Genomic DNA, 265901 nt, shown 5'->3' with positions numbered 1-265901 from the left:
AAAAAAAAAAAAAAAGTAAAAAATCTATTTCAGATGGAACGGGCCTGGGCTCAATCGGACCCAAATCAGATCGAGCCCGCATGTCTGGATTACTACATGACAAGGAGAAACACATTAGAAAGGATGTGTCAGACGAGGTGATTATTGAAATAATTTTATCTTTCTTCCGGCCATGGATAGAATTTGAGATCCTTCACAACTTCCACGTTTCTCATATTTGACAACAGAAAAAGTTATTTTTATTAAATTTCATTAATTTGTGGGTGGGTCAGACACTTTCTTTTTTTGGAATCTTATCATACGGGCACATGTTCGCTGACACTTTCATTAATAGGTTTTTTTAACTATTATCATCAAATATTATTTAAAAAAAATGACTATTTTTTACTGTAAAGTCCGTAATATTATAAAATATGATAAAACCTAGAAAAATTATTACTAATTTATGCTAAAAGAAATTTAGCACATGATTTAATTTATGCTAAAAACAACATAAACCGTCCGGACAGTAGGCGTTGAATCACTGTATATCACTTTTCTTATGCGATGAAATACATGTGCAAACAAAAATAATAAAAAAAACAAATAAAAAATTCAAGATATGCTTTTATATCCACCTCTTCTTCTTTAACACAGCACTTGAAATTCCTCTCTCTCTCTCTCTATTGCTCAGTTTTTCTTCTCTGAATTAACAATGCTAGCAAAATTCAAAAGTCCCTTTAAGATGCTAGGAGGGTACTCTCAAGATAGCGAGACTGTGAGTTCAAAGAAAGCATTAATGGTTGTTGGGTTGCAAACCCTTGTGCAGATATCAGAAAGGAAATCCAATTATATTGTTATAAAATCTACAATGAAGAAAGTATATCACCACCGTCCTCCTGCAGCCACCACCACCATTGAATCTTGCTACCTCAAATCTTGTTGCTTGTGTAACAAAAACTTGAGCCTAGACAAAGATGTCTACATGTATAGGTAATTCTTCAAAAGCTAATTAAATACTTTTTTCCTCTTTTTAATTATTTCAGATTCCTGAAGAGAAAATTCAAAAACAACCTCATCTTTAATTATCACCAAGAAAAGAATAAAGCTTGTAAATTTTAATTTGTAAATCTTAAAACAATATTAGCTTCTTTTCTTCCCCGCTTTTCCTTTGATGGGATTGATCTAAAACAAATTGAAATGGCAGGGGTGATCAAGGCTTTTGTAGCATAGAATGCAGAAACAGACAGATTGTTTTGGATGAAATGAAAGAACTAGAAATATCTACTAAGCAAATGAGAAAATCTTATAGGCATTGTGGCTCGGCCGGCCGGAATGAGATACATCTACTCCTAGAAGAGCTTCGCCGGCGAGATAAAGCAGTTCCTCATACTCATAAAAAGCACTGGGCAATCGTTTCATAAACGTAATTTACTGTAATGTTGTTTTTTGAGTGGACCACACAGATATTCAGTGGGATAATGTAAAGCGCAAGAGAAAGTGACAACAGTGGGAACTTACATATATCTTTTTGTAACCCTTAGATATTTATTTAATTTATATATATATATATATATATATATATATATATATATATATATATATATATATATATAATTGCAACATATAAAAAGACGATCAATCAAGCAATAATCTTTTTTGTTTTTGTTTTTCTTGTTTGTTTCATTTTCAATAGGTAAGATGAGGATTAGGTTTGATTGTTTCCTATCACTGTCATGCTTATCTGTTAAAATGGAAGTCCATTATAGTGAGTGAGTAAAGTGTATTAAATTATAGTTGGAAACAGCAAATCACAATCTTTACTGGCATATCTATCCTCAAAGATATTTTGCTTTCTTAATTTATCATTAGATCTTAATCTTTAAGGCTATGTTGGTTCGGATGTAAATGATTATGAGAAATAATAATTTTTATTTATACGTTTTGTTTATGAAGAGTCACCTATATATGGGTACATGAGATTATTGTATAGTTAGTAGGACATCCATAAGGATTTTATCATTATCATAGATCCATGTATTTTATAATATAATTATTTTTATCAAGTTAAAGTTTGTGTTTTTTGTTGAGAAACTTGTCTCTTAAGTCAGCAACATCAACCTCTCCAAAATGAGATTCAGGAATCCAAATACCAGTCTTCGGATCTCTCATCCAAAATGACTTCTCCTTCACCTTCTTCTCTGCCAAATCTTCTGCTTCTCTCATCACTGATAAAACTTTGTTTTCTGTTGCAACTGCATAAGATCTCCTACTGCAATACTTAATCAAAATATTAATATACATATATCAAGAAACAAATAAATAAATTATAAACAATAAGAAACCAATAACCTGACAAGAAGAAGGTTTTTCATTTGAAGCTTGTCCATGTTTGTGGAAGAAAAAACAAAAAGAAAAAAAAAGATATAATGTAGGTTTTGTTTTTTGGTTGTTCAGTGAGGGTTTGCTTTTATAGTGTCAAAAGAGTCCTACTTGTTCTTCTTCTTGAATTTTTAAGTTTGGGAATATTTGTTTTTATGAAAGATTCAGTAACTTTTGTATACTTATAAAACATTTGTGTTTATATACACACACAGACACACTCAATCAATGAATGAATTTTGAACTCTAAACTATATGCACATATACAAATTTTTAAATAATTAATTTATACATTAATTAATATATAAAATAAGATTTTGAAGGGTTTAAAGCATTTGAAGCTCTTATTAGTTTGAATATAAGAACTCCACTAGATAAGAACTCAACCTCTGCATTTGAAAGAAGGCAAGGCATATAAGAACTCCACCAGATCAATACTTTTGAATATGAAGAAAGTAAGGATTATATATTGAAACTGACACCCTAAAGAGTCATCAAGATTCTGGATAGCAACATCAAGATTTTGCTTTTGATATTATAACCAATTATTCCTATACAAATTGCAAAAAGCTCTATTACAACAATATTGTTCTCTCCCAATATTAATCCAGCTCCAAAATTGTAATGGATTTTGATTTTTAAGTTAGGATTAGTGACAATAATGGTGCATTAACTGTTTGATATTTTATATTAAAAAAAATATTAATTTAAATTAAAGTAGAAAATTCTAAAAGATTGATCCAATAATAGGTTTAGTGACAAAAAGCTGGTTTTTGTGTCTATAATTGAAAGAACTTCCAAAAACCTCTTTGCAATAATACCTGCACCAGCTAAGTATTTTTCTCTCTTGATATTCGAGCAAGGTCTATTTACAGACATCTCATGGAATTACATGTTTGCCATTCTTCTATGAACTAGATTTTGATCAGAATCTGCATCATTAAAGTTTTTGTCTGCGTATTAATTTTTGTGGCTCCATGTTTCTCTCGATCGAGGACCTAACTCAGTTGTCTTTTAACAGCAAGTACTCTCTTTTTTATGGGCTGGGTTTCAGATATTTCTTACGTTGCCTGTTAAAACGGGCCTGCTTTAATCTAATGGACCCAACATCTATTCTTTAAAAGCTACAAGCTAAGGAGGGAAGTAAGAAATTGAAATCTTGGTTTTCTTCTCTTTGCATTAGGAACCTGCATCACATAATCATTAGTTTTCCGACCAGATTACAAGGTAAAGGATTCCGGTTGACAACTCCGAAGTAAACCTTCAACAAGACCTGCCTGAGCATATCATCCAAGGCTATTCTCACTTACCTTACTAATTAAAAACAAAAAATTAATTAATGAAACCCAATACTCAAAAACAGTTGATTAAAAATTAGACATATCCCTAATTAAGAAGGACATGTCCAATATAAGATAGTATCTACTCATTTTATTTTTCAAAAAAAAAAAAAAAGGAAAATTGATAATTAAGAGTTTAATTAAACTTCGATGATGACTAACAAACTATGTTATTTTTAATATAAAGATGGTAAAGAACTCACGACTAATATTCAAAGTTGAAACCAACATCCAAAGCATCCAAACCATCATTCTGACCCTCAATGAACTGGTTAATAATTCCCGTTTCACCAGAAGCATTATGAGAAGCCATTTCGTCAATCTTTATCAGTACATTCTTCTTCAACTCTTCTAATGACTCCTTATAACCTTCAAGCTCTTCTTTTTCCACATTATCAACTGGTAGATTCCACCAAAATTCACCATTGCTTTTCTTGTTAGTTTCGTTTCTTATAACATCCACAGCTCTTTCTATCTCCGCCAACCGGGTAAGAGATTTCTTGTACTCTTGTTCTTGCTCGGTTTCGGTCACAGCACTACTACTACTACTTTCCAATAAGTGACAGTTATCGTTTTTCTCCTCTGTTTCAGCAATATATCGATCAAGAACCTTGTCGACATCTGGGTTACCGAAAGAAAACACTTTTCCATGCTCGGAGAAGAGGATTACGGCGACATCGGCACCGCATAAGGTTGAAAGTTCGGTGGCTTTTTTAAAAATACCACTTTTGCGTTTTGAAAACGTAACATAACGGCTGTTTATTTTCTCCACTTTCTTGATCTCAATCTTTTGCCGGCCTTTGCTTGTCTTGCGCTGTTGTTCCTGTTGCTGTCGGTTGTTTGTTATGTCCATGGCGGTTTAAGGATTGTGCAAGAAGAGGAAAATTGTTATGGTTTAGGGTTTCAAGTTTCAACTTCGAGTGATTGTATTTATAGAAAGGTTATTGGCTTGGGTTTTCAGTCCTTGGATATTGAAGATCCGACGGTTGTGTTTGAATTTTCCAATTTCCTATTTTGGGTGTTAGATACCGGAAAAATCATGTTCCTCAAGTCACCGGCAATTAACTCCCTAATGAAGGAGGAATATATGCTCCCATTGTCGGTAATATTCCAACCGTGCAATTTGTGAAAAGGTTATACGCAGCGTTTCACTTTCAGGATGAGATGCATGTACCACACGTGTAGCATTCTCGCACGCACGTGTGAATCTTAAAACTTAATGGGCACCATAATTATGGAAAACTCTGATTCTTGGGCCCAACATTGCTTTGCTCTGCCATCTCAATTCAATTTCTTCAACTGGCCTTCGAGTCATTGACCATAGAAAGTTTCTATCAACTTGCTCTCTACCCACAAACATATGGGTCCATTTGTATAAATTGCTTTTTCAATTTTTACTAAAAAAATTCCTTATCAAGCATAATGCAATAACTGTGTGTTCTTTCTTGTAGTGTAATATTCAATTAATTTAAACATGAAAACCAAAAATAATTATTTAAAAAAAGAAAAAAGAAAAATTAGTATTAAACTTGCTGATTTAAGTTCATGATTACAAAACCCTTGTTGAATAATCATTTTGGATATTCATTTCATGTAGTATAATACTTGGTCATTAAAGCTTCATCATAGTCTATTCTAGCTACATTTTTTTTTTTTTTTAATTAAAGGTTGAGATTCTCACAGGCCAGAAAATCAGGCCAGCTTTAATTAGGTTTGAGTGTTTTTTATTAAGTCTAAGTACATAATTAAAGCAATCTAACTAGCTTAACTAGGTAAAGCACTAAAACCCATTCTAATACAGTGGTAAATCCTCATATTTGTGGCCCTAAAACCCATTTTAGCTTCAAAGATAAAGATGGTTAGGTTAATTGCTTTTAGCCGGTGCATAAGGGTTTTGAGAGAAATTTTAAAAAAAAAGTGCACAAAGTTAATTAAAAAATCCCTAAAAAAAAAGCGATTCAATTATCATATTTGCAACCGACATCAAAATTTGGTCAGCAACCAGGTTTTGAGCAGCGGAATCGTGATGGTTGCAAATCGGTTTAGATTGAGATTAGGGACTGATATTTCGGTCCCTATTTATATTTTTTTTAGTGAATTCATTAATTTTATAACTTAATTATATATATATATATATATAGAGGAGATTTCATGATAATAAATAAATAATCTGCTTTTGTAGTCACTAATAACAATATAAAAGGGTAAAAGGGTATATGTGATGACTATATAAAAAGAAGCAAAATGATGTAATTATATGCTCTCTCTTTAACAGATAATCAAGTCCTTTCTTTTCATATTTGCTTTGCCATCACTCTCCAAGTTCTTGTGTTTAACAAAAGTTGGTAAAGAGGAGAAGACAATAATTGAATTAAGAGGGTCAATAAGAAAGATGATGCAAGAACCTTCTCATAAACCTAACTACTTTCTTTTTTTTCTTTTATAAAGGCATTTGAATTCTAATAATCAACATCAGATACCCTTTAAAAAGTTTTACAAGGAAGATAAGACCATGAAAATATGGAAGTTCTTTAAAAATGGACATGAAAGGTTTTACTTTGATTCAAAATACCAAATCCATACCCCACACTTGGAGGCCTGAGGCCCCTTCCTTCATCTTCTTTACTACTCATAAACCATAATTACACTTTCAATAATTGCCAGTGAACTGTAACAACCCCACACAGAGTCCTTTTCCCTAGTCTTTACCATCTTCTTCTTCCTTTTTTTATTATTATTATTTTTCTTTTCAACTCTCTTGTTTGCAGTTTCATCTTGTGATTATCCATCATCATCCTTCCAAGTCCAAAGGTTAATCCTCTTGTTTCTACCCTTCACTGTTAAACTATTAACAAACCAATATCTAATCTAAAAGATTTGTTTACTGTGCTTTGAATCACTTTCCTTTGAAATTCAAAGATTTAGACAAAACTTGTCCAAAAGAGACCGAGTTTTGTCGTCTGAGGAGTCCCCACCATTATAATTTATAATGTGAAACAGAAGAAGAAGCAATTAAGCAACATTTTACCTGTGGTTGATGATCAAGAAAACAAAAGCATTGATAATTGTATTATGGTTTGCATATTAATAAGTTTCTAAAGAATGGAACCCACCACCAATTTTTCTCCCCTTCCAAAATGGTAATCATGCTTCAAGATTATAGACAACTGTCCTTGCCATGCGTGTAGCAACTAGCAACTCTTCTAAATTGGTACCAACTCTCGATGAGCGATCATCATCATCATCATCATCTCTCTATTAATTTCTAGGGTTTTTTTTTTTAAAAAAATTGTTCCACAGAAATAGTTATTCGTAGTTTCTTTTTATTATTACTATTGGTTAAACAAATTATTTATAGTTTTATTAATAGATAAATGTGAAATAATTATTTCAAGAACATAACAAATTTAATATATTGTTCGTTAGCTGTTATTTCCCTCCTTAAAGAGTTTCAAAATGTCCAAATATCAATATCAATGTATATATAAATGGGTTCCCACCTTAGCAATTTCAATCTTTTGGAAAAGTCCAAGAATTCAAAGGAGGGAAAAAGAAAAAGAAAAGTGAAAGACAATTAGTAGGTTGTTGGCTGTATTTTTGCTTTTCGTTTCACCATCATTGATATTGAAAAAGACTGTGAACGATGGAGGCCTTTAAAATTCTGGAAAATCCCCAACCATGCATAATTTAATCTTTCATTTTTTCTTAGAAAAAAAAAATTATGACTCTCTAAAATTTTAAAAGTGAGGTTGTAATTTTTTGAATTTTTACCTTTTATGCTTATGGACATAAAATTGATTTACTTTTCACTATGTGTGTGAGATTAATAATAAAAGAAAAAACAAAATTTAAAAGATTACCATATCAAAAAGTGAAATTATAAACTTATTTTCGAAATTTAAAGGGTGATAAGCTGAATTAAATAAAAAATAAAAAAATTAACTGTTAAAATATTGGAAATTACAATGTTGTCTTAACATTTTAATTAAAATGATGAGGTATGCTTATCTTTTTAATTTGAATTTTTATTAATTAGGAATTCTTTTTATCGATTAGAAAGAATAATATATTAGAAATACGGTTGGAATTAAAATATAAATCTAATTATAATAATGTAATTAACTAATTAAATGTGCTGACATGAAGCTATCTCTCTTTTTTATTTATTTATTTATTTTTAATGTAAAGAATGAGAAGAGCAAATATACGAAGTGGCAACAACAGAGGTCAATGTCACGTGTGAAGCGTCCACACGTGAGAGAGGAGACGGCATTAATTCTTAATTCCAAAATAGGTAGATTCATCGGCGTAAATAAATGCAATATTTTAGTTCATTAGTTTGTCGCGTTTGTAACACTTGTCGTTTTGATTTATGAATTTTGAGTATTGGATTGCATCACATTAATTACTTTTTATTTTTTTATCCGCAAAATAAATTTTATTTTATTAAAACCATAATGTCCAAAAAATTTAAATTATTCAAATATTATTCCGAATCAATAAACAACGTTACCTTAATTACTAATTTAATATATTTAATAAATATGGATATTATATGAGACAGGTAATTTAATTTGCGACTATTTGAGGCACATTAATAATTTTAGCAATCAATTCAAAATAAAATGTAATTTTATATATAATAAATCTATCGATTCGATGAATTTAAGTGTTAAATAATTGAAAAATATTATTTTTATTTAATAGAATACTCACACATGTTAAAAGGAGAATCGAGCATTATTCACCATCAATACATACATCTCATATATTAATAACTGCTAATTAATATAAATATAATAGTGTCTAAAATTATATATAGTTTTAGAATTCAAATGAATTATTCTACTACTTACATTATATTTTAAGTGTTTTCTAAAGTAATTGTGTAAAAATGAAAAAAAAATACTTTAATTAATTAAATTACTATTTTATTAATTTTAAAAATAAGGAATAAAATAAAAATATTTTAAAGTGTAAGACAATATTATATTTTAAAGTTTGAATAATTTTTTTGCTGTTTCCATAAAATTAATATATTTGATGTTAAAAGACTAAAAATTATAAAAAGCAAATGAAAGAAAGCAACAAAATCCCACCAATTTCAATTTGAAAAAGGAAAAAGACCAAGATCCAAACTTTGAAAACTTTCAACCACCAATGGACAATAGTCCAAATGCAGTACTTACCCATATCGCCAGCATCACTAGGCCACCACACATGTCCATTACTCCATTTTAAAGCTACTCAGTGACAGTCTGCCATAGCTCACACTTCCATACCTCATCTCTTTCTCGTCCATGGCTATTTTCCTTCTCTTCTTCCTTTCTTTACTTTCTTCCTCCTTTTCTTCTTCTACGAATGACCTGCCCAGAACCTACATAGTTAAAGTCCAACACGATGCCAAACCAGCTATTTTCACTCTCCACAAGCACTGGTACGACTCTTTCCTTTCCTCCCTCTCCTCCTCCGTCGATAAAACGCCGTCTTCCTCCCCGCCTTCTGAGTCCCGTATCATTCACACTTACAATACTGTTTTCCACGGCTTCTCTGTCAAGCTTTCTCCAGTTGAAGCGCTTAAGCTTCAAACCTTTCCCCATGTACTCGCCGTCATTCCTGAACGTGTCCGGCATGTGCAAACCACGCGGTCCCCTGAGTTTCTTGGTCTAAAGACCACCGACAGTGCTGGGTTGCTTAAAGAATCTGACTTTGGCTCGGATCTTGTTATTGCAGTTATCGACACCGGAATCTGGCCTGAGCGGCAAAGCTTCAATGATCGGAACTTGGGTCCTGTGCCAGCGAAGTGGAAAGGGATTTGTGCAAGTGGTAAAGACTTCAGTTCATCTTCTTGCAATAGAAAGCTTATAGGAGCTCGTTACTTTTGCAATGGTTACGAAGCTACCAACGGAAAGATGAATGAGTCGACGGAGTACCGATCTCCACGGGATTCCGACGGCCATGGCACTCACACCGCATCCATAGCCGCTGGCCGTTACGTATTCCCAGCTTCAACACTTGGCTACGCCAAAGGTGTCGCAGCAGGAATGGCACCTAAAGCTCGACTGGCCGCTTATAAAGTATGCTGGAATGCCGGATGCTACGATTCCGATATCCTCGCCGCATTTGACTCCGCCGTTAACGACGGAGTGGACGTTATTTCTTTAAGTGTCGGCGGCTTGGTGGTTCCATATTATTTAGATGCCATTGCTATTGGTTCTTTTGGAGCTATAGATCGGGGTGTTTTTGTCTCTGCCTCTGCTGGTAATGGCGGCCCTGGTGGCCTTTCAGTAACCAACGTAGCACCTTGGGTTACAACAGTTGGTGCTGGAACTCTTGATAGGGATTTTCCAGCTGATGTGAAGCTTGGAAATGGAAAAGTAATTCCTGGTATGAGTGTTTATGGTGGGCCAGGTTTGACTCCAGGTAAATTGTATCCTCTAATTTATTCTGGTAGTGAAGGTGCTGGAGATGGTTACTCTAGTTCATTATGTTTAGAAGGTTCTTTAGATCCTAAACTTGTTAAGGGCAAAATAGTGGTATGTGACAGAGGAATAAATTCAAGAGCAGCTAAAGGTGATGTTGTTAAGAAAGCAGGAGGTGTAGGAATGATTTTAGCTAATGGGGTTTTTGATGGTGAAGGTTTAGTTGCAGATTGTCATGTATTGCCTGCTACTGCTGTTGGAGCTTCTGGTGGTGATGAAATTAGAAGGTATATTTCTGTTTCTTCTAAATCAAACACACCACCTGCTGCTACTATTGTTTTTAAAGGTACTAGACTTGGCATTAGGCCGGCACCTGTTGTCGCTTCATTTTCTGCAAGAGGTCCTAATCCTGAATCCCCTGAAATTTTAAAACCTGATGTTATTGCTCCTGGTTTGAATATTCTTGCTGCTTGGCCTGATAAAGTTGGACCCTCTAGCGTTCCAACTGATAACCGAAGAACTGAATTCAACATTCTTTCTGGAACTTCAATGGCCTGTCCTCATGTTTCTGGTTTAGCAGCCTTGTTAAAGGCTGCACACCCAGATTGGAGTCCAGCTGCTATAAGGTCAGCCTTAATGACCACTGCTTATACAGTCGATAATCGCGGGGAAACAATGCTTGACGAGTCTACTGGAAATACTTCGACTGTGATGGATTTTGGTTCTGGTCATGTTCATCCACAAAAGGCCATGAATCCTGGCTTAGTTTACGATGCATCAACACTTGATTATGTTGATTTTCTCTGCAACTCAAATTATACTATTAACAACATTCAAGTTGTAACAAGAAGGAAAGCTGATTGCAATGGAGCAAAAAGAGCAGGTCATTCTGGAAACTTGAATTACCCATCAATGTCTGCTGTATTTCAAGAGTATGGGAAGCATAAAATGTCTACACATTTCATTAGAACAGTAACTAATGTTGGGAATCCAAATTCTGTATATAAAGTTACAATCAAGCCACCAGTTGGGGTTAATGTCACAGTAGAGCCAGAAAAGCTTGTATTTAGAAGAGTTGGGCAAAAACTGAGCTTTCTTGTTAGAGTAGCAAGTAGGGCAGTGAAATTATCACCTGGAGGGTCAAGCATGAGAAGTGGTTCAATAGTTTGGTCAGATGGGAAGCATACAGTGACCAGCCCTCTAGTCGTTACAATGCAGCAACCTCTTTAGGAATTTTGCTTTATATTTGTGTATTCTGTAGGTTTATATATAAATATTTACATATGTCATCTCTTTATGTATAAAGAGAAATGTATGAGGAGGGTTTAAGGTTTTCTATATCAGAAAGCAAGAGTTTGGGAATTGGGTTTTTAATGTATAATTAATTTGGGTAGCAGAAGAGTCTAGAAAGAAAATGTTTGTAGAAATGTTGTATGTGTGTGTGGGTTTTGACTAAGAAGCCAAAAAATCATAATGAAAAGAAGACTTCTCTTTTCTTTTTGGAAACCTTGTAATTGAATCTTCAACTAATTATAATTTCCTGTCTGTGCAATGCATGCATGTGAGATTATCTGAGGATTAATTGTGATTATTTATTGTTAACAACATGCAAATTCTCAGTCAAAGTAACAGAATGTACCAAGTTTAGCTGCTTAAGAACAAAGGTATCGCAATAATAACAATAATAGGACAAAAATCATGTGGGGAGGTTTGTTTTATGCTAAAATGGCTTACCTTCCTGTTGTTTTACATTTAGCAGGTCCTGTGTGCTGCTTTTTAGTAACTGATTAACAGAAGATCAGTTAAATTTTTAATTGTTTTTGTTTGTGTACTCCGTGTCTGGACCAATTCATGTACCTAGCATTAATTTTGTTTTTCACTTAACACACATTAATATATTATGGACAGGTACTCGAATACTATCCGCAAATTTTATTTTTGAAGGTTTTATTTGAAGAGAAAGATCACATCAAAAAATTTCTTAGCTGTAACTTTTAAGTGGGTATATGTACAAGAATTGAAGTTTGGAGCTTTCGTAATGGCTATGGCAAGAATGGAAAGGGAAGTGTCAAGCTATAAATGGAAGATAATGAAAGGCTAAACCCTATATAAATGGAAATGGTATCTCTCCTGTGAATGAAAGCAACTTGGCCTGAAAACTTTACTCATGACTTAGAAATTTGCTTTACAAGTAATGGACCTCCACAACGTGCATTTTAGGTGGCATTCTGGTGCTTGCTGCCTCATATCAATCATCATGTCTCTTTCTCTTTCATTTTGATAGTTTTCTTTCTGGTCCTCTCTGTGTAAACTGCAAGAAAAAAAAAAAAAAAAAAAAATCCCCATCCTCGACCCCTCCCCTTCTTTTTTTCTGGTAAAACCCTTTTACCCTTTTTCTCGTAGAGCAGCTCATTTATCATTTTCTGGAATAGATAGTGTTCATAGTGTCTAAAATTCATAGTGTTTAAATTAATATTTATTTCAATTTCTTATAGCTGTATTTACTTATCTTATTTATGAAATATAAAATATATATCCTGAAATTGGAAATTTTGTTAAAAAAAATAGATTAATGGTGTAATTATCCATCATTGTTGATAGAAATAGAAATATCCATACTTCTTGGGCTAGGCAACAACATACGAGCCCATGAGATTGCTTAGTCTCGTTTGAGGCCCACCAAAAGTAACCCATTTTCAATGGGTTTTTCTGCTTTGCTATTCCATCCCCACAAATCCTTAAAGATGCAAGAGTTGTTTGGTAATTGGAATATATGTATTTTCGAATAGGTTAATGGCTTAATGCTATAAGGATAAGGTAATCCAAATAAATGTGAATTAATGAGGATAATTATATAATTTCATTATAAAAAATGAATTGATCAATACTTACATCAAAATTTGCTACCTAAAATTGTACAAAAAAGCACCAAGAATAAGAAATTATATTAATTTAATACAAGTTTAAAATTCAATTTCTTTACTTAATCCAGTATAGCAGCTAAAAATTGTGAGACATCTTTTATTTTCTAATAATTAAGATTTCTGTACATCATCAATTTTAACAACCCAAAAAGAACAGATTTTATTAATAAAGCTATTAATTTACAGAGGACACGACTTCCAATATCGTTTCAATCAGAACATAAATTTGAATTCTTAAAGAAGATAAAACACGTGTCATTCATGTAAATAAAATGTAAAAACGGATCAACCGGACGCGTATTAAAAACTCATTGATACACAACAAATCTAAAAACGAAATGCTTTCGTAATCAAGTTGATCTACATTTATTGCTACCAGTACCCATTACTTGATTAAGATTAATAACTATAATTTTGATTGATTAATAAATTTCATTGACATAATAACCAGAGTTGTAATGTTTAGACTAGTCCAGAAACTGAGGTTGATGACACATTGGGTACTATCGCTTTCATCAACAGTTGTAACAGTTATAATTGGCATCATCTTAGTAACTATACGATCTAAAATGACATTTCAATTCCAGAAAAATCTTAAAGATTCATTTCCATTGTCCAGCATTGAAAATACCACTCTCTAATGTGGGCCTATTTGGTATATTCAGATTCATGGCACCAGGCTGTCAAAGCTTTATGCTGTCTTTCAATTTCAACATCAAAGTTCTCTAATGCACACTACTGCACCTCATCAAAGTCCATCCATTTGTTTTTGTTAGCTGGTGCGAAATGAAACGGGTTATGACCTGAATAGGCAGGCTCAGTGTCAAAGAGTATTTATAGAATTAATCATTATATCTTGGATCATGTGTTTGGTCCTCTCATATATAAATTTCTTTCGGGGAAGCCCGTTTTTCTTTAATGGTAAACGGAAATTAGTTAGATTTGTGGACCGTTAAACGGAAATGTGTTTGAATATTTCGTATAAATATTTAAAAGAAAAAAGGTTATTAAAGTAAATACACAACTTCCTGTTTTTATTAATTAACTCATTTAAATATTTTTGTTAGCTTGTGCGAAATGAAAGGGATTATGACCTGAATGGACCAACTCAGTGATAAAGAGTATTTACAGAATTAATTATTATATCTTGGATCATGTGTTTAGTCCTCTCATATACAAATTTTTCTCGGGCAAATCCGTTTCTCTTTAATGGTAAACGGAAATTAATCAGATTTGTGGACCGTTAAACGGAAATGTATTTGAATATTTCGTATAAGTATTTAAAAAAATAAAAGGGTTATTAAAGTAAATACACAACTTCTTGTTTTTATTAATTAACTCAATTAAATATTTTTTTAAGATATGGATTATGATAGATAACATCGTATCAATCCATACTTATTTTTTTATTAAATATCTTGTTAACTCACTCTCTATCTTTGACGAAGCTTAATTGTGAAATTTTATTTTTTAAAACACTAATTAAACAGTTGACAGATATTAAAAAAATATAACAGCTCCTTAATCCTATCGAATAAATTATTCGGGTTAAATATAAAAAATTTATCTATCCTGACATAAAAAAAAAAAACTGTAGACATACGTGATTGTTTTATCGTGGCAAAACATTACATGTTGAGGAGGTCGGCAAAGTTGTCTGTTTTTGTGCAAAAAGATTAAGAAGGCGGTGTCTTTTTTTACACTAATCACGTGATTACTACTCCTAATTCTGTATTTATAAGCTTTATTATTATTTTATTTTTGATTAAGAAAGTATATCCTGCTATGATTACTGAATTTTATCACTATTAATTTTTAATATTATTTGATCATTTATGTTAAAAAATAATAATTGATGTCATATACATACTTACGATAATAATTAATTAAATTTTCATAAATTATTTAATATTTAGCATCAAACAGATATTTTTATTAACATTTTTTTTTTACTTTAAACCATTATATAAATAGTTAATCATTAATTACTAATATTATAAAAGAAATAACTTAATTAATAATTTTTATCTCTTATAAGAATTATACGAGAAATTATATAAAATCAAATTGTACATTTTTTTTGCCCTCAATTAGCTTAACTCGTTACTTCTGTCTATCAATAGGAGACAGCGAAGATAAGAGAACCATCTTGGATAGCTCTGCCCGAAATCAATAATTTTGATCAAGTGATTAATCACAGCCGTTGATTATTCAAAGATCATCCTGAATAATCAAAAAAAAAAAAAAAGATTTAAAAATAAAATCCCTTGAGATGCAAAAGAAAAATATTTCTCTTGTTTGGAAGCTATCCCTTTGGAACGTGTAGGCCACAAGCCTTGCCTCTTAATCATCTTCTAGGGCTCATTATTGTTTAAAATGCTTTTTTTTTTTTTTCCATTAATATTTTTATATATTTTTTATGATAAATTGAATTTATGATAATTTGTCTGTCAAATGAAAAGAATGCCACTTGACTACCAGGCCAAAATTTCAACCAAAGACAATGACGATTGATGCTTGAACATTTGAATATGTAGCCACTTGGGTCAATATCCCATGTTTAAATAATTTTCAACTTGCAAGTTGGTGTTTCCTCCACTCCATCGCACAGAAAATTAACTCTAAATCAGGTGTGGTCGGATTAATTTTCTTATTAGTATAAAGAGTGAAATATTTCGAATTCAAGTCCTTTCAACTATAAGAATTTTTATTAATTCAGTGAATTAAAAGAAATACTATCCTTATTATACAGCTTAACATATTATTTCGATTATTGAACCTTTTAAGATATAAAAAACAAAAAATCTGATAAATTATATTTTAATTTGGTGAAATTAAAGTTTAAAAATTTTAAATGGTGTGAAGATAGATAAAGATCAAGATTATGAGAACTTGACAAAAGCTAAAGTTGGTATACAAACATTGTACCATTAGAATAAATCATGATCAATGAGAAGCAACTTGTTTATTAATTACTATATAAATCACTATTAATCTATCATTAACATTTTAAGCAAAATATAATAATAACATTTTTTATTTCTAAAAGGTAAATTTAAGTAAAATGGATCAGAACCAAACAAAATTTAGAACCAGCTGCCTCTATCTTTCTAAAAGTTAGGAGTTAACCCGAGAGAGAGAAAAGAAACCGACTTTATGCTATTTTGTACATTTACTATCTGATGTCGACCACATTTTGTTTCTGCTGACAGGGTCCTAAAGGATGTGACCTGTAAAACACTGTTACTAAAATCATGCCTTGAAGTTTCTGGCCAGTATAATTTGATCGGTTTTTTCACTTATGTAAAAATTTAAGAGTTTTAAATTTAAAATCTCTCGATATTAATAAATGAGAAGAAGGATTGTGCTTATATTTAGCTCGCAATGCCCTTGATTCTCAGACGTTGATCAAAATAAAAAAAACAATATGATTGATTAATAATTTAACGAGTGAGTTATAAAAATATTAATAATAAATGATTATTAATATAATTATCATTTAAGATAGTTATAATATAATTATAAATAATTAAATTACAAATAACCAGTGGTTAGCAAGGACACTTTCATGCATTATGTTAAATATCAAGAAAAATCCATTTTTGCTTCAAGAATATATTAAGAATTGTATTATTAAGACTTGTATTATTTGTATCAATCTATGAAATCAACGTATTCGGTTCAATCAATTTATTTCAATTTCCTTCTTTAAATTATTTAAAAATACAAATTGACCAAATTTTCAATTCAATTTATCTATTTTTTCCGGTCAGACCAGTGAACCAGGCATAAGATAAATAATTCTAAGTTAAGCTAGTCTCCAACAACTTCAATACTTAATACATATTTTAAAATTATTTCATTAAATGAATTGGGTCAAAAAAATTTTTATTTACAATATAAAACAGATATTAATGTAATGAATTTCATTATCTGCTCATTTCAATAATTAAATATACATTTCGATTTTAAACTATAAAATAAAATGGTATAAAAGGTCAAAAAATACTACCAAATATCTGTATTCCAGCAGAACTCTCTAGAAAAAGTTGTGGCAAAGACAAACGGTGACCATTATTTTCCAAGTTGGCAAAAACGAACACCAAGTTGATATTGTCGTATCGCTGCACCAAAACCAATGCCATATTATTATTACTTTATACGTCAACTAAAATGCAAACGCGTGTTTATTTCTAATTTCTTTATTTTTATCTATTTATGGTCAATCAATTGATCAATCAATCAAATAAACACGCACGTTCTAATTTACTAATTAGCCCTTTGTCCCGACTTTAAAAAACTTTAAACATGTGTGGGTCCCTCTCTTTTTCTTAAACAAACACTTTTATTTTGTCGTCTTGTATTATTACTAGCTCACAGCAGATTCCGGTGCATGAACCTTCTTTTTTACCTTTTTACCCCTTGATATTTTGGTTATTACCGGTCCCATCTCATTTCTGGGCTCAGATCGTGCGGAACATTCCAAATTATCGTCAGATTTTTTTTTTTTTTTTTTTTTTCAGGTTACCCTCTGCCGTACAGTAGCCCGATGATATAGTTCAGTCTACCCATATCTAAGACATGGGGCTCCATCTCGATTGTCCACTTAAGAGTTGTAAACGAAACGAGCTTGACCTTTTTTTTTTAATTTAATTTTTAATTAGTTGAATTTAAGTTTTATATATAAAATATTAAAAGTTTTATTTCTCATAAATGTATAACATTTTGATTTTATTTAGAGACACGGACTGTATTTAAACATAATAATACTTGATTTGTTCGTAAATTAATTAAATTTACGTAACCGAAAATACGAACGTATCAAAAAATTAAATTGAACTTTTCCTTTATTTTCTAAATAGGTCACTCGTTGATGGTTTACATATAAGGTTTTTTTGAGTCATTTTTTTAAAGTCAAATTTACACTTCTTCCACCCAACCCAACATAACAATAAATTAATAAAATAGATTTTTTTTTAATTTCTTGATTATTAATCCAATTGATAATAATTCAATTTCAATGGAGCTAATATTAATATCTTCTATCACATCATATCACAATAGCCATAGCTTACACGTAACGGTGTTTCTTAACGAGTTAATGCATTTAATGGAATATTGATTGAATAATTTTTAGAAGAAAATAATATAAACCGAAAGATAAATTAACTATTTAATCTAGGATGCGGAAACTTTGGAAAAATTGAAAATTAAATCGAATTATTTTTTTGCTTTTGGTTCAGTTATTTAGTTTTCAATTTTAGGTTCGATTTTAATTTTTTATAATTTCATTTTTCGATTTTTGAATCAATTATTATAAATTAATTATTTTATAAATAAAATTCAATCGTTTAACCGAATCGAACCAATTGATTAAGTTTTTAGTTTTCAAACTTATTTCGCTGCGGAACGGTTCCAACTTTCCAATCGCCCGTTTTTTCACTCTTCTAATTTAATCATTAAATTTCAATTAAAATTTATATCATATTTGCATTATGTAGCAAAAATTGTGATTCATTCTTTAAACTTAGTTGGATTTAATTATTTAGTTATTCCTTTTAAATAGTTTAAGGAAATTAAATTATACAAAGGAATATGTGATTTTGTGTAAAAATGTGATAGTAATTAAGAGTAAAAGTAGGAAAATAATAGTTAATTACAGTAAATATATGACTGCGGAATTCGAAATTTAAGAAAGATTAGGTGACTCAGCGGACAATTAGTAGAGTCAAATAAGGTTACACCGTCCTATTTAGTTAGGTAAACCTAAAAGGGTGGAATTGGAAAGGCATTTGGACAACATTAATGGCACGTGGAAGACGAAAACTCGCATTTCTGATTTATTCCACCAACCCATTCAATCTTATTTTTCAATATCAATACAAAATATTTAACTTCTCGGACAAAATTAAATTATGATTAATGAAATATTTCAATTTGAATATCTTAAATTATAAATTTTTAATTTAATTTTCACGCTAATTTCTAAATTGAACTTAATTGGAAAAAAAAAAAAAAGAAAGACAGAACGTGAAAGCTACACCTATGCCATGGATTAACTTAACTCGAACAAATGACAAGACCATTGTTTCTACTACATTCCTCCACGTCTCATCACTCTCCTTTGTTCCTCAAAATGTGGGTAAGGAGGAGAAAAGAACAGAAAAAAAAAAAAAAAATCTACATACGGTTACAGAAACCACGTAAGAAGCGTTAGATTTTATACTTGCACATGCCTTTGTTTCTGTTATCGATAAGCATAACCATATGCTTTATAATTTATCTCCTTTCTGCTATATATATATATATATATATATATATATATTTAAAATAATATTATTAAAAATCTGTTGAGATTTCAATTTTATTTAGTGCAGATTTTCTGCATAGAATTTGATATTTTTATTATTAGGATTAATGATTTTTAGGAGTATTTTTAGGTATTAATTGATTCACTTGTAAGTCTATAAATAGACACATTTTTTTGTTAATTAAATAAAGTGTAAAACATTATTAATCATCTTATGCATTTCCATTTTTCCTTCCAAAATCCCAACAATATATATATATATATATATATATATATATATATATATATGCTAGTTAATGGGTAATCGTAGAGATTGGCTAATAGGTAAAGTTATGTAACCGGTTTAAGCGAGTATAATTGGATAAATTGGAATTTGACTTTAAATAAAATATCTTATCCTGAATTATATTTGCTTAGACCGGATTCGACAACTCCATTTATAAACCAAAATAAGAATTTTTTATAAATTATTATTGTTTTATATTTTTTTTTTAGTCTATGGTTAGGAATATTATCTTTTAATAAAAATTTCTATTTGCATTGATTTGATCTATGAGTAGAGTTATGTATCCTTCTTATTTCTATTTTTATTTTTTCATTACAATATCTGAAAATAAAAATGATATTTTTCCTTACAAAATTAAAATGACATTTTATAAAGACAGTTTAATATACTTTCCGAAATTAATGTATAGAGTAACTAATTCAGTTAAACTTTATGAACTAAAGTAGTTTAGTAATGTTTGTTTTTAGAACAAATTAAATTGAAAAATTTCATTAAAAGGAAATCGTATACAGATATAGAGTATTGATAGTACTTTATTAATGTTAGTTAAGTTAATTTATAGCACTCTTGTGAGACCTATATTTTGTATTTTTTATATTTTTCAATTAAGCCACTTTTGAAATTAGAGTGAATTAAAATAAGATAATTCAAATTTTCTATGAGAGAAAATTCATTTTGAAGTGAAAAGGAAACAATTTCAAAAATTTAGAGTGAAAAATATAATTTAACAATTATTTAGTAAATTTCAAAAATTTTTATTTAAGAGACTATTAAATATAAGCATATACAAGCAACATGGATATATGAAAATCTTATAAAATATATAGATATATGGCATGTCCATTAAAATATATATCTTATATTTATTGGATATGATTTTTATTGTATTAATGACGTTTATATTACTCCAAATTATGAGAAAGAATTATATTATTTTTAAAGTTAATAATTTTTGATAATTTTGCACACTATCCCGCATAATATAATTTTTGATAATTTTATACATTTTTACGGTTCAATTCAATTTAATTAAATTGAAATATTTAATAAGGTAAGTCTACATTTATAAATTTTACTAAATTTATTGCAAATGGTTGAATTTATGTTTTTGGCCCATTTTACCCCTTCAATTGCCTTTCAGCAAATGGGAATCAAAAGAATACACGAGGGTATTAAGGTAACCCAGCTATGACTAACTCATAGCCAAATGTCACAAAAGTAATTTCACAGTCCAATTTGTCATTTCCGCACAAATATAAGAACCTCATTCCTTACAAGCAACTCTCTTCCATTACAGCATTACTTATTAAAACCCCTCCAAAATTCGCTCTCATTATTTCTCTCAAAACCTCAAGTAACCATTACTCACCATTTCGGTACCTCTCGTTAGAAAGTTTTTTCATTTACGTCCCTATAGTGATAGCCATCATAAGCTGCTTCAGCGACAACCACCATGTGTGGCGGTGCTATCATCTCCGACTTTATACCTCCCGCGGTCGCTGGGCGATCTTCTCGGCGGTTGACAGCTGATTTTCTTTGGCCTGATCTAAAGAAACCCATTGGAAAGCAGTACTCAAAACCTGTTGTTGATCTTGACAATGATTTCGAGGCTGATTTTCAGGAGTTCAAAGATGAATCTGATGCCGATGAGGAAGATGATGTCATGCTTGATGTCAAGCCTTTTGCTTTTTCTGCTACTGCCTCTCCTCCTGCTCGCAATCGCTCTTCCTCTCGTGGTAATGATTTTTACTTACCTATTTTCAATTTAAGATTTTTTTTTTCTTCCCCTGAATTTATTGCTTTTGTGTTGCAGCTGATTCTTTTTTTTTTTTTTTGAAAGTTTTCCGTTTTAATTACTTTTAGTTTTAGATCTTTATTTGAATGTTTGAGGTACTTGTGAGTTGTGGCTCACCATAGGGATTATCTTCTGTTTATATTTATGATTATTGCTCAGTTTGGTTCTTGAACTTTCATTATGTCAAGTTTGATCCAAAATCAACTTTTGGATTAAAAGCAGAAAACTCAATATTTTATTATTTTTGTCAAAAATGGAGTAAATTGATATTGATCATAAACTCAGTTTATGTTCTATGTTATTTCAAAAACTAATTTTGTAGAATTGAATATTCAATAAACAATTATAAAGGATAAATTGAGAGTTTATTCTTATACTTGTAGTATGATGGTGTTCTATCACTTTTAATTTTTTTTTTTTTTGGACTTTCTGGGGATTTGAGAGGAAAGTATTTATGAAATTTTTATGGTTTATGAGTTCTCTTATCATTTCCATTAGATCTTGTGTTCTGGGTTGAGGTAGACCTTATGGTAATAACCTTAAAAAAAAAAAAAAGAGATGAAGTAATTGTTGCTACTTTTTTAGGCTTTTGGGTATTAAATCTGGTTTTTTGATTTTTGAAATTGCTTCCAAGTTTTGTTTCTTAATTTGTCTATTATTATTTTTTCAGTTGTTAGATTTTGTTTCCCTTGTGCTAAAGGACATCTCATTTATCTTTTTATCCTATCTCCAAATTTAGTTATTTCTATGTCCTCTTTATCTCGGTATTTTTGCTTAGGAGCAACAGGAAAATAAACAAAATGGAGATACAAACTCATCCTTTTTTCATTGAGTGGGGGGAAGTCCATGCCATGTGGTGTTATGCTATTCCTTTTATCCATCCTTAGCTTTAAAGCTGGGATTTTTATGTGATAGTTTTAGTCTATATCAACCTTCAAACTGTTGGCAGTTAAAATTCTTTGTTGGCTGTGAATTTGCTCTTGCGTCAACATAAAATTTGTGTTTAATGATTTTAGTGCTGATCCTTGAAAAATTTTCCTCTAAATGGACATAAAAGAGAAAAATTTTCCTTTCTGCGAGAAGAAAATGAAAAGATGATATCTTCTCAGACAACAAGTTCTGTGTCAATCATTTAATATATGGTGCTTTTTAATTGCATTTTTCTTCTGAAAGCTTGTTTGTTTCAAAGGATTTCTTTTGGTTTTTGACCTTTGGTGGTTTCGTGAGAAAAAAAAGGAGTGTGTTGAATGATTTCATGATCTTTATAAAGAACCTAAGAATATTTTGCGTGTGTATGTTTATTTGGAATTTTTTTTTTTTTTTTTTTGGGGGGGGGGGGGTTGTGTGTTATTTTTGCACATTAATGATGGGATTTTGCTGGATTATGCCAAAGATGCAGTTTTGTTCTTTTATTCAGTGGAACTTTCTATGCTGGGCATTGTTCCTGTCTTTTGATGGCTTTATTTAGTGTCTAATATCTTTGCTTTATGATTTATTGAAGGATCTGCAGCTGTCAAATCTGTGGAATTCAATGGGCAGGCAGAAAAATCTGCAAAAAGAAAGAGAAAGAACCAGTATAGAGGAATCCGGCAGCGCCCATGGGGAAAATGGGCTGCTGAGATTCGTGATCCCCGGAAAGGGGTGCGTGTCTGGCTAGGAACATTCAATACTGCAGAAGAAGCTGCAAGAGCATATGACGCGGAGGCACGTAGAATTCGTGGCAAGAAAGCTAAAGTTAACTTCCCCGAGGAAGCTCCGCATGCTTCACCAAAACGTCCATCTAAGGCAAACTCTCAGAAATCACTTGGCAAAACAAACTTGGCTGAGAATTTGAATTACTTGGACAATCCAGAACAGGACTACTTCAATTCTATGGGCTTTGTTGAAGAGAAACCGCCAGTGAGCCAGTTTGGTATAATGGACTCTCTTCCTGTTAATGGAGATGCTGTAGTAAACTCCATTACTCCAAGTGACAATGTTCCCATGTATTTCAATTCTGATCAAGGGAGCAACTCTTTTGAGTGTTCTGACATTGGATGGGCAGAGCAGGCTGCAAAGACTCCTGAAATCTCATCTGTTCTCTCAGCTACTCCTGAAATTGACGAATCTCTATTTATAGAGGATGCTAACCCCAAAAAGAAGCTGAAATCTGACTCTGGCAATGAGGCGCCTGCAGAAGAAAACAATGGAAAATCTCTGTCTGATGAGCTGTTGGCCTTTGAAAACCAGATGAACTATCAGATGCCTTATCTCGAGGGGAGTTGGGAAGCTTCGCTTGATAGCTTCCTGAATGGAGACACAACTCAGGATGGCGGAAACCCAATGGACCTGTGGAGCTTTGATGACCTCGCTGGCATGGTTGGGGGTGTTTATTGATCAAAATCTTCATTACTCATTAGCTTCTGTAAATAAGTCTACATGTTAGTGAGTTTCTTTAGCCTCTTGTTTGGTTGATTGTTATCTATTTCATTGATAAAAAGTTCATTTTTGCTATTAGGTTTCTAAATTAATTTTCTTTGCTTTGTAGGGATGATTCTGTGTCTGATATGTAGTACAAGCAATCTGGACTTTGCTTAATCCTCTGTGGAGTAGGTGTTCTGAGGAGCTTTTGGTGCAAGAGTAGTACATAGGTATTTAGGTTCCCATTTACATTTTGAGACATTGGACTTGGCTTGTTGAATTTGATGCTTGTATTTGGCAATGCCAGTGTGATTTGTGTTGAAAACTAAGAAACTCATATGAAATTTAACTCTGCTGTTATTCTCTGACATTCGTCTTAGGTATTAAATTTTACATACGAGGCCATCATTTTTGAATCAGTTAATTCGTGCTTCATGATGACTACATTCAATGATAAATAGCTTTATTCCTTTAAGTGGTCTCTAGAAAGTTCAATTCCTTTCCCTAATTAGACTTTTCAATGTGCTTTCCTGTGATTTTGTGCCATTTACTGCAGATTCTGTCTCCAGTCTTCCTTGCACATCTTTGGCTCTAGACTCTCTTAAAAAAAAAAAGAATTAGGCTTTGGTGTGCTTTTTTTCTATTGTGTTAGATGAGAAATGGAAGCTGCACAGATTCAAATGTTGAAAAACACGGATTTTACTTATTTACTTTTCAAGGATGATGCATCGAGTCAAGTTAGACTCTATTTTCCAGTTATATGCGTGTTTTTATTTTTCTTTTCCGGTTTATGCGCGTATTCATAGCTTTAGAGCGAATGAATGATATTGAATTCCTGATTTTACAATTTGTGCTGCTATCTTTTTATTTTCTTTAATTAATAGAAAAGCAAAGTAGTTGAGTATAGTTGGATTAGGGGCATGATTTGTTGATTTGTGTAACACGTTTATTTGGTAGTTGACAGCATATGGATGGGCAGTGAAATGGGGGTGTTAATGGCCATTTCCTAACTTTTTTTCGTGTTTGTTAAGCACACACGTGATAATGAGGTATTAGTAGTCCGTAGTAGTGAGGTTGGAGTCGCACGTGTGAGGGATTGGTAAGAAAGAGCAAAATGACGGTGGTTGTGTCCATGTGTGTCGTACGTCGGACTCCAATCTTTAGGCCGAGTAGCTCCAAATTTGAGATGGTGGAAGTCAAATTGTGGGGTCCTTTTTCTCATATTTTGGGGGTCACAAAACCTCGAAATGCGAGCCCTGTTTGGCTTCTTTTTGTGCGTACGGTTATAATGGTATGGGCGACTGATGAATCAAACGCGGTGTTTGGATCTGAGAAGGAAGAAATTTAGGTTAGAATTATTTTTTAATTACAATTTACAAAAATATATTTCATACTATGTTTAGAAATCTAATTATTATTATTTTTATTAATTATAAAAAAATAAAAAAAATTTTGCTTCCTTCCTGCATCCTGCCCCGACATGAATAATATTGTCCTATTTGGTGTCGTTCAGAATAATATATAGGTGAGCTGTGATGTCACGAGTGGAGATAGGTTTGCTAGGCACTGACAGCTGACAACTGAAACTATTATTTTCATTAATGACATGGAAGTAACAAATTTATTTGTAATATGTTTTTAAAATAACATGGATGTATTTGTATGTCGTAGATCAAACTTCATTGAGAAATTAGTAATTTACTTGGGTTATTTAAAAATGTCAAAGAGGCTCTCATAATGGCCCATCACATTTAGCCCATCAATTGGCACATAAAGCCCATCAAGAAATTTGCAAGGAGTCAAAGAAATTATCAACTATGATCCTCCTCTGGGTACAAAAAGTGTTCATATTTTGTTTGAAGTCACATTAAAGAAAGGAATAAGAGAATTCAATACTTAAGAAGTAAACATCAAATTCCTCCTTTGGAATCAAAACCTATAATCTATCTTAAAATCACCTAATTCAGCTTTATCTTTTAATCTATTTTGGATTACCAAAACTACTCCAGAACAAGAATGAGGACATCTAATGGAACTCTGCAATTCTTTTTCATTCAAGAGCTTCTGTTTGTTTTTATTCACTCTCCTTCTTTTCATAGCCATAACCATTGGAATTATCACTTTGGTTGTTATCTTCATTTTGAGGCCTAAAGGACCAAGATTCTCTCTTTCAACAATAAAGGTAGATTCATATCAGTTAAATGTTTATTCCAGTTCAGATCTTCTTCTTTCCTCTGTTGTTTCTTTAACCCTAAATGCTCAAAATCATAACAAATTTGGTATAAAATTTAGCCCTTCATGGCTTAATCTTTACTACAATGGAATCCCAATTGGCCTAATCCAAGTTCCAGGATTTTACCAACCAGCTCAAAGTGACAATATTGAAGTGAAAACAAAGATTTCTCTCCATGGTGTTAATGTTACCAGAATTATTACAGAAAGTTCATTACAAGAAAAGAGAAAGAAGAAGGTTGTTCAGATGAAAATATTAGGTGATTTGAGAGTGAAACTAATATTATTTCGCCTAAGCTCGCCAAAGTTCAAGGTTTGTTCTGTTCTGTGTATTGAACTTAATTAATAAAGATAATCAGTTATTGTAATGATACATCTAATAATTACCAATTCTTGCAGGTTGCCTTGGAATGTGACATAGATTTGGATTATACAGAGCTTCCATTAAAGAATTATCAACTCTTCAATATGGATGTAATTCAAGATCATCTCGTACGTATTAGTTCATTTCTGTTGTTTTCTTCTCATTCTGATATATATATAATACATCAGTGATGTATCTTTTTTCAAAATGATTGCATTTCAGGCATCTTTTCCTGGTAACTCTGAATCTTTCTCCAAGAAATGTACATTAGCTTTCTACTTGTAATGGTGGTAAATTTCAAGGCTTGACATACGTATATTGATCATTTTCAGTTTGCTATAATTGTATTGAACTCGTAATGGACTCAGAAGCGATTGTGATCTTGAAATGGTTATCTACTTTTCTTTGTATATTTCTATTTTTAAGGAATTCAAAGCTAATGTAATCTTGTTTTAGTTTAGGTAATGCAAATAGGTTTGTCTGGAAAGCTTGTCAATGTTCATGAATGACAGGGGAGGAGATTTTTTTCTTGTCCTTTAACTGCAAGAAAAATTCCCAAACCGAACAGGGGGACAATTTTTTTCCTCGAATGACTACCGACAGGCCCTGATATATTAAGCCTAAGCCTACGAATGATTCCAAAACCTGAAAGAAATAAGGTCCTATCCAGCTGCAGGAATTTGGTTTCCTGTTGAACTCAAATGATAAAAATGTAAAAATGCCATTAGTAATTTTTCTAGTTATTACAATGCACTATAAAGATACAAGAAGGAAATAAAAGACTTGGTAAGACCCACAGGTGATAGTAGTCTATGGGGTTGTGCAAAACATCCGACCGAACCAAATCAAACTGATCCATTCGGTTCAGTCAGCATGCTCAAAAAGGATTCGTATTTATAAGTTTGAGCCAAATTATTGGTGGTTTGGCTCAATTTTATAGAAACTAATCATTAGAATTAAAACTGATCAAATAGTAAAAGCCTTTTGTAGGGTTTGAACCGAATTATTAGTGATTCGGCTCAAGTTTGCATAAAATAATCGTTAAGTTCAAAAATGACCCAAAATGATAAAAATGATTGAATCGACTGATACGATTCGAATCAATTCGATTTAAATAACAATTTCGATAAGAAAAATTTTAATTTTATATTTTTTAGAACCGAACCAACCGTTTGCTGGCCCCCAATTTCAAAATCAGTCTGTCGGCTTGATAATTGACATTGAAGGTAGGCAATAATACGAAAGGCAAACTGATATATATGAATTATGATATATTTGTTTGGTACATTTACACTTTCATTGGCTGAGAATTTTGACATGATCTTTACCTATCATTTTTATATTCAACCGCCATTATCATTCTTTCTAGCAAATTTATTTTTTCCGAAACAATAAGCAATTATTAATTTATTTGCAATTTTTATGGTTTAAGAGATGAAAAAAAAAATAATTCCATTTCATGTTACTTTAATTTTGTTTTAATTTCTGAAAATGCATAAATTCCATTTAAGATTTCGTTTTTCTTTTTTTTTTTTTGGGTTAATTAATTGATTTTGAGTCGAATTTTAACTTACAATTTCACAGTTTGAAGACCAGTGTAACATGATAAAATATAGGCTCATTATTGGTTCTAAGATTTTGTTATCTACATTTTTTTTTTGAAAGAGAAACTCATAGCCTTTTATTCATTATCATAAATCTCGTACAAACAATAAGGAATATAATTCCAGATACGTAGATGCGTAAAGCGAATAGAAGCTCGAGCCAGGGTATGAGCCTTTAAGTTCGCTTGCCTACGAATCCATCTAGACGAAACCAAAGGGAGTTCTAAAAATAAGTTCTTACAATCAGAAATAATACTCCCCACATCCGATCTGAATAAAATAGAGGAGCTCAAAGCAAAAAATAAAACCTGTGAGTCTATGAAAATAGTACCTCCACGCTCAACATAATTTTGCTTGAGAAATAATAAAAAACTACGAAGAGCTAGAGCCTCAGCAATAAAAGGGTCTGTACCACCTGTAAAGTGGCCTGAAACTGCTCGAATAAAAATGCCTTCCTTTGTCTCCATCACTGCTCCAAATCTTTGAATGCCTTCTTGCTCAAAAATAGAACCATCCACAAAAGCTTGCCATGATTGGTCTCCTCTGTTGCTAAGACGTCCGGGTGAAAAGACGTCCGGCTGGAAATATTGCAAGCCTCTGCCGACTTGTATTTGAGGATGCACTGGCCATGATTTTATCAACACATTTGGTAAAATGAAGTAGGTGTAGATCTATCTCGATCAATGACTTGTAATAAGGAAAAAAAAAATTATATTTGGTCCACAAATTTCTAATTATATTTTCCACTCCAAGATCGTCAGCAACAATTAAAACAAACCATAGACTTGGTCCAAAAATTGCAACTATTACAATTTACATCTTGCAAATATTCATGTTGACATAATATTCATGTCGACCAATAATTCAAAACTCCAAGTTGACAAAAAATAATTAAAGAAGACATTTCAGCACGTACGACTTTCACTCTACAAACCTTGCCATTAAAAATTTCAGCTGTACTCCTCCTTAATTGTTGGGTGGTGTTTCAGATGTCTATTAATCTTTTTTTTTTTTTTTTTTTTTTTTTTTGATTTAGTAAAATAGCCGTTAAATTGAAATCCTTTTGGCCACAATTGTAATAATTTAGTACGTCTCTGATCTGGGTGGGTTCTTCTGTCATAAAATATGTCTCTCACATTATCCTGTCCTCCTAACATAAACCCATATAAAAAGCTTGTAACTTTTTTTTTGAACTTGTTGCCACAATAATAATAATTATATGTTGAATTTTTTTGAGCACAATATTGATAAATAGCCCCATTTGCCAATTTTTAGGGATCATACATTCAATTTTTCAAAGCAACTTAATATAGAAATACTTGAGTCTAAACAGAGACAATTACAAACCTGGAAATGATATTACTTGGAAATGATATTTAATTTCATATCATTATATACAGTTTTGAGATTGGATTGAAGTATTTTCAATAGTTTTTCCATTCACACAACATGACATAATAATAAAATTTCAGTATGACTTTCTTCTTTTCAAACATCACAAGCCTTTAATTGTTAAATCCCAAAAAGGCTTGAAATTGCAGTTAATTGATTTACATGATTTTTTTAATAGAAAGCAAATAATGACAAAGTTACTTTTATATTTATATTTATATATTCACGAGTTATATATGCACTAGAAAGATTTCTGTGATTAATGTAAAACAAAGTCAGCCATGGCAAAGCTGTTAAGCTCTCTCTTCTTTGCTTTCTTTCTTCTTCTTCATCATCTGTTTTTCCTTTCAACAACTTGCAAAGCAACAAAAATTACAAAACCCGACGGAAAACCAATCGGAAATGTTCCTTTCTTCATTTTTGGTGACTCATTTTTGGATACCGGAAACAACAATTACATCAACACCACAACTCTTGACCAAGCAAATTTCTGGCCTTATGGAGAGACATATTTCAACTTCCCCACAGGACGTTTCTCCGATGGCCGTTTGCTGGCGGACTTTATTGGTGAGATATCTGCAAATCTTTATGTTTATGTCTTTCTTGTTTGTACAAATCTCATGTTTGGTTAACCAACAAAATATTCTGTCTAAACCTTTTTTAATATTGGCTAATCTTGCTCATTCATTGCAGCTGAATATGCCAATCTTCCATTAATCCCACCATTTCTTCAACCTGGGATTGATCGATATTACTTGGGAGTGAATTTTGCATCTGGGGGAGCAGGTGCTTTGGTTGAAACTTTTGAAGGGGATGTAAGTTTACTGTTACAATGAAAATTATCTAACAGTACATAATTTTTAAATTTGGCACATATATATATATATATATATATATATACTATTTTCTACATGTTACTTAGGGAAACCTTTCCACTCAAAGATTGCTGAATGTAACTTTTTGTTCAATATGAACTCATTGTCTGTTCTTTTTTTTTCTTTTTTCGACTGCTTCTATATCCCATGTGGGCAAGAACAGGGTTTCTATGCTTTTCAAGAAAAATTTGGTTTTCAAAAGTAAAAACGGGAAAAGGTTAAAGATTAGGGATTGATCGAAAGCTTTTTATCGGTCTCAACTTGCATAGTTTAAAACCTGCATATTCTGTTGACCCAAATCTTGTGGATGATGTAAGCTTAATTTCAGACAGTTATGCTTTTTCTTGGTTGGATGCACCTAACACTAACATTTTGGGTCCACTGATTTTTGAATGGTATAAGATAGAATGCTTGATGTGTCAAACTCAAAAACTTAATGGCATGCTATCTTCCATTTTTTCACAATTTCAATCAAAGAAAAAGAGATGAAGCTAATCCTTTATTGTTTTTATTTGTTTGGTTTCCATATTAAAAATGAGTTTAAAATATCGAGATTTTTAATTTATATAATAATGAAAATGTTTAGAATTACATGCATTTCATATTTTAAAAAAACTATTGTTAAATATAAGAAAAAAATACATAAAAATGATAAATTGTGATAGTCATCGGAAACTGGGGACTAATGGTATTATATCGAATGATATATGTTTGTAAAATCATAATAAGTTTATCAAATGTCGAAAATGTTTTTCTCTTTCTGAAAATAAAATTTATTTTCTTTTAAAATGACTTGGATTCTTCTTCAATTAGGAAAACATCTTTTGTTAATTGATTTTCTGAGTAACTAAAAATAAAAAAAGCTGAAAAATATTTCTCAAATAAATTATTTTCCGTAAACAAATTTTAAATTTGAAAACGAAAGATTTCATTTAGTACTTAGAAGAATAATGGCACTAAATAGTGATGTTGGTGTTGTTAGGTGATTGATCTTAAAGCACAAATGAGAATGTATAAGAAGGTGGAGAATTGGTTGAGACAGAAATTGGGAAACAAAGAGGCAAAGATGAAAATATCAAAAGCAGTTCACTTGTTTAGCATTGGAAGCAATGATTATATGAGTCCTTTCTTGACCAATTCCACTCTCTTAAAGTCTTTCTCCAATCCTACATATGTTGCTATGGTCATTGGCAACTTGACCGCAGTAATTAAAGTAAGTCTTTCTTTTTTTACCTTTTTACTCTTTTTCTTCACGAATATTTTTATACCATTTGGGTATAAAACGAACAACATCTCCAAACACATACGTATACGAACTGTCTGTGTGTGTGAATTTCATAGAGTGATAGAGTAACCAAAATGCTTTTATTGTTTTTGAATGGGCAGGAAATTTATGAGCTAGGTGGCAGAAAATTTGCGTTCATGAATTTGCCAGCATTAGGCTGTGTTCCTGCTATTAGAGTACTTAAACCAGACAACAATGGCAGATGCTTAGAAGAAACTTCATTGCTGGCATCATTACATAATAAAGCTCTCTCCAACCTCCTTTTTAAACTTGAAAAGCAATTGAAGGGATTCAAATATTCATTCTTTGACTTCAGAACCGGTCTTCAACAGAGAATGGACCATCCTTCCAAATACGGTATGTGCATAAAAAATCTACTTTGTTTTATTGATAAATTACCACTTAGTTCCTATAATTTAATAATTTTACGACTCAAAACTTCTGTCTTCAAAATAATTATATTATTCCTCTATTTCCTTGTCATTAAATTGAGATGACAACAAAATAGAGTGACTATTTAATCAATTTTTGAAAATAAAGGCTTTGACTTGTAAATTTTACAAATCTTAAGGATCAAATAGTACATTTGATGCTGTTGGCAAATTTTGGACTCTAGCCCATTTTAGTGGGCTCCAATTTTGATTCTTATGCATGTCTTGCTAAAAGGCCTAGTATGGACTCTAGCCCATTATATTATATATATGCATTTTCTGAAAGTTTTATATTAAATGAAGATTATATTGGTAAAGTTGGATTTGGTGCTGAATTGGAAAATTGGGTAATGAAGGTTTCAAGGAGGGGAAGATAGCATGCTGTGGAACAGGGAAGTACAGAGGAGTTTATAGCTGTGGAGGAAAGAGAATTGTGAAGAAATTTGAATTGTGTGAAAACCCAAATGAATATTTGTTTTGGGATTCTTTCCATCTCACTGAAAAGGCTTACAGACAATTGGCAGATCAAATGTGGAGTGGGGATACCAATTCTCTTGCTCTTGGGCCTTATAATCTCAAGCAACTATTCCATAGTTGAAGATTTGCACAAAATTAAATTAAATTTATTTTTCAAGTACATATCTTCTACTTTGATTTATAAAATTTTGAAAAAGATGGGATACTTTAATTTTTTTTTGGTGTGTCTAAAGAATAAACTACTGTTCTTACAGTTTTGATTGGTACTTCTTGTGTAAAAATATTTTGTTTTAAATTGACTATATTTAAATATCAAATTCTTTAAAAATGGATTTAACTTGCAAAAATGAAAATTAAACTAGTAAGATAAGGAAATTTGATATGGAGTATAGATCACTCACACCATACAAAAGTACAGGATAAACTTGCTAGAAATGGAAAGAATTTCTCATTTTCCTTCCTACCACTCGAACTTTCCCTGAAAATGCCAAATAAGAAGAAAATAGCAAGAAAAGTTAAGAAATATTGTTCCATAGTACCTCAGCTTTTCCTTATATTTCTGAAACACAGTTGCATCAGGGTAGACAAACGTCAGTTTTTCTCACAATTGGATAAGGTTGTGATTAACTCATCCAATATGTACCATGTTCAAACTGATAAAAATAGCTAGAGAAGTTGACAACTTTAACTAAACATGGGAAATTTAAAGTTGGGTTTTTCTTTCTTGATTTTCTGTTCATGTCTGCTGATCTCAACCAGCTCTGCACAGAGTAATAATCTACCATCTCAAGATCATAAGAACTTTCCCTTATTCATCTTCGGTGATTCTATATTTGATGCTGGTAATAATAATTACTTGAAAACTGCTGTTGCTCGTGCAAATTTCTGGCCGTACGGAGAAACATTCTTTAAGTGTCCTACTGGGAGGGCCTCCGATGGTCGATTAATTCCAGATTTTATTGGTACCAAACTTAAACTTTATTTGTTCTTCTTAATTATAACAAAATCGATATATTTACTTACTTCTTTACGTTTACATTTTTTGTTTTTTTGTAGCTGAATATTTGAAATTACCATTCATCCGACCATACCTTGAGCCGAACAATCATCACTTTACAAATGGTGTGAATTTTGCATCAGGAGGAGCTGGTGCTCTGGTCGAAACTTTTCAAGGAAGAGTATGACACAATCAGGCTAACTATTTTTATTTAAATTACAGATTTTTTTTGTATTTTTCTTAATTTCTTGATTATTAAACAGGTTCTAGACCTTAAAACTCAGGTTACTTACTTCAAGAAAGTGGAGAAGCAGCTAGGGCAGAAACTGGGTAATACAGAAACAAAGGCATTATTAGCAAGAGCTATTTACTTATTCAACAATGGAGGCAATGATTATGCATCATCACCTTCACTAATAAACTCCAGTAGCGTGTTTAACCACTCAAGAAAAAAATATGTAGCTATGGTTATTGGCAACTTGACGACTGTGATCGAAGTAATTAATTTCATATTTAATTTAAATTTTCCTTTCTTTGATGTGGTTTTTGAGTTCATTTAACTGTTAATTTGGTTTATCAGGAAATATATGAGACTGGTGGAAGAAAATTTGGGGTTTTAAGCATTGGAGCATTGGGGCTTTTACCAGTTGTGAGAGCAATAGAAGAAAATGTTTCAAGTGGTTTTAGTGAACAAGTTACAATTCTTGCTAAATTGCACAATAACGCTCTTTCTAATGTGCTTAAGAAGCTACAGAGACGGCTACAAGACTTTAAATATTTATATTTCGATACCTACAGTTTCACGATATGTAGAATTAACAATCCTTCAAAGTATGGTAAGTTCTATCGAATTAATTTATTTCATTACTATTGTTTAGGAAAACTTAAGAGCACCAAGAACTATACTCAAGCCATGAGGCCTCTCAAAATTATTTTCTAGCAAGGAGGAGAGTTTTTTGATTGAAAACTTCCTTTTTTTTTTTTGGTTTTTGTGAATTTTGCAGGTTTTAAGGTGGCAAAAGCAGCATGTTGTGGAAGTGGACCCTATAGAGGATTGGGAACCTGTGGAGGCATTGGAAATAAAGAATATGAATTATGTACAAATCCAAGTGAATATTTGTTCTTTGATGGCATTCATCCCACAGAGAAATTCAATTATCAACTTGCAAAGCTGATGTGGAATGGAAGCCATAAGCTTACAAGGCCATACAATCTCAAAACACTAGTTGAATCATAGATAAAATGTACACTACCATTGTAAATTTATCTACACACGGCGATGGTGTACGAGACTAACGTTATAAATAGTGTTTTGTTTTAAACGAAAGTATTTGCAACTATAAACTCGAAGTTCTTTTGTTAAACTCTTCTTTTGATTAGTTTAGTGTATAAAATCGATTATCCATACACTAGATATAGATATAGACAACTCTGTCATTGACTGCCATTAGACGATTAAAAGTTAAAACGACAAAACGTCTACTTTGTGTTCATTCCGCGACCAAGCCAAACCACAACATTGTCAGTACCACAAATGAAAAGAATTTCTCGTGTTTCTAGATAAGGGAAATTTCTCATTTCCTTCCTATCACTCGATTATTCTCTAAAAATGCCAAATACAAAGAAAATAGCAAGAAAAAGTTGTTTTATATTATCTCATCTTTTCTATTTTTCTGCAAAATTGCATCCCGGAAAAGTCAGACGTATGTCTAGTTTTTCTTTCGGTTGGATAAAGTTGTTTAATTCATCCTGTGGACCGTGTCAAAACAAAAATCTAATCAAAATAGAAGTGTAAAGCCTCACTTCTATACTGATAAATACAGAAGAGTTACAACTTTAATCAACTAAAGATGGCAAATTCAAAGTTGGGTTTTTCTTTCTTGATTTTCTGTTCAACTCTGCTTATCTCAACGAAGAGCAATAATCTACCATCTCAAGATCATCAGAGAGTTGCCTTATTCATCTTTGGTGATTCTCTATTTGATGCTGGTAATAATAATTACCTGAAAACTGATATTGCGAAAGCAAATTTCTGGCCGTATGGAGAAACATTCTTTAAGCATCCTACTGGAAGGTACTCCGACGGTCGAATAATCCCAGATTTTATTGGTAAGAAAAAATTGAAGTACACTTTAATTTCTTCTGCTCAATAATAACAAATTTGATTTATTTATTCTTAAACTTTTTTTCTTTTAGCTGAATATTTGAAGTTACCGTTCATTCGACCATATCTTGAGCCCAATAATCATCACTACACAAAGGGAGTGAATTTTGCTTCAGGAGGAGCTGGTGCTCTATCTGAAACTTTTCCAGGACAAGTGTGATACAAATTCTTAATTAGGGTTCATACCTATATTTAAATTACATTTTTTTTTTGTATTTCGTTAATTTCTTTAATTATGAAACAGGTTTTAGACCTTAAAACTCAAGTTACTTACTTCAAGAAAGTGAAGAAGCAACTGAGGCAAGAATTGGGTGATTCAGAGACAAATGCATTATTGTCCAAAGCTATTTACTTATTCAGCATCGGAACCAACGATTATTTTTCATCTTTATTAACAAACTCTAGTACTGTGGTTAACGACAATTCAAGAAAAGAGTACGTAGCCATGGTTATCGGCAACCTGACAACTGCGATCAAAGTAATTAATTAATTAATTAATTGATTAAGTTTTTCTTTCTTTAATTTACTTTTTCAATTGATTAACAGTCAATTTGGTGTATCAGGAAATATATAGAAATGGTGGAAGAAAATTTGGGGTTTTAAGCATTGGGTCATTGGAATTTTTACCAGTAGTGAGAGCAATAGAACAGATCAATCGAGGTGGTTTTAGAGAACAACTTAGAACTTTTGCTAAATTACACAATAATGCACTTCCTCATGTGCTCAAGAAGCTACAAAGACAGCTACAAGGTTTTAAATATTCATATTTCGATACCTATACTTCTTCAATTTATAGAATTAACAATCCTTCAAAGTATGGTAAGTTTGTGAATTAATTATTTTCGTCCAATTATATTTAATTATGTTATATTGTGGTTTAATTGTTCAATTAATTCTGAAGGTTTTAAGGTAGCAAAATCAGCATGCTGTGGAAATGGACCTTATAGAGGAATTGAAAACTGTGGAGGTACTGAATTTGAGTTATGCAAAAATCCAAGTGAATATTTGTTCTTTGATGGCGGCCATCCCACAGAGAAATTCAATTATCAACTTGCAAAGCTAATGTGGAGCGGAAATTTTAGGGTTACAGAGCCTGACAACCTTAAAACACTAGTTGACTCATAGGTCAAATTAATAAGCTATGTTTGTAACCAAATATTAATTGTTTTCAAGATATAATTAAGGCTTATATAAATTTTTCTTTGCTGTTCAAATATTTTTATCTGACAATCATGGTGATGATGTAACTGTAATATTTTGCTTTCTACTTGCTTCTTATAGAGCACATCAGGAAGTGCCTCGTCAATTCGAATCCTGATAAGTCTTTGACAAGATAGGAAAAAAAAAATGGAATGAACATATTTGTTTGGCTTTTATATAAATTAGTGGGGACTGAGAAGTTTGGTTCGACAAACTTTTTTCTTTTTCTGTTGTCATTTCTCTTTCCGTTTACAATTCAAGGGAAAAAAAAAAAAAAGAACAGAACAATAGCACGTAGGATCGATAATGCAAGGCTGCACTGAAATTCAGCATAAAACAAATCATGAAGTATGATTGATTGATCTCGAGTCATAATTGTAGCCATTCATCTACATTCTAACCTTTGAGTCTTATTTCAGTCTATTTAGTAAAATTAATTGTTATGGTAGTTGTTAGCTATTTTAATAATTTTTCATTGAACGTTAATAGCTAAAATGATCTAAAGTTTTATAAAACCCTAAACCATTAATCTCTAAAAGCTAATTCAAAAATTGTATTACCAAACATTATAAAAAAATAGCGTTTAGCGTTTTGATAAAGGCTTCTTAAAAAGCTGTTATTGAACGGTCTTCACCATATTTATTTATTATATACGAAAAATTCTTATATTATATATTTGGCTGAATAAGTATACATAGAGTAGTTTTTATCTAAACGGGATATTTCCAGACTTCTTTTTTCTAGTGGAAAATATCCGAAGCCCATTAGCTGGCTAATCCAAATTTATGTAAAATAGGACTATGAGGGGGTAAAGCACCCCCTGCGAAAGGGTACTTAATTCAGATGACATCATGATGTGGAGTAGATCACATATGGAAAATCATTAGTAGGAAGAAAAATATAATAATGTTAGTATTTTTAGTTTGAATCCCTTTGTAATCTTGTGCAGACATGTGAAAAAAATATGCCTAAATAAAACAATAAACATTTGTATTTTAACCCTTAATTCAAGGGACAATGTTGGATTTTTTTCGTATGAAGTTTTTGTATTTTTCTTCCTTTACAGGATAGACTTGCTGAGTTCACCTTTCTATAGAAAAAGAAAATTTCTAATTTTGCTTTCTATTACTCGAATACAGATAAGTAAATATTCTGTTGAAGGGCAAATTAAAAGAAAGAAGCTATCTTTCTTCAGATGGATATAAATTAAACCCTACAAATACATGAACGAGAATAATAACTAATTGGGGAATGGCCAAAGATAATAAGAGTAGCAGAGTGAAATAATTGAACTGAACATGGCGAATTTCGGATCCAATTTTCAATTATTGGTCTTCTGTGGAAGCCTTTTCATCTTAATTTGCAGCCTGAGACCAGCTCTATGTTCTTTAGAGAAGCATTTCGCATTGTTCATCTTTGGAGATTCACTATTTGATGCCGGAAACAATAACTACTTTGAAACTCCATACAAGGCGAATTTTTTTCCGTATGGAGAAACATTCTTCAGGCATCCGACTGGAAGATCATGTGATGGTCGGATTATTCCAGATTTTATTGGTACGTATCGAACTTCTTCCACTCTTAATTTCCTATATTCTCTAATAATTTCTTACACTAATTAATAATCTGTTGTAGCTGAGTACGCAAAATTACCATTTATTCCACCATATCTGGACCCCAATAATAATTATCTGCTGATGGATGGAATCAATTTTGCATCATCAGGAGCTGGTGTTCTTGTTGAAACTCATCAAGGCGATGTATGTCATATTCCCATCCCTAATAATAAATTTTACGTAACTAATATCTTTTGAGTTCAATTTTAATCTACTAATTTGATTTTCTTTGATAAATAAATAAACAGACGATAGATCTCAAAACTCAGCTTAAATATTTCAAGAAAGTGGAGAAGCAGCTAAGGAAGGAATTGGGTAAAATAAGAACCAAGAAATGGTTATCCGGCGCCGTTTTCTTATTTAGCGTTGGAACAAATGATTACGCATCAACTTTTCCTGTAATACCTAATCCACATCAAGTAGAGATGGTTATTGGCAACCTAACAAAAGTGATCAAAGTAATTAACTTCCCATTAATTTTAATTATTAAGAGATTGATTAATTAATTAGTTAATTATGATTAATCATATAATGCTTATTCAGGAAATATATAAGAAAGGGGGAAGGAAATTTGGATTTGTAAGCTTGGGAGCAATTGGTTGTCTTCCAAGCATGAGAGCGAAAAATTCAACAGGTGGTTGCCAGGAAAAAATTACAGTTCTTGTTAAACGACACAACAAAGCACTTTCAGAAGCCCTCAAAGAGCTACAGAGTCAGCTACATGGGTTTAAATATGCAAATTTTGATTTCTACAGCTCATTGAGAAAAAGAATTAACAATCCATCAAAATACGGTAAGTAAGCTGTATCTAATTCTAATTTAATTATTGTAATTAATTAGGTCCATTTTTGTTTTTTAAATTTATTTTCATTTGTTTATAATTAATATTGCGAAGGTTTTAAGGAGGTGAAAGCTGCATGTTGTGGGAGTGGACCTTACGGCGGAACAGGAAAGTGTGGGGGAGAAAGAAAAGAGTATAAATTATGTGATGATCCAAAAAAATATTTGTTCTTTGATGCCCATCCTTCAGAGAAGGCTAACAAGCAATTTGCCAAGCTGATGTGGGATGGAGGTCCTCATGTTACAAAACCTTACAACCTGAAACAACTATTTCAGGCAAAAGCACATGGTGATAGTGGCTCTGTTTGGTTTGGTTAAGAAATTTGAAAATTAAAATAATTATTACATAGAAAAAAAATAAAACTTTTGATGGTTATTGGATCATTGGGAGATAGAATCACTGCCATTGGATGTTTGCTTTTGAGGTGATAATATGGAATATGTATATATTTAATCTCACAGGGTGAGTATTAGAAGACCCTCTCTATATCCACCATATTGCTATCCCTGATAATTATAAATGATCTACACTTGAAAAAGTGTGTAGCATATCATTTTTTTTTTTTAAATTCATTAGGGATCGAATGAGTTAGAATAATACTATGGACTATAAATTAGTGAAGCTCCTACAATTAGAGAGACTCAAATTTGATAACATATTCAAATTATTTTTATAAAAAAATAGAAACTAATATTAGCTTTTTTTTTTTTTGTTTAGCAGAAATAAAATTTCATAAATTATATTAAAGAATTTATTTATTATAATTTCTTTGAAATTGGTTATATTTGACTTAAATCCTATCAGAATTGATTTATACAAAAAAATGAATTTTAATTAACATGATATATATTATTTATAAAGCATTCTACATTTATTTTCTTAGTAAATGAAATATGAAAATTCACCTTAAAATAAAAATTTTAAAATAGTAGTTTTAGTATATCTTTAGATTCGTTTCTATCTAAATTGGGTACATATAATTAAGTTTCCTTTTTGTTTTTGTGTGGAGTAGATCACATTGGACATATATTTTTAGTAATAAAAGATTTTGTTAGCTTTCAGAAAAAAAAATAAAATAAAAGGTATTGTTAAAGTTCAGATTTTGTAGATTGTATTTGATATGATTTTTTTTTTTTTTTGACTTAGATATGAAATTCATTATGTTTACTATTTTTCTTCTGCATGGTTTGCGATCGTGTGCTCACGCGTAACAAAAGTACGCTTGAATTTGGTTAATCCATGTTTTCTGTTGCATTTTTGTTTCTTGCTACAAATGTTTTAAAACAAGTTCACTTAAGCGATCATCTGCACACGAGTGATAAAAGTACACTTGAACTAGATTAACTCTTGAGTTTCTATTGCATTTTTGTTTCTTGCTATAAATATTTAGAGAAAAATTTTCACTTAAGCGATTATGGGCATACGTGTGATAAAAGTACGCTTGAATTAGGTTAACACTTGAATTTCCGTTGCATTTTTGTTTCTTGCTGCAAATGTTTCGAAACAAGTTCACTTTTAAGGAGAAAAAAAAATTCTACATTTATGCAGGAGTAATAAGTTTCAAGTTCAGAATCTCTTGACTATAAAATTTTTCTTACCAATTTAATGAGTAAAGGAAATAATTATTCATGTTTTGTAGCCCACGATATTCTTTCAACCCATTAAACTTTCCAATAATAATAATAATAATAATAAATCTCTCTTTACCTACCTACTCTAAACTCTTCCAAAAAAAAGAAAAAAACAACTAAACTCTTCTCCTTACCTACTCTAATAGGAATTAATATCATAAATGCCAAATCTTTTTATTGTATTTAAGCCATAGGAGAGATAACAAGAGCAGCAGAGTGATCACACAGCTGAGACATGGCCATTTCAAGGTCAAATCTTCAATTATTTCTTTTCGTATTAACTTGCAGCATAGATAATGTATTGTCTTTAGAGAATCATACCGCCTTGTTCTTCTTTGGAGATTCAATATTCGATGTTGGAAGCAACAACTACCTCAAAAATGGAATCAAGGCCAACTTTTTTCCATTTGGAGAAACATTCTTCAAGTATCCAACCGGAAGATTTTGTGATGGTCGAATTATTCCAGATTTTATTGGTATACATAAGTATTTTTCTTCGCATTTTTTTATTTTCCATTTTTCTTTAGCTGTTTAATATATGATATATACTTATATTTGTTGTAGCTGAGTACGCAAAATTACCATTCATTCCACCGTATTACTACTGTGAGCCCACCAATTTTCAAATGTTGATGAATGGAGTGAACTTTGCATCATCAGGATCTGGTGCTCTAGTTGAAACTCGTCGAGGCCGCGTACGACTTTCATATCTTTATTCATAATTCTTAATTAGTAAAATTCTTGAGTTTATGCTATTCATATAAGCTATGAAAACCTGATAGTTCGAGAACATATTCGCTGAGTTTTTCCTGGATTTATAATTAATAATATACATTGACAATAAAAAAACAGACACACCCGTAAAGACGATTTTAGTACCAGTAATTTAAAATTTATTCGTAAATTAATATCTAAATTTAAACTTGAGTTTGATTTGAGCACTCTCATTAATATGTTTCCTTGACAAATATACAGGCAATGGACCTTAAAACTCAGCTTAATGATTTCAAAAAAATGAAGGAGCAGCTAAGGCAGAAATTGGGTGATGAAGAGACCAACACATTAATTTCCAACGCAGTTTTCTCATTTAGCGTTGGAACCAACGATTATATAGCAGCAGCTTTTCCTCAATCCTTCGTCTCCAGAGACGAAGAGCTTGTAGAGATAGTTATCGGCAACATAACAGATGTTATCAAGGTAATCAATCAATTAATTAAATTAACACTTTATTAACCATTAACAGCTTAATTAATTATGATTGTATGTAATTAACTTGGTGTTTGTTTAGGAAATATATAAGGAAGGAGGAAGGAAATTTGCATATGTAAACGTCGGGCCATTTGATTGTGCTCCACCCGCAAGAGCAAGAAGTCCAGACGGTGGTTGCTTGGAACAACTCACAGCTGCATTTAAACTACACAATCAAAAAATTCCTACAGTTCTCCAAGATCTACAGAGTGAGCTACATGGGTTTAAATATGCAAATTTTGATTTCAACAAGGCATTCAGCGAAAGAATTAACAACCCCTCACAATATGGTAAGATTTTAATTAATTAGCGCAGTTTTTTAAATTAATTTTGATTGATTTATAATTAATATCGTGAAGGTTTCAAGGAAGGAAAAGCTGCATGTTGCGAGGACAGACCTTACAGAGGATTGGGAAATTGTGGAAAAAATAATGGAACGATAAGATTCTACGAATTATGCGATAATCCGAATGAATATGTGTTCTTCGACGTCCATCCTACGGAGAAGGCCAACGAGCAATTTGGGGAGTTGATTTGGAACGGAGGCGTTGATTACATTAGCCCTATAAATTTTAAAAAACTATTTGAGGCATAGATTATATTGCTGTGTTTTATCATATCAATCAGTGAAATATAAGTTATAAATTATCCTAAATTAGATTTTAGGACAATTATATTGTGAGATATTACTTCATGTTATTTTTGTTGTAATGAGGGATTAAACAGTAATTCACTAATATATATATATAGGGGATTATATAGTAATAATATATTAAATATGCAGAACCAAACAATCAAATATTAGAGGGCCTTTAATGATAAAAATAGCACTTTTTGGATGAAAATATTATATAGTTTAACAAAACAAAACTTTAGCGATTCAATCTCTAGACATTAGAGTTGAAATAGGAATTCGGATTAAACCCCAGAGACTTCATAATAATTTGTCCAATAATTAATTAACTTTTCTTAGTATGGAGTACATCACACCATATACATATTTTTAGTAATAAAAGATATTATTAGAGTTTAATTAGATTTTGCTAGATTGTATTTGATATGAAATTTATTAATGTTTCCTATTTTTAATTTGCATCCTTTGCAATAATGTGCTCACGTGTGACAAAAGTATGCCAGAATAAATTATATTTAAATTGGATAAAACTTGCTTACACCTGTTATATGAAACCATCCATATACTAAGCTAATTAGAAAATATTTGAATATGTAAATATTTTTGTAAACACAAAATCATAAAGTTGTTGGAAATTTTTTCCTTTGCACACACGAACATAATCACAAAGTTGTTATAACATAATTTTCAACATATGGCACAATTTTGTATATCACTGACTCGATCATTATTTATTTATTTATTGTTTCAAATTTAGTTTTTATTTATTTCTTATTTTGTTTTGGTATCATAATTTTCTTTCATACTTTTTTATATGGTAAAATTATCTATATTAAAATAAACTTGATATGGTTTTTAAATTTTATGTTATCTTAATGTAAGAATCGAGATTTCTACATAACACGTGACTATTAATTATTCGAATTAAAAATAAAGGATTCCATATATAAATTTGTTTTCTTTCATGAATATAAAGTACCATACAGTATGAGATTACTACAAAACGACATTAAAGACAATGTAAAACATAAACAAAAGAATTAAAAGATAGATTAAATGCTATCGTAAAACATAAACAAAAAGATAAACAAAAAGTAGTATATATGTTAGGATACCGGCAATAAAAATACGAGAATAATTAAGCAGCGGAAAAATTAAAATTGGGACACACAGAAATTTACGTGGTTCACCCTCAACTGTTTAGGGCTACGTCCACGGGACCAACTCCGAATATTTTTCTTCCACTATTAAAAAAAATAGTAGATACACAAAGAGAGTAATACAAAATAGTGGCACTCACAAGTGTTTCCCAAAAACACCCTAATAATTTTCACTATTTTCTAAACCCTTAGTTTTAAGAACCCTCTTAAAACTAAAAACTCTCTAATGTCTCTCTTGCGTTTTGTTGGTTACACAGCAACTCTTTGCATGCTTCAGTAATCTTGATTGCCACGACACGGCTCCCCCTACAAATGTGATTGGATATCCTGAAAATCCATTTCACTGCAGTCCAATATTCCTTTCCAGCGATAATCTATTAGATCTGCCAACCATCTTGTACTGCCGCTACAACTCTGCTGGACAAGCTGCCCGACCTCCTCTTGTCGGGAAGACTTTCGATACAAGGCACCACCTGCAGATTTTTTTCCGGTCTTTAGCTACCACAAATGAACTTTTTGTGAGCTTCCACTGACCATTTCTGAAGGTGCTACATAAACCTTCATCATCAAATCTACAACCGAGATTTGGACGCATGCTCGAAAGCTCGAAAGCCCATTCCTAATCAGTCTTGTCTTCTAGTTTAGTTGAACTAAACACGGGTAAATGCATTTTGATTACCATAAGGAGATATCTCATTTCTCCATATATGGTAATTCCCGCCATTTAGACTGATCATTTTGCTTGTCCATTTTGACTTGCGCAGAAAATCATCACCAACATAAACCATATACGTGAACAGTAGTATATGTGAATAGTGACCATGAATAGTAACAGTTTACTCGAATAGTAACTGTATGCATGAATAGTAACTGTACACGTAAATAGTACGTGCATAGCAGCAACAGTAACGCCAATAGTAACTATTCACATCAACCGCGAGTTACTATTTTACTATTCATCACTAAGTTGATTCTGCAACGTCTTTCCGAGCGGACAACACCAATGGACTCGTCGTAATTTTCTCTTCATCGTGGTATATTTATTTTCAAAATATATCCACGGATCCGGTACCGCTATCTGATTAGCTGGACCTACCGAAACCTTCAGCTCTGATACCACTTGTTAGGATACCGGCAATAAAAATACGAGAATAATTAAGCAGTGGAAAAATTAAAATTGGGACACACAAAAATTTACGTGTTTCACCCTCAACTGTTTAGGGCTACGTCCACGGGACCAATTCCGAATATTTTTCTTCTACTATTAAAAAAAATAGTAGGTACACAAAAAGAGTAATACAAAATAGTGGCACTCATAAGTATTTTTCAAAAACACCCTAATAATATATACTAGTTTTTTAATAAATATTTTTATTCTTTTCGGTACGAGACTATCGTCGTTTTAGAATTTATCGTTATTATGATTCATAAGTGTTGCATAACCAAGGGATAAGCATATATTGGAGCTAACCAAAAATTGAACCATATTGTTTGGTACAGTTCTTTAGGGTTTCAATTCTGATTTGATTTTTAACAGCTGTAACCGAACAGTTTTTGGCTCCAATTTGATTACATATAGTGGTTAACCGATTTTTTTTTTTAACTTAAAATAGTTAAAAGAAAACTTCAAATATGCTCAAATCATACCGTTTTAAATTCAATTTTAATTTGATTTGATTCGGGTTGTTTCAAAAACCGAATTGATTATTGCACATTCCTCACTGCAACAAACAAATCAACATGTGAAAAATATACAAGGGTTGTTTCAATCAAAATTGAAATTGGCAAGAGATGCCTATATTTGATATTTCTACCCTAGTGAAGATAAAAAAAAAAAAAAAAAAAAAAAAAAAAAAAAAAAAAAAAAAAGACACATTTTTCAACCATTTGATCAAGCCAAGAGAAGAAAAGAAGAGAGAGAGATTGAAGTGAGGAATATTGAGTGATAAAAGTATGTATTATAACAAAATTTAAATTAAATCCTCTGAAAAAAAAAAAAAATAGATAAATGAAACATAAAAGCTTAATTATGCGCTAGTTATAAACTATATAGAAACCGAGTCCAAAGATTAAAGGCCTGCATTTGTTTCTCACGTTATGCACTTTGTAGTTTAGAGCATTTGAAAGAGATTGAAATATGGATCAATATAATATTCATCGTGGTGATATTTTCGGTTTAAATTTACAAATTAATTTTTGATAATTTTAAAATTAAATAATATAACTATTGAAATTTATTCGACTTAAATTAAAAAATCATGACACCTCTTAATCTTTCCATTTCATTAGCATTCCTGACAAAAAAAAAAAAAAACAAAACAAAACAAAAGGAAAAGAATTTAAGCCGTTGGCCATGGTTTTTAAGCATGTAACAGACTGATTTTTTTTTAGTGTCGGTAATAGTGATTTACCGGTCTGTGAATAGTACCATCGGTCCGGAACTTGGTATTATTTTAGTCCGGAAAAATTACTATGCATAGTTAATATTTTATTCACTATTTTTGGAGCATGTTTGCATGATTTAGGTGGGTAGAAAATATTTAATGAATATTTTTGGAGAGTTTATGTATTGAATGCATAATATTTCTAGTGTGGTATATTAAGAAATAAATGAGGAATTATTTTAGTGGAGTTAATTTAATTAATTGGTGGAGTTAAATAAGAAGTAGAAGAGAATTATTTGAGGAATATTTAGAGCCATTGGATGAGATTACTTAGGACTTGATCTTAGCCACACATTTGCATGATTTTAGGAAGTCAAATTTGACTTTGGCACTTAAAGTAAACACCACAACACTTATTTCTTTCTTCTCTTCTCCTTATCCACGCCATCTCCATCTTCTTCCTCTTTCTTTCATTTCTTCATTTTCTTACCTCCAAATTTACCACCAAACTACCTAATTAAATCATAGATTAGTACTTAATTCTTAAGAATTAAGAAGTAGAAGTTGAGTTTGGTGATTAAAACCAAAAAGAAGTGAAGTTACCATTGAAGCAAGTAAGTTGTGGTTTTTGAGTTTTGTGAATTGTTAAGTAGAATTCATGGTTTAGACATGTTATTGATGCATTAAATCATGCTCCAACTATTTCTTTTGTTAAGTTTTGCTTGTAATGTTGATTTTTCATGCTTTGAAGAGGTTGGAGAACCATCCTCAAAGGGGAAAGAGAAAGCCAAGGAGTAAGGCTTTCCAAGCTTTTTCAAGCTTGTTAATAAGGTTAGTGCAATCATAATTTCACTTGTTTAAGTTGTTTTTACATGGTTAGGGTTTTGAATAAATTTTGGGAACTTTGTATGTTTTGTTGAAATTGCTGAATTTTAATGTGAGATGTGTTCTGCCGTGGGCTTGGAACTCCTTTTTGACCCCTTTATACTTCCCATTTGTTTCTGACTTCTTCATGAAAGTTGTAGCTCTATTTCTCAGCTTTCCAAAACATATTATGTCCAATTTCAATACTTGTAGCTCAACTTATGAGTGAAATACCAAAACTGGTTCTGTTATGGTGTCTTCCCTGTATATCCGAAATGATTGTCCATTTTGACCACTCAAATGGCAAAATAACGTTTTATGTTCTTCATAAAAGTTATATATTTACTTCTTATCTTTCCAACCCATCCTCTTTTGTCCAAATTGGAGATACATAGCTCAATTTATGGCTCAAACACCCAAACTGACTCTGTTGTGTCGAGCCACATGCATTACTAAATTGAGTGCCCATTTTGACCACTATAATGATAAGATTAGGTTCTGCGTTCTTCATAAAAGTTGTTTCCCTGTGTCTTGAGAATTCTCTCGTTTTGGATTGGTTTCATTTGAGTGTTTGGTGAAGTAGGAATTCAAGAAACATTGGACTTGGTTCTGCTAAATCAGGTCTGATCTGTTGGTCTGTGTTCTGAGCTTTTGTTTGCTATCTTACTCTGTGATCTGGGCTGTGGTCCCTTCTGACAATTGGTATCAGAGCCGACCCTCGTTCCTCTGGCCGGTGGTGGGGCAAACCTCAGCGAGGACGCTGAGTCCCCAAGGGGGGGGTGTATGTGGCAAGGCCAGCACACCTTAGGCAAATCCCACATCAGTTAAGTACGAGGGGGTGGTCCTATACATAAGAGGGGTGGTGCCTTGAATGGTAGGACGCGTTTTGGTGGTGAAATGGCTGGAGAGTTGGAAGAACTCCAGGGTTAAGCGTGCTCGCTTAACGGAAATCCTAGGATGGGTGACCTCCTGGGAAGTTTCCCATTTCCCCCAAGAACAAAACCGTGAGGGTGACCTCGTACGGAAGGGCCCAAAGCGGACAATATTCAACCATGTCAAGGGCCATGACAAAGCACGTGCAATTTTCTAACATACCATGTGAATTGGGGAATATTGTAAGTACGTACATATTCCTGACATCTAGGATTCTTGAAAGAGCTAATTACAAACCTGTTCCGATGGAGCTAATGTTCTTGAAGGAACTTCCGATTGAGTGGTTCGCGTTATATGATTAGAAACCTGTTCTGGTTTTCTTTCAATAACTTCGTCAAATGAAATGAAATGAAATAATAATAATAAGAATTACTTTATCACCCAGCTGGAAAATTGGAATTGATGATATATATTATCCATTTTTATTTTTTATCTTATTGGTTGCGTTATAAGAAATAGAAGATTAAAGTTATTCCTTTAAAAAAATTAGAATTATTGAGGGGCCAACGTCCAGAAAAAAATAAAATCAGAAAGACACGTGTATAAAACTAATTTCAACTGCCGTTCAACGACCAGTCAACTTGGTTTTTTGTTTGGTAAGTTCACACTGCGACGCACTTAATTGGTCGCTGCCTTAAATCAACCATTAACTCGTGATTAAAAAGACATTAAGAAATCAATACCTTTAATCTAGCCATTTCAAGATCCTTAAACTTGGGATGATAAAATGGCACTAGTTATAGATTAAAAAAAGCATTAAGAAATCATTTTGCATTATTTTAAGCCGTTGGCTATGGTTTCAACACATGCAATATTCAGTCATATAGTGACTATAAATATAGATGGTGAGATTGGGAGGAATCGCAGAGCAAAAAGCAAGAAAAAACTAGACAAATTCAAAGATCATGGCAATTAGTTTAAGGTTTTACCTTCTCTTGTTGACAATCTTATGTGCAGTCAATCTTAGTTGCTATGGTGAGCACCTGAAGAAAGAGAATCAAGAACACCATAAGCTGTTTTTTGTGTTTGGGGACTCACTTTTTGATGCAGGCAACAATCAGTATTTAAACGGCAGCAAAAGTCCACCATCAACCTCTTGGCCTTACGGAATGAACTTCAATAACCATTCTACAGGAAGATTATCTGATGGCCTTATCGTCCCTGATTTTATTGGTAAGATTTGCAGACTTGAACGCATGCATGTAGCTATCAGTCTGTCTGCATATTAATAAAGAATTAATCATTTGCTTCTGCAGCATTATTCGCAAAGATGAATCTGCTTCCACCATTTCTGAAACCACATGCTAAATTTAGCAATGGAGCTAATTTTGCTTCAGCTGGAGGAGGGGTTCTTGAAGGAACTGCTACTGGAGTGGTTAGTGTTAAATAATTAGGAACCTGTTTTTCTGGTTTTCAGAATAGCTTAATTTACTATTTGCTATGTTCTTTGCATGTTTCAGATGAATCTTAAAATACAAATAAGCAATTTCAAGAAGGTGGTAAGTTCATTGGTGCAGAAAGTGGGTAAGGAAGAAGCTAAGAAAGTTTTGAGGAGATCAGTTTTCTTGATTAGCCTCGGAGGAAATGATTATTTTGGGTTTAACACAAATTACCCAAATGCTACTCAAATTGAAAGAAGGGAATTCATGCATATGGTCATTGGCAATCTCACTAATGGACTCAAGGTATAACATTTATTTGTCAGTAACTTGACAATATGAATTACAATTATTTGATGAAAATTATTGCACGGAATTGGAGTATGCTCAAAGAATCTATTTTCGATAGTCAGGTTGAAATTATTTTTTCAAGAAAAGCAATATTTAAATGTTGCTATAAACAACATTTTGGGAGTGCAATCAGCCTCGTTTAGTATTGCTTGAGTAGAAGTTAAAAAGACAATCCACAAAAACTAATTGCTATTCATTTAACATTTTCTTTTTCTTGTTTACTGTTCTGCTGACAGGAACTATATGAAACTGGATTGAGGAAAATAGCATTTCAGAATGTTGGACCATTGGGTTGCTATCCAACAATTAAAGCAATGCACCCAGAATTGAATGGCAGCTGTGTCAGGAACTTCTTGATACATGCAAAACTACACAACAAAGCTCTATCTAATACCCTGCAGAAGTTGCAGAACCAATTACCAGGATTCAAATATTCAATTTTCGATTACTATCATTCACTTGCTGATAGAATAAAGAATCCAACAAAATATGGTATGCTAATAATAGCAATTCTCACTTGTATTAATAATCTCCCCTTAAATTTTCTTTACTGAATGAGTCTGACATAATTTTGATTTGTTTGTTATGAAGGCTTCAAAGTAGGAGCAGTTGCCTGTTGCGGGAGTGGATTGTATAATGGTAGAAATTGCGGAGGAGGAAGCAATGGCACAGAGCCATATAATTTGTGTAAAAACCCAAATGAATATGTACTTTTTGATGGTGGCCACCATACTCAAAGAACAAACCAACAATTAGCTCAGCTGTTATGGAGTGGAGCACCAAATGTTACTGGACCATATAATGTGAAGCAATTGTTTGAATTTGCTTAGTTTTGACCTGTAATCTATTGACAGAATTTAGTTCTCTATCTTGATGTAGACTTATTTGAATAAATTAAGTTAAATATGATCTTTGGGTTTCTTGTTTTAGCATTTCTGTCTGTAAAAATCTTCCCTTTTCTTTCTTTCTTTCTGAGAAGACTACTTCAATACCAATGAGTCAAACCTGGTTGGTGTAAAACTGTAAATGACTGTTGAAACTATAGTTCACAAAACAAGCCCATGAACTTAACCTAACCCAGACTATGACCATTAATTCAATAAAATATGCTAAATTAAAGGACAAGGTGAAGACTTGAAATTTGAAAACACTACGAAATTAGAGAGAAATAAATTTTTTTTGTTCTACCACGTGAAGAACAGTAAAAGTACTTGTGTTATCCTCCAAGAAAGCAAAAGAACCAGAAAAAGTCTTCATCTTTGTTGCAAAACTAGTAAGACTGTTAGGTTATGGAGCCTGTAATGAGCTTTCTATTGTGTGTGATAAATTTATGTTTGAGCTTGCAGAATCCAAGTAGCTGCTATGATCAATATTCCAAGCTAGACGCAGAACGTAAGGCCTTGTTTGTTTTTGGAGACTCACTTTTTGACCCAGGAAACAATCAGTACCTTAATGGTAGTACTGATGAATGCATGTCTGCAACTTCTTGGCCATATGGCCAAACCTTCTTCGACCACCCTACTGGAAGGCTCTCCGATGGCCGGATAGTCCCCGACTTTATCGGTAAGAGACATTAGTTGATTAGGAGCTATGAATTCATTGCTGACAGCAAGTTCTAGACTTTGTTTCAATGTAATTTACACATTGTTTGATCGATTATTGTTTTTTGCAGCCCAATTCGCCAAGTTGCCTATACTCTCTCCCTATTTAGAGTCAGGTGTTTCTCATCGATTAACTGATGGAGCTAACCTAGCTTCAGCAGGTGCAGGTGTTCTTGATGGAACTCATCCTGGAACAGTAAATAGATCTAACTTTTTATTAAAATTCCCATTTTTGTTTTAATAAATCTCAATTCATTATAGTGGAATTGATCTTTTGTTGTTAATTTGAGCGTTAATGTATCTCTCTCTCTTTAATTCAAATTGGCATACTGTTTGTTTTCTAATTTAACCCACTTCTTGAACTTCATGCTGCGTTTCAGTTAGAATATATATATAGCTAATAAATCATGACACAATTAAGCTCAAGGGACACCACTACTGTCAAATTTTATTTTCACTTGCTTGCTAAAACTGAATTTGGCCTATTGAAGAAGATCTGATGCTGCAATTTTCTAGGGCCTGCTTGGCTTTTTCTCAGTACTAATTAATGGAAATATGGAATGGAAAACGAGTAGATTGATAAAATGGGAAAATTAGGCCATTATAATTCTTGTTATTTGATTTGTCCTTTCTTTTCCAGATACATCTAAGAGCTCAGCTAAGAATATAAAGAAGTCATTAAAGCAGCAGCTAAATGATGCAGAAGCTGAAAAGGTCTTGAGGAGGGCTGTTTACTTGTTTAGTATTGGAGGAAATGATTACTTTAGCTTTTATTCCTCAAACCCTACCGCTACTGAATCCAGCCAAAGAGCATACGTCGAAATGGTCATCGGCAACTTGACATCGGTGCTTCAAGCAAGAACATCTCATTAACAATAAATGTTATACATATATATATATAGATATATATATATATATTACATTTTCTCTTCTTTTTGCTTTGCAGGAACTGTATAGCTTAGGAGCAAGAAAAATTGCATTCCAGAATGCAGGGCCTTTAGGTTGCCTACCAGTAATGAAAACAATGAATCCTGAGCTTGGAAGCGACTGTGCCGAAGAACCATTAGCATTAGCGAGATTACACAACGATTATCTATCCACTGCTCTTAAGAACTTAACGAGCCAACTACCAGGATTCAAATATGCAATATTTGATTACTACAATTCACTTGGCAACAGAGTGATGAATCCTTCAAAATATGGTAGGATATGACGACAATCTATGCAATGTCGAGATTGAATTTTGCCATTTAAGGTTTTCTAATGTACTAATTGATAATTTTTATCTTGCAAAAATCTGCATTCAGGCTTCAAGGAGGGGAAAGCTGCCTGTTGCGGGTGTGGGACATACAAGGGAAGTGGATGTGGAGATAGGAATGAATCATATGAATTATGCATTAAACCAAGTGAGTATATTTGGTTTGATGGTGCACATACTACTGAAATGGCCAACTGCCAATTAGCCAAGCTACTATGGAGTGGAAAACCCACTGTCACTGCACCTTATAATATGAAGCAGCTTTTTGGACAGTAATCTTGGACACCTATGGTGGTGTTCTCTTTGTTGTAGTAGAAATAATCGCGTTTTTCTAAACCAAAATTGGAACTATATTTTGCTTCTTCGAAGGGTGGGTAGTTGCAAGAGTCAATTCTGCAACAAAAGTAGTGATTAGTAACTAAGTAATTATTAACTAATTATAAAGTGAACGTTTTGTTGACCTGTTTCATGCAGCTGATATGATCGGTCATCAGCCACCATTTAATTTGACATCATGCCCAAATAGAAAACACATATCTAAGAGACCAAGTCCTAGCAAGGAGCCACTAAGGATTTTAACCACAAAAATGGTTTTAATAATGTCAAAGCAAAGTGATTAAGAGATGAGAATGGGGAATTTTGTTGAAGAAGTGAGTCATGTCATAGTAGAGTGCAAATAACAACTATATAATTACGAATAGCGTGTGGTCAAACAAGTCAAAATTTTGGTTCATTTATGATTAAAATTGTGAAGGTTTCAAGGAAGGGAAAGATGCATCTTGTGGGAGTGGGCCTTTCAGAGGAACGGGAAGCTGTGGGATGAAAAGGGGAGAAAAGCAATTGTATGAATTATGTAATAATCCAAATGATTATGTGTTCTTTGACGTTCATCCTACAGAGAAGGCTAATAAACAATTTGCTGAGCTGATGTTGAATGGAAGCCCTCAGTACATAAGCCCTATAAATTTTAAACAACTATTTCTGCCATAGCTTATATGTACAAGCAAATAATGCTGTTTTTTTTATTACAAATATAATTGTTTTGGTGTTTTCTTCAAATGAATACAATTGATACCAAAATGAATAAAACATTTCTTTTACAATATTTTGAAATATAAATTTCATTTTTATATATGGTTTCAGGAATTATTCCCATCTCAATTTTTTTTTTTTTATGAAAGTCACCGGTATTCAGACCGTATTACTGGAACTGTTTTGGAGATCAAACCCAAGAGCACTTCTATATGTTTAGTTTACGTTACTAACTGAGCCACAACTTATAGGTTTGCATCTCAATCTTAATCCAATTGAAGCCCAAGAAATTAACTAACAACAAACTCCAATGATTTTAAGTTAACTTAAGGGAAGGATTTATCTAAACCCGATGTATGAGCTTACATATACACCAAATCAATTACAAACAGTGTTTTGATTCAAACACATATATCGAAAAAAAGACAAAATAATAGCATTTTTTAAAAAAATATTGTTTTAATTTACCTCTTCGAATCTGAATTATGTGACTTAAACCAACCAATTATACTTGTCATTTTAAAATAATTAGTCTTTTTTTATGACGTGCGTTGCACGTTGACTATACTCATTTTTTATGTTCGTTTAATTTTTTATTTATATAATATTTAAACATAAGTTTTTATCTAGATTAAAATAAATACAATGACTAATTTACATTACATTTTGCCTTAAACACTACTTGTAATGCTATTTTATATATTTAATTTTATTTTATGTAATGAAGCAGTGTCAAAATAAAGTTCAATCAAACCCTCAAACCTATTTTCAGCTGTTAACTTATGCATGCAAATTCTTGAAACCCTAATAGGTGTCAAAAAAAAAAAAAATCATCACTCAATCTCCAACCTTCTGTCCCACAGCCCTAAATTAATATCTATATATATTTATAATGAAAAAGTAAAAAGTAAAAGAATAAAAAAATGAAAAGTGATTTGAATTATTTAAAAATAACAAGAGTCAAAATGATAATAGTAATCACTTTGACTATAGTGACAATATTACCTAATACATTGAAAAAAAAATAAATATATGTATATATACGAATTCTTGAAACTTCAAAAAGTGACACAAAACAGAAATATTTAGTTTCTTCAAGTCAAATAGATTTAGAATATAAGATAAAAAAATATCAAGAAATTAAAAGTTTATAATCATCAAGAGGGTCATTTATTTATTGAAAGAGAGATACAAACTTCTTACTAAAGTGACAGTAGTTACAACTCAATTCAATAACGAAAAAGAAAATAAATAATAAATCATAAATAATTATTATTAAAAATAAAACTCTTCAGAACTCGACATATAATAAGAAACAAATTACTTTAAATAAGGACATGTTAATTTATTTTAATTGCTGAGACAATTCATTTATGTAATTCTCCCTAAAATAAATTTATAAATCATTTGTTTATTATCAAAGTGAAATACTTACCAAGCACTGTGACACCTTAGGCAAATCTCATATCGGCTAAGCACAAGGTGGAAGTACTATACATAAAGGGTGGCAGTCTTGAACTTGTGTGAGGCCTTTTGGGCGGGTTGCAAAGTCTGTCTGAGAACAAAACCGTGAGGGGGACGGCGATACGTAACGCCCCAAAGCGGATAATATTACATAAGGGCTGGGCTGTTACAAGCACACATAGAGAATAGAGAATGATTTACAACACAAAGTTCGTGAATTTTATTTTTTACGATTAACAGTTGATAAAATCAAAAGAAAATAAAAATTTGCAAATGTTTTTATATTTTTTCCTTTTATTTATTTCTATATATGTTGTGATGTTCAATCGCTTAAATTTTTATTAAAAGTAAAGTTTTCCGAAGTTAATTATTTCAATTACATGAAGTTTCATTTTTTTTTTCCGCTATATTTATATATGTTGTAGATTAAAAAATGTTTAGTGGGCTAAAGTTATTTTAGGATAATCACATTTTATTAAGGGCACTATCGAAAATTTCATTATTCCGCATTCATATATATTATAGATATAAATTTGCAACTCCATAGCGATTTAAGCACTTAAGCTTTTAGCCTTCAGCCATGCCAAACTTGAATTTTTTTTGTTTTCCATTTTTACCTAGTTCTGATATTTCTGGCCTGCCTAATTAAAAATTCGGTATAGGTAAGTCAATCTCTTTCAATTATACGCCTTAAAAAATCCAAATCAAAACATAAAAAAGTAAATAAATAAAATATTAAATCATTCATCTACTTCTTTGAAATTGGTTATATCTAGATAAAATTCTATCAAAATAATTTAACTTGTAAAAAAATATTTTTTTTTCCAAATGTAAAAAAATAAATTTTAATTAATATGATATGTATATGAAGGCATTCTACATTGAATACACCAAACATGCATGGAAATTCACCAAAATAATAAATTTATGCTATATATTTTTACAGCAATTTATATGGAAATCGGGTTGACATAATTAATTAACCTTATTTTGTATGGAGAAGATCACACCATACACATATTGTTAGTAATAAAAGATTTAGTTTTATTAATGTTTACTATTTTTATTTTGTACTCTTAAATCAAAGGATTGTCTTTTGTGGACTTCTTGCATTGTATCCCTTTATTGGACAGAATTGCTACAAATGGATAAAAATAAATTTTTTTTTTCTTTACCTATTACTCGAATACAAGTTAATATTATATATAAACCCTATATATGAATGAGAATAATAACTAATTAGGAAGAGATCAAGAGATAATAATATAAACAAACTGATCATTTACAGTTGAGACATGTCCATTTCAAGGTCAAATCTTCAATTATTTCTTTTCATATTAACTTCCAGCATAAGTAATGTCTGTTCTATAGAGAAGCATTCTGCTTTGTTCATTTTTGGAGATTCATTATTTGATGCTGGAAGCAATATCTACCTCAGAAATGCGTTTAAGGCGAACTTTTATCCGTTTGGAGAAACATTCTTCAAGTTTCCTACTGGAAGACCTTGTGATGGTCGAATTATTCCAGATTTCATTGGTATATATTACTATTTTTCTTCCCAACCCTTAATTTTCCATTTCTCTTTAGGTGTTTGATATATACTTACTTATAATGCTTGTAGCTGAGTACGCAAAGTTACCATTTATTCCACCATATTACTACTCCCAGCCTGACAATAATAATCTGTTGGTGGTCGGAGTAAACTTTGCATCAGGAGGAGCCGGTGCTCTAGTTGAAACTCATAAAGGCCGTGTATGATATTCTTTATCCTTATTACTAAATTTTTATTACTGAAATTCTTGAGTTTATATTATTGTCTTTTGAGTTTGATTTCAACTCTCTGATCTTTTTAAATATATAGACGGTAGACCTTAAAGCTCAGGTTAATTATCTCAAGAAAGTGAACCAGGTGCTGAGGGAGAAATTTGGTGATGAAGAGACCAGGGCATTGTTGTCCAATGCAGTTTTCTTATTCAGCATTGGAACCAATGATTATCTAACAACTTTCACTGAACCTTCTAATCTCCCTCGATTCTTGAACTGCGGAGAAGAAGAGCTTGTAGAGATGGTTATCGGCAACCTGACGGATGTGATCAAAGTAACTAATTAGTTAATTAACTTAACAATTTATAAACTATTAAGTGATTAATTAATTATAATTATATGTAATTAATTTGATACTTGTTCAGGAAATTCACAAGGAAGGAGGAAGGAAATTTGCATTTGTAAGCGTGGGGGCAGTTGATTGTCTTCCATTCTTGAGAGCAAGAAATCCAACAGGTGGTTGCAATGAACAAATTACAACCCTAATTAAACTACACAACCATAAATTTCCTACCGCACTCCAACAGCTACAAAGGGAGCTATATGGGTTTAAATATGCAAATTTTGATTTCTACAAGGCATTAAGTGAAAGAATTAACAACGGCTCAAAGTATGGTAAGTATCTAATAATTCTACAGCAAATTCCTTTTTTTTTTTAATGTTAATGGTAAGAGCTACACCCAAGCCATCAGGCTTTTTCAGTACATCATATCCCGGTCTTGCTATTGTTAAGTTACAAAATCTGAACGATTATAGTTACAGATACTCCAATATAATCTCCAGTAATTTTGATTAATTTATAATTAATATTGTGAAGGTTTCAGCGAAGTGAAAGCTTCATGTTGTGGGAGAGGGCCATATAGAGGAATGGGAAGCTGTGGGATGACAAATGGAGAAAAAAAAGATTATGAATTATGTGAAAATCCGAATGAATATTTGTTCTTTGATGCTCATCCTACAGAGAAGGCTAATAAGCAATTTGCAGAGCTGATGTGGAATGGAAGTCCTCAAGACATAAGGCCACGTAATCTTAAACAACTGTTTGAGGCATAGATATATTAATTATGGTTCTTTTTTATCAGATCAATCGGTCATATATAAATTACAAGCATGTTATATTCAAATAAAATCAATAAAAAATTTCAAATCGAAAAAGATATATTATTTACATTTCACGACGTGTGTACGAATTATATATATATGGACTCGTCAATGAAATATTGAATAGCCCATTCTCATTACAAGACAAAGATGGCCTATCAGACCTTTTCATTGGGGCGGGGGAATGAAGGCCTATTATTCATATCTTGGAACCTTTTAAATGTAAGCATAACCTTACACTTCCTTTGGAAATGAGAGAAAATAAAACGGAAGAAGGATGATATTTTCTTTTACAAACAAATAATCAACCATTGATTTAAATCTTGGGTTTGGTACCTAGTGAGGACATTGGAGGAATGCTTTGTTGATTACTAAAAACATTGTCTGGATCAATGAGTGTCTTGGCTCTTACCAACCTATCATAATTTTTCAAGAAGTACTTTTCTCCCCAAACTCTGGCAGCTTCTACTTCATCCCCACATGGGACCCTCATTTTCAGATTATCCATTACTCCAAGATCAAAATCCATATAATTTATATAAGCAGCTCTTGGACCCGTTGACACAAAAGGACTCATCGATTTGTAAAATTTTCTTATCCAATTTATATATTTTTTGCTTTTATCATTATCCTTTTCTTTCCACTCCACCAGATACTGAATTGCAAAAATGTTACCATTTCTATGAGGAAAAGCAATTGCTTCACTGCTTGTATTATTCATAATCCCACCGTAAGGGTCTAATATAACATAGCCTTTGGGCTCCTTTTCAAGAATATCAAGTGCACCATTTATACCATCAAAAGAAATTTCAATTCTCACATAATCTGATTTAGCCTTGAAATAATTTCTCTCTTGTAGATACCGGTTTTTCAAGTCAGAAACAGAGCTTCCATTACTTAGACCGGAAAAAAATAGAATAGACTCAATCCAACTCATTTCTTTGCAATTTTCTTCTAAAATACCCAATTCAGGAAAAACCTTATTCAATATAGACAAAGCTTCATTTCTTGGACCTAAATAAAACCCTTTAAATGTAGCTGAAATTCCTTTTCTTTTACTCTCAGGCAAGCCAGCTCCTACAAAACATGACAAGTAAAAGTCATTGTTTAATTTAGGTGCAACATGTTGCCATTTGTTTACTAATTTAGCTACATGGCCTTTTGTGCCAGGTCTTGAAACAATAAAACCTGTGACTACTTCTGGAACTTTCAATAGCTTAATTTTCCAAGCATAAACAATACCCCAAACGCCACCGCCACCGCCTCTTATTGCCCAGAAAACATCTTCTCCCATAGCTTTTCTATCTAACAAGCGTCCATTAGCGTCGACAAGAAGTGCATCAACTACGTTATCAGCTGCGACTCCATATTTTCTAGATAATAGCCCAAATCCACCTCCACCAATGTGGCCACCAACGCCAACGGTAGGGCATGACCCAGCTGAGAATCCATAAACATTACTTTTCTCCGAAATGGCTGAATATGTTTCTCCAAGCGTTGCACCGCCTTCTACTACTGCTGTTTCAGCTTCTAAATCGACTGAAACCTTATTTAGATTCATCATGTCTATTATCACAAAAGATGATCCATCACTAGCGACTGATGAAGTTCCTTCATAGCTGTGACCGCCACACCTAACCCTAATTTCAAAGAATCCTTCTCTACAGCATATTACAGTCTTTGCTAGCTGGTCTGCAGTTTCTGGTAGAACAATGGCTACTGGCTTAGGAATAATAGGTTCTGAAAAACGAAGATTTTGAATGGAAAATTCAAGGAGATTATAGTAAGCTGTCGAGTTGAACACAGTGAAGTTGGTTATGTGGTTTTGAGTTAAGCAAGTAGTTAATTGGTTTGAAATAGCAGTTAATAAAGAAGGAGAAAGAAAAAATGAAAAAGAGACTAATAGAAGAAATAATGGGTTTGTAGCAAGGAAGTAAACCATGGTTCTCAATTTGAGGTTTTGACGTATTAAGCTGAATTGAAGAAGAAATGGGTTATATTGAAGAAGAAGAAGAAGAAGATTCGTGTCATACGCTGAAGACAAAAAAGATGGAGAAATCAAGGTTACAGAAAGCACGTACACTTGCCGGCCATTTTCTTTTAATATTTGCTAGTTTAGCTTAGTGGGACTCCTTATATATAATTTGAAAGGTGACAAAAATCCCACAACAGCACTCGCAATCCTACATGAAATTAAATTAAAGGTGAATTACCATAGTTTGACAAATTTGATTCAAAAATCTGGAATCATCAACGTTGAAAGGGTTTTACCAAATTTGATTTAAAAATCTAGAATCATCAACATTGAAACGGTTTTACCTGAATGTCATCCCGATATGAATATCATTCTGCAAAAATCTTGAAAGTGAATACATAGCAGGGCAATATAGAACCGGCCAATCAGAAAATCCAAGGCCTGCCAATGTTTGGCTGTTTGTTTTTGTTGATTGAAAGGGTGTTTATTATTATTTATTAATCATTATGGATCACATATGGAGTTACCCAAGTGAGCGTCTTTTATCTATATGGATTGATGGGGCCATCCTATTCAATATGCAACTAGCTAGGCTCAACGTGGAAGGTAGGAACAAAAATGCTTACTTGCTTTAGAAATTTGTTGACTTTGTGGCAGGAACATGTAAGAAATTGGAGGACGGAAATTTGAGTTTCAAAATGTTGATTCTATGAAACAAGCTACAACGGTAGGGGTGAGCAAAATTAACCAACGAACCGACTCATTAAAGGTTCGGTTTGAACTGAATTTTTTGCTCGGTTTAATTTGGTTACACTAAAATTCGGCAGTTGGACTTAGAACCGAACTGAAATGGTATAAACCGACAAAAATAGACTGGACTGACTATTTTGTTAGGTTGGTTCGATTCATATGCAAACTTTGGTTCGGTTTGATTTGTTGTAAAGAAATTTTGGTTTATATTTTGTGGCTTCGGTTCAGTTTGAACCTAACCGACCATTTGCTCAGCCCTATACAACGGTATTATTAGCTTGGAAATTTCTTATCTACATCTAGTATATGGATGGTGTCATACGCTAATCTAATAAAAAAAAAAATTTTAAAATGTTATTATTTTGTCTCCCTCAATATATGATCAGCAATACTCTCGTTTCGATCAAAATATTATTTATAATTAATTTGTTTTATAGATAAGCCAATACTTCGAATATAGATAAGTTGTTATTGTGATTTATGACATAAAGATAAAGATGAGATAACATCTACATATTACGACACAAACACTTTCAATTCAATAATTTTTTGAAGTTACAATTCAATAATTTAAATCAATGAGTCCAAGAAATGATTGCGTAAGAATGAAAGCAAAATTACACAATTTATGCTCCTAATTCTGAATCTCCAATTCTCAATATTGAAGTGGACAAACTTTTATTTGGTTCATCGAAAATTAGACAGACAAAAATTATTTGATGGACCATACGATATGATGTAGTCTTTCATTTTAATATAACACTTACCTAATTGAAAATGTCACTTAAAAATTTAAATTAAGCTAATTTTCTCTTGAAACTTAAAAATATTTACTAAACATAATCAGTCATGAAACATTTAAATACCTATAGAAAATATTAATATTTATATTCATCAATTTAAAATTTTTATTATTGTTTAATGCTTAAAATTTGAATTCAGCTCTTAAAGAAGGACGAGTGGATTTACATGAAAAAAAAAAAAGTCCAAAGACATAAAAAGGGTTGGGCTCCTAATACAAAAATAAATAAATAAATAACTTAGAAGCCCAACCACGTCAGCTATAAAATATAGAAACTGAGTGTAGGTACAGAGCCCAGTCCAGAGATTAAAGCCCAACTATACTTTTAACGTCAGAGTTTAGAGCATTGGGAAAAAGATTGAAACGTGGATCTAAATCTAATATCCAAATTCATCTCAAGAAAAAAAAAAAAAAAAAAATCTAATATCCAAATGGAATATCCATCATGGTGATATTTAGGTCAAATTAAAAAAAAAATTAAAATTTGATAATTTTGTAAACTAAATAATATGAATTTTGAAAATTTTAATTTTTAAAATTATTGAAATATCCAAATGATTTATTATTATTATTATTATTATTAGTAATTCAAAAACTTAATTAAGTTTTATGTTTAATAATACAAAGCAACACTTAAATTATAATTTTTGGGTTTATACCCGGGTGTCTCTGGCCAGTTGGGATAAACACTTATGAAGAAGTGAATTGATTGATTGTTTTCACATGCATAATTGTAAAGAAGCCAAAATTGAAATTGGCAAAGAGATGCCTATATTTCAACCCCAGCCAATAAAAGAAAAGAAAAGAAAAGAAAAGTTATATGAATGTTTAACATGCATAAGCAGACATAAAAATGGCACATTTTTCACCCATTTGATCAAACAAAGAGAACAAAAAAAAAAAAAAGAGATAGAGATTGAATCGCGGAGATTGGAATGAAAGAGTGATTTAAAAAAAAAAAAAAACTATTACTTTATTATTATTATTTTGTCCTTTTTTTTCTCTAATCTATACTCATGGTTGATATTAAATAATATTTTTTATTAAATTGGTTCAATGTACGAGGATTTAGACAAAAATAATGCTATTGTAAAAATTATTTACAAATGTAATGCAAAATTGAAATTATTTACAAATTTAATATTTGTTCCGTCACGGCGAGAGAATATTGTATTAAAACCATCAACTCAATTGATGATAAAAAGTAACTCGTACTAATCAGTTGTCAGCAAAAAGCAATTAAAGAAATAAACAATAATTTTTATTTTGCATTGAGACCACCAAATCAAGTGGTGATTTTATTAAAAAAATTATATAAATAATCTAATAGCTTATTCATTAAGACAAATAATTTATTTTGTTGTTTTATTGCAATATGGGTGTAGCCATTAATAAACGAAAAATATATAAGAGAATAATATTTTATTAAAAATCCATGAAATTAATTAATAATTTCAGTAAAAAAATACTTATTCACTCAAAATATGGTTTTTACCCAAACGCCCATCATTTGTGTTGAAATATTTATGCACCAAAATACTTATTTATTTATTGTTTCAAATTTAGTTTTTCTTATTTCTTATTTTGGTTTGGTATAATAATTTTCTTCATACTTTTTTATATGATAAAATTATCTATATTAAAATAAACTTAAATTTTATGTTATCTTAATGTAAGAATCGAGATATCTAAATGACACGTGACTATTTATTATTGAATTAAAAATAAATGATTCCATATATAAATTTGTTTTCTTTCATGAATATAAAGTACCATACAGTATGAGATTACTACAAAACGACATTAAAGACAAAGTAAAACATAAACAAAAGAATTAAAAGATAGATTAAATGCTGGCTTCGAGGATTTATTAAGAAGAAAACAAAAGCCAAAAGCCATTAATTAACTTCAAATTGGATAAGTGTCCACGTCAATGGTGATTAAAGAGGGGAAAACGTTAAACACCATGCATTAAAAAATAATAAATAACCAACAACCACAATTAGAGTTATCATAATTAACAACAAAACAAACGATACGGCAAATCACTCCACACCCAATAAAATAATTTATAAAAAACGTGAAGAAATAGTATATATATTAGTTTTAGTTTTTCAATAAATATTTTCATTTTTTTTTATACAAGACTATCATCGTTTTAGAATTTATCGCTATTGCATTTCATAAGTATTATGCCATAAGTATCCATAATAAAAAGTTGCAACCAAAGGATAAGCATACGTTGGAGCTAACCAAAAAATTGAACCACACTGTTTGGTTCAATTCTTTATGGATTCAATTTTGATTTGATTTTTAACAACTGTAACCGAACAGCGTTTTGGCTTCAATTTGATTTCATATAGTGGCTAAACGAATTTTTTTTAACCTAAAATAATTAAAAGAAAACTTTCAAAATGCTCAAATCATACCGTTTTGAATTCAGTTTTAATTTGATTTGATTCGGGTCGTTTCAAAAACCGAATTGATCATTGCACATTCCTCACTGCAACAAACAAATCAACACGTGAAAAACATACAATGACAGTCTACTAGACTATAGACTTTAATTATTATAAACTCAATTTTATACGAAAATAATTACATCAACAAGTTGAATATATTAACAATAATTAATATTTAATTCAATATAATTTTAAATCTTATTCACCTACCACACGTAGAACCATTATAAATAGCACGGGAAATTAGCACATTGAAGACCACGAGACAAAGGCAAGAGCTTGATAGTGAGCAATAATGGCAATTAGTGTATGTCGTTTACTTTGTGTGCTGAGTTTGTTCTTCAGTGTCACCCTTCTCAACCTTCTTGGCTGCTCTGCTCAATACTTCTTTATATTTGGAGATTCTCTGTGGGATCCCGGCAATAACCAGTATATAACTCCCGGAGAAAAGATCCCATCGTACTATCCACCTTATGGCACCACTTTTTTCAACCATTCCACTGGTAGATTTTCCGATGGCCGTGTGGTTCCTGATTTTATTGGTAATGAGATACATGTTTTGTTTGTTTCTTTCTAAGTAATTATTTTTAACATAATCATAAATAATCAATGTTCTATTTGGTTCATGCAGCCATCAAGTTGAAGCTGCCTTTTATTCCTCCAGTTCTAGAACCCAATGCAGATCTCACCAATGGCGCCAGCTTCGCTTCTGGTGGGGCAGGCGTTTTCGACAGTAACCCGAATGCAGTAAGCAATATTATATATCAGAAATGGATTTCTTTGTTTTTTTTTTTTCTGATTAATTTCGAACTCATTGGCTGAGAAATGAATATCTCTGTATAGTTCAAATCAGTAATCTTTGTATTACATTTCGTCAGATGAACCTTGAAAACCAGATAGGCAACTTTACAGCAGTTGCTAAAATGTGGAACGAAACACTGGGCGAAGCCGAAGCCAATAAGAGGTTGAAGGAAGCAGTCTACATGGTTGCCATGGGTGGTAACGATTATTTTTCCTTTACCTTTCAAAACCCTAACGCCACCTTCTTAGAACTCAAACAATATGTAAATGAAGTGGTTGGCAACATCACAATACAAGTCAAGGTATATTAATATCACAAACCACATTGTTCCATTTATAGATTTACAATTAAACAAGTAATTAATACTTTAAAATGTTACAGGAAATATACAATATAGGAGCAAGGAAATTTATGTTTCAGAATGTGGCACCCATTGGTTGCTTGCCAATGTTTAAACAACAATTCAACATTTCTGGTGATGGGTGTGCCCAGCTACCATTGACACTTTCAGTACTCCACAATGAAGCTCTAACTGAGATGGCTAATACACTGGCAAATGAATATCCTGATTTTACTTACTCAATCTTTGATTATTTCACTGCCATCGGACAAAGAATAAGTAATCCTAAAGACTTTGGTAAGCAGTAAATAATCAGATGATTCTTGTATCGAAACAAGAACGTGAAATACTCATGAGAAATCCTGAATATATAGTCTAAGAATTAATGTCTTTTGTCCGTGAAGGTTTTGAGGTGGGAAAAATTGCTTGTTGCGGCGATGGGAGTCACCGTGCTAGTAACTGTGGATCATTTCCTTACTGTGTCTGCAGTAATGCGTCCAATTATGTGTTCTTCGACGGTGGCCATAACTCTGAAGCTGCCAACAATCAGATGGCGGAGCTGATGTGGAGCGGAGGACCGGATGTTGTTTACCCTTATAACATGAAACAACTATTTGATTTTGATTCCACAGTCAAGACTTTCTCCAAAAAGTATAGTCTCTTGAAAATGCGGCTTGCTTAATCTGTAATTACTCCGCTAAATAAAGCAGAGAAACACCTCCGGCTGTAGCTCTTGGGGGAGTGGTGCTTCTGTACTAGTTGAAATAATAAATTTCGATCTTAGTGTTGAATAAAACAAAACAACACTTAAAAATTATAATTTTTAGTACTCATTAGCTGCAAGTTGTTTGATAACACTGATTTGAACATCTTCTCAAGTCTTAATTGAACAAATTATCCAAAATATTTTCAATAGTAGTACAATTTTCAAAAATTTAACATTTAGAATAATCTAGAGCTTTTAATTTTTCCCCAATCAAACACTTAGTTGATACTATAAATTTGAATGCTTAATAAAGAAATTGTTTTACATGCATAATTGCAAAGGAGCCAAAATTGAAATTGGCAAGAGATGCCTATATTTGATATTTCTACCCTAGTGAAGAAAAAAAAAAAGACACATTTTCCAACCATTTGATCAAGCCAAGAGAAGAAAAAAGAAACAAAAGACACATTTCATTAGCATTCCTGACAACAAAAATAAAAAATAAAAAAAAAATAAAAAAAAAAAAACAAAAGGAAAAGAATTTAAGCCGTTGGCCATGGTTTTTAAGCACATGCAATTTTCTAACATACCATGTGAATTGGAGGAATCTTGTAAGTACGTACATATTCCTGACATCTACGGTTCTTGAAAGAGCTAATTACAAACCTGTTCTGATGGAGCTAATGTTCTTGAAGGAACTTCCGATTGAGTGGTTCGCGTTATATGATTAGAAACCTGTTCTGGTTTTCTTCCAATAACTTCGTCAAATGAAATGAAATAATAGTAATTACTTTATCACCCAGCTGGAAAATTGGAATTGATGATATATATTATCCATTTTTATTTTTTATCTTATTGGTCGCGTTATAAGAAATAGAAGATTAAAATTATTCCTTTAAAAAAATTAGAATTATTGTGGGGCCAACTTTCAGAAAAAATAAAATCAGAAAGACACGTGGTTAAAACTAATTTTAACTCCCGGTCAGCTACCAGTCAACTTGGTTTTTTTTGTTTGGTCAGTTCACACTGCGACGGACTTAATTGGTCGCTGCCTTAAATCGTACTTAAATCAACCATTAACTCGTGATTAAAAGGAAATTAAGAAATCAATACCTTTAATCTAGCCATTTCAAGATCCTTAAACTTGGGATGACAAAATGGCACTAGTTATAGATTAAAAAAAGCATTAAGAAATCATTTTGCATTATTTTAAGCCGTTGGCTATGGTTTCAACAAATGCAATTTTCTTAATACCATGTGAATTTGAGAAAATCTGTACTCACAGGTTCACCGACATCTTTATTAAATGAAGAACAATTTTCATTTACGCGTATCAGAGTGTTCTTTTTCATATATTTATTCTGAGTTCAAACCATATGTAGTTCAAGCATAACTAATAAAAAATTCAGTCATATAGTGACTATAAATATAGATGGTGAGATTGGGAGGAATCGCAGAGCAAAAAGCAAGGAAAAAATAGAACAAATTCAAAGATCATGGCAATTAGTTTAAGGTTTTACCTTCTCTTGTTGACAATCTTATGTGTAGTCAATTTTAGTTGCTATGGTGAGCACCTGAAGAAAGAGAATCAAGAACACCATAAGCTGTTTTTTGTATTTGGGGACTCACTTTTTGATGCAGGCAACAATCAGTATTTAAATGGCAGCGAAGGACCACCATCAACCTCTTGGCCTTACGGAATGGACTTCAATAACCATTCTACAGGAAGATTATCTGATGGCCTTATCGTCCCTGATTTTATTGGTAAGATTTGCAGACTTGAACGCATGCATGTAGCTATCAGTACGTCTGCATATTAATAAAGAATTAATCATTTGCTTCTGCAGCATTATTCGCAAAGATGAATCTGCTTCCACCATTTCTGAAACCACATGCTAAATTTAGCTATGGAGCAAATTTTGCTTCAGCTGGAGGAGGGGTTCTTGAAGGAACTGCTACTGGAGTGGTTAGTGTTAAATAATTAGGAACCTGTTTCTGGTTTTCAAAATAGCTTAATTTACTATTTGCTCTGTTCTTTGCATGTTTCAGATGAATCTTAAAATACAAATAAGCAATTTCAAGAAGGTTGTAAGTTCAATGGTGCAGAAAGTGGGTAAGGAAGAAGCTAAGAAAGTTTTGAGGAGATCTGTTTTCTTGATTAGCCTCGGAGGAAATGATTATTTTGGGTTTAACACAAATTACCCAAATGCTACTCAAATTGAAAGAAGGGAATTCATGCATATGGTCATTGGCAATCTCACTAATGGACTCAAGGTATAACATTTATTTGTCAGTAACTAGACAATATGAATTACAATTATTTGATGAAAATTATTGCACGGAATTGGAGTATGCTCAAAGATTCTATTTTCGATAGTCAGGTTGAAATTATTTTTTCAAGAAAAGCAATATTTAAATGTTGCTATAAACAACATTTTGGGAGTGCAATCAGCCTCGTTTAGTATTGCTTGAGTAGAAGTTAAAAAGACAATCGACAAAAACTAATTGCTATTCATTTAACATTTTCTTTTTCTTATTTACTGTTCTGCTGACAGGAACTATATGAAACTGGATTGAGGAAAATAGCATTTCAGAATGTTGGACCATTGGGTTGCTATCCAACAATTAAAGCAATGCACCCAGAATTGAATGGCAGCTGTGTCAGGAACTTCTTGATACATGCAAAACTACACAACAAAGCTCTATCTAATACCCTGCAGAAGTTGCAGAACCAATTACCTGGATTCAAATATTCAATTTTCGATTACTATCATTCACTTGCTGATAGAATAAAGAATCCAACAAAATATGGTATGCTAATAAAAGCAATTCTCACTTGTATTAATAATCTCCCCTTAAATTTTCTTTACTGAATGAGTCTGACATAATTTTGATTTGTTTGTTATGAAGGCTTCAAAGTAGGAGCAGTTGCCTGTTGCGGGAGTGGATTGTATAATGGTAGAAATCGCGGAGGAGGAAGCAATGGCACAGAGCCATATAATTTGTGTAAAAACCCAAATGACTATGTACTTTTTGATGGTGGCCACCATACTCAAAGAACAAACCAACAATTAGCTCAGCTGTTATGGAGTGGAGCACCAAATGTTACTGGACCATATAATGTGAAGCAATTGTTTGAATTTGCTTAGTTTTGACCTGTAATCTATTGACAGAATTTAGTTCTCTATCTTGATGTAGACTTATTTGGGTAAATTAAGTTAAATATGATCTTTGGGTTTCTTGTTTTAGCATTTCTGTCTGTAAAAATCTTCCTTTTTCTTTCTTTCTTTCTGAGAAGACTACTTCAATACCAATGAGTCAAACCTGGTCGGTGTAAAACTGTAAATGACCGTTGAAACTATAGTTCACACAACAAGCCCATGAACTTAACCCAAACTAGACTGTGACCATTAAGTCAATAAAATATGCTAAATTAAAGGACAAGGTGAAGACTTGAAATTTGAAAACACTTCGAAATTGGAGAGAAATAATTTTTTTTGTTCTACCACGTGAAGAACAGTACAAGTACTTGTGTTATCCTCCAAGAAAGCAAAAGAACCAGAAAAAAAGTCTTCATCTTTGTTGCAAAACTAGTAAGACCGTTAGGTTATGGAGCCTGTAATGAGCTTTCTATTGTGTGTGATAAATTTATGTTTGAGCTTGAAGAATCCAAGTAGCTGCTATGATCAATATTCCAAGCTAGACGCAGAACGTAAGGCCTTGTTTGTTTTTGGAGACTCACTTTTTGACCCAGGAAACAATCAGTACCTTAATGGTAGTACTGATGAAGGCATGTCAGCAACTTCTTGGCCATATGGTCAAACCTTCTTCGACCACCCTACTGGAAGGCTCTCCGATGGCCGGATTGTCCCCGACTTTATCGGTAAGAGACATTAGTTGATTATGAGCTATGAATTCATTGCTGACAGCAAGTTCTGGAATTTGTTTCAAGGTATTTTACAAATTGTTTGATCGATTATTGTTTTTTGCAGCCCAATTCGCCAAGTTGCCCATACTCTCTCCCTATTTAGAGTCAGGTGTTTCTCATCGATTAACTGATGGAGCTAACCTAGCTTCAGCAGGTGCAGGTGTTCTTGATGGAACTCATCCTGGAACAGTAAATAGATCTAACTTTTTATTAAAATTTCCATTTTTGTGTTAATAAATCTCAATTCATTATAGTGGAATTGATCTTTTGTTGTTAATTTGAGCATTAATGTATCTCTCTCTCTTTAATTCAAATTGGCATACTGTTTCATTTCTAATTTAACCCACTTCTTGAAACTTCATGTTGCGTTTCAGTTAGAATCAATAATATATATATATATATATATAGCTAATAAATCATGACACAATTAAGCTCTAGGGACACCACTACTGTCAAATTTTATTTTCACTTGCTTGCTAAAACTGAATTTGGCCTATTGAACAAGATCTGATGCTGCAATTTTCTAGGGCCTGCTTGGCTTTTTCTCAGTACTAATTAATGGAAATATGGAATGGAAAACGAATAGATTGATAAAATGGGAAAATTAGGCCATTATAATTCTTGTTATTTGATTTGTCCTTTCTTTTCCAGATACCTCTAAGAGCTCAGCTAGAGTATTTTAAGAATATAAAGAAGTCATTAAGGCAGCAGCTAAATGATGCAGAAGCTGAAAAGGTCTTGAGGAGGGCTGTTTACTTGTTTAGTATTGGAGGAAATGATTACTTTAGCTTTTATTCCTCAAACCCTACTGCTACTGAATCCAGCCAAAGAGCATACGTCGAAATGGTCATCGGGAACTTGACATCGGTGCTTCAAGTAAGAACATCTCATTAACAATAAACGTTATATATATATATATATATATATATATATATATATATATATATATATATATATATATATATATATATATATATTACATTTTCTCTTCTTTTTGCTTTGCAGGAACTGTATAGCTTAGGAGCAAGAAAAATTGCATTCCAGAATGCAGGGCCTTTAGGTTGCCTACCAGTAATGAAAACAATGAATCCTGAGCTTGGAAGCGACTGTGCCGAAGAACCATTAGCATTAGCGAGATTACACAACGATTATCTATCCACTGCTCTTAAGAACTTAATGAGCCAACTACCAGGATTCAAATATGCAATATTTGATTACTACAATTCACTTGGCAACAGAGTGATGAATCCTTCAAAATATGGTATGATATGATGACTATGCAATGTCGAGATTGAATTTTGTCATTTAAGGTTTTCTGATGTACTAATTGATAATTTTTATTTTGCAAAAATCTGCATTCAGGCTTCAAGGAGGGGAAAGCTGCCTGTTGCGGGTGTGGGACATACAGGGGAAGTGGATGTGGAGATAGGAATGAATCATATGAATTATGCAGTAAACCAAGTGAGTATATTTGGTTTGATGGTGCACATACTACTGAAATGGCCAACAGCCAATTAGCCAAGCTACTTTGGAGTGGAAAACCCACTGTCACTGCACCTTATAATATGAAGCAGCTTTTTGGACAGTAATCTTGGACACCTATGGTGGTGTTCTCTTTGTTGTAGTAGAAATAATCGCGTTTTCTCTAAACCAAAAGGAACTATATTTTGCTTCTTCGAAGGGTGGGTAGTTGCAAGAGTCAATTCTGCAACAAAAGTAGTGATTATTAACTAATTATGAAGATAACGTTTGGTTCACCTGATTCATGCAGCTGATATCTGGTATGAACAGCTAAACCAATTGACCCTAAGTAGTGATTAATAACTAGATTTACATATTCTTCTTTGATTAGTACTGCTACAAATGAAATCATGATGATGGATAATGGATCCCCTTCAAAAATGATTTTTGGGCTCCTAATCCACATTAATTATCGAGAAATGGAAGGCTGAGCCCATTTTTTATGACCCAACTCAAAATAGTCTTTTTCTCTTTTTGAGAAAGAAGGAGAAAAAAAAAAAAAAACAAGCAAAAGAGGAAGGTTTAATTTTGTACTTTTTTAGGCTCCAATTATGTGGGAAAAGCATTTTTTTTAAAAAAAAAAATATTTTTAGTTGAAAATGATATTTTGTTTGTGTATGTTAAAAAATAAATTTTTTATGCATCACTAATAATCACATGATCAAAAAGAGCTAAACATTCCTGAAAGCTTTCCAGTGATTCTGACAAAATTTAGGCCAAATCTAAAACGGCACAATGTCAGCTGTCTAGCTTTAATTTGACATCATGCCCAAATAGAAAAAACCTGTCCTACGGGATTATGTTATAGATTAGAGTTAAGGATTTTAACCACAAAAATGGTTTTAGTAATGTCAAATCAAAATGATTAAGAGATCAGAATGGGGAATTTTGTTGAAGAAGTGAGTCATGTAATAGTAAACTGAAAATAACAACTATATAATTACGCAATAGCGTGTGGGCAAACAAGTCCAAAACATATATATATCTATATATTCGTTTGTACGCGTTAGCTAACGGAGAGGGTCGGCTACACAATAGGATAGTATTTTTCTAAATTCACTAATTAGTGATTAAGATAATTTAAATTTAAGACCTCTCGCTCTTTTTATAAATGAAAATACTAATCAAATTACACACGGTTCGATGGAATTATTTTTGAAAGTAAGCTAAATTTAACATACGACAAGACCAATTTTGTTTGAATACAAATATCCACAATTCTTTTATGACAAATAAGATCAAACATTATGTATTTGTATTTTTTTGTCAACAAAGTTGAAAAAGGAGAAGCAAATAAAGGAAGAAAGGAGAGAGGAAAGAATCCAAGAAAGAAGAAGTAAAGAAGTTACCTATGATTAGATGAATAGAATCATTTGAAAAGCTTTCTTTGACAATTTCTCCAATGCCTTTTTTAACCTTATGTTCTCAATTATTGATCTCCTTCCTCACTAGGGACAAAGTCAGTATAATGTTATCTAATTGGACATGTGTCACTCTCCTATGTGTGTTCTAGGACCACGTACAAATACAACCTTTTATGCAAAGTATTGAGTCTTACTACCCAAATTAATTTTAAAATAAAAGAAAAATAATTTTAAAAAATCTTTTTTTTTTTTTCAATTAGTTGAGTCTATAAGTAGGACATTTGGACTCCGGCGTAGGAAAATTTATCTCCGTTTGTTTAGTGCAAATGGGGAAGCTAGACGGCAGCCCATGCTCGCGAGTAGATGCGCCGCCTCCGACAAATGTGAATACAGACCCATATCTCCTGTAGGATCCTCGAATACAATCCTTTTGTTTCTTTTAACCTATTAGAGACAAGACACGTGGCTTCTCTGATGGCTCAAGGAAATGTTTCATTTGACGTTTTCACGTGATTGCGGAGATGAGACGTGCACATTGCCACGTCGTCCTGCTAGCTTGCTCCAGCTAACCCCCAACATCTGGCCACGTTGAAAGTGTCATATATATTATTACTATTTTATTATTCTTATTATTACATATCTATAAAAATTCCCCCATTTTTATTTTTTATTTTTATGAAAATCGGCTTATTTCCATATAAGAGCGTGATAATTACTATATTCAAGATTTGAAACATTAATTAAAAGATAAAAAATCTCAACTATTCTGCTCCAATTAATATTAATTTCTATTTGCTATATTTTTTTTTCTTTTGAAAATAAACTTGCTATATTATTAAAAATGCTAAATGAAGTAATGAATAATAGGATGAAGTTATAAGCTCAACTGTAAACTTTATACATCAATTATTTCACACATTATCATGAGCTAGGCTCTAAATAAAACTAAACTATTATTCTTTTTTTTTAATAAAATAAAATATTTAATTTTTGTAAAATAAAGCTAACCACATGTTCAAAAATACACTTAAAAAACGAAAAACCTATAAAATATTTATTTTTTTTAATCAGAAATTGAATAACAATTCCTTATTAAAAAAAAAGGTTTACCCATGATAAAAAGTCATTCACAATAATGTGTTTGGTACGTGGGGTTGAAAGCGTTGCACCAATCCCTTCTACGTATGGATTGAGACTTTTTTTTTTTTTTTTTTTTTTTGAGAATTATATAATTTAAAAAAAAAACAGTCAAGAAAAATTATTTTAGACAAATAATATATAAAAATAAAACCCAAATACACAAGTGATAAGCAGCAAAAAGAATTGACATTGACGTTTAATTAGCCCTACTATAAAAAAGGTTAAAGAAAGATAAACTTTATGCAATAAACCTCACTTCCAACTCATGACTCAAAATCTTCTAAATCATCTTATAAATATAAAATTAACTTAAAATTTAGCCACTAATTTCAGAATTATTAACACGAGTTAACACAGAATCACGTGAAATTTGTGTTAGTGAGCAAATTATTGTTGCTTAAACCCTACTCTTTTCCTTTCTTCCATTCCTTTTTATTTTTCTTTTGCTTTAATGTGTGGCTATTAATTAATGACTCATGTGTTGTTTCCATGTTCAATTTAATGCAAAGTGATAATCTTCTCCTTCAAATCACTTTCATTCCAACGACATGGCATTGATTGACCACAAACACCTTATAGTATATTCACTTTCTTTGAAAGGAAAATATTTGTCACTTGTGAGTGAGTAGTTTTCTATTTGTAGATCAAGAGGAACTTTCAATGTTGATTTTTGAAAATATTGAAAAAATATTTAAGTGTATTCTAATGTTTGATCTATATATACACACATTAAAAAAAATAAAAGCTTGCTTAGTAAATTCATTAAATTTCTCATATGACAATACAACAATATATAAATTTAACCTTGAATTTCGGTTGATTATTCTTTTAATTTGATGAATTTTGCGAAATCCAATCATGACTTTACACTTTCACCATTCAGTAATAACAACTATGTCACCCACTAAAATGAAATGTGAAAGTACAAGGTCATGATTGAATCCCGCAAGGTTATTTCATTCTGGTCAGAGACGTAATTATTAATTAAAATATGAAATGAGTAAGTTTCCTTTAAAATGCTTCCTTTGTGATGGTTCGCATAGAGCAAGAAATCACCCCCCAAAAAGGGTAAGATGCATGCAGTATCATAATTGAATTCCTGTAATATTCAGAGAGTCAGAAGGAAAATCGACCAAAATTCAAGGCCAAATATATGTATGTCGCCCATTATTTTGAACTTTTCCATACAATGCATAAGAAGTGAAAAGCAAGTATAGGAGCAAACATTTTTCATTTATTTCTTTGAAGATGAGATTATATATATATATATAGTCTTGGTCCTTGATTTGCAAGTTCCATTTTGTAATATGTAATAATTGGCTATACATGCTTTTCAAACACAAAATAGGGATTTGGTGTTTTTTTCTAGAAAGTCATTTCAATGTAATTGAATGTCCCCACTCCTCCACCCATTGTATGAAATTTTAAGTTGCATTATGAGAAGAAAATTTTAACAAGTGTCCACACCTCTTCAACCACCTTGTATCCACCCATATGTTACATATCATATATATAAATATAGGAGTCAACTTGTATTATTACAATCACTTTCGTGGGTTTTTCTCCTTTTCCCTTTACATTTTATATGTTAATGCTAAATATATTTTACAACAAAATACCTAAAATTTGAAAAACACCATTTTCACCAACTATATATTTAAGAATGGATATTGGGTCAACCGATTTATATCTTATGTGGTTTTCTGATTTTTTTCTTTTTTTTGTAAAGTTGATATTTTGCTTTCGTGTTGCCTTATTTCAGAAATAATTTATTCTGAATGATTTTGTGTTCAAACCACTTTGAATCAAATAAAAGTTACACACGTTTTTATATTTTTATATTGTATGATGAAATATTCAAATGTTTTTATATTTAATCAATGATATTTTCATTTCAGTAAATATATATATATATTTCATTTAATCCATCAAGGAAAACGTTTATATATTATATGGTAATGGTAATGGTAATGGGGATTAGAATTCCAGCAAGGATATCACCTGTAAAGAGACAGTTGAATATTGGAATAATATATGATATGATAAAATATTATATGCTTATAATCAAGTTGAGAAAAAAAGAGAAGAAAAGCATATTCTTATTCTGTTATTCACCATGTCATCGCCAATAATAGCTGCTCCTGCTTTCTTTTTATTTTTTAAAATGGATCCTTTCAGTCTACTGTGGAAATAAAATATTTACTACAAGCCTTCTACAATATTAAGTTCATATTTTTTTAATTAAATAAAAACATGATAAATTTATTAAATGTTTGTTGCATCTCTAAATTAATTCAAGATTCAACCGAGTTGTATAACTTTTTTTTGTTTTTATAAACTTTTTGTAACTTAAATATTTTTTTTGGAACTTAAATATTTAACTTAAATATTTTTTTTTCCAAGGATAAAACTTAATTTTGGAACTCCATGGCTTTGTGTCATCACTTCAGTGGCTAAAGTCGTTATTACCGTTCCATGGCAGCGTTAACAAACAGAAAAAAGATTAAAAAAAAAAAAAAAAGAGACAAAACTGAAACAATTACCGAATTACGGCCACGTGTTAGTTTAAGAGGTTAACCGAAAGAGGAAATAAAGTAAGAGTCACGGCGACATATTCGTGTATAATTTAACAGACAAATCCAATTAATTTTTCTCAAAATGTAAAGTTATATCAAAAAATTTAATACCAAATTTCTGTTTTAATTTTTTTTATTTTGCTGCGTGTAGTATCTACAGCCTCTCATCTCCCTCTTAGTCTCTCTCGATCTCCAGACTCTGCTTCTTCCGTCGTCATCGATCTGCTCTCTCTTCCTTAAAACGCTCCGTTTTTGCTTGTTTTCCGGTTTGCTTTCCTTTCAAAAACTGTTTCTCCTCCGAGATCACAGCAGTTTCTATAGTTCTTATTGTTTTTACAGCTTTTTTCTGTGTACTGTCAATGGTGTGTTTATTTGTTTATGTACTTAATTATGAACACAGCTAAAGAGACATATATATATATATAGATACGTTTATTGTAGTGTGTGTATAGATTTGAGAAGTAGAGATTTGTTGCAGTAGAGAGTTGACCCCGGCCAAGGACAGCTCGGGGGAGAAATATAGATCCGCGTGGACATGGAAACTAATTTGAATGGCGTGGAACCGTACCCCAATTCCTGCTATTTGCAGAAATTCCGACTCTACGAGACTCGTTCGGTATGTACTATGTTGTTGCTTTACTTCATGAATCTGGTTGAAAATTGAGTATACAGAAAGAATGTTTCGATCCATATACTTGATTTATTTGTTTCACCGATTGGATTTTGGGTTCATATTCGAGCCTTTTTTATTTCTCAACTCATTTACCAAACCAGTTTACTGTATCATACGATTTTTTGAAGTTTTAATATTGTTTGCCTCTGCTTCATTGTTTGTTTTTGTTTTGTTTTTTAAAACTCACAGTATTCTTAGGCTGTATGTTTTGCGTAAGAGTTTGTTCCCGCAAAATATCTTTATTCTTTCTCAGTGTTTTTAATCCATTGTTCATTCTATTATGCAACAGAATTTTTATATGATAGGAAGAGATAAAAACAGAACCTTTTGGCGGGTTTTAAAGATTGATCGATTAGAGGCATCTGAATTGAATATTTTGGAAGATCCTGCAAAATACTCAGAGAATGAATGTTGTGAACTCATAAAGCGAATACATGAAGGGAACAAATCAACTGGCGGACTTAAATTTGTAACTATTTGTTATGGAATAATTGGTATGTATTTAGTTTTGCAAGCTCATCTTTCTAAGCTCTTTCATCCATTTCACCATATAATTTTCTTTCTTCTCTAAACCAGGTTTCATTAAATTTTTGGGACCTTACTACATGTTGTTAATAACAAAAAGAAGGAAAATTGGTGCTATTTGTGGCCACGCAATATATGCTATCAGCAAGAGCGAGATGATTCCAATTCCACATCCTTCTGTGCGGTCCAATATGACTAATTCTAAGAACGAGAACAGGTCTTTTGTCCATTCTGCATGTAAATGTAACATGTACTTGGTACTATTAAAGAGACCTATGAGATTAGTTATAAAAAACTGTGCATTTTTTATTTGTAATTAGAAGAGGATTTTGTTTATTATTGTTTTATTTCATTTCAATAATTTGCGGAACAAATAATTTGAGTTGGCATCGTCTATTAGAAGTAGACAAGTTCAACACTGTGGAGGTAACTTCTGTACTATTTTTGCCAATACACCCTTCAGTGTTAATTAATGATGTGGGCTTGTTTGATTTTATCTTCTGGTGGTATATTTTCTTTTCCTTTTCTTTTTTTAAGATTGAGCTAGTTGAGTATCTAACTCCAAGATATGCAATATTAAATGTTACTGTTGCATCATACTTAGTTGATAATATTGTGTAGTGGCTATTGCTAGTTCGTTTCCTGCATATTTACAGGGGGCAAACTTCATTGCTGTTGTGATGATGTTAATATAACATATTGAATGAGACAAGGTATCATCAGGGTTTGTGGGGCAGGAGTTACTTCCTTTTACTTTTTTTTTTTTTTTGCTCTTTATTTTTCCCTTTTAGCTTTATAGTTTAAATTTATTGAGCTAGTGCTTAACTCAGTAAAATTTCTTCCTTGATTATAATAAGAATGCACTGATCTTTTATTCTTAATAATGATGTAGATACAAGAAGCTCTTATGCACGGTGGATCTCACAAAGGACTTCTTTTTCAGCTATTCATATCATGTCATGCATTGCCTTCAAAAGAATTTATGTAACAACAAGACTGGGCAAGCTCATTATGAAACAATGTTTGTTTGGAATGAATTTTTAACACAAGGAATCCGGAATAACCTCAAGAATACTCTATGGACAGTGGCATTAGTATATGGCTTCTTTAAACAGGTGCAATTTATTTTAGTAGACTTGCCTGTATAAACAAGTTCAAAAACATTAGCTGCATAAAGAGAGTAATGCCTCTATGATTTCTTTAGTTGGAAATTAATAGGTTACTGATCTTGGATATCTGTTACAAATGGTGCAAATATGATATTTTTCTACTTTTTGTTCTCGTAAAGACCTTTTCACTTCCCATATCATTTGTCAATAATCCATGTTTTAACTTCAGCGCCACATTAATTAGTTCATGTGGCCTTTCAATTGTTCCTCAATTTTGGTAAAACTATGACGTAATTGTAAAGTGGACTTTGGACTTTCTGCAGCTTTAAATATGTATTTTATGTTATCCTGCTATGTTATCCAGGTCAACCTTTCAGCATCTGGTAGGGACTTTAAGTTGACTCTCATTGCCAGACGCTCACGCCATTATGCTGGCACAAGGTATGAATAGTCCTTCAAACTTTCTGAACAAATTTCCCAGTGGATTATGTAAATGGTTCAATCTGCATTTCTTTTTCCTCTTGAGTTCTTATTTTTTGCCCCCGAAGTGACGAACTTCCTATATATTGCATGAATTAAATTTGTAAATATCTTCTTTTTCACCGAACTTCATTATTGTTCTCAAATTAAACTTTAATCTTATTTTCCTACCTTTTCTTGTGTAGATATTTAAAACGGGGTGTGAATGAGAAGGGTAGAGTGGCTAATGATGTTGAAACGGAACAGATTGTGTTTGAAGATGTTCCTAATGGATACCCTGTGCAAATAAGTTCTGTTGTTCAGCATCGGGGTTCAATCCCACTGTTTTGGTCCCAGGAAACTTCGCGATTGAATATTAAACCTGACATTATATGTACGATTCAGGCACACTAAACTGTAATATTATCAGTGGTAACTTCTCCTAAATAATCTTATTTCTTGTTCTATTTACAGTATCAAGGAAGGACAAAAATTATGAGGCAACAAGACTTCATTTTGAAAATCTTGCAAAGAGATATGGAAATCCAATAATTATTTTGAATTTAATAAAGGTAGGCTCATGCAACTATCGAGGGAGAATTGATTATATATATACATGTCCATTTCTGTAATTTGCCTGTATGCAATCTGGTTAGTGATGTCTTTGTTGTTTTCATCTTTTGGCAATTATGTTGGTGATTGACAGACACATGAAAGGAGGCCTCGGGAAAGTATACTCCGTGCAGAATTTGCTAATGCCATCAGATTTATAAATAAAGGCTTACCTGAGGAAAATCAGCTCCGGTTCCTCCACTGGGATTTGCATAGAAATTCCAGAAAGTACTAAGCTTGCATCAGTCTCTCCTATTAATTTTTCCTCCAGTTATTTCTAATAATATTAATGAAAATATTATTCGGTTGTTTTGGAACAGAGCTACCAATGTGTTATCATTGCTGGGGAAAGTGGCGGCATATGCATTGGACTCGACTGGCATCTTTTATTGTAAACTTTCACCGAGTTTAAGACCCTTGGGATTGATCTCTCCCTACTCTGAGTAAGTAACATTTGGCTGCTAGCTCTTTTTTACCTTCCCCGTCACATCTCCTTACGGTAATGAGTGCACTGAGTACCTGCAGTCCTGCTTTCATCCAAGCTTTTGTTTGCTTTGTAGCCACTTTTAAGGTGCTTCATATGTGATTTATCGGACTTCTAATGGATTGAAAATTCTTCCCTAAGAGTAGTTCAAAGTTCAGCTTGTGAGATGCACATATTAGATGTTAATATTTTTAAAAGAACAAGAAGAAACTTAGAAACTACCATTCTATTGAGAAGTTGCTTATGAGAATTATTCTCTGTTAGCAGCTTCTCATTTTTAGCCAAATTGCTATGCTCTCTCTATTGTTTCTCTTAATTCCTCCTGGCTACTTACTCTGTTGGCATTGCAAATATTTTCCAGGGATAATGATGACAGGTCCTCTCTTGATTACTCTTCCAATGATAATGACTTGGAAAGAACTTCAGATTCAGAGATTGGGAACTTTGATTATGAAGCAAATGGAAATCAGAGTATCCCAGCCCCAAAGTTTCAAAAAGGGGTTCTAAGAACTAATTGCATAGACTGTTTAGATCGCACAAATGTTGCCCAATATGCCTATGGTTTGATGGCTCTTTGTCGTCAGTTGCATGCTCTTGGATTTATAGACGATCCATTTATTGATCTAGATAATCCATTGGCGGAAGATTTAATGGGCATTTATGAGACAATGGGTGACACGCTTGCACTGCAATATGGTGGTTCTGCTGCACATAACAAGGTAACCCTTTTAGATCAAGATGGAATTTAAAATTTCTGGACACAGGAGAAAATGTAAGTAGGAATGGACATTTTTCACTTTTTTTTTTTTTTAATGTAGGGACTAGAGATAGCTACCACCTAAGAACTTTTGATTGCCAAATCTTAATTCATTCCTTTGCACCAAGGTTGAGAACTTATGGGTACAGCAATCGCTCTTTAGTGGAGAGAGAGAGAGGGAGAGAGAGAGAGAGAGAGTGAACTATTCAAGGAAGAGCCAGACAAGAAGTGGTGTCTGCCTTAAATTTTATAGCAAATTTAACATCAAATCCAGTCTTCTGCTTGAATGTGATGAGAAAAGAACAAAGAACTCGTTTGGATTTGTACACCTGTATGCAGCCTAGGGAGAGAAAGTGAGCAAGCTAAGGAGTTTAAAAGTCATTTAAACACATGAAACAAATCATTATTAATATTATTACCTAATCAAATTGGAAGCAAACAGATTGCATAATTTTCCTACTTTTATTCTGCTTAAAATATTTGATTTGTCATCCCTAGGGGGTTATGAAAACTCTAATTTGTAGGTTTGAATGAGTAATTTTGTTGTGCCTTGTCAATGATGTATCATGTATTATGAAGTTAGAATGAGTCATATTTTGAGTGAAAATCTATATCAGACTGAGCTACAAGTTCCCCTTTGGCATGCCACATGAGTCTTTTATACTCTTTTTGGGGTTGGATGCTTTTCTTTTTCTTTTTTTTTTTTTTTTTTTTCTCTCTCTCTTACTAGAGTTTATCAATGCCCATGTATCACTTTTTTCAAATGATTAAACAGATATTTTCAGAAAGGAGAGGCCAGTGGAAACCTGCAACTCAGTCTCAAGAGTTCTTTAGAACTCTACAGCGTTATTACAGTAACGCATACATGGATGCTGAGAAACAAGATGCGATTAATGTGTAAGTGAATAGGATCTCTTTTTCTGAGCACCAGTTGTTTCTGAAATGAAGCGTCAAGGTGTTCTCACAATTGTATTTCTCGATAATTGGTGCACTGAAATGGGAAAGGTTGCTAATTTAATGTGATACCTGACTTAATTTGAGCAGGTTCCTGGGTCACTTTCAGCCACAACAGGGAAGGCCAGCCTTATGGGAATTGGATTCTGATCAGCATCATGATGTTGGAGGGCGTGAATGTGATTTAGTTGTTGAGGATACTAGGTACTGTATTCGTCATGATTACATATTTTTCTCTATTGTTTTGAGAAATTTTTTTTCAATGGAAAACCATCCCTTAGCACTACGTTGTGCTTTGCTTTTGAAAAACATAACGGTTCAGGAAACCTGGTTTAGATTAATCCAAAAATATTGCTTTATTAGACCATGACCAAAAGATGTATCAGACAAGCAAAAGAGATTATGAGGGCCAATTATTTTTTACACAAGAAAGAGTTGCTTATTTGGCAACTTTTGATATCATTCAACAATTTAACTTGAAAATTGGAATTATTCATTTCACATCTGGTGCAGTTGATTTTGTTTGAAACATGCTTTTATATATAGTAATATAAACTAATGACAATGTGAGATACAGTATTCATAGATTGATAAAAGAATATGATTTTACAAATCTACCCTCTAGCAACCCTTACAGATAAGCCTTAATAATAAAATGACGACAATCAATAAGGATAAAAATTATCAGTTTCTTCCAGGTCCTTTTTTTTTTTTTTTTTTTTCTTTTTGTGTGTGTTGAATTTTCTTGCAACTTGTGAAGTCATTCAACCATTTTATCTTGAAAACAGGAGTTATTCATTCATATCTCTAGTGCAGTTGATTTTGTGCAAAGCATGGGTTTGTTTGTGGCTCAGATATGATAGTTTAAACTGATATAAGAAATTGATGACTGCACTTGAGTGATATCCAGAAGCTCATAACATTAATATCTATTATCTTCAGGTCATTCTTTAAAAGATCACTATCAGAAGGCAATATTCTTCCTGAAAGTGACTCTCTTGTAGCATCTGCAAGTATTGGACATAATACGCCTTTTCCTGAAATGCAGCAAGGAGTTAATAAGGGTCTTTCAGGTTCAACGCCAGAGATCTCAACCTGTGAAAGTGACATATCATATTCAAGGTCTGCCTAAATCACATTACCGTACTTGTTACATCTTGATGCTGCTTTTTGTTTCTAGTGAATAGACGAGGGGAAAACTTTTGGTAAACCTGCATTTAAAGATGCTGCCACAGCGAAAAATTAAGTTGTTATAACTGTTCTTTTCACGTGCTGGGTGTAAATTCGAGCTTCTATGGCCTTGTATGAAAAGCCAATATGCTGATTAGTTGGTGGTTGTTATTTTAGGTGTACACCCTCAATGCCTCGAAGGCAGCTCTTTCATGGAAAAGACGAGTACTTCGAAACTGAACATATCTGCTACGATGAACATGGAGATGCATGTAACTGTTCAAATTTCGTCGACTTAGACTGGCTTTCTTCATCAGGGAATTCTTGCGAAGAAGATCCTTTTGACAGGTACTTTTTTTTATGGTTCTGTCGAGCAAGTTCTTCAACAAACTGTCTAGCAAAATATTTACATGACCCATTGATAATTAAATGGCTACAGATCAATAGCTGGCCAATCATCAGAATATCTTGTAAATGAATTGAAAAGCGAAACATCTGCCAGTGAATCTGGATCTAGCGTGAAGGTTAGTATCTAATAATTTAGTGCTTCTAGTGTTTCTTTTCCTGAAGTAGTCAAGATTCACCTTTCATATTACCTGATTCCTGCTTTTACTGCCATTTTATTTGTTCGTCATTTAGAAATGTTTAATTCTAACTTCTCTTTAACCTACAGGGAAGAAATCAAACTGCAACTGACCTTTCGTCGGAGGATCTCACGGGTGTATTTTCAGAGCGATTTCAGCACTGGGTAACACACGGGGAGACACTTTTCCAATCATAAGTTGATGTCCATCAGTATTTATTTGAGATATTACCTCGTGATCGTGATCCCATCCGAAGGATGTGGATTGCAGAACAGAGAATAAACGGGATAACACCCTACAAAAAATTCTGGCATTAAGCAACAGTGACTTGCGGTATTTGTTCAAATGTGTACCTCCAGAGTCCAGAAGGGTGATGATTGAGGCAGCACAAAAGCTAATTCACTTGGAGCTCTCGACGACTCCAATTTCTTGAGGCTCTAAAACCACATAATTAACCTTGTATATATTTTTCAAAATCGAGCTTAGTGTACAATATAGGCTAAACAAGCACCCCTTATCAGTCAGATGTTTTCATTTAATTACGTTCTAAGCAATAGCATTAAATTCAACGGCTAAATTTCTGTTAAAGGAAGCTGTATCCTATAAATGGCCGGTCGCACTTACATTCCTTTTTCAACGAAATAACACTCAATTAATTACTTTAAGCTCAACAAGTCTCTCCAGTAATCTTAGGGCGAGGTAATAAAATTTTCAATTATAAAAAATAAGAAAATCCATATTGCAACAATCAACAAAATCCCTCACTAAACATTAAAGGATAGCATTTTAAACTGCTAAAGATACGAAAAAATAACATTACTTGATTAAGATATAGCCAAAATTTTTAAAATACAATCTCTAAAACAAAACTATGCGCAAATTGACAATAAAATAAGTGTCCATTTCCCACTTTGATGTTCATAACTAATCCAGGAAGAAGCATTAAAACATAGTATTAAGTGTCCATTTCCCAGCCAGTAGCAGTAGCACCAGGTGCAGCAACGGGTGGAGCTGCACCAGCATATTGTGGTGGTGGAGCTGCAGCATCCCACTCTGAAGCAAATCCCCCTAAAGTTGAAACAAAAGGGTTGTCAGAGAATCAGCAAAGTAAATATTGGAGCAAAATGCAAAAAAAAAGTTTGATATGGTAGTACTGTGCATGTGCTGAATGAATCTCGCTAGCATGGTTATATAATGGTAAAAAGAAAAATGGCAAAAGAGTTTCAAAAGCACAAGGAGGTCACAAGGTATAATGAAATAAAGCAAGCACGCTTATTTGATAACTTCTTAGTTATTACCTTGCTCTGGAAACAAAGTAGCAGCAGGAGCAGCTGGAATAGGCTGTTGAGCTGCATCAGCAGTCCATTGACTATCAGGGATTTGGTTGCCCCAATCAGAAGCGAGCGAAAAATCAGCTGCAGGAAGTGCATAATCAGCAACTGGTACAGCTTCCTCCTCTTCCTGTTGCTTAGCTTCTTCAGGCTCCCTGTAGAAAAATAAGTCAACCTGCACAAAGAATATAAATGATTAGAGATGGAAAATAGAACTAGCTCCCTCTATCCCAAAATAATAGTCCATATTACTAATTAGGAAAAGTCCATATTAATTGTCCACTTACCTAAAAGGTCAATAAATCAAAAATTTATTTTGTCAACTATAAATTTAAATAATTCATGTCAATTTCTGAGCACAATAGAAGAATAAAATTGATAACCATTTTAACAAATCAACCTAAAGTAGAAATACCATATGATTTCTTCATATATATTACCATAAAATGCCAATATCCACTACAGGCAAATTAACTGTAGAAGTTGGAGGATGAGTGTTTACAGTATGAATCTATACCAAATGCAAAATCTGGAAGAGCACAACATATAATATTAAGCCATTAAACACAAAAAAGCATTATCTGATAAAATATAGGTACCATGACATCCCACTTGTGCCCTTGTGGAATAGTGCCACGCATCTGCAGAACCATTCTAGCCAACAACCAAAATAGACATCCAATACTGTGCTTCCCCTTGTTGTTAGCAGGAATGCCAATATCCACATACCGCATAGGAGAATCAGTGTCACAGAAAGCAATAGTTGGAATATTTCCAAGAGCTGCTTCCTTGATAGGCTGCATGATGTTATAAAATAAAAATAATTAATTAAAATTTGGGTTAAGGGTCATAAAGAAAACATAGTGTCTCCAAAAATGACATCACTAAGCTTAAGATCATCGGTAAGGCAAAATTCACCTGGTGATCAGTCCTTGGATCAGTAAGGATCAGGAGACGAGGCTCATTAAATGAGGTTTGAAGTTGATTGGTAAATGTACCGGGAGTGTGCCTTCCAGCTATGGCATGAGCACCAGTGTATTGGGCAAACTTGAGGACAGCTCTTTGACCATATGGCCTTGCAGACTGGACAATGATGTCCTGAGGGTTCTCAATAGCAACAATAACCCTAGCAGCCAACAGAAGTTTTTCCCAGGTCTTACCAAGGTTGATGATATAAATACCTGGGGTATGAACATCAAATAATTTAGCATCCTTAAACATCTTCATATATCATAAAGCTTTAGCATTTTAGCGCTCTGGCATCCATAAAAATAACAAACACAACCAATTGTACAACTAAATACTATCAAATATAAGAAATCATCTAACAAATAAAACATCACAGCATGTTTGAATCAAATTATAGTCCAAGATGATTAGGTGAAGATATTCTCTCACTCTGTACGCCGGAGATCTAAGATCTCACATCTCATATCAGATAACAACATAACAATCATACAACCAAAAGCACATAAAACCGCAAATGAGAATTCCTCGTAATTTAATTATACAGTTCTCAATCATCCAAAAACAATATATAGAAGATAGAGAGGATCTACCATCATTCCGCCGCTTGAAAACATAGCGTTCCATTTGGAAATCGCAGTTTTTGGTGCCGAGGTGGACTTCGGCTGCCAACATCATCTGTATATCCAACTCCTTCTGGGACAGAGCCCGTGTAGGTGCTGCTGTAGTACCAGTCGCCATGGCTTCGTCGAGAGAGACAGGCAGATACAGAGAGGTAGAAGAGAAAGAGATGAGCTAGGGTTTTCTTAAACTGAGTGCAGAGAGAAACTAGGGTTTTGAAGGCCCAAGGAAAGTTATGGATCGGGCTTGGGCTTAACTCCACAAAAGACCAGCCGTTTTCTCACAAACGATCCGCTGGTATAAAATTGTTTATCGAGCTACGGCACGTCGTATATTCGTGTTTAGATAAACGGGCGGTTAAATTTAAGATGAAATGATCATAGAATCTTCCTCCTAACGAGAAACCTCAAATTCCAATTCTGAATATGATGTAATCTTTGTCTGTGAAAGCATTTTTTAATATTAAAATTTCCCATATTGATGTCATGTTAAAAATGTAATCATGCTATTTTAGAGATATATAACTCTTCCCAAAAGATCAAGTATGGACAAACCTTATCATTCAGCAATAAATGATCAACCTGGACCAACCTTATTCTCTTCGCATTACCCAACAAAATATAAGTAAATATTAAGATAGACAATAATACATATTCTCTATCCAAAAACATAATGTATAAAATATAAATCATATATTTTCTTTATCTCAAAATATAATGTAAAAATATAAATCATTTAAAATTTACAGATATTTAAATTATTTTTTATTTCAAAATTAATAATTAAAAAAATAATCTTGAAAAAAAAAACATCATTTTCTCTTTAAAATATTTTAAAAAACTTAATTTTTAAGATAAAATAATCAAAAACCATTTAAATATAGAGATCCAAAAACGATTTTTATTTTAATATTTTGAAACAGAGACTTAAAAACTAACTTATATTTTTATATTTTGAGACAGAGACCCAAAATCAAACTTATATTTTGAAACAGAAATACTATTATTTTTGCCTTTCAAGAAAATTTTCACATTGAAGTGCACAAGCTCTGAAATTGAGAGGATGACCAAAACAACCACAAACCATGATAACTGAAGTGCATTGAAGTACATTTCAACTTCACAATTTTGCCATTTTGAAACCAGCCAAAAAGTTTTTACATTACAAATTTACAACTCCAACACTGAATCCCTAAATCCATCTACCAAAACAAGAAATTCAAAACCAGAGAAAGACTCTTCAATTAAGAGACAGTGACCTCAACTTTCTTAGGCTTGGGTGGTGGAGGAAGCTTCTCAACTACAACAGTCAAAACCCCATTTTCACACTTAGCACTAATAGCGGACACATTAGCATTTTCAGGCAACCGGAACTTCCTCATTAGCTTCTGCTGTGCTCTCCTCTCAAGCCTTATATACTTGCAGCCTTCTTCTTCCCCATCTTCGCGTTTCCTCTTCCCTCCACTTTTAATCACCAGCGTACTCTCATCTTCAACAGTCACCTATAAACAATTCACAACAAAATCAGTCACAGAGAATCATAGAATAAAAAATTCCAACAAATATAACAAAACAGAGGAATTTCAGTCTTCTACCTGAATATCAGTTTTAGACAGGCCAGGCACATCCATATAAAAAATGTACTCTTTAGAGGTATCCAAGATATCGGCTGGAATGGCACCTACGCCTTTGTTCTCATTAGCTTCATTAGATCGCGAATGGATCATGAATTTCTCGATGCTCTCCGGTATACTGAACAATTGACTCATTGCATCGAACACATTCGAATCTGCTACTCGGCTCATCTTCTTAACTTACCGTTAACGACGTGATTGTTTATCGGGAAAGTTGATGAGAAAATGAGAGAGAGGGTGGGAAATTCTGTTGTTGTGTGGAAGTTGGAATTCGGGTTTATTTTGCAAGAAAGTGGTGCGACCAATATAACGGCAGAGGAAGGAAAATTCCAGAGCGGTAAAAGAAGAGTCGGGAAGAATCGCAAGCTTTATGGAGTTTTCCGGTGCGTGCACGTGTGTGGTTTCCTCTGATCCTTTTCGGTTTGGAGTTGACGTGGAAGCATCTGCCAGAGCCACGATAGCATAGCCTGTAGTCTTTGGGCTCAGAGATTAATGGGCTCGACCTGGCTTTTTGCATACCCAATTAATATTCAATTGGACTCTCAATTATAGCCCAACGAGGATAATGAAGAAATTTACATTGTGGCTATGCAGGGGGCAAAAAATTAAGCTCAATAAATTGAAAATATACTTAATATTCTTAATACTGATTGCAATTATATGTTGGTATAATGAACTAAATACTTTTGATTTACTAGTTATTTTATTTAAATTAATATTGTAATTAAACATAAAATGACAATGATTAGTTAGTGCACATGGCATAATCACCCAAAGTCCACATGATCATAAATTTTTCTTCTAGCTAATTTGTGAAGCACATGCACACCATGTACCAAATTTTTGTTGTGTCAACTCCCCTAATCCTAAAGCACATGCCTTCGAGCCTACAAAACAAATCCTACTCTTCAAGATTTGGTGTGATTAATTTTAAGAAAAAAGTTAAAAATCTCCCATGGATTTGTATACATATAGCATGCCTGACCTTTTGGCAATAATTTTGCCAAAGATATGCACACACATGCAGGGACATGCTATATGTGATAAACACTCACAGCTAAATGCACATTGGATTTGATTGAAACTTCCCTTCGTTTTTGCTAAAATTGAGCCTCTTAACTTTCATCTATTAATACTAAACCTTATTTTTAATGTTGATACTAAAAATTGAAGAATTTAATAGGCAAAATACGATAAATTCAAGACTTAAATATGGGTTTCACCGACTATTTAAGCCAAAGTTTTAGAACAGAAGTGCCTTCTAACTATAATATAATAGTGCAAGGAACCAAATGGGACTGTGGAGGATCAAGTGGCCTTGTTACTCAAGCAACATTGTCACCACGCCTTAGAGGTGTGGTAAACTTTTAGGGCTAGACTCCTACTTTTGGTTGTTCTTAACCCCAGAGAGAAGGAGCAAACACGTTGTTTGTACAAGTTTAGGTGGTGGGTACCTATCTATTGCAGTAATTGATATTATGTTATAACTATATATGACCTTTGGACCACTACTGGACCTCTCTCGTCTTTAGCTAGGTTGGAATTGGAAACAACATGTCTAACCTCCATTCACCATAACAAAAGATTCAAACTTTATCAACGAGACAAAGAGTAAATTCAATTTATAACTATGTTAGAGTTAAGATTGAATTCATTGTTTAATTTTAAAGTACTGGTGAGCGTTAAAATAGTAAGTCAATGTATAAAATATCTCACTTTTTTAGCTTGAAAGAAAATGTCGGTGAGCATTGATTAAGAAAAAAAAAAAATCTTAAAGGGCTTGTATGTTTAAAGTTGATGGAGGATTCCAAGTACAGATAGGTATGTGAAATGGACAATCTAAAGAGCTGTGTTTGGTAACAAAAAGCTCAAGAAAAGCACAGTATGTAAAGACAAATGATAAAGGAGTACTCTAATTGTAACGCACAAAGAAGATGCCCACCTTGTTGTTACCCTTGTTTGTTGGGTTGCTGTATGTTTTGAAACTGCACCAATTGGTGTTACAGATGGGAGCCACTGGCTCCTTACCCTCCAACAACTCTTGTTGCTGCCAATCATAGAAAAAACCAATTAAGCATCATACTAATCATCAATCTTTATTTCCTAATTACCCTTTTAGATTTTGATTATTTCAGTATCCAACATTTATACTCATTTCTACTTGATGGAAAAGAAAATATACCCTTTATCTGATGCTAATCTGTATATTTCTAGCAGCAATATTATGAGAAAAGGGCAATCTAGGTTATGATCTTGAGCCACTCAATAAGATTATTTATTCACGTGGGTTGCATCTGCCGTATGACCACCCATTGACAATTACTCATAGTTCTGCAAATTAATAGAGTTATAAATATTCTATTAAATATTTTGAATTTGAGTGATATTTTGGCAAATTTCGGATTTTCGAGTATATACTCGAATCGATATTCAAATCTCGTTTAGATTTTGAGTATGGGATGGATACATTTGATGATCCAAAATACTATCTTTAAAAATATATAAGAAATATTTGTGTTTCTACTATCCATTGTTGATACAGGTATGTATACTGTATACATACTAGTATATGCATAGGGGTTGGTATGTAATTAGACATGAAAAAAAACAAAAATACAGAAGCACCCACCAAGAATGCCAAACAAAGTAGCAACTGGTTTTGAAGCCTAAAATGTCTCTCTCTTAGCTGGTAATGATATATATCAAACAGTGGGCCATGCACGTATATGCTTCTCTCTCTCTCTCTCTCTCTCTCTCTCTCTCTCTCTCTCTCTCAAACACTGTCTCAATCTCTTATATAGGAACCTTCCTCCTCCTTTCTTCCCAAAAACTTGAACTCAGTTTCTAAAACTCTTTCTCTCTCTCTCTCTTGCGATTTCCATACACAGACAATAATAAAAGCCTCAATAACATACATAGACATGGCCAAGATTGGAAAGCTAACAAAGCTCAAGTCAGCAATAAAGAGATGGCCATCTTTCACTAAGCTGGGTCGTACAAACAGCTCCATTGCTGCTAGTACTGACGTGATCGAAGACAACATTTCAAGGGAACTCCAAGCAGTTTACGTCGGTAAATCAAGACGGCGATATCTTTTAAGCTCTGATGTCATTTGCCATCCTCTTTTTCAAGAATTGATAGAAAGATCAGGTGGGTTTGATGACGGACAAGTAGTCATTTCTTGTGAAGTTGTGTTGTTTGAGCATTTGTTATGGATGCTTGAAGGCGGTGGCTCTCAGTTAGGCTCCATGGAAGAGCTTGCTGACTTTTACTACACTCGCTAATAACTAATTAGCTAGTATTACTGCGAGTATCCCTATACCCAAAGGGTATGTGACTATCCTCATAATTGTTTTTTCTAGTAGAATTTGTATGGTGAGGATATTAACCCAGTAATTGATTTAATGGTGGATGTTGAATTTTAATTAGCTTCTTTTATTATTAATTTTTGTATTTTGGATTTGCTTCTAATTAGGGTTTCTAATTAATGTAGTTTTTTAGGATTGTTATTATTAACTAGTAAATGAAAATATTGTTAAATGCAAAAAAGTTTGTAGCTAGCTATACAAATTCCATTTTCATTGTTGTTCCTGTGCCTTTTTGGCTTTTCTTTTAATCATCCTTTCTTGTATTTTTGTTGTCTTGGTCAAGTCGCTTCAACCTTTCGTGCCAATAATTTACAGGTTGGCAATGAAATGAAATTACTTAGAATCTTCTTTGATTTAAACCTAAAAACCTTCGAATCAATCTGGCATTTAAATGTATATATACATATGAAAAGGAAAATTCAACCTGTAATAGAAATGGTTACAATAAGAACTTATAATAATAAAAATACTTTGTACACTTACCTGAAAATTACACTTCCTTACTTTACTTACGTACCGATTTGAACATACTCTACCTCTTCCAAAAAAACATGTTAAACAACGTTTGAAATTTATGGATTTTATATATATTTGTCTGAGTACCAAGCAACATGGCAAAGAAACTTTCTTGGTCCCCTTATTAATTTTGGTCTTATTCTCCAAAAAGAAAAAGAAATAAATTCTTTAGATTTTATCATTAAATTGGGTCCCAAAGACTTTAACTCTGTAATTTCCTTTTCTGAATCCAATTCATCACTATTAACTAGTAATGCAGTGCAGTAAACACAGCTGTAGCTAGTAAATTATCCAAGTACGACGTAGGACCTTAATTTCTCCTTTTCAGTTCGTCCTAAACAGTCCAATCAATCAAAATGCCCCTCCATCTCCACTCTGCAGATTCCATAATTAAGCTTCTGTTCTTCTGGGTACATATATATAAGTCTTGCTGCACTTTTTTTGTTTTTTTTTTTCTTTTACCGTAGTTATTGGGGTGTGTGGGGTTAGCTAGGAGTACTGGAGTAGGAGACGAGATCAGTAAAAGACATAACATGCAAATTAATTAATCACTAAGCATGTGAGTAACTACTTTTAATTGTTGAGTAACTTATAAAATCAGTTGGGAAAATACATAAGTTAATTGCAAATGATTGGGTAGTTAGAGATGCTTCTTAGCATTTATACAAGCATTGACATTCATTATTATATGTTTTGATTTTGTTATTATATATGCGGTTGGTGATGCATATATATATATTTAACAAGCAGATTTGGCTTGCAGACAAAGACTATAACCAAGAATTCTATATTATTATAATTAAAGACAGAAAAAAGTGGGGAAATGAATTAACAACTATGAAAAACATAAAACCAACTACCTCCTCGGAAATTTATAAATTAAAATAAATTGTTAGATTTCATCAAATTTAAATAATTTATTCTCTATATTGTAAGACAAATCTTTAATTATTTAAATATTGATATGCTAATTAATATCCCATTTAATAAATTGATTCTTAGTAAAAAGTGACTCGAGAGATAAGACACGCTTGGATTGGAAGGAAAATTTCTACGAAATCCCAAAAAAAATTATAATAACGAAAAATCGCAAATCTTGAAATTAGGGTTCATGTTGTGATATCATGACTTTGCAACTTGGGAATTATATATTAATATATATGGGTAAGCTAATTATAAAATGGGCAGTATTAATATACATAAAAAGGAGGGAAAATCTAAGTCATGATTCCTAGTGCAATAGCTGACAAGTGTTGAAAATGACCATAAATTGAAAGGTACATGAATACAAATTAAGTTCAATAGAGATGGGGCTATGTTTTGGCTTAGCTACTAAAGAAAGAAAAACAAGTCAAGGGCTCAAAGCACCAAGATTTGGCAGTCAATAATCAATGTGCCCTTAGCCTGCAATAACTATGGGCGTTTTGCCCACACCACAGGGTCACTTTTTGCCTCCTACTTGGCAACAAAAATTTGTTTTAATTTGAGAATTGGCCAACTTGCTCAAATTATGATGGATTGGATCCTTTCTATATACTCTTTTTGTTCATCAACTTCTCCTTCATCTTCCATTTGACAACTAGTTATCTGCCAGCTGCAAGTATTGGGTAAGCTGTCAAATAGTGTCATTATTTTTATTTATTTTTGGCTCAATCCATCAGTTTGGCTCTATTACGCTAACTAAAATCATTGAACCTGAATGAGGTAGTTTATTAATAAAGAATACTTGCGGAGTTGATCATCATGACTTAGGTCATAGGTTTGATTTTTCGTAATACAAACTCCTCCAGCTTAGTCCCTTTACCTTCAAGAGCGAGCAGAAATTAATCCAGTGGACACGGGTCTAGATACCTCGTGCAAATATAAAAAAAAAAATATTGAAAAATGAAAAAAACGAAAAAAAGAAGACATATTAAGAAGATGTGGTCGGGTGTCAGATCACGAGAGTTTTTACTAATTTGGTTAGGGAAGGACTACCCATATTATATAGTCCATAATGTTTTTTCACTTTATTTGACCTCCTAATGAATAAAAAAAATAATATCTAAATTTGGTAATAAGATACCATTTGAATAAAAAACAACCTCAAAATCAATGTAAAAAAAAAAACCCTCAAAATTGTAAAATATATGGATTTAAAATATATATATATATATATATATATATATATATATATATATATATATATATTATAATATTAAAAAATAAGATAAACGACACATCTATTGATATAGATACATGAATATAAGGAGGATGCTACAGATATAAATAGATAAGAATTTCCTTGCTAATAAGGCTATTTACAAATTCATTAAGCATAACATTTATCTGCAATCAAATTATAAACAAAGCAAATGAAGACTAATTACGTTGATTTAACGCTACTAATCGTTTTCTTGCCTCTTCTAATCATCCACTCCTCGAAATCCTTGGCTTCGAATGGAATTCTTAAAACACCTTCATTACAAAATCCATATTCTTCAGCTGATTTGCAAAGAAGCTCCAAGAATTCTGCATCACCAAATGCTCTTCTATGAACAATAAATCTCTTACTACTATTCTCACTAACCCCTACACAAACTGGCACATAACCTCTAGGAGTTGATGGAGAACCAACTCCTATTCTCTTAATACCTTTAGCTCCATTAATGAACTTGCTCAACTTACTAGCTTTGACTCCCATTATCTTATCCCTCTTACTGGTTTCAAGCTATTGTTCATGGCAACTCATTAATGGGGATATATACTATACTTTTCACATTACGTGATAGTGATTTATTAATGGGAATTTCAATTCATGGGGTTATAATAATAATAATAATTAATAGCTAGATTGCCGTGACAAGAAGGTTACAGGGTAAGGTGGATTACTTATAGATTTGCTAATTTTTATTTATGATCCTATAATACTAGTTTATGATATAATTTTGTACTTATCAGGAATTTGCTAGTAAGATTTTGTCATCTGATTATGGAATTGAGTGCACGTAATTCACCAATCAATTGGGTTTTGTCTTCAAGGTAAATATTGAAAAGAGTACTGTTTTGGATTTTGCTTTAGATCCTCATAATACATATTTAGAGTACGAATTGTGTACATTTTTTCCTTGGAAGAACTAGTCTTAGAAAGGACATATTACCTTAATTTATTCATTTCAAGAAGACATTTTGTCCTTAATTATATATGGTGCTTCTTTCTACATTTAGGACAAATGAGGGTAATATTTTTTTTTTTTTTTTTTTTTTTTATCCAATTGGTGATAAGCATTGTGGTGGAAACCAATGAAAGCAGTGAATTTAATGTTCTCATGGGCTTTATACAATCATACATTCGAATCTCGTGTAGGTTTTAGGAAACTTTCAAGTTCTGCTTCTAGCCCTGTAGCCCTTTAGCTCAATACGGGCCTCATTGTTAGCCCAATATAGGCCCAATGAAACCGCAATTTCTCTTGTTTCTTTCCCTTCGATTTCGTCAAGTGAAGCTCCTCCTCTTTGCCTTCAGCATCTCATCTTTATCCTCCAGCCAGCAGCGAATGTGGAAAGGCAAGGGACTGTTTGGAGGTCACGCTTTTCATATGGTTTTCAGCTCACGCGCTGACCCATCATAAAAATAGGCTAAATTGAGCATCTTTGTCTAAGTTCATGGGGAAATTGGAAAATAAAAGTATTTTTGGGTATCTTGTATATATTGGGCCCAAATTAATAAAAAATTGTCGATCGAAACGACACCGCATTGTGGTTGAGAATACTTGCGACGCCGTTTCTAAGAACTAAAAATCAACGAAGAAGAAGCACACTACTTTTTCATCATCTTCAGCCTTAAATTATCTCATTGCGGTGATGGCGAACGGCGATCGATGACTGACGTTACCACTAGGTACTACTGCAATGCAAATTGAAAGTGAAGTGAGTCTCTCTTTCTTTCTCAGTTAGCTTTTCTCTTTCTTTGTTCGTCTTGTGCTTTAATCAGCCGAATGAAAGGTTTTAATTACTCAATATTAAAACTTGTTTCCAGTTGCTAATTGTAAAAATCAAGTTAGTATTCTTCGCGTGGGTTCCCTATTTTTATCTATAACTCAGTAAATTAAATGATTTTTTGAGCTCTCATTGGTTTCCTTTTATCATTTGATGGTTTTTATTTTCGAATTTAATCATAGACATAATTGATCTGGAAATTTTCTTTTTTCGGATGTTTTGTGGAGGAAGTTTAAGGTGGAGTAGTGATGTCCAGGTTTCGCGCGCTTTGGCAAGCTTCTCTCAATGCAACAAAGAAGGGTAATGTTATGAACTTTTTGTTCTGAATTTGTGATATTTGATAACAAATGTAAAATAAAACCATGGATAGAGAGAAAACTCCTTAGTTTACTATTGTGGAAACTTAAGAAACAGAAGATGCTGCATTTCTGCTTCTGCTTTAACCCATAAGAGGCATAAAAGACTAAAAATGGAAAAAATAGGTTTCACGGTTTACATTCCTCATTTTCCCCCTTTCATTACCGTCAAAAGAATGCACCTTTTCAAGCTAGTTGAGTTTAAGAATACCTCTACACTCTAGATTACAGAGTAAAATGGTTATACTAATTTTTTTTTTCTTGACTCAAAAATATTTCTTCATTTCCATTTGTCTAATTATCTTTTAGTCTGATATATTCAATTCCTATGATGCATGATTCTTCTGTAGTTCTTTTGTATTACTTTTTTGTTATGCAATTTATGTTGTTCGTTACTTGACATTTTTACTCTTTACTGTAGCTCTCACTGGGAGTCTTGAAGATTTGATGCCTCCAAGTGAAAGGCTCATTTTTAATTTCAATTCAAAAGAAGAGCTAAAAAAATGGCATCTATATTCAGATTCTGAATACGGAGGTACATATATGCAATTTCAATATCTCTTTTGCATGTCTATCATCTGTCTGAAACAAACTTGATGTGAAAAAATTTGCCAGTATGTAGGACATGCAGAAATTCACGGTAATGGACAGTTTGATTTTCTGCAACCTTTCTCTGGTCAATTTTATGCTGGATGAGTATGGTTAATACAATGTCATGCATGCAATAAATTACCAAGGTTTTGATAAATGAAATCTTTAAATTTGTTAAAGCATATTTTCATTTGAAAGAAGAAATAAGTATTAAGCATACAGTGATCTGTTGAGGGACTAAAATGGTGATCAGTAGTTTTATTATTTCTTTATTCATTCAGGTTTATCATCAGCTTCCTTGGAGATCACAGATGCTGGAAATGGGCTAAAGGGTACTGGCCTATTCACTTTCTCACAACATACGATTACACCTGGAGAGCTTTTTCTTCAGATGACAGTTTTTTGTCTTTATATCAATGTGATGCTTTTAAGTAAGATTCATCATGTAAAAAAAAGGTCTTAAATGTTAAAATAGAAAGGAAAGTTGTGATGAAAAACTTTGATCCAAGAATTAGCATTCATAATCTTTGGCAATTATGCATAACAGGTTATACTACTCCGCAAAAAGGAAGCCATCCCTTCAAATTATATATTCTCTCTCCCTATACACACACACATATACATTCTTCCTGTCTTTTGTTCTCTATGGACCCAAAATCTCATGATATATTGGAGACTGTTGTAATGTGAAACATGGGTTCTTAGTCAAAACCTGAGATAGTTATAGATTCTTCTTTGGAATTCACTTTGGATATGATTACTTTAGCAAACTGTTTTGTTCTATTGTACATATAGTTCTTTGTCTGTTAGCAATGATGTTATGAAGCCAAACACCCATATTTCAGTGAAGCAATCTGTTAATTTTGGTTTCATATATTTTTTACCCTTCTATTTTTTTCGGTTATTATTGGTTTATACCAACTGGAGTTGGTTCAGAATCAGTTCATAAGAGTGAGAGAAGCCAGTTTTTTTGGGGCGCTGAGTTAAGACTATGATTGCATTTTGACATTTTAAACATAATAGTACCAACCTTGAACTCGTGATTTTGATCTCCTTATTCTGAAAATATTGTTTCTTTCCATTTCACATAATAGATATTACATTTTGCATAAGTTTTCAGTTTCTGTTAAATCTATTAGTAAGAATCCTAGCTCCATTTGGATTCTACCCTCTCTTGTCTTGAAGTTTGCCCTTTTAGATAAATTATTTTGAAGGTTTTCCTGTAGCAGAATCTTGTGCAACATCTTTTCTTTTCTTTCCTTTCTTTTGTTTACAGCTGCAACATTTGCACTACTTGATGAGAACATTGTGAATTGGTTTTCTTATTTTAAAAAAAAAGAACAATCTTTCTTAATATCTCTATTTATTCATTTCCAGTCTTTTCAACTCAAAATGTTTATCGCTTTTGATCTTCTTGATAGGGGTTTTCTCTGGGAATCTTTCATTGGATGTATCTGAGGGCTCAAAGTGGAATATAACTCGAAGCGGTTTCTGTGGAATGCGATCCAAGAAGGTATAGGAATCAAGTGTCTGATTGAGGAAAGAAATACATTGAAATTCATGAAGTATCAAATTGAAAGTAAAACAAATTTATTGGCGTTGCCCTGCAAACTATACATCCTTTAAACTTAGTTCATCAAAGTTCATTGTTATACAACCAGATTTAACTTCTCAATGTTTATCTTCTGCAGTTTGATGGTTTTATTGATTTAGATGCATATGATACAATTGCTCTAAAGCTTAAAGGTGATGGAAGATGCTACATATCCACTGTGAGTTTTTGTTTTCTTCATTCATGTAATTAAAGAAACACAGAGCTTGTATTGCAATTGCTGTGGCCTCTATTAATTATTAAATAAACAACTTAACTTTTGCTGTGAGTTTTAATGCTAAACCCTTTCTAAATTTGATGATACAGATATATACAGAGAATTGGGTAAATTCACCTGGACAAATGGAAGATAATTCATGGCAAGCTTTTGTTTTTGTACCTGAAGACAATTGGTATATTGCAAAGGCAAGTTATGTTTTCCTCATGATTATGTTTTGAGGCATTATGTCAGCATTAGCTGTTCTTTGTAACCCTGCATTTCAAGCACCAGTGGTGATCTTTATATTATTGACTGTATTTGATTGATATGTATTGTGATGAGTTACACACCAAGCTGATTCTTTTACAGTTATCATTAGTACACATAAATTCTCCTATATTTGTTTCTATTATGATGGGATAGAGAATGGGTTTGTGCATTATTATGAAGCTTCTGCTCGTTGAAGATGAAATTCACTGCTAATAGCAGTGCAACAGAAGATGAAATGAAATCAGTGTTTCCAAATGCTTGTAATGCACTTAACTATTAATGGCTAACATTGGAAATTAATTTCCAAGTTTATTGGTTAAACCATTTCCACCGGTTACTGACTTGGTATTGATATATTGTGGAGTACACATACTTTACCTCTGCTATTAAAGTGAAGGGTTGTATATGCCTGTTGTAATGGATGAGGCCATTCTTTAATCTATTAACGTTGTACAATAAGCTGGAGCTATTTGATGAAATCACTTTTCATAATACCAGCATTTATATGCTTAAAGAAAATAATGGTGAGTGAGTGAGCTTTGGTTGGTTAGAGTTTGTCAAATAAATTATTTGTCTGTCTTTTTTTTTTTTTTTTTTTTTTTTTGCTACTTGTTCTGTACTGATAAAAGAGTGCTATTATCGGATGGACAATAGAACACCACACGTCTTGTGCATTTATAAAGAGGTTTTTGTTCTAGTGCATGTAAACAGTTTATCTTATTTCCTACTTTCCAATAACCTTTTTTCAGATTCCTCTTGCTCGATATTTGCCAACATGGAGAGGAAATGTTATAAATGAAAAGCTGGAAATGAATCAGTCCCGTATCCTCGGCATGTCTCTATCAGTTAATGCAGAAGGTGGCATCCCAGGTGCCAGATCCGGACCTGGTGATTTTAATGTTGAAATCGATTGGATCAAAGCCTTAAGAACACAGTGAGTCACTGTAAACTGCTTTTGACAATTTTTGAAATGACTATGCAGCCCTGTTTCTCCTTTTGGTTTTACCATGTATTCACAATATGTTGCACAAGATGATGCTGATGTCATAATTTTGCCTGCAAAAATATGTAGAATCTTCCGATCTAGCAAAAATGCAGAATTTATAGTTTGGTAAACTTGCATTTCACTTTCAGAATACTTTTTATTTTTCCTCTCATACCCTCCTGCAATCTGTACCTTTTCGAGCTTGGCATGATTGCTTTTATCACATTCGAGAAGTAAATTGACTGCAGTTTATTATAAGAGAACAACAGAAGAGATGCCAAGAACTAGGCCACATTCTTGTTCTTCTAAACTATACAGGTGAGAATTTAGTGAAAAAGGGAAAAAAAAAGAAAAAGAAACAATCAAAATCAGTGCTATTTTTGGAAAGATTTTCCCAAAGTGGGGTATATCATATAACAGCCAGCTTGTTATTGGACCTACAGAAGATTGTTGATTCCTAATGCTAAAAGATTGTGAAATGTATTTATACGGTGGTGAATGAAAACGACCTTTCAAGTTGTGCTACTAATCTTTCCTTATCAATTTCTTTATTTACAACCACTTGACAGTCACCATTAGCTACTTGTATTGGCTATTTTTTAGGTACTTATGTGCAAAATATTTATCTATATCCCCTCATCTTGCACCTTCTATTCATTCTACATTCATGTCAAAAAAACTGTAAGACAGCTGGATGCTGCAAAGCCCACTACCATAAATATCTTTCTAATTTGAGATAAATTGCATGCATTGAATTTTGTTATAATTACTTGAGTCTAATTCCTATGTCTCAATGAAATGTAAGTGGGTACAGACTTGCAGCTTTGAATCTGTCAAGAATCATTCAGCAATACATATTACATCCATGAAAGGATCAAAAAAACAAAAGCAGCAGCAACAAGTGCTAGAGTGGGACGTTATTGCTTTTGTTGTTCTTATTTAGATATGGGTTTTGATTTTGATGGTATGTTCACAAGTTGGGGAGTTTGGGGTCCACTAGAAAAGAAAAGGCCCACATACTTCTGGGTTTTGGAAATTGATGGCTGACTTGGACAAATAGTTTCCAAGCACACACTTCATCTATCTCTGTCATGGCATCATCTCTCCCTCTGTGTGTGTGTGTGTGTGTGTGTGTAAAGCAATTACTAACCATATGTGCCCCAAAAATCAGTGTTTCTAGAGAAGTTGCAGATCTACAGAGTTCTGATTGTTTGTTCATTGTTGATGATTGGTATGGTAGTTCTGGCTATTATGTCGCCACCGCCCTTATCTTGCTTTATAAACCACTTGTTGCCCATTGCATATCCATATTTCCCCTTTTGTGCTTCTTATTTTAGAGCAACATGTAAAACATCTCTTTTTGATTAATTCTTGCAATCTTTTCCAATAATTGAGCTTAATGCAATAATGGAGAATCATCCGTTGCAAGAAAGTGTATTTCTGTGTAAATTAATTCAAATCTCTCTTATGATGAGAGATTTAATCATAATTTTCGATGTTTCAGTTTTGAATTTATGTTACTTTTGGAAGGTGTGTAGTCGTAGCTAATAAAATAGGAGTCAAAGTGATGTATAGTTTCCATGATCTTCTACAATGGGAGATTCTGGTTATAACATATAAGAGGCATGTGCTTTCGAGCCCATTCTAATAAAATTGTGGCTGATAATTGATATTTCACATGGGCATTTCTAGTTTTTCTATGGACCCGTCGGTGCTTGTCAGGGATTGGCATTCACCATATCTACTATATTTGATAAAATTTGTAACAAATTGGACAGCGATAAAATGTATATGGACTACAATGGATATTACATAAATAGGTAGGTTGTAAACTAATCTAGCCGAGCTCCAAATCTGTCATAATTCAAAACTTAGCTTATTTCTCAAAACCTGTTAAATTGAGAGTTCGGTTCGATCTTAATTAGTTTGAAACTAAAATTTAGTTATTTTAAATGGGTGGGTTATTTTGAGATCGCATTTTGTTAATACTAAAGTAATGAATTTTTTTTAATATTAACATAACTGTATTATGCTTTTTAACCTAGAAATTTATCATTAAAAGAAGTATAAAAAATTATACGTTTGCCATAAATTAAAGACCCATGTTCTAAAAATTGAGATCCATCTTGACGCCAATTTTGTAGCATTTCAGTAACTCTGCTTTCCTTTCTTCCAGTGCAGAATGGTTCACCAATCAAAACAAATTTCATAATTTACATCCATTAATATAAAAAGGTCTACCATATATTAACTCAATCATATTTTTGGTCACAAAACACTAAAACCACTTCTAGTTCTTCACGAGAAATAAGAATCACCAAAAGACATGTAAATAAATGATCTACTGTCATTTTTTTTTTCATAAATACTGTGTAAAGAATCCATAAGGGTGTTAAAATATAAAAAAATTAATAAAAATGGGATAAAATTAATGGATAACCTTTTAGCTTCGTTGCATGATATTCCCTCAATTATGGATACTCAGTGGGAAAATCCTTTGATACAAATTTTCTAACTATTCATTTCGCCTTTTTCTACTTCTTTATCAAACACAAAGAAGAAAATACAGAAACGACTTTTAATGGTAGATCTATAGAAAATTTAAGCTTTTAACTATTTACAGTTTCTGTGCGTGATTAATTGGTTTTTACTGGAGAAATTTTTGTCCGATGAACAATACTGTGGCAACGTTCATGAAATAGACTAAATTCAAATTAATCATTAGCCCATTTGAAACCCCTATTTGTGATAGGGGCTTTGAACCCTGGTAATATTGCCAAAACGGAGTCTATTTCCAACCATGAACATAGAACAACATTAGACCTTCCACCCTCCAAATTCCATTCCCAACCCAATAAAACCTTAATTTACAATTCTATTCTACAATAAAATGTGGGACCATTGTTTTACATGTGCTGTCTAAAAAGGACCGATAATAATAAAAACAGAACCTTCTGGACACCTTAAATCTACCAAAATATCTACTGTCTTTGAATCTCTACCGTCCACAAGTACCCCTGACCTTATCAGAGATATTTGTTTAAAAATTATATTAGTATAAAAAATATTTTAAAATAAACAAATTAAATTTACTTATTTATACATTACCTAACAAACTATATAAATGGCCCAGCTTCTGGAGACTTCTTGAGCCTTAGCTCTTAGGAAGCAGAGGAGGAAATACTCTTTTTCTCTTTTATTTTCTCCTCTCTTCAATCTTTACCCCTACGAAATAAACTACGGCTAAGGTTCCGTGTTCTTCCTTCAATAAAGATGTAATCTTTTTCTGTGTTTGATATAGCATTTATATATATACATATATATATATAGATGGGCTTCTGTTTGATCTCTGTTTTAGGTTCTGGGTTAGTTTAATTTGTCGACAAGAAAAAATCTTTGTGGTTTTTGGTTTTGGTGTGGGTTTTGATTATTTGAGGAGAAGAAATGGCTAATGGAAAAGATGAAAGCAAAAGCAAAGACTTCTATCAAGTACTTGGGTTGAATAAGGAATGCACAGCAACAGAGCTGAAGAATGCTTATAGGAAACTTGCACTGGTTAGACCTTAACTTAAATTAAATTCCTCTCTTCTGCTCTGCCTCCCCCTTCTTGTTTGTTAATCTCCTGTTTATCCCCCCCCCCCAGTCAATAACTGGGTCTTTCTCCAATTCCTTAACAGTCTTACAGTCTCCTTTTCTTTCCCTCTGTTTTTGACAAAACAATATAGTTCCCTGTTTTTCTTAGAATAATGAAATGGATTTATGGGTTTTTGATGTTGTATTTTTGCTTTCTCTTTTAAAGAACAGAAAAAGAGGGGGGGGGTGTTTAGATTCAAATTGTGTTTTTGCTTTGATTTGGCAAGTTGGTTTGGTATCAATAAAAACAGATTTTCTGGGAAAAGTAAAATTTACCCGGAAAGAAAAGATTCTATTATATAGTAAAAAAGATTTATCTTTGTCTGGGATAGAGATGGCACCCAGATCGCTGTTCAGCTTCCGGAAATTCAAAGTTTGTAGAAGAAGCAAAACAAAATTTTCAGGCAATACAACAGGCCTACTCCGGTAATTTTTTTCAAAGCCCCTGTTTTTTTTACCTTTATTCTTCTTTTTAAGTAGTCTTCTCACTTCTGGCATGAGAGCAAGATTATTTTTCATCGGTTTCATAACCTATTTTTTTCTGTTGTGTTCTGTTTTATGTACAGTTCTATCTGACGCCAACAAGAGGTTTCTGTACGATGTAGGTGCTTATGACAGTGATGACGACGAAAATGTACGCTTCTTTTTTCGTTTCTTGGATTTTGTAATGATTCTCCTTTTCATTTTCTTCTTATATATATATATTAAAAAGAACAGTAGAACAATGGCAATGTGCTCAATTTTGATTTAGCTGACTTCTTTTTATGATGTTTTCTTTTATTATAAATAAATTTGGAATTTATTTTATTAATCAATTTTTTGTTGATTTGTTCCAAAACTTTATTTCATTGTTTTTTTTTTTTGTGGAAATTACTGATTTGGTGACTAAATCTATTCGAATGTAAACGAAACCAACCCTTAAAACGGTAATTTTTTGTTTTGAATTTTACATGCAGGGCATGGGTGATTTTCTGAATGAAATGGCAGTTATGATGAGCCAAACAAAGCCTAATGTGAGTTTTTTATTCCCTGTATTACTCTAGTCTAGAATTTTGATGTTCCTTCATTTATCTGAATGAAAATAAAACATTTTATTTAAAAAAAATCTTCTTTTTTTTTTTTGATAAACTAATATCAGATTTATTTGTTAAGTTAATTAGCAAATGGTGATTACCAAAATAAATAAATAAATAAATAATTTTCCATTGAAAACATTTGTTTCTTATTTGCTTTATATTCCTTTATCATTATGCATTTCTTTTTTTTTATTATTTAAAGTATTATCATTTCAATTATTAGATTCTTATGGGTGACTTTTTATTAATTAGATGTATTAATAAATTTTTTTTTTTGCTTTTTTGTAATCATATTCCTATATAGCTAAGCTAGCTTTTCTATCAGTGAATAACCCACCTAATCCGAACCCTAACTTTTGATTAGTGTAGAAATTAAGAATACGTGAGCCAATTGAAAGTCATAAATTAATTTTGATTTGACTCTTTTTAGTTTTTACCAGCTTCGAGTTTTAACCCCCAACTTTTTACGCAGTACACGTACTTTGTTAGAATCCTATGTTATCCAGTATTGGATATAAATGGGGCCCAACAAGAAAAATTGAGCAATCATCAACCATTCAGTTGTAGGAGGAATATAGTGTGTGCTGTAGATTCTAACAAATGAGCCCTTCAATGGACCCCATCGAAGTAGGCCTATTTATTTGGTTCCGTACTCTTTATTAAAAAAAAAATTTCTCTCAAATTTAAAAAATTTTCTCTCAGTTATTTAAATATTTTTAAAAAATATGAAATTAATATGTGAAAATTGTTCAAACGTGATTGAGCCGCTCTTTATGGCTTGTGTCTTTTTATCTTTTAATTCATTAGGAGGTATAATAAGCTGAAGGAATATCGTGGGAGTATATATCAGAACAACTCTCTCCTTTATTTAGAAAATTCGTGAAAACTATTGTAGCCGAGAGACTTCAAATTTGAAAATTATGAAACATTGAAAATTATGAAATGTGATATTAGGCGTTCCAAATTCTAATAGATGCAATTCTTTTTTTTAATTTTTTTTTTATGGGAAAGAATTAAAAATTAAGTGGTATTGATTGGGTGTCAATTTGACAGGAAAATGGAGAGGAGAGTTTTGAGGATTTACAAGTGTTATTTGAAGAAATGTTTCAAGAGGACATTGAGTCATTTGGGGTTGGCTATGAAGCTGCTGCTGCTGCTAATAACTCTTCTCCTTATATGTCAAAATTTAGTGAAAGTTCCAGCTCAAATCACAATCGAAATTCCTCTAAGATGAAGAATTTAGTTGAGTCTAAAGCAGAGGACTCTCTTGGCTTTGGTTCTCACTTTCAGAAATTTTGCGTCGGGGTAAGTACGATCCTCATTGTAATCAATTTTTTAACAGTAGTACTGAGATCATATTAAGAAAGAACCTAGGGTTATGATCATATTGATTGAGTTTTGATGTTATGAAGACAGGCGGAACACCAAAAAAATTTCAAGAAGCGGAAGGGAGCAAGAGGAGAAATTCAAGGAGAAGCCGGCGGTAGGAGATGGAGGAATAGTGGCAGGAAACAAAAAGTTCCTGACCATAGTATTTCTGCTTCATGATTAATGATGCACTATTAACTCTGCAAGTGTACCTAATTAATGTACCATATTTTGCTTCGTGACGGAAACGGAGATTAGATTAGATTAGAAAAGAAAAGGAAAAGCTCATTGGCAAAATGTTTGATCATCTCAAAAGGTTGAAGAAGGAAGCAAAAACATAATCATCAATTCCATGGAAGCTGAAAACCAACCTCAATCAGTCTTTATCTAGGGTTTCTTAGAAACAGCAAAATGCCATTCATTAACTGGTACCATTTGTGCCTGTAGTTGTCTTCTTGCTCCTAACTCTTTAGCCTCTTTGATGGTTCTTGTATGTGATTGAAGGGTAATGAAATATTTCTTTTAGTCTTTCTATTGCTGTTAAGACTTTTCTCAGTTATCTATGTCGGCATCGGAAGAGCATGTCGTGAAGAGCCACCGACTTACCGTTTCGGACATACGGTACCTAGAGCACGTGGGTAGTGGACCCCATAAAGGCGCAATGGGTTTCGCCACCGTAGAATTAAGACCCAAAAAAGCCTAATTCGTCTGCTTTTAGGTTTGATGGTGAGAAGTGGAGAATGACTGACCCCAAAGCATCTCTCAATTTTCGTCCACTGTACAACTTTTGGGTTTGAAATGGTAGAGTAAAGATCTGGGTCCCACTTTCCACTCAACTTGCCCAAAAAAAAATATTTGTCTGATCTGGGTCCCACATTTTCCAAGAGTGGGTGGGCCTTCTGTTTTCCACATTTTCCATCAAACCCAAGTTGTGCAACTAACTGGAGCAACTTGCACCTTTTCTTCCTAATTAATTAGTTAATGAACTTTATCTAGTCTTTTGGGCTTTTTATGTGTATACAATGAATCCTGAGGTTCAATAAAATATGCTTATGTTTAATGTAGAAAAGTCAGCAACTCAAATTCCTAGCCCCATCTATATTCTTAAGCTTCCAATATTAAACAAATAAAATAAAAAAAGACCAGCCAAATGCATAAAATTCTCCTTTTCATTTTAATCATTTGTCAATTGCAAATTTGCGGAAGCTTAATGTACCCCCTTAATTTTTAACTTTTATAACTATTATACCCCTTGCCAAGCTGTTAAGGTAAGACGTGAAATTAAATATGAAATGGAATATAATCATCTAATTAAAAATTCAGTATAACAAAAACGAAGTAATTTTTTTCTCTATTTTAAAGCGTTACTTTTCCTTTTCAATCTCTTTTTTGTTTTTCTCTCTCTACCATTCTCCTTTCAATCTCTTTCTTTGTTTTTCTTTCGCAATTTCTCTCATTTTCAATTTTTCAACAGATATCTCTTTAATTGTATTTCTTCTTCTTCTTCTTTTCAATTTTCTCTTCTTCTCCTCCTTAATTTCTTTATAATAAAGTTTTTGAAATTTTGATTTTGGATCTTTAAAATCCCTAAAATCAATTTTTTGCAACTTAGCACATCCTACATTATTGCGCTACATAGGTTGAAAGTGGAGAGGGAGAAAATGACGAAGAGGCAATGGTTGCAGATTAAGGTCGATCGGAAAGTAGAGAGAAAGAGAAATTAGTGTTGGCCGGACACAAGCAGGTGATAAAATAAATAAATAAAAATGGAGAGGGATGACTGTGTGCACAATCGGGGAGAAGAGAGAAGATAGATTTAGGTTGGGGCTGGTTTGGGTTGATTAAGGTTCGGTTTGGCCAAAATCATGGACTTTTATTTGATTTTTTAATTGATTTGACTATTTCTAATGGGTTTAAATTGATTTACCACATATAAATGCCACGTGGAATAAAATATGCTGAAATGTTTGTAAAAAGTGTCACGTAAGAGCGATTATATTTCACGCTTAATTCTTTAACTGAACATGGGTGTAAAAGCAATAAAAAAAAAAAAATTTAAAGAGCACATTAGATCCCCGTAGAATTGAAGTTGACAAATAGTTAAAATAAAAAAGTTCAAGAGATTTTATGCATTCGGCAAAAAAAAAAACTACTTTATATTTATATTTAATTATCACATCATAGGTTTGTATTAGCTTAAAAAAAAAACTTTACTAATCTAACCAAATCAACATGCTTGCTTGATTGCTAGCTGTGAAATAATATGAATGTGTATTGCATTTTAGTGGACTAAAAGAATATTTACAATCAATCTAAATCAATTTGTCATCAAATGTCCGTACATTTAAAAGTCTTTTCAAAAACTTACAAATTTAACTATATAGATTTTTTTTTTTTTTCTCAGTTTTGACTTCCAATCACATTTAACCGTTATAAACATAAACAGTTCCATCATTAAGTTTGGTAGAATTCTTTAGTAATTTATCAAGTTGAAAGATTTTTACTATCAATGGCATAAATGGGGAAGTCCATGGGAGCTGGAGACCAGTTCTCAAAGTTGATAAATAGAATATTAAATTAATCTAACAATTTTTAGTAAAATAATGTGAATGACAACAACAATTATCAATTGCCTGCAAGTTTATCATGCTACGAAGAGTTCTGCCCATGACTAGTCTGAATTTGGAGTTATCATCTCTGAATGTAAACTACTCTTAGTCCAATTGCCTAGCGTTTCCTTGGCTTGGATTAGAAGACAAGCAAATGATATAGCTCATGTGTTGGTTAAATCAGTTTCTAGTGAGGCTTGTTTTCAAATTTGGGATAGTGCTCCGGCTTGTATTGCTCATTTCTTTCATTAATAATATAAATCATAATTCAAATGTCAAAAAAAATTATCAACTAATAGGAAATAATAGTACTTAGCATTTTACGTGTGTGGTTTTTTTTTTTTTTTATTGTAGGTGAAGATTCAAAGTCAAATCTATTGTCAAATCGTATATATATTTACCAATAAACTAAGTCTTGGTGTGCCGTACCTGGTTTGTTTATGTTCGTGTTTCAATCATATTGTCCTTATAAGCTTTCAACTTGCACCTCACACATGTAATATTGATGGATACATGAGCCAAAACAAGAAAAAGCTTCCCTAAGATAAGACAAGTCGATAAAAAGAGCAGCACAAGTTGAACTTATAGACTTTATGAACTTAGGCTAAGAGATGTTTAGAAGCAACTGACTCTCCTTCTTGCTTGGATTTGATTTTTACTATTGAGATTATGATATTTTATTTCAACTTTTCTTTTTTTTTTTTTTTTTTTCTTATTTTGGGAAGAGTTTTTAATATTGATTTATTGTTTACCGGGTCTTTTCATTTGAAATTACGAACTCGATTTAATATATTGAGGAGACTTGATGAACCGAATTTAAATACTTAATTGTGCTAAGTTTTTTCTGAATTTTAATAATAAAAAAAAGAAATTTGCAAACAAGTTGAACTTATAAACTATATTTGTAGAGGTTATACTTTATAATTAAGTTGCAAGCTGTGACTTTGAATAAGACATGTATGGTATCATTAGCAAGTTGCTAGTAGAATATAATCATATCCTTAGTCTTGGAAAAATCATCAAGACTCGACCTTTCCCCGTTGTATTTCTTTGCAAGTGGCTTGCTGCCAGCATCATCATCGTTATAATAATAGTTGATGATAATATTTTATTTTCACATAAATAATCGTTTAGATTAATTAAATATGAAATTAAATATTCAAAATTTAGAAAAATTACGTGAGGGGTCATTGAACCGCTGGAAAAGTCCAGACCCGCTTACGGAAAATGGTAAAATGGTAAAATGGAAATCATAATAGAATATATTATTAATTTCATAAGTTGTAACTTGTTTTTTCTAAACTAAAACAAATTGATTTGTTTAAGTTTTATGGCTCAAATTTATTGAAAGCCAAAATTGCGAACAAGTTACTTTCAATTTAATTGATTTTTCATCCTAATTATAAATATTTTTATTTCGATTGTATATTTATATTTTCTTTGTATATGAATTTTCATAGAATAATTTATATTTATATTATCCATATCTTATTGTTATTAATAATTTAATATATTACATGTCGATGCCTCATGACCCGAAATAGCGCATCTCACCCGTACATGCATATGAAGACGGAAGACTAAATAAAGTTTTCCTCTAAGGCCTAAACGCCAGTCCATCCAGCTGGGCCTTAATACAGCCTTCTTGTTTCCGAAAAGCCTGTTTTAAAGGCCACAACCCACGATTGTAATATATTTATTACAATTATAGGCTTGAATAAGCTAAATTGGTAATTGATCTCTGAGATTTAACAGCGTTAAATTATTTAATCATCTCATCCAAAAATGAAATTTTTATCATTGACTTTTTACTATTTAATTATTCCTCATTCAATAATAAAATTATAGTTTATAAAAGACTCAAACTCGAGATTCTTCACTCCTTCATCATCTTCAATAAGATATGGAAAAATCAACCAGACCATACCTGATTAACTATAGTTTATAAGGTTAAATCTTAACTACTAATCAATGATTTTATCGAATGATAAAGATAAATTAGTAATGAAAAATATAAATGCTTTCTATCACTGTCACAAACCTAACCCAATTGAATTATTGCATTCAACTATACGCAAGTATAAGGTCATGGCTCCTATATAAGTCCTTTTACATATTGAAAATCAACCTTTATTAATTTTTTGGGCCTTCACCAAATATGATGGACATGTACCACCAATATTGAAATTGATTTACGAGACTCTAATTTAATTTTATATTCTATTAAATAAAAAAATTTCTTTTTTTTTACCAACAAATTACACTCTCGAGTATTTAAAAAGACTTTATATTTACGAATTAAACTTGAGATTTTTATTTATTTATTTAGTAGAATTTAATTTAAAAATTGATCGGATGGAATAAAATGAGCATCACAGTGGCGCAGGTAGATATAATGACTGGATGAAGCACGTGACTAGGCAGGCAGGTGGGGTCAAGAACGATTTAACATTCCATCCCACTCGCTCCCTCACTCGCTGTTGATGGATCTGAGATTTAGTACAAAGTCCAATCTTATCCAGTTGACGTGTAAACACTCGAAAGTAAAATGTATGTGGGGTCCACTTGTCCATTGATTAGTCATCCAACCCTCCAATTATTTTGGGGCTGAATTTCTTCTTCTCCGTCCACTCGGCTTCACCAAATTAGTTGGCTATTTATTTATTTTCTTGTCGTCCAACTTTTATAATTTATTACTACTTGAATGCCTACCAAAGAATCATTTTGGTTTGTAAGTTCATTAAAATTTTAAATAATCTATTTAGCTCACTTGCTAATGTTTTAATATTTTAATTACTATAATTAATAAATTTAAATAAATTATTAACATGAAATTCGTTGATAGAATATTTTTATATGAATTTTATCTATAAAGTTAGGATTTAAAATTTAAAATAGTTATTATTCGGATTTAAATATCATTTTTTGTCCTAAATAGAGACATTTATATGACAAAAAAAAAAAGACTTGTTTACAAATCTAGTTTTAATTAATTAATTGGTTAATTTGCTATAATAAATTTATTTGCCCTTAATATATGCTATATATATATATATTTTTTTTTTTTTTTTGAGAGGAGATTTGCTATATATTTAATAGTAATTTGTTTTATATTGATGAGGGAAATGGCTTTCATGCATTTTGTTTTCTTCAACGATCAGCATTCAATTCAACAGTCAAATAGTAATTATTAAAAAATAATAATAACTAAAAATAGCATTTCTAGTCAAATATTGGTTCGAAGAAAGAAAAAAAAAAAGTAAAAAAATCAACGGCTCCTAAGAAAGCCAAAGTAGCCGGAGCCATTGTATGATTAGAGCCATCAATATCTAAGTACCACCTTATCCCTTCTTCTTCTTCTTCTTCTACTTCTTCTTCTGTCTATAAAAAAACCCTAAATCACCATTTCCATCCCAGAATAATAATATATAGCAGTAATAATAAACACCTCTTTCAGCCTCCTCTCTTATCTTCTCTCTGCGTTTCGCCCCATCTCCTTTCTCAGTAACAGTCCTTTTAAAAACACAAAAAAGGAAACCTGTTCATTGAGATAAAAAATATATATATATTCGATATATAATTAATAAAAATGGGATTCCTCCATAAGCTGTGGGACGAAACGCTAGCAGGGCCAATGCCCGAATCAGGGCTGGGCAAACTGCGAAAGTATGATTCATTCTCAGGTGCAACAGGCGCACCGCGATCATCTCCAGAACCTGTTTTTCCTCATCATAATGAGGATCTGCCTATCACTCGAAGCATTACAATTCTTAGAACTAATTCCAATAATTTCAAGAACATTTCTCTTGATCCTGGTTCGGCTCCTGACTCGCCTTGCACTCCTCGCACCCCTTCCACTCCTCGCACCCCTTCCACTCCTCGCAACCCTTTTTCGCGTAAGTTTGAATAATTTAATAAATCAATCATCGGAGTTTTAAGTATTTCGTTTCGATTTTAATCTGAAATTTGCATGCAGCTGGAACACCAAGCGGGGAATTCAAGAGATTGACAAGGAGAAAATCATCTATGGATGCATTCGGACCGCGCTGACACTAGAAGTCTGTCTGAGCATTTCATATTCTTTTTCTCTTTATAAAAATCGCATTAGATCTTTCGTTAATGTCTTTGGGTATCTCTGTTTTTGTTGCAGGATTGTGACGAGTGTTTTGGATCGTTGAGAGAGGAAAAATTGACGATTTTGCTTTAAGAATCGGCAACAATTAATTATATTTTTAATTAAACTCTTGTAAATACAGAACTTCTCTGTTGTAATTATCATCATATAATATATATCTATATCTTAATTAATACCCAGAATAAGAACCAAACTGTTGCTTCCAGAAGTTCGTGAGAGAGGAATAATGGAGTAGGAAAACCGGCCGGCTCTCCTGATATGGATTTGAGCTACAGAGCTGTTACCTTCACCATATGTATATTTTTGTTGGGGTGTTTGTATTCTTTTTTTTTTCTTTTCTTTGTAATATGGTTTTGCTGTTCTTGTGCATAGCATTTGGACCGACCATGTATGTATTATATAGATTGTCCTCTTTCAATCAAACTTAATTGAAGATTATTATTATTTATTATTGCTATTTTCAACTCAATCTTCAATCAATAAAATCAATGCATGTAAGGAAGCACAAAAGTATAATATTGAGAAAGCTCGAACATAGAGTATTTAAGGACGAACACGATATAAAATTATAATAAATCAATTGGCTTACGACTTTAAAATACATATTTTTATATTTAGAGTGAAAATATTACTAGTATTCACGTAAAATTCTCTCCGTCTTATTAATGGCAACTCTAGTTGAATGAAAAAAAAAAAAAAAAACTTTTTCTTATTTACGACATATGAAAGCGGTTTTTAGTTTAATTTGGGAGTTAGGAAAAGAGCATTAAGAAAAAAAAAAAAGAAAAAGGCAATCATTCTATAAATACTTGGCATTTAGGTCATGACAAATGCACCTACCGAGAAATCAAGCCTAAATTGAACCGGCAACCCAACAAATACAAATATACAATTCAGACGATTTTGGATTACCGGCAATAACACGTCACCGTCAACCAATACCCATTTATTTCTTAGCTCCCTGCATTTTCTGACCAACTCACTTCACGACCCACGTGAACTCTAGTTTTCTTTCCTACTTATGCTCATTGCTCACCTACAACTGTCGGTTGCCGTCGGCGGCCTTACGTTAATCTCACCTGTTGGTCACTCTCAGTTACCACTGTTCATTCCTTCAGTCGACACGTTACCACTGCTTACCGGTTCTTGTAACCTCCGGAGTTAGTTCACAAGTTCTCAGTCTTCCTGGAAGTTTAATTTGACATGATGACCATATTACCCCCAACTAATTAAACAGTTGTTTTTAACTTTTTTTTTTTTTAAACAATTTAAAGTAAATTCATCTTTAATATTATCTTTGATTCATGATACTTATTACACTTGTCGCATTTATAGTTTCAAATAGTAATAAATATTTTTTTTCATATTTACCTTTGTATATGATAATCATAAATGAATCGAGCTCGAGTTCAAAATCTATTAACCAAAATGGCGTCGTTTTAATATAAATTTTAATAGATTTTGATTTATTGAATTAACTCGTGAGCACGGCTCGATAAGTTTATTGAACGAGTTCGAAAGAGTTTTTATTGAGTTAAGTCTCGAGCGGCTTGATTCGTTTACAACACTAAATAAATGTATTAATTTGAAAGATATTTAAAAACTAATTAAATATCTAAGTCCTTTAAATAAAAAAAAAAAAGGTAATTTCTCCTCAATTTAGTATTAATGCACTTTATTATACATGACATGAGTATTAATTTGTAAAATAAAAAAAAACAAACTTTAATTTTTTTTTTTTGAAAAGACTTATTTATTTAACAGTAAAACTAATTAAAAATATAAATTCTCTATATAGAAAATGAGTTAATTTCACCAATTATTACATAGCTTAGCATTAACATATTTTATTGTGCATAAATATTAATTCGTAATACAAAAGATTCAAATTTTAATTTATATAATAATAAGAGACATTTCAAGTTTCCATAAAGTGTAGCTCAAAATTTAATAAGAGTAGGTTTGGATAATTCTTTAATTAATTGACACCATAAAACGATTATTGTTTAAGTTAAAGTAGCACTGTAAAAGAAATTATTGTACTGGTTTTTAGTTTTTTAGCTTTACTTTTTACTACGAGAGGGTATTATAGGGAAACCCTGAGCACCGGGAACTGGTAAGCAGCTGCGAAAAGGCAGTCACTTTAATTCCACTTAAACACCATGGTGTTTTCCGTCAATTCCACACTCAGAAAACGATAACGCTCTTCAACTACCTAGCCGGCAACTCTCCCCATCACGCCGGTGACGGAAATCTCTACGCTTTTCCAATAATATTCCTCCACCTCACCACCTCCCCAACTCCAATTCTGTCCACGTGTCCCTCCCATTCCTATTTCCATACCCCACCTTCTCCTTCTCCGTCAATTCCCATTTTCCTCCGTCAACGTTTCTCGTATATATATATACACGCAAATTCATTTCCTTATATTCTCTTCCTTTCTCTCTTTTGTTGTTTGTTGTTTATCTGAGGTTATCAGATCTGAGCCGTTGATTGTTCCGAGTACTTTGCAATGGACGATGATGAGGAGATTCAGTCACACGCTTCAGCGGCCACCGGATCTCCGTCGCCGTCTCCGCCCAACGGAAGAATTACTGTGACAGTTGCTGCCGCACCGCCGTCTTCTCAACAGGAGCAGCAATCGCCGCAACGGATTAACAACAGTAGCTTAGCCATCATCCCGATCCAGCAACCAAAGACCAACGGCGGCGGTAGAGAAGACTGCTGGAGTGAGGGAGCGACAGCGGTTCTCATAGATGCTTGGGGAGAGAGATATTTAGAGCTGAGCAGAGGAAATCTAAAGCAAAAGCACTGGAAAGAAGTGGCAGATATCGTAAGTAGCAGAGAGGACTATTCAAAGGCGGCGAAGACTGATATTCAGTGCAAGAATCGGATTGATACGGTGAAGAAGAAGTATAAATTAGAGAAGGCGAAGATTGCTGCAGGTGGTGGACCGAGTAAATGGCCGTTTTTCGAACGGCTAGATCAATTAATTGGTCCAACTGCTAAAATTCCTGTTACTGCTACTGCTGCAGCTGCTTCTTTGTCTAACAAAGTTCCTGTAGGAATTCCTGTTGTTGGGATTCGCAGTGGGTCTAGTCAATATCAGTTTGGAAAGGCCCAAATGAAGAACAACCAAATTACAAAAAATCAGAATGCGAAAGCACAGTTTAGAAAACGAAATCAGGTGGAGAGAGAGTCATCTTCCGATGAAGAGGAGGAGAATTTTCCTGATTCAGATGATAGTTTACCACCGGAAAAGAAACCGAGGGTTGTTCAAAGAGGAGTAAATACAAAAATAGGGAAGGAAAAGAAGGGATGGGGCAATTCAATTAGAATGTTGACACAAGCGATATTGAAATTTGGTGAAGCGTATGAGCAGGCAGAGAGTGTTAAATTGCAACAAGTTGTGGAGATGGAAAAGGCTAGGATGAAATTTGCTAAAGAGCTTGAGTTGCAGAGGATGCAATTTTTCATGAAGACCCAAATGGAGATTTCGCAGTTGAAGCGTGGAAGAAAAGGAGGAAATGGAAGTAATCACCTCCACAGTGGTAACAATCTTATTCATAATCATAACGCTAATAACAACAATAGTGATAGTGATAACTAAGAATGGTAGATTTTTGGGTTATAGTTGAAGTTTAGATTTTTTTTTTTTTTTTATAACATTACAGATTGTTAGATTTTCTCTGTGTTATGTGGGTAAAAGAAAAATAACCCATTGAATTATATGGAGAAACTTTGTACTGCTGGGAACTCGTAGTGTTGGATGTATCCTGCTTAGTGATTATGAAGCTTAATTTATGACAGTTCTTTTAACTTTTGTAGCATGTGTAGGGATAAGAGAATTGATTAATATTTGCTTCTTTTCTTCCAAAATGTTGGCAACTTCTAGATTACTCTTGAAGTGAATGAATGTCAATATAACCCTCTTGTGTACAATTTAATAGCATCTGCAGTTCCTATTGGTAAGAATTTCAGGAATTTTTTACTACTTTATAACAGTTGGAATTGGAATTATGAAGTAAATTTTTTTGCTGGATGCTTTAGTTCCATGTGCCTGGGATTTATCGATTTTGGTTGTCATTGTGTAAAAGATTTCTGCTTTTACTGCCACTGCATGGAATAGCTCATATGATTGTGTGACACTACTTCGAAAATGTACATGGAGATGAAGACTCAAATGCAGCTCGTGGTGGAAGTGCCAATAAAACCAATTCTCAAGGAGAGACTTAATTTACCCCCAGCTATCACTAGCTTGAAAAACTGAAAAGCCAATTTGCTTGGAGCAAGTTGATCATATGTGGCACTTCTAGAACGACTTGCATGGAGTTATTGCTGATCTCTACTTCTTTATCAACAGGTTTTTCTCTTGAACTTGGAATGTATTGTATTTTTCACTCATTGAAGGGTATTTATAGGTGCAATATATAACTCTCATGAAGTAACTTAAATGACATGAATGCAAGTCAATGAACTGAATTAAATGACAAATATACTAACTGTAATTAAATGCTAATTTACTTGCACTAGCATAAATGAAACCACACGTTAATTTAGACATTAAAATTCAAATTTTCTTTAACAATAACATGTAAAGATAGAGACAAACGCATGTTATCTTTGCATTACTATGTATATTTTGCTTGTTGGAAAAGATAGGTGCCAACTGGTATGGTTGATATTCTCACCTATAAGGATAGAGAGGTTTTGACCACATGAATTTTCATTAATTTAATGAGTAAAAATGGAGGAGGACTGTGTAGCTCATAGCTCACGATATTCTTTTGGCTCGTATTAACTTCAATTTACTATGACTAAATAGACAAATATGCTCGAACAAGGGGCAGCTATCAATAAGTTCCCTAAATAAATGATTCTCTGTGCAAACATTCCTAATACAGAGGATTAATAAGCGAGTGCACTTTATACATAAGACGCCTCAAGCTTCATATTGCAGCCATATAATATCAAGACAGTTTATTTATGCAGCAGCAAAAATTTCGTTAGTCAAAATATATTTTTGTCTGGTGTTACCTCCAAAAACCATCAAGTAAAACAAGAAGAAAATCAAAATCTTTAACGCCATCCTGTATGGCAAGTTGTACCCATTTCTGTCCAAAACAGAAGCCTAGTCAAAAGATCCAAGTGGATTTGCTTCAGCCTTTGACCAGCAATGATTCCATTAACTGCTTCCTTGACCATTGGAGTATATTTTAAATGGAGGACTCAGTTATGCTGCTAAGAAAACACATACTCATCAAGCATGGCACCAGAATTGCTTAATTATTGCAACTACACAAGACACATCTATTAAGATTTGCTCGATATCTATCTCGGAAGACATGACTTTTGCATAACAGTTAATTCTTGAAATCTCTCAGAATCATATTCTCAAACACACACAGGGTCGGAAAATGTGGCTTAAATCTTCCGAGGGAAATGAAATCTGAATTGATTGAATCCTCTACTGAGCTCCAGAAGTCCAAAATTTTGTACCTTTTCTATGCCCCAACATTGACATAGAAAAATATCATCAATCAAAGAACAGCTAGTGATGAGTTTCATAAATAAATGATCCTCTATGCAAACATAGTATAAAGAAGGAAACTTTGCACAGAAGGAATCCCCCAGCTTCAAATTGCAGAAATATAATCTCAGAATAGTTATTGATGTAGCAGCAAAAATTGCTCCTAGGTAAACTATAGAGTTTATATTCAACATAATGAACCCAAAATCAAACTCTTCGACGCCATTCTGTATGACCATTCCGACCCATTCAAAAATTTCAAGAAGTTTGAAACTTTCAAGTAGATTTGGCATATATATATAGTCACAAATAGAAAATCTAAAAAGGATAAGAGTCCACAAAAAGTTGAAGAAGAACTGCACCTGTAGCTTATTGACGAGAGCACTGAGTAGGTTAACAAGCATGCTAGGCACGCTAGATTTTGATTCTGTCGTTACCCTGCTTAACAATAAACGACCGCAGAAATCTTTGAAGGCCACCGTCGTTCTAAGGAGTACTGGGCTGTTGGCACTTGAAGTTATGGACGCAAATCTCATGTTTTGAAAATCCAGCCCATGTTATACATAATTATGAAATTGTTCAATTATATATTTATTTATTTATTTATTTTGTCCCTTACGATGCTATATAAAATTGGCATTAAAATTTTTATTTTATTATTTATTAATATAGATAAATTTTGAATTACTGTATAAATGGATCATATAATGGAATTTCTTCATAATGTATTAAATTATAGGTATACACGCAGATATATAGATATTAATGTTGATTAAAAAATTGAAAAACTAAATTAACTATGAAAATGTAAAAATCCAAAAAACCAAAAAAAAAAATCTAAATTATTGGGTAATTTTTCTACTCCAGTATGCTTTTTTATTAATTTTTTGAGTGGGAATCTTTTTAATTAATTTTATTGTTTTTTGTATTTGTATGTGTTTCTATATATATATATATATATATATTTTAGCTGGAGCTATTAAATTATTATTTGATACCAACTAGCAAAAAACCGATAGAAACCTTCATATACATTGTCTTTTTAATAATGAAAAGAAAATGGATATATCAAAAAGAAAAAAAAAAAGTGAAGAAAAAGCATAAAGATAATTATTTTTGGTATCCCAATGAGAAATTTTTGCCATTTTAAATTCTATGAATGGAGCCATCAAAATGTTATACGCACACCTAATAATGTATTTTGTATTGTATAATAAATTTAATTTACATTTTCAACGAATAAACTCTTTCTAACTCATATTTACAATATTAGGACTATATCCACAAAGATATTTTAAATTTTGGCATCAATGTAATATAGTCTCTAATATCAATTTATACACTAATTGAATTCAATTGAAATCAATCAATCAATTGCTTATCTCCATATATATCAAAATGCAAAGCATATGACTGAATCAAATCAAATTGATTCATTTCAATTTGGTTAGCCTACCTAAAAGGGATCAATCTTGTTAGTTTGAACTGAAATTATTAGTAGTTTGATTTGATTTTATAAAAACTAATCAATTATAATCAAAATTGATCTGAAATAATAAAAAATGATTAAAACCAACAGAATCGACTGATTCAATTTGAGTATTATATGACTCATATAGAGAATAACTATTTTAAAATAATAATTTTTATATCGAAACTCGAATTTAAATTTTTTAATTAAGAGAAAACGAGCCTCGAAGGATCTATTTTAACCACCTTTGATTTGGTCTTTGTGAAAAGGAACAGAGAAATTTATCGTATATTGTGCTACATCTAGAAAGTACTTCCTTTTCCAAGAGAATTTTCCAAGAGCAAATCCAAATGCTATCGCTGTTGATCACTAACGGTGCAAAATTGACCGTTTGTTGCATTGCGGCCAAAGGCAATTCTACTCTACACATCAGCCTCGCCGACCATACAATTAGTGGGCCCAATTCCGAATTCAAAATCTGAGGTAGTTGTAGAAAATTAGAAATACATTCATCACGGAATCGGGACCGTTGGATATCTAATGATTTTAAGTGAACCAACCATCAGCAAAAATTGATAGGTGGTCCAGGCCCCACACAAACCACATTCTGCCAATCCGGCGATCTTAATGGTGGGGTCCAGCCACATGTGTATCAGAACCGTCAATTGGTTTAATCATGGGAAAAGAAAGATTAACAGTCATAGGTTAACCTCAAAATCATGTAAAAAGATCTTTGTTTATGTAAATTTTTTGCTTCGGTAACTAATCTCAATCAGATGATAATAATTGTATCATAATCACATAAACTTGGTAAAAGTGTAAATATAGGACTTTTAATGGCCAAATTAGAGCTAGTCATATTTTTTATTCCACGTGTCAGTCAATCACGTTATACAAAAACCCACAAATGATTTACAATGATTTTTTAATTTTTTTTATGTTTTTTTTTTACCACTTTTTAGTCTTTCTCGAAGTTTTTGGTTAAACGACACAGCATACAGGTGACTTATTGTCTGACACCTGGATTGACGGAAAAATTGTCAAAACGGATACGAACAAACCAATCATTTTTCTTTTTCTTTTTCTTTTTTTTTCTGAAAAAAAATCAGTTTTTAATTTATAAATACTTGCTACGTTTGGCAAAGCACAGCCAACATAAAATTAATCAAGCACACGTTATATATTAGGGGCATAAGAAAAGATTAATTCCTTAGCAAATCAACTTATTCTTCATATTATTTATTAAAATTTAATTTTTTAAATTAACATAAAAAATATTATAAAATTATATCGATTAAATATTTACTAAATAGTTAAAAATATAAAATTATTGTAATAAAAATTGTGTTAACCACACACCAATTAATATTTGTAATTGATAATTTTTGCATATAAGAACCCATTTTGGAACAAATGAATTTCATTAAATTTTGTGGATTCATTTGGAAATCCAAAAAGTTTGTGTTTAGAATGAAAAAAATATGAATTTAAATTCTAAGAATTGAATTCCATAAAACTGGGTTAACTTAGTTCAGATTCTATCAAAATTGTTAGAATTTACAAATGAATTCCACGTATTAATCCAATAACATTTATATTAACTAAATTGACTTCTTACCTCAAATATTATTGACTAAACTGGCCCCATTTATTTTTTCTTGTATTTTTTTTTAAGAGTATGAAATTGCTATTGTGTATGACTATGATTATATATTGAATCAAATGAATTTTTAATTTTAAATATATTTAATCTATTAATAAAAATAAATGTAAACATTTGCAATGATTAAAAATATGAAATTTAAAATTTAATTAATTAATTATGGTGGAATATGAGTTTATTTATTTATATTAGTATTTTTGTTAAATTATTATGTTAAGGTTATTTTAGAAAATAAAGACAAATAAATTTTCATTTAAGAATTGTTCTAAATATAATTTATAGAATTCAATTGAAGTCCTCATTTTAAATTGTAGTATACCAAACATTGCAAATTCTCGTAGAATTTATTTTGCAGATGAATTTTACAATTATGATTCACTTGTTTCAACCGGTACCTAATTAATGTCCAAACCACTAAAAAATTTGAAATTACTATCAAGAAAGTTAAGAATTACCTTAAATGCGTTAACTAAATGCTAGAATAAACCGTTTTAATTTCAAATTGCATAACAATTTTATTTATTAATATATTCCAAACATTCAATATTAAATTTAAAATGTTTCCTTCTCAAAAAATGGGAGAGATAATTTACCATTTATTATTAAGAAAGTCAATAATTTTTTTAATTGCATTTGAAATTCTTCATCTCCCTAACTTCCTTAGATACATTGGAATTTAAATAAATTGCATTGATATATTTATTATTATAATAAAATACTAAAATAAACCGTTTTAATTTCAAATTATTTTAAATTTATCTATTATTGTTTTTTTTTTTTTTTTTTGGAGGTTTATTCAACATAAAATTTAACACATTAATGGTGAAAGGTTTATTCTGTTGTCAGGGCCAAATTGTTGGCTATGTCAAGGAAAGTTCCTCCACGTTTGCTGCAATTTCCTACTCCCATGTTCGACAATCTGCAAATTTGTGTAGATCATGAACATGTAACAACAATACACTTGCTAATGCTTTTATTTCTATGAAACAATAAAAAGTACTTCTATCTATCCAAAATAATAAATAATGAAAATCATTGTCTTAAATTCCAACCACTTGAGTATATTTTCATATCTCATCCTTTCTTTTTTTTTTACAACTATTATAAATCACCCAAATAATGGAAAATACTTACTTAATCTAAACATATATATCTAACCCTTATACATTGAGCAAATAGCTAATTATTATTATTTTTTAAATTATATCATTATTGGTGATTTTATATTTTAACAGCCAAAATTTTATCAAACGCCAACATTGATAAGCTAACAGCTATCAGCGGCCAATTATAGAACACACTGAGAAAATAAAAATAATTAGCAAAATACCAAATTAATAACTTTTTTTTTTCAACTACCATGTGAAAAACAAGACTATTTTTATTATAGAAAAAATTATTATTATTAGAAGAAACACCAAATATGTAAATATAGACTATGTCTGACAACAGCTTTTCATATAGCATTTTAATATTTTAATTTATTTCTATTATAATAATATTCGGTGGTATAACATTGCTCTAATGTTTAAAATTTGAGGGAATAAATTATAAAAGCAAAAGAATGTCAAAACACAAACTCTGATATTGCCACGTTGGTCCTACCATGTGAAAAGTAACCAAGCAATTTCGCTTACTCATTTATATGTATTTTCTTTTTGTCAACAAAGGGAGCATGTGACAAAGAGTTTTTGGTCATTTTATAAAAAGAAAAAAAAAAATCCAAATTTTGGAAAATTTTGAATGGTTGAGATTTCATTGCAAAAAAAGTTTTTGCTTGCTTTTTTTTCTTGATGAGTTTATATGGTAAAGGCTTTTTTAAGGCAGGGATACTTCACTTTCAATTTTCCCAATCCCAAAAATGGATGAATTTCTTTTATTAATAATAAAAAAATGTTCAATTTATTAATTATGATGCATTTAATTCAACTATTTTATTCAGATAAGAGATTGTACAATAATTAGCTTTAGCAATTGAGGATTTTAATGAACAAGCTACTAATAATTTGTATTTAAATTATATTTTAATATATTTACATGATAAAAATTAATGAAATTATTTTTCCGCAATTAACAATATATAATCATTTTATTATAACAATTATCTAAAACAAATTTCAAAAAAATTATTTAAAATAATAAATATTACTAAATATTGTCACTAAAAAGTTTATTTTATATTTTTATGAATACATATACATATATATAACTATATATTTAATGATAATTTTATATTTTAATAATAACAATCATTATTAAAAGTTTTTATATTAAGGTCAAAGAAAAAAGTATTAATGAAAAAAATTTATATTAATGATAAGCAAAAAGAAAAAAAGTAAAATATTTTTATTTTATTTTTCATTATGCATTATTTATAATATTAAGGTCAAAGCATATTATTAATTTGTATTAATTAATAGAATATAATCCCAAACAAAACTTAAAAATGAAATCTCTAACCCGTGACTTTTTATACTCTTTAAGTAATTATATTCATTGACATATATTAAAATTCCTCAACAGAAATGGTGATGTTTATGAAGCTCTTAACTCATTGACTCAGTCGTTTGATATCTCAACCTAAAATTAATTAATTAGTTTTATTAAAGTCATTTTAATTTTAAAAAATAAATTCAAAATAATTTGCTTGTTAGTCCGAGTATGAAAACATATATATACATTTAAAAAAAAAAAAATAAATATCACAATATAAATATTTTTTTAATTTATACAATAACTTAATCATTTCCACCTAAATTAACTTCCGATTGATATACAATTAATAATATTAATATTTCTTTTAACTTATTTTTTAAAATTTTTGGCGGCAATTGAAGATGATACTATCTTAATAATTAATTAGTGTTGACGCAAACGCGAGTGACGGATGTCAATGTGTGAGTGGACAATAGCATATGAAGTGCGTGGTGGTGAGTCTTGGAAGGGGGGCAATTCGGTAAAACTATAATTTATTTATGAGAAATAAAAACCAAACACTGCTTGAATTACACGATTTGCCCTTCTCTTTCAAAACTTTATTCTAAAGAACCGTTAAATTTTAGAATCTGATATTAGCAGAGAATGTAGATAGTTGACCTCACCTTGATTTTTCTATGGAATTACCGAAATAACCCTTATTCTGATTGCAGCTCTGTTCCATTTAGGCTGTGGCTGTGTAGTTGCCGGACAAATATGCCCTTGACTAATGGCTAGGGCTTTTTCTTTTTCTTTCTCTCTTTTTTTTTTTTTTTGAAAACTTCCATTATCCATTTTACATTCCCTTGATGGTTAAGTTGCTTCATTGAGAAAGAAGACGAAAAAAGACGAAAAAAAAAATTTACTAAATGCAAAATGTTTTCCAGGCAAAGCCCTTTTCAAAAATTACCACAATTTATCATTTCTATACATTTTCTAGTATTTAATTACAATTTTGAATATAAAATTTCACAATTCTAAATATTTGTCATAGTATGCTAAATTATAAAATTTAATATTTTTAATTAATTTTCAGTATTACAACTAATCTAACATAAAATAAATTATTTGAAAAATATTTTCATTGTTTTTTGGAAATAAGTTATTTTATAGAAGCAATACATTACATTTATATTCAAAAATAATAAAGCAATTTCCACTCAAAAAAAAAAAAAAAGAAAAAAACAAACAAACAAAACAACTTAAAACTATCAAAATATTTTATTTGGTCAAAGAGTAAATTTAAATAAATACATATTCATAACTATTGATTTATTTAAATTTATATCTATATCTATCTGTACTATATATAAAAATGAAAACAAATGGAATAATGAGATTTTTTTTAAATTAATTAATATATATTAAAATTGTTATATATATATTCATTTTTATTTATCATGATATTCGTCTTTTGCTTGCTTGAAAATAAATAAAAAGCTAAAATCTAACTTATAATTAATTTTTTAAAATAAAATCTTAGATGTTAATTAAGCTAATATTATAATTAATAATAATTTTTTTTATTTTATAGTCTATAATTATTTTATTTTATTAAATATATTTGACTTTTATCTATCATATACAAAATAGTTTAAGAATAATATTATTCACGTAAAATATAAAATATTATTATTTAAATAGAGATAAATTTTAGTTTAAAATTATTACATGTGAAATCGTGTTTTAATATTATAAGAATTTAGATGATATAAGAGAAAAATTATAACCTCCTTGATATTATATGAGAATAAAATTTAATGAGTATAGTCAATAAGTAATATGCAATGCACATTAATAAAAAAAATTAATATTTATAAAACCAAATAATAATGTTTTATTTATACCTTTTTATTTAAAAAAAAGAAGATAATTTTATTAATTTTAATAAATATGTTTTACCACGGGCACAAATAGAAACTCTAATTTTCAAATTTAAAGGATTTAATCTTTTTTTTGTCATTTTGTAGCTAAGCAGACAACATTAATTCAAATGATGACACCACACACCATTAAAAATAAAAAGACGAAGAACGGTGTGGACAGGATAGTATTTTCCTTCAAATCCACTCAAAGAGGCTTTTGGTAATTTAGAACAGTAGCTAAGAGTCTTTGTCTTTCAATTGTTGATAAAATTACTCAAATTACAATCACTGACTTGTTTTGTCTGAAACAGAACACGGTCTTCATCACTTTCTCTCTCTACTGTATAGTGTAGAGAGAGAAAGCAAGCAAAGCCAAAGAGAGTGAGAAGGGGGTTTTTTTTTTTAAAAAAAGAAAAAGATTGGCATTTGAGAAATGAGTAAAGCAAAAACTACCTCGTCATTGTTCAAGTTTTCTTAGAGCTAAAAAAACCCAAAAAGATAATCTCTTAGAGGACACAAAAATAGAATATAAAGGAGTGTAGATAAAACCCTAATGCTGGTACCCATTTGAAGAACCCAAAACATAGAATCCTATTCATCAATCCGAGATCTTACTGATTGGTTTCGAAGGTATGATCTAGCCCGCATTTCTCTCAAATTCTGGGTTTAAATGGTCGGGTGTTTGGATTCTTGACAGCAATTTTGGTGCATTCTTGTGCAAAAATGTGCTATTATGTGTGTTTATCTGAATGGGTTTTGTTTTTTTTGGCATTTGAATTTGGTTTTTTTAGTGTTTTGTTAGTGGTTTGGTTTGGTTTGGTTGTGTATTTGGGGTTAGATTTTAACGGAATCAGATCTGGGGTTTGTTTGGTTATTCCGTGGGTGCTACTGGTTTCTGTTTTGAAATTGCAGTTAATTTCAGGTGCATTTTTGATTTCGAGTTGGGTGTTAGGATAAAGATCGGTTGATATCTTTCGGGGAGTCTTTTGGTATAAAAACTAGTAGATTTTGACCATCAGCTACTTTTTCAAGTATTTATTTATTTTCTACTTATTTTTCATTTGGATTTGCAATGTGGATTAATAAAGTATGGTTTCACTGTGGATTTACATATATGGAGTTTAACTCGTATTTAGGAAACTTTATTCAATTGCCATATTGGTAATTCGTTTGTTTTTTTCCTTTCTTTTACCAGAGGTTGCATGGTAGGCTTGGGTTTTTCTGGATTGATGTGCTGCTGCTTCTGGGATTTGATTAGTCAAGAATTGGAGGATCTGGGATCCATCCATATAGAACATCTGATTATATGAGGAGGTTAGAGAACAGGGACATACTGTAAATACAATAGAGAGAAAATGAAATCCGACACACCACTTGACTATGCTGTGTTTCAACTGTCACCAAAGCATTCAAGGTGAGGATGTCTATTTATTGAGTTCAATGTTTTGGTTGTGTTTCTAGATGCAGCTTCTGGCATTTATCTTTTCCTTTTTGGCAGATGTGAATTGTTTGTGTCAAGGAGTGGAAATACTGAGAAGCTTGCATCAGGATTAGTCAAGCCATTTGTGACTCATTTGAAGGTTGCTGAAGAGCAGGTAGCACAAGCAGTTCATTCAATCAAGCTTGAAGTTGAGAGACATAAAAATGCTGACACTTGGTTCACAAAAGGAACCCTTGAGAGGTTAATGGCTGTGCCCACACCATTGTTGTAGAAGAAATCGTTTATTTTCAGTTTAATTTTTGATATGATTAGAAATTATTGTTTTCAGGTTTGTGCGATTTGTCAGTACACCAGAGGTTTTGGAGATGGTCAATACATTTGATGCAGAGATGTCTCAGCTGGAAGGAGCACGGAAAATCTACTCTCAGGTAATACTGCCATTTTATCTAGCAAAGAATACTGGATTTAGAATATAAAAAGCCATTGCTAAATTTAGGAGCTCTTTTATTCAGGGGACCAGTGATCAGCTTTCTAGCGCTTTAGGTATGCAACTCTTTGCTTTTGTTTTTTTTCCCCTATCTTTCTTCCCTTAACGAGCAGTTCAGTTTACTTTATGTAATGAATTTCGTCCTCCATAGTTACGTGGTACTTATATGTAAAGAAAGTAAAATACTACAACCCTCAATCTGGATACATACTTTGTCCTCTATAACAGTTAATGAATTTTGAGAGGTTTCAGAATCTTTCGGAGCATATATCATTTCCTTGAAAAGAAAACACATGAATAGAATGGACATCACTGCATGGAAGTTAGACATTTATGGTTGAAATTATCTGAATCAATTACAGGTGTAAAAGGTACTTGCAATATGCCAATATGTTATATTCATTATCAGTAACAGATTTCTATTTTTGTTAATTTTTTAATGAATTTTTGGTTACTTATATCGAAGGTATTAATACCGATTACAGAAGCAATTAAGAAACTGAAAACAATGTTTTTTTGGTTCCGTCTTTGTAGTTATGAATACTTAGACTCCTGGTAGTGGTTTGGCCAATTCAGAGGAGGTCAAAACGGACCGCAACACTGCAAGCCATATTCCTCCTTCAGAAATGCAACAATTTCAAAAGTCCCTCCTATTTTTCTGTATTAATTAGAAGTCGTTCATATTTGTTCTTAGATGTGTGGCGTTTCAGTGCTTGCGTGTCTTTACCTCTACATTCCTAAGGAGTTTCCATAAGTATTTTCTTGGATCCTTGTTTTTGCTTTGTCCTTTAACAGGAATATGAAAGAGAACATTACTGAAATGCAAAATAAAAATAAGAAGATGCTCTTTGTATCCAGGAAAAAGAAACACAGAAGATTCTTTAGATCTTGCCATCTGCGTTTTGCAATCTTTAGCTATAAAGATAATTATGTGGCAACTGCCGACTTATTGATGATTATACTTTATATTCCTTGGTTTAACAAGTAAAATATCTCATATGCTGCCAGTTTTCATATTGATAAAATAGATTGAAGGTGAGGAGGAAGGACTGGTGTTTTGAAATGTATGTGGGTAAATAATGAATTGGGTGGTGCTATTCTGTTATAATTTGGAAAAGTTACCAAGAGAGCTTGTCAAAATACTAATTCATTTAAAAAGCTTTGAGGAATGTTTTATAGAATTATGGGACACATTTTGTAGTTAATCTTGATCTCTTTTTATCTGCATCAACAGTATTTGGACAAAAGCAAAAATTTTGTGAGCAAAATGCTTTTTTAGCGAGGGGATGTAACATTGTGGATGTTCTCAAGTGTAGAGTACATGGTTGTCGAAGATAAGGAAATGGGGAGAGACAGAGATGGGGAGGGATGTTGTAGCAGGGATAATGGTTATGGGCTAGGTAGCCAACTATTTGCAATATTTATGTTGTTAGCAAGTAACATCCAATGATTGGAAAAAATTGTAATGAAGTGGTCAATGAAAATTTTATAGGACTGGTCCATATTATTTTGATTCATAAAACATTTGTTGGAGAGGAAAGCATGCATCTAAGCCTGAGTTTTTCCAAAATTGAGACATGATGTTGGGTTTCTTTTTTATTGGTACATTTGGCTTTGAATTCATGTGTTTACCACCATTAATTTGCAAATGAGATTGAGTAGAAAGTGGGGTCATGGTGAGTTTGTAGTTAGTTTCTATCGGAAATGAAATTGTAGGAAGATGGAAGCTGCACTCACGGAGGAAAAGTTAGAAGGTAGAGTGAGTTGGTTTAGACCAAGAAATGCATTATGGGGGAAGGTTGAGCATATTGAAGCTCTAGGTGATAAGCAAGTGGGAGATAAACCAAGTATGACGTGGGTTGAAGTTGTGAGGAAGGATTTAGTAGCCTAGAACCTAGGTCTCCTGAAGATTTATTGTAAAACAGATAAAATGGAGGAAAATAATCCATAAATGATCCAACTAGTTTATGATTAAGGTTTGGATCAATTGTTTGTGTTAGTGAATATATGACATATGCGACACATTGCAAACAGCTACTGGAAGTTTAACTGCCCTGAAACTGCATGAAAAAATGTTTGCACTCCACCCGCCCTCAGAGGCACACAAAAGAAAGAGAAAAAAAGAAAAAGAATAAAGAAAAAGGAATTTCATCCATTCTAGAACTACTAATGAGCAAAATTCTATAATATCAATCCTCATTTTTCTCGGAAAATATTGTGAACTCATACTCTATATGCTAACAAATACCTGAAATTTGATGGCATGTTAAATTTGATCTCTCTGTGCAAACCTAATAAAGTACATATTGCTTATATACTGACTCAGGTTTTGGTAACTTGCTCCAGGTGGAGATGAAACAGGAACAGTGGCAGCAGCCGATGCAACAAAGTAAAGTTCCGTTTTTAGTTTTTATTTATCTTTTTGAGTGGCAGATGTGGTAGTTGGTGGTTCACCTTATTAGAAGCTTTGAAAAACTTTGTAACTATTGGAACTGTTGATTTCATCTTCTGTTGGAAATTTGGGATTTCTAGCCACATTTCTTTTGAAAGTAAAATGTTTTTTTTTTTTTTTTTTTTTTGGGGTGGGGGGGGGGGGGGGGGCTTTTGTTGTCAGATTATAATATTTATTAGAAATGGGAGGTGGCAACATGCAATTTGGTAATCTATGAACTTAGCAAGTGTTGAACTCCATTTCTTTTCTTGTTTGATCTGTGATATTTAAATGGACATGGTGATTCCCTGCTAGCATTTACTAGATTGGAAAAATATTATCTTACAATTTTGAAATTTAAGACCTTGAAGCATGAGTTTCGGAGGATGAGATAGCATATTTCAATTGTTCTGAAAATGTGGAAATGCACTAGACTATGGCTTCTGATGAAAGTGGAATGCTTAGATGATAACAGCAGTTAAATGGTAATGACAAAATAAGCCATTATTTTGTTGCTACTGCATCGATCAACATGCTTGAATGGATTTTTTGCTATGGTCTCTCACTCTCCCCTCAAATTTATTTTCTGATTTATTGTTGTTTTGCTGTACAGGAAGGAGCTTCTGCGGGCCATTGATGTACGGCTTGCTGCAGTAAGGCAGGATTTAACCACAGCCTGTGCTCGTGCATCGGCTGCTGGTTTTAACCCTGAGACTGTGTCAGAGCTTCATCTCTTTTCAGATTGCTTTGGCGCCCGTCGCTTGAAGTAAACACACTGGCAAAACCTTCATTTCATGCTTGTGTTTTTAAATGTAGACATGCTTGTGTGTCGCATCCATTTCATGTGGATTTGTTTACTTTTTTATTTATAGTAACACCAATGGCTTGTCTGGGGGCCATCTCCCAGCAAGTTATTGAATATCTGACAAGCAATTCGAGGTCAAAAAGAAGGGTGGATTGAATTTAATAGCAAATAAAGAATGTTAACTCTACTTCCTTGCACATTTCATCACTTGATCTTTGTTATATGGATAATTTATTTTTAGTTAATACTTAGTCGTAATTCGTAACATTTGAACTTATTTTATTGAAACACTTCTCATGCATTTTTGTCCAGTGGTGTTAATAGAGGTTAAATAGGGACAACTTTAGAACTGTTTGCATCTTTTTTGCTTCTCCAAAAATAAAAGACCCCAGTTATGTTTCAGTATATAAGAAGTCTGTTAAGAGACTCCTAAGGAAACTATTTTGACTCACCAAAGCTGCATCAAGTGCTGATAAGTTAGAGCTACAGGATCCTAGACTTTACCTAAGATGTTACAATGGAATTCATTGTTTGATTGCCTAACTCTTCAGAAAATGAAACTTCCCGTGTGTTTTAAGAGTTTTTAGCACTAACATGAATTCTTGGTGTGTTGCCTTGACAAAGATGGAGTATCTGGCATTCATTGTTAGAGATTATGCCTGGGAAAATGGCAACCATAAAATTTGATGTTTTTCTGCGGATGTTGTTGGTTGGTGCTACAGTAAAGTTTCCTTTGATGTAGAAAAGCCATCTTCTTCAAGCATGTGAAAACGATCCCTCAGACTCTGTGTGGCAGTAAATATTTGTATTTGCTGTTATTACCTTTTTCATTGGTGGAGGGGGTTCATATTAAGTTTGATTATCCATAGCCTCATGAGGCCTTATCTAGGGTATGCTGAAGACTTCTTTAGGAATATGAATATACAATGATTACTGATCTCTCTTGAGCTCAAATTTACATGCTAAAAATTTACTGCGATCAGATCAACAGTTGGGATTTTATTTATATCCTCAAGCAGTAGAATTTCTCTTTTTTATTTATGATCTTAAAGGTTTTTGGTTGCTGCATTGGAGTCCCTGCATATAGGTTAAAATGGTCAACTAGAAAATATCACAGACACTTGAAGATTTCTTCATGATTGTGCTGAGGGTCCTTATTAACATTTGGTCTGGCAATGCATTTGCTTTCTGAGTACGCTTTTTGACCTCACCATTTAGCATAAAGTAGGAATCTTTCCGGAACAAAATTAGCAAGGGAGAAGTTTTGTCCCATAGCAGAATCTTAGAGTAAATCTGAGCAGAAATAATTGATATCAGATCTTAATGAGATGGTGAAGGGGATAATTGTCCCTGTCAGAAGAATATGGCAGGATTAGTAGTTAAAGCGTTGTTTTCTCCTTTGTCCACTTGCTAACTTCCTTGTGCTTCTTACCTTTTTTTTTACCTTATATATATATATATATATATATATATATACACCATCAACGCTGTTTAGTTTTCTTTTTTCACCAAAAAGGTGCAAACTTTAATTCAAGCGTTATTAATTTTCTGCAGTGAAGCTTGTACCAAATTTATCTCGGTGTGCGAGAGAAGGCCAGACCTGGTCAATACATGGAAGACGCGTGTTGAAGATCAAGTGCTCCGGGCTTCATGCGGATCTGATATGTCAATTGACGATCCCACAGAAGACCCAAATGGGCCCCATGATGTCAAGCCCCACCAATCCTCATTCCAAAATAAACAGCAAAATCAGCAGGCCGGCCAAGAACAGAAACAACCCAATTTAACGCAAACTCTACAGCACCTTAACCAATCCAAACCATCTACTTTTCATTCCAGTTCCTCTGTCTCTACGCAAAACGAAAACAAGGAAGGGTATAAAAAAGAGGAGTCCACGACCGAGTCATTACCTAGTCAACCAAGCCAGCCTGCAAGGCGGCTCAGTGTGCAGGACAGGATCAACCTTTTTGAGAATAAGCAGAAGGAGAACTCAGGTGGCAAACCAGCAGTAGTTGGGAAATCTGTAGAACTGAGGAGACTTTCCTCTGACGTGTCTTCTGCACCTGAAAAGGCTGTATTGAGGAGATGGAGTGGAGCAAGTGATATGAGCATTGACTTGGGAAATGACAAGAAGGATTTTAACAGTGCAGATAGCCCTATATGTACACCCTCTTCATCTTCTGTATCCCAAAGCAAAAGCGACGTGTTTCCTAGCTCATCTGCAGATTATAAGGATCATAAGGGGCTGAATGACACAGTGAGTTCTGTTAAAGTGGAGGCTAAGAATGTTTCTGGGTTCAAAGATCAGGATGAGTTGCAGACTCCACCTGGTGGATTTATAGGGAAGGATGAGGAGGTGGGGTTGAAGGGGAAAGTGAACTGGAAAGACCAAGTTGGGTCTCAGCCCCAGTTGAGAGCATTTGCAGGTAGAGGTGAACAGGTTGGAGTAGATCAGGGGGTTAGAGATGAAAAGTTTAAGAGCTTCTTGGGAAGGGATGAGAAGATTACTGGAATAAAATTTCAAGGGGGTTTTGATGGAAAGTTGAGAGATTATTCAGATAGAGAGGAGACCGCTGGAGTGAACGACCAGTCTGAATTGCAAACTGAGGTTGGAAATTTTGTAGGCAAGTTAGGTGAGGTTGAATCTGGGAATAGAGTTGAGGATGTTAAAGTAAGGGATCAGCCACAGAGTCATTCACGGTTCAGAGGTTCCCACATTCATACTAGATCTCTTTCAGGACAGTTTGAAGGTGGGTTTGGAGGGAAAGTTAAGGAAGTAGGATATAAAGAGACTGAAAGTGATCAGTCAACTTCTCAGCCTCAGTGGAAATCATCTGCTGGAGAAGTCGGGGAAGTGGGAAAGAAGTTTGAAGATCTTGAAGGTCCAAGAATGAAAATCCAGAAACCTCATTCTGCTGGTGCAGAACAGGTTGTGAAGCTGCAAGGTAGAAGAGATGAGAGTGGCTCTAATTATGGAAGTACCAAGTTTCCTAGTAAAAAGGTTTTTGAGAGTCAAGAGAGCTTTAGCACTGTACCCATACCATCAATCGAACAAGCTCAGAGGATAAGGCAGTCTAAGGGGAATCAGGAGCTCAATGATGAGCTGAAAATGAAGGCAAATGAACTTGAAAAGCTTTTTGCAGAGCATAAGCTTCGGGTTCCTGGGGATCAATCTGGTTCAACAAGGAGAAGCAAGCATACTGAATTACAGGTTGAACAAGCAATAAGTTCACAGCATGGAAAACCAGCAGCACCGGAGATATTTCCTGTGCATGTTCAGGATAAAAAGATGGAGGTTGAACCCATTTTGAGTGCTGGTGATGACACGAAGTTTAGCACTCCACCACCAATGAAGATGATAGATCATCAGGACTATGGCAGTTCTTTGAGACAGAATTTCTCTGAGCTCAAATTTTCAGATGATTCTAGAGGAAAATTCTATGAGAGATACATGCAGAAAAGAGATGCAAAACTGAGGGAAGAGTGGGGCACAAAAAGAGCAGAGAAGGAAGCCAAGTTGAAGACCATGCAAGATAGCCTTGAGAGGAGTAGAGCAGAAATGAAGGCCAAATTTTCTGGGTCTGCAGATAGACTGGATTCGGTGTCTTATGCTCGTCGACGCGAAGAAAAGCTCAGAACATTCCATTCTCGGTCAAATATCAAGAGAGAGCAGGTATTCAATTGACTTGGAGAATTAATTGCTGATTTTGTACTCAAATTTTTTCTTTCATTTTTATTCATTGGAATTTCAGAGTTTCCTCATTTTGTAAGGTTCTATTTTTACAGAATCTTGTGGATTCCTTTCAGAGTGAAGAGGAGGAGGATACTTCTGATATTTTGGAACAGAAATATTATAGACAAGATAGATCATTAGGTGATGCAGCTTTAATGGATAGTGCTTCCAGAAGCTCCCAAAACAGGAAGTCTTTTAACAGGAATTTGTCTTCATCCACTCCTCGTACATCTATAGCACCAGTTCCACGGTCATCATCCAAAATGTCCAACCCCAGTTCTGGGAGGCGGAGAGTGCAGTCAGAAAATCCTCTTGCTCAATCAGTACCAAACTTCTCTGATTTCAGAAAAGAGAACACAAAGCCCTCTTCTGGAGTCAGCAAAACAGCAAACCGCATGCAGGTGAGAAATTTTGCCCGCAGCAAGAGTACAACTGAAGAGATACCTCTTGTGAAGGAAGAAAAGCCCCGACGTTCTCAGTCCGTAAGGAAAAGCTCTGCTAGTCCTGCTGAATTCAAGGATTTGCCAACTCTGAACTCTGATGATGTTGTTTTGGCACCATTGAAGTTTGATAAAGACCAGACTGAACAGGGCATGTCTGAAAAATTCTCAAAGAATGTGGAATCAAAGACTTTTCTCCGGAAGGGTAATGGAATAGGTCCTGGTGCTGGAACTAGCATTGCCAAATCGAAAGCTTCAGTGGCATCTGAGGCTCTTAAAAATGAAGATTTTGAAGACTCTCCCTTTGAGACAGAAGATCCAGTCAATGTCACAAAGGAGGAAGAAGAAGAGGAGGAGGAGGAGCCTGAACTTGAAACAACAGAGGTTGAAGATTGTGCTAACATTGAAAATGGAAAACCGAGGCTAAGCCAAGAATCTGACAAAATGTCTGAATCTGAGAATGGTGATTCTCTAAGGTCTCTTTCTCAAATTGATCCTTCTTCAGTTGCCGAACTGCCTGCCTCGGTTCCTTCAACATTCCATGCTGTAGGGTCCTTGCAGGATTCACCTGGGGAAAGCCCAGTTTCATGGAATTCTCGCATGCATAATCCGTTTTCCTATCCACATGAGATTTCAGATATTGATGCTTCTGTGGACTCTCCAATTGGGAGCCCAGCTTCCTGGAATCCTCACTCTCTTACTCAAACTGAGGCTGATGCTGCTCGAATGAGGAAGAAGTGGGGAAGTGCTCAGAAACCTATTCTTGTTGCTAATTCATCCCATAATCTGGCACGTAAGGATGTCACAAAAGGGTTCAAACGTTTGTTAAAGTTTGGAAGGAAGAGTCGTGGGACAGAGAGTTTGGTTGACTGGATATCTGCAACGACTTCTGAGGGAGATGATGACACAGAGGATGGACGAGATCCTGCCAATCGGTCATCAGAAGACTTGAGGAAGTCAAGAATGGGATTCTCACAAAATCATCCTTCTGATGACGGCTTCAATGAAAGTGAGTTGTTCAATGATCAGGGTAAGCTATATATCTCCTTGCAGGAATTTAAATTATGTTGTTTTTGTTTATTGAGAATCAAATATATGCCTGCTTATATCAAACTAAATTCTTACCGCAGTTTAGTTTTCATTGAAAAGTATCACCGCATGTAACAGTAGCATGTCAACTTCATTAAAATGTCCGCTTGTACAAGATTCTAAAGAGGAATAATTGTGTAGATAATTTGAAGCCCAACTATTTCCCTAATGTCTTTTTCTGGTTATTCTTCTTCAACTGATTTTTTCTCCTGTTGTGTTTCCAAGAGTTACAATGACTTGAAAACGATTATCTGAGTTGGTTTCATAACTAAAGGACCAGAGGCCTTTATAGCACACTGACCACCCATTTTGTCTTTTCCTACTTTTGGGCGCTTGAAATTGATTCCTCTTTTTTAACCTGTTTGGTCAATTGGGTTGAATAGTTTGGCCCATGTGAGTAATGATCCTTTGATATTCATATCCTAAAAGTTACTGAAGTAGCATAATTGGGGCAGGATTATGGAGCACACTGAAACTTCTCTGCTTTATAATTATTTTTTTTATACAAGCAGTGGTAGATATTGAATCCATCTCTTCAGCAAACGGCAGGGCTTTTTCGTTTTAAAATAATATTCTCTCTTTTTTCTTTGGCTTACATCGTTGGTTATACAGCTGAATTCTTGAGTAGATGATGATGCGCCTCTTTTCTTACAGTTGCTATTCATAGCTCCATACCTGCACCTCCAGAAAATTTCAAATTGAGGGATGATCATATGTCTGGAAGCTCTATTAAAGGTGAGTTTTATTTATTTATTTATTTCTTCCAAATGTTAATTTAACTTATACTTACGCTATTTTTGTTGGCTGGAAAATCTTATGACTGCGTTAGGTTGTATTAATAGCCTCTGAAAATAAATTTGAAGGATTTTCTTAAATGTGTCCAATGTGTTTCCATATGATTTGGTCTTGTTCATGTGGGGCCATACTTGGCAAATGTTTTTCTTCCTAGCAAAACTCTAATGGAAGTCTTTTATTTCTTTTGGAGATTGGTAGTTTATGATGATATATTTAAGCATGTCCAAATTTTTTACAGCACCACGATCATTCTTCTCTCTTTCATCATTCCGAAGCAAGGGAAGTGACTCGAAGCTCAGATAATTACTTCAGAGAAATGTTTAGAGCTACTGCTTGGAATCTCAAGTGATAGGGTGTAAAGGATTATATATAGGATACAAATGCTTGTGCTGAAATATGTTGTATATTGTATTGAACAAAATTCGCCTATTGGCGTTCTTGTGATTTTGGTAGTCTAGGAGCATTCTTTTCTTTTTTTTTCCCACCTTCTCTTTATTTGCTCTAGCATTGTGTGATGCATGGTAATCAGACTTTTGACAGAAATAGAGTTGGTCACAGTTTTAAGCGGAGTGATATGATTATCCGGAGTACTAGCATGCAAGCAATGACTACTTTATTTTATCATCTCCTTTACTAGCAACACACACTCTCTCTCTCTGTCCAATGCATGTGTAAATTTTACTTTTTAAACCTCAGATTTCTTTTTCTTTCTCTTTCTCCCCATAGGAAACCTCAATGTCTGAAAGAGTGAGATGGTGTAATGAGTTTTTATACCAAGGCTCCGTTATCGAATGCATATGTACTCCATAAATTCTTGGAATTGCAAGGAGACTGAACCTGTGATCAATTTTTATAATGTAAAGTGGTATAATTTTTAAAGCACATAATGTGAAATGTCTTGTATTACATTGAAGCTTTATCAAATTTGTAATTCCGGATACTCCAAATATTGTATTGGTCTTGTATACAGCTGCTAACAGTTCCAGGTTACATGAAATCTTCAAATGTTGAACCTTTTCTTTTGTTACTGTTGTTTGTTGTGATGACATCTGTTAACGGCTACTTCTTAGTTTGAGCTTGACAAGATCAATTTTTATTAATTATATCAGAAGACTGGATATAAAGAGTCAATGGCCGGTCTTATCTTATGGCCTTGTATGATGTCCACATGCCATTCTCCAAGAGTCAGGTAGACCAAGCAATGCATTTAATACACTATGTAACCGGCTAATTCTTCTTCTTCTTTTTGATTGTATGGATATATATAGTTTGACATTTTCTTGATAGTTTTGCGTTTATATATCTGTTTATTTAGTTAAAATAATGCTTTAAAACTCAATTAATTGCCATTTAGCAGATGATTCTCTTTCTTTATTATATCTTTGTCGAATGTGTAGCTTTGAACAATTAATCAAAGCTCAGCTTGGTCATAAGCTGTATCATGATTGTTAACACTAAGAGACAAATAGAATGGTCTTGGTTTAAACGATAGCTAATTTATTGCTAATTGTGAGTTATTGTAAATAGAGAAGAAATGGCTAGAAAGTAACGAAAGCTTGGGGATAATAACAACATTTATTTATTTTGGTTCATACACCGTCTCTATGTTGAAGTTGGGAATGAGACCGACAAAATTCTTCTAATTTCTGACTTTACCGGTAAAATTTATCTATAAATATAATTCACTTTTGCTCATTTTGCTCATTCAACTGTCTGCAGTTTGCTGATAAATTTATTTAACTTTTTCTATATATATATATATATATATATATATTTTATATCGAGCAAGCCATCGAATAGACTTGTTTCATGAACCTTAAACTCATTAATACACATTTTCATGAAACCATATGGCACGACCACGCACATTTGGAAGTATCATTTGCTTGTTAATATCAAGCTTAAGTCATTAAGAAGTAATTAAATATGTGATGAGCATCTTCAATGTACTACAAAACAGGTGGCAGAATCAAAGTTCATTAACTCATAATCAACGTCTTTGTACTTTGAACAGCCAAATAACAAAGCAAAACCTGCTTGTTCTTTTCTTTCTTCGCATGGCTTACTTTTAATTTCTCTCTAACACTCTCCAAACCATTTTCCTCACCGTCAAACACTTCCATCAATGGCTGATTCCTCCTTTGATATTGACAACTATCCTCACTCCGATAGCTCAAGAGACCATAACCACCGCAGGCAACGCCGACATACAACACCTGTTGGCTCAATATATGCTTCACCTTCATTTACACAGTTCAGCTCTATTGAAACATTCCGTAGTTTCACTTCAAGAAGGCCTCCCCGTGGTCTTCTACCTACGCCTTTTGCTTCAGACAACGATAACTCATGGCAAGGTCAGCTTTCATGGCAGTTTGAGCCCTCAGGTTGGCAAGATAACCGTTACTTAGGTGCAGTCTTTACTCCATTGACAACTATTGCATCCTCAATCTCAAATAGTCGAGTTTTTCGAAGATCTGCTAATCATTATTACCTTTCACGCACTTATGGCCCGTTTAGAACCTTTGAGAATTCATATTATGATCACTATTATTCTAGCTATAGTGCAGTTCCTTCTGGTAGGCTTGAGCTACAAAGTCATGCTGCTACAGATAATGATCAAAGTTTAGTAGTTCATGTAAAGGATTATAGTTCAGGAGGTCATAGCAGGAAAGAAGCTAAAAGGAAACAACCAATTGGACAATTAAATCCTTTGGCTACATTGGATGAACTTAGTGTGACTGACTATGACACAGCTGATGATGTTGAAAAAGAAAGAAGCCTATCTGAGGCTGAATCTAATCGCCATAGAGGTAAAGATTCTCGCTGGCATTCTGTTTCGCATGCTTACATGGATCTTGAACATGATAGTATTAGTCGTATGAGTCATGGGATTTCACACGATGGACCTCATGAACATCATCAGTCTAGGCAACACCATATGAGGCATCATCATGTTCAAGAGGGTTATACATCTGGTAATGGATATGATGACATTGATCGATATTCAAGGTATGATGATGATGGTGATGAGTATGATGAAGAAGATGATGAGCCACCACCAAAGCAAGTTAGTTTGTTTGGTCTGTTCAAGTATTCAACAAAATGGGATATTGTCCTTGTGATTTTGGGTTGTTTAGGAGCTCTCATAAATGGGGGTGCCCTTCCATGGTATTCTTTTCTTTTTGGGGATTTTGTAAACAAGATTGCTAAAGAAGCAGATGACAAAACCAAAATGATGAAGGATGTACAGAAGGTAAAAAAAAAAAAAAAAATCACTTTGTGTTAGCAAATTGTTTTAAATTGTCTTTATTTTGAGAGCCTTGATTTTTTTTTTTTTTTTTTTTTAAAAACTATAAGTTAATGGTGGTAATATAAGCACTTTGTTTTCTTGTGATTGCAGATTTGTCTAGAAATGACTATACTGTCAGCAATAGTTGTGATTGGAGCATATTTAGGTGAGGCAGATTAGACTACGTTCATTGAACAATTTTTTTATTTTTTCTTTAAGCCTCTGCATAATATAGGTGCTAAATTTTACTGCAGTTTTCTGACTACTGAATTGATATAAATCACTTTCCTCTTAAAACAAATGCATGATATGAAACAGAGATCACTTGTTGGAGATTGGTAGGGGAGAGATCAGCCCATCGAATACGAACCATGTACTTAAGAGCAGTTCTGAGGCAAGATATCAGTTTTTATGATACTGAAGTAAGCACCGGTGATATTATGCATGGAATTTCAAGTGATGTTGCTCAAATCCAAGAAGTTATGGGAGAAAAGGTCAATTTTTATTCTCTATAAAATGTTTTTTCCCAACTTATACTGGAGCCTAATATTTGCACTTTCAACACTTATATAATATATATTATCTAATTGTGATTAAAACCTGCAATGTGTTTTCCTGATTTACATGCATTAACTTCTGTTAGCTAATTGCAGATGGCACATTTCGTCCATCAGATATGCACCTTCATCTGCGGATATACTGTTGGATTCTTAAGGTCATGGAAGGTATCACTAGTAGTCTTCTCAATCACTCCATTGATGATGTCCTGTGGAATGGCTTATAAGGCCATTTATGTTGGATTAGCTACAAAAGAACAAGTATGATACCAACTAAAAAAGATTCTGGTGTTCATTTTCTGCAGTTGCTCAGATAAAATTGTTTAACCTTTTTTCATTTATTGAAGATTTCATATAGGAAAGCTGGTGGTGTTGCTGAACAGGCTATCAGTTCGATTCGAACTGTATTTTCTTTTGTTGCTGAAGATAATTTGGCTGAAAAGTATTCTGATTTTTTGGTTAAGTCAGTGCCCATCGGGGCAAAGATTGGATTTGCTAAGGGTGCAGGAATGGGAGTTATCTACTTGGTTACATATGCGACATGGGCATTGGCCTTCTGGTATGGATCTATCCTGGTTGCAAGGGGTGAGATCAATGGAGGCGCTGCAATTGCTTGTTTCTTTGGTGTAAATGTGGGGGGAAGGTAATGAGCTCTCTTTTTTCTTTTTCTCTTTCCAAGTATCAGCTCTTTATTGGAAGACAAGATAATAAGCTCTTTTTTTTTTTTTTACAGAGGCTTGGCATTGGCACTTACATATTTTGCTCAATTCGCGCAAGGCACTGTAGCAGCAAGCAGGGTGTATGAAATAATAGACAGAATTCCTGATATAGATCCTTACAGTACCCATGGAAGGACATTATCAAATGTTCGCGGAAGGATTGAGTTTCGAAGTGTTATCTTTGCTTACCCTTCTCGCCCTGATAATCTAATTCTTAACTCTCTCAATTTAGTCATTCCATCTTCAAAGACGCTTGCATTGGTTGGTGCTAGTGGAGGTGGCAAGTCCACCATCTTTGCTCTGATAGAGAGATTCTATGATCCCATTAAAGGTAATTCCTAACATTCAACACCAGTTCTATGAGTTAAATTCTATTGAATTTCTAAGGAGATTTAAGTTTTTGACGTTATTGCAGGAGTTATTACCTTAGATGGTCATGACTTGAGGACACTGCAGGTGAAATGGCTAAGAGATCAAATAGGTATGGTTGGGCAAGAGCCAATTCTTTTTGCCACTAGCATACTAGAAAATATAATGATGGGGAAAGAAAATGCCACCAAAAAAGAAGCAATTAATGCTTGCATTGCTGCTAATGCCCACAGCTTTATCTCTGGCCTTCCATATGGCTATGACACTCAGGTAGAACAACACAATGCTCTTACAATCAACTGCAGGAATAATAAGATATACACACTGCACATAGGATAACTCTTGGTACTTATTTGCAGGTTGGAGATAGAGGAACTCAACTCTCAGGTGGGCAAAAGCAGAGAATTGCGCTAGCACGAGCTATAATCAAGGACCCACAAATACTTCTTTTAGATGAACCCACCAGTGCCTTAGATGCAGAATCTGAGTCTATTGTGCAGCAAGCCATTGATAAGATCTCCTCTAGCAGGACAACCATTGTCATTGCTCATAGACTAGCAACAGTAAGAAATGCCAACATCATTGTTGTTCTTGATCAAGGCTCTGTTGTAGAAATCGGCAACCATCGCCAGCTAATGGAAAATGCTGGTGCTTACTACGACCTTGTCAAGCTTGCATCTGAAGCAGTTTCAAAATCTACAGGGCAAGAAATGGATACTTACAAGGAGACGGAATATTCTATGCATGGAAAATCAGTAAATGTGGAGGAGACAACAAGATCGAGGCATATAAACTATAAGCGCATAGAGAACCACGAAGAAGTGGAAATGCAAGAAATACCAAAAGAAAGAAAGTATCAACTCTCAGAGATATGGAACCTACAAAGACCAGAAATTTTCATGCTTCTCTTAGGGTTCCTTTTGGGTATGCATGCAGGCGCTATTCTTTCAGTCTTTCCTTACCTCCTAGGCCTGGCCCTTCAAATCTACTTTGATAAAGACTCATCAAAACTAAAGAGAGATGTTGGAAATATCTGTTTAGCACTTGTAGGTCTTGGAATAGGGTGCATTCTTGCCATGACAGGCCAGCAAGGTTTATGTGGATGGGCAGGAACCAAACTAACAATGAGAGTAAGAAACCTTTTATTTCGATCTATATTAAAACAAGAACCTGCTTGGTTTGATTTTGAAGATAATTCTACTGGGGTACTTGTTTCAAGGCTATCAACTAATACAGTCAGTTTTCGATCAGTTCTTGGTGATAGATTCTCAGTCTTGTTAATGGGTTTAAGTTCAGCTGCTGTTGGTCTTGGTGTGTCATTTTACTTGGAATGGAGACTTGCCCTTTTGGCTACTGCACTAACTCCTTTCACTCTTGGTGCTAGCTACTTAAGTTTGATCATAAATGTTGGACCAAAGTTGGATAATAGCTCTTACGCTAAAGCTAGCAACATTGCTGCTGGTGCTGTTTCAAATATAAGAACAGTAACAACCTTTTCTGCTCAAGAACAAATTATCAGGTCCTTTGATGGAGCTCTAGATGAACCCAAGAAGAAATCAGTGAAAAGATCACAGATTCTAGGCTTAACAATTGGTTTCTCTCAAGGAGCAATGTATTGTGCATATACCTTAACTCTATGGTTTGGTGCTTACCTCGTAAAACAAGACAAGACTAATTTTGGTGAGGTATATAAAATTTTTCTCATTCTCGTTTTAAGTTCATTTTCTGTTGGACAACTAGCTGGGCTAGCTCCAGACACTACCATGGCCAGGACAGCAGTTCCTGCAATTTTTGATATCATTTATCGCAAGCCACTGATAGGTAATGATAATGAAATGGGCAGAAAAATTGACAGATCAAAATCATGGGATATTGAACTTAGGATGGTCACATTTGCATACCCTTCTAGGCCTGAGATTGTTGTGTTGAGAGATTTTTGTTTGAAGGTCAAAGGTGGCAGCATGGTGGCACTGGTGGGCGGTAGTGGTTCAGGTAAATCAACAGTTATATGGTTGATACAAAGGTTTTATGATCCTAATCAAGGGAAGGTGACAATGGGAGGGGTGGATTTGAGGGTTCTTAATGTGAAGTGGTTGAGGAAGCAAATAGCTTTGGTGGGTCAAGAACCTGCTCTGTTCTCTGGAAGTATAAGAGAAAATATTGCATTTGGAAATCCCCAAGCTTCTTGGGCTGAGATTGAAGAGGCTGCAATGGAAGCTTATATTCACAAGTTCATCAGCAGCCTCCCTCAAGGCTATGAAACCCAGGTATGCTCTTAGACAATCCTGTCCTAAATTATACATTTTTAACAAGAAAACTTTGGGTTAGCTCAGATGGCAAGTAAGTTTGTTTTTTCCTAGTAATGTTAATATAATTTATTGTTTTTCCTGTGTTTTAGGTTGGTGAGAGTGGGGCCCAACTATCAGGTGGGCAGAAACAGAGAATAGCAATAGCAAGGGCAATACTGAAGAAATCAAGAGTACTATTATTAGATGAAGCAAGTAGTGCATTGGACTTGGAATCAGAGAAACATGTTCAAGAGGCTCTAAGGAATGTCTCTAAGCAAGCCACTGCTATTGTAGTAGCCCACAGGCTGTCGACAATTAGAGAAGCTAATATGATTGCAGTAGTGAAAGATGGTGCAGTTGTGGAATATGGCAGTCATAATGCTCTCTTGAACTCCCATCTTAATGGTGTATATGCAAGCTTGGTTAGAGCTGAAACTGAAGCTACTGCTTTTGCTTGAGTAATTGATGATATAACTTGTATTGGTTTCCAAATGTCACCCCATTTTTCAAGGCACAGTAAAACCTATATAGCAAGTATTATTTTTTCACACATCTAATTGTCTGTTTAGCACCGTAGTTAGAACAGAATTTAAATGGGTCCATAAGATCTTGAATCTTGAACCTTTCAAGAATTTACTTCTTGAGTAAATTTAAAGAAAAAGGTTGGGGATAAGGTGGGGGTTGGATCAAATAATAATTGATGAGTAAAGTTTACTTCTTGATAATTTCAAATCAAGGAGTAGTATTCCAAAGGTTATCCAATCTAAACAGCTACAACCAAGAATATGCATGCTTAATTCTAATTTTAGCGTGCAAGAACAGGACATGTTAAAAGAATTAGACATCAAAATATCCGTCACCTTTCCAAAAACTCCACCTCCTCTAACTTCAAAAGGGAAATGCGACCAGAGAAGAGATCCACAACAAACAGACCAAAATACCCTCAGAATATATACCAATAATGCTATAAAACATAAGGCCACATTTGTAATTTACTGTCCAACAAAAAATGAGCAGGAATTTCTCTGACGTAATGACTAGTAACCATATCATCTCTTGGCTTGAAAGCCAAGACAAGTTGATGATTACGTGCCAGGCATGCAAAGTTATAGAGATTTTAGGCCTTGCCAATTGATTATACCAGTAAAACATCTTTCTCTTCACTTGTAATTTTTATCATCTCTGTACTTTTCCTTCACACAAGAGCCCTTCAATCTTTCTCTTGTGCATTCTTTCTTGAAGTTTTGTATTAAGTGTTTCTTTTCTGAGGTATTCCTTCCTTTCAACATCTCTCAATCTTTGTATCAACTTTATGCATTTGTCTATACTTTATTATAGATTAGCTCTTACATATAACTATCTGAATCATGTTTTAGCAGTAGCACCATCAAGATTTAGCTTGTAGGATTTGGACAAACAAAGGAATTTGGAAAGGAGTTCATATTTTGAAATAAAGAGAAAAATTCATGGCATCTCTTACACCAGGAGTACTACTAAAGCTTCTTCAAAGTATGAATTCAAATGTGAAAGTACGGGGAGAGTATCGGTCAGTTCTGCTACAAGTCATTAGTATTGTGCCTGCCTTGACTGGCTCAGAACTCTGGCCTAACCATGGTTTCTTTGTTAAAGTATCTGATTCCTCGCATTCGACTTATGTATCATTGTCAAAGGAAGACAATGAGCTAATTTTGAATAACAAGTTACAACTTGGTCAATTTTTCTATGTTGATAGAATGGAAGCAGGAACTCCAGTTCCAATCCTAGTTGGTGTTAGACCAATTCCAGGAAGGAACCCTTTTGTGGGAAATCCTAAAGATTTGATGCAAATGTTGGTTCCATCTGAGGGTCCAGTACCAGTTGATAGTGAAGGAGTTAATTCTTCAAAATTGAAGGAGTTATTGGAAGGGAAAGAAGAGAATTCAAGACAGAAAATTGTAATAAAGGAAGAAAAAGCTGCTGTTGCTTCTAGGTATATGCAGGGTGTTGTGACTGCAAGTCCAAAAGCAGGCGGACTGAATTTGAATGGAGATGGGAAGAACATTGAGACAGAGAATAATGGAGCAGGTAATAAGAAATCAGGATTAGTTAAAGGCAAGCAGCAAGAAAATAAAGGTCAGGTATGTAAATCTTGCAAATATAGATAACTACTGGCAATATCAACTAGGTATGTCCTAAACTATTGATGTTCTTGTCCAGAAAGGACAACTAGAGGTGGTAAAACTTTTTTAACATATTAAAAAGTAATCTTTGTGCATATACATATATATGTATATCTTTTAATCAATTGACAGTTATAGGAATTAGCATTGCAGACATGTCCAACTAGTCCTACTTTCAGAAATCGACCAGAGTCAGTTTCATCAAAGCCAGAGGTTGCTATATCCAATGCGAAAAAGACTCCAGAGCTTTCCAGGAGCATGTCTGCAAAATCCTCATTGAATAAACTGGAAAGCACAAACTTAATCTCTTTGTCAAATAGTTCAGATAAAAACTTTGCTTCCGAGTCAACATCATGGACTTCTCTGCCTGCAGGCCTCTCAAAGCTTGGAAAGGTGATTTCCTGTTTTCTCTGCTTTGAGAATGAGTAAAACCAACAATTATCTATGCAGCAAACTTTCAAAATTCTTGATTCAATTGAACTAAATAATTCTTTTTTTTTTCTTATTGCTTGTTATCGTTTTCTAAGGGAATGCTTAGAAGGAGATATCTTGCTTCTCTGGTTGCAGCAGAAGCTCAGAAAGAAGCATCAACTGCTGCATCTTTAATCAAGTGCCTCAAGTAAGTACTTATCTGCTATGCTAAAAATGTTCTTTCTTTTTCTAACCTCAGTTTCAATATCGTATCTGGTAAATACTTCTTACTTTCATCTTTTCTTTTAGTATGTTCGCTGATCTTCGCTCTTCAGCCTCACCAGAGAACCCCCATCTCTCTCTGACCAAGTTCTTCACACTGCAGCAGCTCATCGACCAACTGAACACAACCACCCCATTAAAAGATAAGTCAGATAAATCAGTTCAAATATTCACCCACTTTTCATTTCAAGAAACTCAAAAAACTAGCAAAAAGATAGGTCTAAGTCATGCTAAAAGTATATTGAAGACTCGGAAGTCATCAATGGAGGTAAACACGACTGAAAGGCTGGAGTGGGCTAAAGGTGACTGTGCGAAAGACATCAAAGAACTAAGAGAGTCTCTCCTAAATGATACAAGAACTTGGTTTTTGAAATTCTTGGAAGGAGCCTTGGACACTGGGTTCCGTGTTGCTACACAGGATAAGAAGGGTAAAGAGAGTGCAGGGCGGCGAATGGAGCCAGAGAACAACCACATTGCTGTCACATTGTCGCAGCTCAAGCATGCAAATGTATGGTTAGATAAATTAAGAAACAACTTGAGCTCTGAAACCAATGATGGATTATTGGAGATTGTTGATCGGCTGAAGCAAAAGGTTTATTCTTGTTTGCTAGCGCATGTAGGTTCAGCTGCATCAGCACTAGAAAATCGAACTGATAGAGGTTGATGCGTATAAAAGGGGGTTGAAGGTCAACTTTTATTTATCTCCATTGTCCAAAGATAAATTATTTAGTGATCTTGATTACAATCAAGGATAAATAGAGCCATACAATGCCATCGCAAGTTTGGTCAATCATATTTATGAATGAAAAGTATGTATGAATTTATATGTTCATGTAATAAGGCCATTTACAGGCTAACAGAGTGAAATTTGTGAAGCTTCCCGAATAGATCCTCTCTCTCTGTCTCTCTCATGTACAGATAATCTAACAGCAATCATATTGATATGGTAGCAAAAACAATTTTAATGTCAATTTTAGATCCTTTCCATAAGCATTAATTAAAATGCTTACCTTGCAGCTCTAACCATGAGATACTTGAGCTCCTTTTTATGAACTTCATACTCGTAAGAGATGTTGTCCAAGCTGGAGGACCAAGGCACATGCAAAATATCAGATTTTCTTGCTGATTGATTTAGCACGTGCCCTGCTTCTCCAGCGTGGCTGAATCCCTCCTTGCTTGCACGCTGTTAAAGTCGCATTTTTAAAATGAGAGTTGTGCTTTTATTCTTATGGTTATTATAGGTGTTGGTGAACGCTGAAATGGCTGGCTCGGATCCCACAAATGTGTTTAAGAAGCGTTGTGTTTTTGTGAGAGAATGATTGATTTTGTGGCTTTACTTATAGAATAAGCATTTAATAGCTTTTGATGCAAAGAGAATCTGTTTTTGATTGTTGGAAGTTAGGCTGCCAGAAATGGTTGTCAATCAGAAGTTACCATTTCCGGCAGATGTGCCTACCAGATGCCAACAGAAAGTTGCCTTTCCCGATGTAGGGCAGCCTACCAACCTGGTCTAGTAGGAGATCTGAAATAACCATAAGTGACAAGAGAAGCTATTCCCAAAGAGGGCTTTAAATAAGGGTAGATTAGAATAGGGTGTACATCCTCTTTACTAGATCATGTTAAGCAAAAATTAAAATTAAAGTATCTTAATAAACTACTGGATTTTATTGTAGTCTTGAAAACAAGAACTTGAAATAACTTTCTTCTTCCTGAGATCCCAGAAATCGACTGTGTAATCACATGCTAAAGATCCTAGTAAAGTTTACAAAATTAATACAGAAGCTTTGTCTGCGATCAAGGAAATAATAACCTCCATTAAATCACATAGTATACAGCAGCTAACATCAGTCACTTAACTTCATGTCATTAATATATCATGCTACTCTTGTATATACTAGACAAAAAGTGCATTGCATCTTCAGTCACTATCCATGAGTATTACATGCTTTGCAGCAAAAGTGGGGAGAAAATCCATAAGCATGCATTTACAATCACTCGAAACAACTTGAAGTACATCTAAGATTTTCAATACTTTCTGAAGGTCAGATTTAGACGTCCTGGGCGAAGATTGGTTGCTTCAAGCAGAGACTTGGGCGCTGTGTTTTGTTTGACAGAATGTACTCCATGAAATATATGTCTAGACTTCCCACCAAATATCAGAACATCTCCTGATTCCAGTAGAACTTTTGCAGCATTCTTTTCATCCCTATTGTCAGAATACAAGAATTCCCCTGCATCTCCAATAGAAAAAGAAACCACAGGCAATCCTTTATTTAGACTTTCTTCACTTTCATCTTTGTCCTGCATGGGTAAGAAATCACGAGTTTTAAACACTCCTTATCAAAAGGAACAAAATTTTTTAAAATTTGTCAATGCCAACCTGATGTAGACCAAGCCGCCCACTTGATGAGTAAAAATTCACAATACATAAATCTGGGACCATCCACGGAATATCTTCCTTACTGCTGGTTTTAGAATTTTTTTCCATGGGAGCATGGGAGTGTTTCAGAACTTTCTCAACCAACCGATGAAACTCAGGAGGAATATCTGGTGGTTTAGAATCATCAATTGGGCGTCGCTCACCATACATACTTTTATCAGGATCCCAATTTTTACCAAGGCACATCATTTTCAAATGCAGTTTTGCACCATCACGGTAACCAGGTTCGTAGAAACCTCCAGGCCCTAGCCCAAGGTCCGCGCAACGCTTTACAATTTTAACCTTACAAAAACATCAGAACAAAAAATAAATAAAACCAACAACAAAAGAAATTTTTGAAATAGGAAAAGTAAACAAAAATTACAGAAAGGCCATGGGACCACTCTGATAATTTCATCAAGCAACCGGGCAAGAAGTCAACAAATTTGCTTAAGACAGATATTAAAAAAGCATCAAGCTAAACCTGATCATCTGTGGATAAGAATCCCTTCAGAAGAACCATCCCTGGTTTTAATATCTGTTCCTGTCCTTCTAAAGCACAAATGCTCTCGTTCCTCTTTTTTCTATTCATATCAAACAAAGAAGATTTTAGCATTACAGGACCTCCAGTCTTGGGCAGGCAAATGTCAAAAGGCTCAATCACTGGAAAATGCTCTGCGTGCCCTGAACCACTGGCAGATTCAGTAATCTTAGCTTGCTGCTCTTGGAACGGCTGGATTATGGCACCAGACTGCAAGGATAGCTGAGACTGAGCAGTATTTGCTTTGCCTTTGATATCAAAGGGTAACATACTCCCATTCGTAGCTCGCTCTGATTTTGATACATCAAACTTTATATTGCCAGGACTAGAAAAGGCAGACAAAGAAGAGGCAGAATCTGAAGCCACAAAAGGTTCCAGTTGTTGTGGTTTTGGCTCAGAATCACTAACATTAAAAGCATTTTGATCCTGCTGGAGACTTTCTGAATAGGAAAGGCCATCCTCTGAAAGCTTCTTTTGCCGATACTCAAAAACCTGGGTAGTTCTATGATTAGAACGCCTAGGAAAACTACCAGGTGAAATAGGATGCACATTTCCCCATCTGCCTCTTGACATTCCATCCCTTCTGCTAGAGGTGTCAACAGAAAAGGCCCCATCTGCATCATTCGTCTGGTTGGCACAAAAAATGACATTAAGGAACTTCTCCATCAAATACTAGCCTCACTACCATATATACAATTCATTAATTTTATAATTAACAAACTGAAGACCAATAATAGGCAAAACAATAAACAAGGTCATTAACAAAACAAAATATGCTTAAAGCAAGCTTTAAACTTTATATAAAAGAGAATAATGTAATCAAACAAATTAAAAATCATTCTACCCAGGCATATTTTTATTTTTCTGTTTTCAAATTTAAATAATTATTCACTATTTAGACAAATTTCTGTTTCCCAATCACAGTACTCCTAACACACATTATTAAAGATGTAATCTTTAAATTATTTGAACAAAAGACGAGCGAGCATATGAAAAATTAAGTAAAGCCCACAACATCAATTTTTCACGGAGAGAAATTATCAACTAAAATAAAAACAATTCAACCAAATTTAAATAAAATAACTCAAAATGCGAGAGAGGCAAAATGGAGTTACATGGCGGTTGCGATGAGAATGATGATGAGCGAACCGTGACGATCGCCCTCCTCGACTCGAAGAACCGTCGCTGTCTCGACCACGGCCGCGATTCATGATCGATGTGGCGCAGAATAGAAGTTAAATTTGGCGGGGAAAATAGAAAAGGTTAATAACTTGAACTTGGAATTACAAAGGAAACGAAAAGAGAGCCAGACGATTCAAAGATTTGAAGGTCGTACAATGAGATTGAGACGAAGAGTTAAAGTGAGAGTTCTAAAGAACGAGAAGGGAAAGGAAGAGTCTTTGTGGGCTTTTCAAGTACCTCATCACTGGTTCTTCATCTTTTAGATTCCCAATGAACAAGGCAAACACAAAAATGTCATGTCGTTTCGATACGAGTTGAACTTTTCTATTTCACCGTTTCCCTGTTTAGAAGTCGTGTACACATCACGTGATTGTGGCTACACCACCTGTAATTGTGATGCCGTGGCAGCAAGTGGCTATGTGACCTGGTAATTTTGATAACGTGGCAGAAGGTCGAGTACACATCACGTAATGACATGGCATGTTCGCTGACATGTTCACTTGAGTGACCTTGCTTTCTCACATAACATCTCAACCTGGGAACCTCTGAAAACGTGGATTAGCTTACCTGGCATTATGTGGTGACGTGAAACAATGTGATGACATGGCACCAAGAGCGTGAGCGTGTCCTTGTCATACATTGACGTGGCACTAGCTTAAGTGGCATGTCATATAGATGACGTGGCAACACGTGGCGTGTCCATATCACGTGGTGACATGGCAATTTTGCTGACACTAAAAATTTCTATCACGGGATGGACTCTATTTGTATGCTTCAATTATTTTAGCCCGGCCCAGGAGAAAAGATATTTACATGTTTTACCTTTGAAATTTCCGGTGGCAGTTTCATTTTCAGAGTACAACACCTAAACAGCATAGTTAATTTCCATTTTTCATTTTTTTTTTTTTTTTAAAGCTGAAATCAGTAATCAGTAAAATGTAATAAAGAAACCCTTTTATATTTTCTCCTCGGCAAGCCCGATCTCTGTTTTGCTCATTGATTTCGCCATCAACATCTCTCTTCTCCAGATCTTTGACGCCATCATAGTCGAGAACCCAGATGCTATAATCAGGTAATTCTCAGTATAATTTTGTCTAATTGTATAATTCTGTTTCTATATGCAAATTGATTCTGATTTCATGGGTTTTTTTTTTTGGCTAAATAAGTAATTAATTGATTGCATCGGGTTAGTATTTCATGTTTGGAGATAGATCGTAGAGATCTTGTTTTCGTGGTTTGTTTCATATTGATTTAGTCATGGGTTTAATTCGATAATTTCGCCAAAAATGAACTGGTTATCTCTCTTTTGGGTTAATTTAGGAATCGATTTTGATATGCAGAGAAAGAGAAAGCTTGACATTTCATTTAATGGTAAATGACAGGACACCTGGGGTTCTTTATTCTGTTTTGATGGTTTTTCTTAAGAGGAAAAAAAAGGAAAGTTGTGTGTTTGTTTTGTGCTATATTTTGTTTTTGCAAATGGGATGTTTGCTTGATAAATTGAGGTCAATTTCAGACTAAGTTCCTGCATGGATTTTAGTGGGTGGGATATTGTTGTAAAATTAGGTAGATAATTTAGTCTTTCAATTAGCTATTTTCGATCAATGTAGTCAAAATGTGGCATCTTGTCGCAATTAAATGCTTTACCAATTATAAAGTGAATTTTAATGAATTTTAATGCTACAAAGTTGTAGAGAAAGCTTAAGCATTAACCACAGTCTTCTTGTTCTTGCTAAACTGTTTCAAAGAGTTAGATTGAATTAAAAATCAGCTTGTCTGCTTTCTCATATATATGGGGTTTGTATGGCCAACACAATGCAGTTATTTGAATATCGGGAAGAAAGAAGGTAAAAATGGTGAAGCTGACAATGATTGCCCGTGTCACTGATGGCCTTCCCCTAGCTGAGGGACTGGATGATGGTCGTGATGTGAGAGACATTGAACTGTACAAGCAGCAAGTGAAGGCACTGTTTAAGAATCTTGCTACAGGCCAGAATGAACCTTCAAGAATGTCCATTGAAACTGGCCCTTATGTCTTTCAGTATCCTGCTTGTGTTTAGATTTATTCATGGCACCATCTTTTAAAATTTGGCCTCGATAAGTATAATTTATTCTCAGCAATTGCATCTTGGAACCATGTTTGTGTGCTAGTAAAGATCAATTGTGCACTGCATTTTACATTACTTAATGAGTTAACTTAATACTTAGTTATGCTACTTAATTCATTCAACTATCATGGTCAGTTCCTTGCCTTAAGCTTTTTATATTTTGTTTTGTGTGTCTGCATTGTGTGTAGTATCCCATGGTTGGTGTGAACTCATTAAAATCCATGTATGAAAGTTCATCTGTTTCAACAATTTTCCTTGACTTGAGAACTTAGTTATATCATTGAAGGGCGTGTGTGTTACCTCACAATGTGTGATCGTTCTTACCCTAAGAAGCTTGCCTTTCAATACTTAGAAGATCTCAAAAATGAATTTGAGCGTGTCAATGGGGCTCAAATTGAAACTGCTGCTAGACCATATGCCTTCATTAAATTTGGTAGGTCTTTTTATTTTGTTGAACTTCTTCTTCAAATACCTATTCTGTTGATATGATTTTCAAAAATTCTTCTAGGCTTGATTTTTTTTTTTTTTCATGTTTATGTTTTAAAGATACATTCATACAGAAAACAAAGAAATTGTACCAGGACACCCGTACTCAGCGGAATATTGCAAAGTTGAATGATGAACTTTATGAAGTGCACCAAATAATGACCCGCAATGTGCAGGAAGTACTTGGCGTTGGTGAAAAACTAGACCGTAAGATGCCCCCTCTCCCCCCCCCCCCCTTTTTATTTTCAGTACCACTTAATTTTCGGTGTATTGTGTTCTTCTTTCACTTGAATGAATCTCACTATATATCACAATTAGGATAAAGGTAGATCTCTACTTCAGTTAAGTATAATTTGGTGATATTCTAAAAATATAAACTTGATAGTGAGATTGAAGAATGCAATGACGTGATCAGGCTGTTAACTTGGCTTTTCATATTATGGTAAAAGAATTTAAACCCCAAGCTTGTTGGGGATATTGTTGAGGACATGTGTTTTCTAGTTTTAAAGGTTACTTGTAATTGATATTGCACTTATGGCATGCTTAATGGACAGAAGCCCAAAACTGCCTCCTTTTAGTTCCAGTCTAACTATCTTTTGAAAGAATATATTTGATGCAAGCATATTCCTTTGGCAAATTCTGGAATTCGTTGGTCTTGCTATAGTAAATATTAGAAAGCTGAGGTATTATAATATTGCATACTCTGTTCAACTTTCATGTCTTTGCCGTAGTCAATTCTTGTGTAAGAGAGAATGCCATGTGTATCACTTCTTGCGGTTATTCTCATTTGAAATCCTTTTTTACTCTGATTTCACTTAGAAATTTTGACTTAAGCTGGGGAGTAGATGTTTCTTTTTCTTTTTCTCTTTCTCTTTTTTATTTTTGACTTTTGTTATATGGTTTTGGTTGCTGCTGTTTTCTTATATATTTGTCATAACATTAAAAAAAGCACATCTTGTTGATTTATTCTTCATTATTTTTGTAACTAATGGTTTCAAGACTCTCTCTCTCTTCTCTCTCTTCTTTCTATTAAAAATGTCTTTCATTTCCCATCCAATTTATACTGAACAAAATTAAATTTTCATTTTTGGTGATAATGCAGAGGTCAGTGAAATGTCCAGCAGATTAACATCAGAATCTCGCATATATGCTGACAAGGCAAGAGATTTGAATCGGCAGGTTGGTTCCATTGGACTAGTAGTTATATCACGAGTCTAATCCAAATGGCACTTATGAAACTTGCTATCTTTTATGACTGACATGACTGCTACTGAAGTTAGAAATTGTTTCCCATCAAAGGGAAAAAGAAACAGTTGATGTTGATCACATGCTTAAAATTTCAGTTAGATTCCTTGGCTATTGCAGTGGGATGGACTAAAATCAAGCTCTTATGCAACCTAACTTGTTTTTCAACCCTCTGCAAATGGAAAATAGTTTCAAGTCTTGTTGTCTTCTGCAGAATGCAAACTAAATGTTTGATTGAAATTTAATTATCATCTGACTTCTACCCTCTGAATGCAGGCCTTGATTAGAAAGTGGGCTCCTGTTGCTATCGTGTTAGGAATTGTCTTCCTCCTTTTTTGGGTTAAGAGAAAGCTCTGGTGATCTAAATGCCTAAGAATTGTTGCATCATTTTACTGGGTTTCTCTTTGTTGCTGCCATTTACTTGCGTTCATCGGGGATACGTACTAAAGGGAACTTTTGAGTGGGACCTAGATGCACAGGAAGACCTAAGTCATGTTTCAAGCTGGACTGTAGATTTTGTTCGTGGGAAAGTGCCTTACGACGACCATGTGGAAATGTGAAAGAGAGACCCCTTACTTTACAAGTTAATGATAGAAAAACACATTAGATACTAGCAACTTTCGAAACTATCAGTACTTGATTGAGGCTTTATTGATTACATGATTATGGCAGTCCAATATGTGATCTAACGCTTACTACAATTTTTAGATTGCCTTATTATTTGGGTGACCGTTGTCTTTTTAATTTATTTATTAGTTTTCTGATATTATTCTGGCCGCAAGTGTTGTTTGGAAGCTATGATGTCACAATATGCTTTAGCTTTTGCCATGAACTCTGGTGCACATGAAATTGCTATGTTCTCCTCACAAATAATGAGTGCGGCCCTGGCCCCTGGGTGTTGGCTGCTGGTGGGCTTCGCTCAATAGCCTATAAATCTGTTTGTGCTTATCAGTCTGCGTTCCATATCTTTATACTCTTTGTAATCTTGGTTTCAAGTCTTGTGTAATCTTGGTAGGGAAAAAAGTGATGCAATTGTAATCCATGACATGACTTCGTTATCACAGTTGGTGGCAATAGATATGCCCTGTTTGTTAATTTGAAGCGATAATAGTTTGTTGCTCTCTAGTTTCCATTATAATTTATATTTAGTGTTTGGATTCATATATTTGATTTAAAATATTGAAGTGTGGAATATATTTTAAATGACTCATTGAAGTAATTTGAAAATTTTCGTATTTGAACTTTTGAAACTTAATATGAATTTCGCTTGTGTTTGATCATTCAAATACTGAATTCAATTTAATTATATCCAAATTTAAACATTCAAAAAATATTAATCTGAAATACCATTATGCAAATTGAAGTTGAATTTTATTTTATATTTTTATGTTTTTTTTTTTATTATTTTGGTGGCAATTTCATACGGCTGAGCATAATCACCTTATTAATCTTACTATATTTTGAACAACCGTTTAAAAGATTGATTTTTTTTTTTTTTTAAAAAAAAAGAAAAGAAAAAAACACTTTGAATTCTCTAACGGTTACTTTTTAAATTCCTCTCCGAGACTCCAACCTTTTCTTAATCAAGCTTCTTAGTACATGTTTTAACTCTTTAATCTGAAGGGAAGCAGAAACTCAGATCAAAGCAATAACCTAACCAAACCTATCAATGGCATTCCTGAAACAAGAACAATTAGTAATTGAAGAACAAGAAGATTTCAGTGACAGCGGAGGGTCTGACCCAGGATACGAATCGGATATGGATCCAAGTTATTGCATTCTTGAGGAGACTCAGGGCCAACTCTCAATCCTCTCTATCCAGAAGAAATCAAAATCTAGGTGAAGTTTCAAACTTTCAATGAAACATTTAAAAAAAAGTTTCGGACTTTCCATAAAAATTCAATATCTTGAGATAAAAAGAATAATAATAATGATCGTTGTTATTATTTTTTCCAGTATTTTTGATATGGGGGTAGAAATTATAGACCAAAAAGAGATTGAGCAAGTTCAAGAGATAATAGAAGGTCAGTGTACTAAGACGCGGGTTCTTTTCTGTTTGATTGTTAAAAATGAAGAAACGATGTCTTTAATCTCACGGTCGTAGGTTGTATGATTATAATTTATAGGTGCTTGAAATGTGTAATTTTTATGGGTCATAATTTGGTGGCAGCTGGGAAGACAGAGAAGCTGAAAGTGGAGCAATGTAAAGATTATTTGAGGAAGAATGGGTTGAGATTGACTGGCAATAAAGAGACACTGATTCAGCGCATAAAGGAGCATCAAGAGTAAATTGCATTTACTTCAGTGATGGTGGCTATTTTTAAAAAATTAGATTTCTTTCTTCTCCATGCCGATTTTGTTTTATGCAATTTTAGGATTTTGAATGGTGGAGGGGAGAAAAAGTACCCAGTATCTAGCTTTGTTTTCGATTGTAAAGGTAAACTAATTATCATTGTGATAGGCTAGTGATTTAGTGTATGATCATTAGTTGATATGCTTGCAGTGTGTATGGCCTTTAATCAGCTTCTGGTATTCTATCTATATCTTCACTTTCTTCACTTTCCTTGCATGCAAAACTGATGGATTTGTTTTTTTTGCAGGGGATGCATGTATGGGTGATCTTGTCATGTTTGAACAGAATGTTTATGAAATGTAGGGCTTTGGACTATTTTCTATATACTGCAACTATTCTGACTGGTCCTTAGAACAAATTTCTCTAATTTGAACAAATTTTACTTGCATGTTTCTCGTTTTTGTAGGTATAATATAGCATCACGAAGTGCCAGTGGTCCTCCTTGTGGCACAAGGATAGTTGCAGGTCGAATTGTGAAGGAAAGCTATGGTGCTTCCAAACGACAGCACACATTTACGGTGAGTCATAATCATATAAACATAAATTATTATGATGGATTAAGGCAATGAACACACGCTTTCCAATTCCCAGATCTTACATTTTCAATGCTGATTTTGTTGCTTATGTGATCAGATAGAGGTCCTTTGGAGCAAAGGGGAGAAGCCACTCCCTCCACTTCACCCTCTCCTAATAAAGGGTCGAAATCTATACAGATTTAAGACTTTGAGACAGGTTCTTGATGGGTAGAAGATGTTTGTTTTCCTATGCAATCTACATGTTCATTTAATCATGTTGTGATAACTTGCCCTTGTATCACTTCAGAGATGGGAAGATGAAGAGGAGAGGCGTAAGGTTTTGATGGAAAAGCATTCAAGGGGTTCTTTAGCTAGATGTGCCAGAGAAAGCCGAATCCAGGAGAAGGAAAGAAGGAATATGCTACGGGAAAATAGGTATTTAAACTTTCGTTTAATTTCACACCAGAATTTGGTGGTAAAAATTAGGCATGCTGCTCGTAAATTTATAGCTTTTATATTCACATGTTTAAGTTGTCTGTAATTTTAGAGTCTTGACAAAGGAGGAGGGAAACAGGAAGCAGTCTCAGTTAAAAGCAAATCAGGGAATTCAAGCTAAACAATCAGGTTCATCTGTTAATTTGGGAAAAGCGTTTCCTAAACCTTTACGGTCAACACAAGCATCTGAAGCTCAAATATCAGGGAAACTGGCATTAAAGCCTGAACTACAAAAAAACCAGAGAGTAAATAAAAATTGCAATCATGTTCCTTACAATTTGGTTTATTATCATACTCGCATTCAGGAAGTACTGCTACAAAACAATGATAATTTTGGTTCACGGTTATCTTACTTAAATATAAATGATCCTCCTTTCAACAAGAACCCCATTACAACTTGGAAATCAGAGAGGTACCATCACAGACAGCCATTGACAAGCATGAATCATGACCATCAAATTACCGTTCTGAATAGGCAAGGCTACCAACAACAGAAGCTCTGTGAATTTTATGCTCAAGGAAGATGCATGTATGGAGGCAATTGCAAATTTTTGCACGAATTGAAAGTGATTCGTGGCCAAAGAAGGGAGAATGGGAGACTTTAGAGCCAGAGCAGTTTGGAAAGATGGCTTCTTTGACGTTCTCAATAGTTTGTATTGATTAAGCAAATTGGGTTAGGATTTTTATGCATGCTGGGTTGGTATTGCTGTTACTCCCAAGAATTGGTCCTTATTTGTTACTGTGATCTGATCAGTAATTGTCCATTTAATGGACTAAATTTTGTTACTTCAGGTCAGCTTTGGATATAAATACAATATAGATGTTGTTTTCTTTGTTATTCTAAGTTTTGATCCTCCAGTAATGCATAAAGAGGGGAGAGAACCAGAAAGATGATTGCTGAGTGTGAATTTAATAAAGTGGCGAATAGAAAAACAAAAGAAATTGGAAAAGAGGGGAAAAGACAATTACAACCTCCACTTCCGAGCAGACATCAATAGATCGTAAAAAACTTCATCTTTTCTACCCCATCCCCAACCAGGAAAAAGAACAAAAGAAAAAACTAGAAAATCCTCCTTTTGAATGTATTTATGGATGGTTTTGATCATTGTTGGATAATTTCTGTTAGAAATTGAAACTACCATGCATTTGGCTAAACAGCAATTGAAATGACATTTGAAACCTCAGAATGCAGTGCGGTTGCATTGTTGCAACTTGTTGACAGAGACAACCGCCCCAGCCAAAAAGTCAGTAGATAAGGACAACAGATGGCAATCAAATAGCATATGCGATAGTGTAATTTCAATGTCTTTTTCATCTGCGGTTCACAAAAGAGAGAAAGATAGAAAGGAACAGATAAAAAAAGCTATCTTTTTCCTCCTCTCTAATATTTGATTTTTAGGCACATGAAAGGAAGCCAAAAAGGAACAGATTAAAAAAAGATCTCTTTTTCCTCCTCACTGGCTACTGCTTAAACTGTGTGGGCATCATTTCTCCTCTCATAGGTAGGTTTGATTTTGGTGATCTTTGTCTGCTCGGATGCAGTTAATTTCTCGATGGTTTAGCCTTTTTTTATGGATGGAGTGATTAATTCACTTTTTGGTGCTTGTAATGCTATCATACGGGGCATTATTATGCGCAATTTTTTAATTCTTTACTGTTTAAATCATATGGAAGCAAAAAACAGATTTGTGCTTGGGATATAACTCGATTCACAGATTCACACACATTCAACCACATATAAATGATATCATTTCCTTACCAAAGTTTGCCTGAATTTTTGTCAAGTATTCTGATAATAAACTTGTTTACATATTAGTTATAGCTATTACTTCCTTTACAGGAAACATTAGTCTGCATGGATTTAGCTACCAAAAATATCAATTGAACACCTGAAGGAAAAGCAATACCTTTGATAAAACATTTCTATAACTTTTAAAGTATGTATAGCTCTCTTTGGAAACAAAATATAAATGGAAATGGAAATGGACATCTTCTTTTCCAAACTCTTTCTATTTCCTGGAATTTCATTACTTTTCCAGTTTTGAAAGAAAATTAAATGTGGCCTTAAGGACTTCTGCAAGTTGACTTTCTGTTTTCAATAGTCTGTTTTCTCCTCTGTACTTGTTTTTTGAATCAAAGCTCCTGCAGATGAAATTTTGGCGTATTAAATAGGGTATTGCTGTGTCTCATAATTTTCTGGAGCTTTTGCTTTTCCTTGAGGTTGACATTCATTTACCATATGTACTAGAAATATATATAATGAATACGTTTGCAGGTTAGATGGCAGCTGAACCAGTTAATGTGAATGAGTTCCAAATTTTGGCTAAGCAAGTACTCCCAAAAATGTACTAGACTTCTACACTGGGGGAGCAGAGGACCAGTATACTCTACAAGATAATGTGGAAGCATTTCAAAAAATCTTGTAATGTCTTAAAACTTATATGGTTCATGTAGAAATTAATACACTGCCTTCACTAAACAGTTTATTTGGCATCTCAGGATTCGACCTAGAGTCCTTGTGGATGTTAGCAGGATAGAAATGTCTACTACTATTTTGGGTTACACTATCTCAGCACCTATTATGGTCGCTCCAACTGCAATGCATAAGCTAGCACACCCTGAAGGTCTGAACTTCGTATCCAAGAGATATTAATTGCATATATATTTCACATCCTGATATCATCAGCTTTTGTGATTGCTGCAGGAGAAATTGCTACTGCCAGAGCAGCAGCTGCCTGCAATACCATAATGGTATTAACATGATAGAGGTTGAACTAGTTTCTTACAGTAGGTGCCTTGAATGCTGGCTTATCTTTATATTTTAGGTTTTATCCTTCTCTGCTACCTGCAGTCTGGAGGAGGTTGCTGCCTGCTGCAACGCTGTTCGGTTCTTCCAATTATATGTACGTGTACTTAGCTTTTTCATTACTTGTTCATTTTCTTTTCGGAAGTGATATTCTTATCTCTCAAACTAAGTCAAATGGTAAAGGTTTATAATTGAAAGGACTAAGCATGATTCATCGTTTAGGTGTATAAAAGACGCGATATAGCTGCTAACTTAGTGCAGAGAGCTGAAAGGAAAGGATATAAGGCTATTGTCCTAACAGTAGACACTCCAAGACTAGGTCGAAGGGAAGCTGATATAAAGAATAAGTAGACATCATTTCATTATCTCACATTCTATCTGCACTCATTTTTGTTACGGTTTGGTTGAATTGCTTTACCAATCAAGGATGTAACATTAATCTGTAATCTAATCAGAAAGTGAGATTTCTGTGCAGAATGATTTCACCTCAGTTGAAGAATCTGGAGGGTCTAATATCAACTCAAGTTGTATCTGTGAGTAGTGAGCACTAAGCATGCTAACTCTATTTTCAAGGCATATGCCTGTTTTAAAGAATTTGCTGCACCTTAAGAAATGAACCAAAAAATCAATCTAAATTAAAAATGTCAGCCTTTTATCATATTTTCGTTCAAATCCATGCATTATTAGTATGCAATAAACATCACTTGCTCAATTAGTAACCTGCTTAAGGAGTACTATTTTTATATAATGAGTTTTCAGGACAAAGGTTCGAGCTTGGAAGCTTATGCCAATCAAATCCTTGATGCTTCATTGAGTTGGAAGGTAGCTGTAGCTGTTCCCTTCTTGGAGTGACATTCACACACAGAAGAATCACCATCTCAGTTAGCTGTTGCTCATTTTCCTTTTCATTTCAGGATGTAAGATGGTTAAAGTCTATTACAAACTTGCCAATTCTGATCAAAGGGGTACTCACTCGTGAAGATGGTACAACAAAAGCACAGTTTCTCATAATATTTGCATCTCTCCATTTCTTTCCCTGTAGTCTAAAACAAATGTCAATTTTAGAGGCTTGGAAGAATTTGGGTTATTCATTGGAAACATCTGAGCTGAGTCCTTTTGTTAATGAAAACAAACTGTATCTGTTCAATGGTCATATAGTGTGGCACTTACTGTAGGCATTATTAAATTATGGCAGCCACGAAAGCCATGGAAGTTGGTGTTGATGGAATTATTGTCTCCAATCATGGAGCACGACAGCTAGATTATACTCCTGCAACTATTTCTGCTTTAGAAGAGGTATCTCTAAATATGCTCGAAAAATTAATTTATCAAGGAAAATATAAATTGAATTAGTACATCAGTTTAAATCCTGGTTATTGCAGGTTGTTGATGCTGTTAGAGGAAAATTTCCGGTTCTTCTTGATGGGGGAGTGCGACGGGGAACTGATGTTTTCAAGGCATTGGCACTTGGTGCACAAGCAGTCCTTGTAAGTCCTCATTATCCAGATATTACCTCATCTAAATGAATAATCAAGCCACTAAGTTCAGAGTCAATTTCATGCATCTACTGACAGTAACTGATATAAATTTAAATTACTACAGGTTGGAAGGCCTGTTATTTATGGACTGGCAGTGAAGGGAGAACATGGAGCAAGACGGGTGATTGAAATGTTGAAGGATGAGCTCGAGCTGACTATGGCCCTTTCTGGCTGTCCTAGTTTGACAGATATTACTAGGACTCATGTAAGGACTAAGCATGACATTGGCAAACTCCAATCCATGCTCTAATGCTGCAACAAAAAGCAACAAGTACCTTTCTTTTTGTTACTTCAGCTGATGTCTCTCTTAGACACCATCTAATTTTCTATGATTTAATAATGGTGATGATTGTTCTCCATTTTTTTTTTTTTATTATTATTAAGAACAGGTTTAGTTGAAGCTTACTAAGTTTGGTTGGTAATGCATGTTCTGTGAAATTTGTTCTTGTAAAATGGACTGTATTGGGTTAAGTATTGACTAATAGTCAAGAAAACTTTTGTAACATGTATTATATGTTTGTGATTCTCAGTCTTAATCTCTTATCAATCCATAAAGAATTATTTGTTTCATTATTCATGAATCGAAATCGTAATTTTTTTTTTAATTCTCATTCCAAACATAAAATTTTAGATTTGCAATTTGCAAATAAATTTCATAAAATTTAGTATTAGGCCCAAGCTAAGATAGCAAGATCGACTTTTTCGTCTCAGCCTAGCCCACCGCAAATAAAGTACATAAAAACGACAATGTTACTAACATGTACTCACACTAAGCCCTTGTTTGGATTGATGGAAAATATATTGAGGAAAGAAAATAAAAATTATTAGCCCTTTCTTTATTTGGAAAAGGAATAAAAATTAGAGAGAAAAAGCAAATATAGATGGGAAGGATATTCTGGGTTTCACTATCAACTTCCCTTCCAATTTAAAAAGGGCAATGAAGAAAAAATCTATAAAATTATTAATCTGTCCCTTTCAGACACACATTTCAAAATTAAAAAGAAATAAGAACAAAAATGAATTTTTTTTTTTATAAAATAATTTTCTTTCCCTTCCTTTAAAAGATTTTTTTACAGACAATAAAAAGAAAGGAAATACAGCAATGTTTTTCCTATTTATTTTCTTTCCTCCGCTAAAAAAGTATGCGCGATCATGACAGGACCCGTGTAAGAAAATGACAAAAGACCTTGTCTTGCCAAGTCAATATTATTGTATTGATTTGATTTCTGAGTATTGAGGTCAATATCTCAGCTGGGCCAATCAAATCATCAACAGCTTGTCATCAGTTTTTTAGCTTTGATGTATTGTAATAATTTATAATCTTCATTGAGGCAAGGCAATTCATTCAGGTTTAGTCTTTTAACTCTTTCCTGTTGCTGGATTTGTTGCATATGTGTGATTCGTGGATTCTTGTCTTCTCGGCTCAATCATACGATACGATGAGCATGCTTTTCATGATCAATTTTTCTTGTATTTATTTATTTTGCGAATTGTGATCTTGTGAGCTTGAATAAATGTAAAAATTGCAAGTGCATGTATTATTGTTTATGCTGGTTTTGATGGTTTTGAAGTCTGCTTTGTCTTGGATCTGTTTGTCAAGTTTCATGATCAATTTTTCTTGTATTTATTTATTTTGCGAATTGTGATCTTGTGAGCTTGAATAAATGTAAAAATTGCAAGTGCATGTATTATTGTTTATGCTGGTTTTGATGGTTTTGAAGTCTGCTTTGTCTTGGAGCTGTTTGTCAAGTTTCATGATCAATTTCTTGATTCTTGATATGTATCAGGAATTAGCATTTTACAAGAGATAGAACTTTGGGGGTTTAAGTAATATGGATGTCTTGAGCCTAGGATTTAGCTTATCCATAGATAAAATTTGAAGTTTCACTTTGGGGAACTCTTACAAGTTTAAGTTCTTTCAAATAAATGATTCTTTTTTTTAAGCTTTCCAGAAAATTTGTAGATGAATAATATCGAAGCAGTTAATTGGATAACAAATTCAGTTGCTTGAGAACTCAATCTTACTCCAGTCTTACTTTGAGGCTGCATAATGATCTAGGATGTAGGAGGAGTTTCCAAGAAAAGGGTTTTAACCATATTCATAATACAACAGCTGCTGTAGCCAGGAATTTATGCTATTATAGCCTAATTAAATTGCCTTGGATTATTATAGACCTTATATTCCTGTTCACTATCAAAATTTTTGTATCATGATTGGAGTTTGTTTATGGGTTTGGTGTTAGTTGATTGATATTGATGATTCAGGACAAATGGAGAGTGAACCAGTGAATGTGAATGAGTTTCAAGAGTTGGCCAAGCAAGCCCTTCCAAAAATGTACTATGATTACTATGCTGGAGGAGCTGAGGACCAGCATACGTTGAAGGAGAATGTGGAAGCATTTTGTAGGATCACGTAAGCTGTTAAACCTTTGAATTCTTAACGCAATAAAGAGAATTTTACTTTTTTGCTGATCAGTTTCTTGGTTTCTTAGGTTTCGACCTAGAATCCTTGTCGATGTGAGTCAAATTGACATGTCAACTACTGTATTGGGTTACAGAATATCTGCACCCATTATGATTGCTCCAACTGCTTATCATAAGTTTGCAAACCCTGAAGGTCTAAAATGATTTGAACGATTTCTCAACCAATATATTTTACAACTCTTATTTTTAACTTGTCATCTTGTGTTCATTTTAGGTGAGGTTGCCACAGCCAGAGCTGCAGCTGCATGTAACAGTATTATGGTATTGAAATATGAATAAAACATTGAAACTCATTAGCTTACTTTATGAGTGTAAATACTAAACCACTTGTTTGATGTAGATTTTATCATACATGTCTTCCTGCACAGTGGAGGAGGTTGCTTCCAGCTGCAATGCCATTCGGTTCTATCAATTATATGTATTCCTCCTCTTCTTCTGATCTTTCTGTTTATTTGCAGAATCTAGGTGTCTCTAGTGGCAACAGTGTTCTTTACTTTTCATTTTCTCATCACATTCTAGCTATCCTTATATACAGGTGTACAAGAGACGAGATATATCAGCTCATCTAGTGCAGAGAGCTGAAAGAAATGGATATAAGGCTATTGTCTTGACTGTGGATGCTCCTAGACTTGGTAGAAGAGAGGCAGACATTAAGAACAAGTGAAAACATCATCTTTTTTTTTTTTTTTTTTTTAATGTTCCTATACTCGGTATGCTAATATGCTTTCAATTTTATTAGAGCTGCACCACATAATTGGGACATACAAGTTCTGGTTTCTAACATCAAAGAAATTTTATTATGTCTTCTAAACCGTACTTGTAATAACTTTTGCAGGATGGTGGCACCGATTTTAAAGAATTTTGAAGGTCTAATATCAACTTGTAAATTTAAGGTGGAAAAAATATTTTCTGCACATTGATTCATCAATAGGGACACATATATATATACATACAAGATACTATAAACATATTGGGAATCTAACTCCTAATAGAGTTCTATTTACAACTATCCTTAACATTCCCCCCTCAAGTTGGAGCATAGATGTTAATCATGCCCAACTTGTTACAAAGATAGTTAACCCGAGGTCCATTTAGAGCTTTTATAAAGATATTTCCTAACTAGTCACTTGTTTTAACGTGCCCTGTAGAGATAACACCCTGTTGTATCTTTTCACGAATGAAATGACAATCAATCTTGATATGTTTTGTTCGTTCATGGCATACTGGATTTGATGCAATGTGAAGAGCAGCTTGATTATCACACCATAACTTTGCAGGCAAGAATGACTTGAAGCCAATTTCATCTAATAACTGACGAATCCAAATTAATTCACAAGCAGATTGTGCCATAGCTCGATATTTTGATTTAGCACTCGATCGGTGAGACTACATTTTGTTTCTTACTGTTCCACGATATCAGGTTTCCACCCATAAAGACACAATATCCTGAAGTTGATCTTCTATCAACCTTCAAACCTGCCCATCCGCATCTGAAAAACACTCAATGTCCAAATGCCCATGATTACTGTAAAGGAGGCCACGACCTGGATTACATTTCAAGTAGCACAAAATTTGTCCTAAAGCTTCCCAATGGATAACAGTAGAAGAAGACATAAACTGGCTTAAGACGCTCACAGAGTAAGCAATATCTGGACGTGTTACTGTAAGATAATTCAGTTTGCCACTAACCTTCTATACATCTCAGGATCATCAAATAGCTCACCACCAATTGAAAGTTGCAAATTAGGAGTCATTGGAGCACTGCATGGCTTGGCACCCAACTTTCCAGTTTCCTTCGGTAAGTCAAGGACATGCTTCTTTTGAGATAAGAAGATGCCTCTCTTACACCTAGACACTTCAATACCCAAAAAATACTTCAATAATCCTAAGTCTTTTGTTTGGAACTGAGTCTGGAGAAATGACTTGAGTGATGTAATGCCGACTGAATCACTCCCTGTAATAACAATATCATCAACATAAACCACAAGTAGAATGAAACCAGTGTTAGTACTTCTGAAAAATACGGAATGATCAGAAGTACTCTTCTGCATGCCAAATTGCTGTACCACATTGCAAAATCTACCAAACCAGACTAGGGTTACTTGTCATGTGATCAGCATACTCCGCAGCAGAAATTGTTACATTGTTGTCGGAAGAAGTAATTGCATAATCTTGAGTTGCCATATTTACCCTTGGTGGCTTATTTATCAGTTTCTTGCAATACCGTTTAGTGTGACCAGGTTCATGGCAATAATGGCAGATAAGAATGGTTGCCTCCTGAGTGATTGGTCCATTACTACGGTTATTTCCTTCTCTTCCTCTGTTTCCTAGCTGCCTAGCTACCTGATTACGACTCACAAGGACACTATTATCAGAAGGGGAAGGTACGTAGCAATCTAGCGAATGTCTCCTGAAGAGAAGTAACATCATTGCCTGAAACTGGAGCAAGACCTGCGAGAAAACTCATTACAGCCATTTGTTCTCGCTGCGTCTGTTGAACCTTAACATCGAGACTAAAAGGCAATAAAACATTAAGTTCCTCATAAATCTTCTTAAATTCCATGAAATAAGCTGTAAGAGGCTTATCTTGCTGGTCGGCCCGATAAAATCCTTTGCAGACCTCATACATATGAGACAGATTACCTTTTCCCGAGTACAAGAATTCAAGATATTCCATTAATTCTTTAACAAATTCACAATGATTGATTAATCCAACCACTTCACTGTCAATAGAATTGCGAATCAGTAGAAATAACTTAGCATCTTCCCTGAGCCAACGTTGCCTAGTGTCATCAGTTGGTGGATCATCAATTAGATGATCATCTATTTCAACAGCCCGCAAATAAATTCGAATTGTTTTACTCCAATCTAAATAATTAGTCCCTTTCAATTTATGTTCTTTGATTTTATTCATTGCTGGGATCAATTCAGTAATAGTAGTTTTAGAATCTGTGGGCGTAGGATCCATTATTAATAAAAACTAAACACCCTACTAGCAACACAGAAAGAGACACAAAAAAAAATAGCCTTTCAATGCAAACAAGAGCGAAAAGTAACCTAAAACGCCAAATTGACAGAACTGAGAATGCCTTTACCAAAACTTCGCCGAGTCAGAAAAACAATCACCTGAGTAGACTGTGGGCAAAGAATCGAAGCCAGAAAGTGAATTCCGATAGCCGGAAACAGCCGGACGCTCCACCACTCGCTAGCGCGTGGTACTATATCAGAAAACTCAATCAGCGCGTGAAGCCCATGCGCAGGGAATCCGGCGACCAGATTTTGGGGGAACGCTGTCAGCAGCTGGAGCAGCTCTTGGAGTAGGCGGTGAGACAAAACAATGACCTAGAGTGGTGACCAACACTGACAGCCACCACGCGCAGGGAATCCAGTGACCGGATTTTGAGGGAATGCCGGAATTTGCAACACAAACGGGAAAAATCAAGTTTAAAGAGCCACAGGCTCTGATACCATGTAAATTTAAGGTGGAAAAAAAATATTTTCTACACATTGATTCATCAATAGGGACACATATATATACACATACAGGATACTATAAACCTATTAGGAATCTAACTCCTAATAGAGTTTTATTTACAACTATCCTTAACACAACTGATGTTGCTTCTGTGAGTGGATTGGTTCAATTCTATTATTTATTTTATTAATTATATCACATAATGAACTGTTAAACCATGTGCATTTTGTTTGGTTTAACTGATAAAAACAAGAGGCATATTTAGAACTTCTAATACAAGCAATGAATAGATAAAGCAGAGGCGATTCAGATTTATCGAATGGGTGCCTTCAAAATTATGAGAACTTTTGTTGTCAAATTCTACTGTTGCTTCACCTTTTCCCTTGCTCATTTATAAGTCATATAAAGTGGTTATGCCATGTGTCAGTACTAGTTATTTAGGTGGATACAATGCCGGTATTCACTTGATTATGTTTCTAATTTATGAGATGGTGCAAATCATTTTTCCCTTTCCACTGACTGATAGGGCATTAAATTTTATTTCCAAGTTTGTAGTGCATTGTTTTAAATCTGACCAAGAGGTTAATCACTAGAATAAAGTTAAATTTACTCAATAATTGGACTTTGGCAGGATAAAGGTTCAAAGCTAGAACTTTTTGCCAAAGAGACATTCGATGCTTCTTTGTCTTGGAAGGTATGAATTATTACATTTGCTTTATCAACTTTCAGTTAGCTTTGTAAAATTTGTGTGGGAGGAAACATTAAAAGGCTATATATCTCCCTTGAATTTGAACATCATTTTAAAAATGTCTAAATCAAAAGCGTTCTTCTTATAGAACTTCTTAGAATGATTATGTGGCTTTGCTGGTTATTTTCTTGCATCTTGATTTTAGGGCCGAGGCTAGAACATAACACTGGAATAGCCTGCAATCTCTAATCAGTTTGTGTGAAAATGCTCTCTCTTCGCCTCCTTCCTTTTGTTCTGCGTTTCATATGATGCAAGAATCTTGTTTCTTATTATTGTAATAATTTTAATAGCACCTGACAACATCTGCAGGACATAGACTGGTTAAGGTCAATTACAAACTTGCCAATTCTCATTAAGGGTGTACTTACTCGTGAAGATGGTAATGTCAAGTCTCTATCTTATGGTTGTACCTCTTCATTTTCTATTTGGATTATAAAGTAACATAGACTGGTTAAGGTCAATTACAAACTTGCCAATTCTTGTTAAGGGTGTTCTTTACTCATGAAGAGGGTAAGGTGAAGTCTCCATCTTATAGTTGTATCTCTTCATTTTCTATTTGAAGTATAAAGTAGAAACCAAAACGTACCAATCTACCATCTCTATTATTTAACAGTTCAAAAATTGAAATTTGAACTTAGTCTCTTATATTTATTTATTTATTTTCTTGAATAAAAACTGCATCACAGGAAATTTCTGAAATCTTATTTGGAAGTTCAAGACATGAATTCCTTTTCATTACACATTCCATTGTTATCTTTTTCTTTGGATAATGGTTACATTTTTCTTATATGTACTCATCACTGGATCTTTTAATTTTGGGTTCCTCACCTGATAGTAATTATGTTCTACTAGGGTCTGGAGACCCCCCTAAGTGGATATGTTTAAGAGTTTACTGGATAACATAGGGTCTTAATTTTGAAAAGCAGAGTATCATCCACCTCTTGTACTTTCAGTTTCTTACAGAGCGTATTAACTATGATGTTTCACTATTAGCAGCAATAAAGGCTGTGGAAGTTGGCGTTTCTGGGATTGTGGTCTCTAATCATGGAGGTCGCCAGCTAAACTACAGTCCAGCTACCATCACTGTTCTGGAGGAGGTAACGTTTCATGGTTTTTAGTTAAATAATTTCATAGTTTTCTTGAATTTGTAAATGAGAACTTGGGGTTCTGAATTTTGCAACCAATTTTCATGGTTTTATAGTTTAACAATTTAATAAAAGACACATTCAGCTTCATGAGCATGCAATTTAGTTGAATAAATGCATTACTGAAATACACCCAGTCAGACAATCATATCAGAAAGACTTCTATTTTCTTCCTGGAAAAATTAGTTGTTACCATTCTCTTTGGCAGATCATTTCAGAAAACAATGATGGAATGCTTCTTTTCAAAAATTATAATGTTTTCCATACTGGGGTTACAGGTGGTACGTGCTGTAGGAGGGAAAATTCCAGTTCTATTTGATGGAGGAGTACGGCGGGGAACAGATGTTTTCAAGGCCTTAGCCCTTGGTGCACAAGCTGTTCTTGTGAGCTTTCCTGATCCAAATATTTAGTATATGAACTCAGTGGTTGAATTTATGCTCATGTAGCTTATTCTCATGTATGTGGTTTCTTGTTATGCTATTAATTGGGATATATTAATGCAGATTGGAAGGCCAGTTGTCTTTGGACTAGCAGCGAAGGGAGAATATGGAGTGAGAAGGATTGTTGAAATGTTGAAGGATGAGCTTGAGCTAACCATGGCCCTTTGTGGCTGTCCTACTCTGAAAGATATTACAAGGAGTCATGTGAGAACAGAGCGCGAGGGACTCCGATCCATGCTTTGATATTCTTTTGTAGCCTATAAAAATACATCCTTGATTTTTTAGAAGAAGAATTATGCTTACAATTCTGAGATAGAGCCTTCTCTGGATAACAATATATCAAAAACGTGAATTTCATGTAGAGAATTTAGTCTTACAAGCTATTCTAAACTGTGAAACCACCTACCATTTCTGTGTCAACGTCAAATGAAGCGAGTTCTTTCACTTGGCTGCATATTTATGAAAAGGGCCTTGTGAATTCATTATTTTGAGTATTAAATACTTTGGCTAGTTATAAGTTGCAACTCTGTTTACTTGCTTTTTTTTTTTTTTTTTTTTTTTTGAAGTTCTTGCTGTTCTGGAGACGAGTAAAATAAAATGTTTGATCAGACAAAAAGTAATTTTGAGGAACACAGGAATGAATATGAAAGGCGAAATACATATTCTTGTCGTGATTAACTTTTCCTTTTCTCTTTTCTCATATAAAATCAAATTCTTATATATATCAAACATCATTATTATTCTATTTGTTTTACAGCAAAATCCAAATTGTTGTGAGCTCTTTAGGATCTAGGATGCAAATTGTTCATGTACAGTTTCTAATTATTCTATTGATTTTATGATAAAAACCAAGCAGTTAAGGACTAGGAAACAAAAACTTAACTGATCAAACTAATAATAACAAACTTCATAATCAGTTGACCCTTCCATCACACTTCATATGGTTTCCTTACTCCTACATGACCCTTAGCAGGTTTGAATATGTTACTGCAACTTAGATATGAAAATCTCATGCATGGATGCTCCACTCTCTTAGAACTCACATTATTCTAAGTAACAACTATACATGCAAATAATACTCTTCCTGCTAGCTTCGATGAAATATTCTGGCTATGAAGCTCTTTGTTTTTGTGAAAGAGTAGCTCAGAGAGGATGTAGCTTTGAACTAGGTATATGAACTTTACTATCCATTACTAACAGAGTTGCTTTTGTTTACCCCTTGGAGCTCCATTGGAGAATTTGTTATACTTCCAACTGAGCCTAGGGTTTGAGAACTCAACTGTGGACTGGCAGGACAAGCTTCTGGATTACCAGCACTCATTGCATGAATCGCTCCTGAACTCAACTGTGGACTCATGGGTGTTCGCTGGCTCATTTGCTGTGGACTAGGCTGTTGCTGGGGCTGCTGTTGTGCTTGTTGATTCAGTTGTGGAATAACCATGGTTGATGGTGAACCTACTTGTGGAGGTGAAACAACAGCCTGCAGTGATGAGGATGGATCTTGCTGCTGTTGCAGTTGCTGTTGCTGCTGCTGCTGTAACTGTAACTGCTGCTGTTGTAGTTGCTGTAATTGCTGCTGCTGCTGCTGTTGTTGCTGCTGCTGCTGCTGGAACTGTTGTTGCTGTTGTAAGTGCAGTTGCTGCTGCTGCTGCTGCTGGTTCACATAAAGGTTCACCCCTGCCATCAATTTTGGTGGACCCATTGGGCCTATTGCACTTCGTTGCATTGGATTCATGTTAGCTCGGTTCAGAGATTGGCCCAGCATGGAAAGACTAGCAGAACCTGGTTGGATCTGTCTGGCTCCTGACATCCCAGCTATGCCAGACTGAGAGGGCCCCAAAATGCTTGGCCTCATCCTAAGTTTAGATGTCAGAAAAGCAGCTTGTGCCTGAGACATTTGTCCGGCACGGATCTGCTGACTTATTACATTGGTAATACTTGAAGCTTGACCAAGATTCATTGAGTTTTGACCCACATTATTCATTCCAGAAATAGATGACATTGGCCCCGAGATTCCAGGTCCCATTCCCCTTGCACCACCAAGGCCCATGGTATTACTGTGGCCTCCTAGACCAACCATATTGTTGGCCATATTTCCCATGCCCATTGCTGTTCCAAGCCCCATCATCATTTTCTTCTGTTGCATTTGTGGTTGTTGTTGCTGCTGCTGCTGCTGTAGCAGCTGATGCTGAAGGTGCGAAGGCTTATTGACCATGTGATTGCCCAGCTGCATATTAGAATTCTGCCCAAGAGCATTCAAGTGAGAGAGTGAATTAGAAGGAAGCATCATTGCTGACCTCTGGAACTGTGAATGCTGTTGTTGAATCATGGAATGTTGATTTTGCTGCTGCTGCTGCTGTGGTTGCTGCTGCAACTGTGGTGGTTGTTGCTGCTGCTGTTGAAGAGATGACTGAGGGTCTAGCTGTTGTGATCTTGCAGCCATTGAAACTGCAGACACAAGACCTTGAGACATTGGTAAGGCTTTTGGGTTTCCAGGAGGCAGCATCCTAGCATTCGCTAATAGATTCTGAGAGGGATTAATGGAAGCATTCCCGCTCAGACTTGGTTTTATGTCATTGGGAGCCTGAGCCGAAACTGCTTCATTGTATTTTTGCACCTCAGCTGCTGAGTTATTAGGAGGGATTCCAACAGCAATTGGTTGACTAGTCGATGCAATATTCATCTGGGTAGGCTTTGGTTGAATATTATCTTCCACAAGATAACCTTCACGTATCATCTACACAAGCAAATAGCATCACTCAAGGTCAATTGCACAACAAATCCATAAATCCAAATCAAAATTATTATAAAGAAATATTTTTCCCCATCAAAACGTACCAGTGAACAAAATTGCGCTGCAAGCAAATCTGCAAAATGCTGTAATAGAAGGCAGTCAGATATATAAAACAGAACATAAGGAATAAACTTGACAGGATAAGCAAATTTCAATACCATGACTTGACTTTTGTGAACACAATGCCAATTTAGAGTTTCCACCCCATGCAAATGTTAACACCAAGTGTCCACTCTAAAGATCTCAACAGTCACTGTTGTGATCCATGCAGCTCTACTTTATAAACAAAGAAATGAAATCTAATTTGCATAAGAGTTAAAATTTTTAAAGATCAACAACCTACAGGGAATCAATGAATAAAAGTACTAGTAGACTTGCTATAACAGAACACTGAAGGAAAGAATTAAGATGAAAAGCCCAAACCAAATCATAGTGTTTGTTACAGAAATTTATGGTTATGGAAGCTAGAGATTTGTACTAGAAGCCAATATTCTTCATATGCAACTGCCAAGCAGACCTCACAGATATACACACTTGCAAAACAAAATAATGGGGATCACGTAGCATCAAATCAAATCTAGAGGAAAATTCCTCTTAGACTAACATGCCCTTATGTCAAGCACTCTAATCAGCATAACGAACTCACAGTATTGGGCAATGATGGGAGATAATCCTCTACAGACAGAGGATCACCGTCTTCTGGTTCTCCATAATGCATTGCTACAGTACCATCATTTGGTTTCTCTGACAAAATCATTCTAGTGCGTGACCTAGGAACAAAAGAAACAGCATTCCCTGTACAAATAAAAAAAATTTTAGGAAGGAAAGGTAATTCAGTTAAAATTTACAACAGGCAGATCTTATAATTCTATTGATAACATGTCTAACCTTGAATTACTCGATCAGCCAGCAAAAAATTTATAATTCTTATCTTCAAGACATTCATGCTGCCACCTACGACTGACTTGAACAATTGTCTTGCACTGGCATCATCTTTCAAATCCTCATTGTTGGGTAAATTGGAAAGACAAGCCATCACATTTTGATGTGAATATGTATTGGGTTTCCTGACAGGGAAATCATCAACCTTGTTTTTCTTGCTGTTGAGTTGATGCCTGGAAAAGCAGCCAACAGAACAAGAAAAACAATAAAGCACATATTTCAATCACAAGAGAAACTAATGAAGAAGAATTAAACGTAAAAGAATAGTTTATAGACAATCTGTACCTCAACTTGCTCATGCTCCAATGAAAAGGAACATAAAAGACTACAATCTTGAACGATCATGTTAATGCTTGTCCAGAAAGAAAAAATGATTGTCTTATCCAGTATATTGCTATGGTCCCAATTTGGATTTAGTTATGGTTCTATTTGATTGAATCTAAAGATAGAATCAGGGGCTCGTTAAGGGAGAACCCTACGATCTCTTAGAGCTTACTTTCAGAGAACTCTCAGTCTCTTTAAGGAACTCAGACCTTTATTTTAAAATTTTGCTTACATCTTTCATCATTCCCCAACCTTTTAAGACTAACAATTACCCACGACAATAAAGAACTAGTTTAACCACCATCCACTAATAAAGAAACTGACTTGGACCTTCTTAGCTACACATGAGAAGAAAAGGAGCAAAGGAATACTAGATAAAAATACCCTAAATACAGCAGCTCCATAACATAGATAAATTTTCCATCTAAAGTTAGGGGAGGAAAGAAGGGATGAAGGACATCATACCTTATAGTCACCATCTCAATCTTTGATAACCTTTCAAGCATGGTTTGATCAGCCATAGGTGGGGTTCCAACTGAAGGACTATTTGCGTTTAACGGAACACTTATATTACTAACACTAGCAGGGGAACCAACGCCGCTCATTACTGGGGTTTTGGGGAGAGAATTAGATCTTCTCTTTTGGGCAACCTGGGATTGGTGTTGTCGTTGCAAGGAATCATTAGCACTTGAAGTCAAAGATGGGGTTCCACCAACAGCAAGAACTGAGGTGACGGCTGACTTCTCCTTTTGTGATGATCCAATTGCAGCATTTGCTGCAACTGCTCCAAAGTGAGGCCCAGCAGAACCACTAGAAAATTCCCCAGATTTTGAAGATAATGGTGATTGAGGAAAAGTTCCAGCAGATAACCTAGGACTTTGCACTGTTTTCCTCTTTCCTTGAATTTGTTCCTCCTTCCTTGAATCTTGGCTTAGATTGTTCCAGGCTGTCTGAGAGAAATTAGATCTCATGAGATGAGGTGGTAATCTTTGTTGTAACCGTGATGGCTGTTGGTCCAGATGGCCCATTTCTGTATCCATCATATCATTTTTACCCTGATTGAGCTCTGAGACATCTAACTTTTCTGTTTCAAACTGCTCTTCCTTTGGACCAAATCTTACACCTTGCTGTGGAGCAGAAAATGATGTTGGCATAGCATTTTGATTCATAACCCCTTCAAACACCTGCTGGGGATACTTCTGAATGCCTGTATTAGCATAGTGAATCCCTCTTGCTGTTGCTTGGTGCGGTAATAAAGAATTCTTCCAGTTCATATCTGATGCATGGAGACCATCGATATGTGGTCCTAATTGCTGCTGTTGCATTCCATCAGGACCTACTGAGGTGACCCTTGCCCTCTTATTAAAACTAGATAAGGGTGACATTTGCCCATCTTGATTCTCCCTCTTACCATGAAGAGAAGCACCAGAATTAATATGGTCACCATATGTGATCATCATGTCCTGCCCAGCAGGGGAAGCTCCTGGAATGTTAACAAGAGACCCTGACCCCTGATCCTGCATACTTCTTGGGGTTCCTAACCCCAACTGATACCTTGATTGCTGTGATACCAAAGGGAGTGCTGAAACATTGCCATCAGATACAAAGCTTCTTGCTCGTAAGGGTAACATGTTTGGAACAAGGTTTTGAGTGGTCAGATTCTCCTGGACACTCTGCGGCATCATATTGCCAGAGATCATTCCTGAATCTCCTAACCTGCTGTTGGAGCTTTCTAGCACTCGATCTATGCAAACTTTCTTCCCATGGATTCTGCTGCTAGACGTGACCGTAACTTCAGGCATCTGCCTCAATCTTTTTCGTCGCAAGCTGCTCAGACCTAAATTGAGCTGCAAATGATGCTCAAAACAGTTAAAAAACGTAAAATTAATTCTTCCAGCCAAAAAAATTCGAACCAGTATCCAAATTTCTTACGTTTGTGGCAGTTGGGTTATTACAAAGCCTATCCAATTTGGGAGTAGGATCTAGAAAAAGACGTGGTTGCAAGGCTTTCAATATCCGGGATTCCACTTCCTACAGTGAACAGTGAATAAAACTATCTGACTATAGACAACTACAAATGACAAAAATATTCCAAGGATCAAATGAATTAAGTGATACTTACCATCAAATCACCATAAGTCCAAGAATTATCTGAGATCAATGGGATATCCTTCACTACATTCTCCAATGACATTCTGAGGCGCACTCTATTTACAATAGGGAGCCAGCCTACAGATGGAATACAAGAACCTTGCTCAGGAGGACATTTTCGATAATCTCGTACCTGCAAGAGTTTTGATATTGGTAATTGAAACCTGTGAATATATTTCAGCTCCAATGGATTTGCTTCTCTCCATACATACACAAGCTCATGTGAATGCTTACATACATGTAAGATAATTACTCAAATGCTTATTATTTATTTACTCATTCAAAGAAAATCTGCGTCATGGTAACGTTGTTTGGTTGGTAGACAAAAAGATGCATGCTTCAAGAACTCACCTCACAAATGAGTGTCCCATTAACATATTTGCGAGGTATATCATCCAGAATATCTCCAGGCAACCGGCCAGATTCAATTGCCTTCAAAAACATATACAAATATATGGACAAGAAAGTCAGTTGAAAAAAGTAAGAGAAACAGATAGTGAAATCTAAGTGTCATTACGATGCGGATCACAAGATATTTTAAGGATACAACGCACTGGCCTCATCATTTAATTTAAAATACTGAGATGAAGATTTTATTTGACAATAAAAGATGCTTTTGAAGACAGGCCATCTTCTGTTGCCTCCACATCAAATAGGTTATGCTGATAAAAAAGACTACAAAACGTGAAGTTAACTAAACCATTAAACATGGCAATTACTACTCTTTTCCATATTGTGCCATTAATAAGCTCCAATATGTGGATATGTACATATGTCCACCCAAGGTGAAGCAAATATAGAATATATCTCATTTCTACATAGAACTATTCTAAGGATTAATCAGAATAAACTACTAGCAAGTACTGAAGAAAAGAAAAATAGTCAATGTTTACCAAAAAGAGAGTTTCAGATGTCTTATCATATGGATGTAACAACTTTGAAGCATCTTGAAGTATAGCTTGATGGACAGCCTCATTCTGGATATCCCAAAACAACATAGTTATGAAAATCAAACATAAAAATTGCACTGAAAGGCATTAACAACACCTCCCCCCCTCTCTCTCTCTCTCTCTCTTCTTCTCTTCTTTTCTATTCTCTCAAACACTTTCTATTGACTTCATTTCTCTCCAGAAAATAACAAACCTCTGAAGGATTTCCAATAGAATATCCATCTGGGTAGAGATTCAACGTGAATGAAACTTCACCGTCTAGCAAAAGAGAAGATAGAAAAAAAAAAAAGTAAAGAGCCTGAACTTGAAAGACAACTACCAAAAAAAAAAAAAAAAAAAAAGGTTAGTCCAACATGATTATAAACCATATGCTTTACCAGAGATGGCTGAACTTGAAACTCCAGAGACATCCTCACTGCCCTCAACAACATCAACCTAATGCCAAAAAATATTCCAAAATATCATATATTTAAAACAGAACAGAGTATATAGCATGAACACTGACTCTTAGATCCACATACAAATCAGACAAGGGCTCCCAATCTGAAAATAATAATAAAAAAAGGATAAAAAATAAAATAAGAACCTTTGCCATAAAACGGAAAGCAAAATGGACAATAATTTAAGGTAAAATTTGGTATGCATCTACCAAACTCTCGGGAAAAACCGAAAAAAAAAATGAATTTAATTTTCAAGGACCAGCTTTTAAAAAATGAGTACAAAAAAGTAGTATTACCACCATGTCTAGTGAAAATCTACCTTCACCATGTGGAATGACAAATTACAGAAGTTAAGTTCAGGTGTTAATCAAATTCTGCATTTTGTGAAAAATCTCATGCTCCATTTGGTAAGTAACAAACATGATCGAGATGAGGAAGGATCTTTTCTTTTGCATCACTGACTTTACAACCAAAACGGAGTAAGCACTCTTCTTCACATACAGGCAGCATAGCAACAAAATCAATAGAAGTACCACATTTAACACATTCAGTGGGAAAGACTACTCAAAATCAACAAACCAAGTGAGCAATACTACCAGAACGCAAAGTTCCAAATAAGTTTCAAAATTGGATCTCTCTTCCCTACTTTCTTAAACAACTAAAAAGAATCCAATGAATCACAACAAAAGCTAAGTCAACAATTAGTTCTCATTTCAGTTGAGAAATGCCATAAAAACAATAGTGCCTTCTATTGGACTAAGCAATTTGATCGGAAATGCTTAGCTAAGAATCACTTCATCAAATCAGTTCCGTTTTTTTTTTTATTATTATTTCCTCCCTTTTCTTTTAGTTTCCACTTAATCCATGTCTGCAGTTAACACAGACTGATTGAATTTCAATAATTACCTGGAGCTTTCTCGAAGAAGATTCATTCTTCGAGCCAATCACTGAGCTTTCCTTAGAATTCCCTGAAACCTCATCCAGAGCAGGCTCTGGTGGAATAACAGGCTTTGCACGGAACCTAGTACCAGTTTTTGAGATTTTAAAGGAGACGCCCATGTAAAAAGTCCTCCTTTATTATTTTTTCTTATTGCTGGAGAAGCAAAGTCTTATATTGGTGTTTGAATAATAAGAAATTGAACGAATATACAGGCAGGGCGTAATGAAAGGAAAAGCATTTATAAATGAATTTGACTATTTGAGAGATGTAATGGAACACCCAGGTTGAGCTCTTTGAGAATTTGAGGCTTTAAAGATCCTAATTGAACTTCTCTGCTAAATTCAGGTTTTCAAAGTTGTTTGGATGCCAAAAAAATGAAGGAAAATAAGAGAAACTAAAATAACAACAATCTCAGAAAGCTCAATTCAGATACGAAAATTGGGTTTTAGAGTTGTTTGGGTGCCAAGAAAATGAAAGAAAACAAGAGAAACTAAAATAACACCAATCTCAGAAAGCTCAATTCAGATACGAAATTGGGTTTTAGAGAAATTTTGAGGTTATATGTTCATGAGTGGATCTCAATACAGCAAAAGAATGTGCGCCTGGTCATGAAAACCACAGTGATAAAAGGTTTCATTCGAAAAGATGTAGATTTTGATTTAGTGTCTGGACGCTGAGAAAGTGAAGGATTGTGGTTCGGGAAAATCTGAGCTTGGGAAGGGAAAATAAGATTTTGCTACATCGAGACATAGAGAGGGAAGGACACGCGGGTACTACAGTGAAGGTTTTGCAGGAAAAAGAGAGATTCTGTGTTGGGCTTGAAGCTTAGAGCCCTTTCAAGATGTTTTTTTCTTTTTCTTTTTCTTTTGGCTGCGGAGCCTCTCTTAACTCTTTAATATATATTTTTTACCTTAATGTTGGAAGTCCCTTCCAATCATTTATTAATTTATATTTATATTCAGAATTAAAATTGCTTTAAAATATCAATCAAATGATATAAATTTTGAAAATAATAGTTGAGCCTCGTAATAAAAATTATGCATAAAATCATTCCATAATCTTTTTTTTTTTCTTAGAAATTATTTCCATTAATAAAGATTAGAGGAACAATCTGTTGATAGCATTATATTTTTCTCTAAACATTGTGTTGTATTTTAAACTAAACAATTTTAATTCAGCAAAAAATATTTTCCATGAAAATTCTGAATTTGATTCTCCAAATTGCATTAGAGAGAAATTCCTTTCACACTACTTCTATACCATTTTCATTCAAAATTTGTACTTAATTAAACCTTGAACGACAAACTTATTAACTGATTTTGGTTTTCTATACCAATTAATGGCATCTCTATTAGATTGGAGTAACTGATTTCTTATGTTGTACCATTTTAACGGACAATTAAAAGATTACAGGAATAAGTAATGGTCAGTGCATAGACCAGAGGGCAGATGCTATTTATAAAAAAAAATACAAAAATACAAAAATTGCTCACACAACAGCTACAAAATATGCCTCGACGTCAAGAAAACTGGGAAGTAGAGCTAAGTGGACCGTCGCTGAACTAAAATGTGATGGCACCAAAAGAAACCCAGCTATTCGGCAACTCAGAAGATTTTGCACGGGAATGGCCAGTGAAATTTGAGGTGTTCCATCTGCAAATGCTGTGCAACATAGAGAGAAAAATCCTATTGAACTCATCTTGTTGTAAGCACAAAAGTACTGCTCCAATGAAGAATTTCACGGTGCAAATGATCAAAATGAGAGTCCCTCTTCAAGCTCCATTTTGCATATTGAATATTCTCTCTCAAACAATAGAAATTCCTGAACATGAGACACAATTGGACGTCAGTTGCAGCACTATTAATTATATTAACGTTTGAATCCTTCTCATCTATTCAGTCCAAATTAGTAACTACAAAATCTTGGTAAGAAGTAAGAAGTTGGAGGCAAGTCATAAAGTTATAAATCCTTAAAATTGACAGTCGTATGCCTTCTTCACAATGCTAGGTGAATGCCATAATTAACGCTTCCGATAAGTGGCATTGATGGGTGTACAAGATAGAAAACCCTCAAAAAGAAACATTGCCACATTTATAAGCCTATGTAATTAGTGTTTCTTTTCTTTTTCACATATGAGCAAACTAGTCATTCACTTACCTGCAGTTGTTGCTGACTAAACAAATGGAGAAACCCAGTATCTGGGCAAGCAACAAGTTCAATCAACTCATCATGTTTTTCTGGTGGATTGCCCGACTCCATTAGTGAAACAGATACCTGAGGAATAGCATTACTGTTAATTGCATGATAGAAAATTGAGTTACTGCAATGGTCACCACAGAAATGGCAACACAGTTAGTGGTGGATTGTGATATAAAGGTTATTTTTGACACAATTTTATTACATTATAGGTGTAGTCTGTCCCTACACTTTCTATATAAATGTGCAGAGTAAGAGGTCTCAGGTTTAAATACTCTTGCTTACAAGATTTTTCACCAATTCGGTCAGCCTAGGGGAGGTTTACCCCTTATTGTATAGCTCACAACATTATTCTGCCAATGAATTATACATATGTGTGTGTGTGTATGTGTGTCTGATGGAACATAACACAAGATAATAGAAGCCTTAGCTGTTCCACTATAAGTTGTAGTAGTAACTATTGCATTAAAGAGGTAGGCAAAGCATGAATGAAAATAATGCAAGTCAATAAAATTTCTAAAACTTATTTTTAAAAGGAAATCATTAGGATATAACAAGGAGACTTGTTATTCAATTAAATGAAAATACCACTCGCCATAATATATTAACTACAATTTGTTACTCATTAAAAAATAATAATGATAAAAATAAATCAACCAACAAACAAAGTAAATAAGTAAGATAACATGTTATCTGATACCAATAGGTGCAAATAACAACTATGAGTTGCTATAGTCAGGAGGAGATTTCAACTTAATTCGTCAAATCAAGAACACAACATCGAAGTACATTAATATGCCAGCTCCACAACCAAAAGAATGAGCATAATTTCAATTCTTGGTGTTGCACTCCTTGTCTTGTACATTATTCACTCCATTCAATTCCAGAATGCTATAAGAAAACCTGGCCTAGGGCCAAGGGGCTTGAAACAGTCCTATAAAGCAACGAATACAAACAAAACAGATCCAGCTCTTCCAAAGAATAAAATTACCTGCATACACCGAAGAATGACTTCAGGGAGGCAACACCTGCGACAAAGACCCCGTACAATATAAGTTGCTGGGTCTTCCAAAGAACCATCTGCACTTGAATACCAAGCATCTAATCTGGATATTTCCATTGTAACTCCCGCTTGAAACCGAACAAGCTCCCCTGCATTAGATAATTTTAAATCCAGTTAAGCACCAATGCCCCTACCGGCAACTTTTCTCTGGCTTTAAAGTTCCCGTTGTAGCGATGCATATGTATGTAACTGTGTATATATATAAATATTTGGTTCCATTGCCAACAGCTCCTTCACCTATCCCTATAGTTTGCAGAGAATATTTGCTTTTGCTTCTTATTTTCCATCATCAACAATATATGAGATATTCATGGTGTCATTATTCTTCACACCTTATGACCATATCCTAAAGGTTGAGAAATTAAATGATGGCATGACCCAATTATAAGATGTTACAATAGTTTAAATTTCCTTCCTCATCTTCTTCAACCCCCTTCCCCGAGAATACCAATCCATAAAGACCACCCAATCAAATATACATCAATAATTCCAAAGCATAGGAAACATTTGAAATAATGAGGTGCCACACGGCATTAAAGATTTCCTCCATTGTTTGAATTGATTCAATTTGGTTGAGTCTCTCCATGGTTTTAAATTGATGATATGTTCTTTGTTTCCTTTACAGATAACAAGTAATCAAACAAATTATCTTCAGAAACAATCAAATGAAAGGTAACTAAACAGCACAAGAAGAATAAACATGTGCAGAATGCAGCTTAACGTCTAAGTTATTTATTAAAGTACTTTATTTTAAGTTCGGCTAGTCAGAATATCCCAGTACACCAAAAAAAGCTACAACAGAATATTCTACAAATTCAATAATCAACTTACAGGCTTTAGAGAACAGTGTAAGCACATATTAGGCCAGAACTAGATGCAATATTGTCTTTTACCTTTAAATCCAGCTGCCATGACGGTACCAAGAATACCACCATCATTAGCTTGGTGTGACCCAAGGCCATCACCATCTACTGCCAAACAGCGAAGAACAACTTCAATGCAGTAATTATCCCTTGGTGAAAGGGCAACATTCACCTGCTCAATAAAATTCAGGTCATGAACAATAGTATGACAAAGAATTATCTGACAGATTGATTTCCTCTATACAAGCTAGATTAAACTATCATTAATTCATTATAGCGTCTTCACTCCTGATTTAATTACATTTTTGCATGCTTTCACACTCCTCATAAAGACCTGAACTTCATAGCAACCCATTCTTGATCTAGAAGACATACATGTTTGAATACTATAAAAACACAATAATGTTGTAAGTGAGCCCACAACAACCCAACTATCTCCCCACCATAAAACCAAGCACTAGCATTGCCCCAAGAAACAATCCTAACTCAGGCATTCAAGTCCAATAGATATAATTTAACCAAAGAACTTCACAGTTCTAAGTTTATGACAGAAAAACCAAGTCTCTTTTTAGCCCCAGGACTTGGTTATAAGTTGAGCTACAATTTTACCCTGCAAGATAATCTAAGATGCTCAAATTTTATTCTGCAAGTTACAACCTCTAAGAATGTACCATTAATTGAATCTGAAAAATCAGCTATCCATATGACCCAAGCCACTAGTTCAATGGACCAGCAAAACGAGTTTTAAATTTTAACTTAATTAAGGTTTAGGATTTTGATGCGTGACATTGATCATAATCACATACCCTGCATTCAAAATGTGAGGAAAACCATTCTCAATCCTTTTCAGTTTTAACTCGTAAAGAAAACAAAATATTCATCTAAACATACCATTAATTGGCGGTGTAACACAATCTCTTCACTCACTGAAGAGTACAGGGCACTCATTAATGCAGTACAAATGGTGGCATCTGGGCACATACATTCACCAGAAGGCAGGCAGAGCATAGCAGTAGCATGCAGTTCGAGAAATGTAGGTGCTGCTGACTCATATGCTTGATCTTCAACAGGAGTCAACCAAGGGTTTTCTTTCCCTATGGGAAGCGTTTGAAGCACATATATTAAAACATTACTAACTCCCCAAATAGTTCATGAATGAAAGAGAATGGCAGGCAGCATCAATCTGCCACCCTCAATGAAAACAATGGTATGAGGCCACATATTTCCCCTGTCCATGCGTTCTTGTCATGCATTAATAAAAGAGATGGCCATATTAACTTACTTAATAGCAATGACAAAGATGAATTCAATGTTTCCTTGGCTGCTGTAATGGCTTTTTTTTTTTCCTCCATGGAGAGTTCAAAGGGTGGAACCTCTGCGTTCTCTAATTCAATTTTGAGCCAGTTGCGATATGTTGCATCACAGGAGTAGTACTCGCTCTAAATTAATATCAGAGAAACCGATTCCGATGTAACAATTACAATGCAAAAGCAAATAAAATTGTCAGAGGATACAAGATAGAGAAAGAACTAAATGGAGATATTAACAGACTGCATACCCAATCTTGAAACTCTTTCAGATTTTCAGAAAAATAATCCTCAAGGGTATCAGGTATTTCTGAAAGCTGCTTCAATGGCTCAGCAAGTAAACTAAGCAATGTATGTGCGCCTATTGGCATTGCCGGTATTCTCCACATAGAAATCAGCGAAAATTCTCTGAACAGTATGTTGCTATAGAAAAGAACAAAATATAAATTTCAGAACGGACGCTAGAAATACAAAGATGGAGAGACAAAGCTAGTATTAACAATGACAGCTCTTATTGTTTTGGACAGAAGTTGAATACTTGACAACAAGCCTTGGCACGTGGTAAGGTTGCTCATAGGTTCCAGCAACAGAACAACCTATTTCAAAAATCAAGGAGTAGGGTTGCAAGCACTAGAAAACCCTTCCCAACCTTATCAAATCAAGGAGTCTTGTACATTGAACAACTTAATAACACGTCTCCAAAAATCAAAGCACCCACTACAACAGTCATGGAAATTTATTTCTCAACAGTCAAAGAAGTTCAAATGCCATAATTACAGCTTGAAAATCCTTGCTAGTGGCAAGAAATTAGTCTATTGTCAGGTAAAGTAATCATTGTGAAGAAATCTGATATTCCACTTCAAAATGATGTCAACCAATTACCTATGCATTAAGGCCCGCAGAAGAAGTTTGACACTGACATCTTTAACATTAGTAATTGTGGAGGGTGGTGTGAAGCAAAGCCATTGGATCACCATAGCTTTCTGAAGACTCTGCAAACGGAACTGCTCTGCAACATCTGATGACTTGTCATATTTTCCAACTCTGATTTCCCGCGATCTTGATAGAACCCTGTTGTAGTACATGGTAATTCAATTGCTGACCAGACAATTGTAACCATATAGTTGCACTTGTTCTCAGAAATTGAAGAAAAAAAAGTATGGTTTGCCAACTGTCAAGTACCTCTCAATGATTTCTTCAAAACTGCCTTTTGAATCAACCTCCGAAGAAAATGGCAAATACTCCATAGCAGAAAGAAAAATTTTATACTTGATATGCACACTGTTTATCAGATAAAAGGGCAAAATTTACCGCATCAATATTATAAACAAGTACATACTCTGATCATGATGACAAATCGAGATATTTTCCTTCCTGTTCAAAATGCAACCCATAAAATAAGGATATAATACAAAACACTGAAGGGATGCTATTGGGATCTCATCACATAAGGCTATGCTTCCACATAAGGTTTGGACAAACAGATAGAGTTTCAGCATTATAAATTCTTTAGCAAGACTGTTAATAACAAGTTGCAAAACAGAACTACATACCATCACCTTCCACAGCATATGTAAGATGCCCAGGCATTAAATACCCAATGATCTAGTTTTGCCAATAATACGTGACCAATTTGAATATCAATGTTCTAAATAACTGTGATGAAGCAGAAGGATGCAAATGAAGACTTACACAAAATAAAAGAAAAAAGGTTTCTCTCTCTCTCTCTCTCTCTCTCTCTCTCTCATGCCTTCTTTACATAAACATAATCACCAGTCAACACTACCTGCTATTTAGCCGCAGTTCCATCATGTGCACAAAAAGGTCAATGCAGCGGTGACGTGCCAGCTGAGAAGCATAAATTCCAACTAATTCTTCATGTTGCTTTGAGAAAAGAAACATCACATACCTGAAATTTGGATTTGCAAATAAGAGATTATGCATAAAGCAACTTTGAATTCTCACTAAAATAGGCCTCAATTTCCAACACAAAACAAACACATGGATAAACAACAAACGGTCCTCAAAATCACTACCATGGTCTATCAGATATGCATATAGTCTAATATCAGGGTGAGTGCCTGTGTGCCAGAGCACATGTGCCCATCTTTCCTCTCTGTCCTATTCTATTGAAATTTTTACTGAAAAGTAGGTAATCGATTTGAATCTAGTTAGAATAAGCAAATTTCACTGAATAGAGACCAGCACAGCATAATGCGTAAAATCATAACTAGTAAGTACTTACATATGTAGAATAAGGTCTCCAACATTCATAAGCTTCTCCCTAAAAGAATCCTTCATTTCCTCAGCAAGTAAATATCTAAGTACAAGCACTAGGTGAGCACCAAAGCGGATCATTTGAGGATCACCATGAGGCCTGGCAGCAAACAAAATTCACATTGGTCAACAAATCAACTTAGAAATAGTTAACCACAAACTTAAAATGGATAAAGACGGAAGAAAATATTCAGGACCACACTTTCCACCTAGAGCTTCACTAATGAACGAGCAAGGTAGTAAAAGATATGTTGCCACAAGAAATCAACTTGACCAATCCTAATAAATTACCTGAAGACATTTTGATCATCCTCTGAAGGTGTGATCCATGCCCAGATCATATCCAGCAGGTGCGGTATGTTACCCAACATAAGATCCATCTGCAATGGATTAGAAAATAGTTTAAAGAAAATGAGGAGAAGCTATTCCCTATTGAACAAGTAATAGAAATAAAATAGCATGCATTTACAAATAAAGAAATTCAATAATTCTTTTTTTCTTTTATGGAGGGGGCACCTTTTCTATGCATAATTTTTAAATTGTGAAATTATATTTCACTATCCAATGCCATGAATTAATAAATCTAAAGTGCCAAAAGAAAAATCCATATGCGAGTGTACTAAATTCTTCATAGGGAGAGAAACCTCAATTTGCCGTTGCTGTTCCTTGCACCCTCGAGCAACAGCTTCATTTATCGTTTCTCTAAATCATGCAGAAAGGGTAGACATATCACATATTAGAGCATAACAAAGAGACTACAAAAGAATGAAATAGAAATGGCAAATCATAAGCATACCCTGAGTGAAGTTTCTGAAGAAGAGCAGAAAAGTCTCGTGGTTGCTGATTCAGAACGTGGAGTGGCCAACCTTCTGGTCCAATGGAAGGGTGAGATGCACTATCAATTTGTCCAGGGCTTCCATCAATATCATCTCCATAGCTTTTAAGCTGTTCTATTCTCCCAGGTTGTGAGCGAGCTAGCTCTAAATCCACCTGAACATCAAGCCAAGACTTTGCCATTGCCCAGCATGCTGACTGCAAACACATTGAATGTAAGATTTCAACCTATTTTCTAAATGGCAACAGAAAAAAATAAAAAGGAATAGCAAAGGAATTTAAAATTAGCAAAAAGAGAGAAAGCAAGAATCAAGCAGTATCAAAATTTGATGCAAACCAACTAAGGCATCAGAGAACCCTAAAGTGGTCAATGAAAATTCAAATGAAGTTTTTTTTAATTCAATGACTACTACGCTTAGTTTGACCAAAACTGATTAGAGAATAAGCAATGTAAGAGTTAAGCAATAAGTTGCGAAGCAAATCTGGAACAGATCCTCACCATCTCTGTGCAAGGTATGCAACCAGAGACAGTATATCAACAAATGATCCCAAAGCAAAACACCTGTAGGACCAAAGTATTTTGAAAAAAACCACCATCATCTATAAAACTCATTATACATACAAGACAAATACAATAAATATGTAAAGATCATTTCCACGATTTGTATCAACATTCAATAGTAGAAAATATACCTCCCAGTCTGTGCAGATTGGAAGCATGCGCTTTAAATCACTGCATTGTGATGCATACACAGCGACTTCATATTTTCCACCATTTTGCTCTGCAATTTTCTTCAAAGCAACAATGAAGAGGAAAAAGGAGTCAACTATAAGAAAATAATTGAACCATTTGCTTCAACAATTAAAGAAAAGATACCAACTTTCAATAGATTATTCTATTAAGGTAATGGGGTCATGAATCTCTAGAGGGCGAAGAGCTTCTGGTATAAAAACAAGAATAGGAAAAATGCAAAACGAGCATTTTGGAAATCCTCAGCGAAGAGCTCTGGAACTTGGAAGTTTTCCCAATAGAATAAAGTAGTGAACATATTATCACAGAATAACCAAGAGAAATAATTACGGAACAAGTTAGCTTTGAAAGTTAAGGTAAATGAAAATTTTTATCTTCTCTCTTGAACCTTACCTCTGATGCACAAAAGGAAGCCCATTTCCATAGACGCCATTGCTGACCAATGCCACTTTCTAATTCAATGGCTTGCAGGGTTCTATTCTTCCCATTCTTCACCAGGGCTTCAATGGAAGGAGCTAGGTCCAACCCACCAAAGGGACACAATGTTGCAGCTCTCCACGGCTGAGGAAGCACATAACAAGAATGGGTCACATAAAAATAAACTGAAACCAATGACCTTAAACCTCTAAACATTGAATACCTGTCCAGCAGAGCGGCAAAGGTCACATGCCTCCTCCAGTCTTCCTGCCCTTAAAAGAGTCCAGACATCCTCCAGAAGAGACTCATCTTGCTTCTGCAAACACAAAATGCTAAAGTATTATGTTTTAGGTATTTATAGAGGACACTCACGCAGCAACAAACAAATTATGTTTATTATGGTTCATTATCTCTCACATTCCATTTTTAAGTCAATAACATAATAATATAACCAAATTAACATCCACTGACAGAAACTCAAGCAACAGATGCTTGAATTTAACAGTACAAAACTAAAACAAGTATCCCAGCATTTATAGATTGCTTAAGGAATGCAAGAGTACTTTATCATCCGGTAGCTGATGAGCATGCTCGCGTGTTGGGGCATCAAAATCCAAGTGGTGAACGGTATTTGTATTGGAGGCACCTTTCTTCAGAAGTCTTTGAGTATGGTGCCAAATTCCGGAATTGGGAAGATAAGTACCAACATGAGATCCTCGCACCTGCAACATTAATAAAAACATATGTCATAGACAACTAATGAACTCCCAGAATTTCCTATTCCATTTTAGGATGATGCTTTAATTCAAATCACAGGTTGCTCATCAAAATAAATAATTTAAGAATAAATTCCACCAATATAATCTAAAAGATGTATCTGTTCAGTTGAAGGAAAAGGGAAACCAGATATATTTCCGTACCTTAATCGCTTTATAGAAGTTTAAATGTTGCAGTTATTAAATACATAAATGAATATGTTCAAACAACAATCCACGAAGCTTGTGTGATGCTGCAAACCAATTTAGGAACTAGGATGATTTGCAAGCAAAACATTCTTTTTATCTTTTATCTTTTATTTGTTTATTTATTGTGGTGGTGACAAATGAAATCACTCAAAGCACCAGCCCTTCCTAAATAAGCACAATCTTGGCAATTTTCCCATAGAATTCTTATAAATTTACAGGGATAAAATTCTCGAGAACAAATTCCTTATGGGTAAGAGATAGCTTTGCTAATCATCCAAAATCATGAAACTAAAACAGAAATAAAGCTCCATGTATTAGTTAGCACCAATGAAATAAAGAAAATTGAAAACTGATCACCTTGCTTTCCAAATCAAGGGCTTTTGAGGCTAAACCTTCAAGCCACTGAACTATCCGGAGGCATAACTGTGCTTTATGATCATTCACAACAAACTGGCAAGCCTCCAAATGTGATGTTGAAGGTGACTGACATAATCCAAATAGATCTAAATGAGAATAAACTCTTTGAATTATATAGAAAGTCAAAGTGCATAACATTTTTAGAAGAGAGGAGATATTCTTTTCCCTATTAAATAACACATGGAAAAAGAGGAGAAAATACCACAATAAGCTCTTCAGGGGGTTCCTCTGTCACTGCAAGAAGAATAAAAAAATCACCATTGATAAAACCAAAAGCTCAAATAGATAAGATTCGGTAGAAACACAAACCCCAAAACCAGGGAAAAGGATAAAAGATGATGATTTAAAGCTTAAAATAAGAGAAACAATTATACTGCATTATAGGCATCAGAATCAAAGTGTAATTGACAGAAAAAAATCCGATGTTTTCTGATGTAGGGATACATCAATCCAGCAATAATAAATAAATTTGTATAAATATCACGAAGATTGGAGCAGTCAAAACTAATTTCACTGCTTTACATTATCATTAATCTTCAGTTGCCCTTAAAGGCACCTTAACATAGGTGAGGATAGACTTCTACTAAAATGTTTTCCTTCTGAAAGCAGTAAATGCGCATTAAGTTTGTGAAAAATATTAAATATCTTAGCACTGAAGTAGACCTTACCACTTCCCGTCCATTTTTTCATTAACAGCTGAAAAAGATGGATGGAGAGGAGAAGAAAATCAAGACTATAAAATATGCACATTAAATCTGGAGCCACCCATCCATACATGCGTCTAGGGTGAGCATTCAGTCAATTTGACCAGTTCAGTTTGAATTTTCACGAAATCAAAATAACTGAATCTTTTTAAAAGGAAAACCAAACAAACCAGGAAAATTAACCAAAAAAACTAGACCAAATTAACCGAAATTCAAAAAAATATATGTAAAATATATATATTTAGTAAAATGAATCTTATATACATTAAAATAATATACAAGTATATTTTTATACATAAATATATGTATTCGGTTCGATTTAGTCATTTTGGTTGTTTGTTATCAAAATCAAATGGCACCAAAATAACCATAAGTTAACAGAACTCAAAACCAAACCAAACTGAATTATAAAAAAAATTAAACCAAACTACTGAAATTGAATCAGTTTGGTTTGGTTTTTGGTTAACTGAACAATTTGCCCACCCTATATGTGTGTTCAATACCAAAAGAGAGTACATATAAATTCAAGATCCAAATATACTAACTCTTCTTTCCTTTGTGTGTTTTTGTGTGTGTGCGCATTCACATCAAAGAATATCCATGAAGAACATTTACGGTGATGTTCTTACTATTAAACTGCAGCTTTCTAAGGCAATGATCCACCCATAAAACAATTACATAAATTCTGATAGAAGTAAACAGCAGAGGATAAAGATTGATTGCCTTTCCCATATAAATACCAAAGAAGAGACCAGGAAGCAGCCTCATCGAGCAGAAGCTGAGCCTTCTGCCTCATCAATTTGTCCTCTACAACTCGATGTCGTATTTTGGGCCCATACCTAGAGAAATAATGCACAATATTGCAGTCATACAACCACTTAAGATGCTGATATTACATATTTCGTGAAGAAATTATCATTCCTCCACAATCCAAATACCTTGAGAAAGATCAATCATAACTTGCATGACACAGCTTAATCTTTTAAAGAAATATGGTCACTGAAAGTAATCATTGGCAACATGAGAAAGCCATAGTTCTAATACCACAGGTCTCAGATCATACGAGGAAATTAAAGGATAACAATTATAGACTGGACAAAAGTAAAAAGATTCATTCATAAATACAAAACTCTGTGTCAAACTAGAGTCTTTCCAGGTAAATAAATTTAGAGCACATATTTACATGATAAAAACTTGTACAATCCTTCATAGTATGAGACAAACCTAATAGACTCCGAAACGTCCCTGCATGATTTCTCAAATCTTAAAATCAAATCAGGAATAGGCATCAACCCTGCAAAAAGAAATTACCATGGAAATGAATAAGTGAATAATCAGAATGCTTCTTCAAGATATTTGCAGGTTAAGATAAAATAATCATGATAAACTAAGAGTGTGAACAGAAGAAATATTTATCTAAACCATTTAATCCTCGAGAATAAAAAACACATTCGTATGACAGCCTTATTCCCAGCCCTAACAGACCAAGGATTGGAGTTTACAAACCTAAATGAACATATCTAAAATCTAGTATAGGCTAGGGAATTTTTTTTCCTTTAGCACTGTACTTCTGGAGCTCTTAGAGAAATTTCCGCACTAATATCTAGCAGCATCGACAAATATTATTCTGTTATTCAATTTCTAGCTTATAGCTGCTTTTTACATCATCTTAGGACCTAATACCATTCTACACTCGATCTTCCATACCTCTTAAGAGGATAAGAAAAAATAAAAAGTTAGCTCAGAAATTGCATTTAGTTATATTGAGACCCTTAACATCACCTCCCACAGTAAAAAGGCAGTTACCATGGCAAATAATTCCTAATTCCAGCAAAATTAACATATTAGATTTGAATATTAAAATTTTGAAATATCATGAAATTGCTCCAAATAAAAGTAGGAAACTTGCATGTTCACTAGTTGTATAACAAGTATACAGATCAAGAGATTGAGTAACACAGCATAAGAAAGAGCTAACTGATCTTATATATGAAGCTTTGCACTATCACGTTCTTCTATTTATATTCACAAACAAAACAACTCCAAATAAGAAACAAACAAGAGAGAAAAATAGTTAGTTTTCGAACACCTTTTCACCTCCCTCTTCCCTGTTACCAGTCTAACCTGTCCTAAATTAGTCTCATTTTTTGCTATTGTAATATAAAGTACCAAAATCATTTATTTCATCAGTTTCACCTTTGCAAGTTTTAGATTAAAGCAAACACTAAAAGTGGGTATTTCAAGCACCTTGAATAGCTGAATCAAGAAGAGAAGCAAATAGACCAAAAATTGTCTCTCCAATATCTGTCAATGAATCATCCTCAATTTTGCAAGCCTTAAGTGATTCACTTCCATGTCTTCTTACGGAATCAGCACCCAGATCAACCTCTGAAATTCCGTAACTATCAATGGACGATCTCCTTTTAAAAGTAGAATGTGTCCTTGCAGGTGTACCCCCAAAGTGATCAGTATACCCAATGCTATCAGTCTCTTGTTTGATATTCTCAAGAAGAAGTGCAGCATTTGTCGGACTGTGGATACTCTGCCCCTCGTATAGTAGTCTAGACTCCTTGAACTTGGACACTGAAATGTCTTTATGGGGCGATACACTTGAAGTTGAGTGCCTTTTCCTGCATATAACATTGAGAATACTAAAGGAAACGCAATTGCCATAAAATATTCCAGTTAATCTAATTGCTCAATGTCGAAGATAAGGTTCAATCGGTGATTATGAAATGTGCAACGCATTCTCTCTCTTTTCCAAAAATAAAATCGTAATATAGGTTCTCAACAATTTAGATAACGCAAGACCTAAAAAATACGAAAGTGATAAATCAATAGGAAGAGAAACAGAGAGAATAGGAGAATTAGGGATTGTACCCATAACGGCGAAACTGTTCTCTGGAAGTGAGATCTTCGGGATCGAAATAGCTAGGAGAAGTCTCCATTTCAACTTCCATTTTGAGTGCAAAAACGGCGTAGTTTCTGCACCGCAGAATCGCTGTATAATCAGAGTAAACTGGAGCTTAAACCTCTTGATGCTTGAGCGCGGGAATATAAACGGAAAAAGGTTTTGAAGCCACAAAACCCTATACCCACTCACGCATGGAACTCAATTTTGAACCAGAAACGAGTTAGCCAGCCAGCGACGGATTTTGTAAAACGCGTCGACGACATGGAAATTTTCTGTTCGTGTCAATTCTCACAAACACTTCATATTGTCGTTTCCTTCAATAGCAGAACGGTGCGTTTTGATATCAAGAGAAGAAACCTTATCTACTTTAAAAACCAGCCTACCGAAAAGGTTTATCGTATTGAACCAGAATGGCAGTCGTTATTCGTTGCTCTTGCTTCCTAGCTCGCCCATACTCCATCCCTTCTCCGCCGTCCGACCTCCTCCAATCCGGCAATCTCTATCTTCATGGTAAATACACGATTCCCTCACTCACTGCATCGCTCATTTTCTTACTTTTTGAATATTGAATTGTTTCTGGAGTCTGGAATTATAGGATGTGCATTTTGATTTTGACTATTTTTTGCTTGAATTAGAAAGTTGGTAGAATTGTACAATTTTGCTTTTTCTTTTAAGTTTCTATAATTTGTTAGAATTAGTTAATGGGTAAGGTTGGAATCCTCGTGTGATCAATCAGTTTTAGTATTTCCATGATCTTTATAGTGACGTTGGTTTGAACTTGAAAGGATAGAAGTATTTTCTCAGAAATCTTATCAAAGGAAATTTTTTATTCTGTTGAAGCAGGTAAGTTTGATTCATTTATGTTTAAAGTAGAAAACTTTTCGTCATCATATGGAGATTGTTCCAGTGTACCATCTCTTTTTCGCCGCAAGTTTATTGGGAGGCATAGTGTACATCTTAGGCCTGCAATGGAAGGACCCCCAAACTTCATTCAAGCGCCACCTTTTTATGAGAAATTCTTCCAACAAATTTCAGTTCATCAGGTATGATGGTGAGTCCTCTATTTTCTTTTCTTTTTTTTTTCTTTTCTTTTTTTTTTTTTTTTTTTTTTGTGTGTGTGTGTGTGTTTTGTTTTTTTGTAAGAACATAAATGTCTGGATCTTTTACAGAGAACTGTTTGTCCAACCATTTTTAGACATAAGAACCTGTTGTATAATATTTACTAGCAAGTAGCAGTCCCACTAAACCCATCATACTATTTTCCCGACCTCTGCATCATTGTTTGGAATCAAGTCCGTTAGTAGGAAAGTAGTATAATCAGCTTCTGTCTGTCATATGAGATGGTAATGGTGCAAGCAACGTGATAAAAATCCATGACTTGTGAAATATTTGGAATTCAATTACATATATTCTTGCTCCATGTTGCCTTTGCATGCCTCTGTTCCTCGCATGAAGATGTTTTTAGTTTCACCGTAGCAGCAATTAGTTTTACAACAGGAACTAAGTCTTTTTCTCTCATTCGAAATCACAATCCACTGCCTGACTTAATAATATATCCTTCCCTTTTGCAGCCCAATTTTAAATTAAGATCCTCAGCAATGGCATTTCTTGTTACAAATGCCCTAATGTGGACTATACCTTTTGAAGCTGTAGCTGAAACATGTGAGGCTGATAACTCCATTTACAACATGCCCTTGTTGCTAGTCGTGGCTCTCATCGGCGCCACTGTTGGAGGTATGCCTTTGTTGCGAGAGGAGGTGTTATATATGTGAGGATTTTGCATCAATGCATCTAGATAAAATATCAGTGTGGAAGCCTCCTAAGTCCTTCAATACTTGTTTCCTGAAAAATATCAATGTACTCTTGTGGTGTTCACTTGAAGCTGTAGAGATGTACTATATTTATGCTTTAGTAACTCATTGCTTGTACAACAGGGTTGCTTGCACGACAAAGGAGAGGAGAATTGGCACGGCTGAACGAACAATTACGCCAAATCAATGCAGCTCTAAGAAGGCAAGCTAAGATCGAGTCTTATGCCCCCAGCTTGAGTTATGCTCCTGTTGGTAGTAGAATACAAGATAATGAAGTAATTGTTGATCCAAGAAAACAGCAATTAATTGCTCGATTAAAAACTGGAAAGAACTTTTTGAGGAATCAAGATCCAGAGAAGGCATTAGCAGAATTTAAGGCAGCTCTTGATCTTGCTCAGAGCATGAAGGATCCGATAGAGGAGAAGAAAGCTGCGAGAGGCTTAGGTATGTTTCATTCCTTTCCCATATTTATTTATTATATGAAATCAAGTAACAAAAGAAACAGTGCTCTGGATATTGGTAAAATAGTTGGGCAGGGACACATCGGTTTTTGTTATTCCTTTGATGGCTCTTGAGATGAATATTTTTCTAGCCTTGTATGTATTGAATAACGGATTTTAAATTTCTGATCTTTCTTACGTTTGAATCTGCTTTGTTCAGGAGCCTCACTGCAAAGGCAGGGCAAGTATCAGGAAGCCATTAAATATCACTCGATGGTCCTTGCAATCTCCCAACGAGTAGGAGAGGACTCTGGAAACACAGAAGCTTATGGTGCAATAGCTGATTGTTATACTGAAATTGGAGATCTTGAGCGAGCTGGAAAATTCTATGATCAGTACATTGCAAGGTTGGAAAAAGACTGATCAGTTTGCACAACCCAGTAGTTTTACCTTCGCCAGCACAGTAGACATCTGCTGGAGGATGTGTATGGATTACCCATGACTTCATTTTCTTTGCTTTTTTTTTTTAAGAAATAAAAAACTCTGCCAGTCACCTAATGAAAGATTTGTTGCCTGAAATAATTTAATCCGGCTATTATTTGTTTTTCATCCCGTTTTGTTGATCTACCATTTGGTTTTCATCTTGTGACTCACCGATATTTATCTTTGGACTGATTTGGCAACTTCTCAACCATAGATTTCTACCACTCTAAACTTGATGTGCTATCTTGATCAGCCATGGATATGCAACCACCTAGAAGTGGGAAAATTACAAGGTACCCTTAGCCCTTAGGCCATCAATCCTTTGGTGCCCACATTACACATTCCTCATAGTACCTTGCTGCATGATGTGATGTTTATCATAAAGAATGAAGAATGGAAGAAAATAAGCCACATATTTGGGACCCACAACCACATAATGGGAAACAACTCTTAATAAAATTCGCGTACAACAGAGAAATATCAAAATAGTCAAAGCTATTAAAGCAAACTCGTGTTCTTGCTAGAAATCCCATTCCCTCACCACAATCACTCGTCCTACTTGATACCACTCATCCCTACATGATAGAAAACAGGGGAAAAAAACAGCATACATATCATGTATACATCCATACAAATGGCAACCATATGATATAAATATGCGGATGACAACCTCACCGCATGATATAGAGAAACAGAAGAGAGTTCCTAATGGTTTAAAACTTGAATATAACCTGCAAAGGCAGGAAAAGAAGGTATTGCGTTAACTTGTGTCGTTACTGGTAGTACATGAGTTGCTGGGCAGCAGCTACACTCTGGAACCCACCATCATATATTGCCTGGCTTGCTCCAGCAGCACCCATACCCATTGCTGCTTGTTTAAGAGCATGCTGCCCCTGAGGGTGCATCAAAGCATGGACACCACCCATCTTGCCCATTGCTAGTTGCCGCTCATATGTCAGAAGGTCAGTAGCAGAGAGGCCTGGCAAAGGTGCAGCTGCAGGCGGTGGAAGCGGATTTGAACTCGTCCCTGGTGGAGTGGGCTTGCTACCCCAAGAGCACTACAAGCATGAGACCAATATTTGAAAATCAGTTTCCACTTAAAACACAATAATAGTCCTTCAGCTCTCTGACATGAAAATATCTCCTCTCCTGGGACAAATCAAAAATTAAACCAAGAAAAGATCAAGATAAAAATCACAATAGCTCATTACCTTTATTTGTTTGCCACAAAGAATTGACTGGGTATTTCCCATCTGAATTGCTAGAGCAGCCTCAGCATGAGTACTGTATCTCACGAAACCAAATCCTTTATCCCGCTGAACCCGGACCTCCTCAATAACTCCAGCACCAAGAGCATGGAAGTGGCGATGGAGATCAAGCTGCGTAACCTGCCAAATAGAAGAAAAACAAACCTCTAGCTTTTAGACTTTTTTTTTTTACTCGCACATACATTAGAAAGATCTAGGCATTTTAAAAATATGATCATTTTCCTTCTGAGACACACACGTTAAAAAACAACCCCAAACCAAACACACCACACACTGCACAAGTATCATAGAACCCACAGACACGAAGTAAAATTTCTTGCCTCTGGAGCAAGATTTCCCACATAAACAGTTGTATACTGAGGATTGTTTTCAGGAGCCTCATTAGTGGCCGTGTCTTTGCCCTCTTCTGCACAAGCAATGGAAAAGATATAAATCAAACTTCCATAAGCTTAATCTGGCTGGAGAATGAAATAAACAAAGACCAAAAAAGAAATTATAGCAGAAGGTAAAAATAAAAACGAGTTACTCTCACAAATAAAGTGTCAGGCACCATGCATAAAAACAAAAAATAGCAATGACCAAATTCACGAACAAAAGTAATAATGATCCAAAACCAACTCAGAGATAGAAGCCTTAATATGCTTATAGAAATACACAATTAATTATCATCATCCAAGTCCAGCACAACCAACCTGATGTGCCATTTGTTAGTTCCACCACACTTTTTGAATCAGAGCTTTGTTTGTCATCATTGGAACCAGCGCCTTTTGTGGCCCAATTACAACGAATCTGTCTGCTCCCAAGCCACTTACCTAATAAAAACAAACGAAAGAAGAAACCATTATTTTCATGTGAAAGAGTGCAAAAAAAATATCTAACACAAGGATAGCATGTGACATTGGTAAACTCCACCAGTTCACATAATCAGTTTGGAGTTACACCCAGTAACTTTTTACAAAAATAGTTGCCCTTTTCCAATGTGGAGAAAGGACTAAATTGGTATATTGCAATATTGCTGGCATTGAAATGTTGCGTTTTCTGTGTGAGCATCACCATTGCAGACGTATTATAGATGACTTTCAAAAATTTGATAGCAACTCACAAACACATATGTCAGAATAACATAGTGCCTCTTTCCTATCTAAACCAGTGATTTGTTAGAACATAAATTTAAAAACATGGCCAAGCAGAAAAAGAGTTCTCTCCTTTGGATAATGTTTGGGGCAGTTGCATTAAGAATTTTAATCTAAAGGAATAATCCTGAAGCTACAAAGCAATTTCAGTAATCCCCGTCAGCCATACCTGTTAAGTCATTTATTGCACTTTGGGCATCCTGAACAGAGAGCAAAAGTGTTAAAATCATGATAAAGTCTAATTGAGTATTGAGAAGAGACGCAAAAAATAAAAACAACACCTGTTGATTTCTGAAAGAAACAAATCCAAAACCTCTTGAACGCCCAGTCTTCTGATCCCACATAACCCTTGCATCTCTGAAACAAGTACCAAGTCAGGGAAGGCCATCCAAATTCATAAATCATAACATCAATTAGAATCATATAAAATCATCAAACATACAGTATTTCATTTTTTATTTTTTTCATATTTTCACAATTTCATAAGTTGGAAGTGCTAAAAGAATAACCCTATCAATCATAGAAATATAAAAGGAAAGGATTACACTTACGAACAACTGGGATAAACTGAAAAGCAGGCAAACAGTGTTGCATCAGTAACCTCAGGACTAAGATCTCCAACAAAAATGTTGAAGTGACCTGCATAGCATAATGAGGTCAGACATCAAAGCTTACAAATAACTAACAAAAACTAACAGCAAGATAACTAAAGCCTGAATAATTCAAACTCAATCAAGAACCAACCTGATGTATCTTCTCGCTGACCACTAGCATATGCCCAATTAACTTTGATTGGCTGCCCAAATCTGGAAATCACATAATAACAAGATGTAAGGTTAAAACTGGGCAATAGAAGCAATGAGAGAAAAGATAACAAATACTGAAAGAAAGCTTCTTACAGATGCCTTCCATTAAGAGATAATATAGCAAGAGCAGCTGATCTACGATCATAGTAGTGAATAAATCCATAGGACGACTGCATAAGCAGATGCAACAGGGACATTAAAAACATTGGAAAAGATTGGTATATAGTCAGAGTAACAATTAATTCTTGCACATCAATACACATCAATAAAACAGTAAACCTACTGAAGCAATTGTCAGCCTTACCTTTTCCTTTCTAATAAGTTTACAGCCCTCAACAAGACCAGTACTTGAAAAAACTTCTTGAAGAAGAGGTTCAGTCACCTGTGTATGGATATTTCCAACATACCTGCATTTTTTCAAAAATGAAGAAACTAGAAGTTTTAAAAAGAAAAAGAAAAAAAGAAAATAAATGAACTTATAAGTAACCTTTGTCAATTATCAAAAACAAGAGAAATCACAAAAGTAGCTATCAAAATTTTATGTAGTATGAGGTATTGTTGAAAATCAAGCATAGATAGCCACCAGTAATAGCACTATAACAATAGCTATCTTTACAAAACACCAAATTCAATGAAGAAAATGCCACTTCATATATAAGAAAGATTGGAGCCGCATGGGCAGTTAGATAAGCGTATAGGTGAGGTGGCGAACACACAAGGAAACAAAAAGAAACAAAAAAAATAAAATAAAAGGGACAAATGTCTGGACAAACACTCACACACTGCGGCAAGTGCTTGGATCAAAACCAGGAGGCAGATTTCCACTGGGAATTGGCTCAATCTGCAAAATGAAAATGTAAAAACGAAAAGAAAATAAAAGAAAGAAAATGAAGTAAATACAAGAAAATTGCCCTCCTTAATTTATCCAAATTTAAAGCATTTTAACCTGATATAGACTAACATGGGGAATTAATTAGCCACACTCTAAAATACAAAGAAAAAAAAAAAATGAAAGAAATGAGTCTTCAATAGAAAATTATGCAACTGAAACAAAACTAAAAAGGAGAAGAAAGCACAGTTCTCAAAATAGATATATACAGTCGCCCGAATGACTCATAAATATCAAGAAAACAAAAACATCTATAATTAAATTATTATCATTTGGACTTCGTTATCGCATTTCTATTCCAATAATATTATTTCTATTCCAATAATATTATACTAATCAATCAGCCCAAGTTAAGGGGACAAACTTGAAGCTTCATATACTTAGCAACATTTTCTTGGGATTTTCCAAATGAATTTTCAGAAGGCAAATTGTGTTTTTGGTAGTGGATAATATTAGAAAACAATTTTGATGTTTGTCTCCTTATCAAAACAAGAAAATATGGGTAAATGTAGTACCATTTTTAATGGCGACTTGTAAATTATGGTAGGATTATGCTCCTACCACGTAATCACACACAGCAAACAGATTTCTGTGCTAGAAGAGGAATGGAAGAAAAGAATCCAAGCATTGTAATTTTATAAAAGGAAAATGAAACAGCAGAGCTATTCAAAACAGATTGTGCATGTCAAGTTAACTTGCAGCATTCAAGCATGACAAAAAAAAAATTGTGGTGTACTAATGAACATTATCACTGGCGAAGTAAACTTCCAATTTATTTATACAAATCCACCACCACCACCACCACCACCCCCCCTCCCCCCTCCCAAAAAAAAGAAAAAAAAATGATAAAATACATAATATGTACTGAAAAAAAGCAAGGATACTAAATTCAAAACCCTAACATTTCAATGAGGAACAAAAAACAACCCTAACCCCAGGAACTGAAAAACCCAAATGCTCGACTCAACAACATTCAGAATCTCTTAGACTCTAAAACCTAACCCTAGCTCCAGCAACACAATTGAATACATACACAAAAGAAAATATCCAAACCAATTGAAATCAAGCAAATAAAATTCGAATAAAGAAACACACGCAATCGCATCAATGATTCGAAAAGCAGAGAAATTGAGTAAGAAACAGAAAGAGAGAGAGAGCTTGAACCTGAGGAGGAGCGAGAAGACCAGCTGGATGATAGAGAGACTGTTGTTGAAGAAGAGCTTGTTGCATCAGAGCTTGCTGCTGCTGTTTAAGCCTCTGGTGCTGCATTTTTTTGTTTCTTTTTCTAGAATGGGAAATCGGTGTGTTTGTTTCCCGAGAAAACTTTGATACTTTCTTCTTCTTTTTTTTTTTCCTTTTTTTTTTTTTTAGGGTTCGAAGTGATGGGGCCTCAATAGAAAAGAAAAAAAAGAAAAAAACAGAGAGAGAAAACGAAAAAGAAAGAACGAGACAGGGGGAGAGAGAGGCCTCTGAGAAGGAGAGAAATGAGTGGCTCCAAGTACAGTATTTATACCTTGATCGTTTTTTGCAATTTTTAACCAGAGAATGATAAAGTCGCTTCGCTTTTGTGAAAGTCTCATGAAGTTCCCAATATAATAGTGACGCGTGTCATCTCACTGAGATTATTGGTGGTCATATAAGAAAAGCAGATGAATTTGAAGACGTCCGGACCTATTTGGTTCAATCGAGTGACTTCACTGACTGAAAATATTTGGGAGGGCAATGAAAAACCAAAATTAAAAAAAGCACTTCCGTATTTCAAATAGTGATTTTGAATTTACAGTTAACGGACATTTTTCTAAAATTTCTTACTACATTAATTTCATATATTATAAGTTAATTTTAAAGAAAAAGTATAAAAGCCAAAAGTTTATTTTTCATTAGTATTTGAATTGAATTCAATAAAATTTATTTCTAAAATTTTAACTTTGTAACAATATGGTTAACTTTTCTTTTTTTAAGAATTTTGAATGATTTATATTTATGCATAAACGAACTATTTTTTTTAAAAAAACAATTTAAATTTTAAGAAGAATGTTTCAAAGAAAGTGAATTATTATACTATTGAGCAAATTTTATCTTATTAAGAGTTTAAAATTTGGAGTTTTTGTCGTTGAAAAAACTTTATTTGAATACAATATTAGAATATATGAATCAGAAATAAATTAAATTTTATTTTAATGTACTAAACTTACCTAACACTTAAAAATATAAAGTTTCCCTCAAATCACTAGTGTAAAATATAAATTACTGTATTATTATTTTTCCTTATAAAAATTCAAAACAGTTAATACTGTTAAACAAAGTCTAGGTAAATTCATCTCAATAATTCAAAAGTTGACAATATCTTGCCATTTATAAGTTTGTATTCTTATGAGAGATTAAAAAATTACCCTTTCCATTTTTCTTTTCTTTTTTTTTTTTTTTTACAGGCATATCTAATTAACCAGAAAAATAATTTACTATTTACGGTGAGAAGCATAATCATAAATTATGGCTGGTACGACATCTGCTCTAGTGAACTAAGGCCTCAGGGGCAAGTAATGGGCCGAGACTTAAAAACATGGGCTTTGAACTAACTTCTCGCAAATATGGATTCCTACTATGAGATTGGGCTTCAGACTTCTGATAATAGAAAAAGATGAGACCCAGAGCTCGAACTTGGGTCGGGTCATCAGGCCACTAACATCCAAGCTAAAGACAAGTGCAAAGAAAAAATATCTGAAGTGGGACAAACAGATGAGAATAATAGAATATTTATGTATTGAAGGAAACTTCGTTATAGTGGAAAAAATATAAGAAATCAGAAAAAAAAATTATATAATTAAAAAGTTATTTGTATGAATATTACTTAGCAGCCAATGATTGAAATGTGGTAGCAAATACAAGGTGAGTAGTCAAAAGATGGGCGGAAGCCAAATTTAGACTAACCTTGACCTGCCTAACGATAAAGGATTCGTTTAGAAGTGAACAAATTTTGGTTAAAAAGTAAAAACTAAATCGATTTGATTCGATTCGATAATAATTAGTTTGGTTTGATTTTTAATAAAATTACTAATTTTTTTTCGGAACTATTTGTTTTCCATAAACCCCAAAATTGGTTTTATTTCGATTTTGATAAATAAAATCAAATTAAATCAATTGATTCAATTTATTTAGCTATGTGATTATACACAATCAAGTTCAATTCAATTTTCACTAATAAAAAATTTCAATATATTTAGTAAGGGGTGACTCGATTCAATCGAACCAAGCCACCATTTTTAGATTTATCACTTGGGTAGTCGGGTAAATTTTTATTTGATTGATTTGCTAGTCTATCTATATTATTTAAAAATATATATTTAGTTTTTAAATTTTGAGAAAATATTTACTTTAATGGATCTCTCTTTTCCTTTTAGTGTAATAACTAATTAAACAGCAAAAGATGTTTCTTTGGTGTAATTAAGTAGCAAAAGTTAATAGATATACGCACCAAACAGCTAATATTATGGCATAGAAACAGTATAATATTCGAACCATTTAAATTTATCAAATCATTGGATTTCGAATATGCACTCCATGAAGATGATTTCAGTTAATTGCGACGGCCAAAAATCACGATGACCATTTGAATATCCCCATATAGTGCACATGGCCACGTTTTTTTTTTTTTTTTTTTTTTTCCCTAGAAATTATTAGATGCAAAAGAATTATTCCCTCCATCTAAAATTTATAATTTCAATTTCCCTTTTTTAATTTTTTAAAATAATGGTATCATTTATATTTTTTATATATTTTTACATAATACCCTTATATAATAATTTTGTAATTTGAAAATGAAAACCCGGAAATGCAAAAGTAAATATGGAAAAATGACATTTTGCGTGAAAAAGCGTACAGAAAAAAAAAAGTCAGTTAATCAAATTTCTAAGTGAGCAGTTTCATAATTTGTAATGGGTCAATAAACTATCAGCAAAGAAAAATTTATCCGTTCAAAAATCATCAAGAAAATTCTTCAGTGTACATTCATGGAATCAATCAATAGAAATAAGTTAATATACGTACAAGCAAAGTAGTATAAAAACCTAACAAGAATAGTTAGGATTTTAAACTAAGTAATTAATCGCTACAAAACCCTAATTAATAAATCTGTATAATTAATCAAATACGCTATAAACAAATGATCAAACTACAAGTTAAGATCAAACTGTTTCGATGATTGACCTTCTTCTTTTTCTTCATCGGGTTTTGGATGCCGGGGAGGAGATGAGGGTTTGTGCATTTGATATGGTGCTTTTGATGAAGCCCTGAAAGGAAAAAAATAAATCAAGAATTAATATTAACTAACACTTCATTTAATATTACAACAAGAACCAAATCCATAACAGTAAAGTGTATTTCCAAGCGAATTTTATGAACTTATTTTACCTTTCTTTCCTCTTTTCTAAGAACCGATGAAGCGATGCTCTTCTAGCAATTGGTAAATCAGAACCATTAGTATCTTGAGGTCTTAATTGAAGTCCTTCTCCTCCAGCATCATTTGAAACAGAAGGAGTTCTACTTTTATCCATTGCAGAAGCAGTAGGAAGAGAAGTTAGAAAGCCATTTGTAGTATTAGAGCTTCCTTTTGCAGCTAAAGCAAATATTTCCTTCGCCTTATCAGCCGGAAAATCATCAAATACCATCACCCGACCGCCGTAAAATATAGTCATTTGTGCTGGTACTGGATCTGCTGGTATTGAGGAAGGGGGTTTCCTATAATAAATGAACGGAACTATAATTAAGAAATTCATTCGAAAATTTTAATTAGCATTTATTTTACAATAATGTATATCTACAGTAGACATGTTACGCACGTGCATGTATTCATTCCTCTTGATACCCTTAAGATTTAGGTTAAAGAATTTATTTAAAGCACATACACGAGGGGGTTTTAAGTAATTTAGCATTCGAGAATCAAAGAACGTGAAAGAATACAATGGTCCTGTCACATTGTTAGAAATTACCGGTGCAGAAAATTCTTATTTATCTTTTTTTAAAAAATTAAAAAAAAATCTTGTACGATATCTCAATCTTATAATTAAACACAATTAATTATTAAAAAATAAAAGAAAATAAAATAAGAGAAGCCCACCTCAAATCTGCAGACTTGTTAGCGGAGTCTTCAACGGGATATGGAGATCCAGAACCCACAAATTTTGGAAAAAAATCTGCAGTTTTTATCTCTGCAGATAATGATGGTCTAGATGGATTCTCTGCAGATGAATTTTGCTCAATATCAGGCAGTAGATTCAGTGTTGTTTTAGGTAGTCTAGATGATTCAGAACCTGGAAAAACATTGTTTACCCAATCAATATCAAGAAAGAATCACAAATCTCGAAATTGTTTCAAGAAAATGGCAAAAAAAACCAGTACCTTTAGCTTCAATCTTTCCATTAATCCCGAGATTAATATCTCCAAATCTGCCTCTTTCCTTCAGATACTGACTCAAAAGGTTACAAGTCTGAGTAAAGTTTGGTTTCTCCGGCGCTGCCTTGCCGGACTTGTTGACAAGGTTTGCCATAATTTTGGTTCTCTGATTTAAAAAAAAAAAAACAAAAAAGAAAAACCCTTCCAATAATTGGTATATATGTATTTCCGCTTTGAATTTAAGTTTCTGTTGTGTTTGATTGCTACTGAGAATTAGGGTAGGAAAGGAGGAAGAGGATATATAAGGAGAGTTGGGTTTGTTATGAGCTGTACCGTGTTTCTTTATCTTTGGAATTATTATTTTATTTTGTAATTAATTAATTAATTAATTTTGAGCACGTTTTATTTGCATGTCAAAAAAGTAAAGGGGTGAGGCAGTGGTTGAGATAAAAAAAAAAACATAGAATAAGCTTATCATTGTGGAAAAGGTCGAGTTGGAAGGAGCTATTCTTGAGTGCAAGAATTTTCTTTGCAATTGTAATTGCATTGGGTGGTTAGTCTTTATTTATTTATTGTGAATTTGTGATACGTCAAACTCAACTGCAAAAAAATATTTTTAGACTGTAAATTTTATTACTTTAAAAATTAATTTTTCTTTACAGCATTGAAATTTGAATTGGGCCGGGCTAACAACGGATTTATTTAGTACATTGACAATTGTGGCCCTCAAACTACTTCAAATTCAATTTTTGACTTTGCAAATTATATTTATATTTTTAAAGATATATATTTTTCCCTAAAAATTTTCATTTTACTTTTCACCTACAAAAATTTAGGCCAATAATTCCGTAGTGTTTTGCATTTTTATTATGTTTATTTTTTTTCTTTTTTTTAACTGGGTGCATACCAATCTTATAATTTAAAATTGACAAATGAATAATAAAATTTTACAAAGAACATATGAATTGATATTTACTCATAAGATTCTAATTATCGGTTATTCATTATATGTTCTTATAATATTAAGTCAGATTTAGCAAAATTGAAATGTATTCTTTTCTAATTTATCGAAAGATTTAACAAGCCAAAATAACATGATAAACTACACAATTTGAATAGTCATTCACTTGACTCACCAAATGATTTTTTGAGTGATTAATTAATTAAAATAAAATGAAAAATTACAAAAACCATTTCATCTCAAACTTATGTATTACCAAGTTTTATAAAAATGAATTTCTCAAGATGAGAGAGATTATTATATGGACCATGTGCATATAAATTTAAATAATTTACTCAAACTAATTCACAAAATTGTTTATATGATATGGCTATGGGAGCCGTGAATGAAAATAATTATATTATGTTTTTAATTTTTTGGAGGGCAGATTTGTCATTATGAGGGAGCATTGTATTCTTTTAAGTCATTTTAGCCGCTGACGGAAAACGTTACTTGACACAGTTGGTTTAGGTTAGACGCCGACAAGGACCGACATGCGCGTGGGACCTACGTGAGTGTAAATCAAGGCAAAAGGTTTCTCTCCCCATATATTATATATATATATATATATATATATATATATATATTTTTTTTTTTTTTTTTTTTTTTTTTTTTTTGAAAGGTCTCTCCCCATATGGTGTATGTATATATAGATTCCGCCTTTTTTGACTAATTTATTTTTAGGTAACTAAATAACTAATAGAACACGTGATAAACAATTCCTCATGGCGCGGGTTAATTTCGTCATTCTAAACTTTTATCGATTAAAACGTGTCAAGGTCTTATGGGTTTTAGCTGTGTGGTATAAACCAACTTTCAATTTAGCAGGTGACCAATGCAAATGTGCGCCGGTGCGATAAGATTCTCATTAAAATTAAAAAGAAATATATATTATTTTACATATGTAAATGTAAAACTAGAATAAATAAATAAAGTAGGATACAGTTATCAATATATTAATGAAATTCTTAAATTTACCCATAGATATCTAATTTTTCTTAAATTCTTAAATTATTTCTAGCAAAAATAAAAGAAATTTTCATGAGTAATTTTCAAATAATTTATTAAAAATTAAATTTATCACACATATTATTGTGTTTAAAATAAAATTATCTTAAAAAATATTTTTAATATACAGTTTATATAAATAAATTAAATATTTTATTGTGATTTATAGGTAGAGATCTTTACTTAAAATCACATAGTGATTAGTGTGGTCGAAATATTATGTATTGCATAATATTCTAAAAGGATGCCTTAATTTTGTATCTATATAACAAAAATCAACGGATAAATTTGATTTATTCCTTTTAATTGAGAAAATTAAAATTGTATAGAATAAATTACTATCAAATAATTAAAAATGCAAAATTTATTGTCTAAAAATTAATACTAAAAAATTACATAATAACTTGAGCTTATTAAATATTTATTGAGTGTCGAATGGTAAGTACATATATAATTTGACAATAAATTTATATTCGAATCTCTTTTGCTCAATGCTCAAAAAAGTACTTCTCAATTCTAATTTAAAATTAAACATGAAATTCACATCGAATATATATAGCGTTATTAATTAAAGTATTTAATGAATATAGTTTTATAAATTAAACTATTTAACAAGTTAAATTAAAAATTGAAAATAGTACTAAATTTTTTAAAATTTTTGATTACTAATTGATATATTCCACCAACTAATTTGTACTTTCTATTCCCTTTGAATAAAATATTGATTGAAAGTGGGACTTAAATCGCGTTCACAATTTAGATAAATGGGCATTTAATAATTTGCCGACTGCATAGACACGGGCAAGGCCTTTAAATCATGGGAATACAGCCAAACGCGCAATTGGACTTCCCCCTCTAAAACCGGTTGTCTGTGAATTTTCAACCATGTGCTAAGAAAAGACCATCGAGGAGAGAACACATCAATTTGACTATGTACCATCGTATTTTTGTTGAATATACATTTGGATGCAACCACAAATTAAAATAAAAATACATGACTTTATTTATTTATTTATTTCTTTTTTTATCGGAATTGAATTACATGATTTTTTAAATATTTGTATTTGAAAATTCTTACAATCTCAACTACCAAAAAAAAAAAATCAAATGCTGTGATCATTCACGTTTTAAATGAAATAACTATCTTCTACTCTTCCAATTTTCAGATTTGTATTTTTCTCTTAAAATTTAAAAAGTCTTGATAGCTAGGGCTGTATGGTAAGTGGCAGCCAGCAACATCACCGTGTTTCAGTCGCTATCGTAGTAATGGTGGCGTCCTGGTGTGGATGCAACTGAAACACGTTTTTGGAATAATTTTCTTTTCCAGTCCAAAAATATTCGATTTTTTTTTTTTGAATGTTTTTGTAAATTTTATAAAATTAGGGATGAGTGGAACTAATCAAAAGTTATATAAACTGATCGGTTCAGTTTTGATTCGTTTTTAATAAGGGTAACCCAACTGTTATTGATTCTAATTTTTGTTTCATAAAGTGGTTAATTGAAATTTTTTCCATTTAGAATAGTTTAAATTCTCAATCCAATCGAATCAAACTGAATCAAGATTGTTTTTGATTATTCTGCTAATCGGTTCGATTTCAATTTTTGTTTTCTCTTCGCTTCAATTAGTGCCGCTGGAAAAAATGAAATTGTAACATCTAAATAATTTTAAATTTGTTGCAAATATGAAATTTCTCAATTATATATATATATATATATACATACGGTCAAATGCATAAATTTAATTATAAATTTATTTAATTATCTTTGTGAACCAGTGAATTTTTTAAAATTTCAATTATAATAATATACTTTCATAATTTGGTAAATTTATATATTGTTTAGAGACTTAATAAAATGAAGAATATAAAATATAAAATTTAATTCATTATATTTTAATTTTATCATGTGATTAATTTGTGTACATAAATGAAAGATGTATCCACTAGGAGATGTTTTATTTTTCTGTTGACCGAGGGACAGCACAGAACTCGATTTGATAAAACAATTATTTTCTTCACCTGCAGAAAGCAACCACATAAAAAACGTGATGTATTCAATAATTTGTATAAATAAATTGGTTGGGTGGAACCCTACGCAAACTTCCAAATTGACCAATTGAACATTTTTTTAAAAAAAAAAAAAAAAAGAAAATCACTTTTTAGTCTTTGTAATTTAATGAAATTAACTATTTAATCTTTATTTTTAGAAAAATAATTTTAGAAAACTACAGGAACTAAATAGTAATTTATCCAAAAAGAAAAACTCATTTTTGAAGGCATTTTTTTATCCGTGTTAGAGTTGAAAAGGAAATCGAATCAAGAACGACCAAAGCAAGAGAAAATGGGGAATTATCAAATATTTTATTGGTTTGGAAGTATTTATTAGTTCAGCCACTCCATGTGTCCATCACCACCAAAGTGATTACTGGTCCAACGACTATCTTCATTGATGCTAAGACACCTATATATATATATATATATATATATATATGACCTATTACATTGCTTTGACCACGGCTTCTGTGTTGATTATTGACTTTCAAGTTGGACTTCAACTATGTACAACAAGCTAATTACTCGATTTCTTCTATTTAAACCGTCAATTTTCAGTTTCTTTTTACGAAATGAAAAATGATTAATTTACCCTAATTTTATAAATTTATTTCAGCCTGAAATAATTCAATTAATAGAAAATCCAGTTTGCTGGAAGGGCCAGTCGGCTTTTATTTTCTTGTACAGTCTCTGTCTTTAAATACGAAAAGCGTTGGTTTTGGATTGGAAATTTCCAATGCCTAAGTCTTCCACGCAATTCTCAATGTACAATCCCCATCAAACAGGAAAAATAATAATAATATTATTATTAAATTATGATACGTTACTACATTAGCAAGAAGGCCCACAAGGACTTTCAGTTTGCTATGGCCCAAAAGCAATAAAACCTATCCTTGGTTTCAAAAACAGTATGGGGCCCCAAGATCTCTATGCCTATGATGATTTGCTATTTTGTTGGGTTGAAATTTAGAGAAGATGAATTTGATCTAGTTTGGGTTTGGACTAAAACAGGGATTTGGGCCATAAATAAATGTAGCACTCAACTTTTATTGTTCTGATAACGGAGTCCGGTAATACCATATTCAAATTATAAATATTTCAAGAGACTAATTAGATCACAATTGATTGACCGAGAATTAGGTTTAATAAGTTTGGAAACGAGTAAAGTTATATAAAATTTTATTTTGTATTTGAAATTAAAAAAGGACCAATTATTACCTGAAAAATCCAACTCCCACTAAAACTATATCCGAACAAAATATTTTAATTGTTTTTATTTTTAATTTCTCAATTTATAATTACTCGTTAATGAGTTGCCATTTTCCTTTTTTTTTTTTTTAAAAAAAAATATTGATTTATTAACAAATTTCAAGAAACCTGTCTTGTAGTTTCCCCTAAAAAAAGAGAGAATTCCTATGCTGTAATTAGTTAACAGTAACAAATATACAAATGATGCAGAATAATTTCAAATTTATTTTGAGTTAACAAAAATACCCTTGAAAAAATTTGTTTTACTTGAACAATGACCTCGTAATGTAGCCAGGTCCTTTTAGCAAATATCAATACCAACGGTTATAACGGCTTTTCAGGCCGGCCGTTTCTAACCAGAAAAAGAAAAAAAGAAAAACAAAAAAAGAACTTTTTTCCTTATAGCCAAAGCTCTTATGCCTTCTTAGAATTGCTCTTGCTCGAAACAAACACCATGAACAAACCAACAGATTTCGAGGCAAGAAGCGAGAAATCAGCGAAAACTATAATCAGCCACAAAAATTTTCACAACGAAAATCAGATTGGTAATATCTCTCATTTCTTTAATTCTTTCTACCTAAATTATGGCCTTGAATCGTCTTCTCCGACCCATTTTTCTTTTGTTCATCGTCGTTTTCATACTCCAATTTGACTTTACATCTTCGATAACGCAATCAGAAGCCTTGATTCAGTTCAAGGATTCTTTGACCAATAAAACTGCTCTTAGTTCTTGGACTCCTGGTTCATTTCCTTGTACACATCAATGGGAAGGGATTCTTTGCAGCAATGGAATTGTCACGGGTATTCGTCTTGAGAAAATGGGTTTATCAGGAAATATTGATATTGAAGCGTTGAGTAATATGACAAAAATTAGGAGTATAAGCTTTGCACATAATTCCTTTTCGGGTCCGATTCCTGAATTATATCGTTTAGACTATTTGAAGAATATTTATTTAATGGGAAATGAATTTTCAGGTGAAATACCATCAGATTTCTTTCTAAAAATGCATTCCTTGAAAAAAATTTGGTTATCAGACAACAAGTTTACTGGAGAAATCCCATCGTCATTGATTTATTTAACAAATCTTATGGAATTGCATCTTGAAAATAATCAATTTACTGGGACTATTCCATTTGTGAAACATTCAAGATTGCAATCATTCAATGTGTCAAATAATAAGTTAAGAGGGCAAATTCCTGCTGGTTTATTGAAATTCAGTGCCAGCTCCTTTGATGGAAATGAGTTTTGTGGAGAGAAAATTGGCAAAGAATGTAACCGAACTGCTGATGCATTAGCGTCAGCGACCTTGCCGGCGAGCTTTGCAACTACTATGTCTGCTTCCAGTGCTAATAATAATGTTGCTAATTTTAAGAAAACAGGTGCAGGAATTATTACCTTGGGGGCAATGTTACTTTCTGTGGCAATTGTCGTACTACTTAAAATGAGGCGATCAAAAGAAGATGATATGGAAATCCATGGAAAGGATAATGAAGATACAATTGAGACAGCTGATGTGCAAGTATCAATGCCAATTAGACAGAAAGAAATGGACTTTAACAGAAAGTCAGGAGCTGCTCGTAAAGGGTCTACTAGTGCTCCTGCCAAGCCTAATGGCTTAGGGGAACTCGTGGTGGTGAATCCAGTGAAGGGTGTTTTTGGGTTAATAGATTTGATGAAAGCTTCTGCAGAAGTTCTTGGAAATGGGGCGTTAGGTTCTTCTTATAAAGCTGTTATGGCTAATGGCGCAACTGTTGTGGTTAAGAGATTGAGAGAAATGAATGCATTGGGAAATGATAAATTTGATGCAGAGATTAGAAAGCTTGCAACTTTGAAGCATGCTAATATTTTAACACCATTGGCTTTTCATTACAGGAAGGATGAGAAGCTTTTGATCTATACCTTTATACCTAAAGGCAGTTTGCTCTATTTGTTGCATGGTATATATGTTTTCTTTCATCTATCTCTCTTTTTCTTAATTGCATTTGCATATAGTCCTATGATTATTATTTTTCAACAAGATTTATGGAACTGCTAACTGTCGGATAATTTTTCAGGCGATAGGGGACCTTCACATGCTTCGCTAAATTGGGCTGCTCGTCTCAAGATTGTTAAAGGAATTGCAAAAGGATTGGGTTATATTCACACTGAACTTACTTCTTGCGACTTGCCACATGGAAATCTAAAATCCAGCAATGTCCTTATAGGACCTGACAATGAGCCATTACTATCAGAATTCGGATTCTCTCCACTGATAAGCCCTACAGTTAAAGAACAAGCTCTCTTTGCTTATAAGGCACCTGAAGTTGCACAAGATGGCTTATCCCCTCAATGCGACGTATATTGTTTAGGAGTCATTATTCTTGAAATTATGACAGGAAAATGTCCTTCTCAATGTCTTAACAATGACAAGGAAGGAATTGATTTAGTTCAGTGGGTGGAAACTGCAATTTCTGAAGGAAATGAAACAGAATTGCTTGATCCTGAAATTGCAGGCTCTACTAATTCTGTTGAGGAAATGAGAAAGCTGCTAGTCATTGGAGCTCTTTGTGCTGAAAGAAATCCAACAAAACGGTTAGACCTAAGGGAAGCTATCAAAAGGATAGAAGAGATAAAACTGGAGAGTGTCGCCCCTACAAATGCGAAAAATAAACAATCATTACCATCAGGTACCCCACACTCTAAAGCTTCTAGTGCTACTCAAGGAGGGAATGGCGAAAACTCTAGTAGCGGAAAATCATACAGTTTTACCGATAGTGAACAATTTTCCTTATCTCCAGACAGGATTGATATCGTAAGCAACGATAAATAGAATTCTTTCCTGGAAAAAAGAAAGAAAGGAACATATAAAAACTTTCCAAGAAAAGAAAAATGGGTTCAAATTCAACACTACAAAACATTCAGTTGCAGCAGCAGCAAGAATTTCTATGCAGCAAAAGAAATTGAACTTGTTAAGGAGATACGAATACATTTGTGCTATTCATGTAGCTTAGTCACATACAATTATCTTTTTTGTGCAAAATTTTCTGTTCGGCCAGAGAGAAAAAAAAAGGGTTCTTCTTTTTGACCTTTTTAAAAGCTTTTCTTAAGCATGTTTGTACATTGGTTCTGCTAGTGCTTACTTCATAGCTTGCATAGAAATTATGCATCACTTTTCCAATTTATTAAGATAATCATTTGTATTAACACTTGTATGTAAAATTTCAAATGAAAATTAGATGTAGATTTAGAAATTGAAGACTCTGCACTATTCTTTTTTCTTTTTTTTTTTTTGAGATATGATACACCTGAAGAATCCTAATTGGTAGTCCCATGTTACAACTCATTGACAGATTATAAACAAATTATTATTAGTCAACCCTTTCTGTACCTCACCTCATATAATACGCTTCTAATACAGCTGGAGATACCATGAAATGAAGTAATTTAAAATGGTTCAATTTTATAGGATTCTAACCTGGCATACAACAGCAGCCCACCTATTGCCCTCAAACTTGCATTGAAAACTTCAAAATTAAAAAATTTTCATTCAATAAGTTCTATGAACTTATTCATTGAAGCTGCTTATTGGTTACTGCAACCAAACTGTCAGGAATTCTTGGATAACTCCCAACTGCAAAACAAAGTATGTGGCCAGCTCATTATCAAAGCAAATTAATTATTTATGTACTCTTTATTGTAATGTCATGTTTTTGGAGGTAGCTGAAGTTTAATTTCAGATATTCAAATCTTAATTAAAAGGCAATAATAATAGTAAAGCCAGCCAAGATCTTCAGCACACTCGTGCAACTCCATTTTAAAACTATTTTCTTCTCCTCTAGATTGTTGTTAATTAATTAATTAATTAATCATTATTAACTACCCACCATGCACAGGATTTTACACAATCACAAATCATAAATAATAACAATAATCATAAGTGGGTTCGGCTTCCAGCCACATAAACAGCTTCTCTGCAAAAGTATAGGGAAATCTGCACCCATCAACTCTCTCCAAAGTCCACAATTGTCAGATGTTTCGTGCACCCGATCAGTCTTTGTAAATTTATATTTGTATATATATGGAAAATAAAATTGCATGTGTACGTGCAAACATGGAGGCACATGAAAGTTGGCAAAAGATCGGTTGACTTCATTAATTTGTGCAGTAAATTTAATTAAACTAATCTATAAGTTGGGTTTTAGGCAGCAAGTGTAAACACAGATATTAATTCATGTGCTAATAATGTGGCACCAGAGAGTAAGTTAGAGCCAGCACATCCTTCACTTGCCTGTGTACTACAGTTGTGCTCTTTAAATTCTTGATAACTTTTTCTTGGTTTCTTTTGTCTTTTTCGTCTTGAACAACCTTATATTAAACATCCATCGATTCTTGATTTGCAGACTTTTTTTTTTCTAATTTTTTTTTTTTTGTTTTAGATAAAATTATTTATAGAGCATTTATTTGCATTATTGATTATTGCTAATCACAACTGCTATTGTGACCATCATTCACTAATTGTTACATTGGGGATGTGAGTCCAGCATCTCTACCCATGGTGCCATACCATTATGGACAATGTAAGGCTATTGGAAACGAGAATAGGATGTTGATGATATTTGAACCAATAATATGAGAGAGGAGACCCAGCACAATGCTCTCCGTCGTCCAGTGGTCAGTATGCGGAACCGAACCGTAGTGAGTTAGGGTGCGGGCATCATATTCTATCAAAAGGGACTAATGTCTCCATAGAGAATGAGTTCTATGGACACTTTAGGGCCGAGGGCCTATAGTGCGCATCTCTCCTAAAGTGAAGGTTTATGCATAGGCGGGCTATGCCGCCTAATATGCCCTAAGGCCTTGAGCCTATGCACGGTTGTGAGAGATCCTTATATATGAATTGCAAGATGAATCCTACAGTTAAATAGTATGCAAAGACCCTTCGAATATGCATGGCTAGCCTAGGTTATGAGCTAAGTCTACGCGTAACATGTGTGCCAAAGGCTCCAACGTTCTGGCACCGTGACATTATTGGAAGTTACTAGCGACCTTCTACAATTTATCATTTTTATGCATTTTTTTATGTTGAAATTTTATAATTTTAAATATTTTTATGTTCTTATAAATTATGATTTTTAATATTATAATCAAATAATAAAAGATAAGTTTTTTAAAACATATTTTCTATGGATAAACAGACAAGTCTAAATTTATACAGTTTTCACATTATTAAGATCTCTCTCCTGTATCAAATTTTAGTAAATTTGAAATAGTTATGGGCTTGCTCATACATGTTAACTACTAAAACGCATATACTGAGCCCAATATAGCAATAGCCCCAAACTAATTTGAATTGCGAAGAATTGATAATTAAGGCCATTCCATCGGAATATTCTAAAACAGATTCCACCGGCAACTAGAAAAAGTCCAATTGTCAAAAAAATTAAAAAATTCTTTTTTTTTTCCTTGATTTTTTTTATATCTTTTATTTTACGGTATTATGATATTCAGACAACAATCCGTCCCTTCGGGTGTAGCTGCCTTGCATGACCACACAAGTAAAGCTACTGTTTGAAGACTGTACATTGAATTGAAACCTCTCCCCTCCCCTCAAAACAAACATCTACTGTCTGGATCCATTTTTATCTCTAGCAAGTACTTCCTCCCTCGCCACCACCACTACTGCACCACCTTAAACCACAACAACCACCATCACCGCCGAATTCCTCAGCTTTTGAGATTCTTCGGCCTTTTCTAAAAATATTTTTTTTAGCAAATTAACTTTTTAATATTAAAAAAAAAACTTGCTTTTTCATTCTAATGAATATCATAAAACACTTAAATCAATTTACTGTTACGTCAATCATTTTTCTTTTTGGGTTTCCTTAATTCTATTTTTCAAGATTCTTAAAATAAAAATCCATTCTTTTTTAACATCTCTATCCCCATCTTCTCGAAAGGTAGAGTCTGCCAAAAAAAAGTAAAGTTTGATTCTTTAGCTTGCAATAGCCAATAGTTGTATTCATCTAATCATGGAACCCCCGGAGAATAGTAACGCTAGCGGTGGTGATGCGGTGGAGTGTGAAGATGCACAGAAGATAATTCTACGGTGGGATTCGACGGTGTCAGAGGAAGCTAGAGAGAAAATGATATTTGAGAGCGACCGTGATGAAGTGGATCGGTACTTAAAAGCCGTCGACGAACTTCAAAAATCTATGTCCACCACCTCCATCGCTGATGATGAAGATAAGGTCAACTCCGCCACCATCCAGATCGCTATGGCCAGACTGGAAGATGAGTTTCGCAACATACTTCTTAAACACACCACTCCGGTTGAGTTAGACTCACTCACCGTCACCGATCCCAGCTCTTCAGTTCACTCCTCGGTACCGGGTGAGTTTGAGGAAGACGATCATGTAGGTGATGAAGATATGCAAGATCCAATTCAAAGAGCAGATTCATCTGCTAGTAATGCTAGTAACAGCAGCACAAGTTATCGATCCACTAGCAGTATTCGAGAGATCGATCTGATTCCCCAAGAAGCAGTAGCTGACCTTGAGGCCATTGCTAAACGCATGATCTCTGCTGGATACTTGCGCGAGTGTATCCAGGTGTATGGGAGTGTACGGAAATCTGTGGTGGATGTTAATTTTAAGAGACTTGGAATTGAGAAGCTGAGTATTGGGGATATACAAAGACTTGAATGGGATGCTTTAGAGACTAAAATAAGAAGGTGGATTAGGGCAGCTAAGGTTTGTATAAGGATTTTGTTTGCAAGTGAGAAAAGGCTTTGTGAGCAGATTTTTGATGGGATTGGTACTTCTGTTGATGATGCTTGTTTTATGGAGACTGTTAAGGGTCCTGCAATTCAGCTTTTTAATTTTGCTGAGGCTATTAGTATAAGCAGGAGATCTCCTGAAAAAATGTTTAAGATTTTGGACTTACATGATGCTTTAATGGACTTGATGCCTGATATTGAGGTGGTTTTCGAATCCAAATCAGCCGATTCAATTCGAGTTCAAGCTGCAGAGATATTGTCAAGATTGGCGGAGGCTGCCAGAGGGATTTTATCTGAATTTGAAAATGCTGTTTTGCGTGAACCTTCATTGGTTCCAGTGCCTGGAGGGACAATTCATCCGTTGACAAGGTATGTGATGAACTATATTAGTTTGATTTCGGATTATAAGCAGACCTTGATTGAGCTTATTTTGTCCAAACCATCAACTGGTTCAAGATATTCTGGTGATTCTACTACACCAGATATGGAATTTGCTGAATTAGAAGGGAAAACCCCATTAGCCCTTCATTTGATTTGGATTATTGTGATTTTGCAATTCAATTTGGAAGGCAAGTCTAAGCATTACAAAGATGTATCATTAGCACATTTGTTTATGATGAACAATGTGCATTATATAGTTCAAAAGATTAAAGGGTCACCTGAATTAAGAGAAATGATTGGAGATGATTACTTGAGAAAGCTAACTGGGAAATTCAGGCAGGCAGCCACTAGTTACCAGAGAGCAACCTGGGTTAGGGTATTGTACTGTTTGCGTGATGAAGGTTTGCATGTGAGTGGCAGTTTCTCTTCTGGGGTGTCGAAGAGTGCCTTGAGAGAGAGGTTTAAGACCTTCAATGCTATGTTTGAAGAGGTTCATAGGACTCAAGCGACATGGTTGGTGCCGGATAATCAATTAAGAGAGGAGCTTCGAATTTCTATATCAGAGAAGTTGATCCCAGCTTATCGGTCATTTCTTGGGAGGTTTAGAAGTCATATAGAGAGTGGAAGGCATCCAGAGAACTACCTGAAGTATTCGGTTGAGGATTTAGAGAATGCTGTGTTGGATTTCTTTGAAGGTTATGCTGTATCTCAGCACTTGAGGAGGAGATCCCAGTGAAGGAATGGGAATGATTTTTGGCAGCTTACGAAAGTAGGACACATTCTTTGAATTCTTTGTGTAGTGTTTGGGTGGATGTGATGCTGGTCACAAGAGGGCTGCGCTTTGCTCTCCAATTCTTCAAGCATCACTGGTTAATTTTGTGCAGATTGGAAGGAGTCAAGTTCATTTTGGAAGATCAGGTGTAGCTCTCAAGATAGCCAGGTCTCTAAACCTGAATGCTTCCGCACTGTAAGCATTTTGTTTGTTTTATTAGCCTTGTTACCACATTCTAGATTTTTGTTCCATTTGTTCATATTGGAATTGTTTTTCTCATGTGTGATTTCCTTAATATCTATGATATTGATATAATGAAGCATATTTTTGTTTTTCTTTTCAATCCTCAGAACTCCTTCTCACAATTCAATTTCTGACCCAAGTTAAATTCATATTCAAAAATGGATGCTGAACATTGATGATGAACTTTAGGGTTTGGCTTGATTCTTTTGTGTGTTTGATTAGAAGAGTGTGGGTCCATTCCATTTATGTGGATTACATATCAAGTCGAGACCCAGAGTTTATAATAAATCTAAGTAACTAGGAAAAATAAGTTTCATGATTTGCAAAAAGTTTTCTCCTTTCCACCTTGTAAAGATTCTACGTGATCAAATTTCATGCAAATCCGATCTATACGCCCACTCATGACCAAATCAATGAAAATAGAGATTTTTTTGACATTATTTCAACTTTATCTTTTTTTTTTTTTTTTTTTTTCCATATTGAATGGTTAGAAATACCTTTATATTCCTCGTGAGCTGGGTCATGTGTAGGCCAAAACCGGCCAAAACCGAGTCTAAACAAGTCATTCTCGATTGAGATATTCTCTCTTTAAAAAAGAGTAAAAAGATATTTAGATATTAATTTTTGGATTATGATATTATTCGACCATCACTCAACAAATCAATCTCATTAAAACGTAGAATATTGTACACCAAAGCATAATTTAGCTCATTAAAACGTAGAATATTATACACCAAAGCATAATTTAGCGGTGAATGCATTACGACCTGGCAATAGATTCAGTTTAAATTTCCGTTCTCCAATATTAAAAAAAAAAAAAAAAAAAAGGTAGAGAATACTATATTGCAGATTACTTGCACCTTTTTCAAACTTTTTCTTGTCAAATTGTTGGAATTGAGCCTCCATGTGTTTTTTCTATTCAAAATCATAATTATGGATAGGTTTTGGAAAGTTGTGAGAAAATAGAATTGCTATTAGGGCGTTGAACAATTTCTCTACTTTTCTTGTACATTGTGTCTTTGTATATTTCCTATTTCAGAACATGTCAGCGCCTGATGGACTCAAAGGCTGATTTCTGTTACTGGTACTAGGAACTTGGAAACCTTGATGTATATGGCTGTTAACTGTACTTTTGGGATTTAATTGTTGTCTGAATGAAAGGAATTAATACAAAAAGACAAGATTGTAGGAAGCATCATTATATTGTTTACAGGCGAACTCTTTCTCATCTTACCTTTGGTATAAATGAACTACCCTTTCTTGATTAGGATAAATGAAAATGTTTATTCTCCTCCTAAAAATTGATTAGAATTAAATTTAAATAAACCATGTGTAAATGAATTTTGCAGTTCTGAGTTCATTTATACCAGGCAAAAGATTAACCAGACAAAGTTAGATCACCTAAATTTAGCTTCAAACCAAACCAATGCTCGATCGGAATACCCATTCTTTCATTAAGAACAAGGGAGTAATTGCAAATTTGTGGCTTACAATAATATTTATTTGAGCGGGATATTATAGTATTCCAGTTTAATAAGTTAATAGCTTGCACGCCAAAATTTCAGTTTAAAAGCAAGAAAGTTCAAATCTTGGCAATTTCCCCCATTTAAAAATTTCCTGCGCACCAAAGATAAGCTTGCTGCGTTGAACTCTAATTTTTCTCAACAAGGAAAAGAAAAATACCGCACATGGTATTAGAAATAGTGAAGATTATCTGTACTTATCTTGGATAATAAGGCCTCTTAATTTCAATTTGTGGGTCCCAAAAGTTGTACTATTCCTTAATCTTAGTTTGCAAGAAACATTGCTAGATGACATTACCAATCTTTTTTAGGAGCCATCAAGTGTCAATTTTTCTTCTATACAGCAATTGACCTTTCTAAGTCCAAATACTCTTAATAACAAAGTCGCCTAAATCTTTTGGCATACTTCAGAAATTTCCAATTAGAATGGCATACTTGTCCATATAGAACAAGCAACAAAAACCTAATTAGGCTAATTTGTTATCCATCTTGTATAAGTTAAGAGTGCCCACAGTTCTTTGGTCCTACGTAATGATAGCTATGGGGGTTTCCTTCTCTGGCCCATTGACAAGTTGAACCGCAGCAAAAGAGAGATTAAAATGGGAAAGATAAAAATTGGGAATTTTCATTTTTGCATAACATTGCCAAGGGCCAAGAACTGAAGAACATTACTGGTTTCCGAAAGACAGTGACAGATTTTTGCTATAAGGAATAAAATATTATAGATTAGATAAGCAAGGAAGCAACTTTTAATGGTGATGACATGTATTTATTTTGAATTAGGGTTAAAATGAAGACAAAACAAATGCATCGATTCTTTCTGTAATATTTATGACCAATGCTAAATAATTAATCTAGCAATTACAGTGTAACAACAAGAATTAAGTAAATAAAACTACACAGAAAGGGCTCTCCTATGAGTGGATATTTCCTTACTCCTAAAATTTTTTCAATGTAGATTGAGGAACATGACAAGGATACTACAGCAAATAACAATGGCACAAATCAAATAATTAAGCCAACCTTTCAAAATCTCACATTTTTAGGGATTTTCTTTATTCTGTTTTTTCTTCTTCCAAATCACCTTTAGATGCAACAGTGTTGGTTTGTACCGGTCTAGATTCTGGTGCATTTCGAATATCCTTTGAAGGCAGAGTGGATGGTTTAATGAGTGTCAAAGAACTGTCATCTCTGTCGAACTCTTCGCCCACGTCATCTGAGTAAGCATACCTGTAGAAGGGATCCAGTAACTAGCAATTAAAATAGGAGAAATTTGATATCTGGACCTAGCTTGTTGTTCTTGAACAGCTGATACTTGAAACAAAATGGGGACCCAGTTAAATAATTCAGAACCAAAAATGTGCAAGAGGGGGAAGAGGAAGAAGAAGAAAGAGAATGCAAAGGTAATTCGCACTTGTTACTACAATAAACTTCCTCATAGTCGAGGTTCGGATTCTACTCAAGCAGCACGGTATTTTAACAAATTTTCATACTAATGGAAGCAAGTTTTTGACCTTTAAAAGTAGTGTTCGTTACCATCCTAACAATTAAATTTTTTGTAAAGGCAAAAATTATCGTAACAATAACCACAGGCACTTCTCAAGCTGCTGGCAGCTGGACTCAAGTAACTACTAAATGCTTCAGAAAGTGTTTAAGATTATTATGGGGTAGAACAGAAATTATCTCCCAAATTAAAAGCAGGAGAAAGACACAACTTTAATACAGTAGCCAGGTCTTACCGCATTGAGTTCTGAGAGGGAGCCCAAAGAGCACAAATTATACATAGAAGAGAAAAGGAAAGGACTTGCCAAAAAGCTGGGATGACCCAAGCATTCTGCCAGTGCTCATTGTAAACGTCATTTGACTTGAAATACAACTGCAAGAAAAAAATTATAAAAATTTGATGAAAAGTGCTTAATAAATAAAGTTCGAAGCAGATCAGAAAGCATCACAAGGATGACCAGATCAATCCACTTTTTTGCTCCACTCTAGATAAAAGCTGGAAAGTGAAAATTTACATGGGGCGAGTTATATAATTTGTAACAATATTATCTCATTCATAAAGCCAAACCCTGTTGTCCTAAACTTTTCTTTTCTCAGCTATGAACCTCAAAAATAGTCACTGCATAAAATTTTGTTGAATGTCATTCCACTCACTAATTCATCTTTTAAGTGTAATCGCAACTGTTAAGTCCTGATACCCATATCTTGTCCGCTCCAAAGATTTTGCAAAAAAAGAACGAATTTTTCCTTGTCATCCATTTCTGAAAGCTGCAGTACTAGCAGCTCAGAATTTATTGACAAAGAACATGTGCAGCAAAATAACAGATTCACAAATAAAATTACCTCATAGCATATCCAACCCACTGACACAATAACTGCTACTGCCAAAGCATTTGTGAATTTCCGGTATATATCTAGCTTGACCATCATCCGTCTAGCCTGTCACATTAAACAAGGAGGAAAAAGTTATTTTTTTTTTCTTTTACATTTTGTTTAACACCCTAACAAGAAACCACAGATAGTATATAAAGCCGTATAACATTAATACAAAAATAAAGATTCAAATTTTCTGTAAATCACAAAAGGTCATCAAAAACATTTAATGTTCCATGCTATACAAAAGGACAGAAAATCAAGAATGTGCTATAAAAGATGAAGGATCAGAATGAAGAAGCAAAAAATCAAGATGAATAACATCGAGCATTAGAAAAATGTACAGTCATCCATTAACCTCAATTTAGCAGATGGCAAACACGATTCAAGCAACTAGCACAGTACTCCTTTTTAGACAGTACAACGCCTGCTGGCCCATTTCAAGTCATCCCAGAATCCTATCTTGATCTAAATAATAGATTTTTATCAGATAACCATGCTATCTGATTAGCCCCCAACAGAAATAGTTCAAAAACATAAAAAAGATGCACAATTATATTGATTAATTTGATGCCAAACCGAGTCCATATACCAAACAAAAGAAAAATAAAAGAAAAACATGCGTTGTTGTCATGCATCAGAAATGCTATTTTAAGCACATGAATTATTTCTTGACACCATTCAAGAATAAAGAATTGCATTATACATTTATACCTACAGCATGCTGAAAACAGATGTACTAATACTAATACACCTCAAATTCAGAATGGCAAACCAAGTACCTGAAGCTTATTTAAAGTGGCCGAAAGGGACTTGAATATCCAAACAATGAAGAAGGCATCCAAGATTGCCACAGGAAGAACCAAAAATAATCTTGCCTTCCCAGAAAGATCACTGACAGCACCAACATTCTCAACTAATTCAAGCACTTCAGAGGCCAAAAAAAATGTCGCTCCAAGCATGATCACCTTTGATGTGAGGCCACCTAGGGTAGGTCTCACGACGCCATAACCCATTGAGACCATGAGAATTATGAGGCGGGCCACCGTACGTTTAACTGTGCCAAAAGTGACTGCCCATATAGTGATTCCAGTTGGCCTAACTCCAGTTTCATTGAATGCAGCATAGTCAAAATACCAGAGAGACATCTCGAACATGCCTAGTGTTATCACCACTGTTATGCAATTCAACAGTGCAAAAACTTCTCTCCAAAATCGTGCATATTGATAGAACCAGAACACTCCAAGAATAACAAAAGCAAGGGACATGAACCCATAGAAATTCATCAGTGGTGCCATTCTACCAGGTAAATAGCCAGTAGGATTTTTCCATATGGTTTTGCCATCTACAAATAATTCTTTAAGATTGGGATCACAATGCATAAAATACAGATTATACATCCCAGTTTTAGTGACCTGTATTGATCTCGATGGCAATGTGGCAACTAGCTCATCTGCATTGAATGAAATGCCAAAGACATGGGGCCAGCTAGGATCCTTTGTTGAAGGCCGATGAATGATTTCTCCTTGTGAGCACACACCCAATTTAGCAAGATCAGCAGTGCAGCAAATAGCTCTTTGACCACCGTAGGCTGAACCTCCAATTGTCTCTCTATCTTCTACTTCGAAAATGATAGCTTGGATAAACCCCGAGTTAAACCTAGCAAATTCCTCAGTTCTCCGGAACACAATCTTTTCAAAACTGATAACATTTAACCATATAAAATTAGTCAAATTAGAAAAGCTTGAACACATAAGTGTGCCAAACAGAATCTTGCAATAAATGAAATTAAAGGAATTAAGATTAAATGAACCTATAGGGAAATCAATCACATTGTCCTCTTAAAACACGCAGTTGTGGGAACTCATATTTTAACTTTGAATGACGAGTTTCAAAATCACATTGCAGCATGTCATGAGCTTGTCTTTCTCAATTAGATGTAGAATTGAAGGACTTGTAAATCACTTCGTCAATCGAAGACATATACACAAGAAATTCATTTAGATCCTTAAAACTAATCACTTGACATCAAATGAATTATCAACTTCAACTGGCAAATCTGAACTAAAACAGGGTAGCGCATATTGAATTACTGAAACAAATTAGTAACTTTGGACATCACAATAGCTTTTCTTCTTACTGAAAAACCAAAACTTTGTATTACTTCGTAAATGTCCAAAATAATTAATAATCTATAATTCAAACAGAAAACCAGAAGCATTCAAACCAAGAAAGACAAAAACAACTTCTGCCCACAAAAACATAAGATCTCATCTCACCATTGTCGACCAGATATTTGAACTGTACACAAAAATCGATAATTACCGTATATAAGAGTCGCCATTAGCAGGGGTGAGATTGCTTTCGTTGAGATTTTCAGCGGTAGAAGAGTAAATCCCTTCACTACCTCCATGAACGACAAATGCATTACCTTTTGCCACAAATCTTTCTCCTTTATAATCATGAACTGAGCCTTCAACGCTAAAGCTCAAGAAGAACCAAACACAACATAAAACTGATAGAACTGATATCGAATTGTAGAGTCTAACCATTTTATTTGAAAATGGTATATCAAAGGAGAGTGTGTATCAGTGTGGGTTTTAGCGTTTTGGATCTGCTTGTGGAGATCTTGCTGTTTGGAAGCTGGAAAAGACCCAACAGAAAGACAGTTTACACTTGAATAGTTAAGGATCGATCTATTGCGTCGATTAGTAACTATTGGATTCGAAGAAATAATACTGTAATAGACTTGAACCAGTAAAACTGGTGTGTTTGAGAGAAAGTGGACGCTCACATCCGTTGGATATTTTGAGTTTGTGGATCCAATGCAGATGAGGACTACGTGTATCGTTATGATTAGTTCTATAGTATGGATTCTGCGTGTGAAATTGTATTGGACAAGGAGAAAGATGTCGGCTTTAGTGCGAGGTCTGTTTGTTTTCGTGGAAAATTAATTTATTTTCTTTCTTCATATTCCAGATCTACTTGCATATAGGTATACACCATTTTCTTACATAGGAGTAAAATATTGAAAAAAAAAAACTATAATTAAACAGATATTATTATTATTATCATCATCTCATATTAATTAATTAAGTTATTAGCTTGTTATAAAATCCATCCATAGATATATATATATATATATATATATATATATATATATATATATATATATATAAAACTTGAAATAAGAAAATAATAAAATAGAATGAAGTTGGCCCAGCACCGCCCCCAGCTTACGCATTGGTTTTAGAAGTCTGTTGATATGAAAATTGAACAATTTACGTGCAGATTCAAATAGTGACGTACCAAATAGAAATTGTTTAGTTCAATTTGGTCATTATTTCTCGAAAGCCTGAAGTGAGAGACAGATCATCTCATCTCAACCTAAACTTGATCACCCCATAACAAAGAATGTGTGGAAGCAGCTATTCTAATTTTTCTTGATTGCGCATACAGAGCCATTACAGCTTAGAAATCAAATAAATCTGCCAAAAGCTAAACTTGAATAGAAATTTCACAGAATCAAGCTCTAATTCAATTTATCAAATACATTTCTTTGAAAAATGTTACAGAAATTTTAGAGGAAATGGAAGGCCATCAAATCCCTAAACCAACTGACCGCTAAAATATGTGCGGACCATATAGCCTAGTTGCAGGGATGCACTAATCCAAATCAAGGAACTCCATTCTCTTCCTCATTGTGCCTTTTAGATCTGTAGCCTCCCTTTCAGCTTTCTGTGCCTGCAAAAGTTATAAGACTGGAAGTTAATGCAACAAGTCTCCACAACAGAGTTAGTCTAGAAAGGTCAAAGTCCAGTATGTATGCATCTTTATCTGCTAGAAGACCACAAACCATTAACAACATATTTTTCAAAATCACAGAACAGGATATCTATTTATTTGCTACTCATTTCTTTCACACGGCAATAACAGTCGCCCTCCCATTTTTAAATTTGCAGGTCTGTCATATAACCTCTTCACCGAATATGGCGATCTACACAGTACAAGTAGGATTTTTTTTATCATATTAAAGGCGTCTCTGTTAGAGAACATATCCTCAGTCTTAAGCTATTAAAACAAAGAAGTTTAGCATCCATTTTATATTCTGAACCCAAGGAAAGCAATTTGAATCAATATCCAGGAAAGAAAATTTGCCATCATTGACTCGGTCCATGCACCCGTAGTATAATATCAGGTACTTATCATCAAACAGGCAACTTTCACAATTAAAGGATTGACAGAAAACCATTAAATGATTAAACAGCATATTAACAGCTCATTTTGAAATGGTATGTAGACACACATATTGGATCGAGTAAGACCCTGGGTATTGAAACAACCCACTGATCGTGGTGATCACCACAGCAGATAAAATTACCTGACTCCAAAGAAATAAAGAAAAAGTTGCAAGAGAGACTGGCAGAGCAAAGATGAAACACAACCATGCCTAAGCAGTATAAGCAACCATCCAAAAAGAAATCAATCCTCAATGGAAGTAGTAAAAGACCATAAAATTCAATTCAAATGAAAATTTTAAAATTTCAGCTGGGAACTAAAGGGTTAAAATAGAAAGTAGTGTTTCAAAAGGAAGTCGGACTTGTTCGTTACTCTATCAGAGAAGCTTGTACCTTCCAAGGCCAGGCAACTTGACAATGTTGAAAAACAAACACAATTAAACAAAACACTAATCCTATTTCATTGCAAATTTGCAATTCCAACTGGGGAGTAGCAGAAATTTAGGGTTCAAATAAATAATAAAAGGGCACCCAATTAAAACACACTAAATTTTTTTATCTCATCATGCAGTAATTTGACAAAATTGATACGAACTTCAACTGTGAAGTCACAATGAAAAAAGTTCATATAAGGTATTTAAAACAACAGAATGTTTTACTCCAAGAATAATGTGGTATTATTACCTAGGCTTCATGAAGAAATTACAAAGTACTGACATCTAAACAGTAAAGTTTATCCAACTGATTCACGAAATTTCCAAAATTTTTCTTCAATTTTCACCTTGTCGAAGTTTACCAAAATTGCAAACCATCATAAACGAACTCATTACGTACATAATACAATGAAGAAAAATCAACAGCATAAGCGTCCAAGGAAAATGGTGCATAATACAAGATACATAAATTATATTTTTGGGTACCTCTTCCAAATAACCATCAACTTGAGACACATGCCAGCCTAGATTAAACATGCATATACCATTTGGACTCCATTAACTACAAACCGCATGAAGTTTATATACCTTCTGCATGGAGCTTATCTTTCGAGTAAATCATGCCAAAAGAACACTCATGTTCAGACAACAATATTTGAGTGCACCCGGAATTGCTGTGTCCGGAACTTGTGGACCATACAACCATGTAAAACCACAACCTTGTTTGCAAGTCTAGCCATTACTAAAAATTACTGATAATAATGGATAGACTCTATACCAGGAAACTATAGTACCATTGAGAATTCCAAACCTAAATATGATGATGCATCACAAAGTCTTTCCAGCAACGCTAACAATAGAAATAGTTTGTAATGCAACAAAACATCAATACCACATACCCTTCTAATTTCAGCAGCTGAAACACGAGTCATATGTGACGGAAGTTCCTCCCTCTCCAAATTCTAATAAGAAAAATGCAAATTTCATGAGAACAAAAGGCATGAATGAAATAATACATGTTAATAATCAAACAACCAATCAATATATACCAGCTCTCCAATCAAAACGACATTCTCGCCTCGAATAACGTATAGACCTAAAGGAATGTCGCAATAGAGATCACCAACAATAACTCTTTCACATGCACCCTCAAGTACAGCGTTCGCTGCATGCCATAAATATGTAATTATTTATTTATTTTGCATTAAAAGAGTCTAGTAGCATGTAAAACCATTGATATGGAAGGACAGGGGAAAAGAAAAACACTTACCAAATTGGTCAAAAGAACGAAGTATTCCCAGGAGCTTCCGGCCATCCCGCAGAAGCACAAGTAGCTTCTCTGAAACCAAAAGTAAAAGCACAACACAAACAATTAAAAAGAGAAAATATTTTTTAAAAAATAAAAATGGTATCTGAAAAATAAGCAAGCATCAACTTGTACTGCAATGTTGCAGAGTGGATATCATCTATAATACTCTCATCAATATAACTATGATGAGATAAACAATTGGAATGAATAAAGATGCAAATAACACCATGCAGTTACAGTGATTTCAAAACCGCACAATCTTGCAACAAAACCAACAATAGAAAGGAGGAGAAAGTGGATTCTGAACTCTCAAGGATATAGAAGAATATAAGGAACCATTAAAAACCTTTTTCTTTTCAGTCTTTTAACCCATGTACTAGTAAACTGTAAATCCTTAACACCAAACTATCAATTTCTGTCAAACTTTTAAACGTTGTAGCATCCAACACAAGCTAACAATCCAAAGAACATACAGATGAGAGGAAGAGCTTACTATCAAGATAGCTAGCAAGAGAAGTAGAAAGGTAGATATCTTCCGGGCCTGCCCAAGACATCGAAAAGCTCAAGCTATAAACTTTTTCGGTATTGCAAAAATCACCGAAAAATTCGTCGAACACCAATCCAAAAAATATGGCATTGGCTGGTCGCAATTCCTCCTTCTATCACCCCAGCAGACTCTCAATCCTACTTCAATCAAAGAATACTAAACCAAAAGAGAACAAACCCCTAATCTAGCGATGAAATCAAAAGTCAAAACACAACCCCCTAACTGATTTTATCGCCAAGAACACCTAAATTGCTCAAAAAATTCTCCAAATTCAGGTTACAAACCCTAAATACTTCTTCAATCGACGAGAACAAGCGGAAAAAATATAGAAACAAAATTATTGTACGGATCTTAAAAACAAAAAACTAACAATTGGGAATTTCTCTTCCGGATTGAAGGAACCAAGTGGGATTGGTAAAATAACTCACTCAGATCCAATCGCACCGGAAGAGATCAGGAAAGAGTAGAAGAGCAGATAGAAGCAGAGAGAGAAAATGTAGAAAAATTAATGCGGTAGGCAAAGCAAGTAAAAAGAATTTAATTAGGGTTTGGTGTTTTGCATGGTGGAGATGAGGAGGTTATGCGAGAAGTTGTTGACGCTGTAGCTTCTTGCTCCATTTTGTTATTGCTTTTGTTCGAGTTTGGCTCTACTCCTGCTGCTGCTGCTATTATTATTATTATTATTAAAAAAATTAAAATTATCTCTAAATTATTATAGTAGATTAATAATACACAAGTATTTTTATTTTTAAAAACGCATATTATAATTTCATTAACATTCTAATCCTTTTATAAAAAATAACCTTTATTGACTATCAATTCACTAAAAAATCAATCCCTAAATTTTAACAAAGTAATTGTAAAGGCGGTAACACTTTAATTCCTATTTTTTACAATAAAAATTATTATTTTGTATTAAATTGACTATAATTTAGATATTATTTATTTTTTCTGTTATTATTATTATTATTATTATTATTATTTTGAAGGCAACATTCAAATTTACTCTACTATTTGCCAACTTCAACATGATTAAATATGTCAATTTTCTATCACTTGATTATGCATATATATCTTTATTAATTATTAATTAACATTTTCGGTTGCATATTCCTAATTTTCAACCATTTCATCAAATTCAAATTATTCAATTGTTAAGAATCTGAACCTAATAGCAAACTAATCAAATTCAATTAGTAATATATTAATATTTGAATTTATCCAGCGTGTCATGACCAACACATTTCAATATCAATTAGAAAATACCTAATTAGTAAATGTAAAACATATTTGATTTAAGAACTCATCTTGATTTAATAGTAAATGAACATTAATTATTTTGTTAAAGAGGCTGTAATCGATTAAAAATGAGAATTTCAAGGATTGAATTAAACTGAAAATGCAAGTTCATTGACTCGAGTATTTACAGTGGAATTGAATTTTTCTCTCTTGGACATAGGTTGGACAATAATGATCCATGAGCCATGGTGCAAAACTGAAATGGTCCACAAAAGTCAAGGGGTCGGTCGAAAATCTAGCCCATGGTCTAGGATTTCGGACCCAACAAAAAATTTAGAGATAGGCTGAAACTTGGAGGTAACAAACCAATTTTATGATGGATACAGTTCTTTTTCACATGCAATATAGGGTCTAGCCCAATTACTTGTTAAATATTCTTATTTTACTTTTCTTACCCCCATCCATTAATTTCCCTTATTGTCACTCTAAATGGTCTTACCTTTCAAATTCATTCATCAATTCCTATTTTGTTTTCATATATAAATGCAATTAATAAACTCGGAAAATCCATACTTTTGTTTGCCACACAGTCGGAATAGAAGGAAAGTAGAAATTATTAGATCTTAATCCGAAAATTCAGTTCACTCACTATATATCTTTTAGAGACAAAAATCCTCACTTTAGTTCGAAATAGATGATCATTAATAAATAAAGTAGCACTAGTGCATATTCATTTGAAAAAAATATTTTCATGCCCTCTATTTAGTCACAAAAATAAAATCCCTCCTTGATGAACTAGTAATGTAATAATGTCTTAGCAAAATATTATTCATGTTAAAATATATTACAAAGATCAAACTTAGCTAGAAAAGAAAAAAGTGTTATTAAACAGGACAAAAAATGTAGAGAATGTCTAGCTTTTGCCAGTACAGACTACAGAGAAATCCTTGGACTGTATGTTTCTTAACATGTATTGCACTGAAACTACTTATCAGATGCAACCATGAAAAAAAAAGAAGGTAAGGCCCAGACAAGAAAAGTGTAGAGCATTCTTCATTAAGTCTTTAATTTAGTGGTCCTCAAGATCCACACTATATTTTAGCTGTTATTATTGCTGCATGCATGTATAATCATAATCCCCAAGCATTTCACTTCTCAAATCGAGTTGAATCTGCAAAATTAAATAATAAAATTAGCGAAAATAAAGATATAACCATATTCAAATTATGGGTTCAGTGTAGAAATATATCTTTATTGATATAAATAAAGGGTGATCTTCGTGCACGAACTATTCTATATTTGATTTATAAATCATGGATTGGGAGGGTTGATGTATGCAGCTTAACTCCAACCCATGACTTTCAAGTTCCAAGTCACAAATGGAACAACTTTTATGCATAGTGTGAAAAAAAAAAAAAAAAAAAGCACTCTCTTACCTTGTAATATGAATTCTTAGAATAAGTCTAGGCCATCTTAAATCTCTAGAACGATATCTGCAATGGAAAACAAGATACCCGTTAAGAAAGCTAATTAAGCTATAGATTAGAAGGACAAAACTGCTTACTGAAAAAGTTAACTTACATTCAGAATCTGTCTTCACCCATTTACCCCCATCATAAGTTTTAGTTCTCCTCTCATCTTCCTTCTCTTTCTCTTTTTCCTTGTTTGATATTTGTTTATTATCTTCAAGATATTTCTTCATTGATGATGCCCCGGAAGCATTTTGATGGTTAATCTTCTTGTGAAGCAATGTTCTCAAAAGCTGTGGACAAAAATTATATCAATTATATTAATGGATTTGCAATCGTTCAAGGATATAAGGACGCCCTATAGTGTTCTATTGCCCATCATCATTCTAAATTTTAGATGCACTAACAAAATAAACCAATGCTAAAAGGACAGAAAAAGAAAAAGTAAAGCTAGGAAATGTAATAAAAAATGCTCTAATTTTTCTGTGTACCTTTTCCATTCTTGATTCTGGAAGAGGATCCCTCAAACTGGGTTGTGGTGCAAACCCACTTCTGCATACAAACATCTTCTTGAGAAGAAAAGTGATTGATTTCTTTCCAATTGCTTTCTTTTTATTTTTCTCACAAATATCTTTGCATCTACCAAGTATAACACTAATCGTCCTCTCAATATCTTCTTCATTATCATCCATATCACTTGTAACTGTATTACTGATTCTTCTGTCAACTTCCAAGCTTGATGGACAATTGAGAAATCTATCCAGTGGAAGGGTTTTAGCAACTTCCTTTTCTTTATCAGAGGTTGGTCTTTTTGTTAAAAGCTTTGTCAACTCTTTTTGTAATTTTCCAATTTCTTCAGGTGTGAAATCTCGTAAATCCTCAGAGGAAGATGGATCTTCTTCTTCTTCTTCTTCAACATTTTGGTTTTCTTGAACATTTTGAATTTCAAGATTTTCTGATGAACTTATTTCGTTATTGCCAAAAGTTCCAATTGCTAGCAACCCATGTGGCCAATCGCTGAATTCCTCTCTTGAATCTTGTTTCATATGATCTACACATGAATAGAGACATCAACTTATTTAGGGTCTTTTTTCAATTTCAACTGTTAAAAAATGAGAGTTGTTAATAGAAGTCTAATAGAAACTAAATTAAACTTTGATAATTGATTGACTTACCTACATACGGATTTTGAAATATGACTATACATGCAAGTGATATAAGAATTTCAATATATTTATTCAAATCTCAATGTAGATTTATTTTAAAATTTTCCTATCACAATACAAACTTTAAAAGTAATTTAATTAGAATCTACATTGGAATTCTGATAAAAAAAAAAATCGTGTTCATTTGTGAATTTTGCTCATGAAATCAGTAACTAAGATATTATAAAACGATCAGAAACTGAATATAACCAAAAAGAGATGGAAGATGTTAAATGCTTACGAGTAGATGAAGCTGTGTTTGGTTTTTTGTTACCATTAGCTTGTTTATTGCCATTAAGCTTACTGTGCATCCAACTGAAGAGCTGCCACAAAATAAGAAATTCCATTAGAAACAATATAATATGCATGAATTCGTTAAACTATCTTTTACATGCTAAAACAAACCCACCTTCATTTTTGAGCTTTGCTTTGCCTTTTGGGGTCTGAAAGAAACGAGAGAGAGCTTTTACCTGTGCAGAAATGCACTTAAAACTCAAAAACTCTGTTTCAAAAGACAATGAGAGTTCAGCTTCGGAAATATCAAAAGATTAAAAAGATGGGATTTTGATGAATTTGATGGGCTGAAACTGGAAGCTTGAGCTTTGATTTCTATAGGTTCAAGTTCCCAAACACAGCCTTTATATTAATATATATTTGTAGTATTTGGTATTTCATCACCTTTTTATCTTTCCTTTTCTTTCTGATTCTCTGATCCTCTCCACTTTCTGATCAGGTCCTATAAGCTGAGACAACTAATATACCTCCACACACACACACATATCCCACTCACCATAAGGCATAAAGACATTCCCTTTTAATTATTTTTTAATTATATTGTGACTTTACGCTTTTCCAGTCCAATTATTAGTAAATTATATATTTTTTTAACACATGGGTTTTGAAGACCACAGACTTTCTTCTTGAACGACCTCTGAACTTTGCTTCGTGGCAATAACAGTGTCCATTCGATTGAGGTAAAGCAATCTATAGAAAAGTACAAAGTAAAAGATAATAATAACAATTGTAGATTTTTGGGTTCAATCTCCGTACATTTGTGATCTAACGATCGCAGGTTCGTCACGAATGTAATAATGCATATATATTATTATTTATTCAGTTTAATTTTTCTCCTTAATTTGCTTTATGTAATTAAACACATATGTTAACCATAAAAAAACATATATTACTATATATTATATGCATTATGTATTTCAAGTAAGGGTCAGGAGAGAAATGGTTAAAGAATTATGAAAGAAACTACCAATTCTGAGTTATAAAAATACTCCAATTGCTGCATCAATTTATACACAATAGTTTATATAATATATATATAAAATGAATGAAGGGAAGTACGAGGAATGACTTGCAAGTTGCTTACATATTGTGTAATTTTGTTTTAATCTATCAAAAACCTTTAAAATTATTTAAGCGGTAAAAAGTGAAAGACGAGAGCAAAAAATTTATTACTACTTCGTAATTAGAAATGTAAAAACAAGTATCTAAAGTATAATTTAATACATGAAAATGTTATTCCAGCCTATTGAATCTTTTAACAAATAAAAAAATAAAAAACAAAAAGAAGACTATCAAAGAGGAGAAGATTGAAATGAAGTTTGCCTAGCCTAGGGACCTTACTTAAAAAAGCTAAGCCAACAATGAGAATAGGCCAATGAGGACACACAAGGAGAACCATACCCGCGCTTTGGACAGCTACTGGGAAGCCTGCGAGCCTCCAGCAACCAGACTTCTTAAATAAAGGCTATAAACCTATCTTTCCAATTCCCAACCAAAAAGGATGTAAATTTTATCAGATCACAACTCCATTCTACTCTTTAATCTTTAACAGTATAATTTATTTTAAATATTATTTACTTTTATCTTTTTTAAATATTAGAAAGGAAATTACACTTTGAGTTTTCATCTGAATCTTATTTGCGTTTATGATTTGCTAAATAAAAGTGTGCCACGTAGATTATTGATCATATTTGGCACATTTTTATTGGTATATTAATATATATCACATCTTTGATCCACTTTGATGAAAGGTTTGATCCATTTATTATATTTAATGTTATGAGTAGTTAATAATAAAATATATAATAATTCAATAATGATAATTATCATATGTGAAAAATTGGAACATGCATCACTTATTTGTAGTAGGTATTTATGAGTTTCAATATATATACTCTTTCTTTTTCTTTGAAAAGAGTTTTTTTGTGTAAATCACCAGTATCAGACTCTATAATCAGGTTTAATTACTTATTACATTGTGCTATTTTTCTGTTTAACACGACATTCATTATTTTCAAAAAAAAAAAAAAAAAAAAAAAAAAAAAAAAAAAAAAAAAACAGTTTAAAAGATCTTAAATCTATCAAGTACCGACCAAGAGAGATTTGGCTGTCTCTCAGGAGAATGAGAGATCAACGTCATGTGCTTATTCTTTATCGCTATATGCTAAACACTAATGGAGAAACTTTTGAGAAGACTCCATCTTTTGACAAAAAAAACTTGTTGAGCAAAAGATCTCTCTTAACTGGACATGCATGAAATTTAGAAACTCTTGTCACTTTATCAAATAACCATGTGTTGTCAACAGAGGTAACTCTCTTCCTCTTTAATAATTTTATATTAAAAACATATAATAAAATTATGGAAACAACATTAGAAAATACTTGATGTCATTCTTTTTTTTTTTTTTTTTTTTTTGGAGCATTGAAGAAGTACCATCATACTTGAGACATCCCCTTTCTTTGCAGTGCAAGAGCAATGACAACACTTAGAACTTTTTTTTTTTCCTCAGTACTTGAAATCAACTATATAAGTTTTGAGCTAGATTATGAAAGAAACATTCATGTTTTACCTAAAGCAGAAAATAAAATAGAAGGATAAAGAAAAATTATTTTTTGCCCCATACGATGAAATCAGTTTTTTATCCAAGGCCCCATTAGACGCCGCTCTCTCACATGATTGGTCCAACAAAATGGGTCCCTACTATCTCAGTGTTTAGGTGCTAGGTCGTTACAATTGGCTACGTGTCGCGACATTTTACATCCCATGATCCCCTGTCGGATCAACACGTGTCCCAAAGGGGTCGGATTGACTTTTCCACGAGTACCCCACTTGCAGTCTCAAAGTATTTTCGCTTGGTCTAAATACTAAACATGAGGCATGTAACCAATCCAAAAGCAGGAAAATCTTTTGAAAGAGCCCATCATCCATTTGAGAAATACTCTTCGATTTCCAATTTTTGAATCGACACAATTTTTAAAACCACTTGGTTATTCAAAGCACATGATTGGATCATTCAGTTATCAATAGTATCTTAGGCAAAAACCCATGTTTAATTAAATGGGACCATTAATAGGATAAAAAAGGTGGATTGTCCTATTCAATATTAAAAAAGAAAACAAAAAGGGCTTTTACTAATAGCATGGAAAAAAGTAAGATATAAAATACGTTTTAGATAATCAAAACTATGAAAGATTGACAGACACGAATTTTATTTGGACCACTTGAACCTACAGTCCGCCTCCAAGCAAGGTGGTCTTCGTGTACAATTTCCACCACCACCCCTCCCCCCCTTTTTTTTTGCTTAGTATTTATGAGGTTCATATGATTTTACGTATCTAGTTTGCTATAGCAATCACTAAAATTAAGCATAAATTTAAGAACACAATGGACTCGATTATCACTAACATTAAAAGTAAAGTTTAAAAAGTTTTGTAGAACACGATGAGCTATGTGTAGGATGTTCTTTGGTTTATAGTATCAAAAGCTTTAGACACCCGCTTCAAAAATATCCTTTGAATTCAGGTGTAGTTTATATTATATGTACCGTCACCCTATTCGTCATTAAAATGCTTAAAAATTTTCATTATAAGAAATAACAATATTAATAAATTTTAATCCTCGAGATGCAAGTAAGAAAGCAAAGGAAATGAAAAAGATGAGTCAAGAATCACTCCCACCAAGATAAAGGAAAAAGAAGGAAGCCATGTGGGTTGATAGCAGGTACTAGATGTCTAGGGTTTAGGAACCAACTAAATCTTGCAATGACTTACTAATTCTGGAATGTTATTAAACTTCGGCCACCACAAAACTAAGACCTAGTATGATGTGGACCTCTCTCATCCAGAGAGGGTGGTGGCCATCATTGTTTGACCTAGCTCTGCTTTCATTGGATCTCAGGCTTAACTTAATAATAAACTAAACCTAGCATTAAGACTAAGCAAATGTTTCGTCCTCCATGAAAAACCTCATGTATCAAAATATAATATCTTGCTAGCATGGAATTGAAAATTCTGTAGCCTTGTCTCTCAAATACAACATGCCAACCCTGCAATACTGGCCGCTAACTAGGACATTGTTGGTAACATTGTTCTACATGATAATCAATCATATATTCTTCATTCATATAAATCAATTCAGGTCATGTACCAACTTTCGCTACAGAAAGCTCTAACAAAATGGAAATGCTAACTAAAATTAAATTCAAAGACATTGGAGATTAAACGATTTGCTAATCATTCTCCAAAATTTATATTTCTTTATTGGATAGTGCCTAATATAGCCCTTCATTTTAATTTATTCAAGTGGACATGCCTCGCAAGTTGAAGATGTCAAGGTATAAACTACAACATGGCATGCAACAGCTTACCAAAGTTGTACTATCTTTTGGAACGCAGTGCATCCTAATGTCTTAGGACGAGGGTATTTGGCTGTTCAATGCCAAATAGTGTGCAGAATTTGAATGCATGGATAAAAATAACAGCGAGAGTTTTGGGGTTGCAAGTTGTTTTCCACTACCGCATGCATTTGTTCATGTCTCTAATTATGCTTAGTTCAAATACTGAAAGCTTTTCCCACTACAATGCAGGTTTCTATGTCCCCTACAAAAATAAAGTTTATTTTACTCTAAAATAAAATTCCTGTTAAGTGCCAATAATGGCTCTTTCTGAACTTCAGCTTAATATCCGCAGTAGAGCTCCTATCTTTAGCAAACATCATACTCCATCGAGGTAACCTGATTCTTAAGGGTGATCATTCGGTAATCTAAACTGAATTAGCTCGGTTTCGGTCTATCCAAAAAAATATTTTTATGGTATCCGAATCCAGAACTGAATGGTATAGTAATCGATCCAAACCAATCAAAATGAGTTTTTATATATTCAAACCGATCGATAACTAAATTTCTAAAACTATCTAAATCCGACCAAAATGAGTCAGTTTAGTTCAGTTCTCAGTTAGAAACCGAGAATTGCTCACCTCTACTGATTCTTAACTGTGCTCTTGCACAAGTTCTTTGCACCTGTGTGTGTGACTCACAAATAATAAGAAAAGACTTCCTTTTTTAATGGAATTGCAATTGTAAGCAACCCATTTCATCCACATTTTCAATTTTTTGGCTGACTTGAAACTAGAAACTTAGAACTATTTTAACAGTCTGAGCACTGGTGCAATGTTTAAGAAACTAAAACCACTTCATATGACGACTTGGCTCGACAGGGTCATTTCAAGTATATCTATTATTCAAAGATTCTTATGGACACACAAAAACTGTCTGACAAGGCCTAAAATCAACTGACTTATCATCATAAAGACCCATCAGCCTAAACCTAAAACTCAGCACAAGGCTATATCACTTTATGGGGTTCCAAAAATTTTAAAACTTTTCCAGTAGCCACAATCAAGTTTTCCAGTAGCTATATCACTTTATGGGGTAAAGTTCCCATCCTCTTTAGGGTACATGGTCATGCTCGGCAAACAGAATGACAAAAAAATAGAGCCATCACAAGGAAAGCACATAGCACAATTTCTATTTTTGGTATGCCTGTGTGAGACCATTAAATAACAAGTAATTCTGGCATCATTTTATTATTTTGTAGCAAAATGAAGAATCAAACTAAGACAGTTAAAAGAAACAAATAAGAGAAAAGGAAGTATGATAGAAATTAAAAGTGACACTGAAATTTAAGTCTATTATACAGCATATGGCCTAAATATATGAATTACTTGCCAGTGTTTCATTTCTGAAAGATTTGTGGCAATCATAGAGATGTAATAATGTGTAATTCTGCTCTGAGTACTCACCCTTCATAGTTCATCATGCATTCCAACTAATTCACCTATGGAAGATATTATGATAAACAGCAAAAGTAAAAGCGATACTTTATCAGAAAAGTCTATTTCATAAAAAAAAATTATAGTAAGCATGATTACAGTGGCTCTTCTTAGTGTACACTTGGTACTTCAACTAGCAATCAACCATGACTCTAGAGTTACATACTCATTTGTTTCCTAGGAATCTTCAACCAAATATGTTTTATTTTCACATGTTTTAGCAAAATGATGAAGAATTCTTCACATTATTTACTGATAGTCATATATATAATTGTAATCAAAGAAAATAATCAATTTTTTTTATGCACGAGGGTAAGATTTCATTTCTGTTCTAATGGTTACAGCAGATTTTGAATAAGGACTAAAATCTAGCAAATCATGTCACTAGGATCCACATTTTGAGCTTCAAAATAAAACATTTGTTTTGTTAATTTTCAAGTAAACGAACAACATTGCGGAGGTATCTACCAATGAAATGAAAGGAAAATACCATATCTACAGTAAAATACAGAGTCAATTTATCTGGAGTGACTAGTTGAGTAAATCATTAGGAGAACAGAATACACTTTTTGTGCCATAAAAACTCAATTACTCACTTATGTGTGACTAGTATTCAATAATGGATTCAAATTATATGACAACCTTTTAACTATATTACTAGCATATGAGGTTACTCACTGAATTATGGAAAAGCACCAAGATTAACTAATCACAGTCATTACTAGGACTTGGCTAATATATATACAAAGACAAATATCCTGAAGGCACTAAATTCCCAATAGAATAGTGTTAAATTTCACTGCAAAATAATAGCAAGATATTCTTTTGATCAGGGGCAGATTGATATCCATTTGAGCAATGTAACATGAGCCCACTCAACTTGATGGGGCAATTATTGTATGTTGGTATTACTGGAACAAGGTGGACTGAGAATTATTTTAAAATAACAAACTTCAGACATTTTCTTTTATATTTTGAATTTAAAGTAAAGAATGTACAAATTGGACACTTTGCTCTGTAGCCTTTTTTTACGGTGGACTGAGAATTGAGAGGGGATTATCAACATTTGAACCTTTGACCTCCTACACTAAAAAACAAGTAGTCAACCACTGAACTACTTGTCTAGTGGCATTTCATATCCTTATTGTAGTAAATCGAAACTAATCTATAAATTTAATTCTTCATATGTTTTCCAATTTTACTAATATTATGATAGCTTATTATTAAGACATATTGAAGCTCTTATTGTTCATGATTTGCATTCTTAATAATATTTCTTTCCTTCAAAAAATAATAGCTTATTATTAATGTTGATTTACAAGTAATTTTTGTTATACTTGCAAGCAATTATAGAATGAATGGAACCATTTAAAGTGATTTGTGGCTTTGCCACTATTGATAATGTGCAGGAGTATGGTGCAACTGCTGAGCACAAATCTAGGCCCCATCAATACACGCTCCATAAGAATAGGCCAAAATTGACACCAAATAAGTCTGATGTTTCATTGAATGCCTAAATAGTATGATGATATAGATGCATTATACAGACTCAAATGGTCATTTTATCTATTCACATCAGATATCGACATATTATCATGATTTAGTAATCCATGCCTAGTAGTAAAAATGATATGTCTGTAAATTCATGATATAGGAACAAAGACAAAGCCTTATTGTCTTAGAACAGCTGTGAAGGTGTAAATACAAAGTGCCAATCCAAAGAAAAAGATGAGAGGTAGGAACTGACCTGATGATATCTCTCCAAAGAAGAAGGAGATTTCCCTTTGAGCTGATTGAAGAGAGTCTGAACCATGAACACAATTCTTTTCTAAATCAAGCCCACACATTGCTCTTATGCTGAAAATATCAGAAGAAGCCAAGAGGAGAAAAGTGAGCAACAAAGCTACATAATGAAGAAAAGGATGAAGTGGCACGTGAACCAAATTATAAGGCATAAAATAGGATGGACTGGAGATAGGAGCTCATAGGGAAAGAGCAAGACAAAAGGAAAAAAGAAAAAAGGAAAATGAGAATACAAATAACCTGTTTGGGTGAGTAACCTTAGCTTTGACTGCATCAGTTGGTCCAATTACAGTACGCCAATCAGCAACTGCATTTTTCTTCTGCAATACAATAACTAGCACTGGACCACTGAGAAAAACAATGTATATCAACTTATATTACATGATAAGTCAATGATTTTATAGATGCCAAACCAGAAAACTAACACATAATTGAAATGCAAGCAAACCTTAATATGATAAGAACAATGTAGCAACCCTAATGAATCCTCATTACTGTGGTCGTATGACTATTTTAAATGGAAGTGCATGATTTAACTATCATATATACTGAAGCTGCAAAGATGAAGGCTAACTATTCTTCATGTAAGGATCCTAATATGGACTTCTCCTTGGAGGACAACAAAGGGAAAAGGAACAACATTAATCGACATGTAAATTTGGAATCACCAGAAAGGCACAATTAATCGACCAACATAAGCGACTATGACAACATGATTCTGCTTTGGGTAAGCATGTAGAAATTTCTCATAAAGTTGACGACAAGAATGAGGTAATGAGGAATGTTAAAGTTTGCTGTAGCCTTTGCTTCTCCTGTTTGTTAAAAGCAATGTTGCATAACCTAATTTGGAACTAATAAAAGATTGAGCAAGTATGGAAATTAAGTTAAAGGCCAATAGTGTAAGTTCAAATTGAATTGAATTACTCCAAAAGAAAAGTAACTTAGAATTGAAGATACCTCGTCATGTATTTGATAAGACTTGAAAAGAAGCTTTTTGAAGAGTGCTCAGCATAAAACGTCGAAGCACGTTCTTCATCAAGTTGCGTGATCGTTTCCCTTAGGATGCTGAAACCAGAGTCCATAATAACATTTTTTATCCTTTCAGTGTAGTTGCCTAACAATCCATCCGGCTTTATTATAGCTAATGTCTTCTCTTCTGTACTTCCGTCGCTTGAAGACCTAAATTCCATAAAGAACTTAATATTGTAGATCAGACAAACTAATTGAAATAAAAAGATCTTCTAGGATAGAATTGCAGTTATTCGATATCTACAACTTCCTTGCAACATCTTTTACGTCTAAACCATCAAATTATCCTAAATATGAAGTTTCAGCAAGCACTTCTCGATTAAATCATTCACGAAACCATATTTTGAAATTGCAAGATATTGATACAAAAGAGTACAAAAAAAAAAAAAAATTAAATCATTGCTTGAAAAGTTCATAGCACTTCCAATCGACGGAATGTAATCGAAAAACAAACAAAAAAATAAACCCTAAGTCATATGTTTACCTGACAGGGAAAGGCATGGAGACCAGAAGGAAGAAGAAGAAGAAGATAGTGCGAATAACCATTTGAGGCCGGACACCGAAAAAATCAGCGAGCAGAAACACAGAATCAGAATCAGTATATGATATTTATATTTCTATCATCAAAGGCAGAAAATTAAATACTATAACAGATGAAGGCCTTTAGGAATCGAATGCTTTGGATAATTGGCATTGTTAGTAGTAAATTGTGGAGAGAGTGTGGTTCTTCTTTTATAATTGGTTGGGTTATTTTGATGATTTTGTTGCGAAACAAAAATAAAATTTTACCTCGAACAGAGAGGAGAAAGGCGGGAAAAGGGAGAGAAGGGCAAATTAGGCGCAGAAAAAAGATTTTGACGTATGATATTTGCGCGAGGAAAATTAGGGCAAGGGGGTTACATGTCCAGACCCAATTAGGCCCATTTATAGATAAATTTGATGGAAAATATTTTTTTTTTATTAAAACAAAGTATCTTTTTGGACAAATGTGTTTCTTTTTATGTATTAAAGCCGGTTTAAATATTTATTTATTTTCGTGTATGCGCAATGTATATTTCCTATTTGATCAATAAAAAAAAAAAAAATGGAGTCTGTATAATTCTTCACATGCTCAACATCATCAGATTTTCTAACTTCCATTACAACAGAACAGTAGTTCACATTACAGTTTCTGCACCTTAATTTACATGTTAAACAACCATTTTTACATCATAATTTATCCACATTCGCAAAGCTCATAACAACAGTTCAGGCATTCGAAGCAGGCTAGGGCTACACAAAGTTGTGAGAGAGCTATAGAACATTGGTTGTTCATACGTGAGCAAGTCTGAATGAAGCACATGCAACAGAATCGATCGAGCAGCTTGCTGCAGCAATTGGAGGCAGCATTAACTAGCACTTCTGTAGCTTCAGGTGACTTTATTTCATCTGTTCCTGGAGGAATGTTTGATGCTGTCGCAGCCAAGTCTCCAAAGCCAACACCGAGGTTCCCCAAGAAAATGACCTTCTGGATTTCCGAGTTCACTTGTCTAAGTGAATTAATTTTGTTGAATACCTAGTTTCACAGATTATTTAGTAAACTATATAAAGTAGCTACATGACATGTAAATATTTCTTCATTTGCCATTTAATATTTCAGTCAATAACTAGAAAAACCAGTTATGATATAAATTTAGGGTGGCAATTGAAATAAATAAGGAGAAAGATGAAAAATTGCACCTCCTGCATCAGAATTTTTTCTGTTGCTTTCTCCCCAGTATCAGTCTGATGCAAAATCATATGGGTGTATTCAGATGGAACCCCAGTTTGAATGCTCATTTTCGCAATCTACAATAGAACAGCTTATGGAAATTAAGTTTTTGTAAAAGAGAGAATGACCATCTTCATGCACATATGCTAGCACAGGCCAAGCCAAACTTGGCACTGAACTTCTCCCTTTCTCTCTCTCTCTCTCTCTCAGAGTTTAAGATAGCTTGTGGTTTATTCAAACTGAATATTATAAATTACACAATAGAGTTCCAATACAAATTCAATAGCAAACCTGTTGCTCAAGGTCCTGGCTTTCTGACATCCATGCATTAGCTGTGAGAATGTCAATTTGTCTCCTTGCAAGCACCTGGAAATTGCAGAGTAAAAGAAATAATTAGAGAACAGCTAATTTCAACCGCAGCAATATATAATGAATGAGTATGATCCTCCATTGAAGAACGCGGAGTTCAAATATGAATTACTGAATGATGAAAAAAATTCATTCTTGAAACCAGAAACAAATTCACTTGTGTCTACAATTTGAAGAGCTTATGTATCAGACAGAGTTCATCATGCTTGACAACCTATTTCTGTGAAAAATTGGTGATGTCAAATGTAAAGCAAGTTACAGTGTGCCTAAAGAAAAAGAAATTACTCTATCAAGTTGCACATCCTTAGCCTTTTGTGATTTCAATTCTATTGTGAAATTGCTCATGTCTGCCAAGATACCACTAACTTTAATTGATTCTGGAAAGTTTCCATTATATCTGCCTGATACAAGCAATGGCATGCCACTTGAGAGATCCGGAATTCTAAATGGAAGAACCTGCAAGAGGTTCAAGAAGACAAAATGTCAGAACAGTTGGAGATCACATGAGACAAATGAATAGAAAGGCCTCCAGTTAAACAACTGTACAATCATATACTAGCAACTGACACTTAGAAGGACAACAGAACAGAACAGTTGGATATCAAATGAGACAGAAGAATAAGAAGGCCTCTGACCACTATGCTATCATATTAGCAAGAGACAGAGTGCCAGAATGACTGTACAGAAGATTGGCCATCATGAAGTTTACCTCAAGTGAATCAAGATGTTCCAAGGCATCCACAGTTATATTGGCTAGAATGACTGATGAAGCAGTTGCAAATAATCGCTGCATTCGAAAATCAACCGAATCTGAAAACAAAATCAATATAGACATGTATGGTGTCAAATCTTTTTAATGCTGTTACTTCACAGTGTAATTATACGAAGGCACCTTCTCCCTGTCCAAAAGAAAACAACTAACCTGCATCATATGCACTATCAAAATAACCACTTCCAATTTGTGCTAGCATTTGCAAGAAATAGTGGTTGCAATATGTACCTGAAAAGGTTTTAACAATTTATTAAAATTCTATAAGGAATATATAAACGAACATTCTCGTATGCTTCTCATATGAAGAGCTATGGGCACAGCTTTGTCACCCATCGTTACATGACAAATGACATTGACACCAATGTTTTTGATGAAAAATGTCAATCAAGTAAGTACAAGGTAATCTGAACAATTCTGAGAGCCATGACCTACTAAAAATTTTGTGGGAAGAAAACTATCATTTGAATTAAATATTAGTGAACCATGAGAGCACCAGATTCATCATAACAACTGTTAGAAAACAGGAACTTTTGTTATTTCTTCAAGCGAGTTACAGTCAAATAACGCCAAATTACATGAAGTGGCTGGTTTTTTTTCATATCTGGGTGTCAACAAAGAGAAATTTGACAAGGTTGGCCTTGTTTTCTGCGCGTGATTGCCATGAAACTAGTATGCTAAAAGCTGAGCTTCACCATGCTCAGTGACAGTAAGTCCAGAATATTCATTTCAATAACAAAACAGCTCAAGGTCAATTATGAATTAAATTATGAGGATTGAAGCATTAGAGTTTCGTGGGCTTGTGTATATGTTAATTGCTTACACAGGAACAATTTGTATATTCAAATGCAGCTCCACACGTGCAATGTCAAAAAAGATATCAAGACAACAGGAGTCCAACAACTAAAGATATAACTGGAACGTCAAACCTTACCAATGCCAAATGTACATATCCGAGGAGAAATTGGTCCTGCACCTGTGAGAGAGCCTTTTACAAAATTGCAAATATCTCTTTCATCTTCAACTGCGCCATCAGTGATGAGGAAAATAAGAGGCATTGAATCAGTAGTTTCAGCCAACAGCTTCATAGCCTAAAATAAAGCACATTCCTATGTAAAGAGTCTGCACATATTTCATAAAGAATATCTCATTTATAGATGTAGAAGTGAAAAATGCTGGATCCAAGACTCCTGGAATACAGAAAAAGGGGGGGGGGGGGGCGCGGAGTTAATCAGCATTATATGTAGTGTAGGCCACTAAAGAACTCTCACAAGGACAGAGAACAGGATTGAGGAAGAGAGATGGAATGGAATAGCAAAAACGGAACCTGGAAGGACAGTATGTAGTATGTTTCCTTGTCTCAGAACATACAGTTTCTTGCAGAGATGGTTGAGAACAAGTACTGAATATAGAATAAAATAGCATATAGCAAAATGTTGAGAATTCAGTACATAGAATAAAGTTAAAAATATAAGCCAAAAACAAAACTTCAAGACAGTTGTAGCAGATGCGAGTGAGACATTAGCAATTTATACACACCTGTTTAAGAGGATCCAAAATATTTGTTCCGCCATCTGCAATTAAATTATCACTAAGCCACTGAGTAGCTTTTGATATTGATCCCTGCGTTGCAGGAGCCATTAATTGTGAAAATAAGTAGGTCTTCTCGTTGAAAGCAATAATGTTGAAAGAATCTCCAGAATTGAGTTTAGAAAGTGATGATACTAATGCACCCTTTGCATTCTCAAGAGGATCCCCCTTCATGCTTCCACTCATATCAATTATAAAGATCACATCCTTCCTGCGAGCCTAACAGGCTCAAGCAAAAAAAAAAAAAAAACAGATTTTAATGAGCCAAATAGAAAAAAAAAATAAAAAGAAGAATAACCCTTTTTCAATAGGCATGGATGTTTGGTACTTCAAGCTTTCGGGGAAAGCTGACTGGAAACCAAAATTTGAATTTTCCACTGTTCCTCTACCAAGAAAATAACAATACCCATATATCTCAAAAACTTTCTTCTAATCTAAATTTTCTATTGTTAACAATTTTTATATTTGGAAGATGTCTATTTTGTCATAACCAGTATTCCAATTACTGTTTCTATTTGTGCCCCAAAACTTTTCCATCTGGCTTGATTGAATTAATTCAATTCAGACTGGATTATAGACTATCTTTTTCTCTAATCTGATAATTCCTATTACAAGGAAGAAGTCAATGCTAGCAAAACGAAACTGTATTATCTTCATCATCCATTTTCAAAGCCATGAAATTAAATGAAAATACAACATGCTCCAAAAATGCACTCCCATGGAGAAGTCAGATGCTTGCAGTATTAAACGCAAAAATGGAGAAGAAAAGCATGCATCCATAATGATGACAATCCTTTTTTCTGAAAAATATTTTGGAAGCAAATTAATCCCAACAAACCTTCCTATTCTCGTTGTTTCCAGGGAAAAGATAGAAGCAGAACATCTGTCGTCCATCAAAATCTCGCAAAAGTGGGGACTGCAGGAGCACACCACCAAATAAGTCCTCTGAAGAGACCTGTAAATGCAACAGTCAACCAGAATATATATTAAATGGCCCATCTCACACACATTGCAATTCATCCTAAGAGGCTACAAAGGAAGTTTATTTAGTGAAAAAACAGCCAATGCTTCAAAGACTTACAGCATACGAAAAACTTAAGTCAGTAGTCGACCACTTTGGTACTTCTGCTTCATATAAGAAACCCATTTTACCAACCTCACGCCTTAACTCCTAGGAGAGGCCATAACGTTCAAGTCATTTCCATTGTATTTCAGGAGCTGATTGGAAACATAACTCAAAAGATATGAGAACAAACCTTTAGAGCATGGCTAGTACTCTTGCATAAAATTTCTTTGCCAACACCTGAGTTCACACTTAACAGTATCTTTTCTCTCTTCGAAGTTTTTTGGCCAATGGGATTGACAAATTCTGGAAAATTAAATGGTACATTGAGGCAGAATTGACCCTCATTATATTCAAGCTTTTGAGACCAATTCGCTTTAACTGAAATTATTGTCCCTCCACCAACCTAAAAGGTAAATAACACATAAACATGTTGAAGACAGTATTATGCAACAAATAACACAATTAAGAATCAGATATAGGAAGTAAATCACCTGTGGGATTGTAAACGTAAAAATGCTGCCTTTCAAATAACGTCCATTTCCTCTTTTATTTCCTTTTTCCTTATCTTTCGTTTCTTCTGCTGTGATTAATTGACTATGATACGATCTTCCAGTAATATCAACCTCAAGACCTAGAATTGAACCCTGTTAGCCAAATCATGCTTTTCTTGAGAACTTCAAAGAAGTTGCTTCAAACAATATTAGCAAAAGCAAGTAAATTGCATTTGTGCAATAATAATATAAACGGAAAGACATGCAAAATTCCAGCCCTGCAAATGCAATTTCTGTGGTAGTAGAAGCAAAATTAGAGGAAGAAACAAAATTGTGACTACCTGGTCTCCCATAGGAATGGCGATGCGGCAATCACACTTGCTACTCGCCTTAATGCAATGCACGCGCCAGTTCCCGCTAAAACTAACGTTTGCATGATCCAAACAACTTTCAACTTCCATAGCTACTCCGTACATATGCAATGGTATCAACGCCGGCGGTTCGCACCGCCCGTGCACGTAAGGCTGGTAACTTGGCACGTCAGGATTGTCTACTACCTCTGGCTCTGGAATCACCGCATAAACCATGAGCGCCGTCGGTAAGAAACTCTCCGATGACTTCGACATTCCAAGTACCGGCGCCGGAGGCAATCCCTTCCCATAGTAAATTCTCTTAGAAAGCTTCAAACCGAAGTCCACACTGGTCTCGAACTCGTCAGCCATGTCGACGGCTACGTTCCAGAGAAATTTTCCCGGCGACAATTATGACGATAAAAATCCAGACAACACAACTCTGCGACAAGACAGATGGGAATAGAAAAATAATTTTGGAGTTTATGACAGCGCAGTAGTTATGAAATGCATGTTGATGTGGCTTTAGAATTTTCAAGTGGCTAGTCGTGAGGACGGAAGGCGAAGGTTGGTTCTTTCTTTTGGAAATTAATCTAGTAGGAGTATTTTAATAGTGATACAACCAGTTATGAAATGACACGTGTAAAATACTTCCCCCCAATCTTCGTATGCTTTTGTTGATATGAACGGATCATTCAGTCAATGTACTTTTCTGGTTTTTTTCTCCTTCAAGAAATTTGTTTATGATAAGATTAATTACAGCAAATATATTTAATCTAAGATCTGAGAAAAAAAGGTACATATACTTATTTTTTTTGTATGAATATTATTTTTAAAAATTATAAATGTAGATTAGATTTAGATTAAACATGCCATGTTAGCGTGATATGCGTGACAATAAAATGAAAACGTGAACTTATAATTATTTCTCGATAAATAAATAAAATAGTTGCCACTTACAATATTTTAATTAGTATAAAGAGCAATGATAACAAAGTTAAAGCTATGGATTAAAGTAAATGAAGCGCCAGACATAATTAGTACACTACATGATACCAAATGTCACTGTCCTAAACCACGCACCAAGATCGGACGGTGCGGCGCTTATTTAGTACACCCTCAAATAAGTCAGTTAAAGGGATTAATTAGTTATTTATAAGTCAATAATGGTCGTTAGAACAATATAATTCCAATATATAATTATATGGGTTCGGATATAAAAGCAATTTAAGCATAGGAACACACAGCACAACATCACATATAGGGGCAAAATAATAATTCTCATTTATATATCAAATAGTACATCGAGACACAATAATTACAATGAGGCAACCAATGTCACCTTCCATATTCATAAGGGCACTTATAAAGGGCGGACTCTCACGTCCAAGTGACTATAAGCAGAGTCACTCCCCAATGATTTAATTGGATGTCTGCCACTCGACCCACTTCACTAACTAGCGTCCAATCTATGAATGGATGGTCCAGTCCAGTGTCTATCTACCAATTTAAGGCCTTATACTTGTTATGATCTCCACCGTTGGATGATGGTCCCAAAAGATTTGCAGGCTCTGTATGAAGTTACGACGGAAGTGACTCAACGGCAAACGCATACCAAACTATTATTCGGTCGTACTAGACTTGTTTACATCCTGTTCATGAATCCACTCAAATCAGCCCAATAAAAAAAAAATTATAATACATAGATTTGACTATGCATCTTTAATGATTATACTGAAACTCCTCAAACTTCACCTTAATTTTACACTTTCACATTTCAATTTTCATTTCTGCTAGAAACATAAAAGTATAAAACAATGCTTGAATCCAAAAAAAAAAAAAAAAAAAAAAATCAAAGCCACAAGAAAAATTGATTAAAATTTAAAATTAAATTTATATATTAGGTCAAAAAGATATTTTCAAAAAAATTAAAATCATTTTATCCTTTTATTTTTTAAAATGAACAGTTTAAAATATATTTATATTAATAAAATTTGTTCTAATTGATTTGATTAAATTCATAAATCAAATCTAATCAAATCGATCTTTGAAATATGGTAGCACAATTATATAGATATGTGACTTGGACAGAGACAGACAAGACAGACTTTGATTTGCTGTCATCTTTTTGTTTTTTTCTTACCTTACAAAAAAAAAAAGGCAAGTGCAGTGGATTGCATTGGTACCAAATTTTGACTATTGTTTTCTTTTTCTTTTTTTTTTTTTTTTCCCCCCTTAACAAATGTGCAAAATGTGACCATTTTTTTAAATTGGGTTTGGGTCCACAAGTGATTGATCAAGTATTTAATTGAGCATTGACAATATTAGCATCTACATTGACCCTAATGTGGTCTAAGCATATTATTAACCTACTTCAAAACCAAAGTTTTCTTGATGCCATAAGGACTTTGTCTTTGTTAAACCCATAATTAGGAAAAGAGTAATTCAATCCCTTGCTTTGATTCTTATGAAAGCATGAAATAAATAAATATATATTTAGCTATGAAATGAATTGAAATATTATCATGGCTACGTAAATAAATTTTATAGTTGAATTTCAATTTGAAACTTTTTTATGCTCCACGTTGTTATAAGAATGAAAAAATAAATTAAATTATATATAAAATTTGAAATCTCCATCTATTAAAAAAAGAAACTATAAATTTATAAGAGGGAAAACTATATAGACGATCAAACTATCTAAAAGATGCATTCATAAAAACAAATGAAAAATACGGGAAAGAAAAAATGAGAATATAAAAAGTCAGTTTCTGAGTTTCATAATTAACTTTTTTTTTAAAAATAAATAAATAAATAAACAGGTAAAAAATAAAAATAAAAAAACAATCCAAGAGATGTGCTTAAAATTTTTCCACTAACATCACATGAAGCTTAATTATTAAAGTAACGAAAAAAGCTATCGAATTTGATTTTCACTAAATATATACATAGAGAGAAGCAGTAATTAAATTTCAAATCCATTTTAATTGATTCGTAACAATAAAGTCTGACACTATAATTTAAAAAAAAAAAAAACAAAAGTAATCTTAATAGCATTTTGTAGTGATTGCTGTTAAGTAGGTGAGCCCCACATTTAGCATCAATCGTGATAAAACGTTATGTCATCAACCGAATGATAGATCTAGAAATCTACTTTTATATTAATTTTTGAAGAAAATGATGATATTGATAGTATATATTATCTAAGTCATCAATCATAGAAAATTAAAGCATGCTTTTGTTGATGATACTCTCTGTTGGACAGAAAATTTTGTTTAGGTAAATTGAGGCTATAGTAGTAAGTATAGACTTGACTTTAGTGCTGGCCACTCATATGCCACGAAAGTGACACTTATTAAGTTACAATAATTGTACTATCTATTATACAAATAAAAGATAATTCTTTTCTATATAATCATGATAATAAAACATTATCATCGCAACTAATTAATTTGTTCATACAACTTCATGGACCTCAGAAAAATAAATTGGGCTTTTTAGAATAAATTTTCACTATCAGCCCGCAAAGGAAAGTTACAAGAGAAAAACCCAATTATCCTCCTCTTGCTTTGGATTACTGAATTTGTCCTCATGAGTGATGAGTGCTTTACTAATTGTTGGTTGGAAACTTCAAATCAAAGGTTTGTGAATGGGGTCAAAGCTCAAAAGACTTTTTTTTTTTTTTTTGGGTAACCCATGTGGTATTCGAGTGGGCATGAACCACTGCACTGGTCCGCGCTGGTCCGGTTGTATGATTCTGCCCAAAAAACTGAAAACAGATTGTATTTTAACATATAAAGCGTAAGTTTTACTAGTCTTTCTGAATGCTATAGTTTATGATTCAGAATTACCAAAAACTGAGGACCCTTCTTCGTGGGATTGGAATTTGAAGAACACTTCTACCATTGATGAAGGAAATAATGAAAAATCCCTTTGATTTTGCCTATAATTGACAATTGCAACCAAAACTGATTTCACTAGTTCCATTAATAGAAATGTCAATATCAGCTGCTTCAATCCCTCCCATGAGATTTCATAAAGGTACAATTTTTGCTCTATAATTAATGTGTAATCCCATTGATCATGGAGTTGGAGAACAAACATTAAGGGAAATGATTAAGGGAACTAGTGATGAATTTCCATAATGTAAGTGGCTGCCATTCTTGGTTCTTGATCAAATTCCTATAAATTGTGGCTTTCAATGGTTAACTTCAATCACAGAAGTATATTACTTTTCAGTGAGTGAAAGAACTAATAGAAAAACAAAGAGAGAGAGAGAGAGAGAGAGAGAGAGTGAGTGAGATGGAGAGGAAGGTTTTAGCAGTAGCTGTGCTAGTTATGCTTGCGTTAGGCACAGTTGAAGCCCAAGAACAAGAACGTCCTTCCCTTCTTAAATGTGCAGCAAAATGTGGAGGAATTTGCTATAAAGCAAGATTTCCACCTTTGATGGTGCTGTGCTTTAGCCTGTGCATGCTCCAATGCAGGCATTCTCCGTCTGATATTGTCTACAATTGTACTCACTCTTGCGCTAGAAGCATGGTCACTAACTCATTGACCATTGATTCTAATCTTGGTACGCCAATAATTAAAATTTTCATATATATCTTAATGTTTCATTATGTTCTTTTATGAAATAGTATACTGATTGTTCTTTTCTTTTTTAATACATCAGGTGATGACAAAGTAGAAGGTTATGTGGATTCTTGCTATCAAATGTGCAACAAGGATAGCAACAATATCTAGTATCTAAGAAAAGTATCTTTGTTATATTTAAATAAGATGGTATAGATGTAATCTTTCTACATATTATTACTAATAAAGATGGATGCTTTAATCATGTATTCCATTTTATCAGTCAATGTTCTCCTTTTACACAGTAACTGAAACAAAACCTAATTTATCTATAATTTTTCTAAGAGTAACTAAGGCTCCGTTGTTTCCGTAAAATCACTAAGGCTGGTGGTGGTGGTCGGTGTTGGTAGCCGATGGTAGTGGTCGGTGGTAAATGGTGACTGGTGACTGGTGACTGGTGGCAGTGACTATGATGATTAATAAATTAAAAAATATGAATTTATAAGGTTTACTAATGTTCGGAAAATGTTTTACTCTCAAAAATGAAAAGTTGTTTTCTTTAAAAAAATGATTTAATTTTCCTTTAATTAGGAAAATATTTTCCATTGATTTATTTTACTGAATGACTCTAAACAACGGAAAATTGTGAAAATTATTTTTTCGTAAATTATTTACAGAACTGGCGGAAAAGTTTTCGCTGTTGGACGGAAAACTTTACCTCTAAGGGAAGAGTATCCATTTGAGGCAGAAAATTTTTGTTTTGTTTGAGACACACTCGTTCTTCTGGCCAAAAGAAAACGTATGAAATTAACCAACATACCACGATATCGTTTTTCCAGTTCCATAGAAGAATGCTTCGTGGCCAGCTTTTTCCATAGCCAACGAGGTCGTTTTGATACACACCAGAGACTTTGGCCTTCCATCACGGTTTGGTTTGATATGGTTTGGAAAAGCTTCAAAACCAAATTAGAAATTATGATTTGAAAATTTTTTCATATAAAATTAAACCAATGAATTGCAAATCAAAGTGATTTAGTAGGGCTTGATTTATGATTTAGTGCATTAAAAAAATAATTATGCATCGATTAATAAATTTATAATTACAAATTGTGATGAATTAGGAGAAAATGTCTCATTTTATTAAACATGGTTTAGTCTGATTTTAAACAATTTGATTGAATATAAACTGAACTAAACTATTTTGAAAATAAAGGGCATACAAGGGATGATTTGATACAGTTTGATTTGGTTAGTAGTTAAAATAGTAACAAGTTTAACAGGCGGTAATGATCATCTCTAATGTGTTTTAGTGTTCTTGCTGAAACTTGTTCTACTGCTCGAGTTCAATTTAAATGTTTAATCCCTTTGATCAGGGAGTTATATATCAATTAGTTATGCTGCCATAATCAAGTCCTAATCGGAGGATCAATACACAAAATTTCCAATAATGGAATTAGCACATCTCTTTTGAACCCAAATGAGTGGAAATGATCAAGGGAACAAGTAAGATTAATTTCCATAATACAAGTGGCTTCCATTCTTGATTCTTGATCAAATGCCTATAAATTTGTGGCTTCCAATGGTTAAGTTCATCGCACAAACACAGTACTTTCGAGTGAGCGAAGGAACTAAAAAATAAGCAAAAGAGAGAGATGGAGAGGAAGGAGTTAGCAGTAGCAATGCTACTTATGCTTGTGTCAGGCGCAGTTCAGGCCCAAGAACAAGAACGTCTTTCCCTTCTTAAATGCGCAGCGAAATGTGGATCAAAGTGCTTGTTATCTGCAATGATTCCACCATTGGCGGTGCTTTGCTTTAGCCTATGCATGGTCCAGTGCAGGCGTTCTCCTTCTGATATTGTCTACAATTGTACTCATTCTTGTTCTACAAGCATGGTCACTAATTCACTGGCCATTGATTCTAATCTTGGTACAACAATTATTAAATTTCTTACATACATACACTAATTTATGTTCTTTTGTTAAAAAATAGTCTACTGATTGTTCTTTTTTCTTTTTTATTGCAACAGATGATGACAAAGTAGAAGTTTATGTGGATTCTTGCTATCAAACTTGCAACAAGAACAACAAAAATAACTAGATGGTGTCTCTTGCCAACGAACACACACACACACACACATATATATATATGCTTCTTCCGTCTGAGCAAAGTATTGTTTGTTATATGTAAATAAAATGGTACTGAACTACTGATGTAATCCTTATGTTATCATCAGTAAAGATGGATGCTTTAAAATATCCCTTCATCAATACAGATAAGTGATAGTCAATTTTAATCACTTTTTTTTTTTTTTTTTTTTAATATTACCCCTTCATTGATACTAATTTCACATGCCACTGTTAATAAAATATTGTTGGGATAAAGTTAATAGAGAATTAATAATTAAATTTGAAAAAAGAATTGTTTATAACAGACGAAAAAGGAAATAGTAGCTTTTTTTTTTTTTTTATCATTGGTATCGGGAGCCACTACTAGTAAATAGAAGTATTTTGATAATGGTGAGTAACACGAATGTTTTTTCTTTTTCTTTTCAAAACTAATTAATTTACATTAACTAAGGGAGATTTTTTTTTTTTTTAGAGAGCTTTGAAAAGTATTTTCATCTAAAAAACGACTTAATAATAATACTCTGCTGGTCATCACTTTCTCCTTTTGCTTTGTCGAAAATTTAGTATTTTTTTTTAATATATCCTTATTTAATATACAAAATAGATATAAGACGGATCGAGTAATAAAAAGGCCTCCCGGAGTTAACTAGACAGGCAAATACAGGAATAAAACGTCATTTCAATGTGCCCAAACGACGCATGTTAGTTCGTAAATAACGGTGAAAACATTCGGAAAAATCAAGTAAAATAGCTGCTTGAAGCGACCGTCCCTATCCGAAACGATAAAAACGATTGAGTAAAGCATTGCCTATTCTCAGCTTTCTGTTTGTCGTTTGAATAAATTCAATGCACTCTCGCTTAAAACGATCCACCCTTCATACCAATGATGAAGAAAAACGACAGAGCGAAGTTTCGCGCGTGGCATCAGCTGAGGTCGGTCTCAACCAAAGGTTTTGTCAAATTTCGCCTCAACGCGGTCAAATCTCCATTAGCCATATCCCAATACAACAGAAAAATGTGTAAGACGAGAGATACTTCCAGTTAGGTTCATCTGACCTGGAAAAAAAAATTAAAAAAAAAAAAAAGAAAGAAGAAGAAGAAAGAGAGATCGTTTGGACTGACGGATTCTATGGTATATTATTCTTTGATTCCTTAGAAACGAAGGTATAATCAAAACCAGCTAAATCGAGCTTTTCAGGTTTGTGCATTGGTTTTCTTGTTTCGGTTTCCAGTTTTTGAGTGATGTTAAGGTTTGTTTTGCCCTTTTTGGTCTCAATTTCTCTTTTTACAATCCTGCGTCTAAAAATCAGTAATTTTCTGGTTCATTAATAACTGGATCATTGCTTGGTTGCTGGGAAACAAGGAATAATGGAGAGAGAGAATTATAGGCTCTTTTATGTGAAGGGGAAAAGTTGGTTGGTTTGATTTGGATTCAAAAGTTTGCTGCTTTTTCTTGTATTCTTACAGTGATTTAGTTGTAAATTAATAGAGATCAAAATTTTGAATTTGTTCCTGAATTAACGTAATCAATTTGTCTATACATTACTGTGTAGATTTGAGCTAGGAATTGTTGAGCAGTGTTTTATTTGAGAGAAAAAGTTATAATCTTTTGCTGCTATGCTTTAAAGATTTTTGATGTGATGGTGAAACATTAAAAAAACTTTATATAGCGAACTTGATTTTCTTTTTCTTTCTATTGTTTGCTTTTAAAATCAGGTATAAACTCATGGCCACTGCAACTATGGCTACTGCAGCCGGTGCAGCTGCTCTTTTGTATTATACATTGAACCGGAAGCTACATATGTTTACCTGACAGGGAAAGGCATGGAGACCAGAAGGAAGAAGAAGAAGAAGATAGTGCGAATAACCATTTGAGGCTGGACACCGAAAAAATCAGCGAGCAGAAACACAGAATCAGAATCAGTATATGATATTTATATTTCTATCATCAAAGGCAGAAAATTAAATACTATAACAGATGAAGGCCTTCAGGAATCGAATGTTTTGGATAATTGGCATTGTTAGTGGTAAATTGTAGATAGAGTGTGGTTCTTCTTTTATAATTGGTTGGGTTATTTTGATGATTTTGTTGCGAAACAAAAATAAAATTTTACCTCGAACAGAGAGGAGAAAGGCGGGAAAAGGGAGAGAAGGGCAAACTAGGCGCAGAAAAAGATTTTGACGAGGAAAATTGGGCAAGGGGATTACATGTCCAGACCCAATTAGGCCCATTTATAGATAAATTTGATGGAAAATATTTTTTTTATTAAAACGAAAGTATCTTTTTGGACAAATGTGTTTCTTTTTATGTATTAGAGCCGGTTTAAATATTTATTTATTTTCGTGTATGCGCATTGTATATTTCCTATTTGATCAATAAAAAAAAAAAAAAAAAAAAAAAAAAGGAGTCTGTATAATTCTTCACATGCTCAACATCATCAGATTTTCTAACTTCCATTACAACAGAACAGTAGTTCACATTACAGTTTCTGCACATTAATTTACATGTTCAACAACCATTTTTACATCATAATTTATCCACATTCGCAAAACTCATAACAACAGGCATCCGAAGCAGACTAGGGCTACACAAAGTTGTGAGAGAGCTATAGCACATTCGTTGTTCATACATGAGCAAGTCTGAATTAAGCACATGCAACAGCATGGATCGAGCAGCTTGCTGCAGCAATTGGAGGCAGCATTAACTAGCACTTCTGTAGCTTCAGGTGACTTTATTTCATCTGTTCCTGGGGGAATGTTTGATGCTGTCGCAGCCAAGTCTCCAAAGCCAACACCTAGGTTCCCCAAGAAAATGACCTTCTGGATTTCCGAGTTCACTTGTCTAAGTGAATTAATTTTGTTGAATACCTAGTTTCACAGATTATTTAGTAAACTATATAAAGTAGCTACATGACATGTAAATATTTCTTCATTTTCCATTTAATATTTCAGTCAATAACTAGAAAAACCAGTTATGATATAAATTTAGGGTGGCAATTGAAATAAATAAGGAGAAAGATGAAAAATTGTACCTCCTGCATCAGAATTTTTTCTGTTGCTTTCTCCCCAGTATCAGTCTGATGCAAAATCATATGGGTGTATTCAGATGGAACCCCAGTTTGAATGCTCATTTTTGCAATCTACAATAGAACAGCTTATGGAAATTATGTTTTTGTAAAAGAGAGAATGACCATCTTCATGCACATATACTAGCACAGGCCATGCCAAACTTGGCTCCCTTTCTCTCTCTCTCTCTCTCTCTCAGAGTTTTAAGATAGCTCGTGTTTTATTCAAACTGGATATTATAAATTATACGATAGAGTTCCAATACAAATTCAATAGCAAACCTGTTGCTCAAGGTCCTGGCTTTCTGACATCCATGCATTAGCTGTGAGAATGTCAATTTGTCTCCTTGCAAGCACCTGGAAATTGCAGAGTAAAAGAAATAATTAGAGAACAGCTAATTTCAACTGCAGCAATATATAATGAATGAGTATGATCCTCTATTGAAGAATGTGGAGTTCAAATATGAATTACTGAATGATGAAAAAAAATTCATTCTAGAAACCAGAAACAAATTCACTTGTGTCTACAATTTGAAGAGCTTATGTATCAGACAGAGTTCATCATGCTTGACAACCTATTTCTGTGAAAAATTGGTGATGTCAAATGTAAAGTAAGTTACAGTGTGCCTAAAAAAAAGAAATTACTCTATCAAGTTGCACATCCTTAGCCTTTTGTGATTTCAATTCTATTGTGAAATTGCTCATGTCTGCCAAGATACCACTAACTTTAATTGATTCTGGAAATTTTCCATTATATCTGCCTGATACAAGCAATGGCATGCCACTTGAGAGATCCGGAATTCTAAATGGAAGAACCTGCAAGGGATTCAGGAAGACAAAATGTCAGAACAGTTGGAGATCACATGAGACAAATCAATAGAAAGGCCTCCAGTTAAACAACTGTACTATCATATGCTAGCAACTGACACTTAGAAGGACAACATAACAGAACAGTTGGAGATCAAATGAGACAGAAGAATAAGAAGGCCTCTGACCACTATGCTATCATGTTTAGCAAGAGACAGAGTGCCAGAATGACTGTACAGAAGATTGGCCATCATGAAGTTTACCTCAAGTGAATCAAGATGTTCCAAGGCATCCACAGTTATATTGGCTAGAATGACTGATGAAGCAGTCGCAAATAATCGCTGCATTTGAAAATCAACCGAATCTGAAAACAAAATGAATATAGACATGTATGGTGTCAAATCTTTTTAATGCTGTTACTTCACAGTGCAATTATACAAAGGCACCTTCTCCCTGTCCAAAAGAAAACAACTAACCTGCATCATATGCACTATCAAAATAACCACTTCCAATTTGTGCTAGCATTTGCAAGAAATAGTGGTTGCAATATGTACCTGAAAAGGTTTTAACAATTTCTTAAAATTCTATAAGGAATATATAAACGAACATTCTCGTATGCTTCTCATATGAAGAGCTATGGGCACAGATTTGTCACCCATCGATACATGACGAATGACATTGACACCAATGTTTTTGATGAAAAATGTCAATCAAGTAAGTACAAGGTAATCTCAACAATTCTGAGAGCCATGAACTTTTGTTATTTCTTCAAGTGAGTTATAGTCAAATAAAGCTAAATTACATGGAGTGGCTGGTTTTTTTTCATATCTGGGTGTCAACAAAGAGAAATTTGACAAGGTTGGCCTTGTTTTCTGAGCTTGATTGCCATGAAACTAGTGTGCTAAAAGCCGAGCTTCACCATGCTCAGTGACAGCAAGTCCAGAATATTCATTTCAATAACAAAACAGCTCAAGGTCAATTATGAATTAAATTATGAGGATTGAAGCATTAGAGTTTCGTGGGCTTGTGTATATATAAATTGCTTACACAGGAACAATTTGTATATTCAAATGCAGCTCCACACATGCAATGTCAAAAAAGAGATCAAGACAACAGGAGTCCAACAACTAAAGAAAGAACTGGAACGCCAAAACCTTACCAATGCCAAATGTACATATCCGAGGAGAAATTGGTCCTGCACCTGTGAGAGAGCCGTTTACAAAATTGCAAATATCTCTTTCATCTTCAATTGCGCCATCAGTGATGAGGAAAATAAGAGGCATTGAATCAGCAGTTTCAGCCAACAGCTTCATAGCCTAAAATAAAGCACATTCCTATGTAAAGAGTCTGCACATATTTCATAAAGAATATCTCATTTATAGATGTAGAAGTGAAAAATGCAGGATCCAAGACTCCTAGAATACAGAAAGAAGAGGGGGGGGGGGGGGCGCGCAGAGTTAATCAGCATTATGTAGGTAGGCCACTAAAGAACATACAGTTTCTTGCAGAGATGGTATAGCAAAAATGGAACCTGGAAGGACAGTATGTAGTATGTTTCCTTGTCTCAGAACATACAGTTTCTTGCAGAGATGGTAGAGAACAAGTACTGAATATAGAATAAAATAGCATATAGCAAAATGTTGAGAATTCAGTACATAGAATAAAGTTAAAAATATAAGCCAAAAACAAAACTTCAAAACAGTTGTAGCAGATGCGAGTGAGACATTAGCAATTTATACACACCTGTTTAAGAGGATCCAAAATATTTGTTCCGCCATCTGCAATTAAATTATCACTAAGCCACTGAGTAGCTTTTGATATTGATCCCTGCGTTGCAGGAGCCATTAATTGTGAAAATAAGTAGGTCTTCTCGTTGAAAGCAATAATGTTGAAAGAATCTTCAGAATTGAGTTTAGAAAGTGATGATACTAATGCACCCTTTGCATTCTCAAGAGGATCCCCCTTCATGCTTCCACTCATATCAATTATAAAGATCACATCCTTCCTGCAAACCTAACAGGCTCAAGCCAAAAAAAAAAAAAAAAAAAAAGATTTTAATGAGCCAAATAGAAAAAATAAAAATAAAAAGAAGAATAACCCTTTTTCAATAGGCATGGATGTTTGGAACCTCAAGCTTTCGGGGAAAACTGACTGGAAACCAAAATTTGAATTTTCCAGTGTTCCTCTACGAAGAAAATAACAGTATATATCTCAAAAACTTTCTTCTAATCTAAATTTTCTATTGTTAATAATTTTTATCTTTGGAAGAAGTCTATTTTGTCATAACCAGTATTCCAATTACTGTTTCTATTTGTGCCCCAAAACTTTTCCATCAGGCTTGATTGAATTAATTCAATTCAGACTGCATTATACACTATCTTTTTCTCTAATCGGATAATTCCTATTACAAGGAAGAAGTCAATGCTAGCAAAACGAAACTATATTATTTTCATCATCCATTTTCAAAGCCATGAAATTAAATGAAAATGCAACATGCTCCAAAAATGCACTCCCATGGAGAAGTCAGATGCTTGCAGTATTAAACGCAAAAATGGAGAAGAAAAGCATGCATCCATAATGATGACAATCCTTTTTTCTGAAAAATATTTTGGAAGCAAATTAATCCCAACAAACCTTCCTATTCTCGTTGTTTCCAGGGAAAAGATAGAAGCAGAACATCTGTCGTCCATCAAAATCTCGCAAAAGTGGGGACTGCAGGAGCACACCACCAAATAAGTCCTCTGAAGAGACCTGTAAATGCAACAGTCAAACAGAATATATGTTAAATGGACCATCTCACACACATTGCAATTCATCCTAAGAGGCTGCAAAGGAAGTTTATTTAGTGAAAAACAGCCAATGCTTCAAAGACTTACAGCATACGAAAAACTTAAGTCAGTAGTCGACCACTTTGGTACTTCTGCTTCATATAAGAAACCCATTTTACCAACCTCACGCCTTAACTCCTAGGAGAGGCCATAACACTCGAGTCATTTCCATTGTATTTCAGGAGCTGATTGGAAACATAACTGAAAAGATATGAGAACTAACCTTTAGAGCATGGCTAGTACTCTTGCATAAAATTTCTTTGCCAACACCTGAGTTCACACTTAACAGTATCTTTTCTCTCTTCGAAGTTTTTTGGCCAATGGGATTGACAAATTCTGGAAAATTAAATGGTACATTGAGGCAGAATTGACCCTCATTATATTCAAGCTTTTGAGACCAATTCGCTTTAACTGAAATTATTGTCCCTCCACCAACCTAAAAGGTAAATAACACATAAACATGTTGAAGACAGTATTATGCAACAAATAACACAATTAAGAATCAGATATAGGAAGTAAATCACCTGTGGGATTGTAAACGTAAAAATGCTGCCTTTCAAATAACGTCCATTTCCTCTTTTATTTCCTTTTTCCTTATCTTTCGTTTCTTCTGCTGTGATTAATTGACTATGATACGATCTTCCAGTAATATCAACCTCAAGACCTAGAATTGAACCCTGTTAGCCAAATCATGCTTTTCTTGAGAACTTCAAAGAAGTTGTTTCAAACAATATTAGCAAAAGCAAGTAAATTGCTTTTGTGCAATAATATAAACGGAAAGACATGCAAAATTCCAGCTCTGCAAATGCAATTTCTGTGGTAGTAGAAGCAAAATTAGAGGAAGAAACAAAATTGTGACTACCTGGTCTCCCATAGGAATGGCGATGCGGCAGTCACACTTGCTACTCGCCTTAATGCAATGCACGCGCCAGTTCCCGCTAAAACTAACGTTTGCATGATCCAAACAACTTTCAACTTCCGTAGCTACTCCGTACATATGCAATGGTATCAACGCCGGCGGTTCGCACCGCCCGTGCACGTGTGGCTGGTAACTTTGCACGTCAGGATTGTCTACTACCTCTGGCTCCGGAATCACCGCATACACCATGACCGCCGTCGGTAAGAAACTCTCCGATGACTTCGACATTCCAAGTACCGGCGCCGGAGGCAATCCCTTCCCATAGTAAATTCTCTTAGAAAGCTTCAAACCGAACTCCACACTGGTCTCGAACTCGTCAGCCATGTCGACGGCTACGTTCCAGAGAAATTTTCCCGGCGACAATTATGACGATAAAAATCAAGACAACACAACTCTGCGACGAGACAGATGGGAATAGAAAAATAATTTTGGAGTTTATGACAGCGCAGTAGTTATGAAATGCATGTGGCTTTAGAATTTTCAAGTGGCTAGTCGTGAGGACGGAAGGCGAAGGGTGGTTCTTTCATTCGGAAATTTATCTAGTAGGAGTATTTTAATAGTGATATAACCAGTTATGCCTTTGTTGATGTGAACGGATCATTCACAGTCAATGTACTTTTCTGGTTTTTTTTTCTCCTTCAAGAAATTTGTTTATGATAAGATTACTTACAGCAAATATATTTAATCTAAGGATCTTAAAAAAAAAAAAAGGTACATATACTTATTTTTTTTGTATGAATATTATTTTTAAAAATTATAAATGTAGATTAGATTTAGATTAAACATGCCATGTTAGTGTGATATGCGTGACAATAAAATGAAAACGTGAACTTATAATTATTTCTCGATAAATAAATAAAATAGTTGCCACTTACAATATTTAATTAGTATAAAGAGCAATGATAACAAAGTTAAAGCTATGGATTAGCGACATAATTAGTACACTACACGATTTGACCCACTTCACTAAATAGCGTCCAATCTATAAATGGATGTCTATCTACCAATTTAAGGCCTTATAGTTGTTATGATCTCCACCGTTGGATGATGGTCCAAAGATTTGCAGGCTCTATATGAAGTTGCGACGGAAGTGACTCAACCGCAAATGCATACCAAACTATTATTTATCGTATTAGACTTATTTACATCCTATGTATGAATTCACTCAAATGCATACCAAATCATTATTTGTCGTATTAGACTTATTTACATCTTATGTAATCCACTCAAATGCATACCAAATCATTATCTGTCGTATTAGACTTATTTACATCTTATGTAATCCACTCAAATGCATACCAAACCATTATCTGTCGTATTAGACTTATTTACTTCCTATGTATGAATGAATCCACTCAAATGCATGCAAACCATTATCTGTCGTATTAGACTTGTATAAGCAAATCAATATTTGAAATATGGTAGCACAATTATATAGATATGTGACTTGAACAGAGACAGACAAGACAAGACATTGATTTGCTGTCTTCTTTTTGTTTCTTTCTTACCTTAAAAAAAACAAAAAGGCAAGTGCAGTGGATTGCATTGCTACCAAATTTTGACTGTTGTTTTCTCCTT

The 265901-nt window shown here is 33.6% G+C and overlaps 46 protein-coding genes, 1 long non-coding RNA gene, 1 other non-coding gene and 1 pseudogene across 71 annotated transcripts; 32 read left to right on the top strand and 17 right to left on the bottom strand.

Moving 5' to 3' along the window:
- Nucleotides 1–621: 621 nt before the first annotated feature.
- Nucleotides 622–1822, top strand: LOC105631333 (FCS-Like Zinc finger 17). The gene is made up of 2 exons (XM_012213413.4): nt 622–972; nt 1187–1822. Exons 1-2 carry the CDS (start codon nt 695–697, stop codon nt 1401–1403), a joined length of 495 nt encoding a protein of 164 aa, XP_012068803.1. The 5' UTR covers nt 622–694; the 3' UTR covers nt 1404–1822.
- Nucleotides 1823–1891: 69 nt separating this feature from the next.
- LOC149499428 (late embryogenis abundant protein 2-like) lies at nt 1892–2555 on the bottom strand. The gene is made up of 2 exons (XM_089717803.1): nt 2332–2555; nt 1892–2251 (listed from the first exon to the last, which is right to left on the bottom strand). Exons 1-2 carry the CDS (start codon nt 2367–2369, stop codon nt 2047–2049), a joined length of 243 nt encoding a protein of 80 aa, XP_089573929.1. The 5' UTR covers nt 2370–2555; the 3' UTR covers nt 1892–2046.
- Nucleotides 2556–3822: 1267 nt separating this feature from the next.
- Nucleotides 3823–4799, bottom strand: LOC105631663 (agamous-like MADS-box protein AGL62). Its single transcript, XM_012213837.4, has one exon. It carries the CDS (start codon nt 4552–4554, stop codon nt 3907–3909), a length of 648 nt encoding a protein of 215 aa, XP_012069227.1. The 5' UTR covers nt 4555–4799; the 3' UTR covers nt 3823–3906.
- A 4045-nt stretch (nt 4800–8844) lies between these two features.
- Nucleotides 8845–11629, top strand: LOC105631334 (Subtilase family protein). Its single transcript, XM_037641518.2, has one exon. It carries the CDS (start codon nt 9002–9004, stop codon nt 11351–11353), a length of 2352 nt encoding a protein of 783 aa, XP_037497446.2. The 5' UTR covers nt 8845–9001; the 3' UTR covers nt 11354–11629.
- Nucleotides 11630–20925: 9296 nt separating this feature from the next.
- ERF1 (ethylene-responsive transcription factor RAP2-12-like) lies at nt 20926–24208 on the top strand. Of its 2 annotated transcripts, none has more exons than XM_012213416.3 (3): nt 20926–21379; nt 22940–23862; nt 23966–24206. In XM_012213416.3, exons 1-2 carry the CDS (start codon nt 21097–21099, stop codon nt 23812–23814), a joined length of 1158 nt encoding a protein of 385 aa, XP_012068806.1. In that variant the 5' UTR covers nt 20926–21096; the 3' UTR covers nt 23815–23862; nt 23966–24206.
- Nucleotides 24209–24350: 142 nt separating this feature from the next.
- On the top strand, nt 24351–26846 carry LOC149499427 (uncharacterized). Its single transcript, XM_089724709.1, has 3 exons — nt 24351–26383; nt 26470–26562; nt 26657–26846. The coding sequence occupies exons 1-3, from the start codon at nt 25868–25870 to the stop codon at nt 26717–26719; spliced, it is 672 nt and encodes a 223-aa protein (XP_089580835.1). The 5' UTR covers nt 24351–25867; the 3' UTR covers nt 26720–26846.
- Nucleotides 26847–29370: 2524 nt separating this feature from the next.
- LOC105631665 (GDSL esterase/lipase 5) lies at nt 29371–32658 on the top strand. Its single transcript, XM_012213839.4, has 5 exons — nt 29371–29997; nt 30124–30245; nt 31288–31518; nt 31692–31947; nt 32378–32658. Exons 1-5 carry the CDS (start codon nt 29712–29714, stop codon nt 32617–32619), a joined length of 1137 nt encoding a protein of 378 aa, XP_012069229.1. The 5' UTR covers nt 29371–29711; the 3' UTR covers nt 32620–32658.
- A 245-nt stretch (nt 32659–32903) lies between these two features.
- LOC105631338 (GDSL esterase/lipase 1) lies at nt 32904–34859 on the top strand. 2 transcript variants are annotated; one of them, XM_020678253.3, is made up of 5 exons: nt 32904–33460; nt 33555–33676; nt 33780–33992; nt 34076–34331; nt 34500–34859. In XM_020678253.3, exons 1-5 carry the CDS (start codon nt 33193–33195, stop codon nt 34730–34732), a joined length of 1092 nt encoding a protein of 363 aa, XP_020533912.1. In that variant the 5' UTR covers nt 32904–33192; the 3' UTR covers nt 34733–34859. The 2 variants fall into 2 exon arrangements, with proteins under 2 accessions (XP_020533912.1, XP_012068809.1); XM_012213419.4 differs by having other exon boundaries at nt 33759–33992.
- A 296-nt stretch (nt 34860–35155) lies between these two features.
- LOC149499426 (GDSL esterase/lipase 1-like) lies at nt 35156–36873 on the top strand. The gene is made up of 5 exons (XM_089724701.1): nt 35156–35604; nt 35692–35813; nt 35904–36137; nt 36223–36478; nt 36561–36873. Exons 1-5 carry the CDS (start codon nt 35346–35348, stop codon nt 36782–36784), a joined length of 1095 nt encoding a protein of 364 aa, XP_089580827.1. The 5' UTR covers nt 35156–35345; the 3' UTR covers nt 36785–36873.
- A 1216-nt stretch (nt 36874–38089) lies between these two features.
- LOC105631341 (GDSL lipase) lies at nt 38090–39699 on the top strand. The gene is made up of 5 exons (XM_012213423.4): nt 38090–38416; nt 38495–38619; nt 38724–38933; nt 39019–39268; nt 39371–39699. Exons 1-5 carry the CDS (start codon nt 38158–38160, stop codon nt 39631–39633), a joined length of 1107 nt encoding a protein of 368 aa, XP_012068813.3. The 5' UTR covers nt 38090–38157; the 3' UTR covers nt 39634–39699.
- A 760-nt stretch (nt 39700–40459) lies between these two features.
- Nucleotides 40460–42924, top strand: LOC105631666 (GDSL esterase/lipase 1). The gene is made up of 5 exons (XM_012213841.4): nt 40460–41423; nt 41512–41642; nt 41923–42144; nt 42236–42485; nt 42555–42924. The coding sequence occupies exons 1-5, from the start codon at nt 41183–41185 to the stop codon at nt 42788–42790; spliced, it is 1080 nt and encodes a 359-aa protein (XP_012069231.1). The 5' UTR covers nt 40460–41182; the 3' UTR covers nt 42791–42924.
- A 6021-nt stretch (nt 42925–48945) lies between these two features.
- LOC105631343 (GDSL esterase/lipase 1) lies at nt 48946–50829 on the top strand. The gene is made up of 5 exons (XM_012213425.4): nt 48946–49343; nt 49427–49545; nt 49631–49855; nt 50137–50392; nt 50492–50829. Exons 1-5 carry the CDS (start codon nt 49076–49078, stop codon nt 50728–50730), a joined length of 1107 nt encoding a protein of 368 aa, XP_012068815.3. The 5' UTR covers nt 48946–49075; the 3' UTR covers nt 50731–50829.
- A 213-nt stretch (nt 50830–51042) lies between these two features.
- LOC149499425 (GDSL esterase/lipase 4-like) lies at nt 51043–53864 on the top strand. 3 transcript variants are annotated; one of them, XM_089718761.1, is made up of 6 exons: nt 51043–51173; nt 51247–51463; nt 51573–51668; nt 52142–52356; nt 52448–52703; nt 52809–53864. In XM_089718761.1, exons 2-6 carry the CDS (start codon nt 51373–51375, stop codon nt 53033–53035), a joined length of 885 nt encoding a protein of 294 aa, XP_089574887.1. In that variant the 5' UTR covers nt 51043–51173; nt 51247–51372; the 3' UTR covers nt 53036–53864. The 3 variants fall into 3 exon arrangements, with proteins under 3 accessions (XP_089574887.1, XP_089574883.1, XP_089574881.1); XM_089718757.1 differs by having other exon boundaries at nt 51047–51463; nt 52142–52347; XM_089718755.1 differs by having other exon boundaries at nt 51048–51463.
- A 2625-nt stretch (nt 53865–56489) lies between these two features.
- On the top strand, nt 56490–58220 carry LOC105631667 (GDSL esterase/lipase 1). The gene is made up of 5 exons (XM_089718752.1): nt 56490–56791; nt 56877–57007; nt 57117–57353; nt 57445–57694; nt 57897–58220. The coding sequence occupies exons 1-5, from the start codon at nt 56551–56553 to the stop codon at nt 58130–58132; spliced, it is 1095 nt and encodes a 364-aa protein (XP_089574878.1). The 5' UTR covers nt 56490–56550; the 3' UTR covers nt 58133–58220.
- A 129-nt stretch (nt 58221–58349) lies between these two features.
- Nucleotides 58350–60129, bottom strand: LOC105631668 (berberine bridge enzyme-like D-2). Its single transcript, XM_012213843.4, has one exon. The coding sequence runs from the start codon at nt 60120–60122 to the stop codon at nt 58497–58499; it is 1626 nt and encodes a 541-aa protein (XP_012069233.1). The 5' UTR covers nt 60123–60129; the 3' UTR covers nt 58350–58496.
- Nucleotides 60130–64433: 4304 nt separating this feature from the next.
- Nucleotides 64434–66166, top strand: LOC105631342 (GDSL esterase/lipase). Its single transcript, XM_012213424.4, has 5 exons — nt 64434–64711; nt 64801–64916; nt 65048–65272; nt 65353–65608; nt 65716–66166. Exons 1-5 carry the CDS (start codon nt 64465–64467, stop codon nt 65991–65993), a joined length of 1122 nt encoding a protein of 373 aa, XP_012068814.1. The 5' UTR covers nt 64434–64464; the 3' UTR covers nt 65994–66166.
- A 1193-nt stretch (nt 66167–67359) lies between these two features.
- Nucleotides 67360–69268, top strand: LOC119371433 (GDSL esterase/lipase 1-like). Its single transcript, XM_089718747.1, has 5 exons — nt 67360–67781; nt 67865–67983; nt 68067–68291; nt 68573–68828; nt 68928–69268. Exons 1-5 carry the CDS (start codon nt 67514–67516, stop codon nt 69164–69166), a joined length of 1107 nt encoding a protein of 368 aa, XP_089574873.1. The 5' UTR covers nt 67360–67513; the 3' UTR covers nt 69167–69268.
- A 203-nt stretch (nt 69269–69471) lies between these two features.
- LOC105631344 (GDSL esterase/lipase 4) lies at nt 69472–71702 on the top strand. Of its 2 annotated transcripts, none has more exons than XM_089718744.1 (5): nt 69472–69900; nt 70010–70134; nt 70597–70821; nt 70990–71206; nt 71308–71702. In XM_089718744.1, the coding sequence occupies exons 1-5, from the start codon at nt 69627–69629 to the stop codon at nt 71532–71534; spliced, it is 1068 nt and encodes a 355-aa protein (XP_089574870.1). In that variant the 5' UTR covers nt 69472–69626; the 3' UTR covers nt 71535–71702. The 2 variants fall into 2 exon arrangements, with proteins under 2 accessions (XP_089574870.1, XP_089574867.1); XM_089718741.1 differs by having other exon boundaries at nt 69473–69900; nt 70951–71206.
- A 4935-nt stretch (nt 71703–76637) lies between these two features.
- LOC105631345 (phosphoinositide phosphatase SAC2) lies at nt 76638–84461 on the top strand. Its single transcript, XM_012213429.2, has 16 exons — nt 76638–77162; nt 77509–77713; nt 77796–77961; nt 78637–78859; nt 79218–79294; nt 79519–79706; nt 79787–79884; nt 80019–80152; nt 80245–80367; nt 80770–81127; nt 81941–82062; nt 82210–82323; nt 83062–83241; nt 83467–83637; nt 83729–83813; nt 83963–84461. The coding sequence occupies exons 1-16, from the start codon at nt 77082–77084 to the stop codon at nt 84068–84070; spliced, it is 2433 nt and encodes an 810-aa protein (XP_012068819.1). The 5' UTR covers nt 76638–77081; the 3' UTR covers nt 84071–84461.
- Nucleotides 84462–84674: 213 nt separating this feature from the next.
- LOC105631346 (small ribosomal subunit protein uS2) lies at nt 84675–86984 on the bottom strand. The gene is made up of 5 exons (XM_012213432.3): nt 86764–86984; nt 86123–86385; nt 85804–86001; nt 85172–85379; nt 84675–84941 (listed from the first exon to the last, which is right to left on the bottom strand). Exons 1-5 carry the CDS (start codon nt 86909–86911, stop codon nt 84829–84831), a joined length of 930 nt encoding a protein of 309 aa, XP_012068822.1. The 5' UTR covers nt 86912–86984; the 3' UTR covers nt 84675–84828.
- Nucleotides 86985–87854: 870 nt separating this feature from the next.
- On the bottom strand, nt 87855–88726 carry LOC105631347 (HSP20-like chaperones superfamily protein). The gene is made up of 2 exons (XM_012213433.3): nt 88386–88726; nt 87855–88292 (listed from the first exon to the last, which is right to left on the bottom strand). The coding sequence occupies exons 1-2, from the start codon at nt 88593–88595 to the stop codon at nt 88035–88037; spliced, it is 468 nt and encodes a 155-aa protein (XP_012068823.1). The 5' UTR covers nt 88596–88726; the 3' UTR covers nt 87855–88034.
- A 2477-nt stretch (nt 88727–91203) lies between these two features.
- LOC105631348 (auxin-responsive protein SAUR78) lies at nt 91204–91869 on the top strand. Its single transcript, XM_012213434.4, has one exon. The coding sequence runs from the start codon at nt 91346–91348 to the stop codon at nt 91706–91708; it is 363 nt and encodes a 120-aa protein (XP_012068824.1). The 5' UTR covers nt 91204–91345; the 3' UTR covers nt 91709–91869.
- A 2662-nt stretch (nt 91870–94531) lies between these two features.
- On the bottom strand, nt 94532–95112 carry LOC105631669 (auxin-responsive protein SAUR15). The gene has a single exon (XM_012213844.4). The coding sequence runs from the start codon at nt 94989–94991 to the stop codon at nt 94674–94676; it is 318 nt and encodes a 105-aa protein (XP_012069234.1). The 5' UTR covers nt 94992–95112; the 3' UTR covers nt 94532–94673.
- A 944-nt stretch (nt 95113–96056) lies between these two features.
- Nucleotides 96057–101811, top strand: LOC105631349 (putative complex I intermediate-associated protein 30). Of its 5 annotated transcripts, none has more exons than XM_012213438.4 (9): nt 96057–96214; nt 96515–96583; nt 97061–97174; nt 97512–97562; nt 98652–98743; nt 98922–99002; nt 99149–99247; nt 100061–100245; nt 101111–101811. In XM_012213438.4, exons 2-9 carry the CDS (start codon nt 96532–96534, stop codon nt 101163–101165), a joined length of 729 nt encoding a protein of 242 aa, XP_012068828.1. In that variant the 5' UTR covers nt 96057–96214; nt 96515–96531; the 3' UTR covers nt 101166–101811. The 5 variants fall into 5 exon arrangements, with proteins under 5 accessions (XP_012068828.1, XP_012068825.1, XP_020533907.1 ...); XM_012213435.4 differs by having other exon boundaries at nt 101102–101811; XM_020678248.3 differs by lacking the exon at nt 101111–101811 and adding an exon at nt 100545–100658.
- A 1624-nt stretch (nt 101812–103435) lies between these two features.
- On the top strand, nt 103436–106905 carry LOC105631350 (Chaperone DnaJ-domain superfamily protein). 2 transcript variants are annotated; one of them, XM_012213440.3, is made up of 6 exons: nt 103436–103851; nt 104262–104355; nt 104496–104563; nt 104886–104942; nt 106059–106310; nt 106418–106905. In XM_012213440.3, the coding sequence occupies exons 1-6, from the start codon at nt 103741–103743 to the stop codon at nt 106490–106492; spliced, it is 657 nt and encodes a 218-aa protein (XP_012068830.1). In that variant the 5' UTR covers nt 103436–103740; the 3' UTR covers nt 106493–106905. The 2 variants fall into 2 exon arrangements, with proteins under 2 accessions (XP_012068830.1, XP_012068829.1); XM_012213439.4 differs by having other exon boundaries at nt 103437–103851; nt 106422–106905.
- A 5514-nt stretch (nt 106906–112419) lies between these two features.
- On the top strand, nt 112420–113574 carry LOC105631352 (Dormancy/auxin associated family protein). Its single transcript, XM_012213441.4, has 3 exons — nt 112420–112878; nt 112959–113040; nt 113133–113574. Exons 1-2 carry the CDS (start codon nt 112572–112574, stop codon nt 113030–113032), a joined length of 381 nt encoding a protein of 126 aa, XP_012068831.1. The 5' UTR covers nt 112420–112571; the 3' UTR covers nt 113033–113040; nt 113133–113574.
- Nucleotides 113575–115486: 1912 nt separating this feature from the next.
- ASIL2 (sequence-specific DNA binding transcription factor) lies at nt 115487–116936 on the top strand. The gene has a single exon (XM_012213442.4). The coding sequence runs from the start codon at nt 115630–115632 to the stop codon at nt 116725–116727; it is 1098 nt and encodes a 365-aa protein (XP_012068832.1). The 5' UTR covers nt 115487–115629; the 3' UTR covers nt 116728–116936.
- A 9473-nt stretch (nt 116937–126409) lies between these two features.
- On the top strand, nt 126410–137966 carry LOC105631354 (GPI-anchored adhesin-like protein). Of its 5 annotated transcripts, none has more exons than XM_012213445.4 (11): nt 126411–126751; nt 127317–127535; nt 127620–127802; nt 127891–127990; nt 128075–128105; nt 130396–130438; nt 131094–131246; nt 132840–134958; nt 135093–136488; nt 137202–137282; nt 137581–137966. In XM_012213445.4, exons 2-11 carry the CDS (start codon nt 127477–127479, stop codon nt 137643–137645), a joined length of 4230 nt encoding a protein of 1409 aa, XP_012068835.1. In that variant the 5' UTR covers nt 126411–126751; nt 127317–127476; the 3' UTR covers nt 137646–137966. The 5 variants fall into 5 exon arrangements, with proteins under 5 accessions (XP_020533872.1, XP_089576190.1, XP_012068835.1 ...); XM_012213446.4 differs by having other exon boundaries at nt 135072–136467; XM_012213443.4 differs by having other exon boundaries at nt 135072–136488.
- Nucleotides 137967–139399: 1433 nt separating this feature from the next.
- LOC105631355 (ABC transporter B family member 3) lies at nt 139400–145022 on the top strand. Its single transcript, XM_012213447.4, has 9 exons — nt 139400–140595; nt 140743–140797; nt 140950–141125; nt 141285–141449; nt 141536–141831; nt 141922–142238; nt 142323–142546; nt 142636–144543; nt 144675–145022. The coding sequence occupies exons 1-9, from the start codon at nt 139468–139470 to the stop codon at nt 145020–145022; spliced, it is 4617 nt and encodes a 1538-aa protein (XP_012068837.1). The 5' UTR covers nt 139400–139467.
- Nucleotides 145023–145674: 652 nt separating this feature from the next.
- Nucleotides 145675–148303, top strand: LOC105631356 (protein CORTICAL MICROTUBULE DISORDERING 1). Of its 3 annotated transcripts, XM_020678214.3 has the most exons (5): nt 145675–145833; nt 145944–146681; nt 146862–147116; nt 147251–147342; nt 147444–148303. In XM_020678214.3, the coding sequence occupies exons 2-5, from the start codon at nt 146031–146033 to the stop codon at nt 148078–148080; spliced, it is 1635 nt and encodes a 544-aa protein (XP_020533873.1). In that variant the 5' UTR covers nt 145675–145833; nt 145944–146030; the 3' UTR covers nt 148081–148303. The 3 variants fall into 3 exon arrangements, with proteins under 3 accessions (XP_020533873.1, XP_037497519.1, XP_012068839.1); XM_037641591.2 differs by having other exon boundaries at nt 145688–146681; XM_012213449.4 differs by having other exon boundaries at nt 145689–146681; nt 146877–147116.
- An 896-nt stretch (nt 148304–149199) lies between these two features.
- On the bottom strand, nt 149200–151836 carry LOC105631357 (2-oxoglutarate-dependent dioxygenase family protein). Its single transcript, XM_012213451.4, has 4 exons — nt 151492–151836; nt 150320–151003; nt 149797–150138; nt 149200–149717 (listed from the first exon to the last, which is right to left on the bottom strand). Exons 1-4 carry the CDS (start codon nt 151585–151587, stop codon nt 149442–149444), a joined length of 1398 nt encoding a protein of 465 aa, XP_012068841.1. The 5' UTR covers nt 151588–151836; the 3' UTR covers nt 149200–149441.
- A 653-nt stretch (nt 151837–152489) lies between these two features.
- On the top strand, nt 152490–155825 carry SEC22 (Synaptobrevin family protein). Its single transcript, XM_012213452.4, has 6 exons — nt 152490–152630; nt 153380–153599; nt 153939–154099; nt 154213–154359; nt 155255–155331; nt 155674–155825. The coding sequence occupies exons 2-6, from the start codon at nt 153412–153414 to the stop codon at nt 155755–155757; spliced, it is 657 nt and encodes a 218-aa protein (XP_012068842.1). The 5' UTR covers nt 152490–152630; nt 153380–153411; the 3' UTR covers nt 155758–155825.
- Nucleotides 155826–156955: 1130 nt separating this feature from the next.
- Nucleotides 156956–159598, top strand: LOC105631360 (zinc finger CCCH domain-containing protein 62). Its single transcript, XM_012213453.4, has 9 exons — nt 156956–157236; nt 157354–157421; nt 157568–157682; nt 157773–157834; nt 157998–158049; nt 158157–158268; nt 158384–158482; nt 158573–158700; nt 158813–159598. Exons 1-9 carry the CDS (start codon nt 157067–157069, stop codon nt 159363–159365), a joined length of 1359 nt encoding a protein of 452 aa, XP_012068843.1. The 5' UTR covers nt 156956–157066; the 3' UTR covers nt 159366–159598.
- Nucleotides 159599–159736: 138 nt separating this feature from the next.
- LOC105631361 (peroxisomal (S)-2-hydroxyacid oxidase GLO4-like) lies at nt 159737–163674 on the top strand. Its single transcript, XM_037641570.2, has 12 exons — nt 159737–160262; nt 161036–161182; nt 161260–161384; nt 161465–161511; nt 161586–161663; nt 161789–161913; nt 162042–162099; nt 162326–162388; nt 162481–162550; nt 162762–162862; nt 162949–163053; nt 163169–163674. Exons 3-12 carry the CDS (start codon nt 161300–161302, stop codon nt 163352–163354), a joined length of 918 nt encoding a protein of 305 aa, XP_037497498.2. The 5' UTR covers nt 159737–160262; nt 161036–161182; nt 161260–161299; the 3' UTR covers nt 163355–163674.
- Nucleotides 163675–164231: 557 nt separating this feature from the next.
- LOC105631362 (peroxisomal (S)-2-hydroxyacid oxidase GLO4) lies at nt 164232–171920 on the top strand. Of its 4 annotated transcripts, none has more exons than XM_012213455.4 (12): nt 164232–164453; nt 165370–165517; nt 165597–165721; nt 165803–165849; nt 165929–166006; nt 166124–166248; nt 166424–166481; nt 169695–169757; nt 170121–170190; nt 170808–170908; nt 171235–171339; nt 171460–171920. In XM_012213455.4, the coding sequence occupies exons 2-12, from the start codon at nt 165375–165377 to the stop codon at nt 171637–171639; spliced, it is 1095 nt and encodes a 364-aa protein (XP_012068845.1). In that variant the 5' UTR covers nt 164232–164453; nt 165370–165374; the 3' UTR covers nt 171640–171920. The 4 variants fall into 4 exon arrangements, with proteins under 4 accessions (XP_012068845.1, XP_089576530.1, XP_020533923.1 ...); XM_020678264.3 differs by having other exon boundaries at nt 164448–164574; XM_089720404.1 differs by lacking the exon at nt 165597–165721 and having other exon boundaries at nt 164235–164453.
- A 332-nt stretch (nt 171921–172252) lies between these two features.
- LOC105631363 (nuclear receptor coactivator) lies at nt 172253–180802 on the bottom strand. The gene is made up of 12 exons (XM_012213457.4): nt 179904–180802; nt 178935–178992; nt 178751–178815; nt 178501–178584; nt 177959–178039; nt 177579–177740; nt 177389–177487; nt 175922–177303; nt 175079–175305; nt 174837–174985; nt 174235–174273; nt 172253–174133 (listed from the first exon to the last, which is right to left on the bottom strand). The coding sequence occupies exons 1-12, from the start codon at nt 180054–180056 to the stop codon at nt 172580–172582; spliced, it is 4053 nt and encodes a 1350-aa protein (XP_012068847.1). The 5' UTR covers nt 180057–180802; the 3' UTR covers nt 172253–172579.
- A 441-nt stretch (nt 180803–181243) lies between these two features.
- On the bottom strand, nt 181244–194869 carry LOC105631364 (nuclear pore complex protein). The gene is made up of 24 exons (XM_012213458.4): nt 194613–194869; nt 193980–194362; nt 192957–193026; nt 192456–192571; nt 191231–191262; nt 190969–191094; nt 190210–190368; nt 189870–189962; nt 189623–189790; nt 189172–189270; nt 188441–188676; nt 188289–188346; nt 187936–188024; nt 187613–187744; nt 187154–187276; nt 186550–186648; nt 186250–186438; nt 185619–185790; nt 185343–185499; nt 184952–185154; nt 184091–184232; nt 183126–183286; nt 182096–182212; nt 181244–181759 (listed from the first exon to the last, which is right to left on the bottom strand). The coding sequence occupies exons 1-24, from the start codon at nt 194690–194692 to the stop codon at nt 181691–181693; spliced, it is 3273 nt and encodes a 1090-aa protein (XP_012068848.3). The 5' UTR covers nt 194693–194869; the 3' UTR covers nt 181244–181690.
- Nucleotides 194870–195035: 166 nt separating this feature from the next.
- FLU (Tetratricopeptide repeat (TPR)-like superfamily protein) lies at nt 195036–197506 on the top strand. Of its 2 annotated transcripts, XM_012213459.4 has the most exons (5): nt 195036–195156; nt 195490–195689; nt 196218–196380; nt 196581–196901; nt 197118–197506. In XM_012213459.4, the coding sequence occupies exons 1-5, from the start codon at nt 195057–195059 to the stop codon at nt 197318–197320; spliced, it is 987 nt and encodes a 328-aa protein (XP_012068849.1). In that variant the 5' UTR covers nt 195036–195056; the 3' UTR covers nt 197321–197506. The 2 variants fall into 2 exon arrangements, with proteins under 2 accessions (XP_012068849.1, XP_020534011.1); XM_020678352.3 differs by lacking the exon at nt 195036–195156 and having other exon boundaries at nt 195557–195697.
- A 289-nt stretch (nt 197507–197795) lies between these two features.
- LOC105631366 (oligouridylate-binding protein 1C) lies at nt 197796–202960 on the bottom strand. The gene is made up of 12 exons (XM_012213461.4): nt 202641–202960; nt 201367–201428; nt 200892–200994; nt 200681–200757; nt 200526–200587; nt 200333–200420; nt 200063–200138; nt 199951–199981; nt 199341–199460; nt 198969–199054; nt 198592–198768; nt 197796–198438 (listed from the first exon to the last, which is right to left on the bottom strand). Exons 1-12 carry the CDS (start codon nt 202743–202745, stop codon nt 198154–198156), a joined length of 1272 nt encoding a protein of 423 aa, XP_012068851.1. The 5' UTR covers nt 202746–202960; the 3' UTR covers nt 197796–198153.
- Nucleotides 202961–205460: 2500 nt separating this feature from the next.
- On the bottom strand, nt 205461–207165 carry LOC105631367 (protein TIFY 10A). Its single transcript, XM_012213462.4, has 4 exons — nt 206874–207165; nt 206593–206785; nt 205887–206213; nt 205461–205765 (listed from the first exon to the last, which is right to left on the bottom strand). Exons 1-4 carry the CDS (start codon nt 207019–207021, stop codon nt 205648–205650), a joined length of 786 nt encoding a protein of 261 aa, XP_012068852.1. The 5' UTR covers nt 207022–207165; the 3' UTR covers nt 205461–205647.
- Nucleotides 207166–212580: 5415 nt separating this feature from the next.
- Nucleotides 212581–215405, top strand: LOC105631670 (Leucine-rich repeat protein kinase family protein). Its single transcript, XM_012213845.4, has 2 exons — nt 212581–214112; nt 214230–215405. Exons 1-2 carry the CDS (start codon nt 212759–212761, stop codon nt 214982–214984), a joined length of 2109 nt encoding a protein of 702 aa, XP_012069235.1. The 5' UTR covers nt 212581–212758; the 3' UTR covers nt 214985–215405.
- Nucleotides 215406–217669: 2264 nt separating this feature from the next.
- LOC105631368 (exocyst complex component EXO70A1) lies at nt 217670–220425 on the top strand. The gene has a single exon (XM_012213463.3). It carries the CDS (start codon nt 218184–218186, stop codon nt 220044–220046), a length of 1863 nt encoding a protein of 620 aa, XP_012068853.1. The 5' UTR covers nt 217670–218183; the 3' UTR covers nt 220047–220425.
- A 2214-nt stretch (nt 220426–222639) lies between these two features.
- Nucleotides 222640–227165, bottom strand: LOC105631369 (Lung seven transmembrane receptor family protein). Its single transcript, XM_012213464.4, has 5 exons — nt 226550–227165; nt 225007–225925; nt 224195–224290; nt 223588–223724; nt 222640–223078 (listed from the first exon to the last, which is right to left on the bottom strand). Exons 1-5 carry the CDS (start codon nt 226774–226776, stop codon nt 222904–222906), a joined length of 1554 nt encoding a protein of 517 aa, XP_012068854.1. The 5' UTR covers nt 226777–227165; the 3' UTR covers nt 222640–222903.
- Nucleotides 227166–227702: 537 nt separating this feature from the next.
- Nucleotides 227703–231432, bottom strand: LSM1B (Small nuclear ribonucleoprotein family protein). The gene is made up of 5 exons (XM_012213465.3): nt 230699–231432; nt 230167–230235; nt 229946–230061; nt 229796–229858; nt 227703–227968 (listed from the first exon to the last, which is right to left on the bottom strand). The coding sequence occupies exons 1-5, from the start codon at nt 230757–230759 to the stop codon at nt 227891–227893; spliced, it is 387 nt and encodes a 128-aa protein (XP_012068855.1). The 5' UTR covers nt 230760–231432; the 3' UTR covers nt 227703–227890.
- Nucleotides 231433–232793: 1361 nt separating this feature from the next.
- On the bottom strand, nt 232794–242615 carry LOC105631371 (protein DEEPER ROOTING 1). 2 transcript variants are annotated; one of them, XM_012213466.4, is made up of 7 exons: nt 242537–242615; nt 235075–235135; nt 234907–234988; nt 233952–234511; nt 233573–233753; nt 233428–233484; nt 232794–233162 (listed from the first exon to the last, which is right to left on the bottom strand). In XM_012213466.4, the coding sequence occupies exons 2-6, from the start codon at nt 235078–235080 to the stop codon at nt 233465–233467; spliced, it is 849 nt and encodes a 282-aa protein (XP_012068856.1). In that variant the 5' UTR covers nt 235081–235135; nt 242537–242615; the 3' UTR covers nt 232794–233162; nt 233428–233464. The 2 variants fall into 2 exon arrangements, with proteins under 2 accessions (XP_012068856.1, XP_089582078.1); XM_089725952.1 differs by lacking the exon at nt 242537–242615 and adding an exon at nt 235344–236997 and having other exon boundaries at nt 235075–235167.
- Nucleotides 240518–244522, bottom strand: LOC105631372 (Nucleoside diphosphate kinase family protein). 2 transcript variants are annotated; one of them, XM_089725956.1, is made up of 5 exons: nt 244106–244520; nt 243550–243771; nt 242833–242940; nt 242537–242646; nt 240518–240794 (listed from the first exon to the last, which is right to left on the bottom strand). In XM_089725956.1, the coding sequence occupies exons 1-5, from the start codon at nt 244165–244167 to the stop codon at nt 240763–240765; spliced, it is 534 nt and encodes a 177-aa protein (XP_089582082.1). In that variant the 5' UTR covers nt 244168–244520; the 3' UTR covers nt 240518–240762. The 2 variants fall into 2 exon arrangements, with proteins under 2 accessions (XP_089582082.1, XP_089582080.1); XM_089725954.1 differs by lacking the exon at nt 240518–240794 and having other exon boundaries at nt 242268–242646; nt 244106–244522.
- A 198-nt stretch (nt 244523–244720) lies between these two features.
- LOC105631373 (uncharacterized) lies at nt 244721–250592 on the bottom strand. Its single transcript, XR_016322551.1, has 13 exons — nt 249998–250592; nt 249657–249809; nt 249356–249568; nt 249181–249270; nt 248938–249054; nt 248049–248318; nt 247444–247600; nt 246663–246740; nt 246450–246550; nt 246026–246196; nt 245663–245737; nt 245341–245448; nt 244721–245176 (listed from the first exon to the last, which is right to left on the bottom strand). It is a non-coding gene; the product is annotated as an uncharacterized LOC105631373 (transcript).
- Nucleotides 250593–253963: 3371 nt separating this feature from the next.
- LOC110009228 (uncharacterized) lies at nt 253964–254857 on the top strand. The gene is made up of 2 exons (XR_016318470.1): nt 253964–254579; nt 254679–254857. It is a non-coding gene; the product is annotated as an uncharacterized LOC110009228 (long non-coding RNA).
- A 4264-nt stretch (nt 254858–259121) lies between these two features.
- On the bottom strand, nt 259122–264903 carry LOC105631375 (uncharacterized; annotated as a pseudogene). Its single transcript, XR_016322549.1, has 13 exons — nt 264267–264903; nt 263929–264081; nt 263628–263840; nt 263453–263542; nt 263211–263327; nt 262320–262589; nt 261736–261892; nt 261053–261130; nt 260840–260940; nt 260415–260585; nt 260052–260126; nt 259737–259844; nt 259122–259572 (listed from the first exon to the last, which is right to left on the bottom strand). The product of XR_016322549.1 is annotated as an uncharacterized LOC105631375 (transcript).
- Nucleotides 264904–265901: the final 998 nt, after the last annotated feature.

Source organism: Jatropha curcas, chromosome 1 (assembly GCF_041381405.1).
Source record: "Jatropha curcas cultivar XTBG-Jc1 chromosome 1, XTBG_Jcur_1.0, whole genome shotgun sequence".
In the NCBI taxonomy this organism is placed as follows: Eukaryota; Viridiplantae; Streptophyta; class Magnoliopsida; order Malpighiales; family Euphorbiaceae; genus Jatropha; species Jatropha curcas.
Note: the sequence above shows the minus strand (reverse complement) of the source record. Positions and strands in the feature narration are given on the sequence as shown.

What these genes read in the sequence shown, in the direction of transcription:
- LOC105631333 (XM_012213413.4), top strand. Translation starts at nt 695, where the DNA reads ATGCTAGCAAAATTCAAAAGTCCCTTTAAGATGCTAGGAGGGTACTCT. An exon ending in AAAGATGTCTACATGTATAG is followed by an intron (nt 973 to 1,186) that starts GTAATTCTTCAA and finishes TTGAAATGGCAG; the next exon opens with GGGTGATCAAGGCTTTTGTA.
- LOC149499428 (XM_089717803.1), bottom strand. Translation starts at nt 2,369, where the DNA reads ATGGACAAGCTTCAAATGAAAAACCTTCTTCTTGTCAG. An exon ending in AAAAACCTTCTTCTTGTCAG is followed by an intron (nt 2,252 to 2,331) that starts GTTATTGGTTTC and finishes TAAGTATTGCAG; the next exon opens with TAGGAGATCTTATGCAGTTG.
- LOC105631663 (XM_012213837.4), bottom strand. Translation starts at nt 4,554, where the DNA reads ATGGACATAACAAACAACCGACAGCAACAGGAACAACAGCGCAAGACA.
- LOC105631334 (XM_037641518.2), top strand. Translation starts at nt 9,002, where the DNA reads ATGGCTATTTTCCTTCTCTTCTTCCTTTCTTTACTTTCTTCCTCCTTT.
- ERF1 (XM_012213416.3), top strand. Translation starts at nt 21,097, where the DNA reads ATGTGTGGCGGTGCTATCATCTCCGACTTTATACCTCCCGCGGTCGCT. An exon ending in CAATCGCTCTTCCTCTCGTG is followed by an intron (nt 21,380 to 22,939) that starts GTAATGATTTTT and finishes GATTTATTGAAG; the next exon opens with GATCTGCAGCTGTCAAATCT.
- LOC149499427 (XM_089724709.1), top strand. Translation starts at nt 25,868, where the DNA reads ATGGAACTCTGCAATTCTTTTTCATTCAAGAGCTTCTGTTTGTTTTTA. An exon ending in TAAGCTCGCCAAAGTTCAAG is followed by an intron (nt 26,384 to 26,469) that starts GTTTGTTCTGTT and finishes CAATTCTTGCAG; the next exon opens with GTTGCCTTGGAATGTGACAT. An exon ending in ATGTAATTCAAGATCATCTC is followed by an intron (nt 26,563 to 26,656) that starts GTACGTATTAGT and finishes ATTGCATTTCAG; the next exon opens with GCATCTTTTCCTGGTAACTC.
- LOC105631665 (XM_012213839.4), top strand. Translation starts at nt 29,712, where the DNA reads ATGGCAAAGCTGTTAAGCTCTCTCTTCTTTGCTTTCTTTCTTCTTCTT. An exon ending in ACTTGACCGCAGTAATTAAA is followed by an intron (nt 31,519 to 31,691) that starts GTAAGTCTTTCT and finishes TTGAATGGGCAG; the next exon opens with GAAATTTATGAGCTAGGTGG. An exon ending in GGACCATCCTTCCAAATACG is followed by an intron (nt 31,948 to 32,377) that starts GTATGTGCATAA and finishes TGGGTAATGAAG; the next exon opens with GTTTCAAGGAGGGGAAGATA.
- LOC105631338 (XM_012213419.4), top strand. Translation starts at nt 33,193, where the DNA reads ATGGGAAATTTAAAGTTGGGTTTTTCTTTCTTGATTTTCTGTTCATGT. An exon ending in ATTAATTCCAGATTTTATTG is followed by an intron (nt 33,461 to 33,554) that starts GTACCAAACTTA and finishes GTTTTTTTGTAG; the next exon opens with CTGAATATTTGAAATTACCA. An exon ending in ACTTGACGACTGTGATCGAA is followed by an intron (nt 33,993 to 34,075) that starts GTAATTAATTTC and finishes TTGGTTTATCAG; the next exon opens with GAAATATATGAGACTGGTGG.
- LOC149499426 (XM_089724701.1), top strand. Translation starts at nt 35,346, where the DNA reads ATGGCAAATTCAAAGTTGGGTTTTTCTTTCTTGATTTTCTGTTCAACT. An exon ending in AATAATCCCAGATTTTATTG is followed by an intron (nt 35,605 to 35,691) that starts GTAAGAAAAAAT and finishes TTTTTCTTTTAG; the next exon opens with CTGAATATTTGAAGTTACCG. An exon ending in CTGAAACTTTTCCAGGACAA is followed by an intron (nt 35,814 to 35,903) that starts GTGTGATACAAA and finishes ATTATGAAACAG; the next exon opens with GTTTTAGACCTTAAAACTCA.
- LOC105631341 (XM_012213423.4), top strand. Translation starts at nt 38,158, where the DNA reads ATGGCGAATTTCGGATCCAATTTTCAATTATTGGTCTTCTGTGGAAGC. An exon ending in TTGAAACTCATCAAGGCGAT is followed by an intron (nt 38,620 to 38,723) that starts GTATGTCATATT and finishes ATAAATAAACAG; the next exon opens with ACGATAGATCTCAAAACTCA. An exon ending in ACCTAACAAAAGTGATCAAA is followed by an intron (nt 38,934 to 39,018) that starts GTAATTAACTTC and finishes ATGCTTATTCAG; the next exon opens with GAAATATATAAGAAAGGGGG.
- LOC105631666 (XM_012213841.4), top strand. Translation starts at nt 41,183, where the DNA reads ATGGCCATTTCAAGGTCAAATCTTCAATTATTTCTTTTCGTATTAACT. An exon ending in AATTATTCCAGATTTTATTG is followed by an intron (nt 41,424 to 41,511) that starts GTATACATAAGT and finishes TATTTGTTGTAG; the next exon opens with CTGAGTACGCAAAATTACCA. An exon ending in ACATAACAGATGTTATCAAG is followed by an intron (nt 42,145 to 42,235) that starts GTAATCAATCAA and finishes GTGTTTGTTTAG; the next exon opens with GAAATATATAAGGAAGGAGG.
- LOC105631343 (XM_012213425.4), top strand. Translation starts at nt 49,076, where the DNA reads ATGGCAATTAGTTTAAGGTTTTACCTTCTCTTGTTGACAATCTTATGT. An exon ending in TATCGTCCCTGATTTTATTG is followed by an intron (nt 49,344 to 49,426) that starts GTAAGATTTGCA and finishes TTGCTTCTGCAG; the next exon opens with CATTATTCGCAAAGATGAAT. An exon ending in AAGGAACTGCTACTGGAGTG is followed by an intron (nt 49,546 to 49,630) that starts GTTAGTGTTAAA and finishes TGCATGTTTCAG; the next exon opens with ATGAATCTTAAAATACAAAT.
- LOC149499425 (XM_089718755.1), top strand. Translation starts at nt 51,190, where the DNA reads ATGGAGCCTGTAATGAGCTTTCTATTGTGTGTGATAAATTTATGTTTG. An exon ending in CCTAGCTTCAGCAGGTGCAG is followed by an intron (nt 51,669 to 52,141) that starts GTGTTCTTGATG and finishes TTTCTTTTCCAG; the next exon opens with ATACATCTAAGAGCTCAGCT. An exon ending in GATGAATCCTTCAAAATATG is followed by an intron (nt 52,704 to 52,808) that starts GTAGGATATGAC and finishes ATCTGCATTCAG; the next exon opens with GCTTCAAGGAGGGGAAAGCT.
- LOC105631667 (XM_089718752.1), top strand. Translation starts at nt 56,551, where the DNA reads ATGTCCATTTCAAGGTCAAATCTTCAATTATTTCTTTTCATATTAACT. An exon ending in AATTATTCCAGATTTCATTG is followed by an intron (nt 56,792 to 56,876) that starts GTATATATTACT and finishes TAATGCTTGTAG; the next exon opens with CTGAGTACGCAAAGTTACCA. An exon ending in TAACAACGGCTCAAAGTATG is followed by an intron (nt 57,695 to 57,896) that starts GTAAGTATCTAA and finishes AATATTGTGAAG; the next exon opens with GTTTCAGCGAAGTGAAAGCT.
- LOC105631668 (XM_012213843.4), bottom strand. Translation starts at nt 60,122, where the DNA reads ATGGTTTACTTCCTTGCTACAAACCCATTATTTCTTCTATTAGTCTCT.
- LOC105631342 (XM_012213424.4), top strand. Translation starts at nt 64,465, where the DNA reads ATGGCAATTAGTGTATGTCGTTTACTTTGTGTGCTGAGTTTGTTCTTC. An exon ending in TGTGGTTCCTGATTTTATTG is followed by an intron (nt 64,712 to 64,800) that starts GTAATGAGATAC and finishes TGGTTCATGCAG; the next exon opens with CCATCAAGTTGAAGCTGCCT. An exon ending in AAGTAATCCTAAAGACTTTG is followed by an intron (nt 65,609 to 65,715) that starts GTAAGCAGTAAA and finishes TTGTCCGTGAAG; the next exon opens with GTTTTGAGGTGGGAAAAATT.
- LOC119371433 (XM_089718747.1), top strand. Translation starts at nt 67,514, where the DNA reads ATGGCAATTAGTTTAAGGTTTTACCTTCTCTTGTTGACAATCTTATGT. An exon ending in TATCGTCCCTGATTTTATTG is followed by an intron (nt 67,782 to 67,864) that starts GTAAGATTTGCA and finishes TTGCTTCTGCAG; the next exon opens with CATTATTCGCAAAGATGAAT. An exon ending in AAGGAACTGCTACTGGAGTG is followed by an intron (nt 67,984 to 68,066) that starts GTTAGTGTTAAA and finishes TGCATGTTTCAG; the next exon opens with ATGAATCTTAAAATACAAAT.
- LOC105631344 (XM_089718741.1), top strand. Translation starts at nt 69,627, where the DNA reads ATGGAGCCTGTAATGAGCTTTCTATTGTGTGTGATAAATTTATGTTTG. An exon ending in GATTGTCCCCGACTTTATCG is followed by an intron (nt 69,901 to 70,009) that starts GTAAGAGACATT and finishes TGTTTTTTGCAG; the next exon opens with CCCAATTCGCCAAGTTGCCC. An exon ending in GATGAATCCTTCAAAATATG is followed by an intron (nt 71,207 to 71,307) that starts GTATGATATGAT and finishes ATCTGCATTCAG; the next exon opens with GCTTCAAGGAGGGGAAAGCT.
- LOC105631345 (XM_012213429.2), top strand. Translation starts at nt 77,082, where the DNA reads ATGGAAACTAATTTGAATGGCGTGGAACCGTACCCCAATTCCTGCTAT. An exon ending in TTATTTTGAATTTAATAAAG is followed by an intron (nt 79,885 to 80,018) that starts GTAGGCTCATGC and finishes GGTGATTGACAG; the next exon opens with ACACATGAAAGGAGGCCTCG. An exon ending in AGTGACATATCATATTCAAG is followed by an intron (nt 83,242 to 83,466) that starts GTCTGCCTAAAT and finishes TTGTTATTTTAG; the next exon opens with GTGTACACCCTCAATGCCTC.
- LOC105631346 (XM_012213432.3), bottom strand. Translation starts at nt 86,911, where the DNA reads ATGGCGACTGGTACTACAGCAGCACCTACACGGGCTCTGTCCCAGAAG. An exon ending in ATCCAAGGACTGATCACCAG is followed by an intron (nt 86,002 to 86,122) that starts GTGAATTTTGCC and finishes AACATCATGCAG; the next exon opens with CCTATCAAGGAAGCAGCTCT. An exon ending in TACTTTGTTTCCAGAGCAAG is followed by an intron (nt 84,942 to 85,171) that starts GTAATAACTAAG and finishes TTTCAACTTTAG; the next exon opens with GGGGATTTGCTTCAGAGTGG.
- LOC105631347 (XM_012213433.3), bottom strand. Translation starts at nt 88,595, where the DNA reads ATGAGCCGAGTAGCAGATTCGAATGTGTTCGATGCAATGAGTCAATTG. An exon ending in TGTCTAAAACTGATATTCAG is followed by an intron (nt 88,293 to 88,385) that starts GTAGAAGACTGA and finishes AATTGTTTATAG; the next exon opens with GTGACTGTTGAAGATGAGAG.
- LOC105631348 (XM_012213434.4), top strand. Translation starts at nt 91,346, where the DNA reads ATGGCCAAGATTGGAAAGCTAACAAAGCTCAAGTCAGCAATAAAGAGA.
- LOC105631669 (XM_012213844.4), bottom strand. Translation starts at nt 94,991, where the DNA reads ATGGGAGTCAAAGCTAGTAAGTTGAGCAAGTTCATTAATGGAGCTAAA.
- LOC105631349 (XM_012213435.4), top strand. Translation starts at nt 96,532, where the DNA reads ATGTCCAGGTTTCGCGCGCTTTGGCAAGCTTCTCTCAATGCAACAAAG. An exon ending in GAAGATGCTACATATCCACT is followed by an intron (nt 99,003 to 99,148) that starts GTGAGTTTTTGT and finishes TTGATGATACAG; the next exon opens with ATATATACAGAGAATTGGGT. An exon ending in ACAATTGGTATATTGCAAAG is followed by an intron (nt 99,248 to 100,060) that starts GCAAGTTATGTT and finishes ACCTTTTTTCAG; the next exon opens with ATTCCTCTTGCTCGATATTT.
- LOC105631350 (XM_012213439.4), top strand. Translation starts at nt 103,741, where the DNA reads ATGGCTAATGGAAAAGATGAAAGCAAAAGCAAAGACTTCTATCAAGTA. An exon ending in TGAGCCAAACAAAGCCTAAT is followed by an intron (nt 104,943 to 106,058) that starts GTGAGTTTTTTA and finishes TCAATTTGACAG; the next exon opens with GAAAATGGAGAGGAGAGTTT. An exon ending in TTCAGAAATTTTGCGTCGGG is followed by an intron (nt 106,311 to 106,421) that starts GTAAGTACGATC and finishes TTATGAAGACAG; the next exon opens with GCGGAACACCAAAAAAATTT.
- LOC105631352 (XM_012213441.4), top strand. Translation starts at nt 112,572, where the DNA reads ATGGGATTCCTCCATAAGCTGTGGGACGAAACGCTAGCAGGGCCAATG. An exon ending in TCCTCGCAACCCTTTTTCGC is followed by an intron (nt 112,879 to 112,958) that starts GTAAGTTTGAAT and finishes ATTTGCATGCAG; the next exon opens with CTGGAACACCAAGCGGGGAA.
- ASIL2 (XM_012213442.4), top strand. Translation starts at nt 115,630, where the DNA reads ATGGACGATGATGAGGAGATTCAGTCACACGCTTCAGCGGCCACCGGA.
- LOC105631354 (XM_012213443.4), top strand. Translation starts at nt 127,477, where the DNA reads ATGAAATCCGACACACCACTTGACTATGCTGTGTTTCAACTGTCACCA. An exon ending in CACGGAAAATCTACTCTCAG is followed by an intron (nt 127,991 to 128,074) that starts GTAATACTGCCA and finishes TCTTTTATTCAG; the next exon opens with GGGACCAGTGATCAGCTTTC. An exon ending in GCAGCAGCCGATGCAACAAA is followed by an intron (nt 130,439 to 131,093) that starts GTAAAGTTCCGT and finishes TTTGCTGTACAG; the next exon opens with GAAGGAGCTTCTGCGGGCCA.
- LOC105631355 (XM_012213447.4), top strand. Translation starts at nt 139,468, where the DNA reads ATGGCTGATTCCTCCTTTGATATTGACAACTATCCTCACTCCGATAGC. An exon ending in TGTGATTGGAGCATATTTAG is followed by an intron (nt 140,798 to 140,949) that starts GTGAGGCAGATT and finishes GATATGAAACAG; the next exon opens with AGATCACTTGTTGGAGATTG. An exon ending in AAGAAGTTATGGGAGAAAAG is followed by an intron (nt 141,126 to 141,284) that starts GTCAATTTTTAT and finishes AGCTAATTGCAG; the next exon opens with ATGGCACATTTCGTCCATCA.
- LOC105631356 (XM_020678214.3), top strand. Translation starts at nt 146,031, where the DNA reads ATGGCATCTCTTACACCAGGAGTACTACTAAAGCTTCTTCAAAGTATG. An exon ending in AGCAAGAAAATAAAGGTCAG is followed by an intron (nt 146,682 to 146,861) that starts GTATGTAAATCT and finishes TGACAGTTATAG; the next exon opens with GAATTAGCATTGCAGACATG. An exon ending in GCCTCTCAAAGCTTGGAAAG is followed by an intron (nt 147,117 to 147,250) that starts GTGATTTCCTGT and finishes TCGTTTTCTAAG; the next exon opens with GGAATGCTTAGAAGGAGATA.
- LOC105631357 (XM_012213451.4), bottom strand. Translation starts at nt 151,587, where the DNA reads ATGAATCGCGGCCGTGGTCGAGACAGCGACGGTTCTTCGAGTCGAGGA. An exon ending in ATTCTCATCGCAACCGCCAT is followed by an intron (nt 151,004 to 151,491) that starts GTAACTCCATTT and finishes TGTGCCAACCAG; the next exon opens with ACGAATGATGCAGATGGGGC. An exon ending in GGCGGCTTGGTCTACATCAG is followed by an intron (nt 149,718 to 149,796) that starts GTTGGCATTGAC and finishes TTACCCATGCAG; the next exon opens with GACAAAGATGAAAGTGAAGA.
- SEC22 (XM_012213452.4), top strand. Translation starts at nt 153,412, where the DNA reads ATGGTGAAGCTGACAATGATTGCCCGTGTCACTGATGGCCTTCCCCTA. An exon ending in ATATGCCTTCATTAAATTTG is followed by an intron (nt 154,100 to 154,212) that starts GTAGGTCTTTTT and finishes TATGTTTTAAAG; the next exon opens with ATACATTCATACAGAAAACA. An exon ending in CGTTGGTGAAAAACTAGACC is followed by an intron (nt 154,360 to 155,254) that starts GTAAGATGCCCC and finishes GTGATAATGCAG; the next exon opens with AGGTCAGTGAAATGTCCAGC.
- LOC105631360 (XM_012213453.4), top strand. Translation starts at nt 157,067, where the DNA reads ATGGCATTCCTGAAACAAGAACAATTAGTAATTGAAGAACAAGAAGAT. An exon ending in CAGAAGAAATCAAAATCTAG is followed by an intron (nt 157,237 to 157,353) that starts GTGAAGTTTCAA and finishes TATTTTTTCCAG; the next exon opens with TATTTTTGATATGGGGGTAG. An exon ending in AATATGCTACGGGAAAATAG is followed by an intron (nt 158,701 to 158,812) that starts GTATTTAAACTT and finishes CTGTAATTTTAG; the next exon opens with AGTCTTGACAAAGGAGGAGG.
- LOC105631361 (XM_037641570.2), top strand. Translation starts at nt 161,300, where the DNA reads ATGTCTACTACTATTTTGGGTTACACTATCTCAGCACCTATTATGGTC. An exon ending in GGTACTCACTCGTGAAGATG is followed by an intron (nt 162,551 to 162,761) that starts GTACAACAAAAG and finishes AAATTATGGCAG; the next exon opens with CCACGAAAGCCATGGAAGTT. An exon ending in CTATTTCTGCTTTAGAAGAG is followed by an intron (nt 162,863 to 162,948) that starts GTATCTCTAAAT and finishes TGGTTATTGCAG; the next exon opens with GTTGTTGATGCTGTTAGAGG.
- LOC105631362 (XM_012213455.4), top strand. Translation starts at nt 165,375, where the DNA reads ATGGAGAGTGAACCAGTGAATGTGAATGAGTTTCAAGAGTTGGCCAAG. An exon ending in CTGCATGTAACAGTATTATG is followed by an intron (nt 165,850 to 165,928) that starts GTATTGAAATAT and finishes TGTTTGATGTAG; the next exon opens with ATTTTATCATACATGTCTTC. An exon ending in TATCAACTTGTAAATTTAAG is followed by an intron (nt 166,482 to 169,694) that starts GTGGAAAAAATA and finishes GGACTTTGGCAG; the next exon opens with GATAAAGGTTCAAAGCTAGA.
- LOC105631363 (XM_012213457.4), bottom strand. Translation starts at nt 180,056, where the DNA reads ATGGGCGTCTCCTTTAAAATCTCAAAAACTGGTACTAGGTTCCGTGCA. An exon ending in CTATTGGAAATCCTTCAGAG is followed by an intron (nt 178,585 to 178,750) that starts GTTTGTTATTTT and finishes TGGGATATCCAG; the next exon opens with AATGAGGCTGTCCATCAAGC. An exon ending in GGCTGATCGAGTAATTCAAG is followed by an intron (nt 174,986 to 175,078) that starts GTTAGACATGTT and finishes TTATTTGTACAG; the next exon opens with GGAATGCTGTTTCTTTTGTT.
- LOC105631364 (XM_012213458.4), bottom strand. Translation starts at nt 194,692, where the DNA reads ATGGAAGTTGAAATGGAGACTTCTCCTAGCTATTTCGATCCCGAAGAT. An exon ending in TCTTGATTCAGCTATTCAAG is followed by an intron (nt 193,027 to 193,979) that starts GTGCTTGAAATA and finishes TTCTTTTTGCAG; the next exon opens with GGTTGATGCCTATTCCTGAT. An exon ending in CTTCCTTTTGTGCATCAGAG is followed by an intron (nt 189,271 to 189,622) that starts GTAAGGTTCAAG and finishes GTTGCTTTGAAG; the next exon opens with AAAATTGCAGAGCAAAATGG.
- FLU (XM_012213459.4), top strand. Translation starts at nt 195,057, where the DNA reads ATGGCAGTCGTTATTCGTTGCTCTTGCTTCCTAGCTCGCCCATACTCC. An exon ending in AACAAATTTCAGTTCATCAG is followed by an intron (nt 195,690 to 196,217) that starts GTATGATGGTGA and finishes TCCCTTTTGCAG; the next exon opens with CCCAATTTTAAATTAAGATC. An exon ending in GAAAGCTGCGAGAGGCTTAG is followed by an intron (nt 196,902 to 197,117) that starts GTATGTTTCATT and finishes TGCTTTGTTCAG; the next exon opens with GAGCCTCACTGCAAAGGCAG.
- LOC105631366 (XM_012213461.4), bottom strand. Translation starts at nt 202,745, where the DNA reads ATGCAGCACCAGAGGCTTAAACAGCAGCAGCAAGCTCTGATGCAACAA. An exon ending in AACTTATTAGAAAGGAAAAG is followed by an intron (nt 200,758 to 200,891) that starts GTAAGGCTGACA and finishes CTGCTTATGCAG; the next exon opens with TCGTCCTATGGATTTATTCA. An exon ending in TGCAATAAATGACTTAACAG is followed by an intron (nt 199,461 to 199,950) that starts GTATGGCTGACG and finishes TGTTTTTATTAG; the next exon opens with GTAAGTGGCTTGGGAGCAGA.
- LOC105631367 (XM_012213462.4), bottom strand. Translation starts at nt 207,021, where the DNA reads ATGGCAAACCTTGTCAACAAGTCCGGCAAGGCAGCGCCGGAGAAACCA. An exon ending in AACAAGTCTGCAGATTTGAG is followed by an intron (nt 206,214 to 206,592) that starts GTGGGCTTCTCT and finishes CATTTATTATAG; the next exon opens with GAAACCCCCTTCCTCAATAC. An exon ending in TTAGAAAAGAGGAAAGAAAG is followed by an intron (nt 205,766 to 205,886) that starts GTAAAATAAGTT and finishes TTTTCCTTTCAG; the next exon opens with GGCTTCATCAAAAGCACCAT.
- LOC105631670 (XM_012213845.4), top strand. Translation starts at nt 212,759, where the DNA reads ATGGCCTTGAATCGTCTTCTCCGACCCATTTTTCTTTTGTTCATCGTC. An exon ending in TTTGCTCTATTTGTTGCATG is followed by an intron (nt 214,113 to 214,229) that starts GTATATATGTTT and finishes ATAATTTTTCAG; the next exon opens with GCGATAGGGGACCTTCACAT.
- LOC105631368 (XM_012213463.3), top strand. Translation starts at nt 218,184, where the DNA reads ATGGAACCCCCGGAGAATAGTAACGCTAGCGGTGGTGATGCGGTGGAG.
- LOC105631369 (XM_012213464.4), bottom strand. Translation starts at nt 226,776, where the DNA reads ATGGTTAGACTCTACAATTCGATATCAGTTCTATCAGTTTTATGTTGT. An exon ending in TGGGTTGGATATGCTATGAG is followed by an intron (nt 223,725 to 224,194) that starts GTAATTTTATTT and finishes TTTTTCTTGCAG; the next exon opens with TTGTATTTCAAGTCAAATGA. An exon ending in CCCTCTCAGAACTCAATGCG is followed by an intron (nt 223,079 to 223,587) that starts GTAAGACCTGGC and finishes TCCCTTCTACAG; the next exon opens with GTATGCTTACTCAGATGACG.
- LSM1B (XM_012213465.3), bottom strand. Translation starts at nt 230,759, where the DNA reads ATGTCTTGGGCAGGCCCGGAAGATATCTACCTTTCTACTTCTCTTGCT. An exon ending in TCTTGCTAGCTATCTTGATA is followed by an intron (nt 230,236 to 230,698) that starts GTAAGCTCTTCC and finishes TTTTGGTTTCAG; the next exon opens with AGAAGCTACTTGTGCTTCTG. An exon ending in TCGTTCTTTTGACCAATTTG is followed by an intron (nt 230,062 to 230,166) that starts GTAAGTGTTTTT and finishes TATGGCATGCAG; the next exon opens with CGAACGCTGTACTTGAGGGT.
- LOC105631371 (XM_012213466.4), bottom strand. An exon ending in AAACACAGCTTCATCTACTC is followed by an intron (nt 234,512 to 234,906) that starts GTAAGCATTTAA and finishes ATTCATGTGTAG; the next exon opens with ATCATATGAAACAAGATTCA. An exon ending in CAGAATCAAGAATGGAAAAG is followed by an intron (nt 233,754 to 233,951) that starts GTACACAGAAAA and finishes TTTTGTCCACAG; the next exon opens with CTTTTGAGAACATTGCTTCA.
- LOC105631372 (XM_089725954.1), bottom strand. Translation starts at nt 244,167, where the DNA reads ATGGTTATTCGCACTATCTTCTTCTTCTTCTTCCTTCTGGTCTCCATG. An exon ending in TCCATGCCTTTCCCTGTCAG is followed by an intron (nt 243,772 to 244,105) that starts GTAAACATATGA and finishes TATGGAATTTAG; the next exon opens with GTCTTCAAGCGACGGAAGTA. An exon ending in CTTATCAAATACATGACGAG is followed by an intron (nt 242,941 to 243,549) that starts GTATCTTCAATT and finishes TGTTTTTCTCAG; the next exon opens with TGGTCCAGTGCTAGTTATTG.